This window comes from Phycodurus eques, chromosome 3, assembly GCF_024500275.1.
Source record: "Phycodurus eques isolate BA_2022a chromosome 3, UOR_Pequ_1.1, whole genome shotgun sequence".
Lineage (NCBI taxonomy): Eukaryota > Metazoa > Chordata > Actinopteri > Syngnathiformes > Syngnathidae > Phycodurus > Phycodurus eques.
Window position 1 is genome coordinate 6695306 of NC_084527.1, and position 288358 is coordinate 6983663.

The window sequence follows — 288358 nt, forward strand, 5'->3', positions numbered from 1 at the left end:
GTTTAAAAATAGCCTCTGAAAACATTACGTTATATTTTTAAATGCAGTTTCAAATGAGTTTGACATACCGCCAAAAGCATAACGTTAGCCAGAGGCTATTTGTTTACGGAGCAGACCCTAGATTAGTGACTAGAACACAAGTAATTAACATTTCTTGTCACTTACCGTAATTGCGTATAATGCGCACCCATGTATAATACACTTCAGAAAACCATTATCAAAAAACGTTTCAGAAAACCATTATCATTAAAAAAACATAACCATAAAGAACTTAATGATGGTTGTTGTTCAGTCATCAGTCATATTTAAAAAATATATATATTTCACAAATTCTGCCAAGGAATGTAAACTTATGAGCACAACTGTACTTATATGCAGTCATACGTACACCTGTCATATTGGAATGAAGGTGTGGCTACACCTTTTTCATAACCACTAGGTGGCGGTGGCATATTAGAATGAAAGTGTACACCTTTCTCATAACTTCTAGGGGACGGTGGAATTTTGGACTGAAAGTGTACAGCTTTTTCATAACCTCTAGATGGCGGCATACATTTATAAAGTGGGAAAGTTGTTTCCATTTTCCCCTATACCTATGTATAATGCACACTACTGACGTGACAATTTTGGGGGGAAAGAAATGCGCATTATACACGAGAAATTACGGTATCTAATACATTCCATGTGGGAACTTGGTACGCCTTGGTACTGTAATGAAAAAATCTGAATACAAATACAAATAAATGCAATTTTTTACAAGCTGTCCACGACCCACCCAAAATGGTCCACTTTTGGATCCCGACCCAGCAGTTGAGAATTACTGTTCTAAGTTGTGTATCCTATTTAGATACCAGGAAATAGAAGCTGACATGTTGATCTCTTGTCTCAGATTGTGTTTTTGACGTCAAACCCAATTGTCTTGAGTCTAAAGCAAAAATAAAGGAATTGGCCAAACTGCTCCAATACGAATTATATCCATCCAGCCATCCATTTTCCAAGCCGCTTATCCGCAAAAGGGTCGCGGCCGTGCTGGAGCCTATCCCAGCTATCTTCGGGCAGGAGTCGGGCTACACCCTAAACTGGTTGCCAGCCAATCGCAGGGCACACATAAACAAACAACCATTCGCACTCACATTCACACCTAGGGGCAATTTAGAGACTTCAATTAACCTACCATGCATGTTTTTGGGATGTGGGAGGAAACCGGAGTGCCCGGAGAAAACCCACGCAGGCACGGGGAGAACATGCAAACTCCAGACAGTCGGGGCCGGGGATTGAACCCGGTCCTCAGAACCGTGAGACAGACGTTCTAACCAGTCGTCCACCGTGCCGCCATACGAATTATAATAAGGATCAAAATAAAGAATATTGCAAAGCTCTGTTGTAAAAAAGCCTCTTGAGATGTTCACAAGTAATAACCACATTGAGGCCGTAAGATGAAAAAGAGAACAAGTGAGGAAAAAGAAGACACTTGAGAGTGAAGTGCAAATGATGATGGCGGTTGTGTAAACAACACTGTCATACTGTCAGTTTTTCTTTTAATACTAATACAACTTGAGTTTTGCTAACGAGTGGCAGGAAGAACCTTTCAATCAACAAACAGTGCTGCATTGCGGGTCTACTTGTCTGACGTGTTGCACTCACATGAACATGTTTCTCATTTGCTCTCATTGTGTATTTAAGCCGCATACATCCAAAGCTATATGAGGCAGGAAGACTTGATTCCCGTCCTTGCGTTTTAAAGCCTCCTTGTCCCGATGGCTTCCTGTGTGCATGCGTGACCTTTCCTTTCATATCTGGGCTCATCAAGCGGAACGCATTAAGTCATACACACACACTCGAGCACAGACAAACAGGTGCACCCAGCAAATTACGCCGCAAACCAGACGAAAGGCTCGCTCCCAAATGTGACTGCAGAAAAGATCAACTGCAGTAATCTCCCGTATGAATAAAACATGGCAGACGTTGACAGTAAATCATGTTTTGTTCACGTTTACACTCTAACCCCTCTTGAAATTAAAGTAGTGTCAAGTAATACTGCTTTCATAGCAAAATATAATGATTTCAGTGTTGGCCTTTGTGAAATGTGTCACATGTTGCAGGACAAAATATTATCAAGAATATATATCCTTTTTCTACTATGATATTCTACGATTGTTCACTGAGAGAGAAATAAGGTGGTCAGAATACATTTTTTTTCGTTACACGGAGGCCATATCTGTGGAATGTGTCAGGGCTTAGACTTTTAATTCATGAGAGTTCTTATGAGCATTTGTTGGCCAAAATAAAGTATTTATAACAACATTTGAAAATGTAAATTTATGTCAAAATACAGTGTTTTTGTGGCAGAATGTTTTTAGCGCAGTGAATTACCCATATTTGTGGAGCGTCGTCATGTCTCTGTGAGTGCATCTTTACGAATAACTTCTGAAATGATGGCAAAATGTAGTTTTGTGGAAGATATTAGCTTTTTGTAGCAAATGATGAGGAATGTGTTGCAGCAGGAATGGCAATTGTTGCAGGATGGTAACCACTTTACATTTGTGTCTAACTACAGTGTTTTTGTGGCAGAATATAGTGTGTTTAGCAATCGTTTTTGGAGTGCAACATTTCGCAAAGTGCTAACCACTTGAGGAAATGTAGCCATTTTATGGCAGAATATGGTGTTGGCCATGTTTGTGGAATGTGTTCGCATGTTGTTCACATGCTCCTGAACTTTTCCCCTGCTTTTTGTCCATCTTTTGATTTCTTTTCCTGTACTTAATAATAATAAGCAAGGGCAGGAAACAAGACGTGTTGCTGTTGGAAAGGGGTAAGAAAGAAAAGCACTCTGCACAGCTTGTCAAATTACCTTCCTAATGACCAGCTTGTCAGGCAGCCTCGTCTCGGCGGAAGAGAGGAAAAAAAAAAGGACAAGTGGGGGAGAGAGCCATTCTCTTCCTTGTCATAGAAATCACTCATTGGTCTCTTTAGATGGTCTCCCTCGAGCTCGTCTCTTTCAACGTCTGTTTGGCTGCTCCGCCCGGCGCGCTTGTATTCAAACGGTAGTAATGACTTGGCAGTATACTGTATGAGCGCACCGCGGCCCTGTTGCATTGTGGGCTTGTCAATCGCTTGTCGGCATTCTTTCAAAGTTGCCCCGTGGAGCCATAATGGACTTTTCCATTAAGCCTTGTTAATGATTACTCACCTGAGCCTTCAGTGAAAGGTCACAGACGGGATTAATTGCCTCTCCATAATTGCGGAAAAATTAGATTTTTTTAAATGGTTTATGGCTTTTATACAAAGACTACACTGACAAGTTAAAAAAAAAACTCAAAGGAAAACATTTAGGGTAAAAGTGGTATTTCTATATAACAAATATGAGTCAAACTTCCCTTTACTTTTGTAAAATGTATTTTTCCAATGCGACTTTATTCTCTTAATGAAACATAAATTTACTTTTTGTCACGTGTAATATTCTGAACATACATGTAATTGGGTTTTTTGCATATTACAACTTTATGCTTGTAAAATATATATTTGATTTAATTTTTCTTGTCAAATGTTTTTTTACTCATCAAATGAAATAAAAAATTATCTGACCAAACTGATCTTTTTCAGATATAAAATTGGACTTTTTTTTCCATGTCACTACGTTATTCTTGTACATTGTTTTCCCCTACAATATTCTGACTTAAAGTCCTTGTAAAGTGAAAATAAAAATGTCTTGTAAATTTGAGACACCACAGCGTTTTTAACAAGCCATATAAAATCAAGAAATTAGAGGTTTCACACATTGTGGGCGTGTCTGCTGAATGCGCTGAAATCACACCCTGCTCAATCTTCACCTGTTAGAGAACAAAACAACTTGTTCTCTCACCAAAATTATTTTCGGAACACCTTTAATGGCTTCTCATCATATTTTTTTACTGCATTGCTTTTAATTCCTGGATGTTCCATCAAAGAATAAACGAAAATGTAATGACTAATAACATTGTTGTCTATATTTCTGCTAGTACTGTGTCCCAATCAATATATAAGATCACTACTATTACTTTATTTTTAATGGACTGTACAAGACAGTAGTGCTTGTAGTGGAAACTTTTAGACTTAAAAGCAAACTCCATTAAGAGCCAAAAAGGGTCCTTAGTTCATTCTTTTTTCAAAGCACACACAGAAAAAAATAATCTCCTCCATCCAGATGAGACAAACAAAAAGGGCAAACTTTCTAATAGTTAAAGTTAGATTTCCTCATATTCTTTCCTCTTCCTTTTAATGATTCACGTCCTCAAGCCTCTGGCACATTTGGATGCGGGCCCCTAAAAGACAGCTTGAGCCATCAGAAAGGATTTTTCATTACGAAATGTAATAGGGCAAAGAAAATTACAGCTGCTTGAGCATAGAGGTTTTTTTTTTTTTTCTTTCCCCCAGGATTGTTCCTGTGCTTTTTACCTTGATGATGGAAGCTGTACAGTGCAGCTGCATTGGGACCATTAGGAGAAATTAGCACAGTACTCTCTTCCCATATGTGCACCATCCCCTCCCCTACCCCCTGAAGCATCTCTATTTGCAACTGGCAAAGATTCGCTCCAACTAAAAAGGGGAACGAGCGTGTATTTTATCTCCGGCCCGACACACGAGTGGACGGCCGACGTAATCACGTAAGTAATATTGCAAATGGAAAGCTATTAGGGACGGACGAGCGCTTCCGTCGGTGCCGCTCTTGAAATATGTAACGCGTGTGCCATACGTTTTGAAGGAAAGTGACCATTACATACATTGTTCGATAAGGTCTCGCCATTTTAGAACATTCAGGCATGACTGAGCAGTCGGCTACGACTCTCTTTCCAGCGTTTTAGAAACACTAAAATGTATAAACCAGGAAATATTTGAAGAAATTGGCAAAGAGCTGTTGAATACATCACAGCGTCTCATAACAGCCTCAAGACAGCATACAAAAAGGCACCCATAGTGTCTGTGACCAGCTGATGAAAAGCCCAATAAGCAATTTGTTTGAATTTCGTACCTTTTATTTTATTTTTTTTAATTCTCTTATACAAAATATGGCAACAAAAAAGATTTGTTACAGGGCCAAATTGTCACCCTCATTAAAATTTTATTAACCATACGAGCAGTTTAAAAAATATGTATATATTCTCAGTCCCTGTCAAGTGAAAATACATGTCTTGTAAATATGACACACCACAGAGAAGTGTTGTTAACAAACCAGCCTAAAAAAAAACCCCACCAAGTTTATAAAACAAGACTTCGAAATTGTGAAAACTCAAGCCATTTTCTCCACTCACATGCCGTGGGCGTGTCCGCTATATGCGCTAAAACTACACCGCGCTCAACTGTCAATCAAATACCACTTCTACGAACTGGAAACATGGATGCTTCTTCATCTTGCATCTTTCTAATGCCTTCACATAACTACGTTTGAAGCATGAAAATATATCCACTAAACCTCTGGTGGCTGGAGTACATCCCACCGGGTTGTGGTGTAGCTTTTCTACACTGCAACGAGGCTCTCAAAAGCGGCCAGGCCAGCCCGAAACCCCGGTCCAATGGCTCGGAATTTTAAAAATATTTGTTACCTCGCTCTTCCGCCTTCTCTCTGTGACTTGCATGCACTAACGACCGACAACGAGGCGCTCTAAAGCAGCCGCGCCAAGTCGCAGCTCCTGTCTACATGCTGACTGTCAAGTCGGATATCCATCTAATCTATTTTCTACACCGCTTATCCTTACTACGGTCGGAGGTATGCAGGGTACATCCTGAACTGGTTGCCAGCCAATCGCATATTTATCCATCCATTTTCTGAGCCGCTTCTCCTCACTAGGGTCGCGGGCGTGCTGGAGCCTATCCCAGCTGTCATCGGGCAGGAGGCGGGGTACACCCTGAACCGGTTGCCAGCCAATCGCAGGGCACATACCAACAAACAACCATTCGCACTCACAGTCATGCCTACGGGCAATTTAGTGTCTCCAATTAATGCATGTTTTTGGGATGTGGGAGGAAACCGGAGTGCCCGGAGAAAACCCACGCAGGCACGGGGAGAACATGCAAACTCCACACAGGCAGGGACGGGGATTGAACCCCGCACCACACAACTGTGAGGCTGACGCTCTAACCAGTCGGCCACCGTGCCGCCAATCGCATATTTCGAAAAAAAAATGTTGCCCCGTCCTTGCTATTCCGCCTTTCTCTGTGTGATTTACACGCACTCAGAGCCGACAATGAGGCGCTCTACAGCGGCCACGCTGGAGGATGATCTTAAGGAAAGATGCCTTTTCTGGGTGTAGGCATAGCAAGCTAGGTAACTGCACATTGCAATTGAATGACCACTGATGCAAAGGTGCCCAAGTTCTTATATAGTGCAGGAGGGGCAACTAATGCCAGTGAAGCACTTGGGCCCCATTTTAATTATGCTCAAAAAAATGTGTAAAACTGAAATGGTCAAAACGCTATACTGTATCTCCACATTTGAGTAGTACATAGCTGTCTGTCGTTGCACATGTCCAGCAACTGTCTTCAAACAAATTCTGAATTGACTTTACAGGGTCTTTAAGCGTCATGCAAGTTTAAAAAGAAGTTCGATGATGTATCTCGTTTTGATTGTTTCTATTTCAACTATTTTATTTTTTTCTGTTAACATTATGGCTCATAAAATGGAATGTATTGCTCCTACCATCACATTTTCAATTTGTGTGAATTAGGACATTTTCTTCTACAGTTGTGTATTTTTCTTGTAAAATCCTGTGAACAAAACAAAATACAAAAAAATTAAATAAAATAAAAAACATTTTCTTCTGGAATTATGACTTTTTTCTAAAAAAAATGTGAACTTTTTCCCACAAAAAATTAAAAAAAAAGTATTTTTGAAATTGAAGTTATTATATATAGAGATAGATTGATAGATCGATAGTTAAATAATTGTTATTCCTGTCATGTTTTTATGATATAAAATTTATATATATATATAGAATTGCATAGTTGTTTCTTAAAAGTTAATATTTTGACTCTATTCTCACAAAATGACAACTTTTGTCCCACATAAAAGTACATATTAGTCTCTATTTTATTCTTATGAACTTGAAAATGATGGCAGTCTTGTAATATTTCTACTACTGTACATTTGTTGTACAATTGCAACTTTTTTTCTGTTCATATTTCAACTTTATTCAATTATTATTATTATTGTCTCTTCAGCCATATTGTACGGAAGCGGCCAGGACAAAGACAAAACACAATCATACCCCATGCATAAATATCACACGGACAAACAACCCCCCATCCCCTCGATTCATTAGCAAACTGATGCGATTTCTCCCTATGGCTTGCCTGTGTCTCCCCTCAGCCCTGACCTCTCGATCCTATCCAGACTTATTAGCACAAAGCATGTTATCAACATGCAAGGTCGGGTCTGGAATTAGATGCTCAACCGGATTAGCCCCTAATGAAGAAAGACTATTGACACCGCCTGTGTGGAGTTCACATGTTCTCCCCGTGCCTGCATGGGTTTTCTCCGGGTACTCCGGTTTCCTCCCACATCCCAAAAACATGCATGGTATGTTAATTGAAGACTCTAAATTGCCTGTAGGTGTGAACGGTTGTTTGTTTATATGTGTCCTGCGATTGGCTGGCGACCAGTTCAGGGTGTACCCTCCCTCTCGCCCAAAGATAGCTGGGATAGGCTGCAGCACGCACGCCCGTGACCCTCGTGAGGATAAGCGGGACAGAAAATGGATGGATGGATATTCAGCAGGCTTAACGAGGCAAAATATTGGACACAGCGCTAAAAACAATCTATAAAATAATAATAATGACACTGATCAATGAATACATCTGACAGTATCAATCAAATATTTTTTTTCCGTAAATTTCTGGACTGGATTTTTGTGTTAAAATTATAACTTTATTTTTAAAAATTATCACAGCAATACGATTTAATTCTTAAATAAATCTCTATAACATTAATATTTTTCTTGTCCAGCATTGCCTTTGTTACGTTGTTATGCTGAATTACGACAATTCTTGTAAAATTTGCATTTTTCATAGTTCGATTTACAGATTTTCTCATAAGAATTCTTGTACATGTATGACATTACATACATATTTAAATTTTATTCTAACAAAATTGCACCTTTTTTAAATTTCTTTTTATCTCATATTTTGATTTGTCTCAAAATTGCATCTTTCCTTTTTAAATGACTACTCCTCTTTCAACTTTATTCCAATAAAATGAAAAAAAATAATATTGGTAAGTTATTCTTGAAATATATATATTTTTAACTCTAAATTGTATATTTTCACTTTGTTCTCATTCAATTGCAGCCTTTTTCTTAATATTGTGACCTTTCAAGACATACTTTCGCACAATTTAGTTGCAAAAATTATGAATTTATGCTCGTAAAATTACACCTTTTTACTTTAGATTTTATTCTTGTAATATTTCTACTTTATTCCCGTGAAAAGAAAATATTGTGACATTATGATAGTATAATTCTGTGATTTTTCCTTGTAGAATTTCACCTTTTCTTGTACCTTATGACTTTATTATTAGAAATTGTGAACTTAATTTTCACTTGTGACCAAATATTTGTCTTTACCAACCAATACAAAAAAAAGTTTGCAAATTTTATTTTCTTAAGGCAATCTTAAGAAAAATCAAGTTTTTGAAAATATGAGCTGTCATCAAATGGTTGCGGTGTTACTTGATGGTTAAAGAAAAAAAAAAAAACATAATGGCGTAAACGGAATAATAAAAGTGGCTTTTTCAAATACACAGGTCAAAGGTTTGGCGACACTCAATTTACTGTATTTTGTATACTGTATTCCATTGTTTTTTTTCCCCATGCATGGTAGTATTGAAGAAAATATGGAATATTTTAGCACTATTTTTACATTCTTTGTCTTATTTGTGTAGGGCACAACACCACACCATTGAGTTCAACAACAACAAAAAGTGTTATAAATGTTAAATCATCAGTATTTAAAAAGTAATTATTTGCATTCTTAATGTGCTCTACTGATTGGTCATGCGGCTAGTTAATGGGTTGTAATTTTCATTACATCTCATGTATTGGATGGCTTTCATTGGATCGTGCATGCGTACCAAATGAAATGTCCAGTGAGTGTATTGTACCTTCAACTATTGTCAATTGTTCCACCAAATACATTTCATCCACTATCCATTCCGATAAAAACTCAGTGGACCATTGCATCATTGACCAAAGCTTAATTTGAATTCCTTATATCGTGGCATGATCAGTCGGTTGTAAAGCAGCCACAAGCTCCTGTGAAATGGCTGATAAGAAACAAATGATTGTGTGTCGTACACATTATTTTGATTTCTGCCTCCTGCTTTCATTTCTATCGTTTACTTTCTGTGGTGCAGTTCCCAAAAGGCAGCATTTAATCAAACCTTAAAAACGTTTCACTTATCTCGAGGACTTAATGGAAGTTTATTAGAAAAAAAGTTACATTTACAGAACACCAACCACCTTTCAAACAATTGTATAGTTAAAATTAACAAATCGTCAACAACAGTTTGTGTCACGCATACGAACTCATTAGGACAAAAACACAGAGGACCTCGGTAATGATGAGAAATAATAAAAAATCATGACCACTTCCTCATTTTCCTTTCCTCATATTTGCTCCCCCGGGGGCGACTTTATTGAAGACCTGCGTTGCCCTTGGATATTCAATTATTTCCCCAGCGAGACGTAATGGATGTAATGAATGAATGCAAAGGCGGCAATTCATTACAGCAATTTGAATATAAACTCAGGTCCTCTGCCGCACTCTTCTCGTTACAGTTAAAAATACGCCCTACAATTCAGCATTTAGTAGACATTTGACGTTTTAATGCGCACAGCATAATGAAGGACATTGCATGCAAGGAAATAGTTGTGTGAATAAATGAATGAAATCCCTCTCTAATGACAGCATGTTATATTCGCGTGCAGCAGATGGGATGCATTGCGACATGGATTCACACGTTGTCTCCTCCAGATCGGAAGCAGAAGGGCAGCTTGATCGTAGTCATTTCCCCAAAAGGAAAAAAAAAAGCACCTAGGTCTCATTAAAAGAACTGTGCTCATGTTAAATGTCTATGTTCTCATTACCACCCTGCTCCCATTCTCATTTCCTGTCTCTCACTCTCTGCTCCAGCTCGCGGCAGACCCCCTCGGTGACAGGCTCGGCCTGGGTCACCACCGCTCCCCCGCCCCCGATGCCCACCTCCACAGTTATGAGGCAGCACATGTCCACGAGTTCCTCCTGACAACGCCTCATGCCGGCATCCAGCTGGGACCTGCGGGCCGGGTCACGCCTCATCGCTCCCTTCTCGGCCACTGTGAAGCCCAGCAGGCCCGTCAGGACCCGGTCGGACAGCTCGGCGTCCAGGTAGCCGCTCCCGTCCGACAGTGTGGCGCGGATTCGCCACAGGCCGTCGCTAGCATTTAGTTTTCCCAAGAGTGTGACGATGAAGGCTTTGATTGTTATGCTAGTGGGTGTGGAGATCTCGTCCAACAGGCACAAGTACGTAAACGGGGGTGAGGTTAGGGTGATGTCACCCTCTGGGTCCGTTTTTGCTCCTGCAGTAATTGAGACGTGACTCTCCATATGAAGTACACTTTCTTTCCTAACTATTTCATTCCCATGTAACTGGCCGGACTCTGCATCTTGTGCTCTCCCCCCATAGGATTCAATGCCCGCGGCTGAAAAGTCCATGTCCTCCATGACGTCACCTCCGTCCTGGTCCACGGAAGGTTCATGCGGAGGAGCTGAGCGAAAGGAGTATTGAGGGCCTTCCTCCATATTGTCCAACATGAGGTACACAAAATCCTCATCCGGAAAGTCGTCATTGTCGTCACCATGCCACGCCGGGCCTTGCCGGGAAGGCGAAGGTTCGACGACATCGGACTCCTCTGGCTCGTTATTGCAGCGACCGTTTGGGAATGAATTGAATCCGCTCACGTTGGAGGGCATAGAGGCTTCACTTCTAGAAGACAAGGTCATAAATGATCTAAAAAGCTGAATTTACACTGCATGACTAAGTGCCCAATTACCAGTTAAATGCATCTTCAAGTGTTGATATCACGGTGTTTACATTTGACACCACCCACATGTCCACAACACCGAGGTAAATAATAATTAAAGCTGCCAGCAGCAATGAACGGCCCCGGGCACCCCATTTTGAATGGCGAATCTTCGAAATTATTATTTGACACCATGCTCCACCTATATTAGGTGGCATAGGAATAGGCACAGCAACAGAGGAATTAAAGTGTTCGCCTGACATACAGTATTAGTCCAAGTAAGATAGTTCCAATGTCCCAACAGTCTAAAATGCAGCAATAAAATGTTATTTGTCTTGAAGCAGCCCGTTTCTTGCCTGATGTGTAATGTCTTTGCTCAAAACCAGAGCAATAAATGGTGACACACAAGCTTAAATCTAAAATGTCATGCCGATTAAGACCGAGATGAGGAGGTTCCGCGACAAAATGTCAAGACATCACATTGACAAACTGCCCACCTGCTGGATGAGGCACTCAGGCTCCTGACATTGAAGGTTCTGGAGAACTGAGTGGAAAACTGGCTGAGCGTCCTGTAGCCGCTGTCTTGAACGGGTCTAACCGGAAGCCTCTCCACCACCTCCACCTCCTCCTGCTGCTGCAGTTCCTCCTGGCCCTCCAGACCAGCCAGTAGTTCTAGATCATCTAGCTCTATGTCCTGCCCTCCCTGGTTTGTGGGATCATCTTGAGCAGTTTTGGTAGTGTGAATGACTTTGGTAGCACATAATCGAGTTGAAACAAGTTGCCATGGAGCTTCTATACCTTGGTGTGATGGTGGAGCTTCTCCCCTGACTTCCTCCTCCTGCTGCTGCTGCTCTTCGGGAAGTCCCAGGACACGACATAGAATCCTTCCCTGTCAGAACAGCGCAGGTATCGCGTTTTTTCATTTGTTTTGGATGCGTTTACCTCATCAGCAGTCTGGTAGGACAAACTATGATGGCATTCAGTAGAACGCTGACCTCCACTAAGGCCAGAAAACAGATGATATTGTTCCCCTCCAGTCCTGTAAGTACGCATTATAAAATAAGCGCTAACTGCTGGTTAAAATAGGTGTGGGTCAACACCCCACTTGGCCCCAATTCAATCAGACTGTAATACCAAAGGGTCAAAATACCCAAATACCTTAATATACTAACATTTTATGGATCTAGTGGGTCAATGCCTCCAATGTATATGACTATTTATATATCTACAGTGGGTACGGAAAGTTTTCAGACCCCCTTAAATTTTTCACTCTTTGTTATATTGCAGCCACTTGTTAAAATAATTTAAGTTATTTTTTTTCCTCATTAATGTACACACAGCACCCCACATTGACAGAAAAAAAAAATCATAATTGTTGAAATTTTTGCTGATTTATTAAAAAAGAAAAACTGAAATATCACACAGCCATAAGTATTCGGATCCTTTGCTGTGACACTCATATTTAACTCGGGTGCTGTCCATTTCTTCTGATCATCCTTAAGATGGTTCTACACCGTCATTGGAGTCCAGCTGTGTTTGATTATACTGATTGGACTTGATTAGGAAAGCCACACACCTGTCTATATAAGACCTTACAGCTCACAGTGCACGGCAGAGCAAATGAGAATCATGAGATCAAAGGAACTGCCTGAAGAGCTCAGAGAGAGAATTGTGGCAAGGCACAGATCTGGCCAAGGTTACAACAAACTTTCTGCTGCACTTACGGATTTCAAAAGTAGTTATCCCTCAATTTGTTGTTTAATGGTAATAATATGATTTGGTGATTAAACATTTATATGGTGTCACTGTTCTAACAGTCCTCTGAGGGAACTCATAACTACAATGCGGCCCGAGACAAAAATTTGTTTGACACCCCTGTTCTAGAAAGTCAACCATCACTGCAGCCCTCACCAGTCGGGGCTCGACCGAAGCCTCTTCTCAGTGCAAGACACATGAAAGCCTGCATGGAGTTTGCTAAAAAACACCTGAAGGACTCCAAGATGGTGAGAAATAAGATTCTATGGTCTGATGAGACCAAGATAGAAATTGTTGGCCTTAATTCTAAGTGACGTGTGGAGAAAATGGTAGATGATCCCCAAATCCTGGTGTGAAAAACTTGTTGCATCATTCCCAAAAAGACTCATGGCTGTATTCGCTCAAAAGGGTGCTTCTACTAAATACTTGCAAAGGCTCTGAATACTTATGGCTGTGTGATATTTCAGTTTTTCTTTTTTAATAGATCTGCAAAAATTTCAAAAGTTCCTTTTTTTCCCTGTCAATATGGGGTGCTGTGTGTACATTGTGGAAAAAAATTACTTAAATGATTTTAGCAAATGGCTCCAATATAAGTATAAAAAAATTGAGAGGGTCTGAATACTTTCCGTACCCACTGTGTACTGTATAGCTATCGTTTGTGCGATTTTTACCACTATTTCATTTTTCAGTGTGCTTGGGTTCTCTGAAAAGTGCTTGAAAAAAACATTTTATTATTAACATTATTATCATTATTATTGTTAGTTCTTATGATTGTTACTTGGCCCCAACACGGAGATTAACACAGCTTAATTAAGGTTGAAATACCACAGTTCTATTAGCTGGATCTGGTGGGTCAACGCCTCACTCAAGGCAAGTGGACTGTAATTGCAAAAGGTAAAAACATAACAGCTTTGTATTTGGATCACCACCCCGATTGACCCCAATACAAGCGGACTGGAAGAGCAAAAGTAAAAAACCAGAGCTTCATCTGGTGGGTCAAACCGCCACTTGGCCCCAACGCAAGCTGCAGGTAACAACAAAAGTTTAAAATAACACACCTTGGTCAAAGCCCAACGTGCTCCCAATGCAAGAAGACCATAACAGCTTATGATTAAAATACTGCTAACTAACATCTCAAGGTTATAATACCACAGCTCCACCTGATTACTTTTTAAAGTTAAAAACTACCTCTAAGGTTCCAATTTGAGACAATCAACCTGGTTGTTGTTCTCGGCCAAGTCTTCCACTTCCCCGCCCAGGACCTTCACATTGCCTGGTCCCAAAAGAAGCATCCCGAGTTTGCAGATCATCTGCCCTTGCAGCTGAAGCTTCACGCCAGGTCTGGAAGTCAAAAACACGAACCATCATTTGTGTTTCTTCCTTGTCTTACGTGACAGTTAGCATGCAAATATGTGTGGTCCTTCACCTAAGAGCAGTGCTCAGCGCAGGTATCGGCTGATACTCCATTGCCTCCAGGCTCTGGACGCCATCAGTCACCTGCGACAAAGATGATTCTCATAACAATCAAACAATTAAAAGGCCATCTAGATCATATATTGTGCACTAACCTGCAGCAGGAGCATACGTGTGGGTCTGGCCTCCCACGACCTCTGATTGCTCTGTGTGACAGCCGAAACGTTGTCATTGGCGCAGTCGGTGCCTCTCCATTGCTGCAGCTGACCGTACGCGGGCTGACTGATGTCCAGTAATGAGTCAACCTACAACAGAGAGGGAATGCTCCAGCACAGCACAGCACACCACAGCACAGCACACTGCCTTTTCCATGCTGCCTTTATTTTTGCCTACTGAGTGAAACAATAATGCCCTCAAAAATAGTGACATCTAAGACCGCCACCTGCGACCAAATAGACGCTACATGCAAAAATACAGTTTTAATACAGTGGATCCTCTATGATCAAACACAATCCATTCATTTGTTTGCATTCAGAAACCATATTTCCCATAGGAAATGATGGAAATAGAAATTAACCTTTATTAACTGTACAGACAATATTTAAGTAACATGTTAAAATTTAAAATGGGAAAAATATTAAAGCCCAAGAACAATAAATCATTCTTTATTGACAAAGGCATAATGAAAAATTGGTCTCTAAAGATTTGTGGTAAAATTCCAAAATGTATGATTTTACAGTAGATGTGTTCCACTGGATTGTAAATTGAATCTGTGCACAACTTTATGTTTCGCTATGTGCTGGTGTTTCTTGCAAATTTAATTCTTACTTGCCTAATTAAAATTAATGTCCTCCCTTCTTTGTCTGATGAAGTTACGTGTACGTTAAAAAATAAGTGACCACAATAGTCCGTACCTGTACACAGAATGTACCGCTGAGCTGAGTCTTGTGGGCTTGAGCAAGTCCTTCAGGGAGAACCGGGTAGTCCAAGTTCTTCAAGTCAGTCAAGAGCCACTGGTCAAGCGCCTAATGTAATAAGGAATGGATTTTTTTCCCCTTTTTATTATTTTTTTTTATTGAAACGTGGTTGTAAATGCAGTATTTATCGAACAGTCATTTAATTTGAAAACCTTTGAAACCTACAGTACATTGAACATGACTTAAGTAGCAATGTAAGTCAAGTTGACAAGATACTGTAGATTACATTTTAAGGATACTGTTGCTTTATTACTCAATAGCTAGAGAAAAAAAAGTCTAATCTGAAAATACACATACAAGCTATTTAGTCATTTTTTGCTAGGTTGTTTTGCTCATGCAGGACATGTTTTCAGTTCAGTCTCAACAAAGTGGTTGGAATTTAGCTTGCAGCAAAGCTATGTCCAATTATTTTTAATTTCTGAGTACAAGCAATATCCAAGTGAATAAAAGAGAAGTTTTTATGCTTTTTGTTGTTGTTGTGACAAATACCAAAGCTGTAGTTACATAAAATTGAGTGTAAAAAAAATATTTTTTATGTTTGTACTTAAGGACATTTCAGAGTTTATACTTTTTTTTAGCACTACTTTTACTATTATTTAAGTAAATTAGTTCAATCAGTACTTCTACTTTTACCAAGCATGTAAAGCATATGACACCATGCATGGTCATGGAATTAAAATGCTCATTTGGTTATTGATGTGTTTTCCCTGTACAAATCACACACGCACACAAAAAGATTAAAGAAAACATGGTGCAGAGAAGCAGTAAAGGATAAAAAAATTTTGAATAACTATCCCATATTGCAAGAAAAGCTACATGGAAAATGTACATCTGCAGTATTGCTTTTTAATTGTCAGTACAGTAAGTTCCTACCTACCTGTTGGTTAATTTGCTGCTGCGACAGTCTGTCTGCACCTCCTGCCTCTTCCTGAAGCCACTCCACACAGGCCTCCAGCCAAGCGAAAGGCACCCGGACATGCCAGGTGCACTGCAGCCAGGCTTGGGTCACCGGGACCACAGCCTGAGGAGCCATCCTCTGTCTTCTATTGTCACTGACCTACCACACTGTAAAATGAATTATTATTATCTGTCAGCGAAAGGATGGAAGTAACATGTTTACGTGACAAAAAAGGAACAAGGCAGCATATACTGAACACTCTAAAGTGTCTCATTAATGTAAATATGAGCATGGATAGTTGTTTGTCCAAATGTGCCCTCAGGTTGACTGGCAAACAGTTCAGTGTGTGCCACCCCTCTCGGCCAACTGTCAAATGCTACTGGGGCAGGATCCAGCTCCCACGCGGTGGTATGGAAAATTGACAGATGGATGTGACATAAACAATGTCCATTCGAAAATCCAAGTTCTGTAGTACTTTCAAGACATCAGGAGAACCTGCACATATGTTTTGTGCCGGATACCAGATGGTCCATGCTCGGGTGTCCAGAGTATAAATCTGTTTGCTGCTTCTTCTTGGGGGCGATGAAAGTGGCCAGCGGTCTCTCACTTTTGAAGTGACTTTGGAAATATCTCTGTAAAGTTCATTGTTTAGTACTTTGTCTCTCCAGCTAATATCCAGGGCGGCTCTGTATAATCTGCTGTAACACCCATCCAGACTTCTTTGTTTTTTCAAGGTCCATGTTTCTGGATCATAGAGAAGTACTGGCTCAAACAATGTTTGAAAGATGTTAGTCTTCATTTGTCTACGTTATTCAGCTTTCCAGAGCTTCTGTAGTTTAATGGTAGCTATCCAGACGTGTCCCTTTCTGACATGTATGCCCAAGCACCCGAGTATTTCAAGTCTTGGAGGTTGTCATTCGTGGTGCATATTAGGAAAGCAGATGTTGTGTAGCTCATACACTTGGTTTTTATTTAAGTTCATCTGTAGCCCAATATTTGCTGCCAGAATTTCCAAAGCCAAGAGAAGTTCCTGTGGACCTTCTCTTGGCTTTGGAAACATTCATTCACCCACTCTACATTCAATATAATTAACGCCACGTTGACAACAAACAAATTAACATAAACAACAACAACAACGAGCATAAAACAGACGCTTCAACACGTTGGCCATAGGTGAAAGTAAAAATAACATACCTCGAGAGTCCAGACTAGACAAAAAAACTAATTTTGCAAATCAAACGACTTCCGGTAGACGAGGGTGTTGAAACGCCCATAATCATGATTGATCGCAAGAAGAGCCAATCAGACGTTCGCTTAAGGGCGCCTTTTGACTCGCGCTCCGCCAATCGGCTCGCGCGTTCTGTTGCTTGCTTTCTTTTCCGTAGCGAAGGAAGAGGGAGCCGCAGCGAAGAGTCTCATCGCGCGTTTGGGTTTGTACGCTAATTTGTTCGTTTTAGTGACACATTTGGATCACAAAATACCAAGGAATCGTCCATACGCCGTTATAAACCTTGTTGTTGAGCGGATTGCGCCCCCGGCGTCACCTTTTCTCAGTTCGCAAACATGGCCCGCGCCACTCCTGTTCAACTGATTTTCTAGCAAGATGGCGGTATTAGCTTCTGGTAGCTAAACGGCTATCGTCAAGTGCTCTGATGTGTACCCCTAAATGCCCGCAATTTGTCGAAGAAGACGCCCGGGGGTTTGCTGAAGTGTCGTGGTTTCTTGTCCACGGAGCAATTAATGCAATTATAACTGGCGCGACTGGTATTTAATTGTAATGTAACAGAGGCGTTCTCGACAAAGCGCGTAGCTAACGTACGCGCTTCCGAGCTAGCCTGCTCGCGTATCCTCCTTCCACTCACGAACTGTCGTCAGCGCAGTCGTAGCTTTCGCTTAGTTGTTAACTCTTTCGTCAACATTTGCGCCCGAATCAATATATCAGCAACAGACTCCAAACTGTTTTTTTAATCCATATTTTTGTTTGCCTTTCTTTAATTGTATATATTTTACTGGACAAGTCGACGTGTTTTAAAAGTCCATAGTTGGTAGCTCCTCGATCATTCCACACAGCTCCAGTCGCACCACGAGTTCAGTGGTACCTTGATTTACAACTTTAACTCGTTCGTAACAGGTTGCTCATAAATTACATTTCTCCTTTAATATTTGTTTAAATTCCATTAATCTGTTCCAATCGCCCTTGAAATCACAATTTATTGTTGCTTGTTTTAAGAAAAATGGCACTATAGCCTCTTGTATAGGGATGGACCAATTATCAGTCGGGCAGGTTATTGGTACCGGTATTTGGCATTTTGATGCATATTGGCGTCAGCCTTTTTTAAAAAAAATTATATATTTTTTTAGAATCCTAGGGCCAATAGGAGAGCAATTTAAAACTTAGTGAATTTAAGGGAACTGTTTATTTATTAACATTTTCAGTTGAGATGCTGATGACCCTCGGAACTTCCTGCACTTTTTAATTTTTGTTTTAAAACAAAGAGTAGTAAAATATTAACATTTCAGTTTTATAGATATTTTTGCAAACTTTATTTAGGTGTGAATGTGAGTGCTAATGGTTTGTTTATATGTGCCCTGCGATTGGCTGGCGACCAGTTCACGGCGTACCACGCCTCTCGCCCGAAGATAACTGGGATTGGCTCCAGCACGCCTAGTGAGGATAAGTGGTACAGAAAATGTATGGATTATTTACTGCTGAAAATTTTTATTTTTATTTTTTATTTGTAGACAAAAGGCAAAAATGTCTAAGATTGCAAATCTAAATAGTTCTTGAGTAAACATATGCTTAAACGCATTTAAACAAAGTTCAGTGTTGGAGTTTATATTATTCCAAATTTGGAAATTTCGAAATGCATTGCTCAGTGACCAACCCGTATTTCCAAGCAAACATGTTAAATTAACAGTTACTCCTCCCCCTCACCACCACACGTTTACATTCTGTTGACAGAGTACCACAGCCAAGCAGAGCCTGTTTTCTTGTCCCTCCCTGTTGTCACCTGTTTTCCGGACCGGTGTCCCCAATCCTTGTTTTTTCACGCTCAGAGAGTATCATGGACATAAAAGACGACCAGCAAGACGATTCTTCATTCAGCACAGAGACAAATGGTAATAATTGTGCGCTTTAAAAAAAAAAAAAAATAATAATAATTATGCAGTAACAATACCATGAATTCTCCCTATTTGTGGGGGTTAGAGACAAAACCCTGAAATATTTTGAGCAATGGACACCCCCACCCCCCCAAACTTTTTCATAATTGTTTAAACTCTGAATATACCTCAAACTATGATTCTAAAACACTATAATACCCTTTCAAACTCATTTTACAACATTACCGGAACGCACCAGTAGAGCTGGGCAACATGGACACATTGTTGTATCCGAATAATAGGGCTGGGCGGTATGGGTGAAAAATGTATCGCGACATAAGTATATCAGTTATATCACAATTATTTTATTTGTTTTTACCTATTTAAAATAAGGACCCGGAAAGAAAATGCTAAATGTTGAATAAATCGCCCCTGTGCATGTTACTCAACAGGTTTGGAAAATTATCCCTAAAGCTTTTTCTATCAAACTTACTTTCTATTGCTATTGATCATGTGTCTATCGCGATTTATATTGATTTGTCGCCCTAGCCGATAACAATATATTCTGATATATTTTTTCTTAAAATTACATGAAATTAATGGCAACTTTCTGTTATCTTTTCTCCATTTAATTATTAAAATGCATTTTATATGGATCACACAATTACATTAATAAAAGATTCAAATATAAAACACAAATATCGAGTTGCCAAATAAATAGCATCCAAAATCTGATGGTACAGCCACATTTCAAGGAATGCAGTAAAGTGCATAGAACTAATTATAACACAGTACTTCAAGGCACATTAAAGTTTGCTTACCATCTATCCAATAAAAGTATTTCTCAGAGAAGGAAAGAAATTACAGGATTCACAGAGTTATATCGTACGATAGAGGTTTTATTTGGTATCTACGATGTATATCATTACATGCGCAGCTCTAACCGGAAGTGCTTCGGATGCCGGCATGTATGCAGGCCCCGAAGCCTTGAACAATAAGTTAGTACTTTCTTATTAGCCATTTTCATTACATTTCTGACTCAGTAATACATAGATATATTTTAAATGCGCCTATCGCGGTTAACTCTTTAGTTGGGCACTTTTTTTACCTTGTTTAGCAGCTAGTAGTTACCAGCTGATCAAGGGTTAACTTCCACCACTGCCAAAAGCGAGTCTGTCCTTTCTGTTCATCAACCTGAACAACTTACCACTCCCATTTTCTCTGGTGTAAACCCCACATGGCTGTCAAGCTGGTTAACTGTCACACAAGGGTTTAATGAAATGAATCAAAAATTTTATGTCAAACACTAAAATGTCAAAAGTACACAAGCATTCTGGAAGCTAGGCAGTTGGTGGCTCGTGTGAAAACCAAATGTAGCAGTCGGCATTGTTACTCAGTGCCCTTTTGTTAAATTGCACAAATGGATCAACTCAAATGCTCGACACAAGCAAAGAATGATTGAAAGCAAAGTCTTTTTGTTGACATTAATTGCTCGATACCAGCTCTGGTTGAGTCTTATCACGAGGAACAAAAATGGGAAGTAGAAACCAACTAAAAATAAAACCAGAAACAACACTTCTGGTCAGTCATCCACGTGACTATCTCCAACTATCATGACACTGAAACAATCGCTGGACAAAAGTACTTGGACACCACTGCAGACTTTATTCCTTTAAATGACTGTGTACTTCAGTGTAATCTCTTTTGACTTATCACATTCTGCTTCCTCTCATGTGTTTAAAAAAAAAAAAAAATCTGTCTTTAAAATAAATCCTTTATTGCTGGCTGAAATGAGGTCTTTGTAGTTGTGCTGACAGCTTGTGTGATATGCAGATGCCACGCACAGGGACAGTCCAATGTCCGAAGTTTGTATGCCATTTGAGGTCTATCTTGGTCGACCTCCAAAACCGGAAAGCTTTAAAGCGTTTGGTTTCTGAGGTTCCACTGTATTTATTTTTAAGCGGTGTAAACGTTAGCTGGCTTCACGTTGTCTGTTTATCTCCTTTGTGGCAGGTAAGCGCCCCGCCGAGGATGGAGATCAGCAGAAATCATTCAAGCGTTCCAGGAGCTCGGATGAGATGATTGAGCTCCGCATCCTCCTGCAGAGCAAAGTAAACGAGCCATCCTTTTAATTTTTTCTTTTAATGTTCCAAGTTGTATATGTGCTGATATGCCACCTTAATTTGGGATATTTGTGTGCCTTTCTTCCTCTCTGTTCCGCTATCTGTGTAATGTGTATTTATTTTTTTCCAACTTCTCTTTTTACTGATAGAATGCAGGAGCTGTAATCGGGAAGGGTGGCAAAAACATCAAAGCACTGCGTTCAGACGTGAGTACATGTGAAAGTTTTGTTCCGCTTTGTGTTCCCCCCCATTTCCACAGCCTCTTTAAACCTCCTCCTCTAATGGGCAATGGGGTTTTTCTTTGATAGCAATGTCCCTGGGTAACTCTTTTGGCTTAAGTTGACCATGTTAACCTAGTTTAAGGTAGACGAGTCCTACTGTAAGTGTTTCTATCTGAATGAGGAAGTTCAAAGAAGAGCGAAGTGTGGCGTTCAGGTAACCTGGCCAAGTCTTCTTCTTATTTCATTAAGTCATTGCCTCCAGTTTGCCCTCCCCCTCCCACTCCCCTCTCCCACTGTCTTCTGGTCTGTTCCCCCAAACGTTGAACTCTTCATGTTCTTAATATGCCATGACCTCTCTTTTCCAATGTCAACCTTCTCTCCTCCTCTCTGCCAAGCCAATCTCTGAGAGAATTCAACACACATGATCAGTGTAGAGCCTGTATATTAAAACTGTTTCCCCTCTCCCCTCTCCCTTGTTTATTATTTTGCTGTTGACTTTTTTGCCCACTTCCTCCTCTGTTGCCCATGTTCTGGACGGCCCCTCCTGCGCCCGCCCACCTGACACCCCGGTTGGCCCTGCCCATAATCGCGCCCCGTTCCCTAAACGGGCGCCTTACTCGAATGACATCCGCGCTCGAATGGCCCCGGCCCCCCTGCCCATGCCACCACGCCCAGTACAATGCCAGTGTGTCAGTCCCAGACAGCAGTGGGCCCGAGCGGTATGTCCCTAAGCTCCTCCCTCTCACTGCCTGACTACAGGTCAAACAGACAAGAGAAGATCAGTCATAGTCATCCTGCCTCTTTCTCAGCTCACTGTATTTGATAACCTACTTGTATTCACTGTATTGTAGCCACAGTAAAAAAAAAAAAAAAAAAAAAAAAAAAGCCTAAATGTCCGATGCTGTCCTTTTACATGCCTTTTTTTAGTCACATCAATTGTTGTCAAGGGTTTTCAGTCTATTACTGGTCTTTTTCCTCAATCTTGTTAGAATCTCCTTTTTTTTGCCATCCAAATTGCTTTTTTTTTTTTTCATTGATTATTTTTCCTATCTTCACCCTCTTTTAAATTGAGTTTTATGGGTGCTTTTTTTGTTAGTTTGTTAGCGCCATCAATGTTCAGCTGTCTTTTACGCCGACCCATTCTTTCCTTCTTTCATTTGTAAAACAAGCCTTAGATGGCCACCCATTCCCTGGTACAGTGCTTTGTGTGTGTGTGTGTGTGTGTGTGTGTGTGTGTCTTGCTCACCCGCCGTTTGCTTCATCTCGGTGTAGCCATTAATTGCTGCTATGGTTTGAATGTACAGGATGCCGCTGACACAATCCTGCTCATATCTGCATCATTTGGTTGCATTCTATAGCTTCTCCCATTATCCTATTGGCACAGACTACAGTAGTGGAAATTTTAAATTGGCCTCAAATACTCGCCCTCATTTTTTTACTAGCTGTTTAATTTTTGGGCTCAGTGGATGCAGACGTCAAACTTTCTGTTCAAGACAATGAGATCATGTGGTTACCTGGTCTTTAACAGCTTGTTTGATGTTGATAGTCAAATTCTTAGAACTGTAGTGAGCATCCACCCCAGATTTATGCTTAAAAATTCTCTTTAGCATTCATTGGTGCCTTTTTTTTTTTTTTTCTTTTTTTTTTCCTCCCCACCAGCCAGATTGTCCCCAGATTTCACTCTCCCAGTCTTGCCCCTCCAGTGGTCACTGATTGCTGTCATTTTCTTTTGGTTTTCCTTTTTTTTGTCTCTCTCCTTTTTTTCTTTTTTTCTTTTTTTATCTGATCTGGACCAAAGACCAAAAAAAAAAAAGTCTCCTTGTTGAGTTTTGTAACTTTTTGACAGCTACAGCGTGGCGTTATCACTGCTCTACCATCTAAAGTTAATAGAATAATGGACTTAACAGTTGAATAATTTTGATTAGGTTGAATACATGGACTTGTTGTTTTTCTTGTGAAATTCTTTGATCTAATATGCTTTTCCCCATGCCTCCCTTCCTTTCGGGATGCCTCATGGGCTCCTGACACCCCCACCCTGTTTTGCCACTGCCTTTTCATTGGCATATGTAACATAAAGCATCCTGTGCATCTGCGCTGACATAGAGACCATCGGTGAGATCCTGCTCAAGATCATCCCCACCCTGGAGGAGGTAAGGACCCGACAGGTTTGCTGCCTCTCACACTGAACTGGGTAGATGAGCTCTATTAACATGTTAACACATACTCTGCAGTACCAGCAGTACAATGGCCTGGATTTTGAGTGTGATCTGCGTCTCCTGATCCACCAGAGCCTGGCTGGCTCCATCATTGGAGTGAAGGGAGCCAAGATCAAGGAGCTCAGAGAGGTGTTTATTTATTTATTTTTATTATTATTATTATTTTTTTAATAACGTGTAATGAAACATCCATCCATCCATTTTCTGAGCCGCTTCTCCTCACTAGGGTCGTGGGTGTGCTGGAGCCTATCCCTGCTATCATCGGGCAGGAGGGGGGGGTACACCCTGAACTGTTTGCCAACAAATTGCAGGGCACATACAAACAAACAACCATTCGCACTCACATTCGCACCTATGGGCAATTTAGAGTCTCCAATTCATGCATGTTTTGGGGATGTGGGAGGAAACCGGAGTGCCTGGAGAAAACCCACGCAGGCACGGGGCGAACATGCAAACTCCACACATGCTCTAACCAGTCGCCACCGTGCCGCCTGTAATGAAACAATGAAATGTTTCTCCTTAAATTATTGGCAGCACTTAACATTTGGATTTGAGTAAATCCTCTTCACACTTAGCAACTATAGAATGTACATGCTTTTACAACAGTTGTCATGCATTTCTCTGCCTTCCAACTTATTTGCATGAATTGTTTGAACACCCCAGAATATGATTTACTTTAATTTTCTGTACCTCATTTCTTCAAATACTGCCCTCCCCTCTAATAGCCGTTGCACAGCAGAGACTTCTCATTTTTCCTACAGGGGTAAAAATGTAATACAGGTGTCGCCCTAGACATTATCACAATGCACACCGCCTGCAAAACAGACATGAAATATCTAAAGTTGAGGGTAGACTGTTGTATTTAGTCTCAAGTCTGCATTTCCAAAATTAGGGTTTTAGTTATTCAAGATTACAACACAAGATCCTTAAATCTATCTAATCAAATGTCTTAAAATGCCACGTACACTGTAAACAAGACTGCAAACAAAGTTAAACATGGATTGCAATATCTTCAGATAATATGCATTAAGAAATGTACCTACTCGCAAGCTGCAATCGCTGCAAAAAGATTTTGTGCTTGGACACTAATGTATCAAAAACATTATCGCCCGCTTCTGGTGGTCGTATTTATTTGATGAGGGGTTTTAAATTTGACCTGACCTTTGAAAAATGTGAAATGTCTTTGTTAAATGTGCAGATATCCTGTATTTATTATATAATGTTGTTTTAAAGACATTTAATATGAAAATACTTGAGCACAAGAACGCCTACCCTGATGAATTTCATACCCATAATAGATGCCTGGTACTCTCAGCAGATGAGTAAATAAAGGCACATGGCACCAAAGATTAATTGAACTATATATGTAAATACTGTATTTGTATGAACACGGCGATCCTTGTTTTGGATCTTGAAACATGATGTAATCCTTTCTCAGGATTGTAAACATGTCCTCCTGTGTCCATTTTTCCCCAGAACACAAAGACCAGTATCAAGCTGTATCAGGATTGTTGTCCTCAGTCGACGGACCGTGTTGTGCTGGTTGGCGGTAAAATAGAGCGCGTGGTCGAGTGTGTCAAGACCATGCTGGAGGTCATTGCTGTCGTAAGTGAGAGAGAGAGAGAGAGAGAGAAATGTGTTAAGCAGCCTTTTCTACACACGATAAAAAATGTCAGGTGACTAAGTTCCTCACATCCCTTTTGTTGCTGTATTTGACTTTTTTAACAAATGTAATTTTTAAGTTTGTCCATCCTAGAAGGTGTATGTGTCATACTACCTGTTAGTGCATGTTGTTTTACGTTATATACTATAGGTGTAAATTTATAGTCCGTGCATATTTGTTTCAAACATTTAACTTAAGGCTGGATTTACATTATATGATACAAGTGTCACATGTTTTTGTCACACAATTGGGATACAAGTCCATGGTAGTGTAAATGGGGGAGTTGGAATGTGATCTCTTCGGATCACAGTCAGGCCTCTTTCAAATGTGGATACCAATCCGATTCGTATTCAATATATGCCAATACGATTCCTCTGTCAAGTCCGGAAATCTGAGCTTCATGTCGTCATAATACACTGATTGATGTATACACACACTAGTCTGCCAGAACAACACAAATAAATGCATTAAAAAACAACCAGTGTAACTCTGAACACCAGCGAGAGCAGAGACTATTAAATATGCTGTCATTCATGAAACAAATGGTTGCCGATAGTGGCCACTGATGTGGAGTTTACCCTCATTTAAATCAATGGCAATTTAAAATTTGGGTGATGTGTTGATTAGTTGTCGCTGTCTGGTGTTGATACTTGTGAAGTTACGTGTGGACAACTTGCGCATCTGCACATGAGGGTTGTTTGTGTTCCATCAGTGTAAACAGTCATATCAGTTATGTATTACTAGAAATGTACATTAGAGTCAAAAAATGCATATGTATTAAATAAGAATTGGGCACTTGTACCGGCAGTGTAAATCCAGCTTTAAATGAGTAGGAGCACATGATCCCATAGATTCGTTTCTTTTCGCAGGCTCCCATTAAGGGCCGCTCACAGCCATACGATCCCAATTTCTACGATGAAACCTATGAATACGGAGGCTTCACGATGGCATTCGAGGAGAGGGGCAGCAGCAGCCGCCGGCTATTGAGCAGCTACCCCATACGAGGAAGCAGGCCAAGCGCAGGCGACCGTGGCTATGATCGAATTTCCTCCAGTAGGTCGTCGCGGGGACCGCTGCCCCCCTCTCGGAGAGATTACGACGACATTAGCCCCCGGCGGGGTCCTCCCCCGCACCACCAGAGTAGGAACCGTGGTCACACTATGTCCATGGGTCGCTCACACAGAGGCGGGTAAGACATTCATTTCGTCCCTCTTATCACGCTTTAAATTTAAATTAAATGTACACGCGTGTTGTTTGCTTGACTATTTTAATTCCTATAGTGCACACACTCTTTACATTGTCACTTTCATTGGATAAATGGTGTCCAGTTTTTTGAATGAAATTCAGTGCTGTGCAACGTACACAAGGATGTATTATATTAGTATTTGTCCATTTCATGAAGTGTATGTTTTCATGCCAGGGTGTCTCAGTGTTTGTCCCTTTTTTTTTTTTCATCTCCATCTTTTCCACAGAGATGATCGTTACTATGACTCATACCGTGGCTCAGATGAAAGGTCAAAGTAAGTTTTTTTTGTTTTTGTTTTTTGTTTATTTTTTATTTTTTTTGGTTTCCTGTCTCCCCTGGTGCTGCTCTAATTTGTCCCCATTAGTCCTTTATTTGTTAGTCTCAATATTTAATTCCTCATCCCAATTCCCCTTTTTCCAATAATGGTATTCTAAGTGCTGAATGAAAAGTAGTATGCTCTCCATTTGTGCTAATGATCCTTTTTTAACACGTGGTGGTGTGGATGATTGTCAGATGCTAATATGAGACTGCTTACAGGGGGTCTGTGGTTTACAACGGGTCTTGACACAAGGGGTTTTTGAGGTTACGAGCTGCGCACAATGAGCTAACTAGTTTGGGCAGTGGCTGAGGAATATATGGTTACGCAGCACAAGGTTTTTCATGCAATTATTTTATATTTATTGACTGGAAAATAATTACTGCAGCTATGACTTTCCACTATGCGATAGTGTTCCAACTTGCGTACAAATTCATGTTACCGTTGCAGCAATGGAACTACATTGTAAACCGACTCCCTGTATTTGACTAAACTGTCTCCATCATAAAACCATTACCATTTTATTTACCATTATTGCTGACAAATAAAAGCAGACGTTAACTGCTGTAATATGAACAGGTTAGAAACGCAACACTTTTTAAAAGTAAAGACCCAAATTTATAATGTAAAGCGTTAAAAAAAAACACTGTCGTTAGATCACAAATGACATTGTGTGGCAGGCTATTGCGAGAATCTAACTCGGTACTCCTTGGCAAAATGCACAAACGGATGGACACACATGCACGTTACCAGTCTTTGTTCACAAAAGGTTGCTCAATTCCGACTGGGTCCAATGGTAAATGGAAACCAGTAATTGCACTTAACAAACACTTATGCTAGCTGGACAAAAGTACTGTAAGTTTTCTTGTATAATGCACATTTTCTTTTCCTTAAAAATGATTAGAAATGGAGGGTGTGTATTATACATAGGTAGAAGGAAAATGAAAAATTGTCACATTGTATACATGAATACTGTTACCTACCCCCAGGTTGTCAAAAAAGTGTACTTTCATTCCAATATGTAATGTCTAATGTTACAAATGTAGGTATAATACGGTAACATCATTTTCGCTGCTCACTGAGAATCATGACGCCACCATTGGTAGTGACCCTGCTGGTCAGCCTCGTGCTTGCCCCCGGCCCTTCCCCGGGCCACTGACTTAGGCGGTCGACTGGCGAGGTGTCAAGAATACTGGTAAATTGTTTATTGCTATGTGTTTATTATGCATGTATTTATTTGAAATAAACTAATAAAATACGCGTAATACTTAATTTTTTGAGCATGGATACTAGCAATTGTGAGGTGCGTATCATTACAGAGACAGAGAATCAGCATGTAATTGGAGTAACTGGAGCGTTTTCTGCTATAAATTAGTCTGTTTACTTCATACCAATCCACCTCGTCGATACAACAAATGATTCTAAACATAAGGAAATCAGAGACCGAAAATCTGATTCCAAACAAATGTCCTCGGCAGTAGAGACAAGGCTAGCAAATAAATGCACATTACAAGGGGTGGGAGCAGCAGCCTTTGGCTCTGATCTTCATCACCACCACCTGTCACTCCTCTCACCATAACACTGTCAGAGCTGTTCCTGTGACTGTGTGGGAAGATGGCTGGGAGGAAATGTGTTTATACTGTAATCTTGATCAGCGTGTGTGTGCAGGTTGACCTGGACCGCAATTTCTTTTCCTCTCTCCTCCCCTTTGGAAGATTTTCAAGCATTTTTTTTCCTAAGCATTTTCTATTTCTTTCCACCCCCACCCACGTTGTTCTCACCCCCCCAACCCTCCTGTGTCTCTTTCATCACCAGTGACAGAAGAGGCAGACCGGATCGCTACAGCGATAGCATGGTTAGTGACCCTCGCTAAGTGCATGCAGCTCGCGGGGTGCCGGCATCCTGAGGCTAGCGCATGCTGCTTACCACTGGTTTGTGACAAGCTGTGATTGTGCATCGTATTCCACTCACGCCAAAGCTTTGTTAGAACCCAACTCTCCCGCTCGTACATACCAGCCGTCCCTCTGAAATTACCGTAATCGCCGCAGCAGGAGGCATCCCATAATAATCAGTTATAATTGCCCTCTTACTGTGTACTTTTTCATGGCCAGCTTGTTTTTCTGTGCAAAGAGAGAGCGAGAGTGGTGGTGACCACAGTTGGTTGCTAGGCGATAACGCTTTGTTGACAGACTCTCTCTCGCCCGCCCGCCCTCTCTGAGAGCTGGCAGGATACTGCCTGCCGTTGCCCGGTAACAGCGTTTTGAATTGCCTGTTGCCCTGACGACAGCAGCCGCTGAATAGCAGTTGAAAATGGGGATTGAGGGGAGGCGGGGGGAGGAGGAGTCTGGCTTATGGATGAAAACTGGGTGGCTTTTAGTTGAGTCTACTCCATTGATGATCTGTGCACATGCCGGCTGCAGCATGCTCTCCTTGTGCGAGATGCATATAGAAATGCGTCCTGTTGCTTAACGCTCTGCTTTTCTGTTTGTTTTTCACAGAGTGGAGGAGGATATGGTAAGTTTTTGATTTTATTATAAGGATGTAGTATAACAGCTTTTTAAATGTCTGTATATTGGCAATTTGGCATCAGTGATTTTGAACAGTCATAGTCCCAGAGAAATGGCATTTTACATGCAGCAAATTCTGATCTTGTATGCAATAGAAAACATTTTGGGATTTTTCTTCATTATATTTGTGCATGCGTGTTTTTATTTGCCCAAAATGTCTTTGAGAATGGCTGCTTTGTGCTGTGCAGACAACAGTTCCTCCTGGGATAACTACCAGTCAAGTGAGTCCCAAGCTTTCATTTTGTTTTTAAATCTTTTTTTCTTTTCCCCCCCTCCATTTTCACTGTTCAGTATGAATGTCCCCTAAACTTGTAATGTAGCAGAGGGACGTCCTGCCAATAATCTGCCTTCGCAAGTAGTATCAGAGTCATAAGAGCGTTACCGTGATTGTGGTGTGAAGTTTGGCGCTCTCATCCCCCGCCCTGTTATACGTCACACCATGAGCAGACCATTGCCCTCCTCTAATTCTCTGTTTGTGAGACGCAGTGTCCCTGTGTGAAAGCGCCTGCTGTTAGGGCAACATCCCGCCTTCCCTGAGCTATGTGTGAAAGGCACAGGCGGATACATGCTGTATTTCTCATAATTACTACCAATTTTTAAAAGAATACAATTTTCCCTCTTTCGTGCTTAGTTTTTGTCCTGCTATTCAATGTTTTGCCGTCAGGTGGACGAGGCTCCTACAATGACCCGGTCATCACCACGCAAGTGACCATCCCTAAAGATGTGAGTAGACTTATACTTATTGAAACCTCACATTAAACAGATGGCTGCAAATTTTGTACAGTATGTCATGGAGTGCTTAGTATTGTGATAACAATACAGATTACATTACACAAATGGAAATTGCCTGCCATATAAGCCCCCATATCAACATGTACTGTATCCCCAAAACACTTAGTTTTAATTAATCTCATTTGTCATATTGTTCCCATATGTGCCTGATTTGTATCTAATTGGAGTTCTGGTCCCTGACTAATATGTTTGTGCACCTGCTTGTTATCCTTTCCTCCTCCTCCCCCCCTCCGCCGCCACATCTTCCCATGGCTCGTGCCAGCTGGCGGGCTCCATCATTGGCAAGGGCGGCCAGCGGATCAAGCAGATCCGGCACGATTCCGGGGCGTCCATCAAGATTGACGAGCCTCTGGAGGGTTCCGAGGACCGCATCATCACTATTGTGGGCACCCAGGATCAGATCCAGAACGCCCAGTACCTTCTACAGAACAGGCAAGTTCTACTCTAACTTCGGTTTGTCTTATTCTCTAGTGCAGGGGTGGGGGAACCTGGAAACAATTATGAAAACAACTAGGATGAGTTTGTGTGAATGCGGTTCCTGCAAATAGCGGAAATTCACTCAAAATGGCAGCTTTGAAACTAAAATGGACGACGTGGCGTTCGTCTTCAGGATTTTTTTTCAATGTCCCCGCCAGACAGTGCTACCGAATTTGGTGTTGAGGTGAGGGGCCTGACTCTTTAAAATATCCATTATCGCCAGGATGCAATACTTTGGTGAGGTTTTAAGTATGTTAAAGGTGCTGGAAGAATATAAATATGCAATTTGAATACAACTGCAAGGAACTGTTCTAAAAAGGGCCCCACACATTTAACCCACAAAAATTCATAGTACAAAAGTCATATTTGTCTGGCTGCATCATATGGGTTCCTATGGCCATCGGTTGACACGCAGAAGAAAAAGGTTCCCTGCTCCTGCTCTAGTGACTGTTCAGCGTATTCAAAAGACCCATGTTAGTGTATATCTTTTTAGCAGACTCACACATGTAATTTAGGCAATTTAAGAGATGGTTGTCAAATGCATTCTTGCTGTATTTCTAGTTTCTCTTGCCTGCTGTCTCTCCACTAACACCCTTCCTTTCTTCCCCATGCAATCTGCAAGTATTTCTAACCTTCCTCTTTCACGAAACGGTTACGGAGAGGCAATTTTGTTTTGTTTGCAATTGGACTTATCAAGTTGCCGTTGATTGGAAAAAGAAAGCAAATACCCAAAAAAGGCAAATTTGCCCCCCCGAAGCCGTTTCAGTGTGAAGCAGGGAGTGGAGTGATTCTTCCCCTGGCCGCTGCTGTGTGGAAGACTAGTGATTTTGTTGTTTTTAGTTAGATCAAGCGACAACAAATCACAGTCTGCCAAATAGCAGGGGGCTCCTCCTCTTCTGTCTCCCTTGGCAACCAGTAGGCACGTATACAACGCACCACTTCCTCCTCTTTGTCGAAGCTAATACAGCTCTACAACCTGCTGCTTGCTGCTGTCTAATTAGCGGTGGTGTTGCCATGGTAACTAACCCTGCCTCCCTTTTTCCTCCCTCTCCACCTCCTTCAGTGTGCTGCACCTGCTTGGACTCAAGGACTAACCACACCCCTCTCCCCCCTCATGTCCCCCCGCCCTCCCCCCCCCAACTTTTTTATTTTTTATTTTTATTTTTTGCCCACTTAATTGTCCTCTGACTCAAACCTCCATCGCTCAGCCCCCCCGACACCCCACCCACGCCCACCCCCCGCCAGCACCGCCGTAGTCTATGCTTTAAAACATGTAAATTCAAAATTATTTTTGACTTGTGAATTGATATTCTTTACATTTTACTCTTTATTTCAGTGTGAAGCAGTTCTCTGGTCAATTGCTGTAGACACCCCCCAGGATTGATTCGAGCAGATTGCCCCCTCCCTTCCCCCTCCCCCATACACACCCCCCTCAGACATTAATCTGGATTGTGGGTACTTTTTTGGGGGGGTAATTTTATTTTTGTATTTTTAATGCAATGTTCAACATTCCTGTGCATCAAAAATGTTCTGCATTGTTTAAAAAAAAAAAAAAAAAAAGTTTGTTCTATAGTTTACCTGCTTACTGTTTCCAAATATACTATAAAATGTCACCTGGCAGATTAAAATAACTTTATTTGTGATGCTTTTGGTTTTTGTGTGTGTAGTGCTGATTTACACATCCATTACTGCTCTGAAACATCCAGAATGTAAGATGACTTGGTCATTTTAATAATTTTGGGATGTGTCAGGACGCATAACAAGACACTGGCTAACTAGTAGAATATTCATAGGTGTTGTCGTGTGATTTAAATTCAGTAGTTTCTATCCAGTCGGAAAGTTGCAACAATGTTTGTTTGTAAATTTTACTGGAAAAATAAAGAAAACCCACATGCCTGTGTTCTCAACTACAGTTGATTTGATGTCCATGCTGTAAAACGTTTTTGTCCAATTGTAAAATGAATAAAGATGCCACTTTTTACTCAGCCTGTCTTTTCTTTTGTCTTCTATAGAAATAGATGAGGCCCGGGGGGCTAATGTGTTTTTCCCCCAGTTGCTTAACTTACAGGTATATTTTTTTTTCAGGGCTTTTCAGTTAATGAAAATAAAAATCTGTATGCTTAAAACGCATACTGTCAAAAATTGTCTTGCTTTGTTTTTTTTGTGGGAGGAGGGGGACTCATGTTCGCTTGAAATAGTGCAATGGTTTGTCCAGTTGCCTCGTACTTTACCTGCTGGGGTTTAACCCCCCCAATTGAATTACGATTCAAAGGGAAGGGGACAAAATTGTTCAATTGTTGTTGCCCCTATGGTAATAAAAGAAAAACGCACAAATTACTGAAAATGTAACCCATGAAAAAAAGACCGCTTTAAATTTGTGGTTCAGGTGATTCATTTTAAATAACACACTAATGAAACTGCTGGACAAAAATGATGGCACCTTTTATAACTTAATATTTTCTTGCACAACCTGAGGAAATCAGTGCAATCAAACAATTTCTGTAACTCAACGAGACTGCTGCGCCTTGTCAACAGGTATTTTGGCTCACTGGATATTGCACCAATTGGCTCAAATTTGAAGAGTGCCTTCTTCAGACAGTGTGTAGCTCATTCCACAGATGTTCAATAGGATCAGATCAGGGTTCAGGTCATTTAAGAATAGTCCAGTTTTTTTGCTCTTAGCCATCCTTGGGTATATTAGCTATGTGTTGGGTCATTATTCTGTTGAAAGACCTGTGATAGAGACCAACCTTTCTGACACTGGGCAACACATTTCTCTCAAAAATTCCCTCATGGTCTAGAGAGTTCATTGTACCCTTCACAGAATATAGACCCCATTTCCCAGATGTAGGAAAGCAGCCCCGGAACATAACCAAGCCTCCCTGTTTTACAATGGTGACTGTTATTTTCTCGGTATGCTTCATTTTTGTCTGAACGCAGATTTGAGGTGCCTCGCCAAAAAACTCCAGATTTGTCTCAGCTGTCTAAGGAGCTTCCTCAGAAGCTTTTGTTGCTTGTCAGTATGCCTTGTGGCATATAACAGTCTTGCTTGTTTGTTTGCTTTCAACATTGGTGTCCTCCCCTTGGCTCAAATAATGACGAATGGTACAATCTGGCACTGATGTACCTGACTTCCTTTTAACACAGTAGTACCAACAATTTAGGCCTGTATGTCTTTTTTTTTTTTTTTTTTTTTTTTTTTTAACTTCAGAACTTTGTTTAGTTGGATGATTCCAAAGGTACGTGCGTGCGTGTGTTCTCGCTTTTAATTATTAACATAATCGATGCTATTTCCGTTTTCCTTTGCTGAATACTCCGTGATTGGCTGAGAGTCGATAACTGAGGCTCTGATTGGCCAGAATCCGTTGAAACAGGAAGTGGAAGTACAGCACGAGTCAGTGACAATCAACAGTCCTAATTTTGTTGGTAAGTTTTAATTAATGACGAATAAATGATATTTTATCCCGTAACACAGACACGAATAAGCATGTTGGCATTGTAGTGCTTAAACCTCAGTAAGCACGAATTTCTATTTGAAACGCTGTCACGTGATTTAACACTGCCTTCGTTGCCGAAAGGTTAATTGTACTTTTTAGTGTTGATTGGTTTACGTGACAAACCCTTAGCTGTACAGAATTAATAGCATGTTAGGAAGCACCTTTAGGCTACCTTTAATGTAAATGACACGTAGGTTATTGGTAGTCTTGTGTTACTGTTCCTGAAACAAATAAGTCCAAATCAGGTTGGTATGATATGTTTTTTTTTTTTTTCGTTTTTTTTTTAGCCTCCATGGAGCCTCGTCTGTTCCCACGAGAGTCCGGCCAGTTTGTAGCAGAGCGGAGTCAGGATGTGTTCGTGGAGGAAGAAGGTGTGCGGAAGGTGGCAGAGATGCTTTATGCTCTGCGGGGTAGTGATGAGCTGTGTGCCAGTGGCTGGAAGAAGGCCAACCCCCTGGCCCCTGCAGCCACCTCTGACCAGGGGAGTCATAGATTAGATCCAATACAGATGATGTATTAAACAATTGGGACCTCACACACAAGACAGGTGCTAGCCATAGGTGTTTCTAGCCCATTTTTGGTGGTGCTGAAGCACCCATAAAATCAATCCCAGCACCCCTTAAATTTCAGCGCCCGTCCCCCCCCCCCCCGCCCAAAATTTTTTAAATAAAAATGTCACTGTATGTCGTTTTTAAACAACCTAGAAAAGTGTAAAGCTATACAGTACTTGGTTGTAATGTAATATTTTAACAAGAAAAATACAGCGCCCCCACCCTATTGCCTCAGAAATGGTTTGTTACATCCAATCCCATCCAACTTTACCTGTCTTCCAGTGATATAGTCTAAGTACCCGCCTTAAACCAGGACACGTGGCACATTTGTTAGCTTCATACCAGCATGCTATTAATATTGCCGATCCTCATTTTTATTGTATTAATCTAAGGTCACTGTTTTGTTGTTTTGATAGGAGTTGAGTTATTTTCTATATAGGAAATGATTCAGGTGGTCAGACAATACTCTCCTACTATCCTCTCCTTGAATTGCATTAAGAGAAGTTATTTGTTGTGTCATGTACATGTAATAATATTAAAGCCAATGTGCTACTAAATAGCTTACCAACTGGAAGCCGTAACAATGTAGGCATTATTACTCTTTTTAGGACAGAGAGAGGGGAGTTCACATAATAATATCAAAGTATTGAATAATAATATCCAATCCTTTCTTCTTTTGCTGTGGCTCAACATTTAAATAACCTTAATTACAGGTGACAGTTTAGTCACAGACTTTATGAAAAAGTGTTGTGCTTTTCTTCAATAGATGTGGGAGTGAAATTGCTTTAAAATGTACACAACTGAAATGTATTTTGCCTGGCCAGGAGATCAGCACCCCTAAACTTCTGATCCTGGAATTGCCCTGTTAGCTAATTAGCGGGCACAAACCCAAAAAAAAAAAGGGGGGGGGTACCCTTTGGTTTTTTAATTACTTTTCAAATGTTTTTGTATGACTCATGAATAAAAATGTCCCCACCTGCCCTAGAATACCAGGTGGTACAGTCAGGTCTATTCCAAATGTCATTCTCCATCAACAAGGACGTAGCCTGCTAGCTAACAAGCAGACAGACAAAACAAACAAAAACAGGACATGTCTCAATTTTTTCCATTTTTCATAGAGAAATAATTTATGTTTTTGCCAGTGAAGTCCTGAGAGAGAAGCCAGAATGCAAATGGTTGTGTCCTGTCTGTTTCTAATGTCATTCTTCATGAACATGGTATTAGGGTGCTAGGTAACAAGCGGAAAGACAAAACAAACAAAAATAAGACACACTACAATGTTTTCTTTTTTGTTAGAGACATTTATTTTCTCGCATTTTGAGTCAAAATGTAAACTTTACACCCCTCCTGAGAATGCAAACGGTAGAATTCCGTGTCTTTTCCAAACATATTGAGTCATTTTCCATTAACCAAGAAGTAGCCTGATAGCTTACAAGCAGACAAAAACAAAATTAGGGCAGACCACAATTTTCAAATTTTTCACAGAAATATCTATTCTTGGCGGCACGGTGGACGACTGGTTGGAGCGTCAGCCTCACAGTTCTGAGGACCCGGGTTCAATCCCCGGTCCCGCCTGTGTGGAGTTTGCATGTTCTCCCCGTGCCTGTGTGGGTTTTCTCCGGGCACTCCGGTTTCCTCCCACATCCCAAAAACATGCATTAATTGGAGACTCTAAATTGCCCGTAGGTGTGAGTGTGAATGGTTGTTTGTTTGTATGTGCCCTGCGATTGGCTGGCAACCCGTTCAGGGTGTACCCCGCCTCCTGCCCGATGACAGTTGGGAGAGGCTCCAAGCACCTCCGCGACCCTAGTGAGGAGAAGTGGCTCAGAAAATGGATGGATGGAAATCTATTCTTTATAGCTGATTGAGTCATATCTACTCCAAATGTCGTTCCACATTAACAAGTAGCTGGCTGGCTAACAAGCAGACAGATAAAAGAAACAAAAATAGGGCAAGCCTCAATCTTATTTTATTATTATTCATTGTTATTATTATTGTTATGATTTTTTTCTGTTTGAGCGAGGAAACAAATTGTCTTTTAACAGCCAGATTTATTGTTACACAAGCAGTTTTTGGGTGGTAGCATAATACACAGTTGTTGCTGCCTCTTTCCCGTTGAAGCGAACGCTGCTGATTGCTGATAATTGCCACGCCAACAAACAAAAAACTTGGCCAATCCATGTTTTTTTTTTTTGTTAGTTTTGTTAGAGACATATATTTTCTCCTTTTACATTTTGAGTCACAGTGTGTGCGAGCTAACAAAGCAAATAGTCAAAACAATAGCAAACAGATTTTTATGGTTGTTTGAGTCTTGGTTTGAAGCCTTTCTCTACCCTTCAATATAAAAAGATACAGTGCCACAATCATACGCTGTCCTTTGTATTGAGTTAGGCTTGAGGAGATTTTGTGTTTGGCCTTAGCAACGAAGGCCGTTCATCTCCCTGTTGCAGCCTCGTTCTTGTGGGAGCGCACGCCGCTGGCAGAAACTTGCCTCCTCTGCTCTGGTGTCTGGCTCATTGTGTCGTTCCGACCACGCAGGCCTTCAACTGGGTGTTCGTAGTGGACACCGTGAACTTCTCCTTCTGGCCCGATGAGGAGACACGGCAGTGCGAGGTGACCTTCCGAGGGATCACGCACACAGGCTACATGACCTTGTGCGCTGCCATCACCAGAGCCATGGAGGAAGGTAAGATGATGTCTTTCGATGACCACCTTTTCTAATACAAGAAAGAATAATTACCTCAAAGTAGGGTAAAAAAAAAATGACAGTGACATTGAAAACAAGTTACATTTTTCCACTAATGGGATTTTCTGATATTTACCGAACAGCCTTTAAAACAACACGTTTATTCCCCAGCAATAATTTGCACAAATGTCCACAGAAGAAACCAAAAGAATATTTTATTTACTGATCATATGAAAATAAGTACCCTTATGCTTATGTAAAAACATGGTGTATGGAAACAATGTTTGAATAAACCATCCATTTTAAATGTTCAACAGTGTTAACATCATCAAATAAGCCGTTGAACTGCATGGCTCGGTGGGTCTATGTTTTCGATGTCCAGGTATTTCAAATTGTACAGTAAGTTATACAAGTAAGCCAAGGTGACCAAGATAAGCAAACACCTCTGGTCAAACGTTTCCACAAGTGGATAAAGGTAACGTGCATTGTGATTGCCATCCACCGGGCTCCTTTCTTGTCATACAAAACAATGTGAAAATGGTTCTGCTCATATTTCCGTCTCTTAACCCATTTAATAACAAAAACGTAGTTTTACGTATTTTAAAACTTCATCACCTAATCCCAAAGACGTACTTTTACGTCTTTTACAGGTTTTCTTGCGCCATAGGCTTCAGAGGGGGCTGACGTCACTCCTCACCATAGGATTAGACCGGAGAGCAATTTTAATGCCCGTTAAAAACGGACACTAGATGGCAGTGCATCATACTTAGAATTTTGGTATAACTTACCTATGTTCTACCACTCATTACTAAAGAAAGATGCAAATCTAATCTTTCTTTTTGGTGTGTGCCATGTTTATGTAGCCATAGAAAACAGTATTCTGTGTGCCTTGAAAGATCAGTCAAAATCACCTAAAATGTCTGGTACTGAGGGGGGTTCTCTTTTGAAAAATGGCTGGTCGCTTTTTAGAAAAGTAGTCACTATGAGGGTTGTAAAAGTCGCTAAATATAGCAACCAAATTGCTAAGTTGGCAAAACTGACTGTGCTTTTGTAAACTGGCTCCTGTCTGTTCACAGCCATGTTTTTTTAGTGTAAGCAGAGAACATCAGGGCTTTGAATTACACAATCTGCTGATAAAAAAATTATCCTGACAAATAAATTCTAATTAATCGATGAAATATATTAATTGCCAAGTCCTACCTCACAGTATGAACACACATCTTCTCTTTTAGTCCACTTGCTGTGCAGCCGCCACTTCCAATTATCGTGAGTACGCACTTTACTTGAACTTGGATCGCTGGGGGAATTGCTCGTAGCGTCGCGTGCATCATTTGCAATTAGACTCGGGAAATTTATCAATGATGTCTCGTATTGGAACACTGCTTGCAGTGAATCACATGAAATGATGTTGCTCGAGCTTCTTGACAGAAATGACTGCTATTCCTGTGGCTTGAACTTCATACCCGAGTGTCCTCCTCGACCTTGCTTCTGTTGCCTCCGCAGGGGTGCCCATTACAGACCCAAAGTTCTTCTCCCAGATGACGGTGGATGAGCTGGCCCACATCCTTCGATCTGACAATGAAACGACCATGCCCATGATTGAGGAGCGCCATCAGGTTCGAAAAGGATCATTTTCATGTTAATAGTTTAACGTCCTTGACTGTCACAAAAGTGTCAAAAAAAGCTTTAGCACAGTAGACAGTGGGGTCAAATGCAATCTTTTGCAGGTGCTCAATTTGTTGGGATTTTGTAAAATAAATAAATAAATACATACATAATTGAAATAACAGGAAATAATGTAATTAGAAAAAAACTGTTCTTGGGTAAAACTGTGGCCATCATAAAAGTTTTGTTCGGTTACATTTTAACATTCTTAATTAAAGGTCGGAATTGGCAGTTTCTAGCCTCACTTCACTAATCAGGTCATTCAAATTTCTCCAGCTTATCTACGTCACTAGCAAAGATCTCCGCCTACCTCTCCGCGCAGAGGCAGCGCTGTCAACATAACAAACATGCGTGCTCTCACAAGTGGGTCTTCTACACGGAGTAAACCAATCAGAGGAAAGGGGGCGGTCTTAGCCAAATATCGACAAAGTAGATACAAAAGTGGGTCAAACAGAGGTAGCTGTCAAAGGGGCCTTTTCTGGGTGTTTTTTTTTTTAAATGAAATTGACACTTTTATACCAAGTCCATTTTAGTGAGTCAATCTATGGAGGTCTAAATAGCCAAAATATGGGACCTTTAATTAACATTCTAACATGCAGGTAAACCTCCAGTTGTAACTGTACAGGCCTGCTTTGACTCGACCTGCAATTTGTTAAGATTAAAAAAAACTAAAATGTCCTCTCGGAAATAATTGAATAGTCTGTTCCAGGACGAAATTGTTGCCATCCTAAAACCTTTTTTAACTGTATGGGTGTTTATTGGATTACGGGCCTTTTTGTGTCCTTGATGTAAAATTTAAAGAAAAAATGTATTTAAATTGATTTTTTTCAATAACCAGCAGTGGGCGTGCCTAATTATAAGTTTCATGTTAATATTAGTATATTTTGACATTTTTTAAAGCGGTTTTATGGTGGTATTTTACAGTTTTCACCCTGTCCCTAGCACAGGGTTTGGATATATGAAGCTCTATCTTTCTACTAAAAAAAATGCTAAAATGGTGTAACTCTGACCATAAATTCCTTAAAATATAATAGAATTAATGGTTTTTCATCATATATGCAAAACATTTCAAATTCTGTCTTTTATTTTTACTAAAATATGCCTGTCATTACCGGCACATTGACCATTTTCAGATCAATTAAGTTTATTCAAAATCTGATTCTTGAATTCCCTGTGTCATTTTGTCTTGTCACTCAAGCACATGCTAGGGCAGAGAGAAGTCAGACATTTTGATAACTGGAAGAGTACGTTTTTTCCTTATTTGTACCCTTAAGTCATATCATATTTTTTATTGCATGTCATTACCAAATGACTTGTAGTGTAGTGCTACAGATTTTCGTGTAAAAACTTGATAATCATATAAAAATGTTGTATAGGACTAGCTAGCTAAAAGAAAAAATTAAGCTAACTCTACCAGCATAGCACAGTTAGCTAAAAACTTTGAAATGTCATTAATCAATTATTAATCAATATGCCATTGTGGCGGTAATAAAATTTCTCTAGGGTATCTGACAAAAAGACCAAATTTAAAAAAAAATCTTAAATCAATATATATGGACATGAACAGATTCTGACTCACAGAAAGATGACAATTAAGGTAAGGAGAGCTAAGTATGTAGTTTTTGTGACATTTTATTTTTGAGAAAAACGAAAATCAAAAGTGCCCGAAATCACCCACATAGGCAATTTTACACTAACTGTAATGCAAATGTAAAAATATGTTAATATTGAGATGTTAAGAAATACAAAATCTTGTATTTAAAAAGTTTATGTAAAAAGTGAATTATGGGGAAGATGTAATGCAAAGCTGAGTCGTGTCAGCTGTCATTTCTTAAGTGTAAAATGTCAAAAACTGTAAAACAAACAAACAAAACAGCAAACCAGTCTAGAATAGCCTAACTTTCTTAACAAGTGACGACGCGCGTGTCTGGTGACGCTGGCGATGTTGTTGCTGATCCGTAGCACCATCATAGGAAATCACTCGCGCACAGGTTAGTACATCATAGCGTATCATAGCGTTCCAGCAGCGTGAGGGATGACATCGGAGCAATCGGATTGGTAAGTGCTTTGATCATCTCGCGACATCGTTGTTTATTCTGTCCCCGATGTCGCCTTTCGATGTCTTGTTAAAAAAAAGTAATGTTTTCCTTAGTGCAAATGCTACTCCTTTACTTAAATGCTCATTATAGGGATGATTGCGTTAGCATAGCACTGGCTTTTTATTTTATGAATTTTTTTTCAAGCTCAAATTTACAAGTGATGGCACGGCATTGGCTGAAACGAGCGCCGGTATCTTCACCAATGCTCCTCACAAGTCACTATCTTGCATATTTGCTTATTAGCTTGGGGTTTGCTATGATAGGCTGCGATGTATGTACCGGCCCCAGAGTCCTCAATTTGGCTCGGCAAAGTCATCTCTTCCGCCATTACAGCCGTAAGCGCCGTTTCCTGTTACCTTTAAAAGAGGCTCACTCTGATGGTTGGTTGACATAAGTGCACCCGTGCTCATTTACATGCGGAGTTTGTCTTACAAGGTGCTGACTGAAGGCGGCCGTGTGCTGTTGCAACACGGTGGAAGCTTCCAGAGTTTCATAAGCCAGGCCGGCAACGACGCCCGCAAGATGGTGGAGCTCGTCGTGGAGAAGATGCCCTCCTACCGAGACGAAGCCGTTTACCAGGTGTGAATGTTTTACACAGTGGTAGGCTCGCATGGACTCGTGATTATCATGTCTGTACCCCACTTCTGAGGGTTTGGGTTCAAGATTACACGTTCTCCCCGTGCTCACTTGAGTATTCTTCAGGTACTTCGGCTTCCTCCCCAAAAAACATGCATATTATGTTTGCTGTCCGTTGGCTTGAGTGTCAATGGTCATTTGTCTATACCAGTGGTTCTTGGAACTTTTTACACATGGTACCACCTAACTAAAGAATGCTTAGCTCTCCAAGTACCATCATAATGTACAAAATTAAAATACAGTAGTGTAGTAGGACCATATGTTCATCGAAAACCATGAATCCTAAAAAGTACATCTAATTTTATTGTTGGCCGCTGTAACATTACATAATGTTTGAACTCTGCTTAAATATAGGAAAATCCAAAAGCTGCTTAAATATTGATTCAATTAAAATATATTGCACATAAAAGTTGAAAATACATTTTATGCTCCAGTTCACCCCAGACCTTCATGAGGCAAATGCTGTCGAAAATGCATGGATTGATGGCTATGAGCCGGTACGGTGTCCGACTGGTTAGCACATCTGCCTCACAGTTCTGGGGACTGGGGTTCAAATCCCAGCCCCGCCTGTGTGGAGTTTGCATGTTCTCCCCGTGCCTGGGTGGGTTTTCTCCGGGCACTCCGGTTTCCTCCCATGTCCCAATAACATGCGTGGTAGGTTAACCGAGGACTCTAAATTGCCCGTAGGTGTGAATGTGATTGCAAATGGTTGTTTGCTTCTATGTGCCCTGCGATTGGCTGGCGACCGGTTCAGGGTGTACCCCGCCTCCCGCCCGAAAATAGCTGGGATAGGCTCCAGCAGCCCGTGACCTTTGTGAGGATAAGCGGTATAGAAAATGGATGGATGGATGATGGCTATGATTTATGAGCTGATCATCAGCATGTTCAGGTGAAGAAGCTGTGATGTGAGCACTCCATCTTCTGGCCTTATTTTGTTGTCACAGCCGTATTCCAAAATGGATCAAATTGATTTTTTCCCCCCTGAAAATTCTGTGAAAACGTTTTTGAAAATGTATTCTTTTTGTTTAAAATTTGGACTTTGCGCCAAATTTTCCAAGTGGCTTTTCTGAATATGTCAAACAAACAAAAAATAAAAATGTTAATTATAATCATCGTCATCATCGCGTCAGCAGTTCTGTGAGACTTCAGCAGTGAGCATTTAAAGGATTGACTACACAAGTTTTTCATTCCATTTTCATCTTTGGCTTTTTATGTGTGTGAAGGTGATGGCAAAGAGGAAAAGTATGAAGTTAATCAAATACAGTATAATAATATTGTTCGCCTCACTTTTTCCACAGAACTTCAGAGAAAAGCTCTCCTGCATAAGTCAGACAAAAAATATCAAATGATCATTGCCGTCATGGGTGTGATTGCCACATTTTGTTACATTACAGTCATATTTCCAAGTGGATTAAATTAATCGTTATTTTTTTTATTTGAGAAAATTGAAAAATGCTATTTGGCTGAAGTCAAACAAAACGTGACCTCCCAACCATCATTACCAGATGTGAGGTCCAGAAAATCTGTGAGACTTGAGCCGACCGAGTGTGCAGCTGAAGGAGGGAGAAAACAGTTTTTGCTTTTTCTTTGACTTTTTTGTGTGTGTGATCGCATCACAAAAGGTTACCTGTGATGGCAAAGAGGAAAAGTGTGACGATTATCAAAGACAATACGGCAAAGCAAGAGTTCTGATGTTTTAGCTTCATCTTTGACACGTTGTTACTTTATAGCCACATTCCACAATTCATTAAATCAGTGCTTCTCAAACCTTTTATACCAAGTACCACGCAAAAAACACTCAGCTCTCAAAGTACCACCTTCATGACCAACATTAAAATACAGTAGCATAGTAGGCCAAAGTGCTCATAAAAAAATGAGACAGGTTATATTCATAAAAAGTATACACCATTCGTTATTGTAAGACGCTGTAACATTATGCAGTTTGAATGTTAACACTGCACTTAATTATAGGAAAATAAAAAACTGTACTTAAATGATTTAATTAAGTACTTTAAATATAAAGTAAAACAAAAATTATATCTAAGTTCTTCAAGATTAAATACAAATGCATTGTACTAAAGAGTTAAAAACAACTGAACTGTACTGAGGTAGTGATTCTTTGGCATCTATGTACAGTACAGTACCACACTTAGCGAATCACTGGATGAATATATTTTCCCCCCATAACATTCTAAGCAAATTGAACATTGAAAATTTGGGGGGAATTAAAATAAAAAGTTCATAAAAACCAATCCACCTTACAGTATGTCGTCATGACAACAAAGTCCTCTGCTCCGTTTAAGGGGAAGCGGATCTCGTTGTACAAGAGGGCTCAGATCCTGGTGGCAGATTTCTGGGGCGTCGCGGCGGCCAGAGGCGAGGCGGACATCGTCAACATAGACTGGCTCACCATGTTCGCGGACTACCGGGTCCCGCAGGCCCTCGTCTACCTGGGCGCGCTGCGATACTCGGACGCTCTGATGCGCACACTCAAAAGCGGTACTGTGTCCCAACATTAGTTACGGCTCCACGATCCACTGACATCCAATATCCAAATTTCTGCTTTCAGGCGAGCTGTTGCATTCGGGTGACCGCAGGGAGGTGGAGATCCGGGCGTGCTCCATTTGGGCGGTGGAGTGCATCAAGGCCCGTCTGGGCGAGCTGGCGCGGCAACAGGGCGGTGACAGCGGTGTCATCAACTCGGTGCTTATCGACTTCTACCTGTGGCCGTACGCCAAGAAGCACCACCGAGAGATGGCCCACATTCCCATACACCACACGCGATGTGTTTACTACTGACAAGCTGCACGCCGACTGTGTCCCAGACTAAGCCAAGTGCCTGTATGTACATTATTTCAATCGTCGTTTTTCCTATTCGTCATACAGTGGATGCCAAAAGTCTGCACACCCCTGTTCAAATGCCAGTTTTTTATGGTATAAAACAAGACTCAGATAAGTTGCAAAACGTTTTCCAACCTTAATGTGGCCTGTAACATGTACAATCTATTTGAAAAAGTGAAGAACAAATGAACTATATTAATTGTTGATTATTTATTGTTTCTCATGGATAGCTCTTTCGATGTGCAAAATTAACCCAAAATTTTCAGGAGGACCCGAAAAGACAATTTTTACCTTTACAGGAGGACTTAATTGGACCACTTTAATCTTTTCACCGCACATGCCATGATAAATGAATGGACCAACAAATTAACCTGGTTCAATTAGAATACAAACTGTCAAGTCGTCTTCATCATGCTGTTGACATTTTGAAATGATGAGACCAAGCCGCCAGCTAACCATTGATCTACAGTACCTTGCCATTGCGAGGCTTCAAATAATAGAATGTTCTCAGACTCTTGAGACTCAGAGGGAAGTGTCCACAACAGGCTGCGAAGAGATACAGAGAGACTGGAGGAGTCACAGAAAGGCATAAAAGTGGACGTCGTTGCAAATGTATTGGTCGATTCATGCAACCCTCATAGTTTTGATTTGAAATATATCTTTTGTGACACCATCCTGGAACCTTTCTGACACATTTTATTTGAAACCCCCAAACGCCCCATAAATTATTATTTTTTTGCCTGCGGTTTACAACATTTTCTATGTACTGTACACACTTGTTATATAATATTTTATAATCATAATACAACAATAACAGCTAAAATTAAAATGCATATATTTTGAATTCTTTATTTTGAACGTGAAAAAGTAACAGACAACAAATAAGATTTGAAGTTAGGAAGGAAGAAGTATAACTTTTTTACTCCTAACCATATCTCTACTTCCTTATAATCCTATAGAACATTAATATACAGTAGCACTGTAATATAATAAAAAGAAATGAGTTGGAAATAATATGCACACATCCTTATTCCTACGTACACTAATACAATAATAATTATATCAGTAACAGCCGTACCTTGGATTTTGATGATAAGGGAAAAAAAACATGCTGCAACAAGCAAAACAAAAGCAACCATAAAAAAACTAAAACCCTCATAAAATATAAATATAACATTGTTTATTGTGCCATAGAATGCTGTACTTTTAGGCTTGAGAAAAGAAGCCAACGAGCTCAGAATACAACGTTCGGCCGCCGTTCAAGGGTGGATGCGACTCTTGGAAGTTCCACACGAGGGCGCTGTTCAATTTCTAATGCCTTCAAATCGTTTCGTCAAGTTGCTTGTAGAACGTTCCTCGACTCCAGCTGCGGTCTCCATGCCAACCGGGCAGCCTCAGCAGACGCTCAAATGTCAACAACAACTAACGAGCAACAAGTTTAGCGGTCAACTCTCCTGAAGAGATTTAAAAGCGAGTAAGTTGAATGAATTCGAGGTCCCGCAGATGCGGACGAGTTGATCAAAGCGAAGCAATTGGAGGATTCGACTGAATTGAAGAACTTGTTGATGACGCGTGTTGCTTTTGCAGTCGCCGTTATTTGCCTTTATTGTCTTGTCTCGCTCACTTTCACCTTTTAAAACTAGAAAGCGTCTTTATCTGCGGTGTTGCTTCGGTGCAAATATGTTGAATCATTACAAAATAGATTAGCACAAGGGTGGTTTTGAAAAGGGGGAGGGGGAGTCCAGACCGTTGACGTCATCATGAGCGAGGTTCGCATCCGCGTGGCGGTTCGGTTGCGTCCCCTCCTGCCCAGGGAGCTCCTGCACGCCCACCGGGAGTGTCTGCGGGTGGTCCCCGGCGCCCCGCAGGTCATCCTCGGCTCCGACCAGCTCTTCTCCTTCGACCACGCCTTCGGGCCGAGCACCAGCCAGGGCGAAGTGTACGAGTCGTGCGTGCGGCCGCTGACCAGATGCCTGTTGGACGGAACCAACGCCACCGTCTTCTGCTACGGGCAGACCGGCTCCGGGAAGACCTACACGCTCGGTGGGAACAAGATGGGTGAGAAACAGAATCATCGATCTGGAGAGATTTGTTTTGAATACGTTATTATTTTCAAGTTAAAAGTCAAGAAGAGCTTTTCTTTTTTTTTTTCCATACGGTTTGCTAAAGGGATACTGCTGTTTCTATTTTTTTGGTGAATACAAAAAATAATACACAAAATACATAATTTTGGTTGCCTTTGTAATTAGTATGAATTATTTTATTGGGGGAACACAAAATTATAAATCGTATTAATTAAATACAAAATGGAGGCCTTAGACTGGCAGACATTTTTTTTAGCAAAAAAAAAAAATGAATTAAGATTCAATAGTCATTTCTAAAAAAAAAAAAAAAAAAAAAGTTAAATCGGAGCTACTGCTGACACTCAGCGCCTGGAAGTGACTTCATTAAACAATAAATAAAAATGTTTATGTTTAAACAAAATAAAACGGAATGAATTTTATATTTACCAGACATCTGCAAAAAATAAATAAATCTGTAAATACATTAATTTGATTAAGTAAATACAATGCGATTTTGTAGTAGGACTTTGTGCAGCGCAAACCTCTGCCACCATGTTCCAGATGCAGAAGGAGGCATCATCTCGTGCTTGGCCAAGGATGTGTTCTCGCTGCTAGATAAGAGGAGGCGCTGCGACGGCGCGGAGGTCACCGTCGGGGTGTCCTATTTGGAGCTGTACAAGGAGGAGCTGCGGGACCTGCTGGAGCTCGACACCTCCCACAGAGACCTTCAGATCAGAGACGACTTTAAGGGGAACACAGGTCAGATGAAAACCTGCCACTTACAAAAAAAAAATCGTTTTTCTTGATGAGCTCGCAAATACAGTTACAGTGTACGTTAAGTTTTTCTTTAGTCACAAAAATATGACTAAAAAATATTCAACTTTCTCGAAAATATCCAACTTTGTTCTTCGAAAATGCAGGTATGACCTTTTTTTCTGAAAATTATGATTAAAGAGTGACGTACTTTTCAGCATTAACATCTTCTCAATTACTCATCTTTGTTCTCAAATATGAACGCTTTTTTCCTCAATTATATCTGACTTTCTAGAATATACAGCAGTCTCCTTTTTATCGACAATGTATGGCATTGTACTTTTTGTCCAAAATATACAACTTCTTTTTGCCATAATCTGACTTTTTCTCTTTCTCCCATATATACGATTTATCTCGAAATTAGTCTGCTTTTCTTGAAAATATTCAACTTTTTTCATGAAAATTTACAACTTTTACAACAATTTTTAACTATTTTCTGTAAGATGTACAACTGTTTCTCAAAAATATTAAACTTTTTCTTGAAATGATATAACTTGTCTCAAAAATACTTTTTGTTAACTCATTGTACCTTTTTGCAAAAACATTTTTTTTTTTTCAAAAATCTGACTTTTTTCCAGAAACTTTTTGGAAACTTTTTTTTAATATAGTACTTGAAATATTTAGTACTTTCTTGTTAAAAAAAAAAAGAAAATAGTTTTTCAAAAATCAGACTTTCCTGAAAATATGCTTTTTTTTTTTCAAAAATATACACAATTTTTTTTATCAAAAATATAGTACTTGAAATATTTTTATATTTTCCCTACATTGACTTCCCCCCCCCCCCCCCAAAAAAAAAATCTTGTAAGATTACATGTTTCCTGAAAATATGACTCATTTTTAAATATTCTACGTTTCTCCCAAAATATATGAATGTGGACATTAAAGGTTTAACCTCCGAACCAATCTGTAGCTAACCAAAACCGAAGTGTCTAAAGAGCCTCAGATCATTTAAAGTGACACAAAGGTGATTTGGTGTGTGCAGTGGTCGTGGGTGCCAAGGAGGTGGCGGTCTCCTCCTGTGAGGAGCTCCTCAACGTCCTGGAGGTCGGCAACGCGTTACGCCAAACGGGTGCCACCCGGATGAACGAGCACTCCAGCCGCTCGCACACCGTCCTCACGCTGTGGCTCCGCCAGAGCGCGCCAGCCTGCCCCGACAAGCCAGAGCATCTCTCCAAGTTCTGCGTGGTGGACCTGGCCGGATCAGAACGCGCAGGAAAGACGGGCAACACGGGCGTCCGCTTCGAGGAGTCGGTGCACATCAACACGGGCCTGCTGGCGCTGGGCAACGTCATCAGGGCCTTGGCCCATCCCGGGCGCCAACGCAGCGCCTACATTCCGTACCGCCACGCCAAGATCACCCGGCTCCTCCGGGACTCGCTGGGTGGCAACGCCTGCACCCTCATGGTGGCGTGCGTGAGCCCTTCTCACCACAGCTTTGCAGAGAGCCTGAGCGTGCTCAAGTTTGCTTCCAAGTCCCGCCGCATTCGCCACCGTGCCGAGGTGGCAACACCCGACACAGACTCCGAGGAGACCTTTACCGCCATGCTGACTTCAGATGACCCGCCTAAATATGATGTCCAGCCTCTAAAGCCTTCAGAAAGTGATTCCACGCTGGAACAGGAAGTGATCCACAGGGAAGTGTCTCCCTACGCGTCACTGGTGCATCAGGCTGCGGATCTCCTTGCAGAGGTCTGCGGACCGGACGTGCAAAACGAAGCTTTGATACGCAGAGTGCACGAGTGGCAGAAGAGGGCGAAGGCCATCACCCAATCAAGTCGCAGCGAAGTTGTCAGCTGGCCAGACGAGGGAGACTCGCCTCATTTGGTCACTATTGTGCAGCTCAGACAGGACCTCAAGAAGTGTCAGGTGAGGAAGATGAAACTGTAAGCTGTTCCACTTCAGTGCTGTCGGTGGCAGTAATGCTCATAACATAGTGGGGGCCAATTACAACACAGTTTTTTATTTTTATTTTTTTAATTTAATTTAATTTTATTTTTTTAAACCACATCTCCAGCGGCGGATCTGGTGGGTCACTGCCCCACTTGACTCCAGTGCAGCATCCAAGTAACCAACCTTAAGACACCATCCAAGCAACCAATCATAGCAGCCATACAACCAACCAAACTACCATACCATCCAACCAACCCACAACATCGAACATACTGCAATATATATCCATAACATCCACCCAACTAACCAAAGCACCCAACCATAGAAGTCATCCAACCATCGCAACCTTCCAACCAACTAATCGTAACATTCAACCAACTAAGCAACCATCATATTTAACCATCATATCCAAGCAAGTAACCAAAGCACTCAAGCAACCAACCATAGAACACATCCAACCAACCAAACAAACAACCACAATATATAACCATAACATCCACCCAACTAACCAAAGCACCCAACCATAGACGTCATCGACCCATGGCAACCTTCCAACCAACTAATCATAACATCCAACCAACCAACCACAATATATAACCATAATATCCAACCAAGTAACATCCAACATACTGCAATATATATCCATAACATCCAGGCAACTAACCAAAGCACCCAACCATAAAAATCATCCAACCAATAAACCGTACAACCAACTAACAATAACATCTAACTATACCAACCAACCAAAAATATCCAATCACAACACCCAAAAGTAATATCTGACTAACCAGACATATATACAGCATAACATTGTACTATCAAACCAACCAAACAATACAATCATAACATGTAACAACAGCTGTAGAAATCATCCAACCAATCAACCATCCAACCAACCAACAATAACATAACCATGCCACCCAACCCAAAATACCCAAAAATAATATCTGAGCAGACATAACATACAACATAACATTCATCCTACTATCAAACCACCCAAACAATAACATCATAACATGTAACAACAGCGGTAACCTTGGCAACCATTGAACCAAAACACCGCAGAATAATACCCACCTGACAACCTCCAACCATCACATCAACCTTCATAACCAACCAAAAACAATCATATCCTTAAACCATAGCATCAACCCCAATTGAGAACCAGAATACCCAACCCACCCTAATATGCAACCATCCAAACAACTAACCAACCATAATATCAGGATGACAAAAAAGACAACCCAAAAGCCATCCAAAGAATCAAAACATACCATATCATCAATAAGCTATTACTTCTCACCAATCATAATATCCAACTAACCAAAAATAATAGCTGAATATCATCATCATCAAAATCAATATAGCTAAACTTCGCATTCACCCATAACACCCAACCCAAAGCATCTGACCAACCAATTCTAACATGCAACCATAACAACCATCAAATCAATCATAACCTCTAATATTCACCATCCAACCAACCATAAAATCCTATGTAACATCCAAAATAACATACAACCATAACTCATCATAACATTTAACACCAACCAACCAGCCATATATCAAACCATAGCAACCAAACAACTATTAGTCACTCAAAACCATCAAATACTTTGAGACTTGTCTTTCAGGAGTCTCTGGAGACACAGACCCAACTCTTGGCGCAAAAAGATGCCAAACTGAAACAAGCGGAAAAAGAAGTGCAGGAACTCTTACAGAAGCAAAATGTCCTCCAGGAGACTTTTTGTGAAGAGAAGCAACAGGTGAGACTGCTCGCAATTTATATCATCCACGGCTATCGCTAACGTTTTGCATCGCTGAATCTTGTCAAGACGGAGCGACTGGTGGACCAGCAGATCCTTATCGACCGCCTTCGCTGCGACCTCATGGCCGTGCGAGGTAAAACGCCAGGGACCTCCTGTCGGGCTCAGCACAGACCACACACTGCCAGTTTGATCCGACCCAGCTGTGGACACATGCTGATCAGTAAGGTAGGTGGCGTGACTTCAGTGTTAGCATTAGCATCGGCACATGTCACAGGACGTTTAGAAACACCAGTTTTCCAAGAGGGAACAATGGACATTGAAGGAATACAATGGTCACAGAAGCCTCAAACGAAGGTAGCCAATGTCATGATAATTGTGTGTATGTGTGTAGATTCGTCCCGGTCTGCCTGCCGAGTCGCTGGAGAGGCTGATGGCAACTTTTAAGATGAGCAACCAGCGCTTGCAGAGCCAGGAGGAGGTCAAGGACTTCTGTCCTTTGCTGAAGCAAATGGCGGAGGTGCAAGGTCAAGAGAAGAACAACTTTCTCAGTGGACTCGGGTAGGAAAACGCCTCGTTGGCCGTTTTGGTTTAAAGCTGCTTTTTGTTCCTGTTGCGACATGGTGGCCATTCACCTATCCAAAGTAGCCTGGCATTCAACAGTGAATAACTAAACTGTTTGTAAAAAATATGATTTTGACCTCAACAGACATACCATGGCAAAAACTTCCTCAGCTTATTTTTCAAACAATGTCATACGCCATTGGTAGTCGAAATGTCATAAGTTTAGATCTCCCCATAAATTTCATTTCCAGGCAGCCCACAGCCATTCTTATCCCCCTTCTGTCAAAACTCTTAAATGCTACCACTACCTCTTAAATTCTGTACTTTTGCAAGCAGTTTTTTTTTCATGTTCCAGTATTGCGATGTTGAATCCTTCCTCGTCCTTCAGCTGGAGCAGCAGGCAGAAGAAATCTGTCCTGAAAGAGAAGACCTTTGGAGAGGACCACCCATCCAAGCAAAGACCTCAGCAGGCCACTTGTACAACATCACTTTTTTAAATTCATTGTCTTCTTTTATACCTATGGAATTCTATTCCTAATATACTTATTCTCTCAGGGGTCAAGCGACAAGCTGCTGAGCACAGTCGCGTGAAGGACGCAAGGCAGAGGGCCAGTCTGACTCAGAGGAGAATCCAGATGCTGTCCGCCAACATGTGCTTGAAAGAGGAGCTCGTCAAAGAGATAGAAAAAAACGGTGTGTACTCAATATAGCGGCCGGTACTTGGTTTTCTAGCTTGTGATTTGATAGTAGTACTTATTCCAGTGTTTCCCAACCTTTATTGAGCCAAGGCACCAGACAAACATGTCACAAAAAGTATGAAGACAGTGAGCCTTCGCCTATTTGATATTCACACCTTCATATTCACATTTTTTTTTGGTGTGGAAACTATCCTCAACTGATCACTGAAAAGAAGTTATTGAAAAGTGACTTGACCTGAGTCAGACATTTTATTCTCACTCCAATATTTGTTGTGACTGAGCGAGCTTGTATGACTTGACTTACGACTTGCTCAACCCATGTTGAAATTTAGCGGGGACTCGATGGGGCTTGATTGATTTTTGCCACAGTGACTTGGGGATTGCTTGAAACTTGAAGGTTAAGACTTGAGACTTACTCCCACCTCCGAATAGGTGTCAAGGAAGTACGTTGAAGCGCTTCATCTCGATTGAGAGCCTAACATTTTTGTTTGTCAAGGAGGGGCGAAATTTTGATGATAACAATAATTCTGTTGTTTGAGTGGCAGCAGGTTAATACACAGGTGAATTTTACGTTCTGCCATCTAGTGGGAAAGAGCGTTCAATTTGCTGCCTGTCACTATACATCATTGGCATAGATAGTTGAACATATATTATTTGAGGTCAATCAATTATGATCCTCAGACCAACTAAGTGAAATTTTCCGCAACCTAATTAGCTCCCACGACACAATGTGTCGCGGCACAGTGTTTTGGGAATCACTGACCTATTCTACCCCTACAGAAAAGGAGATCCTGGCGGCGGTCCGACGCGACGCGGGCGACCAGCGAGAGGACGGCGCGCTGATGTGGTTGTCAGAGCAGAGCCGGCGGGCCCGCTTAGCGCTGCGTCAAAGCCTGCAGCACATGGACCTGCTGAGGGCTCAGCTGCAGCAGAGCCTCAGGCGGCCCAGCCCGGAGAGCAGCGACAACTCCGGCGAGTCGGAGACTGACAGGGTTCGTATGGATTTTACGAGCGCCCGGGACACAAACACACCACCGCCATAAGCCATCAATAGTTATTTTTAGGGGTTTTTTTTTTTGTAGCGAGTAACTGGTGGCATATATGATTGTCTCTTAACGAGAATACAACATGGAAGAAAAGTGTTTGGAAAAATAGTGGAGAAAAAAAAAGGTCATTAAAACAACAAAACCTTTGCATAGTGATGCTTCATGACTCCAAACTTGTTTGTATGCGATCATATATCTCGGTATGCTCAAAAGAAAAAATAATCTCCATATTATTCTGTAGCACAGCAACACGTATACTTATAGACATTAATTCGTTCCGCTTATCCTCACTAGGGTCGCGGGCGTGCTGGAGCCTATCCCAGCTATCATCGGGCGAGAGGCGGGGTACACCCTGAACTGGACGCCAGCCAATCACATATAAACAAACAACCATTCACACTCACATTCACACCTAAGGGCAATTTAGAATCTTCAGTCAACCTACCCTGCATGTTTTTGGGACGTGGGAGGAAACTGGAGTATCCGGAGAAAACCCACACAGGCACAGGGAGAACATGCAAACTCCACACAGGCGAGGCCCGGGATGTGAACCCCGGTCCTCAGAACTGTGAGGCGGGTGGGCGACTGCCACTACTTAAAGACACAATCGTTATATTTTATTTATTATGTACAAAAATATGTATAATAAAATTACTTTTGTGGAGGTTTTTTCCCCATAGTTTTAGTTCATTATATTTTATTTTTGACTCATAGCCGTATGAGACAAATGATTTTTCTTTCACTATACATATCGTATCTCGACTCGTTTATAGGACTGTATAAAAATAAATAGTGTTAATAATGATATTAATAGAAGATGGTGTGTTTTTGTTGTGCAGGTGGACAGTGTTCTCAAAAGCAGAAACAAGATGGGGCCAAAGGAAATGGTAACATAATTGCATTACTGCCATTTTGTGTACGTCACCTCTTTTTTTTTTTTTTTTGCTAACTCCCCTGTGGTGGCCGCAGGTTAATGAAGCTTGTTGGCTGGAGGAGGCCGAGGAGCTGGAGCTGCACAGGAGAGCCACGCAGCAGGAGCTGGACGAGGAGTTGAGCAAGAGCGAGGAGGTGCGCCGCCGCAGGGACGCCTGCTTGCAGCGCAGGAACTCGCTGGAGACTGAGAGGCTGCGTTCCAGTCAGGTGGGTTGGCTCCATTTCTTTCGCACCAAACTCTTACAAAAATGGACAATGTAAAGCTTTTCTAACACTTTTGTGGTTGAGTTTTGTGGTTCAACTTGTATAGTTGTGCTGGATGACATCATCGCTGTCTGACTTAAAACAAATAATATATATATTTTTAAAATTTCCCTTTTGGGGGGTGGGGCCAAACCCAAAAATCCTTATTAGTGCTTTATCTCCACTTTATTACTTTTTTTTAATGTAATTGATTTTGTTATAAACTCCACTTTGACTTGGCATACATTGTTATTTAGCGGTAATATTGTGTAATATTATTCCATAGGTTCTGAGTCAGGACCTGCTACACGTATCGATCCGCTTGGAAACGTTGGAGGAGAAGATGGCGAGTAGCACGAAGCAGGCGTCCGTGTCGGAGCTGGAGAAGGAGAGCGAGATGCTGAGAAAGAGGAGAGACTGCCTGGATGCACAGCTCAAGGACAGCACGGTGCTCGCTGTGGAGGTCAGTGTTGACCACGGCGAGAGTGGCAAAATGTATACCAACACGCAAAAGACACTTATTCCTGGCTCTTATCGTTGTCAAGGAGGAGCAGTTGGAAGAAGCCGTGCAGGTCCTGGAAGCGGAGTTGGACTTCAAGGAGCGATCCATCCAGGACAAGCAGGACAAAGCGCGGAGCTCGGCGCCACGCAACAGCGCACGCCTCTCTGATGTCACCGCCAAGCTCAGGGCGCTCTCACAAGCCCAAGGGTTGGAGCTGCTCGTCAAATACTTCAGCAGAGTAAGAGCGCGCGATTCATTACATCCGGATGCTTCTTCGCGTTCACCCACACAAGCTCATGAGAGCAAATTGAAATATTAAAGAATAAACATTTTTAAAAATGTAACATACTGTTTATAGAAAAAAAAAAAGGAAACACAATGAAGTCCTCTGAAGATGTTGAATTTATATGTAATTTTTATTGTATTTACATTTGTTTAGCAGTTTTATTTGAAAGCAAATAAAGTCATGAATATAAAATGTTTTATATTTGATCTTTTTCTCTAAAATGTAATGTTTATAGTTCTTACATTGTATTACATTTAGATTTTGCACAAATGTTTTCACATTTTTAGTTTAGCTTATTCCTTCAAATGATTTTTCATATATAATATAGATTTTGTTTTTAATACATTTTATTTCTTGTACATTTTTTAATTAACATTTTTCACTTGTATCATCTTATAAATTTGTATAAATTTTCTAAATGTTTTTTCATTGCAAAACATTTTGCACACTCATACAAAATGTTAATAGATGAATACATTGAGGATTAATTTTAATTAACAGTATTTTAGTTTAATTCTTTCAAATGTTTATTTTAATTATTACATTATACTTACATACTTACATGTATTTTTTACATTTGTTTCTTCAATTTATTTATTTATTTTTTCATTTTTATTTGTACTCAGGCGTTTAGTCCCCTTGTTTTTTGTTTTGTTTGTTTTTATTAGGCTTTTGGTACAACGTTTTTAGCTACTTTATAGGGAAAAAATACTAAAAACAGCCCTCAGTGTGTTGCAGTGTAGTTGTACACCGCCAATAATCAACATATGGTTAAATGGACACCTTTCTACCAACAATGTCAATCAGAAGTGATCATGATTATCTTTTGTGTTTTATGTTTTTGGGCACCAGGTGGTAGACCTTCGCCAGACGCAAGCTTGTTTGCGTTTGTATTGCGAGGAGCTGGAGATTTACTGCGCGGAGCAGGAGGCAGCGCGCGGGGAGTTGGAGGCTGCCGTGCACAACTTGGCCTTGGACGCCGACCACAGGCTCACCCAGCAGCAGCAGGAACACCACAGGAACATCCGCTTCCTCATCAGCAAACTCAAAGGTCAAAACGCAACACAAACGCACGCGATTGAATAAACAATCGCTTCGAGCGTCTTGTGGCCATCGTAAAATCTTGATTACATTAACTAAACCTTTATTAAGTTTGGTTCTGCTATTGTTGGTTATTTGTGGTGAAATGACCAAATTATTACCAAACAGTATTGTATATGTGTTCCTCTGTCTATGCCACTGCCATATAGTGACTGGCAGAACAGATAAATGCTGTTCCATTAAATGGCAGAAGGTACAATAAACCTGTGCATCCACCACTCGCAAACCATAGTTACAGAAGACATGGCTTCCTGCGACTATATCAACTTTGTGTTTAACCAGACATGTCCAGATTTCACAATGAGTACAATTGTAAGTAGGATTGAGACGAAGTGGGACAGAAAACGGATGGATGGCTAATATTTTTAGGCAATTTTCCTAGGTAAAAGGGGTGCTATAAAGAATTGGGAAACACTGCACAACACTACCAGTGCTGTTTAACAACATTGAATAATCTGTTAAAAAGGCTGAGTGGTGGTGTACTTTCTACTTTAAAATGTTTATTTGTAACTGTTAAATTCTTACTAAGCTGTAACACTTTGTTCGTATCGCCTCCCTTTTTAGATGACAACTCATCAGAACAAGCCCAGCAGGTGATCAAGGATCGTTTGCAGAACCTGGAGAAGGAGTTGTTCTTCTACAAGCACTACAGCCGCAAGCTGAGGAAGCAGCTCAGAGAGACCCAGTGCGCCCAGCAGACTCCCCTGGAACTAAACGCGTCCAAAGACGCCAAAAGATGCTCGCGCCAGCAGAGCCCTTCCTCGTCTTCGTCGTCGGCCGAGAACGCCCAGATGCCCGCCGAGCGACAGATAGGCGCCATAGCCCGTTGCCACGGTTACAGCGAGCGTCGGCCGCCTCCCCCCCACGGGACGCGGGCCACGCTCGGTCTGCGTCGCAGGAGGCTGAAGGAGCTCGCAGGGCCAGCGCGGGACACCGTAGTGGACACCGGCATCGAGATGCTGTCGGACGACTCGCTGGAGGCGTCCACCGGCAGCGAAACGCCCGACTTTGCGGCCATGTGAGGTCAGTGGGCCTTGACTAATATTTTTACGATTGTATTCGGTTAGCTAACCAACAAAACATGAAATTGTCTATGTCAGAGTTACTGTGAAATACTATGAATGAATGTTAGGGTCACATGAAATAGTGCATTAAAAACATTTTCATTTTAGATGTAATATTACAACAAAGGTTTTGCATCATTTTAGATGTGAGATTTATGAGGGGAAAAAAAGTGTAATTTTATGTAATTTCAGTTAGAAAATTGTAATTCACATAAAAAAGTGGTGAAAAAACTTGTTACACTAACTTTTTTCTTATTATAACTTCTTTTGTAACTTGACATTTTTTAGTACTTAAAAAATATTCCCATTTATGGCCTGTTTCATTTTGCTAATATTACAAAGAAGTAATTTTTTTATTCAAAAATGTAAATTAACAAAATATAATTGAGTTTGGAACACTCATAGCTAACTACTTGAAATTGAAAATCTTGCTCATCCAACAATATGAATATTCTTCCACAATGGTGCATTTGTACATGATGATGTAAGAAACTTCCCTTGTATTGTTTGATTTAATCGTATGAGTGTTTGCAATTTTTGTGATGTTTACTCTTAGGAGTATAGACTTTGTACAATTAGTTTGATTGCTGTGTAATTCTTCTGCTTTTGAATAAATAAATGACTTCCGGCCACTATATGAATATAAGTATTGTTTGGCTGTTTACCAAAGTGTTTGTTTCCTGTATTAACAATTGTTTAAAAGTCAAATATTGCAATTGTTAAGTCAGTAAAAATATAAATTTTAACAAATTTAACTAATTATAGAAAAAAATATTTAAAATAATAAAAGCAACCTTTTTTTTTCCCCACTGAAAAAGCATTTTATTTACTTAACAGTGGCCAAACTAGAAACAGTTCACACGTCCCAAGTCTGTCAAACATTTTGGCATTTTGAACAAATATCAGGCACTCGTGTCTCTATGCACTTGTGCCTGTTGGGGGCAGCAGTAACAACCGTTTTTGTGTGCGCAAGTGAAGAGAGGCGTGCAATTACTACATGCTGGCAGTCCAACATAAAAAAACAAAAACAAAGCAAGAACATGTTTATTTGCTAGCATGTTGTTGTTGTGACTTCGAGTGAAGTCATCAGAGATCCGCCTCGGAACTTTTCTTCCCTCTCTTGTTACCCTGGCAACCACAAAGGCACAAACGAGTTGAAGGCAACCATTTTGTTGTTGAAAAATAAAACAAGACTGGAATAAGGTAAACGTGCTTATCCTTTAAAACACCTAACATGTAATGGAGATGTAGCCATTGATGCTTTTAGTAGTACATGCTATGCTACGTTAGCATCTGCTTGATAAGTTATCAATTGCCTTTTGGGGTTTTAGTCTGTTGCACGTCCTGCTGTATGGTTCTTATACATTATTCAACTTCATTGAATGTACATGCGACGTAACATTTTAAAGTAAAACAATAAAACATAATACAATGAAGACGGAAGAGAGGGAATCTATTTCTTAATACATTTGCCATCACTGGTAGCCTTCTGCTATGACTTCATACTTGTGGAGCTAATCCTTTAGCTACTCACTGAGCTGAAGTCTGATGATTCACACTACCAGTCAAAAGTTTGGACATACTTTAGTTGCTACTGTATCCAAACGTTTGACTGATAGTGGAAAGCGCCATCACGCATGATGACGACGCTTTGAAGTTCAAGATTTCTTCGACCTTTTGGGTTAAATTGTACCATTTTGGGGGGAATTCCACTGCATTAAATAATGTATCGACAATAATAAGGACGGAAGCTACGTTTTGGGAAGAGACTTGCCTCCCAGGCACAAACAGATTCACCATCTCGTGAGTACACAACTTGTAGCTTGTTGTCTTTAATATACAGCTGTTAACTTCTTGTTTTTAAATTTGTACAACAGGAGTGTTAAAAAGTGTCACTTCCTGAAATGCATCGCTGTCGTGAAAGGGAAAGTAGTTTTTTTTTTTTTAATCTTACTTTTATATACAGGTTCAGGTCTTTTTACACTTGTGTGACAGTTACTAATGTTCAAGTGTGACCGTGGAGGTAATTATTCTTTTATGACTGTTTGACCATTTCATGTCTGCTGATATCATTTGGAGAAACTAGCGTGCTTAAGAGTCACCTGATGTTTGGGCTGCTCAGACTGTAGACCTTTGACTTTAGATCGTTCTTGTTCCAGAGCGGCGTGTAGTAAGGTCACCTTTAAACAAGAATAAAAACCGATTAATTAACGCCACAAGCAGTGACGAATGGGACCTTGCGTCCTCTTTTTCATGGCATAATGTCAAAATCCCACATTAGCTGGCGCAGGCAAAAAACATTTCTCTTGGCAAACCAAACAAAAGAGTCACAGACGACATTATTGGGAGTCATTTGGAACAATTCATCAGAATATAAATCCAGTTATGTTGCACATAATAACATGACCCATTTACATTCAAAAAGAAAAGTGCAAGCCAACCTGCGACGAGAGCTCCTCTTTGATATGCAGCAGCTCCTCCACTTGCAGCAAGATCTCTGCTTTGTCTTTCACTACACACACAAAAAAAGACAATACTCGTTAAAACCTATTCAAATACTATTACTGTATCATTATTTTAACAGGGGTTATCATATTTATTGGGTTTCATTTGTGATTATACTGCATATTGTTAACAACAAACTCAGAAGTTATGAAAAATTGTGGTATGTAAATATGTAAGTATAGTTAATATTGTAATGTAATCTGTTAAAAAGGGATTTGGTGGTGGGGGGTGGGGGAGGGGGGGGAATCCCGTGTTATCTGTTAAAAATGAAAAACGAAATGCAGTTTTGGTTCAGATTTTCTGTGAAAATGAAAAATACAACTAAGCTCATTTAGCAAGAAATAAGAAGTAGACACTATTTGCTTTAGTGGGCCACAGAAAATTACGTGGTCCCGTTTTACAAACTTCTTGTTTCTTTGGTGCAGCACGGTGGTGGACAAGTGGATAGCACGTTTGCCTTGCAGTCCAGGTTCTGTGTTCAAACCTTGACTCCAACCCCTTCCCACATTCCCCCCAAAAAAAGAATCCTCCTTCATTGAAGAATGAATTTTCCATGATTGTGAATGCAACCGGTCCAGGGTGTACCCTCCCTCTCGCCCCAAAGCAGGGATAGGGTCAAGCGAGCTCGTGACCCTAATGAGGATAAGCATTAGAGAAAACAGACGGATGGGCTCACTCTCTCCTTGCTGGAGCATCTTAAGAAGCTGCCCGTTTCTGGCTTTCACCTCTTTGTGTTTGACCTGCAACACATGAGCTGAGTGGTCAGTGTGCCTGCAGTGTTGCCCACACACTGCACGACGCATTCAGGGTCCGACCTCCCACTGTCCGATGGTCTTCTTCAGCTCGAGGATCTGCCGGTCCTTCTTCTCCAGCTCGTACTTCAGCTGCTCGGCACGAGGGTCCTGCAGCAAAAGGAAGACGAGGGATGATAAGCAGAGGCTGGGCTTTGACTGGTCGGATAGAACGGTGCAGCGGTCGGAGTAATGAAGTGCAAACACTTAAGGAGATTTTTTTTTTAAGTTATCTGTACCTGACTGAGCATTTCTTTTTTTTCTGACATTTCACTTTTACTCCCTACATTTGAAGCACACTTTGTGGTCCAAATCACCCAACCCCCCCGCGCACACTTACTGGTTTGCGTTCTGCCGAAGTGTTGCCGTCTTGTTTGCTGCTGTACTGCTCGCGTCTCTTCTCCCGCTGGATAATTCGGTTGACGTCGTCCTCCAGCTTGTTGAAGAACCGCTCCTCCTGACCCGGTCCCACAGCAGAATTGGACACTTCCTGGTGTGGGGAGTGACACGCTGCGTCATAAACACTCCCTTTGCATCTGAATATTGAATATGATGATGCGCTAGATCGGAGGTGGGCAAACCTGTGCTAAAGAGCTACATTCAATTTTTAAACCGAACGGATTGGCCATTTCATGTGTAGATGAGGTAAAATAAATACGTGGAGGTGTTGGTTAAAATGTGAATTAAAAATTTAATCAATTAGTTTAATAATACAGTCTATTAACTTTAATTAGGCAATCAATTATGATTTAAAAAATCATTAATTTGTACATTAGGTAATCCAATTATGAAAAATATAAAATGTTAAATGAACTCTACAGAATGGTTTTTATTTTACCATTTTTATTTTATTATGTACCATAAATAGCCAATTATTTAAGATAAATTTAAATGTGCTATGTATGTCAAATGGTTTATTTTATTATTTAATTTATTATTTACAATAAATAGTCCCTTTAATATATTAAAAATTTCAAATGTACTGTACAGTGTATATACATACATAGTATGTTTTTTAATAAAAAATTTAATACAAAATCTCAAAGACTACTTTTTTAAATTGTATTATTTACAATAACCAAATATTTAATAGAGCAAAAACATTCAAATGTGCTCGGTATGAAAGTTTATTTTACTATTTCTTATTTTATTAAACATATGTATTTTTATTTTATTTTACTAACATTGTTTACATTTATAAATTGCAATGAATCAATTCACCAATTTAATAAAGTACAAAAGCTGAATGCATCTATAATATTGTTTCGTTTACAGTTTTTTAAATTCTTCTATTATAACAAATAACCAATTATCGATTAATTAATTATAATTATTGAATTGACCAATTTTAGGGGAAAAAAACAGCTAAATGAATGCATCATATAATACAGAAGTCTTGATAATGCAAATGCTCAGTGGGCTGGATTAAATAACTGAACGGGCCCTCAGTGGCCCACATGCCATGAATTGGCCACCTCTGCGCGTGACGCTCACCTCTTTCTCCTGTCGCCGGCTCACATGTTCTAAACAGAGAAAAAGTACATGAATGATGCATATTTAAAAAAATTGGGCTGGTGTGATCTGAGAGTTTGTCTGACCTGCGTTGCCTTCAGCTTGGAAGTCGTGAAGAGAGACTGTCTTTTTCTCTTTGGCCTGCGGGTTCTTCTTCTTCTTCTCCTTCTCCTTGCCGCCGCCGCCGTCTTTGCGAGTCTTCGGCGAGGACGCGTGGTTGCTGTTGCCGCCCTGCCGAAGAAGGTGAGATGGTACGGACCAATTCAAATTAGTGCTCTTGTTAACAATTTTATACTCTTGTGCACAATGCGATATATTGCACTTGTATATTTATACATGTAAATTAGGACGGAGTGTTGCACATGTAACTTGTTTAAGGCTAGTATGACTAGAAAAAAAAAGATTATGTGTAAATTTCCATTATTTCCTATGGGACAACACTATCATGAAAATGCAGTAAGTGTGCTTGTTGGAAGTACCTGTTTGTTTTTTTCATACTCCAGTTTGCTGAGAATCAAGGCTTTCTCTAAGTCCGCCTCGTACAGCTCAGATGTCATCTGTGGTGACGAAGAGGAGGACAAGTTGTAGACGTGCCACACACGTATGAGGTGAGCTCGGCCCGATCCCCTCTCACCTGCTCGTCCCTCTGCTTCCACTGCTGCCAGCCCTGCTGTGATGCCGGAGAAGCACCGTGCGCCACCGGCGCGGCGCTGAGGAGCCCGCTGGCTATTCTCGAAAGCGTCATGCACGCCGGCTGGCCCTGGGACTTCTGCGGGATCTTCTTGAAGGCCAGATTGCGAAGCTGAAATCAGAGACAACACGCGTGCTACGTCAAGTCTGAAGAGGAATTACTTGGGTTAACGGACTGGAAGGTTTCACGTTCATTGCCAAATCCCAACAAGTCATCTAAAGGCACTTTTTCCATATGGAACAGATTTAAGACCTCAATATGTATAAATCAGGATTTCAGAAAGAAAAACTAGCATTTATTGCTATCACATGGATTTACTTCAAGGTCAAACACAATTGACAAGTCAACAAGCCTGCTTGATAATAAAACAGCCCAGCAGGGGTGTCAAACGCAGTTTCATTACAACATAGTTCTATCTCTCGGAGGGCCATTAACGCCTGAAAGTCATTTCAAATTACTTCAACATGTTACGCAATTTCCCCTGCATTTCATTGACATGTATTTTTAACAACACATTGTGAAAGAGCAGAATATGTACATTTTCTCAAGATATATTAGGCGTCACTGGACAGTTGGCGGTAAATTCCCTGAAGTAGGAAGTTTCATTTGCCTTGTCCAGTGTTCCAACCGGAGGTTGCTGCTATGTAAATAAAAGTTACTGGAAACTTTTATTGGAGTTAAATAATCACACTTAATGACATGGCGTGAGTCGCCAAATGACATTTTTTTGGGGCGACGGTACATTCCAAGTCGGGCTCGGCCGCATCGAGCAGTCGGCCAGGAATGCTCGGCTTCACCTGGGCAAGTGCCACTCTCGTATCATTTATGCAACAAAGTCTTCCTTTTGTCCATTTTTTGTGTCTAGCATTCTCGAAAAAAGATGGCTCACAAAGATACTTTGTAACCAACAGTATGAGTATGATAAGGCTTATCATACGAGTGGCATGAACCGAACCCCCGGAGCTACGTCGAACCCATGGTAAGAGCCGCTGGTCCGTTACTTGTCTTTAGTGCCTTTCGTCGTAAGAGAGTCGTTCTGAATTTGATGTGCACTTTACAGTTCTAAAGTATGAGGTTCGAATATCAGCTACAGGCTTCCAGTGTGGAGTTGGCATGACCGTCGGCTTCCTCCCACATTCCAAAAACACGCGTGCTAGGAACATTGAAGACTGTAACTTCGCCGTAGGTGAGAATGCGAGGATGAATTATTGTTTGTCTCTGTGCTCTGCGATTGTCTGGCGCAAAAGTCAGCTGGCACAGGCTCCACCTCACCTGCGACCCTAATGAGGATAGGCCCTCGAGAAAACGGATGACCGTGACATCACATTTCTCCACCCATAACTTGGCAGCTAGGCCAGGTGACAATCCGGAGTCGCTTTCAAGCCACTGCCGGACTACACTTTGTCTCCGACACTATCGTGCCATGCCCAAAGTTAAACAGAACTGTACTGAGTTCTGTTCTGTGCACATGACTGAGATGGTGAAGAAGGATCTAATTCATGTCATTTACTTCATTGTCCTTCCATACTTAACATCATTTCCTGTTTCATGATAAAGTAAGAATATAATCGGCATTTATTTATTCGTTTGTTTGTTTTTGTACTTTGAGGTTCAAAAAGTAGTTCTTCCCTTTGCTGTAGCTGTAACACACGCAGTCGAGGGGGGCGAAGTAAGCAGTGGGCTCATTCACACATCAGTCAAAAACAGCAGGTGCAAAGTGTGTCATGGTTGTTGATCCTTCGCATTGATGTTTTTAAATAACTGGGAAAGGTCTGAGTTTGTGTCCTCCCTTTCTCACCTCGTTGGCTTCACTTTGCTGTTGTTCCTTCTTCTTCTTCCTCTTGTCTTTCTTCTTGTCGTTGCCCTGAGACGCTTTGCCCCCTGCGGACTTTTCCGGACGCTGTTTCCCGGACCCGGCTTTGTTGGCCGTCTTCCCGGCCTCGGAGGCGTCCGAGTCGGAGTCCGAGTCGATCTGAAGCAGGGCGAAGCGCGAGGCGGTGGTGGGGACCATGATGGTTGCTGACGATGCCATTGAGGAAGCCTGATACTGATTAAGAGAGTAGGAACACTCTGGTGAGGAAAACATTCCAATTGCTACGATGTTTTATGTAACGTTTAAGACTAGATACAGACTTAAGTGTAAAAATGAGACGTTTGTTTGGCGGCTAGCTGCGTTTAGCATCTTCGCTTGTACAAAAGCGAAAGCCGGTGTGCGTGTTTTTTCCCCCTTTCTTTCTTTCTTTTGCTACAAGTACACAAATAACGACACACGACAGCCTACGAGGCATAAAATGGACTTACGCTGTTTTTACCAATACCCACGGTGACTTGTGTGGAAGAGTGGCAATGTTAGTCGCAGTTATCCAAGTCTTAATTTCACCTGTTCGAAGAAAAGAGAACAGAACTGTTAGCTCTTCCTTGGTCGCTGCTAGCTGGGTTTGGTACGGAAACGTAGCAGTGCCAAAAAGCAAACAATTCGCTGTTTGGCATTTTCTGAAGGGGAAAACTGATAGATTCTTTTTAGTTTTCTGTAAAAGACATCCATCCATCCATTTTCTGTACCGCTTATCTTCACTAATAATACAATTGGTTTTGGTTTTTGACGTAGAAAAACAATGCTCTTAAACATAATCAAAATTGCACTTTGGTAATTTTATTTGATTTTTTTTACCTTTATGTATTAATTTCATAAAAATTTGTTCTACAAAATATTCAATTTTACTTTATTTTTATTGATTTTTTTTATTACACATTAATTTGTTAATACATTTTGTATTTGATACCAGATATGTAAATATTGATTTTGTTACTACTACTACTACTACTACTAATAATAATAATCTCTTTCCATTTTTATCCATCCATTTTCCGAACCACTTATCCTCACTAGGGTCCCAGGTGTGCTGGCGCCAAACCCATCTTATACTTTTTCTAAATATTATGTATTAAATTACATTTAGAATACTTTATAAGATTTGTTCCCTGCAAATAAGAAAATGTACAGTTCCTTTGGGCAGTGGTGCTATTATTTGCCACATTGACACTCACTGTAGGGGGACAATAAGTGACATATTCCTCCCTCACATCAGATTCTATGCACAACAACCAATCAGGAAGCGGTTTCCATGTGGACAGAGCAGCAGCCAAATGGATCACAAGGTACTTTTTATGGAAGCATTTGTTCAAGTATATAAAACAGATTCACATGTCGCACTATAATTATTGTGCCTCTCTGGGTGTAGTACCACAACTGGCTTTATCTGTCTTAAACTTCGCTCAAGTAGTTAGGTGATGTATGACATAATGAGGGGATTTCAGAATGCAATAAAAACACAGCGATTCTCAATGTAGTACTCGTAAAACTAGTGGTGCGCGAAATAATCACTGTTCACTTGTGTTTAACTTAAGTTCAATACATTTGCATTTTATGTTTAAAAAATATTTTTTTTCATTTAACTTTTAGGTGCAATACAATTTAATCGATGTTACAATGGCTTACAACATTATTAAAAGCACATTTTTGGGAAAGAAAAATCCATTTTCAGATGAGCACTTATGTCTACTATGCTACTGTATTTAAATGTTAGTCATGATGGTGATACTTGAAGAGCCAAGTATTTTTTTAGGTGGAACTTGGTGTAAGAAGTTGAGAATGTCTGCGATAACATTCTCACATGTACAATAGATGCATTTTGGTGTAATATTGTATTGTACAATTATATGTCAATGTACATTTCCCCATACAAGGTGCTGCTTATTGCACGTTCAGCACATAATTAATGTTACGCCAATTAATGAACAGCTGTACTGGAGCAACTTTATTCTATCTTGTAATGTCCCACAGCTAACACTAGAGAGCAAACACGCTCCAGTTTATCAGACACTCAGTTTCATTTTCAATACAAATAACTAGTGCAGTTTGTTTGATTTCAGTTTATTTGTGTTTTTAAAAAAATAATAATAATTTCAAACATCACATAATATGTGTGTGTGTGTGAGCTACTTGACAAACTGTGAGGCTGTTTGGCTGCTGAGGTGCTTCTCCACCTCCGCGGCGACGTCAGGGATGCTCCTGCTCACATCCAGACGTACAACATTCTCCTCCTGATCCTCCACAGGGACCTCCAGGACTTCAAACTGGGAATCCAGAAGGTCTGCCGTCATGAAATGTCCCTTGCGGGCCACCATCCTCTGGCGGATGACCTCGCAGTCTCCGTGCAGGAAGAGAAAGAAGACACCGGGAAGGGAGTGAGGAAGTGGGGGGGAGGCGGTGGAGGACGGGAGAGCTTTAGAGCCGTGGAGGAGGATGAGTCTGTAGAGGCGTTTGAGGGCGGAGCAGGCCACCAGCGCATCAGAGCTGGAACGTCTTTCTCTGTGATGGAGGACACACGTTAATAATTTACGATCAAATTGCATGACTGTAATTCGTCGTTTCAAGTAAGCCTTACAAAAAGACAAAGCACGCAAATGTACATTCAATCCATTTGATACTCGCTGAAATGAGGTGTTGTGAAATCTCTCACGTGACGTTTTGTGTGACTTTAAAGCACATTTTTCGAGAACATTTTCATCAAATCCCAAATTGTACAACTTTGCTCGACTTACTATGCGAAGCTGGTGGTGTCCTATATGACTTTTGCACAGTACTCTTCATAGTGTAACACTGGTGGCATCATATGATCAAACAATGAACAAATATGATTTGTAATTGCAGATAACCAGCCTTATAAAGAGCCTGAGATCTGAGGTATGAGGCCCAACATTCCTGATTGTGTCTTCACTCGCTCTAACACATTGTGCACTGTTGGCAAGTGGTGGAGACTCTCGTAAAAGGTTTTGCGGTTTAGGTAGCTGATGGATTTCACTGTGGGAAACTTGGGAAAGCACGCAAACGCGAAATGAAGTTTGACGTGATGGAATTAGGGCAAGCCAGCAACTTCATAAAAAGCCATATTTAATTTTAATCACCACAGGTGTGTGGGAATTGATGTACAGTATGGGCCCATTCTGCATAACATTACGATTATGGGCAGTACACTTGAAAAACCGCTCTGGGGTTAGACCACTTCCAATTGTCATTGTGCACTGAAATGACCCAGACCAAAAGCAAAGTTGAAAGGAGTTTTGTCATTGGTGACGTGGCATGACTCCTTCTTGTGACTGCTTCCAAGTCAGCCCATGATTCACAAACTCCAAAATTGTATTGCTAAATCAATGATAAGTTGTGATAAATCATACTGTGTGCTAAATTCATCGATGGGCATATACTGTACTCTTCCCAGAACGTGCAAAATGAACTTCATGGCAATTTTGCACGCGCAAACTTTTTGTAATTCAGGCCTAAAGTTTACCATTCAGAAGGTGTGAGGGAGCGAGGGGGAAAGCGAGGGATGAGAGGAATTGGAGAAGGAGAAAAGATGACCAGACCAAGTCTTTGATGTTGCAGATGATATGGTGGCACACTTTCAGATACTTTCATTTTTTTAAGTCTCTCTCTCTAACTCTCTTCTCTCGCTTGTCCCACTCTGGTTCACCCCCCCCCCCCCCCCCCAGAAAACTGGCACAATAGTTTTGATCATTTCATGACAATTTCATGCTTTTGATTACTAAGCCCCCGGCCCTTCATCATTGTGTGCGCGTACACCTTTAGTCAAACCTTTCAATGACGTCATGTAGTCTCAGAAGCCAAGGAAATCTATCCTGAAGAGATAAGTGAAAACATTATGACTTATTAATATCGGATGTTTGCAAGAAAAAAAAAAACATTTAAACAGTCCCTAAATTGCAAACTTAAGCCTTTTTTTCTCTCAGGTAATTTACAACCCCAATTCCAATTAAGTTGGGACGTTGTTATTATTAATAATAATAATAATGGATAGATCCCCCACAAAAAAGTTAATATGAGGATTTGCTAATAGTGGACCGCAAATGTGCAGAGCATTACGTGAGGATATATCAAAGAGAAACACACGATAGTGCCATATTTTTCCAACAATACCAATCGTATCGAGCGTAATCCAGCAATTGTGCGATAATTGCTATTTTGTCTCATCCATACTATCCATCTATATGAATCCATCCATCCATATTTTTACAAGACCATATATAACATATATATGTCAACCATATATATGTCATATCACGATTTTCCTACCTACAATCTGGGTTGGGAATCAAGGTGCAATTCATGATGATATTTTTCCAATGATACCGATCGTATCATGATATATAGCGATTGTGCGAAAATCAACAGATTGAAACAAAAAAACCTACAAATAAGTGATATTTTATCCCACCCCTATTGAATATGATTATTATTATTTATTTGTGGATTTTATTTTTCAATTTCCAAACTCTGAGCATTGCACCGACAGGGCGCCAACTGACCCGGTCGGTGAGCGCTTCTCCACGAGCCATCTTGGCCACGTTCTCCTCAGGGTGGAAGCTGTCGCCTTCGTGCAGCGGCCACCCCAGCTGATACGTAAACACACAGCACACAAAATTCAGATGATGACGTGGTCAAACATCCCCTGAGATTAGGCTCATGGGTACAATCACCTTTTCTGACAGGAAGGCCCCCAAAGAGCTCCTATATGAGAAACACACGGCACAGCAGTTAATATTTATATATATATATATATATATATATATATATATATATATATAAAAAAGAGAAAACTCAAACGAAAACGTTATCGTCTTAACTCCTCTCCATTATATTGCTAAACTATTGTTTGCACCTCTCAATGCACACAAAATGTTGGTAGTTCAAATCGTCGTCAGCCTGTAGTGCGAGACAACAGTTTAAGCAAGCGTCACATTAACTGGGTTTGCATTTTCTTTGGCTTTTTGACAAGAACAATGTGAGAAGATACACACTACATACGTGTAATGTTTTGACATTTTACACCCAGTTTATCTTATTTTTACACTTACATGACAATTTCGTTGGTCGCTGGTAATTCTATGGACTTTAACTTTATAAATCATCTGACTTAAGTAAAGTTGAATCATGTCTCCTACTTTCACCTAAATATATGTAAAAAAAATAAATACAAATGTTCACACAAATATCTGTACTTGTACTACAGTATAGAGTGTGAGTACTTTGTCAAATACATACTTCCCACAACCTGACACTCCCATGATGATGTAGATCATCCTGCTGCAGACACCAGCACACGTTTTAACACTCCAGACGCATATTTCCATATCACGAAATCAATGTATAAGAGCGGAACCATTTGTGATACAGCTCTTGTCATGATGGCGCAGGTGTACCTAATGTTGTGTCCTGTGAGTGTAACTTCCGTGTAAAGACCTCACGACAGACATTTTCTTATCTCGTTGTTCAGGAGGCGAGCCCAGCGAGCTGACTTCGGACGAAAGGCGGACTACGAAGTGACAGACAGGCAACCCTTTACTGGCACATTTACACTGAGTGGCGAATGTACCAGTAACTGGTACACTATCAGCGGTTCCACGCCAAACAAACAAGTCAATTCGTCTCGGCAAGTCCACAGAGCGAACACCAAGGGCCATTAGCGAAGATGACGTGGCTTGAACGTCACCACTACGTCAGCACGTTTTGCAATTAAAGGGCCAGTGTCCACACTTTCTCACGAAGTCAAATGTAAACATTGCATTTATATCATATCACGTAAGCTTTGCACATATTTGTTGTGCATTCATATTTTTGATTTGAGAAAAAAATATTATATTTAATAATTCTGATCCCCACCAAATAAAACAGGATAATTCCATAATAATTTGTCTAATAAACACATTTCAAATAAATTAGCACTCCCCACTCCAACAATGGCGATTAACAATTTATTTTCATAAAACAAAATGTTCTTATAATCTTAGGACTTTTTGGTTTTAAAAGTATGATATAAAACAGGACGATTCCTCTCCAATAATACGTTAATTAAAATAAGTTTTATTGAAAAATATGATCATTATTCTTAGAATATTACTTTTTTATTCTGATAAAAGAATAATTTGCCGATTAAAAATATTACAAAAATAATGATGCATTTTATTATTCTAATAAAATTAATTGTTTCCTCATATATGAAACTATTCTTGTCAAACTATTTCTCGACAAATAATAATTTAATTCAAAACAATTCTCATAAAATATGATAATATTCTCATAAATAGGATTACAGTTTTCTTCTAAAGATATGGCAGTATTCTGGTATAATCATTAATTTGTAATAATACTTTAAATTGCTACAAAATATAAATAAGAGACTAAATACTTTTAAATGTAATTTGTTTTCATAAACATATGCCATAACTCCCGTAACTTTATCCCCCCGACCCAAGAATAATTTATCGACATATTTTTTCATTTAAAAAAATGTTCTCCTCAAACTATGGCTTTTTAAAAGACTGTTGAATTTTATAAAAAATAAAAAAATGTTTTAGAAGAATAGAATACATTTTTCCATGTGAAAACGTAGCACTATTCTCTTAACATTAGATTTTTTTTCTCCTAAAAATAATAAGTTATTCTTGTAACATTCTGACTTTGTCATTAAATACGTCTTATTTCTTACAACTTTACAACTCGCCCCTCATAATAAATACATGGGTTTTTCTTCAGTCCAGTACTACAACCACAACAATGAACACACTGTTAGACTAATGCCAAAACTGAACATTCTTATCTTTTTAAAGACAATTATTTTCCCCATACAGTTTCTTATTACAGTTCATTCCTCTGTACCTAATAAAGTGGCTGGTGGAACAGATAATTGCCCGAGGTATTTGGCCATTTCCATTGAACACGTCAGTGTGACATCACACATTCCTAATGACATCATATTGTGGGCAGGGGCCCTTTAAATTGGATCTACAGCGAGAGAGAGAGAAAGAGACTGACTCCATGCTGTCTGTGCCGCAGCTGTGGGCAGCGGACATGCTCCATCTGTCCATCCTCCTCCTCCTCCTCCTCCTCCTCCTCCTCCTCCTGCATCCGTCCATCCATCCATCCCGGCCTCAGATGCGCTGACATGCCGCGTGGAGCTTGCCGTCGGAGCCTCACACGAGGATGAAAATGCTCCGCTTCCGCAGCCCCAGCATCCGCTCCCTGGAGAACCACCACCAGATCCCGTGCACCATCCGCCTGCTGGACGACTCTGAGATCTCCTGCAGCATCCAGGTAGGGAGGCGTCATCGCAATGAGTAGAGCACATCAAGGGATACAGTAGAACACATGCTCGATGCGTGCCGGTTTAGTTTTACATAACGTTTAATCCACAGGCTCTAAGATGCAAAATTACATCAACAAAAATAAAATAAAATAAAACCTAAATAAATAACAACAACAACAAAAAACGTGGCAGAACATTTACTGTTCGTGCTTATGTGCATGTGTGGAGAGAGAAGTTAGATGGAAAGTTTGCCTCTGAGAACAGCAAAGAAAGATGGAATTCCATGGGTGTGGTGGAGCTGATGCTAGTCATCGTGGCTTATAAATATTAGGATAAATATTATTATTATGGGCTGCCATCAGTCGACGTGCAAGGTCCAGAAGTCCAAACGTCTGCGTGTGCACATAATGTTTATTGTTTAGATCTCAATCCAGAAAATACATGCACAATCTTATTTGTTCACTTTTGACTGACACGCTCAGGGAATTATGCGTGTATACAAATATTAAAAAATATAGATTACGAAAAATATAAATGCAACACTTTTGTCTTAATCCCATTTTCCATGAGCTAAACTCAAAGATCTAACACTTTCTCTATATTAAAAAACGGCCTATTTCTCCCAAATATTTTTCACAAATCTGTCTAAATTCTTCTCCTTTGCCGAGATAATCCATTCATGTCACAGGTGTGGCATAACAAGACGTGGGTGGTTGGCTGGGTGGGTGGCATTGGGTCCCTGCGGCCCCCGCTGGGTGGCCGGTTGTCGGGGCGCCTCGGTGGGGCCGGCGGACCGCCCTGGGTCCCTCGGTGTGGGACGTGTCCCGTCCGCCGGGCTGCTCTCGGGTGGACCCCTGGGCCCGATCCCGCCCCTCGATTGATTGGGTGGGGTCCTCAGCCGCGGCGGTGCGGCCACAGCAATTACAGGACACTTCTGTCAGTCTTTGTGCATGTAAAACAATTGTATCAATTCACTTGCATGTATCCGCAGGCACACACCCCTTACTGCAACAAATAACTCATGAATATGCAAATCGCTTGTGTATCCCCTCACTTATACTCTCGTCCTGTACACTTTTATAATTTACAATTAATGCCACCACACTTCAGTTGTACAGCCGGTTCACGACCCTGGTCCTGCACGCTACTTCTCCTGTCCTTGTCCTGTTCTATCGTGTCCTGTCCTTCCCTCACAGGGTGTAGCACTGCAGCCCCATGCAACACTCATATTTAACGTTTCATTGTTGTAGATAATGTAAGGATTTACTTCACTCATCCTGTTTACAATTAGTGCTTTGTCTTTTGTCTTTGTTTCTTTCTCCCTTCTAGAAACTTTGTTCTGTTCGACTGATCAAGTCTGATTCTCAATAGACCTCAATTATAATACCACAGCGGAACCTTAAAAATTCCACTGTGACACAGTAAAACTGTTTCAGCATAAAAGGGATACATATTTTCCATTCTGCTTGACCTAGCAGCCGAACAGGACCAAAAAAAAAACCAAAACAAAAACTTGATAGTATCAAAGTGCGTAATCGTGATTAATAGTCACAGAGAATGTATGCCCAGCTTCAAAAAGTTAGCAGGGCTAGCAATACTAAGCTAGCATTGGCACTGTAAACAAGCTGACGTCAGCGACAGCTGCTACATCGGTAGCATGACTTGTTTGTAGTGGAGTGTTACTATAACATGCTAAATGTTGATAATTGAAATTCAAAAAGAGTTCATAAACTTACGCATCAAGCAGAAATCTTGCTAATTCCGCATAACTTCCGAATCCTCTCATCTTTCTGAGGTCCTGTGGCTCTGCTCCTTTTTGCTAATCTGATTAGTTGTTTTTCCCTCAGGTTTGGTGGTTTCTGTGAGGCCCAATTAAGGCCAGAGAGGGCTGAGTTTTTAATAGATCATTTTACTCATGCACTTGCATTTTTAACAAATATGACTAAAGGTGATTTGCTTGTGTAAAAATAGTTGGGTCTCTGTTACCCGCCTATCGTCAAATTAGCCACTTGTTGCTTTGCGCAATCGGCATTCATTTGCAGTCCTGAGATGGATAGGTGAACATCTCCTGATCTGGAGGGAGATTCAGAGTATCCCGAAGTCTCCAATAACTCACTAGATTTGTTGCTAGTTTCTTTTTTGAAAAATAGTCGCCAAAAACCACGAGTATCCGCTCGCTCCATCCCAATTTCCTCGCTTGGACCCCGGCAGTCATGGTACTGAAACCCATACTGGGTATTTCTGGGTAAGTCGCCCCCTCGTAACCGAGTGGTTTGATCCAGAGTGTAACAAGTGGATATAAAGTGTGCTGTAATTGTACCTCTGTAGTCTTTATGTACTTTGACCAAAGCATGTCAGAGACCTTTTAGTGAGACACTTTGGAACAGTTTCAAATTGTGAAAGAAAATCCACAATGGCTTCTTAACTCAGCATACAGTTACCTTATTAACACCCCTTGCTCCAGTTTAAAAAAAAAAAAAAAGTACATTTTGTGCAACTTAGAGGGATTCGACATCAAGGAAATGGGCTGATATTTCTAGCCGACTGCTTTTTATTTCTCTTTTCTTTTCTTTTTTCTCTTTTCCGCAGTGTTCTTTTGTGTTGCCGTTGTGCTGTGTGCTTGTTCTGTGTTCCGCTGTGCATATTTTATGACCTCCTCTGCCTTGTCCTGCTCTCACTCACTCACAACGGCAGCAGCACCTTTCTTTCTTGTCACTGTCTTAATTTCTCCTTTCTTTCCATAACGTGGGCCAGTCGGGGCACACATATTGCAGATGCCTAGCTGAATTGTTGTGTGGCATAAAAGCGTAATTTAATGTCTTTGTTTGACTCCTTTATCTCATAAAACACCATGCACCTGTGTGCAGTGGGATTCAGTGGTGTCGAACTGCATTTCAATACACTAAGAACTGTTCTTAATAGTGTTACACACAACATTTGCGGAGTGACGCCATGCCAGAGTCCACTGGAATCGCCGTTAAAAATGCCGTCATCCATGTGGCGTAAGAACATTAAATACTTAAGTTAGCGAGACTTAGTGCTGTTCTCGTTCACAACCAGCTTATGTTCATATTCCCGGACCCGCGCATAGGTACGAAGACGGCCACAACTGTTGCCCGGACATTTTGCTGCTCCACAGAACGTTATAGTCTTAACACCTCTGCAAATCGGCCAAGTGGAAGAAGAGATGCCCAAAACGTGCTTGGCCGTTAGTCGACTTTAAGCTTCAAATGTTGATGTTGAGTTGTAAAGTCGACCTGTCGACTACTCATCCTTGTATTGCTGAGAGAAGTCACTTTTTCGAGGTGGGCCTTGCCTTGTGCAAGTGAGCCACTGCTCACCCCGTCCCACTGCTGGACCAGTGGTGAACACACCTTTACTGGAGCGGCTTCTACTGGTGGCAGCAGAGCTCAAAAGTGTGGGGGGGGAAAAGTGAGCGGCCATAAAGACAACAGGCAGCAGTTCATACACTACAGCGCGTGTTTGCACACGCAGTGTATGTAGCGCAAATACCCATCCATCGACAACTTCGCCAATCAATCAGAGGCTAAGATTGTTAGCAAATGCTAATCTGTGCTTTCAACAAAACTCAAAGCAGCTCTGCTTACACCCGTGGGAGATATGAGTGTTTGAGCATGATGATGTTTTCAGACAGTGTTGTGGCTTGAAAGTGGTTCTGGATCTTCACCCAGCCTGCATGATCATATCATGGGCAAGGGAATCTCAGTGACTTAGCCCCACTGCGACCGTGACAGTAAGGCGGAACCGCAGAACGACTTGCTCACGCTTTTTCAGAAAAAGGCAGCCAACAGAAGAATTATTATTTATTTTCATTTGACATTTTGGTGGGTGGGCAGGCACTCCAGAGACCGAACTATTTGTACAAATAAAATAAAAAAATAAAAGGTAAACTATCCGTAATATATCCCCTTTAAGTTCAGAGAGGGATATTTCCTCGCAGCCCGGAATGCAGCAGTCGTATACGTATATTCTCGTGTGTGTATGTGTTTGGTGTAATGCAGTCATGCAACATACTCCAGAGGTACTACAGGAGAGACAAGTGGAGATCAGTACACAGTTGACCTCACCTCTTCCCTGCAGATGCATGCTTCCCCTACTTCCTCCCATCTTTATTCCATCCCTCTCTCGCTTCCTTGACCCCTCCCATACTCTCTCTGTCTCTCGCTCTTCGTATTTTTTATTTTTTTTTCCTCTGCTCTCTCGGTCTCGTACTCCCGGCGTGTCTGTGACACATCATGTATAATTAAGAGAGATCAGTGTTCCTCATGCGGCCGACAGCCTTCGGAGATGCTTTTGCGTGGCCGGCGGGTCTGGGTGTGCGTTAGATAAAGACATGATGACCACCATGTATTCTAGCAGAGCGGCTTCTGCATTATCTCATGCATTCCGGTACCAGCGTGCCCAAACGCTTTTGCCTTTGTTGTCACATCATGAGACGATACTGCAATACTGCAACTTTGAGGCTTAGTTTGAGTCAGTCTGCTTGGTTGTTGAGTCTGAAGTGTTTGGATCACACTGATAAGGGGGAAAGAAAACTATTAAAATTACACGAAAATGATGTATTACTGCCAGATTAAAATTATGTCATTGTCGTAAATTGTCTATTGCATAAAATACAGATTTTGAAGTGTAAATGTGCAGATTTTTTACACAAACATTTATGCTAATATTTTGACTTTACTCTGGAAGTCATGCTGAAAAGAATAATATTATAATCAAAATATTACTTTTAATATGATGGGAAAATAGATACACAGTACATGTGTATAGAATATATTGCCTTTATTCTGTGGTTTTAGGGCCTCAGGGAAAAGGAAAGTGAAGTGCAAATATTAAGAGAAAGGTTACGTGAAAAAAAATTGTAATGTTACCGTAAAAGTATTTAAATTTTGGGGAAAAAACATATTTTTCAAGAAAAAGAGAAATATTCATAAAATTACAATACAAAGTTCTTATACAAATGTAAATGTAACCAAGCCTATTCTCATGAGATTATCTCTAGCGTGATGTCATATAATTCGTTAGGGAATTATAATTTAATAATAATTAAGTGAATTGAAAAATCAAATAATCCAAGTTAATAATAACAATAGTTAAACAACAATTCATGATTTAAAAAAAATACCTGTTTAGGATATTATTGCCGAGCTATTAAAACATTTTTCATGTCTTATTACACTAAAAACAAATATTTTACAAATTACGAGAGAAAATGTCTAAAATAATCAGGGACATTTTATTTTCAAGACAATATTCATAAAATTATTACATTAGCATGTAATAAAGTAATACAATTGAAATGAGCTCAGTGACCAACCAGATACCCAATTAAACGTCTCGTATATGATGCGTGTACGTATGTGCTTGTGAATGACTTAGCGGACTGTGCTTGAGCACAGTTGTTCTTACAAGTAACGTTATGAGTAGATAGATGAATTTAAAAATTATATTGTACAGTAAAGAGCCTATAATTAGTGGGTTGCAGGCCTCCTGGAGTTCACCTTATCAATACATCATTCATTCATTAAACTAAAGCATGTTGGGATCGTTTTCAGTCATCATTTGCCTTTTATGAGACGTGCGTGGGTGCGTGCGCGTGTGTCAGACTGTTACAAAGATAGCATATGCAGCAGCGACGCGGTTCTCGGACTTGTTTGGAGTTAAAAATAGCTGGGCAGTTTCTATTCCCGTCTCTTTGATGGTCATCAACTCAAGAGGTGTAATCTATTTTCTGATTTCTACTTTTGCATTGAGATTGCATTATAAAAGGTATGAGTAAAGGGTTATACAGTAGAAGGCTGGAATACATACCATCACATATGCAGGTCCAGAAAAATTAAGAGACCAAAAGAAAAAAAAACACTTGCTGGGTTGAGTTTGTCTGCCTCGTTTATACATAACGGTGACATGGGGAGAAAAGGAATAAAATGCAGACTTTTAAAAAGAGTCTTGATACTACCCTCGAGTGGGAAATTAGCCATTTTCTCCTCATTTTGTTTTGATGCCATTTATACAGGAAATCCACCTGAAAAAAGGCCTCTGACACTACCGAGGAAGGCGGAAAATGTCCAGGTTGACCCTGTCCCCGCCGTGTTTCTGTTCTGTTTAAATGGCAAAGACACAAAGCAAGCAGAGCCTGTCGACATTTACAGGCAGTGTAAAACAAGCTTCAACTACTATCCCGAAGGTGGAAAATTGCCTTTCCAGAACAGTGTCCCAATAAAAAGCGCAATCTTTTACAGGAAGTGTATTACACAAAGGCTGTAACAACTATTATCAGAATCAGAATCAGAATCAGAATCATCTTTATTTGCCAAGTATGTCCAAAACACACAAGGAATTTGTCTCCGGTAGTTGGAGCCGCTCTAGTACAACAAACAGTCAATTTACAGAACACTTTGGGGACATAAAGACATTGACAAAAAACAATTGTGCAAAAAGATGCAGAGTCCTCTAGCACTTAGAGCAGTTCGAACGACTAATATTGCAATAGTCCGGTGCAATGACCATTGTGCAAAGGGCGCTGAGACTTCAAGGAGTGTATGCGGTTTAAAGTGACAAGTAGTGCGATCATCTGGGACAATGTCGGTTGTGCAAATGTTACAGATACTCCTCAATCAGTGTGCAAATGGAGCAGATGCTACTCTGGCATGAGTGGCCAGTATATGCAAATAGTGCAGCATGGCGAGACAACTACAGTGAGTGCACAAGTAATAAATAATTGGCCCCACAGAAATGTGACAACGAACTCAAGTCAAAAAATTGCCAGCTTGTTGTAATGGAATTATAGGTTAGGTGTTTAAGAAGTTGATCGCAAGAGGGAAGAAGCTGTTGGAATGTCTACTAGTTCTAGTTAGCGTTGATCGGTAGCGCCTACCTGAGGGAAGGAGCTGGAAGAGCCGGTGACCGGGGTGCAGACGGTCCGTGAGGATTTTGCACGCCCTTGTCTTAGTTCTGGCAGCGTGCAAGTCCTCAATGGTGGGTAGGGGGTTACCGACAATCCTTTCAGCAGTTTTGATTGTCCGTTGCAGTCGGAGCTTGTCCTTTTTTGTAGCAGCACCAAACCAGACTGTGATGGAAGAACACAGGACCGATTCGATGACCGCTGTGTAGAACTGTCTCAGCAGCTCCGGTGGCAGGCCGTGCTTTCTCAGAAGCCGCAGGAAGTACATCCTCTGCTGGGCCTTTTTGAGGACGGAGTTGATGTTGTTCGCCCACTTCAGGTCCTGAGAGATTGTAATTCCCAGGAACTTGAAGGTCTCGACGGTTGACACAAGGCAGCTGGACAACGTGAGGGGCAGCTGTGGCGAAGGATGCCTCCTGAAGTCCACGATCATCTCTACCGTCTTGAGCGTGTTCAGCTCCAGGTTGTGTCGCCCGCACCACAGCTCCAGCCGCTCCGCTTCCTGTCGATATGCAGACTCGTCACCGTCCTTGATGAGGCCGATGACAGTGGTGTCATCTGCAAACTTCAGGAGCTTGACAGTCGGGTTCGCTGAGGTGCAGTCGTTCGTGTAGAGAGAGAAGAGCAGCGGAGAGAGGACACAACCTTGGGGCGCCCCAGTGCTGATGCTGCGTGTGGATGAGGTGGCCTCCCCCAGCCTGACCTGCTGTGTCCTGCCCGTCAGAAAGCTGTAAATCCACTGGCAGATGGCAGGTGAGACGCTGAGCTGGAGAAGCTTGGTTGAAAGGAGTTCAGGGATGATGGTGTTGAACGCTGAGCTGAAGTCCACGAACAGGATCCTCGCGTAGGTCCCTGCACTGTCGAGGTGTTCTAGGATGAAGTGCAGTCCCATGTTGACTGCATCATCCGCAGACCTGTTCGCTTGGTAGGCAAACTGCAGGGGGTCCAGCAGGGGACCTGTGACACTCTTGAGGTGGTCCAGCACGAGACGTTCAAAGGACTTCATGACCACAGATGTCAAAGCGACAGGCCTGTAGTCATTCAGACTAGAGATTGCAGGTTTCTTGGGGACTGGAATGATGGTGGAGCGTTTGAAGCAGGATGGAACTTCGCACATTTCCAAAGATCTGTTAAAGATCTGAGTGAAGACTGGAGCGAGCTGGTTATGTTTATTTTTGTATTATAAGAACACATTAATATCTTTTATGGCATGTGTTTCAGGCGGCACGGCGGCCGACTGGTTAGAGCGTCAGCCTCACAGTTCTGAGGACCCGGGTTCAATCCCCGGCCCCACCTGTGTGGAGTTTGCATGTTCTCCCCGTGCCTGCGTGGGTTTTCTCCGGGAACTCCGGTTTCCTCCCACATCCCAAAAACATGCATTAATTGGAGACTCAGAATTGCCCGTAGGCATGACTGTGAGTGCGAATGGTTGTTAGTTTCTATGTGCCCTGCGATTGGCTGGCAACCAGTTCAGGGTGTACCCCGCCTCCTGCCCGATGACAGCTGGGATAGGCTCCAGCACGCCCTTGACCCTAGTGAGGAGAAGCGGCTCAGAAGATGGATGGATGGATGGCATGTGTTTCAAATGTACACACACACACACACACACACACACACTAAGGGGCTTTTTTCTGTGGATTTTCTCATGGATTTTGTTTTCTGCAAACATGCAGTGGTCTGAAGATAAGACAGCCATGCAGCCAATCACAATAGTGGTGTTGCTGCTACAATCTCCCACTTCTCTCTCTCTTTCTCGTGTGTGTGTGTGTGTGTGCGTGTGTGTGTGTGTGCGCGCGCGTGCACTTTTGCGTGGTGGCGAGCAGTGCAAGAGGCATTGATGACTCTCCGTTAGAATAGAAACTGGTCCAGCCCCATTAAATGGATAATTTATGGCCCTAACTCGAAGCTTATTAGCCGGTGTGCCCAGCCATGAACTCACTCTCAGCGTGCATGCATTTGTACCCGCCCCACTCCACTCTGTACGTGTGTGTGTGTGTGTGTGTGTTCATCTGGTATTCCAAGAGATGATGAGGTAATTTACCTCTCTCGCGCAGGAACAAGGTCACATCACAGTCACTGTGTCACATGACAAAGAACCCCCTGCCAGAGAAGAGCCAAGATGCAACCGATAGTCAGTGTTGGACTACAGAAATCAACATATCCGCCTGAAGTTCCTGTTTGTTTGTTTGTTGTTGTTTTTTTTGCGCTCTCGGTTCTTGTAGTTATTATTGTAACTGAAATCCAGTCAGATATTTTCAGATCTGCAGACCCCACCTCAATAGTTCCTGGACCCCTCGCAAGTATTACCTCCCTCCCAGCAGCAGGGTTTTCTTTTGGCCCCAGAATAAAATTTAGACAATAGCTCTCGCGGTCCAAGCACTCAATGGTCCTCCAAAAGTTCCTTGTTTACAACATGAAGAAATAAATGACTATTTTGGCGTGAAGCAACATGCTTTTTTTCTGGATAAAAATCTTTTAAATCAAGCAAGGTCTATAAAGTCATGTTTGGATTGAGTTTGGTGTGGAAGAACTTCGGTTCCAAGATTCTCGGTTTTTTTCCCCCTGTTTGAATTTCAAACCATTTTCCCATAAGCAAAAATGGATCTCTGCCCTTCATAAAACCTTTAAAAAGGCAACATGCATTTTTGCATTTTACCATTGTTATCCATCATACAAGTGTAAAAATAAGTTGACCACTATACAGCCTTTTTTCTTTTAATTAATTTCCCCATATTATATTTTTTTCTTGTAATATTACCTTAAAAATGTAAATGTAAATGTTGTGTCTACTTATTAATTTTTGGGATGATAAAATACTGGTGTGTGGAATCTGTCAACAAAATATAATGTTTGTAAATTAAACAAGCAGTAAAAGTACAAGATTAATGTCATCAAGTTAAGAAAATAAAATGGTCATAATGTGACAAAAGTTTGGTTTTTGGGAGAGAAATTATAATATATCTGAAAGTGTCGCTCTTTTTCCCCCACATAAAAATGCTAAATATACTATTTTATCTCCATAGTTATGTGACTTTATTACCACTATTATTATAATTTCTTTATTTTTTTTTATTGTCAATTGTTAATTCTATGCCCCATTATAATTTCTTTTTTTTTTTTTTTTTTTTTTTTTTTTTTTAATTGTCGATTGTCATTGCTATGCCCCACAGTCTCGACTTTGCTGCCCTGAGTCTCCACTTGAATAAAAGGACCATCAACCCCATCGGCACTTAGTAAATATGGGACACCCTCATTCTCCTCCATTGTTGGACGTTATTGCCACTAGTTCCCCCTGATGCGCTCAATACGCCACGTTTTTTTTGGCAGTTTATTTCCAGCAGCCACGTGTCTCTCGGATGGCCGGCTTTATGGCTTCTGTAATTGGCACAACAGTAAGCTGTATTGACCTCATTGTACGAGGATTTTGTAATAATCACTTTGCCTTTTGACGCCATGAACTCAGATTAGTCGGGCCCAAATTCCCACCGACGCTCTCACAAAATCTTCCCAAAAGAATGGAAGCCGTTAGCATTTATAGAGGGATCGTCTCCATATTTTCTTACCTTTGGAGGTAATCGTAGGTCATTTCCAAGGCTATTCTATTTATCTGGATAGGCTGCATCCCATAATATCAGCCTGGCGCTTGGCTCCTGAAGTCTTCAGCGCGTCGCCTCAGTGGACGATTTGCATCCTGCATCCTCGGTTGGACTCTAATCTTTTCAAATGGTCCAAACACCAGCGAGTGACCCACTTCGACTTGACAAACTCAAGTCAGTGCAGTTAAATATTCTTTATAAGAAAAAAAAAAAAAAAAAAAAAAAAAACGAACGATTTTACTGCCAGAAAAATTTGCACATATAATGTGAGGGATACTTTTAAGTTCCATAAAATGGTGGGTGGCTCAAATGAGCATTGATGTGTGCTTTATAGCAAAATTTGCTTCCAACGTTTTTCTAAATACCCCGTTCTCTATGCTCAGTGGAAATACATTTAGAAGGAGAGGGCTTTTTGGCTCAAAAAAGTATGTAGCAGACACAAAGATCAAATCCATTGTACTGCTAAGTGTTGACGGGATTTAGTTTAAAACAAAAACAAAACGCTGTAGCTTTGTAGTAATGTACTGTATAAAAATGTACTGTAATAACACAATAAAATAGAATATAAAGAATGAAACCGTTTTTGCAACATTTTTGTTTTTGTTTTAATTCAATGGACATCATGCTACTCCTTCTGGTGTGGGCGTCTTGGCCACCAGGGGGCATTATATTACATTTGTAGAAAGAGAGAAGATGCTGCAGCAAAACATGGTAAACATGAAGCGTTCGCTCAAGTAGATCGACATGATGGCGGATGTTATCTACAGCTGTGGGGCAGAGAGGTGCGTGCTAAGCGAGAGGAAGCAGAAAGCACCACTGCCAGAGAAATAGTCAAGGAGGCAAATGTGTTGACAAGTACAACAGAGGAGGCCGTTGACAAAGCGAAGGAGAAAAGCCTCAAGGCATGAAAAGTTGGGAATTAACGTTCTCCAGGAGAACATCGAGAGGCGAGTGAAATCCCCGAGGTGCGCAGAATAGCTAAGGCTTGCTCGGAAGAAGAAAGAACGGCCGAGAAAAAACATTTCTTCTGAGAGCTTTTCAAATTTGCATGATCTCTTTTCACCGAGAAGACGACCACCAAGCAGGCCTTGGAAGAAGATCTTGGGACAAAACAAAAAAGCTCTCTGATCCATTTAGGCACAAATCGGCAGTGATTCTACCTCACATTCCGCCAAGAAAACACCAAAAGCACCCAATTGACGTTTCTTCGACACTAAAACAAAATATCAATGTAAAAAGGAGCTGTGTATATACTGTACATTAGAATGATCGTGCGCATTAACAAGAAGAGAAAAGTCAACATTAGATGACTTATACACTTGACATTAAGAACTAAATCAATTGTTCTTCGTGTGTTCTAAATCTCTGTTTACCCACATTGATGAGCAACATGTTTCAAGTCCCGTAAACCCCAAACACCCACCCAACCCCACCTCGGCTGCACCCTCCTCAACCCTGCTCTGTCTTTATAATTGATGACATTTCAGCTTCACATTGAGCCAATTAGCTGGCCCGTGCCATGATAAGAAACAACTAAAGTGGATAAAGACCAGTCATAATTGAGCTGACATTCTTATTAATTAAACAACACTGGCCCTTTAAGTGGGACACTCGACCCAGGGTCCTAGTGCCTGGATTTGTGGAAATCAAATGAACAACTTTATGATCTATAGAAAATGTTTCATCAAATATGCAATAATTTACCGTCATTACACGCAACTGTGGCATATCTGGTGAGACTTCTGCTCAATCTTGTTTTTCTTTGGCTTTTTTCTTGTGATAACATCATAAAATGGACTTTACTCCCATTTTGCGGTAGCATCGCAAAAAAAACAAAAAAAAAACACGTCCTGGCTACTTTGTACAATATAAACAGTATATATTTATTTTTATACTATTTTTTTTTTAAATTGTATTTTATTACCTGTACTGACCATTTTCTAAGAATACATTATTAAGCTAATGTCGAAATGTTTCTAAAAAAAAACATGTCAGTACAGTTAATAAAAGTTTTACCATAGCCAAACACAATGTAATTCAAACAACATTAGTCACCAAAAGAAGCACTCAATGATAGGCTAGGTTGAGGCTCATTTACAGATTATGCTACTATGATAGCCTTTAGGCTACGTCTACAGTACGATGACCAAAACTAGGGCATTTCTATTATTGTTATCTCGTGAATTATTTAGTTAAAATGTTCAAATGTTTCTTAAATAAATTGCTATTACAATTAGTAAGAGTTTTACCATAGCCTAAGATAATGTAATTCAAATAAAATCAGTTATTAAAAGAACCACTCAATGTTAGGCTAGGCTGAGGCTCATTTACAAATTATGCTACTATGCTAGCCTTTAGGCTGCATCTACAGTACTGTAACCAAGGCTAAGGCATTTTATTTGCTATCTCCTGAATTAATTAGCCAATCCCTCACTGATCCTCTTAACTTTGTGCGATTTTTGAATCAATTTAACTGTTGAAAGTAGACAACGCGACTGCTGTTGTGAATATGAGACTTCACGTACCACTTCGCAAAAAGAAAATCATCATTTTCAGCCATTTACACTTTATTCTCAGTTGGTCACTTTGGTCAAATGACATGGAAGGGTTTGAACGCTTGAGCTTTAGCGACCTGGAAGAACGTGTGACAGCGTGATGAGTTGTCGTATAAAGTTTGGGAAACACTGGACTATGGAACACTTCAATTCTATTTTCATTGTTTCACTTGGGGGTCATAGGGGCCATTCATTATTCCAAGATAACAATTTTCACTTGGACTTTCAGTGAATTTCTTTCTTATTATTCACTTCTTGTCTAAAAACTGCCCTAAGTGACTTTGTACTGCAAGTACGGTGTGGTTGGAGGTCATGTTCCAGCATGAATACTTGATGTTTTTTGAGTTTTTGCGGATTTAGGACGGACACAGGAATGAATATTTGATGGCATAAGTGCTTTTATTTTATATCGCTTGACGTCTGGACGTGGCTGGCTGCACAAAGCTTGTCGGGCACACACACACACGCGCACACGCAAACACACGCTGCAGTGTACTTTGCTCCTGTTAAACTGAAGCCACTCTGTGAGGTTTCTATTGGAGCGTGTGTATGTGAAATAGAATACAGGGCACTTTGCCATCATTAAGTGAAGCTCATGTAGAGACTGACTAGGTTAATTTTTAATATCCGGGCCTTTGACAATATAACAAAAAAATAAAAATCCTTCCTCTTGTCAGACATGACATAGACGCTGAGTCTCCATCTCCCTCTGTGAGTCAAGCGTCGTCTTTATTTAGCGCCGTCTCTGTCCTCTAGTGGTGTTTGGCTTCTCACGCCGCCTCTGTTGTCTGTCCTCCAGTGTCTGCCCCGAGGACGAGGATGAGTGTGACTCCATGATCCGTCTGCGTCCTTCCTGGCAACGTTCGTGTGGTTGCCTTTCCTCTTTTTTTTCGATTTCACGGCTCCCTAACACGCTTTGTCACGAGGGGGAAAAAAAGTCCAGACAGGAATGAGGATGGACACGTGCAAGTAAAAATACACAAATGTGGACAGAGACAGTTCATTAGGTACAACTGCACAATCTAGAACTCCATCCATCCATCTATCCATTTTCTGACCCGCTTAACCTCACAAGGATCGCGGGAGTGCTGGAGCCTATCCCAGCTATCATCGGGCAGGAGGCGGGGTACACCCTGAACTGGTCGCCAAGCCAATCGCAGGGCACATATAAACAAACAACCATACGCACTCACATTCACACCTAAGGGCAATTTAGAGTCTTCAATTAACGGGTAACATTTGCATTTGAAATCAACTTTATCTTTATGAAGATCTCCCGCAATACAAATGCATGAAAAGAAAAGAAAAGGAGCGCTCAAGCTGTGCGTGTGTTTTTGTTTTGTTTTGACGTGTATTTGTGTGAGTGCGTGTCCCGGTGAGCGAGTAAATCTCAGCGAATGCCCGCAGGACTCAAATCAATCAGTCCTGCTTAACTGAGCACAAATTCAACCTCCATCAGCAGGTTATTGAGCAGTTAGAGGACACGCTCCCTACACTGATCGCTATAGGACTTGAGGGGGGACACATGATGTGACAAAATAGCAGTGTCAGGGCTTATATTGACAGATTTTGCAGAAAAATATGTATCATGCTATAGCGCCATAGGAAAAATTGACACCACTCCCAATGTTCATCCTAATCACCTCCTAAATCCACTATGTGATTATTTGGGTTTAGTCAGATGTGTTGTCTTGCATGGACTGTTAGGATTGTGTTTTAAACAAGTATCTCCATTGGTCGATGTGGTGTGTGTGTGTGCGTGTGTGTGCGTGTGCACTGTACATGATGAGAAGCTATTGACTGAGAAGCAGAGTGTTCATTGATCACCGCGTGTGTGTCTGCTTCGCCTTTATGGACTGAACATCCGGCCTGTATTTACTGGCACTACTTTACCTCAGCTAATGCATCTGCACTGCAAAGCTGCTGATGCTTTTCTTCTTATAATTATGATATTTACAATCGTAAAACTGCAACGGCAGAGTTTAAGCCAACAGGGAATTGTTGGCTGGGAGTACAAAGCAGCCAAGCAAAAGAAGAGAGTTGGATTCTATGGGATTTGTTAGCTTTGATAGGAAGCTTTTGGGTGTAAAGCCAAAAAGAACTTCTATTTAGGAAGTCAGCGGCAGTCTTGAGCCCACTTTGCCAGGCCCCGTGAGCATGGTAAAATACGACCCTCATGCTCGCACCTGACACGTTCATGCCCCCACTGTGGACCTCTGGCATGTAAAAGCAGTTTCATAACAACTAGTACTGAAGCATAACACCTGTACATTTTTGTTCATCCTGTGTACAGTTTTCAGCTGTATTTTATTTTCGCGCAATTTTGCCATTTGGGGTGTACATAATTGGTACACAGGCGCGCATGCGCAATGGAAATTTTAAAAGCGCACCAGATTCAAGTGTGTGACTGCGCATTTGCGTAACCAAGCATTTTACATTTTGTTTTTCTTTTTGGAGCAGAGCGGTAGATAGGGCTCGAGTGGTGTTGATTCTTTCACGAACGACTCCTTCAAACCGACGACTAGTTTACGTGACCCTACTGAATGGAGTCACTTCATGAACTGATTCCACACTCGGTACAAAGAATAGGTAGGTAGGGAGGTAGGTAGGTAGGTATATAGGTAAGGCAGGTAGGAAGACCAGCCTTGTTCGGTGTTTGGCGATGTCAAGCGCCACACGGCGACATTAATTGACACACCATTTCACCATGGCAAGAAATGTGCTGTAAAAATATGTAATTCTTAATCCTTGGGTATTTTCAAGACACCTGGTAAGTGTTTTAAATTGTAAAAAGCACAATACATTCAAAGGTTATTTACAGTATTTGTATTTTCTTTCTAGAGAGACACCAAAGGCCAGTTCCTGTTCGAGCATGTGTGCAATCACTACAACCTCCTCGAGAAGGACTACTTTGGTATTCGCTATGTGGATCCTGAGAAACAGAGGGTAAACATCACACACTCGTATGCCAACGTTAGCCTTTAAAAATAATGTAACCGACATGTCCATGTGCAGAAAAGACATGTAACCAATACCGTTGACATTTTTATTTTAGCTCACAGCAGGATAAGAATAATAAGCGTGTGTGTGTGTGTGTGTGTGTGTGTGTGTGCGCATATATATATATATATATATATAAAATAGCAGTGCTCTCCTATAATACATCAAAAAGGCACAGCATTGCCAAGTGTGATACATCATTGGCTAAAATTATGCACTTGTGGTGATAAAAAAGTTGTTGAGGCGATATTTCATCTCAATTAGGAAGAGCTTTGGATTGTTTTTAATGTTAATGATGAGTTTTAGAATTGAGTTTCAGAGTGCTTAATATTTAACAGCGCGTAATAACGCAACGTTAATATTTAACTTAGGTCTTTTTGTTGTTCTTTTAAAGCATTGGCTGGAGCCGAATAAAGCTGTGGTTCGACAAATGAAGTGTAAGTGCATCCATCCATCCATCCATCCATCTAGCCATCTATCTATCCATCTATCTATCCATCTATCTATCTATCTATCTCTCTCTCTCTCTATCTATCTAGGCATCCTCTCGTAAACGACATACTGACATACTGTACAATGTAACAAATCATTAGGTCAATAAAGCATCTTTATTTATTGGTGAAGCATGTCATACTATTTAATAATATTTTTAATAATTTTATTTTTTAAAATGTCTTAATAGTATGGTTTTATATTATATTTAAAATGTGTAAAAATAAAGACCTCCCTCTAATAAACACACATCATTTACTTGACATACATTGTATCAATGTTAATTAAGCATTATTAATACTGACCATATGAACTCTTTTTAAAAACGTTGATATAATGTTGTTTAATATTATTTTATAAATGTGTAAAAATAAAGGCCACCCCAATAGACACCTCCCCTTCACATAACTTCAATTGCAATGTTGTTCATCAAGCATCGTTAACGTTTATTTTTTTTAATCTATTCATTATAGTTTTTTTTTTGTCTTATGTTATTCCAAATATGCAAAAATTAAGACCTCCCCAATACATTCATTTGAAATGTATCACACTGCCTATCATTATTCTTTAATTCATTTTAACTTAATTCATTATGTCAATTAATCAAGCATCAATAATATTTATTGGTGAAATCATTGAATTGTGTTATTTAAGCATCATTCACAATTGTTTGCTGATTTTTCTTTAAGCAAATATTTGTTTCAGAATAGTTTGTTTTAAATATTAGTATATTGTAAATGGTGTTTTTAAATTGTCTATAGTAGATAAATAAATCAAGGTCTATTGTGTAAAATAAATAAATAAAGAAGTTTATTATTTATAATAGATGCCTCCCTCCAAATAGATGCCGCCTCTATCTGCAGTTGAGTAAATAAACGTCCCCGGCCGCTTTGTGAGGAAGAACGCTCGTCTCTCTCTTGCTTCCCGTCTTCTCGCCGTCTTTTAATGGTCGGGCTGTTCTTCCTGTTCTGCAACCAATTGATAATGCAACGGGGCTATTAACGGCGGAACATGAGCCAGGGAATTAGCGCCAGAGAATGAGATCGTGGCGGAAGAAATGTGAGACGCTGACAGGTAATGTCGCTAAAGAAAGAAAGAATGTCCATAAAACTGAGACGAGGAGCTGTGTTGACAGAGAAGGAGAGAGAGAGGAAAAAGACGAAAAGAAATGAGTCGTCCTGACGTGTCTTCTTCTCCCCGTGGCGGAATTGTCTCCTAAAGTAGGACGTGACGTATTTTTATTTCGGACATTGACGTCACATTTGCATACACGTGCCAACTCTGCTTTAAAAAAACCCCATCTCAGCCAATAACGTGCTCGTTTTTTTGGGTGGGGTGAGCAGCCGGTGGGAGAATTTCGGCTTTCATATTTTTTAACATGTATTATGTATTATGTGTGGGTTCTTTTTTTTTTTTTCCCGGTGACATAATGCCGCTGAGGATCATCCCTTTAATGTGGAAAATCTGCCCAGATTCCAAATTAAAATATCTGCTCCGTATGTTTGCTTTTTTTTTATGTTTATTGAAAGATGCAATTCAGTTTTATTTCTAAGCAGTAATCCCGCACCTATTCACTTTTCACTATTAACAAATTTGCCTATTTGTGTGGTTTTTTTTGGGTTTTTTTTTGCTGTAGAACATATCCCCAGCAATTTGCTGAATAACTCACCTATTCCGTTATTGTGCTCTTTCTAAAACAAATCTGCCAAAGCCCTGTATAAATAAGAAAGTTGTACAGTAATTGGTGTCAAAAAGTAGTGACAAGCTTTGTCTGTCGGAAAAGAGCCTGGGTTGTTGGTGGATGTTGTTAGTTGATGCTGCATGTGCATGTACTGTATATGCACACTTCCGGTGTATTTTTTCTTCATCAAATAAGCTGCAAGCCATTTATTTATAGATGAGTTTGACATTAACATGTTTTGGGACCATATTTTGTGACACAGTCACGGTTTAAACTATTTCGGCAATTATATGGGTGTTACGAGCACATACTCTAACTCGGACTCTAAAGCAGACAACCACGTCAGAGCAAAAAAAAAAAAAACAAGGTTTTATTAAAACGAAGTCGCACGACAAGATCCCCAAAGCACTCGCAAAAAGAAAATCAATGATGACCAAAATGTTGACATGGAAAAACATAAGAACCAACAAGCTACAACAGGCATAGACAACGCACACAAGAAAAACAAGAACCGATTCTTTACTACACAAAAAAAGAGGGATAAATATAAAAAGGAAACACAGAGGAAATGGAATCTTAATTACACAAGAAAGGCGACCTAGAGAAAAAGACTGAAATACAGGATCTGAATTAAACGAGTTTACCAAATCAGTACCACTTACGTACAGGAATGCGAACAAGAAAAGGAAAAAGCACGCAAAGAACAAGACTATCGCAGTGGCAACTAGTTGACAATATTCCGGCGTCTCCTATTTGGCCTGTGCTAATGAAAGAACCTGGTATAGTGCTTATGAAATAACCTGGTATATTACTCATGGAGAACTGGTGTGCGTAGGAAACTGCAAAAAAAAAACTAAAATAAACAGTATAACGGAATTTTGAGTGTGTGTCAATTAATCGCGTTTTTTTCCGCAGTTCGACGCACGGCTCGGCCGATATCTCTCTTGGGGTTTGGCGCCATTTCACAACAGCAGAAGTTTTCTCGAGGCACTTTACATATGGAGCAAGTGTAGTAGCTCAAATGCCACACATTGACATCAACAGAATCCCGCATGAGCAAACAGTAGGCGACGGAGGCAAGGCAAAAACTACGGAAAAATCCTCAAACGCACCCTCGAACAATTGGGTTGTGATATAGAGTACGGGTGATGTGAATAATGCATTTTGATTCACCAGTTCCAGGGGGAAAAGCAGCTAAATTAATGTAACAAATAATAATCAATAATCTCAGAGACAGAAACCTGGAAGAAAGACCAATAGGAGTATCAAGAAAATGTTCACAATTGGTTCATGTGTGTGTGTGTGTGTGTGTGTGTGTGTGTGTGTCGTGTGTGCCTCTGCAGCTCTGCAGCCCTTCATCATGTGCTTCAGAGTCAAATTTTACCCACACGAACCCATGAAGATCAAAGAGGAGCTTACAAGGTAAAAGTACCCTTTAGACAATAACTGCCCTACTTTGTAATCGGTGCCATGGTAACCAGGGAAATCTGAAAAAAAAACTTTGCAAGGAACAGAAACAAATTGGACTTAAATGGGGTCCTCAGTTTATAACAGCATTCCATTTCTATGACCGAATTTGTCCGTAAATCGCAATCCGCTCTAGTCCGTCACTAATCTAACGCAGTAGTAAAGTCATTATTACAGAAATGTTTGCATGAAAAACACTTCTAAATCATAAACATAAAACAATCCAATGAAAAACATTAAGTGCGGCGGTCACTGAGCATGTTTTCATGTGCTATGTGACGCCAGAGTTTTACCCTAATAACGTCGGGACCCTCGCAAACCTGCTGGATAGGTTAGAACAGTGATTCCAAACCTCCGTGCTGCAAGCGATCATCAGGTGTGCCTGAGAAACCAACAAGTTTCCCTTAATTGGTCCGGAAATTATTATCTATTTACTACAAATAAATCTTTTTTTTTGGTGACATTTTTGTTTGGTGGTGTGCCGTGAGATTGTTCTCATGTAAAATGTGCCTTGGCTCAATAAAGTTGGGAAACACTCCCATGGAGCATTCTAGCCAACATATATTTACAAAATATGATCGTGATCTGAGCGGCATGGTGGACATCCACCTCACAGCTCAGCGAGAGTTCGAATCCAGGCTCCCGACTTCCTGTTTGGAGTTAGCATGTTCTCCCAGTGGCTGCACTGGTTTTGTCGAGGCACTCGGGCTTCCTCACACGTCCCAAAAAACAAAAGAGAAAAAAAGTTAGTTTTTGTGTATGCTATCTGGAAAAGTAGGAAGAATAGCACACCAGTCATAACATTCATACTTGTGGTTCCTTCACACTTTCATCGAATGCGCATGGACGAGTTAGCGGCGGCCACGCATAGGTAACCATGACAGCAAATACATCCCTTGGCTGCGCCACTGCCGTTTCAGATTTCCTCGGTAAAGCGACGCGCTGCCTGCCGTTAAAATTTCAAGCCGTTTCCATGGTTACGCCACCCCAAGGCTATGCTTTCATGCCATATCACAGCAACGCCTTCTCGTCACTCATAATGTAAATGTTTGAAAATTTGCTGTGCAAATGTTTTCATATTAGCCAGATTTGAGGTCACAGGAAGTGTTGCGGGATACTTAATCCATAGTTCATCATTCTTTTTTTTTTTTTTTTTGTTTTATAAATATTCCACTCTAGAGCTTGAAAACAAATGCAAATGGTATATATGTTATCTCATGTTTACTCTAATCCTATTTCAAAGCATTCATTTAGCAGTATAATGTTGATTGTATCATGTGTATTGAAGTTGTCTGTGAGTCTGTTTACATGTTGCTGCTATGTGCTCCCCCAACTTTATAGCAGCAACAGCTGTGTAACTAGGAACCGCCCTAAGAAAATAAAAAGAGAGGGATTGACAGAGTGTGTTCAGAGCGGTAGGAGTTTGTAAACTGCGAACAATTCTTAGCGTTCTCCTCGCGAGTATATAAACCATCTCTTGTCTTCCTTCCTTGTTTATTGTTTATTAAATGTTCTAGGTTGTTTGAACCAGACAATACTAGTTAGGTTTCTTTGTATGATGTTGTATACAACATTTAGTAGTAATAGTATCCGTTTAAAAAATGCAAATGGTATTTCATCTTCATTTGCATTTTGATTCCCTTTTCTTCTTTGTGTCCGCAGGTACCTGCTGTACCTGCAGCTGAAGAGAGACGTCTACCACGGCCGTCTCCTCTGTCCCTTCGCCGAAGCAGCCTATCTGGGCGCGTGCATTGTGCAGGGTGAGGCCGCTGTTTGGATGAATAAGTCAGTGTAGTATGCATTCACACAGGTGTCATTTAACCTAAAACTTGGTGTGCACTGTACATCCATCCCTTTATCTGTGCTCGCGTTTTGCTCTTTTGCTGCACATCCCAAGCGCCGCCTCCACTGCAGTATCCACCTGTCAGATTCGTCTTGATATTATCACCGTGCTGAGCACTGCAGAGGCGGGTCAGGTCACGTTAATAATATTTGAAATACAGTGAGTTCTCATTCACCACAGGGGATATGTTCCAGACCCACCCACTATAGGGAAAATCCACAAGTATACAGTAGACTAGACTCTCGAGAGACCATATAAAAAAACTTTTTATATACAGTATATAGTTTCACTTCTCCCACACACTTTAACCAAATGTAAACTTATTTTAAACACTTTGTAAATGTATGTGATCACACACAAAAAATGTGAGCATAATAAGTATAGAAAAAAATAGAAATTAAACCACTGGGGTTTGGTGATGTTGGAATCTGACTGCTTTGAAGTCCTCTTACTTCACTAACTTCTTGTCTATATTCTTTTCTCATCTTCTCTTATTAGCCCTTGTTGAGGCTGCTCTTTCTTTTGGAATAGGTGTCGTAAAAACCTGAAAAGTGTTTTTGATTCCGGACAGTACATTCACTTTTTATGTAGAGAATCCTGGTAAATTCTTAATTTAACTCACACTACAAGATGTACAAATCGAACACGGCACACATACCCTCTTCGCTACTTTGCACTTTAATGCATACTCATGGTTGAGAGGAATGTGTGCACGGATTAGGAGTGGTATTAGCGAAGCCCGTCCTGTCTGAAGTGAACACGTCTGGTCGAGTGCTCTGTGATTGGCTCGTATTAAAGCACAGAAGCCACAGCAGAGTCCCCTCGCTTCCAACTGTCACAATGTAATGAGGACAGGCCCCCCTCAGGGTGACGACTTCAGAGCTGTGGATTAGTTTTAATTAAGCGACGCTTTGATTTCATCATTACTCTGGTGTGTAATTGAGACTGGATTTCAAAGACAGTTGGGACATTTCATGTGTTTACAGATCAGGGTTATGGACTAATACCCGCGTAGTCGTGGTACACGCTTCACAAATTCACTGCTCGGCCCCTGTGACTAGATATGGTTGAACTCCCCAAAAACATAATTATTAACTGTACACAAATCTATGTAAATGGCAGCTTTTATAATGTGGAATGGTGTTGTAGGCTGGATTGGTGGTTCAAGTGACACAAGTCCAGTGTTTTCCTCTCAGTGGCACAATATGCATCACGGTAGCGTTAAAAAACAAAAAACAAAAACACGTAATCAGTAATATTCAGATGTCTGATAGTACTCCAGAAAGCAAGAAATTGCAAGGTCGACTTCATCACTCCATTTTGTGTCAGTGCTGTTTATATACTGTAGAATAGTACCACGGTGAAAACACTGACAGTGACCATTATGTGTGTGGGTGTCTTACATTTCCTAATGATTATCGGTTCATCATATAGAAAAAAGGAAAACATCTAAGTGCATTCGTGGGAAATTTTTCTCCATTCATCCACAAGAACATTCACATTCTCTCTGATGGGCTTGTTACATACCAAATCCATCAAGCGTACCTTCATGGACCTTGCTTGGCACAGAAACTGTTGGAAGCAAAACAAGTGTCCAAAATCTCTTGGGAAGATGAAGATTTAAAGACTCAGTTAAATCAATCTCTGGTGTTCATGGTTCAGTAAGTACCTTGGTTTTAAAATTTCACTGTTTAGTTCACAACGGGTACAGTAAGGAAACAAGCAAAACAAACTGCTTTTGTTTTGTTTAAACAGGAACACATTTAATGACAGGTACGATAAAACATCGACAGTTTAAATCGTTCTATTGAGAAATCAATCGCATGTCTTTTTTAGGAAATGATGGCTGCAGATAAGTACAACAGTAACAGTTGGAAGTCTGAATTATTTTGCTATAAAAACACTAACAACAGCATTTGTTGTGCCTTTGGCTCCATTTGAAAAGCTCATGAGAGAGAGGCTCTTTAATTAAATGCTGCTGGAAGTTTCATTTGCACAATGCTAGTTTTTATTCTGTTATTTGTTGTTCATATGGTAAGCCATAACAACAGAAGCTGAGCTGTAATGTATTTGTTTCCAGACGAGGCGTGTGGTACCCTTACCTAATATGTCTGTGCTGAAAATGTTAAAAATCCTCCATGAGATTGCATGTTTGCTCCTGCACTTGATTCTTATCCTTTTTTTTGGGCTAGTTTGCAACGTAAGTCAAGGGAAAAGCTTTAACGGGCCATGTAACATGACGTAAAGGGCAAGATCTGGCTCCTGAGCCTTGAGTTTGACACCTGTGTCATAGACCATTTTGTCTCCTTTCAGCCGAGCTGGGGGACTATGACCCAGAGGAACATCCGTCCGACTATATCAGAGACTTTAGGCTTTTTCCCAAACAGTCGCTCAAACTGGAGCGGAAGATTATGGAGATACACAAGACTGAGCTCAGGTGAGAAAAATCTGGATGATTATGTATGTGTCACTTGTTTCTTAAAGGCTGTTTAAGCTCTACATGCACTAAACGAAAATGGGAGAATAGACTTGAAGATGATGAAAAGAACAGCTTAAGTGACTTGGATGGTTGAAACTGGAGGGAAGAATCTATTTATAGCTGGTGTGAAATATGATTAAAGGCATGTAAAAACTGGTGCCAGAATCAGGAATTTGTTTTTAGACACTGTGTTGGATATAAATGTCACTGTCGCCACACGGCAACAAGGTCTTCTATTGGAATCCTGGATTGCGGGCTTTGTTTTTGGTCGTAATCAACAAAATCAATAACTTTATAGTGAAATGTGAATGCTCTGGAAAGTCTACACTTCTGAACTTCTGGAATAATCTGCTTCTAATGTCCCACAAAACGTCTGAAATCGTCACACAAAACCTCTGCATATCTTGCAAGACTTTATCTCGGTGAAGTAAAAATCAGTCAAATGTACAATCATACTGTAAGTATTCACAGCAATGACAGCCTCAGGTCTTTTTAAATGTGATGCCAAAAGCTTGGAACATGAACAGTATCTTCAGTTTTTCCCATTTCTCTTTGCAGCACTCCTCAAGCTCCATCAGGTTGCCATTTTGAGAGCTGCTCTTTTTGAGATGTTCAGTGGGTTTCAAGTCTGGGGTCTGTCTGGGCCACTCAAGGAGTAGTCCCGAAGCCACTCCTTTGTTACCTTGGCTGTGTGCTTCGGGTTATTATTGTGCTGAAAAATAAAATGTCACCCCAGTCCGAGGTCAAGAACTGCTGCTGTATTTGGATGGTTTGGCCTAGTGATGTGCAGTGCCGGATTTCCTTCAAACATAACTTCTGACATTCACAGCAAATACTTCAATCGTTTTCAGATCAGATCAGAGAATTTTGTCTCTCGTGTCTGAAAGTCCTTCAGGTGCTTTTGGGCAGATTCCAGCCTGGCTATCATGCGCCTTTTACTTAGGAGGGGCTTCTATCTGGCCACTTGACCAAACATGCCTGATTGTTGGATTTCTGAGAGAGACGACTGTCCTTCTGGTAGGTTCTCCTCTTTCCACAGAGGAGCACTGGAGATAGAGTGACCATCGGTAGAAGCTACTTCAAAGCAGCAGAATTTTCTCTGCACCTTCCCCAGAGCTACGCCTCGGGACAATCTTGTCACGCAGGTCAAAAGACTATTCTTTTGACTTCATGCTGAGTATGTGCTCTACAATACACAGTCAACTGTTGGATATTTTAGAGACTGGTGTGTATCATCCCAAATCATGTCCAATCAACTGAATTTACCACAGGTGACCTCCAATTAAGCTGTAGCAACATCTAAAGGACGATCAGGAAAAGTCTGTGAATACACATTGTCGTGACGGATTGCTGTCTGTAGAATTATAAAACATTTTTCAATAAGGCTGTGACATAACATAATGTGGAAAATGTGAAGTGATCTGAATAATTTCTGGATCAACTGTGTGTTTCACCGTGCAGTTTATGCTGTATATTGGGCTGTGAAGTAAAACGTTATACTCCACTCTCCTTGTCTTCCCTGCACAGACACGATGAGTTCACAAGATGCTCTTATCCCGCTCCTGCAGGATGCGTTTGTGTGTGTTTGTATGTTTGTTTATAGCTGAGCTGCAGCCTGCGAGGTGTGTCACACTCGAAGCTTTTAAGCATCAAAGACAAATCCTTCATTTGTCAACAGCGCCGGGGCACACGATGACAAGAACGCCCTTTGTCTGCCCCACTGGGCCCAAACGACAGTAATCACGCCACATAGCTAAGAACGACGCTTTTCTGATGCCGCACGTACTTCCGATTGGCCTTTTCTGCATAGTAACAAATGTTTGTTACTTGACCTTGAGACTGACGGGCAGGTCCTTCACTGAAAAATGTTTACTTTGAAGCGACGCCAAAACATCTCTGGGGGGGGAAAAAACAACTAAAGTCAAAGCATTATTTTTTTTTTTTCATAGCTGACATGCTGCAGGCATTATGAGTTATTTTTTAGTGTTGTGTTATTATTCATCCATTTTCTATGGCGCATGTCCTCATTATAGGGTTGGATGGATGGATGGATGGGTGGATGATGGATGATGGATGGATGGCTGATGGATGAATGGATGGCTGATGGATGGATGGATGGGTTATCGTTACCATTGTTCGTGTCTTTTTTTCTTGTCACGTTTAACCTTTCTAAGTCAAACTTCAAGGTGTCTGACCGCCAATGCAATCTTCCAAAGGTGCTCTGCATTGATTTGTGCATTTAATAATGCATAATTTCTCTGTTACACAGGGGTCAATGTGCTGCCTTAGCGGAACTCAACATGCTCCAAAGGGCTCACAACCTTGAAACATACGGGGTTGACCCTCACCCATGCAAGGTAGTTTTTACTACTTTGTGTAAAGTCCATAGGGTCTTAATGATAATGTATCCTGTGTTCTTAGCTTGATAATCATGTGGACATTTGTGTGTGTGTTTCGGTGTGTGTGCGTGTGTGTGTATGTGTGTGTCTGTGTGTGTGTGTGTAGGACTTCACTGGCTCCACAGCCTTCCTCGGGTTCACAGCGACCGGTTTTGTGGTCTTCCAGGGAAACAAGAGGATCCATCTTCTCAAATGGTAATGAAAAATATGCTTACATCGTGTCTCATTCACAAACCTGTAAGCAAAGAAATTAAACAGGAAATTATACTGTAGTCCATAATATTCCCATTTTCTATTTTACTTTCTATTGACATAATTTTTACACCACTTATCTATCTATCTCGAAAATGGATGGATGGTGTTGTTAAAATGCCACCTTCTTTGATGGTCTCAATCTCACCTGATTCTCATGTGTTCTTTCTCCAGGGCTGACGTCAGTAAGCTCAAGTTTGAAGGGAAAACGTTTTACGTCATCGGCATTCAAAAAGAGGTGAGTGCGTCGGCCACCAGGCCTTCACGTGTCGAGATGAAGGAAGCTTCATCGCCGTCTTAACGCGTCTCATATTGACACAGTCACTGTGTATCGTATGACCTTTCTGCTGTCCCTCCTTCCTGCTTTTCCCCTTTGAGAACCTTAAACACAACTCTGCTGCTTTGTGCCCCATCACACACAAACTGTGTATTTGTGTGTTACAGTTTCAGATCTCCTTAACAGGCAGGATACACTGTAACAGGATGGTGGGTGTGTTAACGTCCTCACTCCCATCACGCGATGTTACCCAAACACAAGACGCCTTCTAGTCCAAAATAAAATCCTTTCCCCATTCAGAGTTACTAAAACAAATTTTTTTGCCTATTCTGGAGCAAATTTTAATTGTAATTGGCTGATTAGGCATTAGGTGTACCTAATGAATAGGGTTGAAATGGTTTATAGTTTCCCGATGAGCCGTGACGAAATTTCAAATCAGACAGCGAAAAAGACATCAGACACATATTCTGCGGTGCTACAAAACACAATGAAAAGTGGCCTAGATGATGACAATATTTTTTTAATTGAAGTATTTTTTCACAATATTTGGCTTTTCTTTCTAATCTGTGTATTATTCATCTAACAGCTTGTATTTTTTTGTGTCATATTTTGATTTGTTTTCTTTACAATTTTATTCCCAAAAATATTGGCTCTAAAATATGTTTTTGTATTTTCCTAAACTGTTTGTATTTTTTCATCTAATATTTGTGTATTTTTGTTCTAATATTTTTCTTTAGTTTATGGGTCAAGTTTTTTCATTATATTCTTTTGTCTAATATTTTTATCTGATATTTTATATTTTGTTCCTAGAATTTTTGCATTATTGTCCTAAAACTTTCTTTTTTTTTTTTTCTCCAAAAATGTTTCTATTTTTTTCCTAAATTTGTGTATTTTTCCCTAAAGATTTTGTGGTTTTGTCATATTTCAGCATTTTTACTGTTAATATTTCTGTAATTTTTTTTGTCTGTTATTTTTTTTCTCAAATGTGGCTATTTGTTATCATAAACTTTTATATCTTTTGCATTTTATTCTAATATTTTTGTGTTTTTGTCATAATATTTGTGTATTTTTTTCTGTTTGGAGTTTTCCTGTAACAGTTTTATATTTTTTGAGATTTTTCTTTTTATATTTTGAGCATTTTTGCTTTGCCTTTCCTCAGCTCATGCAAGTGTACCTAATGTTTTTACGTTACACCCAATTACAAATCCCTGACATATTCTTTTAAACAGTATCATGATTATATTGATAACTGTGATCATTTTGATCACAATAATGTTGATTGGAATTTTTCATACCGTTTCATCTCTTCCATTGAAATTGCCATCCTAAATTCCATCTGAATTTCATGATTCATTCATGAGATTTTAAATGCCAGCCTTGTGTTTGGGTACACTTTTCATGAACATCTGGGTGTTGCAGCTTTGATGCCTCACTCACATCCGTGCGCCGTGCCTTCATTTCACAGCTGATTGTGTTTCACATTGGAGACTGATTTGCATCGTTGATTGGGTTTAAAGGCTCCGTTACGGCCATTATCGTTAAGTAAAAAGCCGGGTTTGGTCTCCAATGTGTTGGCTGGCCAGCCAACCGCTACTGCCAACCGCTAGTGCTAGAGTGCTAATCCAATGTGATGACTGCTGCTTAGTTTTATCTTTGTGTTTCTGTCTCTTCTCTCCGTGTGTAAACATAGTCGTCACTGGTGAGTACACGAGGAGACGGGCGGTACCACAAATCACCGTTGTGCTTTATTTAATCTTCTGATATGATGCCTGTAAAAGCACCACCCTCACATCACACGCATCCACTGTGACATAGACCGTTCATGTTACATTAAGAGGAATTTTGTTTCTTTATTGTCCGTTTGTTGGGTGTCCTTCTTTGTGTGTACAGTAATCTCCCCCATATTCTTTTTTTTTTTTTTTTTCCCCCCCCATGGACCATATCCCCAGCTTTTTGCTGAAAAGGTAATTTATTTTTTAGGATAATGTTGAAAGATGAGTTTGAAATTATATCATACTGATTTGGGTTCACAGTTTGTGGTATACATATTTACAGTTCAAACTATTAATATAAGGAATTGTAAACATTTTTGGAGGAGGGCATTGGTAACTCACTTTTTTTCCCCACTGCTTCCCTGCCAGTAGCGGGGATTACTGTACACCAATGTCTCAATTTTTTGTCTCATGTCATGGTTTGTTGATGCTATCGTGTGTTTGTAACTCATTTTATTGTCATCTTCATATCAGTATGTTCAGAAAGCTAAATGTGGACATAACACTAGCTACATATGATGCTAATGTAATACTGATCAGGTATGATTTGCTGAGCGATAGTATTGTGGATGTAGTTTGCAGAAACACGTGTCAGCAGTGCAGCTCTACTGTATAAACCACTGAGGGATCAAAAACAAAACAAAAAACATTACCTCAAATTGTGGCCATGGGCATTTTTTACTAAACTGCAGAGAGTACCATGGATTTAGCATTTGCATTATCAAGAAAGTCTTGCTGTTGCTTTCAATTTAAAAAACTTCTAAATTAAATCATTGAGCACAATAGTTATTCTAAATAAAATAAATAATGGGAACATAGACAAATGTACTTACTGTTTACGTGTTTTAATATAATAATTTGTTGATGAATCATAATTCAATTAATTATAAATAATGAAGTTAAAACACGAAAATCAATTATTATTTTATCATTAAATAAAAACTATTTCACATGGACTTTTTCACTTTATTTTTTTTTAGCTTATCACTAAATGATCTTGCCCATCTGTTCATTTTGAAAATCAAATGTGGTCTTTGAGCATAAAAGTTTGCCAGACTAAGTTAGACACAATCGTTTCTGTCGATTGTTTGAAGGAGACTTTTTCTTCCATATCACCATGAAATGAAATGTGTAAATGCCGCACGTTGTTAGTTTTTACCTGAGCATACATTCATTAGTAGCTCCGATCAACAAAATTAGAGCAAAAACTGGCAACTGATAAGTTGTAGTGGCCACTGAGTATTCCCATATTTTCCATGCCATATTTTCTCAAATACTGACTTTCCCTCTAAAACATGCCATGCCTCCATTAGTCAAAAAGTGCTTCATCCACGTAAGGAAAAAATGAAGGCTTTCTACAAATAAATGCTTCCCTTTTCCCGTGTATTTCTTTCTTTGCTTTAAATATTGTATCTGAGTTAATATTGCTCACAAACCGACATTACATACACTGAAAAAAAAGTCTTTTAAATTAACCTTTTTAATTCGAACATCTACATCGGTTACACGTGATTAAAATATGTTAAACTAACATATTATTTGGTTGTTTTTGAAGAAAAGAGGGGAAAATTATGTCAGTTTACTACATTTTTGAATATATATTTTTAAACAAAGTTTTAATTAAAAAAACTATTTTTATCAAATTGTGCACCATCTATAGAAAATGTAATGGTTTTTACTTACGGAAGAAAAAAGAAGAGCAACCTGTTATATATAGTGGTGAAAAGGTCATATTTGTGATTCAGATTTATTTCATATTATTATGACCAGTTACAATTATTTTAAATATTTTTTTAAATCATTTGTAATAATTCTAACACATCTTATTGTTTTGAACTTTTTTTCCAGTGTACTACATTTAAATTATGTGCACCTGAAAAATACTTTTTTTTTTTGGAGTGCAGTTGAGCCCATTTGAACGCTGTTGCGAACCAAAACAGCAGCAGCTACAAAGGCACATAAAGTCCCTCAGATGAGTTACAGACAGTGTTTAAGTTGATCTTATCTTATGTATGTATGGTTCACTGATCACTGTATGCCAATATTATTCAAAAATTTTGCAGTTGAAAAATGCCCCTGGCCAGACTTTGCAGTATATATCTGAGAGTGTATGATTTATTTTTGTGTGTGCGTGTTGTTGTTGTTTAACATCCCTCACTGCATGACCTCATCACTGTTTGCCCTCACACGTCATCCCCTGTTTCAACCGCCCCACTTTGTGTCACTTCTTTTATGCTTTTCATCAACCAATTCACAGTTTTTATGGTTTTATTTTATCACCATAATGCAGAATATAAGAAAAATATACCTCCGTCAATTATTTTTCATCCAGTGGGACCAAGGACAGCACGGTTACTATAACACACACACACGCACTTGCACACACACGGCCAGTGCAGCACGTGTGTAAATCCAAACGACTTAATGTAAAGTGATGTTTGACACAGAAGGGAGATGAGAGTGGAGTGGTTGCAATCCGGCTGACTGAGCCACTTAAGGAAGGTCAGTGTTTTCGTCGTCGTTGCTGAGCCATTTTACGATTTAAACCGTTTTTTTTTTTTAAATTAAAGATAATATAATAATTTAGTGGGCGGCACGGTGTAAACTGGTTAGCACATCTGCCTCACAGTTCTGAGGACCCGGGTTCAAATCCGGCCTCGCCAGTGTGGAGTTTGTATGTTCTCTCCGTGCCCGCGTGGGTTTTCTCCAGGTACTCCGTTTTCCTCCCACATCCCAAAAACATGCATGGTAGGTTAATCGGAGACTCTAAATAAATTAGCTAAAAACACTGCTAAGTGCAACAATAGACTGCCGCTTGATTTTGACATTGCTTTTTCTCTATTTATTTTTGGACGTACACTTATCACTGACAAAATGGCGTTAGCCCACTCTCATTCTTAGTGGCTTATGTACAATGTATAAATATAGCTATAGTGGCCTGTGACATCATGCCTGTCTGTGTGTTTCGCCGAGTCATACTGACGTCATTGATATCCCTACCTCGGCACTGAGCAGAACTGATCGATGTTGTCATATTACCAGACAATATGTCCATCGTCCATATGTCCATTGTCCAGGCCCCCCAGGACCTCACCACTGACCTCTCTCCGCTGAACACTGAAGCTTAAACGACTACGTTTCCAATTGTGGCCGTCAGCCTTTTTTTTTTTTTTTTTTTTGCGCAGCTCGCCTCTATTGACATCTTGCATTGATTTTTTGCCGTAACTCATCGCCTTGCTTCTTCTGCTTTTGTGCTTTTTGTTTGCAGAAGAAACTGGTGTTAACGTTTCATACTTCGACCCCTGCAGCGTGTAAGCACTTGTGGAAGTGCGGCGTTGAGAATCAGGCCTTTTACAAGTGCGTCGCACACGTGCGCACACGCACACATACATACACAAAATTTAATTTCACAAATTTTCTTTGACTATGGAGGCCCTGCCGGACAGCATGTCCTCGCAAGAATTTTGTAGAATGTCATACAAAAAGTAAGCAGCGGGCCGTACATCATCTTGAGTAGTTCAGTATCAATATTTATCAGATAACATGGCAAAAAAATGTAAAAAAAAACATTTATTTATAGACCTACTTATTAACACATTCACTGCCATTGACGGCTTTAGAAGTCAAATATCCATGTTAACTGGGAAGGCTGGCAGTGAATGAGCTAATCAAAGTTGGCTGTAACAAGGTTTGGTCTGACTAACCAATCGGAGGACGGAAACATCCTGACATCATCGAGGGCCAGCCGCTGCCTTGTGAGGAGCAATTTTAAAAGCTGATTGGTTAAAGAAACAGTCGCATTGCCAATATAGTTTATTTATTTATTTAAAATGGGACAGTGCATATTAATTACAGCCATAGACTAGTTTTCATTAGTTTTAATTGCATCGGCCGGCACTGATTCTGAAAGCCCTGTGCAGATTAGATTGCTATTATTATAAACTGAAATCTGATTAGATGAAAAAAAAAAATCAAACTAAACTCTTATGCACTCTATAAAACTGTCCCCAGTAGTTGAGTACATGCTTCATTCTATTTCAAATTCAAATTAAATTTGGGTACATAGATACCGATTTTTAACACCTAAACATATTTTAAAAATATGATACATAAAATAAGTGTGCTTACTACTCTTATAGTGTGGAGTGTACGCCAAATGACCAACACACGACACCACACATGTAACAATAATGATCGGTGTTGAACTCAGATAAGGATTTGCTGTTGTAAATATTAAACATGTTTAACATTTACGATTGTCGGCATTGACCGTTTCCCCAAGTAGATCGGGAGCGAAGATCGCTCTTAGCACACCTCATACCACACACTACGCTACCAACCCTGTAATCCAGGAACTCTATGATATATTTAATATCCATCCATCCATCCATCCATCCATTTTCTGAGCCGCTTCCCCTCACTAGGGTCGCGGGCGTGCTGGAGCCTATCCCAGCTATCATCGGGCAGGAGGCGGGGTACACCCTGAACTGGTTGCCAGCCAATCGCATATATTTACTATTAATGAACAATTTTGCAGACTATTACTACTTTTCATGGCTCTTTTGCTGATTTCCTATAAAAAGTAGAGTTTGACAATGGTCCTAGAGTTCTGCATGTTTCCGGGAACAACTCCGGTGCATGTAATTGATTTATTAATGAGAGCAGATCAAGTGTCTCGAAGAGAGCGAAGCAGACTAATGTCATCTCACGTGTCAGACAAGTATAACATCTGATTCAATTCAGTTTGTAAACTAAAGCGCCGTACGATATTGTTTTGATTCATACTGCGCTGGTGACTAATAGCCACCACTTATCAATCACACAAATTACACACAGGTCGCTAATGTTTTTGTTGAGTGCTTGTGCAACAGATGCTTTGTGATAATGGAGCTATTTGTATGCCTCATGTCTCCGTCTTTCGAATAGGTGTGCAAAGTCAAGTCAGATTAGGACCATGTCGAGTAGCAACATTTTCTTCAAGGGCAGCAGATTCAGATACAGGTGACACACACGTTTTTAATGTGTTTGAAACGTATGTTGTGTGGCTTTTCCTGGGCTGTATCTACAGGTTCCTGTACATGTCACTAAATTAGAATATCCATTTTTGTATATATATATATTATTTTATTTTTTTTCAGTACAGGGAATCCCAGCCAACTCGCAGTTCACTATTCACGAATTCAGCTGATCATGTTTTCTTTTCTTTTGTGCAACCTATCCTCAGCTATTCGCTGAAAAACTCACCTATTCACCGTTGTTGTGCTCTTTCTATAACGCTCTAGGGTCCCACAAGATGGAACTAAAGCCCTGGCTAATAGGAAAGTAGTGATTGATGTCAAGGAAGTACTGTACTGTATGTCGAAGTTATGCATTGCCACTTCTAAAATGTTTCTATGTCACAGAAGTGCTAAGTTTAACCTGTATTGTTAGCAGACGTTACGGAGAGTCTTTGCCGCATGTGTATGTTTTAGCTCTGCTGAGTGGCTATTGTAAGATGAGTTTGAGTTTGAAATTATATGAAGTGTTTAAGTTTAAGTGTTTTGCGAATTAGTTTGTGGTATATTTAGGGTTTAAACTGTTAATATAGGCAAATTTTTTTTTGGGGGGGGGTCAGTTGCTTGTGTTTTCTTCTTTATGAAACCGTTTGATGTTTGTGAAATGTGTGTTGTTGTTTTTTTGCAGTGGAAGAGTAGCCAAGGAGGTGATAGAAGCCAGTTCTAAAATCCAGAGAGATCCACCTGAGGTGCGCAGGTAAGTTAAAAAAAAAAAAAGTAAATTTGATCACTCACGCACAAACACTGTCAGTGTCTTACAAAAAAGGTCCTGTCTACTTTTTAATACACAAACATGGAGTGAATATTGTGTTGTGAAGACTACTTTGTTTCTTTTCACAAAAATGCAGTTATTTAATGTGATTTTTAAAATGGAATATTTGTGAGTGTCTGGTTTAATAGTGGTATGTGTTGTTACCATTTTTTTTTAAATGGTATTAGATTTAATTACCTAACGCGCTTCCCAAAATGTGCTGTTTTCTAAATTAATTTCTGTACTTTCAGACAAAATCCTACCAACTCTTATCATTCAGGGCCATCGGTAATGATACAAAAGAAAAACACTGTTACCCCATAAATAGACAGTTTTTCACCAATACAAGCATCGTAGCCAACCCTCATGGAGACACTCGCCCAAAGAAATTTCATGACCTATGTCAAGATGCCCCACAATGTATTTTGTCAACAAACACTTTATTTTTATTTTTTTGTATAATTTTTTTTTGTGATACGATTTGTTCAGTGTTTGGAAATAAGTTTCAATACATGTATTCAGTAGAAAAATGTTGGTCTTACGCCTTCGTTAAAAAAAAAAAAAAAACATGATGTTTAGGCTGACACGGTTCCACTCCAGTCCTTTTGGTGCCTGTAATACACATTACATCGTTGTTTCACCACAACACTTATCTGCTAGATATGCTGGATCACTGCCCCACTTGGCCCTAATGCAAGTGGACTGTAACGATGCAGTGATAACCAATCTATATTGTATTTATCATTCCTTTACCCACATGCAACCCTTTATATTTTTTGTGAAAAGTAGCCAAAACAAGGGTCAGTTATCTACTAATTACACCTCTACAAGTCTGAGGTGTTGACATTTGTCTTTTCAGGTTGCAGTTTGGTCAGAGTCGAAGCTTCAGCTCTTTGAGCCATAAGAACCTCATCATAAACATGGAACCTCTGGTACCAGCGCTGCCCTCTACCAAGGAGTACGACGAGACGGCCACGGAAAACGGTAGGCGGATGTTTCTCGTTATATACGCGCACACGGACGTGCGTCCCGCAGGGAAGTTATATGTGTGCTCGCACGTACACGCCCCTCACACAGAGCGCTAATTGAGCAGCTGATGCTCCCATCCCTCGCTCAGTCCAGTCTCCCTGGAGACGGCAATTGCCGCATGCTAAAAATACCCTTCCCATGATCCTCCCTGAGGGTGCCGCCATGTCTGTGTATGCATGCTTGTCTCCGTGTGTGCGCATGTCAAGATTTTTAATGTGCAGTGTGTAACGTGAGAGCCCTCCGACTGAGTATAAAATTAATAATAATTAAAATTATAATTATTATATGTGATAAGTATTTACACTATATGTACTGATGTAGTTTACTTACATTCACACTTGTCTCTTATTGCTTCAGTCCCTTGTAACGTGAGGATGTAAAGCTTGAAATGATGGTACAGAGGTACCTTGACTCACTCGTAACACCATTTACAGTAGTTGTTCATTAAATCAGTTTTCATTGAAATGAATTGAAATGCCCTTAGTCCATTTCAGCAACTGTGACTCTCCTTGACCACATGTGAGGGCATTACTGTAACTTTCATAGTTTTTTTGTTTTTTTTTGTTTCTGTTTTTGATTCACTCAAGGAGTGACGTAGCTGAATCTCGCTGTTTCCTTCATTACTTTTTGTTTGCATGTCATCATCAATCTCCATCAATATTGTTTGTTCTTTAGTCTGTTGCCATCTGTTCTCATCTGATTAATTAAGACATCAATCTAAGGTATGAAGAGCAGAGGGTAAGACGAAAGGGAGCTACGGTTGACACCGTATGGATGTGAGGGATCATCCGGGGTAGTTCAACCTCGTCGGTTTCCATCACAACTTCACCTTGGAAGCGTCAACACCGACTGCAAGGACGTTGGGATAAAGTGTCGCCGACGTCTAGAATCACCATCTATATTCAGAGCTCTAATCTCCGACATTAGAAAAGAAACAGGAAGCTGACCCAGCGTCATTGTCGACCTTGTTGTGTTTGCACAGCTTGTCCTCACACACTGTTGCACGAGGCTATCGCTTATGGATGTTCTTATGGGGACTGGACCACATTCCTGCCGTGTCCTGTTTTGTCAAGGAAACTACTGGACTTCTGATACGGTGTCATAGGTAGGAGTGCAATAGGAGTCATTTTCGGTCCCTCATGGTACAATCTGTACTAATGTAGCACTAGTAATACTCCAAAAAGGTACAAAACATAAGCTGCAGTGTTAAGCATCCAGCAACCAGGACCAAATTTCATCCGCAGTGAGACCTGCAGTCCTCAGCCCAGGTCTTCGAGACTTGGCAACTGCCGCCCCTAAAAATTTAACCTTCTGAGGGAACCACCCCACCGACAGGCCATTGTACCATGCAATACCATACCATGCCATCCAATGGACAATAACAAAATGGGTACAGTAGGAATCTATGTCTGTCCTTGAGGTACACTTTGTGCCAATGTTCCCTTAGGGCTGACTCCAGATTTTATCTTTCTGGGCCTTCTGTACTGTATGTTCCCTGCTACTGCACCATTTGGGGTTCAACGGTCTTGCTCAAGGGCACTTTGACAATGAAGTGAGCTTGCCTCGCCAACAACCAGCCCCAATTTTCATTTCAGTGGCACCTTTGAGGATACCACCCCATTGACAAGCAATCCGACTGCTTAAGATACAGTGAAATAGGAGTCAAGTTGTGATCAATTTTGATCCTTAAGCTACAGTTTGTACGAGTGTTTAATATGGCTTGGCTCCAGGTTTAACTTTCTGGACCATTAAGAAGCAGGTATTTTCCCTGCACCATTTGGGTTTCAGTGACTTCTCAGGGCACTTTTAACAGTGCTAGGTAGCTGAGCTCAAGCAATCAGCCCCAGGTTTTCATCCGCAGTGGGATTGGAACTCGCAACTCTTCAATCCAAGTTCTCAGAGACTGACCGAATGTTGCCCCTCCAAGCGGAACTTTTTGAGTGTACCAACCTTGACAAGCCATCGTATCTTCATAGGTACAATGGTGCACTTTTTGCTTTGCAGTGTAATGCATCCTTGGGGTCCAACAAATTTTGGGAAAGACCTTCGTAAGTGCCAACCGACTAAAAGAAAAGAAGAGGAAAATGATCGCCATCCCATCCAGTTCAAGCCTACCTCTCTGTAATCACAGTTAGATTAGTTGCCCCTTTTCCATCAGGATCCCCTGGTTATATTTAGAACCTGAAGCTTTGGTTGATCTGCCGCTAATGCCTTCGCAGTCTTTGTCAACATGGTTGACATTCACACGAGGGGCGGCCATGTCTGTCTATCACAGAGAGGGAGAATGTATCTGTTCAGTGTCGCCTAGTGTCTCTCAAGTGTGTACGTAGAGGCATGTGCGTGTGTTCAGATGCCAAATGCAATCCAGTCAGTCGATGTAAGGGCGTCGCAGTAGACAGTTGGGTGTGAGCTTTGTCATCGGACTCGATGATGGAGGTTCTTGAGCACCGAAACGGCACCGACGTGGGAGAAATACGTTTGGACTTGGAAGGCGCTGAGCGACCCAACCGTGGTAACCTTTGTAGTTTGCCGCCAGAGGAGCTTGAGGTCCAGGGGATGCATAAGGGAGAGGCCGGGCCCCTGGAAGTGTTCCACTCGACGGAGGCCTCAGAGGACCTGCCGACATCATCGTCTGTGGTCGTGGCGCAGGCCTTGCGGTGCCAAGTGAAGATTACCACCCAGCGCAGCCTCCATCTACGCATCGCCAACCACACCACGCGGGATGTGTATGTGCGGCTGGTGGGTCACGGGGGGCAGATCGCTGGGATCAGCGCCGGAATGCAAGGGAACACACTGGAGCCAAGTAAGAGAGAGGAGATCTATGGAATCTTTGGATTTAGAATATCTGTACATTCTTAACTCTCATACAAGTGTACTGAAATTTTATGTGTAAAAAGTCCAAAGCCAGAAGCACACACAAGGATTTTTCAAATCTTAAAAGATGTTTTATCTGTGACAGACCCCACACATAAAAACAAAAAAATCAGTCATTTAACAGTTTTGGTGGAATTGTGTGTGGTGTCCTCCGATAATCTCAACACAGGACACACATAAAGATTATGTTCTGATGTTATGATCCCGAAGTCTCATGTGATCACACGTGATCTCACAAAAACAAAGACAAGTAGACACTTCCGGGTATGTGGCGTTGCCACCCGGATGCTTCTGAGGGCACCGGAGGCAGAACTGACAGCTGTTCTAACTCCAGTTTTTTGTGCAATTTTACAGGCGATGCACTTACCAGCCATAGAATTGCACTTACCTGATACCGTACAGACATTAGTATTATCAAGTCTCGTCTCATTCATTGTCGAAGGTCCATTTACAGTATGTGGTTGTAGCTTTGAGCTCTTGTATTGGATGTCGTTATATTGTGCAGACGTACCTACCTACTGGACTGTCCAGTGAGTGTCAAATGTACGCTGCCTGTGTAGCTGAACATGTCCGGTTTGTTGTGACAACCAGTTAGTGCAAAGTGTGAATGCAGTCGATCATTCTCACTCTCTCAGGTGTCATACTCTCTGAACAGTACATGCATGTGTGTGTGAGAATGAGAACAATTCATAATGCACAAGCTGTGTGTTTTTTCAAGTAGCTACTTGAACTGTACAGTATTCATGAGTTAACGATCCTATTGATGCAAATTGCAGCATGCATGAAAGTGACTCCTATAATGTAGCTATTAATACAACCACAATTCCAATGGTCGATCTTCGTTCCTACCCTCACCTATGGTCATGAGCTGTGGGTCGTGACCGAAAGAACGGGATCCCGGATACAAGCGGCCGAAATGAGTTTCCTCCACAGGGTGTCCGGGCTCTCCCTTAGAGATAGGGTGAGAAGCTCGGTCTTCCGGGAGGATCTCAGAGTAGAGCCGCTGCTCCTCCGCATTGAGAGGAGCCAGATGAGGTGGCTGGGGCATCTGATTCGGATGCCTCCCGGACGCCTCCCTGGTGAGGTGTTCCGGGCACGTCCCACCGGGAGGAGACCCCGGGGACGACCCAGGACACGCTGGAGAGACTACGTCCTTCGGCTGGCTTGGGAACGCCTCGGGATCCCCCTGGAAGAGCTGGATGAAGTGGCTGGGGAGAGGGAAGTCTGGGCGTCCCTGCTAAAGCTTCTGCCCCCGCGACCCGATCCGGATAAGCGGTAAAAAATGGATGGATGGATGGAATTCCAATGAAGTTGGAACGTTGTCTTAAACATAAATAAAAACAGATTGCAATGATTTGCAAATCATGTTCAACCTATATTTAATCAAATACACTACAAAGAAGATATTTAATGTTCAAACTGCTAAACTTGATTGTTTTTAGCAAATAATCATTAACTTGGAATTTTATGGGTGCAACACGTTCCAAAAAAGCTGGCACCACTGTGTTCCATCACCTTTTCTTTTAACAACCTTCAATAAACCTTTGGGAACTCCATCCCTTCCATCCATCCATTTTCTGAGCCGCTTTTCCTCACTAGGATCGCGGGTGTGCTGGAGCCTATCCCAGCTATCATCGGATCCGGCAGGAGGCAGGCTACATCCTGAACTGGTTGCCAGCCAATCGCAGGGCACATACAAACAAACAACCATTCGCACTCACATGCACACCTATGGGCAATTTAGAGTCTTCAATTAATGCATGTTTTTGGGATATGGGAGGAAACCGGAGATCCCGGAGAAAACCCACACAGGCACGGGGAGAACATGCAAACCCCACACAGGCGGGGCCGGGGATTGAACCCGGGTCCTCAGAACTGTGAGGCTGACGCTCTAACCAGTCGGCCACCGTGCCGCCCCCTTTGGGAACTGAGGACACTAATTGTTGAAGCTTTGTAGGTGGAATTCTTTCCCATTCTTGCTTAATGTACAGCTTTAGCTGTTCAACAGTCCGGGGTCTCCGTTGTCGTATTTTACGCTTCATAATGCGCCACACATTTTCAATGGTTGACAGGTCTGGACTGCAGGCAAGCCAGTCTAGTACCCGCACTCTTTTACTACAAAGCCAAGCTGTTGTAACACGTGCAGAATGTGGTTTGGCAGTGTCTTGCTGAAATAAGCAGGGGCATCCATGAAAAAGACATTGCTTAGATGGCAGTATATGTTTCTCCAAAACCTGTATGTACCTTTAAGCATTAATGGTGCCTTCACAGATGTGTAAGTTACTTATGCCATTGGCACTAACACAGCCCCATACCATCAAAGATGCTGGCTTTTGAACTTTGCGTCCATAACAGTCCGGATGGTTCTTTTCCTCTTTGGCTCGGAGGACACGACGTCCACAATTTCCAAAAACAATTTGAAATGTGGACTCGTCGCACCACAGAACACTTTTCCACTTTGCATCAGTCCATCTTAGATGAGCTCGGGCCCAGAGAAGCCGGTGGCGTTGCTGGGTGTTGTTGATAAATGGCTTTTGCTTTGCATAGTAGACTTTCAAGTTGCACTTACGGATGTAGCGCCAAACAATATTTACTGACATTGGTTTTCTGAAGTGTTCCTGAGCCCATGTGGTGATATCCTTTACACATCGATGTCGGTTTTTGAAGCAGTGCCGCCTGAGGGATCGAAGGTCACGGGCATTCAATGTTGGTTTTCGGCCTTGCCGCTTACATGCAGTGATTTCTCCAGATTCTCTGAACCTTTTGATGATATTATGGACCGTAGATGATGAAATCCCTAAATTCCTTGCAATTGTAGGTTGAGGAACATTGTCCTTTAAACTGTTTGACTATTTTCTTACATACTTGTTCACAAAGAGGTGAACCTCGCCCCATCTTTGCTCGTGAATGACTGAGCAATTCAGGGAAGCTCCTTTTATACCCATTCATGGCACCCACCTGTTCCCAATTAGCCTGTTCACCTGTGGGATGTTCCAAACGGGTGTTTGATGAGCATTCCTCAACTTTCTCAGTCTTTTTTGCACCTGTCCCAGCTTTTTTTGGAACGTGTTGGAGCCATAAAATTCTAAGTTAATGATTATTTGCTAAAAACAATAAAGTTGATCAGTTTGAACTTTACATATCTTGTCTTTGTAGTGTATTCAATTAAATATAGGTTGAACATGATTTGCAAATCATTGTATTCTGTTTTTATTTATGTTTAACACAACGTCCCAACTTCATTGGAATTGGGGTTATAATAATCGACTACTACAGGCTGCAATTTTAAGGAGACAGTATTAGCCTGTCTCTGGAGTCAGACCACATGCGGTGTCAATGAGTCATTGTCGTGGTGAGGGGTTGGGCACCAAAACTCATGCCGCTAACTGCCCGTCTCCAAGTTTGTCAATCATGAGTGGTGAGTCCTTTTTAATTAAAGAGCTTGTTAACAAAGCTGAGATTCAGTTTACATGCTTCCTGCGTAAAAGATATCACTTGAAAATATTTTAACAGGAAATCCAAATATCGGAAATAATTTAGTTAGATAGTAGCACGATTGTCCTCACAATTACAATGTAATCGCTCAACGATGTCAATTGTATTCCCAACATTAAACCTCCAAATCTCCTGAAGGAGACATCGAGACTGTGTGTGATGTTTCACTTCTTGGCAGCTTTCCAGTGTGCTCAAGTGTCCTTGTTTCAAGCCTTAAATCCCTCCTACCTCAAGAGCGTTCAGCTCTTTACGAGGACGATCCGATACTGTGACTACATTAGTACTGACCCAGCACAAACCTGTGGTTACCGCTCTTGCGAACAAGACCCTAAGACACTTGAACAAGACCCAAATCCACAAAAAGTTGAATTCAGATACATGTAACAGGAGCAGTTTGAACAGTCTGAATGATTATGCTCCCAATGTTTGACGGACTGCCATAATCATATCGCTAGCCATGATGTCCGCTAGCTAGAGGCTGAGATGCACTGTGTTGTTTTACAAATTAGGTGTGTGGCCATTGGCGAGAGTTACACTTCCTGCTCCATACCTATGTTCTCTGTGGGAACCCTAATAATTCCCTCATTGTATTCCATAATTGCTCCTCCATTTGATTATTTTAATTTTTATGACAGATAAATAGTTTTGGAAAAAATTTCAGGGAAAATTATGGCAGGGGCCACCTCAAATGCCTCAGAGGGCCAGATGTGGCCCACAAGCCTTGGATTTGGCACCATGCGTCACACCTTGGTTGGTTGTTTTTTTCCCGTGAACATAATGAACAAAACCGGTGATAAGGGCAACCACCACGGAATCCAATGTCAATTTATAAATCCAATTCGACCAGTGACACGAAGCAACTCCCGTACCAAAAGACCCGCCGTAGCGCACTCCCGACTGGATACATTTTGCCAAGAACAAGCCCAACAAAGTCAAATATTCTACAACGCATTCCCTTTCGTACCGATCTGTGTAAATTTGTGCAAGAGCAACCTACAGCCGTGTTTTCTCTTTGACTACTACTTTGTGTTTTGCACCTTTACTTCAATTCTCAGGCCAAACTATGCTTTGTGCTGCATTTTGTCAATACATTTAAAAAATTTGGGTTTTTCATTTTTTTTTATTGATCACTGTCTTGTTTTCAAGTCACTGATGGTGTAGTGGTGCACTCGCCTGACTTTGGTGCGGGCAGCGTGGGATCAGTTCCCACTCAGTGACGGTGTGAATGTGAGTGTGAATGGTTGTCCGTGTCTATATGTGGCCTGCTACTGACTGGCGACCAGTTCAGGGTGTAGCCCAAAGTTTTTTTTTCGCCCAAAGTCAGCTGGGATAGGCTCCAGCGCCCCGTGACCCTAACCAGGATAAGCGGTGTTGACAATGGATGGATGGATGGATGTCTTGTTTTCCAACTACTCCTTTTGTCTCACTGTAGCCTTATTGTTGACTTTGCTACCATGGTAGCTGCCTCCCACTTGCTCCTCGTTTTTTTTCCACTCCCTCCCTCCCTCTTCTCGTTCTGATCGCTCTCAACTCCTGTTTTAATCAGATGGTACTGTGGCCTTGGAGCATTTTGCTAAACTGTCAAATATCCAGTTACTGGAGCATACAGTGATGGATGTAATTGTGTTAGTGATTGCAGACAGTCTATGATAATCTAATATCATGCGATGCATGATGATCTTTGACCACTCTTGCTCACTAAAGCAGCAGCGTTTTTGCTAACTAAAACAGCAGCACCTACAGAAGCTCTTAGAGGATTTAAAGTTGTTGCAAGTGACTGCATGTTCCCTCTTGAGTATTTTTTTGTCAATGTCTTTATGTCCCCAAAGTGTTCTGTAAATTGACTGTCTGTTGTACTAGAGCGGCTCCAACTACCGGAGACAAATTCCTTGTGTGTTTTGGACATACTTGGCAAATGAAGATGATTCTGATTCTGATTCTGATTCCGATTAGAGAAGCTCTTGTTTTGTATGGATGTCGATTAGGACTCCAGTGGACTCCGACATGCGATCGCTCCACAGTGTTGTGTACGTTCATTATGGAGCCACGTGACTGCTTCAGCCCATTCTACCTTGACTCTTGCTGTTTCAATGCATTTCTGCTTCTTATGTTGTAATATATAAATAAGCTCCCCATAGACTCCCCATAGACGCTCCCCATAGACGCCACCCACATCTGCAGTTGCCCCAGGCAACTATATGTACAGTATTACTGGTGTGTGTGTGTGTGTATGTGTGCGTGTATGTGTGTGTAAAAATATATCCAGCTGTCTTGGATGCATCAAATCTGGTGTCGGTCCAGGAATGTTCTGTGATGTTTGACTCAGCTTGTCGACACTTTGCAAATCCAGAGTTTATCTCTGGCCTTTTAGAGACACACACACGCACACAGACACACACATACACACGCATGCGCTCAAGTAGGCTCCACAGGCGCACAAAAGGAGGAACCTCTTGCAGGCTCTTTGTCCAGTGGTCCAAATATGATCCCTCTATACAGGCAAGCACACTCACTGTGACAGTTTATGTACTGCAACTTTTATTTTAGAGTGCACCCTGCGTGTTATTTGAAAGATAAGATGACGTTTATGTTGGGTTCCTTGCAAAAGAGTAACTCCCCTCTTGTACAAGCGTGTGACCGCCATCATGTGGCCATTATTCAGCATTTTCTGTGATTTGAGGGTAAAAAATGAAATTGTCCATTCATCATAGACTGTTAGGCTTATAATAAAAAACTATGACTAATATATTTTGAAAAGAGTGTCTGATGGTGTTGTGGTAGACTCGCTTGGCTTTAGTGCCAGTACTATGGGTTCACTTGGTGTAAATGTGAGTGTGAACGCTTCTTCTGTGATTGACCTGCAACCAGTCCAGGAAGTACACAAAGTCATCTGAGCTCCAGAGCCCGTGACCCTCAACAATAAGAACCATAGAAAATGGTTGGATAGATATTTTTAGCACGTCTCTCTCACAGGTCTGTCGTTCTTGGTTGCAATCTCCGTGTGGAGTTTGCATGTTGTCCCTGTGCTTGTTTGGGTTTTCCCCGGGTAGTCCGGCCTTCTCCCACATCCAAAGAACATGCATGGTAGGTTCTTTGAAGACTCTAAAACTGTCCCAGGTTTGAATGTGGCAGTGACACTTACTTTTTACAATTTTAAATGAAAAAATATATATATATAATGTGTTTTTTAAATATAATCTAAAGTATAAATTGTGATATCTATAACTTTTTTAGATTTGTTTGTTTTCATTTTAAAAAATAGTTTGATATCTTTGAACTTGTTTTCTTCCTTTTTGTCTGCTTGTTTGTAAGTGGTTTATGCCAAAACTAGTAAGACTGGTAAAATTAATGTTTTTTTTAATCTTGTAGTTTATAAGTTTTATTATTGTGCATGCAAGTGTGGTGACTTATCACTGCCCTCTCAGAAGCTCAAGAACAAAAACAGACCAAAAACAAAATATAAAATGAAAACAATAGATAAACAAAAACAAAAAATAAGAATGAAAGTGCACACTTTTAATTCTATATTATTTGAAGTTAAAAACTACCTCTGAAAGGGCGAGATACACCGTATGTGAAGCAAAACAAAACAGACAAAGACAGGCAGAAACTAAAATAAAGGCAAGAATTTTAGCAGTCGAAAACGTTGCACTACATGCATCTCCTTGGAGTCCTCATCTCCAAATATAGAGCAGTTGCAGCCCTAAACACTAATGGAGGACCAATTCTGAGCCCAAGGAAACATTGAAGATTGGGTCGTTGCACAAAGCAATAAAATACAAAACATGCAGTGGTTGCAAGTGCCACCCGCTGGCTGAACTTTGGACACCCCTGCTACAGGGTAATAGTAAAATAAGCAACTATCATTGAATGAAACAAAAGATCATCATCAAATAAGTGTATAATTGTGAATTGAATGTTAAATCCACAATGTACTCGTGTCACCCGCCAGGCTTTGTTGCTCTGAAGGACTCGGCCGCGCTGACTCCCCTCGCACCTCCGGCCGCTCCCGCGGACCAGCAACAAGGCACGGATGGAGCCAACTGCTTGTCAGAGCTGCCTCCTGCTCGCGTTGCCACGGAGACCTCAAGCCATCGACCTCCGACCCCCAAAGCGGGAAATGAAACCGACGAGGACGACGAGGCCGACGGAGCGCGGACCATCTCCGAGCTTGTCTACAGGTTAGCTTGGACCGCTCACTGTTCGATAAATCGATACATTTTTCCACTTCACTTAATCTTTTTCATCGTTTGTTTGTTTTTTAACCTTTTCCATCAACCTTTCCTCACTCTCAGCAGTTTACCATCTTTTCAAGGAGAAAGGCCCACGGCCTAGAAAGGATTTTAATGTCTCTGGCTGACGCTATAGTCTTTTGACACTTTTTGCTTCATTATAGTACATACGGCGGGACGGTGGCCGACTGGTTAGAGCGTCAGCCTCACAGTTCTGAGGTGCGGGGTTCAATCCCCGGCCCCACCTGTGTGGAGTTTGCATGTTCTCACCGTGCCTGCGTGGGTTTTCTCCGGGCACTCCGGTTTCCTCCCACATCCCAAAAACATGCATGCATTGGAGACTCTAAATTGCCCGTAGGTGTGAATGTGAGGATATAGTACATACTGAAGAAGTACCATGTTTGTACTTCTTCACCAAGTCAACTAAACAAACACCTCACTCTCTCATGTTTTTCTATGATTTCAAGCTTTGAATCAATGGACATCATCTGCTGCTTCTTCTTCTTCTCAGCACACACTTTATTAAGACCTGTGGTTAAAAAAGATACCTTTGGCAAAAACTGGAAAATACACATAACGCAACACATTTCTGATGGTGGCCAGGATGTTGTGATTTTTGCTGCCGCCATCTAGTGGAAAATTGGGGCACTTGTAAGTCAAGGTACCATTGAATGATGGAGTGATACATCTCGACTGAAAGACCTGAGGATGGATGGATGGACGGGTGGATGACTAAATGTGTTTCCGTGTGTTCCTGTTTAGTCCTTGCGCCAGCATGCTTCCCACCCCGGTGGACGACAGTCAAGGAGGCGTGGACCTGCTCTTCTCCTCACCGGTCCAGAGCCCCGCAAGGCTTCTGAGGGAGCTCCACGCCGACCCCGACATCCAGGCCCAGCTCGAAGTCGAAAGAGAGCGCGACCGGGCCTTCGAGCGCACCCGGCTGGCCGCGAGGGGCGGCGGCGTCCTGAGACTGCTGTCGTCCAACGCCCGGCTCAACGCGTGCGTCCTGAGCGTGGCCCGACTGGTCGGCGCGCTCACCGGCATCCTGCTGGTCACCGTGCCCACGCTGCTGCTGCTGCTGGAGTCCGACCTGGACATGTCCTTCCTGCACGAGATCCGCCAGACACCGGAGTTCGAGCAGTTCCACTACGAGTACTACTGTCCGCTTCGCCGCTGGATCGTGTGCAAGGTCAGCAAGGCCGTGGAGAACCTGTGGTCTGATTGAACGTGAGACAGGAACGCACTAGGACCATGTGGCTAAAAGAGGGAAAGCATCACTTCAGGGAAAAATCAGATGCCCAAAGGTCTGTCTGATACGGAGCCTCAAACATGACTTGGGGGGGGGGAATGCAAATTCGTGGTTACAAATTGGGTATAACGTACACACATAACACTAATTTGTGACCACAAATTACGTAAAACGTGCACACTTTCTGGGTTTGATATCATTCTCGTGAAAAATTTGAATATCTAGGTAAGCAAAGTGGCCCAAAAATCTGTATTATACAGAGCCTCAGGCATGACATGGGAAAAAAATGTTTCATTGTTGCCCTAAGATGTAACATGCACACGAAATGCTCATGTGCGGCCACAAACTGTTGGAATAAATACTAGTTTGTAGCCAGGAATTAGTGTTTGTGGGCACAAATTAGCATTTTGTGTACACGTTATACCTACTACGCGGCCGCAAATTAGTATTTCGTGCATATATCATACTTAATTCATGGCCCCATATTGATATTTCGTCCATACAATGTTATTCCGGCCCCAACCGCCCCGCGCCCGGCCTCATTTTGGGGCTCTGTAATGTTAGCGTGTGATTCGATCTTATACCCAGTCTTAACTACAGCTGTATCATTGAGTCTTGACCAGCAGAACATCATAAGATGAGATAACTGTTAAGATAGATGTTTGTGGCAAAGGAAAGAGGACAAAAAGTGCTGGGAAAAGGCAGAGAAGAGGAAAGATCTTCAAGATGCTGACAAGCTGATGCAAAGACTTTTATCTTGACTTTTGTTGTTGTTTTATAAATCTTGTTCGATGAGTGCCCCAGTTGGTCCCCAAGCATGTCAATCATTAAAAAAGAGTGGGCGGGATTTGCGCTAAAAGTTGTCCCACTCTCCTAAGTTGATATAGTAAACAAAAAACAAAAAAAAAAGACACATTGGTACATAAGTTGTTTTTAAGGTTTTGTACATTTTTACAAGATGCGGATCTTTCAGGATTTTTTGCAGTCAGAGGATCTACTTTGATCTTATTTTGGAAAAAAAATTTAAAGTTTACAAAAGAAGAAAAGGAAAAAAAACAAGCAAATTTACCCAAGTTTATTGGGGCGAAGGGGTGTATTTTTTTTACGACTCTTACAGCACAAATCGACGTCGGCTCTCTCTGTCAGACCACGTGATGTCATTTCAATAACACGAAGGGGTGTGTTTTGTGTGTGCCGATACAACACGTCATGTCTTCATGTGACACGTATGAAGTGAAAAGCATGTAAGAGCAGGATGTCGGGTTTTTCCTGAAGGAAGAGTTGGGACCGGGAGGGAAAAGATGGCGGTGGGTTGGTTAAGATGTGTGTACTGATGTCAGTGTCGTATGTTTCCTGTGACGTGTGTCATACAGGCTCTTTTAGCCTGTAGCTCTTTTCCACAACACTGTGTCAAAAACCTACTGAGCATCCCACCTCCCAAAATGGTCATTTTGAAATTATCTCCATCGGTCCATCCAAAATCAAAACCAAAACCACAGGGCACTGTTGGTAGCTTCCGTTCGGACTGTCCAGTCAGTTATTGTGATCTGCTTCTCAGGAAATGGCAAAAGCAGCTCCTGTTCTAACCAATAACATGTCTCCTTTGTGAAAAAGATTACATTTACTCGGCGCACTTACATTGTGCCAAATTGTCCCTGACGTAATTAGCAGGCTCAAGGATGGTCACTCTGTGGTACTAAACTGTATTACTGGAAGTTTTTGTGACTTTGTGGATTATTTCTGGTGATTAGGATGAAGGAATGGATTGTTATGGACACACTAACAAGAAGAAAAAAAAAACACTGTAAGACTATGAGAGAAAAGTTGTAATACTATGAGAATAATAAGCGGAGGGGGCTTAAAATTACAAGAAAAAGGGGGGTGCAGTTGGGGAAAAAAAATGTCATAACGTTAAATAAATAACCTATTTTGTGGGGGGAAATATCAAACTACAAAAAAAATATTTTTTTATGGAGCGAATATGAGAAAAAGATCGTCTTAACAAAATAAAAAAATTTTTTTAAATACAAATAAATCTGAAGCTCAAGAGAATGAAACCATTTTGATGTGCTTGAAAAATCTTAAGAATACAAGAAAAATGATATCAGAGTTTTAATTTTGGATAGGAGTGTTAACAAGGATATGAAATGCAATATTAAGAATAAAAATAGCAATATATTTGGGGAAGGCTAAAAAGTGCAAGAATAAAAGGGATTGGATGTTAACAAAAGAAAACCCTCCTATCTGGGGCATGAAAAAACTCTTAATAGTACGGCTATAAAGTGAATGGCGGAGTTCCCAAACAATTACTACATTAATCTAGCTACCGTTCTGTATATAAACTGGGTAGTATCATTATATAATGTTCTTTGAAAACAACTTCCGTTAAAGCAAACAAACCAAAACATTGTTTTCAAAATACCACGCCTTTATTCTCGTAAAGTAAAATAAAAGTATTGAATAACGTCACCTTCATTAGTTGTAATTGTATGACATTATTGTCTCCATTGCACGTGGTGCCCAAGTCCACCTTTTCTTAACTGTGCCAGAGAAGTAAACCATGCTTGAGCTCCAACTAGTCAATCAATCAGATCTTTTCAGTGCGGTACATCAAAACATTTTTGAGGGGGAAGGGTTTTAAATGACAATAAAAAAGTTGTAGTAGTAAAAGAATCCTCTTCTTTAGACAACAAACTCTTTTGAGAGCGAATCAGCAGCGCAGTGATGTATTCCATTTTGATTCAAATGCTTTTACAAACTCAATTGCTTTTAGAAACCATTCATTGAGTCAATTATTATGCCTGCATCTAATTCCTAGAACCCTGATCCAGATACTCATCAAAATGCTACTACATTCGCACAGTACTGTATAAACACATGATGTGTATTTATTTGTAGCAAGACTGTAGCTGATGCACTAGAATTGTCATCATTGTGAAGGCATTCAGTTGCGCTCCTGTCAGTCAGTACAAATGTTTCTTGCCTCGCACAAATATGCATAACAATGTGATTTATGCATACGTAGAAAATATGCAGCGACAAAGCATTTATTTTTCCTACTGAACCAACAGAAGGGCCAAAACACTATGACTATATCATCATCGTCATAATATTAACAGCCGACGAGGACATTTTTGAATTCCTAGGTAATTCCCTAAAAGTTTTATAGATGTACAGCTCTTCATTTACGTGCGAAATCGCTCACTTGTGTCACTTTTTAAGAGCCTGAAAACCTGCATGTCCTCCTTTTGTAAATACAATGTTAAATGATGTGGCAAAAAAAAAAAAAAAGAATAGAATATGAAAAATGTCGCTTCCCTTTTGTCTTGTCTTGTCGGCTTGGCTGTCTTGACCATCATTAGAACGCATGAGGCTTGATTTGTTTTGATCGAGAAGTGCAAAGGTAACAGCACCAACTTAGCCCCGGATATTTGCTAACTTAATGATTATATTTAAAATCTCAACTTAAATTCTTCAAAGTTATAAAGTTCAAAAGGTATCATAAAATCATTGCACCTTTGTCACGTTGAAAGCCGAATGTGAGGCAAACTGCGCATGCTAGTATGTTAGCTGGGCATTCCCAACTCGTTTGAACCAAACGCAATTTATTAGCCGATTGAGATTATTTATCCTCAAGAAAAAGATGACGCAGTGTTAGACAAACACAAAGCTGACACCACACGGTAGCAGGTTCGCTAGCACAATGTTCCTGCTCTTTCTAACATGAACCGTTAGCCGTTCTGAGATTTAGCTTTGAAAAAGGCTAGAAAAAAAATGACGTAGCATTAGCTTAGCTTGTAGCTTAGCATTTATGCTAACAACAAAGGGGATTGCCTATTTTAAGCTGTGTCACTTTAGAGCATTTCAGTGACGGGAACTTTTATTTTATTTGCATTTTGATGAAAAAAAAACTATGGAAATTAGACATTTGTTGGTGTCATATTGATGTCATAAGTATTTTGGATTATCATTGTTAGCAAAAACATATGCAGCATTACATTGACGTGTGTACAATTATACATAATACAGAGTTAAATATATTCTATTTGATCTCAGGTCTTTGCCAAGTATTGAGCATGGGGATTATGTTGGAGAGAGGCAGTTAGGAACTGTGTGAGCATGTACAGTAGCAGACTGCTGATTTTTGTTTATCATAGTAGTTTTATTCTTTGAAGCGACTCCGGGAGATTTAATTTTGAAAGGTACCATCCGCCCCCCTCAGCCCTTCCTCTGGGACAACCGAGCCTTATGAACTTTGTTAAGTGAATGTTTGTATGTCATTCAGAAGAAACTACTGTATGTGTTGATTTCTATATGTTGATACCACCACAATTAAAGCTCCCTAATGTAACATACATGCAGTGTCCTGAAATGTGATTAATACAGAGCACTACATGTTATATTCAGGAGGAAAAATGCCTCTAATGTCAAGCAAAGCTTTTGCTTTTGCCCCAAAGCTCAATTAAAAAAAAAAAAAGCATAAGCTAGTTATGCTCACTGTTCCATTTTCCCTGGAAACTTTGGGCAGAGGAGTCTACTGCCCCACAAGGCAGAAGAACTGGGAAAAAATACATATTGAAACTAGAAATGATCTTTTTCCCCAACATGGATAAATCTGGAGCAGCACTTCCACAGTTACTCTGGCATACAAAACGGCCCCTTTGGAAGCCTTTGACAAGAAACAGGAGACAAAGGTTTCATCTTGAGTCCACAGCTGGAAAATAATTTATACTCCCTTGGTTGATGTTATTCAGATTCAGATGCAGCCATACTTATAATAGCCTTCATCGACTCCTTTTGCTTTAGCATAGTACATATAATAGAAGTACTACCCTCGCACTGCTTCGCCAATTCGACTACACGCACACCTTGCCCATGTTTTTCTGATATCAAGCTTTAATTTAACAGACATCATCCACTTCTTCTCAGAACTCACTTTCTTCGGACCCTTGGTTACAAAAAAGAAATTTGGCAAAATTGTGTGTTTGGCAATGTGAGCACAAAACACAACAACTACCTATTCTTTCGCTGCTGAGTAACCACGTGAACTGATGGCGGCCCGGATGTTGTGTCGTTCGCTGCCGCCATCGCCACCCGAAACTCAGATGCACACCAAAGACAATTATTTAAAACTTATTTTCTAAAATGCGTTTTTTCATGACTGTGCCATCCATTGGATCAGGTGGTTCAATGCAACACTTGCCCCGCCATAGAAAAAGGCACCTTTTTGAAGATTTTGACAGGAAATGAGACATTTTTTAACTTATCGATTCAAGCGATGGAGAGACGCCAACACTCAAATTAACATTCTCTTAAACAAAAAACATTAAGTCCCAAATGAAACAGAGGTACTCTGCTTTTGCGAAGTCATCCTCCCATCACATGGGCGTGGAAGCCTGCAACGGCTCGTTGCTGCTCGCGGTGACTCCCGGCACACAGCGCCTTGTGTTTGTCCTGCTAATTCATTTTGCACCCTCAGCCACAGATTCGTGCCACTGCGAGTCATGAGTCTGTCGCACTGGAGGGAGGGGGCTCTAATCAACTTGTAGGTACAACAAAATTAAAACGTTTGGGTGGAGTCGTGCTTATGTTGGTAGTGCACAGGTACATACAGTGTACACAACGTAGTGTATATAAGTCTTGATTGAATCAGTGTCATGTAACGTGTCATACAGTATGTATACGAGGGGATGTATGTGCGCCTGTTAAATATAGTATATAGTACAGTCTTCTTCTTCTTCTTTTCCTTTGGGCTTGTCCCGTTAGGGGTCGCCACAGCGCGTCATCCTTTTCCATGTAAGCCTATCTCCTGCATCCTCCTCTCGAACACCAACTGCCACCATGTCTTCCCTCACGACATCCATCAACCTTCTCTTTGGTCTTCCTCTCGCTCTCTTGCCTGGCAGCTCCATCCTCATCATCCTTCTACCAATATACTCACTATTTCTCCTCTGGACCTGTCCAAACCATCAAAGTCTGCTCTCTCTAACTTTGTCTCCAAAACATCGAACCTTGGCTGTCCCTCTGATGAGCTCATTTCTAATTTATCCAACCTGGTCACTCCGAGAGCGAACCTCAACATCTTCATTTCCGCCGCTTCCAGCTCTGCTTCCTGTTGTCTCTTCAGTGGCACTGTCTCTAATCCGTACATCATGGCTGGCCTCACCACTGTTTTATAAACTTTGCCCTTCATCCTAGCAGAGACTCTTCTGTCACATAACACACCTGACACCTTCCTCCACCCGTTCCAACCTGCTTGGACCCGTTTCTTCACTTCCTGACCACACTCACCATTGCTCTGGACGGTTGACCCCAAGTATTTAAAGTCCTCCACCCTTGCTATCTCTTCTCCCTTTAGCCTCATTCTTCCCCCACCACCCCTCTCATTCATGCACATATATTCTGTTTTACTTCGGCTAATCTTCATTCCTCTTCTTTCAAGTGCATGCCTCCATCTTTCTAACTGTTCCTCCAGCTGCTCCCTGCTTTCACTGCAGATCACAATGTCATCTGCAAACATCATGGTCCACGGGGATTCCAGTCTAACCTCATCTGTCAGCCTATCCATCACCACTGCAAAAAGGAAGGGGCTCAGGGCTGATCCCTGATGCAGTCCCACGTCCACCTTAAATTCTTCTGTCACACCTACAGCACACCTCACCGCTGTTCTGCTGCCTTCGTACATGTCCTGTATCATTCCAACATACTTCTCTGCCATTCCAGACTTCCGCATGCAGTACCACAGTTCCTCTCTGGGTACTCTGTCAAAGGCTTTCTCTAGATCTACAAAGACACAATGTAGCTCCTTCTGACCTTCTCTGTACTTTTCCATCAACATCCTCAAGGCAAATAATGCATCTGTGGTACTCTTTGTAGGCATGAACCCACTTTATTCCTCTATAGTTGCCACAGCTCTGCACATCACCTTTGTTCTTAAAAATGGGCACCAGTACACTTTTCCTCCATTCCTCAGTATCGTACAGTAAGGTTGCTTTTTTATGCTTATTTGGACTCCAAATATCAGTATTAATTCCAAATCCTAGACTCAAATGATAAAGTTTCAACTTTTTCATAATACAAGATCTTTGCCTCTGATATCCTGTCAAAGTGTCAATTTTGTATGACAAATACCCCTCCAAACACTGGCCAAAAAAAGTTGATTTTATATTGATTATATGATACAGTTTCTGTTATCTCTCAAGTTGTATTTCATATTTAATTTGCTATTTAACATACCCTGTTATTTTCAAATAGGGGTTAGGGTACAAAGGCAGCATGAATTCTGCTTAGCAACAATGCAAACAAGCAGAGGTATGGACTTGAGTCACATGACTTGGACTCCAGCCAGACTCGAGTCATGAATTTGTTAACCTTAGACTCAGCAATATCAGAATCAGAATCATCTTTATTTGCCACGTATGTCCAAAAAACACACAAGGAATTTGTCTCCGGGAGTTGGAGCCGCTCTCGTATGACAACAGACAGTCAATTGATAGGGAACACTTTTGAGACATCAAGCCATTGAGAAAAACAGTTTGAATGACTAATATAGCAATAGTCCGGTGCAATGACCATTGTGCGAAGGGCGCCGAGACGTTAATGCGTGTATGCAGTTTAAAATGACGAGTAGCGCGATAATCTGGGACAATGTTGATTGTGCAAATGTTGCAGATACTCCTCAGTCAGTGTGCAAGTGGGGCAGATGCTACTCTGGCATGAGTGGCCAGTATTGGTCACCAACAGATATGCAAATACTGCAGCGTGGCGAGACTAGTGCAGTGAGTGCATGAGTATATATAATTGGCCCGACAGAAATGTGACAACAAACTAAAGACAAAAAAATTGCCAGAATGTTGCAATGGAATTGTAGGTTAGTTGTTTAAGAAGTTGATTACAAGGGGGAAGAAGCTGTTGGAATGTCTGCTAATTCATTGATTGGTAGCGCCAACCTGAGGGAAGGAGCTGGAAGAGCTGGTGACAGGGATGTGGAGGGTCTGAGAGGATTTTGCACGCTCTTGTCTTAGTTCTGGCAGCGTGCAAGTCCTCAAGGGTGGGTAGGGGGGTACCGACAATCTTTTCAGCAGGTTTGATTGTCCATTGCAGTCAGAGTTTGTCCTTTTTTGTAGCAGCACCAAACCAGACTGTGACGGAAGACCACAGGACTGATTCGATGACCGCTGTGTAGAACTGCCTCAACAGCTCCTGTGTCAGGCCATCCTTTCTCAGAAGCTACAGGAAATACATCCTCTGCTGGGCCTTTTTGAGGACGCAGTTGATGTTGGTCGCCCACTTCAGGTCCTGAGAGACTGTAATTCCCTGGAACTTGAAGGTCTCGACGGTTGACACAAGACAGGTGGACAGCGTGCGGGGCAGCTGTGGCAACGGATGCCTCCTGAAGTCCACGATCATCTATAAAGTCTTGAGCGTGTTCAGTTCCAGGTTGTGTCGGCCGCATCACAGCTCCAGACGCTCCACTTCCTGTCGATATGCAGACTCGTCACCGTCTTTGATGAACCCGATGACAGTGGTGTCATCTGCAAACTTCAGGAGTTTGACAGCCGGGTGCGTTGAGGCGCAGTCATTCGTGTAGAGAGAGAAGAGCAGCGGAGAGAGGACACAACCTTGGGGTGCCCCAGTGCTAATGCTGCGTGTGGATGAGGTGGTCTCCCCCAGGCTCACCAATATGTCAAAAGACTTGCAATTCGACTTGGACTTGAACAGCAATGACTTGTGACTTCACTTGGATTTGAACCCACTGACTTGAAAAGACTTGCTTCTTTGACCAAAGCACTGACAAACAAACACTTTGTAGCTATCTCTTTCTATAGCTATATATATATATATATTTCAAAATACCAATTTGCCCCATAAATTCTGCCTCGCAACAAAAATCTCTTTTTAGTATGTTGTTGGAACCTGGTGAATTATCATTTTTAATTTACAAACTCAAACATTCCCTTTAGTTCGATAAAAACTAAGATGGAAGACATACTACTATCCAGCATTACTCCTATTTGCAACATTTATATGCAGGTAAACTTAGGAGGTTATGTCAAAGCCACATGGTGTGTTCTCATCACGCAAGCACATCCAGCATGGTGACGAACAAGCGCACCTCCCTAGACAAACAACATGTCGTCAGATAATCCCGAGACCACACAGAACCTCCTCCACACCCCCTATTTGTGACCTCCTCCAGGGAAATGGCACACAATTTTTCTGACGTTTTCGTAATCAGTGACAATAATCAGTTGTGAAACATAACATTTTGTCCATGTGTTGAGAGAAAAAGGGAAAAGTCTTCAGTTGTTGTGGGGCCTTGTTTCCTTGGCGACGTTACTTGTTGCTAGGCAGAGTTCATAGGGCTAAATCGTAACTCCCCTATAGGAAAATGTAAAAATGCCATAGGAATGAAACTGTTGTGAGGTAAACATCCCCTCTATTGGGTTTACTCATACACAATAATTGAATCACGAGTCTATTATATAAAATATAAAATATATAAATATCAAACCCATTTTGTGAAGGAATAAATTCCAAGCTGGATCTAGTTGGGCACTGCCCTCCACGTCACATGTTTATTGGCCCAGTTGTTGCTAGGCAGAGTTCATGGGGCTTAAGTACAACTGCTCTCATAAACGGATGTACAAAATTGACATAGAGTATGTATGCTACTAGCCTGAGGGACAAACTAGGGAACAGCAAGTCGGAATTAGCAAGTCAGACACTAGGAAGTAAAAATACAAATAAAAACAACAGCGCTATCGGGTTTATAATACCAGTACACTTTTATTTAACATCGCAAATTAATCACAACTCTCTATTACATGTAAAAATGCACATTTGCAAGACAGAAAAGCAGACAGCTGGTTTAGGTGGGGCACTGCCCCTTACATCGAGTTTTTGTTGGGATACTTGTTGCTAGGCAAAGTTCTTAGTTCTCAATCATAACTGCCCCAGCGTCCAATAAAAAATCGAAAGCCTTTATCAGTCATGACTATTTGACAGACAAACTAGATCAGAGGAAGTATCAAAAACCCGTATACGCACACATTAATGGCAGAGTTGAATTACCACTCTGTATTAAATATAAAACACTTATTCGAATGCCAGAAAAGCCAGCAACCTGATATTGGTATGGCACTGCTGCTCACATCATATATTTTTATATTTAATTAACCCTATTATTTTTAAATTGGGATTGCCAAATTCTGCTAAAGAGGCAATTTTGCAATTTGTAGATATTTTGTATTGGGGGCAAGTTGGGTAGTGCCCCTCCATATTTGGCAAAAAGAGGGGACAAACATGATGGTGTCCATGAATTCTGCATAGCAACAATATGTGTATTTGTTAATGTTAAAGTCTTGTGTGAAACACATTTTGGAAAGCCATAATACCACAATACCTCTCTTTTTTTAACTTGGGCTTTGGGGCCAATATGATTGTGCACTATAAATTCTGCCTGGAAACACGTGACAACAAAAAACTAACTAAGGGCATTTGTTAAGCACTTGGACTTGGGGTAAAAATGAGTGTGCCCCATCAATACTACCTACAAACAGACATTGCATTTATTAACAATAAAGTCAAATAACACCCTTTCATGAAATATCAAATGGAAAGGCATCAAGTGGCAGTTTTGAGGCACTTTGACTCAGGGCCAACATGATTGTGCCCCATGAATTCCATCTAGCCGTCGGTGATGACATCATAGTTCATATCAAGCCATTTCTCATGCTTTAAAAAGAAGTACATTAGTGGTCACTTTGTGTATATTACATAAGGTGTTAGTGGAAACTACTTGCAATGAAAGATGACGAAGTGCATATGAGGAGGCGCAATGATAAGCCTTGTCTCTCATATTAGTTTGCCTGCAGGGTTTCTTTGACTTTCTTCTTCATGGACTTTTTTTTTTTTAAGTCTTCCCATCAGGAGTGTCCACATGTGATGAGTGAAGAAGCACATTGGGTGGCAGGGGAGGACACATATAAATAGTCAACGCATCAGTCTGTATTTGCTGTGTTGGGATATTTTGAAGGACACATATGGAGAATCCAGGATTGTTTTAATTCTTAAAAAAAAAAAAAAAGGTATAAAGATGGCAACGGCATCAGCGAGACGCTTGTCGGAACGTCGGCGGAGCTCACTTTTCCAGACTTGCGACGAAGAAGACAGGGGGAAAATGACGAGGACAGACGACGACTCTTCCACTTTAACGGATGTCGGCTGTGGCAGCGGAACATTCCCAGATCACAAAGATGGAGAGGAGATTGTTTGTATCAAACAGACTGTCAAAGCCAGGTCAGTAAAAGTGATATTTAAATATATATATATATATATATATGTGTGTGTGTGTGTGTGTGTGTGTGTCACATGATTTATTTGCAAAATTAACTTAATAATTAATTATTAATAACATTCCTCGTCAGTGTTGATTTTGGACTGACTTCCTGTTCCTGCCAATTCTCCCAGTTGTTGCTATAAAAATAAATCCATTCTTTTGTCTATGGATTTGGATGTGTGCCTGTCATACTGAAATTCTTTTCAAAGGTTTTGGAAGCATATACGTATATATACCTGTATCTATCAGAATCAGAATCCTCTTTATTTGCCACTGATGTCAAAAACAAAAGGAATTTGCCTCCGGTGGAGCCGCTCTAGTACGACAATATACAGCCATTGTGACAATAAATATTATAAAAACACACTTTTTTTTGTAGCAGCACCAAGCCAGACTGTGATGGATGAACACAGGGCCGATTCGATGACGGCTGTGTAGAACTGCCTCAACAGCTCCTGTTCCTTAGAAGCCGCAGGAAGTTTATCCAATATATATTCAAATCCCGGCCCTACCTGTGTGGAGTTTACATGTTCTCCCCGTGCTTGCGTGGGTTTTCTCTGGGTACTTTGGTTTCCTCCCACATCCCAAAAGCATGCATGGTAGGTTAATTGAATACTCTAAATTGCCCGTAGGTGTGAATTTGAGTGCGAAGGTTTGTTTGTTTATATGTGCCCTGCGATTGGCTGGCGACCAATTCAGGGTGTACCTCGCGTCTCGCCCGGAGATAGCTGGGATAGGCTCCAGCAAGCCCGCAACCCTAGTGAGGAGAAGCGGAACGGAAGATGAATGAATGAATAAATAAATATAGCAAGAATAATAAAAAAAAGAATGTTAAAGTTGTAAAAATAATAATAAATTTTAAAAAATTCAATGAACAAATCATTAAGGAGGGCTTAAGAACATTTTTAGGGCTGCGAAGATCCAAAATAGCTTGCATAACCACGAACAACCAAATCATTTTGTGGGGGTTTAAGAAAATTTTACAGGGCGGGAGGGGGGGGGGGGGCGGGGGTGTTAAAGCCCCCATAAAATAGGCTTAGCGACGCCACTGGCCCTTCACCTTTTTTTTCTTCTCAACATTATAAGACTTTTATGTCTAAAAATATTGCCTTTTATTTGGGTTAGATAAAACTTCAATCAATTACTGCTTTGTAGTTTGCTGTTCGCCCCCCCCCCCCCCCCCCTCCATAGTTTTTATTTACTTCCCACCCCAAAAAAAGAAAAGAAAAATTAATAACGACTCAATTTATTGACTTATTTTAATCCTCAGTAGGGAGAGAATAAGCCCGCAGGGTTGTGAACACGCCTCACGCACACGCGCACACACAGGTAGTGATAGTTGTCGGTGGTTTACCTGGACGTGAGAACGCACACAGCTTTGGGGGTGTTTTTGCCAAGAACCGAGTGGGATTAACGGCTTTTTTTTTTGTTTTGTTTTTTGTTTGTTTTCGTCCACCTCAGCGTGATGAGCGCAGAGGAGCGCGAGCGTCTGCGCGCACTCTTCCACGTTTACGACACGGACCAGTCGGGCAGCATCGAGCGCGACGAGTTCTTCACCATCTGCACCGAGCTGCAGGTCAGCCCCAGCGAGGCCGAGCGCGTCTTCAACCGGCTGGACGTGGACAAGGACGGCACCATCACGCTGCCGGAGTTCATCCGCGGCTTCCACGAGCGGCACCGCATGGACGCCCAGCGGGGGCCGAGACAGGAGGAGGAGAAGGAGGAGGGGGAGGAGGGGGACCACCGGGAGCCGCGCGCCGCCGCCGCCGCCGCCGCCGCCTGGCAGGACTTCGCCGCCCGGCTGGGCGAGCAGATCAAGTTTATTCCCAAGTCAGTTACAAGACGCGCTCAAATTGCTCGCCAGTAGTTCAGCTACTTGTGTCAAAGTACAAAAGTACTGAGTCAAGTCGTTAAAGTCTAAGACAAAAACAAACAAAAAAACAAAAAAAAAAGTACCCACTCTGAAATGTAAGTTCATAAGGAAAACGTACAAATGCTATTTTAATGTCAATTATACAGTATACCTTGGTGGGAAGTAATGAAGTACAAATACTTCTTTACTGTACTTGTAAGTAGAGTTTGCATTTAAAATGTTTTTTTTTTTTTTACGTGAGTTAAGTATGTATTATTCTGACGCCATTTTACTTGTATTCCTTATTTGAAAACAAATATTTGGACTTTCTACCGTTTACTATGTGAAAATGTGCTAGTATGCAGTTAATACCAAACGAGAACAAAGATATTCCTCATCCATAACCTTATTTAAGAGATTTGATGTCGAAGTATTTGTGACCAACGCGCTGTGTCTGCACCAGTGTTAAAATCTCTATCTAATATGGGGGGTAATTCATAAATAAATTGTTATCATCATCATTAGCTGAATAAGCATTTTTTGTTAGTCAGTTGACTATGTGAGCAAAGCTACGGGAACACATTGTTTTGAGCCTGAGCCAACGCTAACAAGCGCTTGGTTTAAGATAACACTTTTTTTTTTCTCAAAACAGGTAATGTATATAGCTGACAGTGAAACAAATCCTTTTTTAATTTGTACTTTTGTACTTAAGTAGCCTGCGTCTTTTTTTCCTCACTTTTACTGAAGTGAAGTACTTAACGTAAAACAACCAGTATTTCTACTTTCACCAATCTCTTTTTACACAAGTATCCGTATTGTAGTACACCGTGTGAGTACTTTTACCACCTCTGATTATTTAATGTACAATACCTGCTTTGATAACTTGGCAAAACAACAAAAACAACTTCTCTGCACCCAAACTGGTGTCACTCTTCTGTTAAATTGTCCGTCATCGAAAAATGCTAAATCAGCTATAGATAACAAATAACACATTACCTCTTTGTGTTTTTTGTTTTTTTTCCCCCAGATTAGATATATTTTAGGCTGGCACAAGATACAAAACATTTGCCACGAATCATTCTTGGAGCCAACAACATCAAAAAACGGTCATGGATGGGGAATATCGAACTTCTCCGACTCTGTTGACGTAAATGTGCCAAGGTTTGCATATCTCCATGTCGCAAGCTCTTGAAGTGTTAGTAATGATATTAAAGATAATAATAATAATAATAATAATAATAATAATAATCAACCACAGTTGACTTCATTTCTCTTTATCTACGTCGTTCTTACATCTTGTGGTCACCCGCGAAGGTTGAAAAAAGAAACCGGCCCATTTGACAAAATAAGGAGTAGAAAGTATATGCATTCGTTTTTAATGTAGATAGTGAGCAAAAAAATCATCAGAAAAGTAATTTCTCAAGTAAAGTACAAATATCGGTACCTGAAACATCTACTTAAGTACAGTAGCAATGTATTTGTACTTTTCCACCATCAGTCTAGCAATATGTGTTACTATTCCTCTTCACCACCTTAGAGATTACTTATATGCTGTACCATTGTACTGAATTCATGCAGTGTGGTTAATATTTGTGATTAACCAAAGTTTCTTGAAAAATAACAAATATGGGTGCCAACGATTCTTAACTCCTTATGTCCCACCTTTCTGCAATGTGAGATTGATCAGGATTGGACAGTCTTGCGTGTCAATCATTATAACAGCACCGATGATCTCTCAATATTTTCCAAAGTCTGTCAAAAAGGGAAGGAAGGTGCCTCGTATCTAGCATATTAGCTAAAAATGAGTCCCCAAAACTGCAAGAACCCCATTTTTTTAAATATTGTTGCTTTGATTCAGTTGCTAACCCAAATGTTTCGGGGTTTTAAACTGTTTTGCATTTTAAAGCAAGAATATGTATGAATTGGACCTTGAAAGAAAACTCCACGCTCCGTGATTTATAGCCAGCCTCAGAACTCAATGAATCAGGGCTCTTTGGTGTTTGTGCATTTCATTTGTAGCTGTGCTACATGTGCTAACATGTGCTAGTGCTAGCATCAACTAACTTTGAATTCTAAGTTGTGTGCGGAGGTTGTTGAAACTAAAATGATCAATGTTTATTTCAAGACATGGTGTTATAAGTGTTTGGCTATGTGTCCGCTGCATGCGCCAAATACGCTGATCCAGTACACTAACTGACAAGTGTAATTTGACAACTTGATGGCGGGACGTGTGCTGTTTCCCTGACAGAAAATACAGTAAGCGTGGGTGCTCAATTTTTTTCTTCTTCTTCTCTCTATGCGCTAATCGGCTAGTAATAGCTACTCACAACCTTCCCTCACAACCTTCCAGTCCCTCGTCAACATGGTCCGACAGCTACCATATGGGAAGTTGGGGTCTCTTGTGGTTTTAGATGATTAAACCTCTAAAGAGCCATCCACCCATGTGTCCGTTTCCCAGAGATGGGATGAAGTCACATGTGCAAGTCTCAAGTCCCAAGTCATTTTGTCTTGCGCAAGTCAAGTCATAGGTTAGTTCAAGTCAAGTAGGCATAATGATGTCGTCTTACCTGCGATGTCTGGTCTTCATAAAGAGAGGAGACCAATAAACTCAAACAATTATATGCTTGGCCAAATCTCAAATGTTGCTGTAACTAGTATTAAAACTAAGACAACCTAAAACATCATGGAAGAGCACTATGAAAGTAAAGGCCTTGAAATGCAGGAAAGTAGCGCCTAAGTGGAGAAAAAAATAAATTCCAAATTTACTATGAACTCGACAGATGTTTTGTCCTTTTAAAACCAAGAATTAGTCAGGGCTAGAGAACAACATTTTAAATCATTAGTAAGCGTTCTACACAATGCTCACACTGTTTGCTGACAAGCTCACAAATGCCCCTAATCAGATAGATCCAGAACTCCTCACAACAGATAAATGCATTGAATTTGCTTGCTATTTTAGTCAAAAAATACAGTACATAAGATCAAAGTCAGCACAGATCAGGAAAATGATAAAAATGATGGAACATCCAAAACCACCCGAGAATACGGTAACTGTATTACCGTGCCAGAATTTGATACAGTCAACCAAAAAATAAAAAATAAGTGTAGAGAAAATGGTTTCGCAGCTGAAACCAACAACACTCTCCTGTCTTGGCACAATACCATCTGACTTTTTCAAAACTATTGCGGTGTCTTTGCTAGATTATTTGAAGCAAATCATTAATTGCTCACTTCAGTCTGGTGAGTTTCCTAAACCTCTTAAAGTCGCCGCCAATAAGCCACTTCTAAAAACGGAAGAATGCTGGATGGTTCCATGTTAGCAAATTATAAACCCATCTCAAACCTCCCGTCCATAGCTAAGATTGTTGAGAAAGCGTTTTTTAATCATCTCAGCTGTTTCTTGAACCTAAATGCACTTTTTGTAGAATTTCAATTAGGTTTCCTTCCTCATCACTGTACAGAATCACCTTTTATCAAAGTGCTAAATGATATAAGATTGAACACTGACTCAGGAAAAGTGTCAGTTCTGGTCTTGTTGGATCTCAGTGCGGCGTTTGATACAGTAGACCATAAGATACTTTTGAACAGGTTAGAAACGAGTGAAGGACTCAATGGAACAGTCCTTAAATAGTTGCGGCCCTACCTGGAGGAAAGTAACCATTGGAAGTTCTCAATCTGATCGAATACGGCATACGGGGTCCCTCAAGGGTCAGTTCTTGGACCCCTTTTCTTCAGTCTGTATATGCTACCCTTGGGTCAAATTCTTCAGAACTTTAACATCGACTATCATTGCATTGCAGATGACAGTTATAGATCTAGCTAGTTCAAGTGAGGTGTTGTGTCACTGTCGAAAACAAATAAATAACTGGATGAACTAAAATTATCTTTAATTAAACCACGACAAAACCGAGGTAATTGTTTTTGGTGGTAAAGAAAAGAGGATTGCTGTTATTAAATACCTGGAGTAACGCTCAGATCATAGACACGCACACTTTGTCGCTTACGTTTGTGAAACAAGAGTCTGTTTTTCACTCGCTGTTAAAATGAGTTTTTTTTTTCCCCTCTTGCTGGTGTGACTGCACTCTGCTTCTGCTATTATTGGTAGTTTAGCTGGCTAACATCCCTGCCGACACCTGGTAAGCCAAGTCAGATAGTGGTTCGGCCTGCTCTGCAGCCTATGCCAGCTGAGTTTGGGCAAGAAGCTGGGTACACCCCGGACTGGTCACCAGTCCATTGCAAGCCACATATACACAGACAACCATTCACACTCATATTCACACCAATGGAGAGTAAATCTAAAATGCACGTTTTTGGAATATGGGGGGAAGGCAGGAAAAAGCATGAAGAAAACAAGCAAAATCAGATTTGAACCTAGAAACTCCAAGCTGTGAGGTCGACGTGCCAGCAACTATAATAAAACTGCGCTGCCCACTATGGGTCTAATATTAGTGCATTGAAATGAAGATTCATGCAGTTTGTATTATCTAGCAAACATTGTTTCTTGGAGATATAGATTTTTTATTGGCCCCCGTGTGTGCGTGTGTGTGCATGTGTGAGCCCCCGGAGGCCTGACATGGGATGGGGGTGCTGCACTTTCGGAGAACATCGATTGTCACAGCGGTGGTGTTTGTGATGCACAAAGCACTAAAGAAGTTCTCTTTTTTCCTGGTCAGCTGATGGAGGACATTTTGACAACGTGTGTTTTGAATGCATGAAAGGCGAGTTTTTGTGTCCATGTGTTAAAAAGAAAATGTGGCGACGTGAGGGAGGCTTGAAATGAGCGTGAATGTGTCCTCTGGGCATTCTCCGGAACAGCACTTATTGGGTCGACTTGGGCTTGTGTGTGTTTTTGGTCATGATAAATGCGTGTGCCGCGAGCTGTTGACAGACGGCAGCCATGTCTGTGTGCTCAGCCCGCCACGTCAGTCAACACACACAAGCGCTACATCACACATTTTTGTTCTGTGACACATTACACTATTACTCTAAACTCAGCCATGAGTAGGATCACATTCACCCAATGCTTCAATAGGTACAGCTGAGAAATCGAACTCACTCACTGACACTCACTCACTCACTCACTCAATAAAACACGAACAATCGCTACCTCACTCACTAATCAAGAGTACTGTTATTTTAGAATAATATGACTCAAGTAAAAGTAAAAAGCCACAAGGAATTGTCTTAATTTTCATTGTTTACGCTCATGAAACAGCACAATAGGCTCACCAGACAAAGATTACAAAGCCTTTCTTTTCTCTATTGGTTTTAACCAGATCTCATGAAAAATAGTTACTTTGTAAACTTCGAGCGTTTGAATGGTCAAATGGAGTCAAACATCACTAGCAGTTCCGTTGGATTCCAGACCTCCGACACACCCACCACATGTAACCTGGAAATGAATGCACAAACACCAAAGAGCCCTGATTCATTGACTTCGGAGGCTGGCTGTAAATAATGGAGCGTGGAGTTTTCCGGAGAATTTTGAATGTCATCGAAATCCTTGAGAAAAATAAAGCACACTTTAAATATGAAAATACCTTGCATAGTGGGTGTGTCGTCAGCCAGACGGGACGTGCTCACTCACTCACTCATTCCCACGGACCCATTAACTGTTGGTGTAGATCCGGATGAAGGTGCTAACTGAGAAATGTAGCTAAAAATGTCCCCATTACAGTATGCTTGCATTTGGGCCAAGTGGGGCTGTGGCCTGATAGATCCATGAAGGGTAACGCGAAGTGTTCATTTCTCTTGTTGCAGACACGAGCAAGTGTTGACGTTGTACCAGAACATCAGCGTGAATGAGCCCAGGCTCGTCCCTCAGCTGGAGAAAATCCTGTTGAGTTTCACCAAGGAGATCAAACAGCAGAATGCCGAGATGGAGAACCTGGCGCTGGCCATCAGGCGGTAAGTGATGCACACGCACACATACTTGTGTGTTGAGTTTGAAGTAACACGGCTTTGTGTAAAAGAGCGCAGGATCAAGCGTCCATGCAGCTGAGCGAGATGGAGGAGGAGATGGACCAACGTATCCAAACCACGGAGAGGAAAGCACGTGAGCAGGTGGGACACATCATTAGGTACACCCACACCATCCTACGATGTCATTGAAACAACAATAATGCTCACTTTTGAGTGACACCGTCAGGACAACGTTCTCATTTAACAATACAGTGAAACAAAAACAAAAATTAAAAATCCCAAGTTTTTACACTTTTATAATAGTCAGTGATATTACAATTTACGTGTTACCTGTACAATAGCGAAGGTGTTTCTAATATTTTGGTCAGCTCATTGATATCCGCAGTTTTTTTTTCGCAACGAGGCACTGAACAGTTTGTTCAGCTCTTCCCTCATGTCAAACACAAAACAACTGATCTGAGATCAGATTACTGATGCAAGAACGCGTACGCGCTCCTTCACTGGAAGAAACACGACAAGTAACTCACTCATGTTCGAGTTGGCGATGAAGTTTATTGAAAAGCTGTGACGTAAAGTGTGATCACTATCAGTGTGTGTACATACAAACTTATGTAAGCGTATCGCTGGGACTCAGCTGACTCAGGATCTGATGTTTGCTTTGTGACACGCCAAATTGGAGGCCACTTATTTTTGACTCGGCTTATCGGTTGTTCGAGAGCGGTAACAGGTGAACATGTCACAGGAATGAATGTCCACGCAACTAAATTGAATGTTTCGTTCACTCCAATCATTTTGAACCAAAAAAAAGTGGTAATGATTGATGTGTGTGTGTGTGTTGTTGTGTGCGCCTTTTGTGTCTGTAGGAGAAAAAGCGAGGGGAGGCGGAACTTGGCGAGGTGCGAAGAACCTATGAGATAGAAGTGTGTGAGCTCCAGTGTAAGATCCAAAGGATGCAAAAGGTAACCACAGTCTTTTTTTAAATATATATAATCACTACAACACCACCATTTTTATGATATCTCATCAAAAATAAGTTAGACTAATGCCTGTAAAAAGAAAAAAATATCTTACAGTCAAGATAAGGACATATAAATTGAATAAAGTGATGTTTTCAAGTGTCCAGTGTGGTGAAAGAAAAAGCAACAGTAAGGAATAACCAACCATAATAGTGGAAATATTATGACAATAAGTACATACATAAATTTGAAAATAATACAGACATAATGGTGAAATAGGATGTGAATATGGCCAAAATAACGCCAAAAAACAGACCTATTCATCTAAAATGGACATATAGCGTTGTAGTTTACTGATGATTATCAGATGGTGGCTTTAAAACGTGGTCTAACCAAAACGTGGTGCACAGATTGAGGAGAAGTACAAGAACATCACAGTGAAGGACGAGAGTCCGGCCCTGAAGAAGAAAATCAACGAGCTGACGTTGGTAAGACCGCCGCAAGTAACTCTTTTTTTTTTTTCTCCGTATTGTTCTTTAATCGCTGCCGCATTCAGTGTCGCGTCCCCGCATGTTGCTCTGTGTAGGAGAATCAGCGCTTTAAACAGGAGCTGCTCAAGTCTCAGACCAAAGTGGCGTGTCTGCAGAGTGACCTGGACTCACTCAAGACCGAGCTCACCGACCAGAGCATCAACTCTGAAAGGTCATTACGTAACCTCACTTTATTTGACTTGATGTTCACGTCCGCAGCCTGTATCCACTTGAAAGTATTACATATCAACAAGTACCCTGTGACCGAGCACCTTTAGAGCATGAATCATAATGTTTATGCACAAAGAGTAGTGCTAGCACTAGCTAGCTCCCTAGCTAGCTACATAACATTATGTAGCCCGCTTGCTAGCGGTATTGAATAGTATGTTTTTTTTTTGTATTGTTTTTTGTTGTTGTTTTTTAAAGTATGCGTGTGTTTTAAAAGGATGTGAAAATTACCCAAACTGTCCTCTCCATTTTTTTTCCCTTTTGTTTTTGTTTTTTGTAAACGTCCGTTATTCTTGCTAAAATCTGCTCCAAAATTTCAAATGGTCATGTAATGAATAATATGGTTGAGCTATTGCAAGCATTTTGTTTTCTTATCAATACCCTTTATAAACGATTCTCCTTGACTTCTGATTTCAAACCTAGTTTTCCATTAATATGTTGTGTGTATCTAACATGGTGAGGCCATTACACATTTGTATGGTTTTACAGTTATAACGTCCCTCTGAGGGAAAGCGTAACTACAATGTGGCCCGTGAAAAAAAAAATGTTAGGATATATTTAAATTATTACGTAGTGTGGCTAAAAATGATACAGATATAGGATCCAGTAATTTTCCCGTTTGACCACTCTAGTATCCTTACATTAAGGCCAAGCGGGGCAGTGCCCCACCAGATCCAGCAGATGGAGCTGTAGTGAAAGAAAAGCTTCCTTTGTGTGTGTGGCGCTTTATAGTGAACTACTGCCACCTAAAGGACTGAAATGGAACGCCATTTATGTCGCGTGACATGATTTTTCAATCAAGCCAGTCAGGCGGACACGTTTAGGACGGTTCTGGCCTTGGCTGAGGTTACCTCGACCGCCAGAAGCAATTTGAGTCATTTAGGGTCTGAGGCAGAGAGAAAAAAAAAGAAAAGAAAACGCCCCCCTCTAAGTGTCCTCTCCCTGGCAATGGGGGGTGTTTTCTTTTTGTCAACGGGCGAAACAGGATATCCTGGAGCGAGGACAGACCAGCAGTGTGTGGTTGCCTAGCAACACAACAGCACAGGCAGGACAAGGCTTTCCCTCTGTCTTGTTTTCCTTATCATAAATGATACTCACAGCTGCTTCGTGGAAGCACAGATGACCTCAATGGGATTGACGCGACTCATGCTCATTGGACACTTCATTAGGTACACCCAACCACAGGCAGGACACCCAGAACAAGAGATGTGTCCAAAATGCTGCCCCTCCAAAGTTGCACGATTTTGTCAACTAAATTTGGTCAATTGAGGTAAACTGCTACGAGTTTTAACGTTAATTAACGTCAGCTAGACTGGTCGAGAACAGTGGTTCACACACTTTTCAAACCAAGTGCAATCTAAAAACCAAATTCTTCGCTCCCCAAGTACCACTATAATGGCGAACTTTAAAATGCAGTAGCATAGTAGCCGCAGGTGTTCATCACCAACAAGACAGGTTAAAAGATTGCATTCAAATAAATTGCACATAAAAGATAAATTGTCCCGAAAAACATTTCAAACTAAATGGTTTAAAAATTTTAAATGGAGCTGTATGGTACTTAAAAGTTAAATAAAACTGAACTGTACTGAACAAATGTACTGTATCAGTGCTTCTAAAAAGTTTTATATTGGTGAAAGAAATAAATAAATAGATTTTCAGTTGTAGTCTTTGGAAACTACAATACAAAAATGTAATAATAGTAAAATTCCATTTTTCTTGTTCTTTTTATCAAATGTGCCCTGCGTTTGGTTGGCGATCAGTCCAGTTGACAAGTGACAGGGCAGAAAATGCAGAAGCAAAAATGGATTATTATTCAGTTACTGGTTTGATCCGTAAAATTTCAGAAAATAGGCAAAAATGTGGATCACTGTAAAGGCGATTATTGAGAAAGTTGTCGATTAATTTCTTAATCCATTTGTTGTCGATTAGTTGATTATTTGTTGAACATGTAGTGTCATGTATATTTTCACCAATATTTTGGCAGCAAAACCTTTGAGTTACCGCAGTAATTCTCCACAGGTAAAATTCTGGATTTCTGGCTATTTTCTACGTGTAACCTGAAAACTGTTAAATATGCATCATGCTCAGATTAGCAACAAATGTTATTTATTATTATTATTATTATTGTTTAATTGGTGTAATTTGCAGAGACGAGGAGCTGATGAAGCAGTTTTCGGACGAACGAGACATCCTGGAGAGCCAGATTGAGATCCTGCAGTAAGTCACACTTGCATTTTACCTGTATTTCGGAGAAGACATAATATTGTCAAGATATAATAATTCTACAAATTTTTCTGTGTGTGTGCGCGGAAAGGGAGGCGAACAGGAAGCTCCACGACAGCAACGACGGCCTGAGAGCTGCTTTAGAGAGGGCCACCAAGGTAGGTGGGCAACGTGTTTTTATTTTTAATTGACTTACTGGAAATAATAACATTAAACACTGGCTGAAACATTTCTTTTATAAAATAATTGAATGTATTATCATTAAATAAATGAGAAATAATACGACTCAAAAATATTTTATGATCAACATATGATATTTGACCTGTATTTAAATTGTTTCAATCTTACAAATGATCTAGCATGTCTTTCTGTTTTAAAAATCAAAAGTGGCCCTTGAGCAAGGATATTTGAGTCAGTATGGAAGCACCACAAGCACTATATCGGGTCCACTTTTGGTTACTTGCTGTCATCTTGTGACACTCTTTGAACCTGTATATATTCAATTGTTGTCGTTAATTTTGTTTAAAAGCGCGGTGTATGTGTGTCCGTGTGTTACAGTCAAGTAGCAGCGGGTCTTCCGGCACCACAAAGGGCAGAAACAGAAGCAAAAGCATCGGCTACCCGTCGCCGTACACTCTGGACAGGTGAGATTGCGTTCCTCGCTACGAATGTCACCCGAATGCGTCATTATGGGTGAATCACAGGGCTCGGACTTTGACGAACGTCGACCGCAGAATTTGCCGAAATGAGTCGCGATCGGCAGCAGGTATCCGAGACCTAAACGATGTGAAATTGCCAAGCGTTTTTCTGCCAACGCCATCCGATGCGGGCGGAGCATGACGTTAAGCTATTTTATTTCCTTATTTTATTTCTTGAAGCAGTTTCCTAGCAAATGTTCTATGTACATAAACCCTGCAGATGCTAAGCGTTTCAACCCTGATGAACCAGCTTTGGAACGAGTCCTCCAGCCACTCAACATAAAACCATCCTTCTTTTGTTGATGGTTCTTTTGGGTTGTTTTGCACCTCTTTTCAGGTTGTGCCAGCGCCCCGACGACTACCCCGTTTTCGGCCGCCGGCCCAGCAGCGAATCGCTGGCCCTGGCGCTGTGCGACCCGGGCCTGCAGCGGCGGAACAGCAGCGAGTGCGAGGAGGACAGCCTGCCCGAGATCTACATGGACAGCGGCCTGTCCACGCTGCGAGGCTCGCACGGCGGCTACGACTCGGAGCAGGAGGTCAAAGGCCTGGAAGAGGAGGAGGAGGAGAAGGTGGAGGCGGAGGGGAGGCTGACAGAGAAAAGGGAGGAGTTTGTCAGCAAAACCTTGTTTGAGGAGACCTCTGACGCTGATGTGAGGATGAATTATTCAAATATACATTTTTGCCGTCTTTTTGTGTCGTGGTGTGTGACTGCGTCATCTATGAATGAATGGCGCGCACCGCGACTTCTTTGGAGTGGCACTTCATTCCATTTCGTTACCTGACCAAGTAAAATAATCCAAATGTGGCCATACAAACGTGCCCTTCTACCATGGAGAACTGGGAGCAAAAGGGCCTTTTAATACATTAAAACAGTGATTCTCAAAGCGTGGTACGCACGTTCCCTGTAGTGGTACTCAGTGTGTCGTCTAAATGCATGGACACATCACATCTTCAACGCCGCCACCTTAGGGACAAACCAGTGTATTTTTCCCAGAAAACATTCAGTTGGATCTAACTTTGAAGTATAAGACAAACAAGTGGGATGCTCAAATTTGTCTGATAACGCTTAAATTGAGATGATGAAATCCGATCCCCTGAATTGTTGTTGCTATTTGGCGCGACAGCCGGCAGAGACGCAGGACGGAGAGTCAGCGTTTGGCTCGGACAGGAGCTCCGTTCTGGACTGGAAGCCGTCCGAGTCCGTTCGGCCACCCGCGGCCGCGACCCCGCCCGCCCCCGTCGCTCCCCACGCCCGAAAAGCCGTCAGCGCCATCAGTGTGCGGGTGAGACTTTACACTGTTTTCACAAGGTTCATAAATATAGAGACAAAAGCACATTATGTTTAATTGCCCACCTGTCCAAATACTTTGGACGTAACATAATCCGAACATACGGTGCATTTTCCATGCACACACAGCATGAAACAATATCCCCATAATAATTGTCCGTATCCAATTATGACCTACATATCTTTCATAAGTGGCTGATTAATACATAATCAGTGCTTCAGAGAAAAGGGAAAGCTTGTTTTTGCAGGTGCAGATCTGACCTCTGACCTGTGTATGACTTCTGCTCCTTACGTTTGGCACGTATGATGATTCTTAGGCTGTTTTACGCTTTCGCTGTTTCGAGATTGCCTCATGACCCATTCAAAGAGCAACAGGTGCGTGTTTCTGCGGGAGCCGGTGCAAATGCGGTGGAAACGAGGAAAGTTCCCAGTACTGTTTCAAACTCGCCCGTGAACATACATACATACATACATACATACGTTTATGAAATGAACAGTTTCAAAGTTTTGAAAATTCTCACCTTTCCCACCACTTTCCTTGATTTAACGCACACTGGTAAACCATTTTAGTACACGCAGGTCAAATTGAAAAACTTTGTGGCGCCTGGTCAAAAGAATGACATTTTACTTTAAAAAAAGTCATCAAATTTCAGGGTCAAAGAATGACTTTTAGCTATTATTATCCTATTTTATTTCTTCTTATTTTTTTGCTGTCAAATGTCAAAAAGGGCCAAATTTGACTTAAGCAGTATATAAGGGTCAAAGCAAAGAAAAAGGCCAGTAAGATGTTTCCATGTTGTTTTCCTTAGAGCGAGGACAAGGACAGCGGCGACCTGGGCGACATGACGTCCAAGAAGGCCTACAGGATCGTCATGGCCGGAGACGCCGCCGTAGGCAAGTCCAGCTTCCTGCTGCGCCTCTGCAAGAACGAGTTCCAACCCACCTCCAGCGCAACCGTGGGTGAGGAGATCCGCCGCCTTTGAAGCGTCGCTACTTAACGATCTGGCAGCGTCAAAAAGTTTCAAGCCGAGTCATCTGTTGAAAATGATTTGAGGTCAGGCCAGGATATAAGATTGCAAGAATTCAACTTCACGCGGGATTTCAACCCCGCAGCCTCAGCACTGTGAGGCGGATGTGCTAAGCACTGTGCCGCTCGAAAAGTTGATTTCAAGGCGTTGATGTCTTAACATGCAAACTTGTTACAAGCAAACAAACAAATGTATGTGACAACATTGGCTAAAAGCACAGTCAAAAACTGCACGGGGAGCCCTGGAGCAAGAACGTTTGCTTTCATTCGGAAAATATGCCAAATGTTTTGGGGTTTTCGAATGGTCATTTACATTCTTTTTAAGATGATTTTCATGTGCATTTTAAATATATTATGATATATTACCCCATTTTTCAGGCGTTGATTTCCAAATGAAGACTTTCATGGTGGAAGGAGAGCCCACTCTGTTACAAATTTGGGACACTGCCGGACAGGAGAGGTGTGTGCATGGTTTTGTGTGTGTGTGTGTGTGTGTGTGTGTGAGCTTGTGTTATATTATCATGAGTGTTATTGTTGTGTCCAGATTCCGCAGCATCGCCAAGTCTTACTTCCGGCGAGCGGACGGCGTGCTGCTGCTGTACGACGTGACGTGCGAGAGGAGCTTCCTAAACGTGAGGGAGTGGGTGGACATGATCGAGGTACACGGCAGATTCTTCTTCTCCACCGACCGTTTCTCTCATTTGACACGAGCAGTAGATATGTAAAGTGTTGTCACGGTTACTCTGGTGTCGCGTGTAGAAGCTTTGCTGCTATCCGTGGTCATATGGAGAGTGATGGTGTGTGTGTGTGTGTGTGTGTGTGTGTGTGTGTGTGTGCGTGCAAACAGGACACGTCTCAGGAGGACATCCCCATCATGCTGGTTGGCAACAAATGTGACCGGAGGCAAGGGGCACCCTACTGTGTGCCCACCAGTTACGGCGAGAAACTGGCTATGGTGATGACCGCTATTGTTATTATTTCTTTTTATGCTAATATATTATGCATAGTGTATATTATACCCGTGCTACTTGTGGGTGATATGATATTTGAACTATGTACACACATATCAATGTACAAGTTCTAATAATCAAAATGATAAAATGACAAAGATAACTATAACCCTAAAATATACAATGCACACTGATTCCGTATTTAATCTTGTCTTGTGTTTATGGAAACAGACTTACAACACTTTGTTCTGTGAAACCAGCGCCAAAGATGGCTCCAACATCCTGGAAGCTGTGCTGCATCTTGCTCGGTAAGCGCTTTGCTGCCATCTAGTGTTCCAATGTACAACCAGCTAAAGTGGTGAGCGCCTAGACAATTTGTATTTTTTTTCCATTTCTTTGTCAATTAAGGAAGCGTTATTTACCTCCCATGTAGGCAAAGAGAGCCACAGTCGCTCAATCTTAAGCAGGGTCGAAGAGCCACACACACAAATACGACGTGAGAACACTCGCAAGGAGCTGCTGTAGGCCACAACTCACACCAAGACTCTCACATGCAGACAAACTGGCCAGCTTCTGACTCACTAGGCCACGCCCCTCATTTAAATACACAAATCGAAGACGTGAATACCGCAATACGTAAAGTAATTACGCGTTATAAAACCAGTTTATTACTTTACATTCTCTGTTATTGTCTATTTATACTACATGGTGCTATTTTTCTTTATAGAAAACATAATTTATTTTTTGGGGGTTGGGGGGGGATTTTGGTGGCTAGAACAGAATAATGGCATTTCAATTCATTTACAACGTGAATATATTGATTTGATATGATATCGAGTTCGGTCAGGCGATGAATTCGAGTCGTAAGTTAAGGTACCGCCGCATTTTTTCGCTCTTCTTTTATCGTCTAAATGTTTCCTGTCTCTTGTGGCACAGGGAGGTGAGCAAACACGCAAAGCTCGACGAGCAAAGTCACTGCCAGGCGCTGCCCAACTTAGACGCGCCGAGGAAAAACCCCAACTTCTCCTGCTGTAACTGAACGACCCATTTAAAAAAAAAAAAAACATTTTTAATCGAGATAAACAAAATGCAGCAAAAGGAACAAAACAAACTTTGTGGCTGTGAAGACATCTGAAGTGACACTGGAAGTACAGCAGAGCACAACTGCAACCTGCGTCATTCATTGGAAAATGACAGCGCCTACTGAACTTTTGGAACTTTTGTCTTCATCTCATGTTGCTATTAGCTCATTCGCCATCATTTTCCGCACTTTGCAGATCCGACAGATGAGATGTGAACGCTTTAAGACAGATGTGAAATGTTTTTTTAAGGTGAACTTAGTATGTGACACATTGTTTTTTTTTTTTTGTGGAAGGATAAGGCTGCATTTGATTATTTTATGGCAATGAGCTCAAATTTCAGTTGCACAGGAGCTAATTGTCTGCAATTTTACACTTTAAAAAAATGTCTTACTCAACCTACTGCTGATGTGATTGTTGCCCAACAGTGTTACACTAATTTTAGTGATGATTTCAGACTTTAGCAAGTGGAAAGATGGATGCTTTTTCCCTTTATGCTTATTTATCATATATTGCTGTTAATGTGTTAAAATGTAAAATAATAATACAAATATCTGAGTTACTGTTCATTTCTTTTTTACCCTGAAATGTCATTTTGTGTGTGTGTGAGACATATAATTTTTGATTGGCCTTTACATCTGTGACGTTGTGTTACCGTTCAACTACGATTAAAATTTCAGATCACAGAAAAATGACTTGCAAAAACGTGGCCCACTTGAACGCAAGTTCTACAACCCTGCACACTACGCGACATTTCAGTCGCGTTCGGTCCCATCATCCAGGGTGCAGCGGGCCTGAGGAGTTGGACTTTAGACTAGGAAATTCGGGTTAGAGTAAACTTAGTGCCAAGGTTAAGGTTTCAGGTTAGAGTTAGGGTTTTCGATTACCCCCAAAACCTAGAGTTGAGGTCCAGGGTATGGTGGTCAGGTTCTTGTTAGAGTTCGGCGTCGTAAGGGTTTAGGGATCAGGTTAAGGTTTGGTTGTTATTTTATTGCCATGAAAAAGCTATACAGTGGAACCTCGTTTTAACAGACCAATGGGAGGAGTCATCCATTAAAGCCGTTTGTCCGTTAATTTGAATTTTGAAAAGAAAACACTCAGTAGAGTACAAAATGTGTGTAATTTAATATAAAAATGTTTGGAATGTTTTTTACCTCTAAATGCTGCTGTGATTATCTAATACTGAAGCAAAGGTGCCGTCAACTCAAACATTTTGCAAAACATCCAACGAAATTGTGACAAGAATGGGTTCATCCTGCGGACAGCAGATGTCCAGATGGTTGCGTTGTGAGCATATGTGTTGTCATACGCCTTCTTCAAGCCAGCCAAGCGGAAACCATTGAATAGAGCTCGCCAAGTGGGTAGGACGCGGCCTGTAACTGAGGGGTCACCGGCTCGACCCCCAGCCAAACGCTTCAGCGTGCCGCTAATGAACACATAATGCATGGAAAATGTAACAGTCTTGGATGGTGAACCCTTCATGTGAATATGAATATGAATTGTCTTCAGTGCTCTGAAAAGATAAATGAACACGTCACATTTTTTCTGCTTGGCTGCTTTCCTGTGAGCATCATCAAGGCTCTTTTCAATAACATATGTTCTTCATTTTACCCCACTGATGAGGATGAGGATGAGGATGATGATGATGATGCGCGTGTGTGTGTCCCATCTGTTGACATTGTCACGCGAGTGATGAGGCGAGACCGTTCATTTGTCAGACAACAGGTGGGGGAGCAGAATGGTGGCGAGTGGGGGGAGTAATTAGATAAACGGGGGACGGTGCAGCCCGAAGGTTAATGACAGTAATGAATAGATTAGTGTGGTGGTGGAGGAGGCCTCAAGACCACCAAGACCACCATCCTCTAAATTTAAACCTTTTGAATTAAAACTAGCCACAAGTCAATTAAGAAAGTGATGCAGTCAATTTGAATGTAAATTATCATTGAATACATTTTAAGTTTTATATATATATTCAAAATGACAACCCAAAAAAAAATCTGCAAAATATATTTTGAAATTGTGAAAAAAAAAAAAAAATAACTTCTTTGCTTTGGATTTTTTTATTAATCACAAAAATTTGAGTTTACAATTAAACTCTAAAAATAATAAAAGATATACAAAATCTTAAAAACAACAAAAATAAATCAAATTTTTTAAATAGATTTAAAAAAATAAAAACAAGTACTTAAAAAACTTTTTAAATTGAAATAACGTTTCAATTTAAAAAAAAAATTCAAAATAAAGAAATAAAACCCAAGAAAAATCGTGCTTTATATTCCACATAAGTGTATTGTTAAATACAAACATATTTCCATATGTGTTACCTAATGTTTGATGAACTTAATTGTGTGTTGAACAAAATGCAATTGAGTGTTGTCAGTTTCCTGGAGTTGAAGCACTGGGTGCAGTACCGCTTGTTCCAGCTAGAGGGTAGCATCCTCCACTTTCGCTTCATCCATCCATTTTCTGTACCGCTTTATCATCACAAGGGTCGCGGGCATGCTTCAATACATGAGGATTTCTAGTTTACAGTTGACGTTATACTGTATATGACACTCCCTCCATTCATTTATGCAAGAACATTTATATGTTAATGCATGTTAAATTAGATACTTGACCTTATTTTCAGATTACAGTCATTTTTGCACGTAAACATACATTTATTGTAAAAACATTAACTTCACCGAGAATGTCTTTTTAGTTCTCCATCCATTTTCTGAGCCGCTTCTCCTCACTAGGGTCGCGGGCGTGCTGGAGCCTATCCCAGCTGTCATCGGGCAGGAGGCGGGGTACGCCCTGAACTGGTTGCCAGCCAATCGCAGGGCACATAGGAACAAACAACCATTCGCACTCACAGTCATGCCTATGGGCAATTTAGAGTCTCCAATTCATGCATGTTTTTGGGATGTGGGAGGAAACCGGAGTGCCCGGAGAAACAAGCCTTTCATTGCATTCCCCCTTTGCACTTTTCCAGAATGAATTCCATTGGGATTTATCATTGCCTTAAAACAAACAAAAAAGTTAATATATAGTAATTTTGTAGGGCCACACTAAAAAGAGAAAAAAAAATCTGAACTCTTATAGAATAATGTTATATTATTATTTTATCAAGATATCATAATTTGATCATAATAAAATACAATATATATATATATATATTGTACCACAATAATGTTGTAGTACAACATGAGAGAGTCTATGATCAAATCTATGAGGCTAATATTATGGTTAAAAAAAGAAATTCACCACAAACAAGTAATAATTTTACAAAAAAAGTAGCATATGAAGCAAGGATATCACTCGGGGGGGGGAACATTTTTACAAGAAAAATAAGTAATATTACAGGGAAAGAAACACCCAAAAAAGTATGAACATAAATGGAAACTGCATGACATTTTATCAGAATTATGTTTGGAGAAAATAATAATACACAAAAGATCAAGTCACTTATGTAAATATATTTTAAAAAGTAGTTTACAAGGGGAAAAAAAACATTTCATCCAAATAAAATCTTATTTAGAAAATTAATTCCTATTTCTATCAAAATAAATACATAGTATTGCTTTTTAAATTTTTAACATAAGCTAACATACTAAGCAAAAGAAATTACACAAAAGAATCAGAATCTTACCCCCAAAAAGTCCTCACATGACCATATGTTTTTTTAAATTTTATTTTATTTTACAAGACTAAATCTGTAATATTACCAGAAAACTTTTTTCAAGAAACAAAACAAAAAAAGTTATAACTTACTCAAAGACTCAAAGCTTTTTTAGTCCCTGAGAAAACATTGGTCACCAAAATGTGACCTATCAAAAATCATGCTTCCACAAGGCCACACACACGCGCATGCACACACACAACCATTGCTATTCTCCCTGTTGTTTTTCTATACTCAATTAGCCTAAATGACAAACAATGGATGCATACACATGTAAACATTAGTGTGCGGGAACACACGCTCGCACACGTAGGCATGCACGCGCGCACACACACACACACATCAACTGATTAACTGTCAAACTGCACAGCCCAATAGGTCAGTAAAGGTTGATATTGATTTACATAGACAGATGGAGAGTCCTATTAGAAGTGTGTGTGTGTTTGTGTGTGTTGTGCTGCTGTTGTGTCGCTGCAAACTCTCAGCGTTACCATGGCGATGATAAGTCTGCATGATGAGGCCCAGTGATAGTTCACGTCTGTGTGTGCGCCACCGCATGCGTGTGTGTGTGTGTGTGTGTGTGGTCAGGTAGCGCGGTTGTTTTTGTGTGTGCATTGTGGGAAAATGCAGATGTTAGACGCAACATACGCATGATGATGATAATACCCAGATACATTTTTGCTCTTACTAGCGACATATAGGAAAGGGTCTGGCTGCTCCGTATAATATGAGCAAAACAAATTCATCATCAGTATGGTCGCAGAACAAATTAGAGTCATATCTCGAGGCATTAAATAAGATTACAAGAAAATCATTTTTGGGTGGGAATGAACCCTCAATATTATACCCAAAATAAATAAAAATAAGGAACATGATTCCATTAGAATAAAGTGGCAGTACTGGAAGGGGAAGAAATGAAAATTAAGATTGAGGCTGTAATAATATGGGAAATAAAATTGAAATTTTTATGAGAAACGTTGGTTTTATTTTACAATAATAAAGTGGTAATATTATGAGGGGGGGAACATTATTGCACAAGAAAAAAGGAATCATTAATAAGAAAATAATAATTACATTTGACGAGAATGAAGTCTTTTTTTAATGCAAAAAAAACAAAAAAGTATACTACGAGAAAAACCTTTAGTTGCAATATTACGGGAAAAAATACAACAATATGAGAATAGAGTTGTGATTTAACGAGGAACTTTTTTTTTTTTTTTTACTAGAATAAAGTGGTAATATATGTGTTTAAAAAAAGCAAAGGTACAAGAACAAAGTAATAAGAATAATAATAAAAAAAAAACAATTTCTGTGAAAAACAGTTAATATATGCAACTAAACTCTTGATTAAAACATGTTTCATCAACATGTTTTGATGTCAATCAATCACACCTTGGCATATAATTGCTTACTAAAAATCCCTGACGTGGACACGTATGCTAATGAGCAACTTAATTAGGCCAATCAGGTGAGTCAACGTGGTGGTCATTAGCGCTAATTGCCCTGCTAATAACATACACGAGAGTGGATGTGTGTGTACACGGGACATGTGTGACCTACTTGTTCAAGTCTCCCTACTACCGCGTGCGTGTGTGTTGTTGTCCATCATCCCCATTAGCATCCTCCCTGAGCGGGAGCCGTGCCAGCCAATCAGGCGGCGGCGGTGCTTGCCGTCAGGTGCCGTCAAATGGTGGGCCAGATTTATCAAAGTGACAAAGCGTGCTGCACAGCGTGACAGCGGCATTTATCTCTCTCCATCAGACACACACACACACACACACACACGCCACATGAAAGTCACATCACCTTGACTTAGCGCAGAATCCAAAGGATGCTCTTGCCTGGGGGCTGGGGTAGAGTTACTGACAATATTATTGAAAAGTCATTTTACCAGAATGAAATCAGAATAAAATATTGGGCGGGGGGCGGGGGGGGCGATGGACTTACTCAGATAAGTCAACTTAAAAAAAAAAATGGGATAGATATTTTTCTTTTGATCATGGAGACGGAGGGGTGTATGCATCCAATTACCCAACTACTAGTTTAAAAACACTTTACTTGGTTAGTTGACGAAATAGCTATAGGATAATCGATTGACTGATGGTGGCCGGATGTTGTGATGTTCGCTGCCGCCATCTAGTGGCGAGATCCTGAAGCTCACTCGTATGTCAAAGTTGCTCACGACGCAGACAAAAATCGATGGCTTGTAACTTAAAAAAATATTTAAAAAAAAAAAAAAAGAAAACTCAAATTAGGGCAATCTTAAATCAAAATATGGAAGAAATCGGACAAACTATGCAATCGGAGTTTGTTTTCGAAGGGCCCATGGACCCCGAACTCAAACGGTGGACTTCCTATATCTTCTTGGCGATGGGTTCTTGAAACTTTTGTGGGTTTACTCAAGATAAACGTGCCTACTAAATTCAATCTTGCTCAGGGAAACTGGCTATGAGGTCTGAATTTGTCAAATTTGGAAGCAATCCATCAAAATCTCATGACAAGTTTTTCTTTCGACGACCCCCGAAAATCAACAAAAGAGCCCGACATTGGCTGCATCAAACCAAAATGGTAGACTTCCTGTTTGTTTTCAGCTATGGGTTCTTCAGACTTTCTTTTTTGTGTTAATATTGATAAATGGTAAATTTTTGTTTGTGGCCCCCCCCCCCCCCCCCCGAAATGAATAATGTTGCTCTGTCCATAAATGTACTGCATGTGTATTGTGTACGTTGCCATCTTGCCTTTTTTTTTTTTTCTGTGTGTTATTGTGTGTTCAGAGGAGATTCGCTGCGACTCCCACCGTCAGACAACATCACATCACGCACTCGTGTCAGTGCACGAAAACACGCGCACACACATACACATACGCACACACACACACACACACACACACAAAAAGGAGTCTGAGGCGATAAGGGAGTCTTTGAAGGTGGAAATGAGTTTTGGCGCCTGGCTGCTCCTGTCTTGCGGGTCATGTGACTAAATCCTTCGACATAACATGATAAGACAGCTACTTCATGCATGCGTGTGTGTGTGTGTGAGTCCCTAGCTGTATGACTAACTCGATACGTGTATAAGCGTGCGCGTGGGTCAAAGAAAACTTGGGCTTTTAAACCATCCTCATGCAGGACGCCAGCAAATTCGAACACATTTGTAGTCGTCGATAACACAAAGTATTTATTTTATAGAATTATGTTCACATTTGAAATATTAATGACATGAATTTAACTTGAAGTCAAATGAATTGTATGGAATTTACAAGGCAATAATATGCTGTTAAAATTGTAATTAAATAAAAATAAAAAAGGGGGGGATAGCATTTTTTGAAAAAAATATTACTTATTGAGTCAATAATAGTGCCAATAATAATAGTATCATCATCATCATCATCATCCACCATGATCTATCATCTGCAGGATGAAGGCCTCTTCTTCACGTTCCCAACCGCTACGACATTTTGCAATTCGTTGCCAGTGTGCGTTTAATGATTTCATCTGTTCTTCTACTTTGAGGTCTTCGCCGTGGCCGCTTTGTGTCCAGTGGTAACCAATTGATAGTTTCTGTGCCGCACCTTTTGTCAGCTCTTCGGGCAACGTGGCCAGCCCATTTCCATTTAAGGCTTTTTCTTTTTTTGAATGACGTCGGTAACTCGCCGTCTTATCCAACTGCATCTTTCCTTGTCGCGAATGCTTATTTTCAACTTTTGGTGTTCCATGTTCCTTAAAGTCTCGTCTTTGTATAACTTTGGCATTCGTTTCACCACCGTAAGCGACGACTGGTAGAATAGATTGATGGAAAACTTTTCTTTTCAAGCAAATGGGCAGATTGTTCTTGAATATAACACTAAGTCTTCCATAAGCCTGCCAGGCAAGCTTTGCGCGGCGTTCAAGTTCAGGGCTTGTATTTCCATCCATTGTTCCAAGTTGGCCTAAATCGATGTCTAGGACATAGTCCTCCATTTTGATATCTCTTTGCGGACAGTAACGATTGAACACGACCTTCGTTTTTCTTTTGTTCATTTTCAGACCTGACCGACGGCTTTGCAATTCTAATTCCTGAATGCGACGCTGTAGTTGTTCAGAATCGTAAGAGAATAAAACCATGTCGTCTGCAAAACGAAGATGGCTCAAATAAGCTCCGTTAATTTGTAGCCCTCCTTTTTCCCCAATTGAGCTTTTTAAATATTTCTTCAAGGCAAGCTATAAATAGCTTCGGAGAAGTGTGTCGCCTTGCCTGACCCCTTTTCCTCGACTTATTCGCACTCGTTCATCATCAATTCGTATTGAACCTGCAGAATCGTTGTATATTGATTGTAGAATGTTGATATAGGTCGGCTCTATCCCTTGATTTACTAGCGCCTGCAGTATCGAAGTGGTGGTGACTGAGTCAAACGCTTTTTCATAGTCGATGAAGGCTACACACACACACACACACACACACACACACACACACAGAGGCATTTCGTACTCGTGTCGTTCGATTATTTGTTGTGTGTGGTCCATAGTATTAAAACCGCCACGAAAACCCGCTTGTTCTATCGGCTGCGCTTCACTGAGTTTGATTCCAATTCGTTTGTCCAATATCTTTGCAAAGACTTGATCAATCGTCGCGAGCATGCCTATTGGGCGATAATTTATTAGGTCTTAATTTTTATTCATTCATTCATCTTCCGTTCCGCTTCTCCTCACGAGGGTCGTGGGCGTGCTGGAGCCTATTCCCAGCAATCTTCGGGCGAGAGGCGGGGTACACCCCGAACTGGTCGCCAGCCAATCGCAGGGCACATAAAAACAAACAACCATTCGCATTCACACCTACGGACAATTTAGAGTCTTCAATTAATGCATGTTTTTAGGATGTGGGAGGAAACCGGAGTTCCCGGAGAAAACCCACGCAGGCACGGGGAGAACATGCAAACTCCACACAGGCGGGGCCGGGGATTGAACCCCGGTCCTCAGAACTGTGAGGCAGATGTGCTAACCATTTGTCCATCGTGTCGCCGTAGTTATTTTAAATACATCAAAATTACATAAACAACACAGCAGATGCTACTGTAAATAATACTACAAGCTATCCCTCTCCGTTAGGAGTCTTCAAGAGTGAGTACTTTTACTGTAATTTCATTTTATTATACACTGGTTATGAAGCACTACTGTAAATGTGTACGCATCTCTCCAAAGGTATGTTGTGTTTAAGGGGCCATGTAATGAGAGTGTGTACAGTATGAGAGCATTTTAGTACTGAATGTGTGTGTGTGGGGGGGGCAGTAGTGTGTGATAGCTTTTCAATAGTGTGTACGAGTGTTTCCGGAATGTTTTTGAGAGCATTTCAGTAGTGTGTGTGACAAGTAATCCTGAATTATGTCCCTGACAGCCCCTCCTAGGTGTGAGTGTTTTTTTTTTTAGATTGCATTTATACAGTGTGCACGATAATGTGTGGCAGATAAACAACCTTAAACACACACAGTAATACATAGTAATCAGGGGTTTACAATGTGTAGTTTGCAGCCTAATTGCTCTTCAGGTCCCTATGAGAATACTGCCAAAGCCATTAGCTGCTGCTATTCTCAGTGTGTGTGCGCAAATGTGTGTTTGTGTGTGTGTCTTATAAATGCTAATGAATGTGCACGAGTGTGTGTATCTCGGTTAGCTTAGCACAACTTGGCTCCCCTCCAAGCCTGAAGAGCTAATTGGAATCACAATAACATTCCTCAAAGGCCTCGCTGGGTTTAGTGCTAACGATTGAGGGAGAGGGAAGCGGCTCGGGGTGAGGCTGAGCGAGAGGGAGGGGGCGAGGGCGAACCTAACGATAGGCGCTAACAATGTTTGATTGGGACTTTTAATGAGGGGTAATCACTCAGCTGGAGAGGGGGAAGAGAAGAAAAAAAAAAAAAAGAGGAAGAGGGGATGGTGGGGAAGAAGGAGGAGGGCGAGGAAAGAGCAATTATCGCCTCTCTGAGCCGTGAGTCGCACAAAGTGCCTTTATTCACGTGTGTGTGTGTGTGTGTGTGTGTGTGTGCGCGCGCGCATGCCTTTGTATTCATTGTTTTGGGGACATAGATCTGTTTCCACAGTCACTCATGGGGACCCACAGTAAAAGGACCAAAAAGCAGAACCCACGTCATCGGGACCTCTTGCAGCATTATGGGTCTTCATACTGGAACAGAGTGTTGATTATGATCCCGCATTTCAAAGACACGATTCATCAGTGTTGCACCACAAATCAACGCTATTGGTCCGTCTCCATGTCGTCTGTGATTTGTACGCATTATTAACCGTTTTAAAGTGTTGAAATACGCTTCAGAACAAATCTATTCACTCTCGTAGCCACTTGAACTGTACGAGAAATGTCGTAAAACTCCGACCCTTCCTCAATTCGCGGGAGCCGTGCGGCATTATGTCGCCTTAAGATTGATAGTCTAGAACAAGGCTGTCAAACTTATTTTTGTTGGGAGCCACACTGTCGTTACAATTTCCCTCAGAGGGCCGTTATGACAGTGAAAATATAAATGTTTAATCACCTCATCGTATTATTATTATCTACAGTATACACAACAGATTGAGGGATAACTCGTTTTGAAATCAGAAGGTAATGATAATAGTTTGCTCATCTATTGTTCAAGTTACTGTAAAAAGGGGTTTGGTAACAGAAAAATGCAATATTTCAACATTATTGTCTATTACGTATTACGTATTTTGGTACAGATTTTAGCAAGAATCGTGGACGCTGACAAACATGATTTGCTTTCGCGGGCCACATAAAACGATGTGGCGGGCCGCCGGGCCTCGAGTTTGACACCCATCGTGTAGCTGTTTTTACACAATAAAGGTGAAAATATTTAGGGTATGGACAGTGCATTTGCGTCAGCGCGTTTTGGTGAAAATGGATAGTTGTAAAGCTTCGGTGAAGAAGGAACTTGTCAGCCACAAAGGTAAGTTTGCATGCAGATTCGTTTCTGCGATTTTCATTAACTGCTGAGTGAGCGCATCGTTTCATTTAATGCACCTTTGAAAAAAAAAGGTTGGGAAAATGATGTAACCGCGGGCGTTTGCTTTTGTGAATGACAACAGGCTTTTCTGAATGGAGAAGAATCCTGCAGCACCTGTTGTACAGTCAGAAAATGTGAAAAAACAATGGAGGAGGTTAGAGACAGACACACACACACACACACACACACACACACACACACATGAACCTCAAGTAAACACACACAAACACACACGCATGCACGCACGCACGGTGATGGAGTAGGAGCTGCCACATTATGATCAATAAAACCTTAAAACTTTAAACCAGGGGTGTCCAAAGTCTGGTACAAAGGCCTTCTGCAGCCCACTGCTTTTTTTCCTGTACAAAATAAGTTAAAATGTTGTTGTAGCACACTTTTTTTATTTTTTAAAATTAAAAATAAAAGGGACTATTACATGGCACATATTTTGTTCTGTAAAAATACATTTTAAAAATTGTCAGTTTATTTTCCTATATTTAAATGCAGTGTCAAAGTTCAAACTGTATATAATGTTGCGGTGTTGTACAATAACAAAACATATACCTCCGAGAAATGGAGCCGCTGCCTTGTTTTTTTATGAACACTTGCCCCTACTACGCTACTGCATTTCAATGTTGGTCATGATGGTGGTACTGCTATTTTTGAGGTGGTACTTGGCATAAAAAGCTTGCAAACCACTCAAGAACCACAAATAAAACCTTTCGTGTTTTGATGTTTTCTGTGGCATTTTGTGTTGCTTAAGACATCCCGTCTACACTTAATAAAGCTTTTATGACCATAATTTATATTATTTCCAATGGGGGGGAAAGGTTTTTTTTTTTTAACTTCAGAGGCTCCACTGCGTCCCTCTTCCTTCCTTTCCCATTTTCTTCCATCCCTTCTCCCCGCCACCCCCATTTTTTTACTTTCCCGCTGCTCATGTCTATGCTGCACTTTATCATAACCTCCCTCCCCATGAGGGGATTCTTCGGACCCTCGGAGCAGAAAATGGAGCCTAGTGGAGAGAGACAGTGAGTATGGGGGGAAAGATGGAATGGGGGGTGGGGGTGGGGGGGGGGTAGCGAAAAAGGCACTCAGATCAAAATATTAGGAAAACCTGACCAATCTAATGACAATAAGATTTTTTTTCCCTTTTTAAACATGGCATACTGTACAAAACTATGGTAACAACAAAAACAACATCAAAGTGAAACAAAGTTGCAACTGTAACAAGAGACTGAATCAAATATGGGGACAAACAGAGGATTATGGATTATGGAAATCAGGTTGTGATCTGTGAGGCGCTAATCCTCGCCGCAGTGAACAAACCCATAAAAATCGAAAAATAAAAAGTGTTAGCCAGATTAACCAACAGATTAGCCACGTAGCCACGCGCATATTTTTTAAAAACCTTTGCAGAAATAGAATTCACACTCTAGGGGAGAAGACAGCCGGTATAATGTGTGTGTGTGTCCGTGCGCGCTTATGCGTGTGAAGACAGGAGATTACCATGATGACCCAGGTTTAAAAAAAACAAAAAAACTTTATATAATCTCTTGTTGCCTTTTAATCTCAATTCTAAAGAATAGGGAATTTAACTAATCCAACAAAAAACTAATTGTTTACTTAATTAATTAATACAACATTTTAAAAGTAGCACAGACAACAAATGTAGTCTTTATAATTTTTTTGTTTAGCTGACGAGCAGTTACAGCATTTTCATTCCTGTTTACAGTCAGTTGTTACTAGGCAGAGTTCACAGGGCACAATCATAACTGCGCCATTGGATGATAGAGTACAACAGTATATCAAGTCTATTGGGCATAAGGCAGCTTTACAGATGCCACGTCTGCACTTCAGGCATTGCAGTCATTTATTTGAGGCGAGGCATTTATTTTTTTCACCTCGTCTATTTCAGCGGAGGCAACAATTTGACAAAACACAGCAGACATTGCATTACATCCATTTTGAAATCAAATCCCTGCTCTGCATTAAATGTAATTAATCCTTATTGCCGATTTAACGAGGCATCAAGTGGTAACGGACCGGAAGACGTCTGTGTGAACGGCGGCGTGTCTTCACTAAGTGACAGTCAGCCTCAGGTGAAGATGTTAAAGATGGAAAAGCCTCAGTGACAGACAGACACACACACACATACACACACACACACACATTTATCTCCATGCTATTGAATAACTCTGTGATGCTTTTCATATTCCATGTGAGGGATTATTACAGTTTACCCACAATCCCCAGCAGCTGATTATCCTCCGTGTTGACAGGACAGAGCTGCGCTATCGGCGTTGTGCAGCAGCCTGTGCGTGCGTGTGTATGTGTGTGCTTGTGTGTTTTATGTTAATGCGGCGGCAGGCAGGTGTTTGTGGTTGATACCTGCAGCTCCAGCGGGGCTTGATCACCTCAGCATGGTAGCTCACCTTGGGGAGGGGCGGGGGACAAAACTCATTACTTAGCACACACACACACATATATATATACATACATACATACAATAGCACAGTAGGCAATCTGAGGTGAGAGATTCAAAGTGGTAAAAGAAAAATGGACAAAAAAAAAAACGGATACAGTAGCAGAAAGTCATGTTCAAAAACTTGGTCATGTGAGACTTTAACGAGCGTTTACAGTGTTATAAAACTGTTACGTCAGTTGCTCTTTTCTTGCCCTAAAATTGGTTCATTAAAATGTATTTATTCATTCATTTATTTTCAATTCATTCATTCATCTCATCAAATAATTGTTGAAAATGGCTCACACTCTTTGGCAATGTTTATGGCTCAACAAACATGTTTTTTTTAGTTTCATGAATATGCAAATTAATCATGAATACACTCATTATACACCTCGTCAATATCGATACGAGGTGAGTGCACTCACCTTCCTCTTCTCCCTCCAACACTACTTCAAAGGTTGTTTTACTCTAAATGTTGTTTTCCTTTACAGTGGTTAACCTATTCTTATACTTTACACAAAGAGTTTTGAAATGTTACTTAAAACATTACCTGTAAGTGTTATTTGATGGCCACTGTTTGACACAGAACATTTTTATTTATTTTTCTTATGAGGGGAAAAACTGCTAAAATGAGGATTTGAGCCTATAATCATTTAAGTAGCCATCGATCTTTACAATAGAGCAATGGGGTGAGTGTGGGTGGATGGGGTGGTGGTGGGTGGGTGCACGCACATCCTGATTCAACACAGCATTGAAAGAGAGAGAGAGAGAGGGGCTTTTTTGTTATTTTATTTTATGTTTTTTTTTTTTTTTTTTTTTTTAATACATGTGGCGCTGAGATAAATAGGATTAGGGATTTGGGAGATTTAGGGGGGAATAATCCCTCAGTGTATCGGCCAGAGAGACAGAGAGAGAGAGAGAGCAAGAGAGAGAGAGCGGGACGATGATAATAAAAAGAGAACGCAGTCATTCACTGCTCCCCATTTTGAGCGTGCAATGACTTTGTCTCCCTCTTTTCCTCCCAGGATCAGCTTTCATTTTGTCACCGCCAATGCTGTAATTGCCTCCTAATCGCCTCATACTGCCTGTGGGTGTGTGTGTGTGTATGTGTGAGAGCGAGTGGGGATGGAGAATTAAACATCCACAGTAATTGATCAGATTTACAGTTTACATGAGAGCGAGCGGGAGAGAGAACTGAGTGTCTGTTTGTTGTGGATGTTAGTATTTAACAGCGGATTGGGCTCGTGTGTTATTTAACATGCGGTTGATTTGAACAGCTGCTGTGTTGTGGTATTATCGACACACTTCGTATCCATGCCACGTGTACATGCTCCAATTAGGTGGGGGGAAACAAAAAGAGCATACAAACACGCAGAGTTACACTTTACAGGTTTGTTGGGCAACACTGAGTGCATAATAAGACATTTCATTGGGGATAAATGGCACAGTAGAAGGCCTTAAAAATGGTACAATTTAGACATTTTTCCATAGCCAGGCAAGACTTCGGCTAATCTCGAATGACTTCATATCAGAGAGCATATAAAACAGGGGTGTCTAAACTTTTTCCACTGAGGGTTACATACAATACAGGAAAATGGAAGTTAAGAGGAGGGCCACATAACCTTATGTTTGGGAAACATGCTAACCTAATCCAACATACAGTACTGGAGGTCAACATATGGAAATTGTGAAAGCAATAAATCTAAAACTATTCATGTGATATCTAGGTACTGTATATCTAAAATGAATTTCATGTTTTTTCTTTCAAAAAATGTACAAAGAGCTTGTACAATTTTACTTTTTCATTTTTTTGATTTTAATAAATTTGGACAATATCGTATAACATTCAAGTAAAATAAATAAATAAATTAAAAAAAGCGTGATATCTTGTAACAATTATTAATTAAATTTAAAAAAAAAAAAAAAAAAAAAAAAAGTTGATTCAACTTTTTCTTTTTAAATTTGTTTAAAAATCACAATTATTTATAACCTAACTTTCGGATGCAAGCCATGTTTTTAATTTACGATTACACGGCGGGCAAATAAAAATTGCCCGGAATTTTAACTCTACAAGTGTGTTTTGCCTTATTTTTGGATCCCTCTGTGTGTTTTTGGGTGGGCACTACAAAAGGATGTGGCCTGTAACGGTGTTAGGATTATGAATCTGGACCTGGACCGAACCTGGTCATTAAGTGCTGCCTCCATGAGTGAATATCCATCAAATTTGTACAGGCACTCGCTTCTTGTGTGTGTGTGTGTGTGGGGGGGGGAGGAACATGGACACTGAGCGTGCGGTTTTGTGCAATTTGACAGTATAATAGCAGAGAACTTTTAAAGGGGACATATTTAGCCAAACCAACTTTTTCTAGTAATTGGGATGTAATATCATCTCTCTGGTGCTTCAGTAAACGTGAAATATGAATTAAAGTCTGAGCCCCAGACATTTTTCTGCCGAGAGGCCTGAAATTAGGTAATTTGAATTTCTCGCGCGTATCTACAGTGGGTACGGAAAGTATTCAGACCCCCTTACATTTTTCACTTTTTTTTATATTGCAGCCATTTGCTAAAATAATTTAAGTTCATTTTTTCCCCACATTAATGTACACACAGCACGCCATATTGGCAGAAAAAAACGGAATTGTTGAAATTTTTGCAGATTTATTAAAAAAGAAAAACTGAAATATCACACAGCCATAAGTATTCAGACCCTTTGCTCAGTATTTAGGAGAAGCACCCTTTTGAGCTAATACAGCCATGAGTCTTTTTGGCAGTGATGCAACAAGTTTTTCACACCTGGATTTGGGGATCATCTACCATTCCTCCTTGCAGATCCTCTCCAGTTCTGTCAGGTTGGAGGGTGAACGTGGGTGGGCAGCCTATTTCATGTCTTTCCAGAGATGCTCAATTGGGTTTAAGTCAGGGCCATTCAAAAACAGTCACTGAGTTGTTCTGAAGCCACACCTTTAGTATTTTAGCTGTGTGCTTAGGGTCATTGTCTTTTTTGAAGGTGAACCTTTGGCCCATTCTGTGGTTCTGAGCACTCTGGAGAAGGTTTTCGTCCAGGATATCCCTGTACTTGGCCGCATTCATCTTTCCTTCGATTGCAACCAGTCGTCCTGTCCCTGCAGTTGAAAAACACACCCACACCATGATGCTGCCACCACCATGGTTCACTGTTGGGACTGTATTGGACAGGTGATGAGCAGTGCCTGGTTTTCTCCACACGTCACTTAGAATTAAGGCCAACAATTTCTATCTTGGTATCTTGACCACAGAATCTTATTTCTCACCATCTTGGAGTCCTTCAGGTGTTTTTTAGCAAACTCCATGCGGACTTTCATGTGTCTCGCACTGAGGAGAGGCTTCAGTCGGGCCACTTTGCCATAAAGCCCCGACTGGTGGAGGGCTGCAGTGATGGCTGACTTTCTAGAACTTTCTACTATCGCCCGACTGCATCTCTGGGGCTCACCCACAGTGATCTTTGGGTTCTTCTTTATCTCTCTCACCAAGGCTCTTCTCCCGCAAATACTCAGTTTGGCCGGACAGCCAGCTCTAGGAAGAGTTCTGATCGTCCCAAACGTCTTCCATTTCAGTATTATGGAGGCCCCTGTGCTCTTAGAAATCTTAAGTACAGCAGAATTATTTTTGTAACCTCGGCCGGATCTGTGCCTTGCCACAATTCTGTCTCTGAGCTCTTCAGGCAGTTCCTTTGACCTCATGATTCTCATTTGCTCTGACATGCACTGTGAGCTGTAAGGTCTTATATATACAGGGGCTTGGCTTTCCTAATCAAGTCCAATCAGTATAATCAAACACAGCTAGACTCCAATGAAGGTGTAGAAATGAAGAAATGGACAGCACCAGAGTTAAATATACGAGCGTAACAGCAAAGGGTGTGAATACCTATGGCTCTGTGATATTTCAGTTTTTCTTTTTTTAATAAATCAGCAAAAATTTCAAGAATTAAATTTTTTTTTCTGTCAATATGGGGTGCTGTGTGTATATTGAGGGAAAAAAATAAACTTAAATTATTTTAACAAATGGCTACAATATACCAAAGAGTGAAAATTTTAAGGGGGTCTGAAAACTTTCCGTACCCACTGTATGTCACTAGAGAAGATCTTTGCCTTCCCTTTCTGCTCCTGTTGACAGCCAGCGCTGTCAACATAAACACGTGCGCGCTCACAAGTGGGTCTTCTACATAGAAGCAACAATATCAGAGGAAAGGGGGCGGTCTTAGCCTAATACGAACAAAGCGGATATAAAACTGGATCAAACAGAAGTAGCTGTCAGATGGGCCTTTTTTGGACACTCGTATGACAAAACTAATGTTTTTTTTTTGAATTTTTAAATGAAATTGACACTTTTATACTAGGTCCATGTTGGAGAGTCACTCAATGGAGGTCTAAACAGACAAAATCCGGGACCTTTAAGACATCTGGGACTTCTTTTAAATTGTGAAAAAAAGTAATGCTAAACACATGGAGAATAATTATATACTTTCTCTCCTTTCAAACATTGTCCAGACAGTTCATAAAGGTTTTTGTCAGCCACAGCTGGAGCCTGGGACAAATTGCATTACATTATATTCTATGCAAAACACTTTAAATGAGAAGAACAAAAGAACAGATGGTGGTTTATCTGCAGTTGTGACTCACCTCTGTTGATGTTAATGTGGAATCACGGTGAAGGATCTGCTTACAGCACTGGAGGACACAGTAAGGAGACAGCATCATAGTTAACATAACCAAATGAAGACGGCCCATTTACAAAGTATGATTTAATAACTTACATGAGGTTGCGGGAGCCAATCAGCATGACTCTGCTTGCGCTGGCACATCTTTGATACGAAAGGGAAGTACTCTACAGATTTCATACCATGAAACGGCAAAAAAAATGCTTCCAAAAATATGAACATTTACCATTATTTGTAAATACCATAGGTGTACAGTCACAAGCTAATGAATGTACCATATTGTAACTGCTCAAAGTAAAAAATAAAAAAAAAGATTTTTCAAATGAAAATCATATATATATATATATATATATATATATATATATAAAACTGTTAGCACGTTATTCTTGGAATAAGCATCGACAAAGTTCATACAAGTGACTGCAAACTGTTACGTTAGCAACTGTGCTAATGATAATGACACGGGAGGTGTCGTGGCTAGTCTGTCGCTGTTATTCCTTGCAAAAGTATGTAATCAATGCAACAACAGCTCCTTATTGCAACCAAACGTCAATGATTATGTTTGCTGTTGTTTTAAGGTCAAATTATTCCATGTGGTGACTTTAAACCAAAAATATTTATTGGGTGCTTTCTATACAAAAGCAGAAAAAAAGGGTTAATTCTGTGTTCTGGTGCCAACAAAGTCCACAAATACCACCTCAATTACAAAAACAACACCATTTATTATCTAAACTTTTCAGATTAGCTGTTAAGACCATTTAGTTTTTCTTCAACATTTCTTTTTCATGTAAAAGATGTACAAAAAACACTTTCTAAACAACATCCCATAAGAAACCAAAAAAAAAACAACAACAAAAAACACAACACATATATACATTTTTACAAACATTCAACGGACAAAAATAGAATTGGAAAAAAAAGCAACAGCAAAAAAACAAGCAGAGTTGAATTATTGTGATTTAGATGTCGCACAAATATGAGCAACGCTGATGCTTGTCACTCCTTTTGTGGGGATGCAGTTGGATTCTTGTTCATCCAGACTAGTGATGGTCAAAATAATCGATCGACCATTGATTGTTAAGACTTGTTAATTAATGGTGACTTGCTCAGAACATCAAGACTTTTTCATCCTGTAATTTCCTTTCTATGAATTAATTGATTGGGAGATTTTGGGTGCCCAACCCTCATTCATAGAAATCATTTTAAAAAGGGTGTAAGTGAGGTCCTGTATATTATATATATATATATATATATATATATATATATATATATATATATATTTGTTTTAACTCTTCAAATCAGTATCAAATCTGTGGTGGGAAACCTTTTGAAACAGCCCCAAATCCTATCCATTCATCCATTTTCTGTAGCACTTGCCTCCATTAGCCCAATCCTATATTTGCTGACTTTGGGTAAGCAATGGGGGTACACCCTGGACTGGTCGCCATTCACACCTGTGGACAATTTAGGAGTCTTCAATTAACTTAACCTGTATGTTTTAGGAATATGGGAGAAACTCCACCAGGAGAGCCTGACCCAGAGTCGAAAAGAGAACCTCTCGACTGAGCCGGACGTGCTAACTCGTCCTGCTCTATATATACACATTTGTCCCATTAGAATTTTTCATATTTAGAGGACTTTGGAGGACTTTATAGAAAGTGGGAAAAGGTTCCCCACGCTGCTCTTAGATGGTAAAAGGCTGTGTGTGCCTCAGGACAATTGATGGCAGGAATGGATCCGCTGATGTGATACTGCGTGTGTGTGTGTGTGTCTGTGTGTGTGTGTGTGTGTGTGTATGTAGGTGGAATCGCTGTAAGGACAGCAGAGGCCGCAATGAGACGGCGTGGGCGTCTCCATGTGGGGAGCTAAGGTTCAGAGGGCAAAGAGGCAACAGGCTCTGAGGACAACACTCCCCGCCTCCGAGATTCTCCTTGGCTCGCGTCCACCATTTTGTCTCCTCTGTAGTCTGTTGGCGAATTCCAACGATGCTTGTTGGCTTTTAGTATTTACTCTGTTTTAATAAAAATGCATGCTCCGGTCGCCCGTTAGGTGATCCAGAGAAAAAAGGGCAGTGTTGCAACCTTCGAGTAACATCTGTCTTGGTCTGTGAAACTCTGTCTGTCTGTCTCTTTTTCCCAGTTGCCACAAAGAAAGGGAGCGTGATGATTTCAAGCTCTAAAAATGGCCGTTGTATTCATTTTGTCAAAGGTACAGACGAGCCTTTCATTGCAGCGTTAGTAGATGACCTCATAGACAGTGGCCTTCTTGTCCCCGGAACCAGTGACGATGTACTTGTCGTCCACAGAAATGTCACAGCTAAGCACCGAGGATGATTCTTTAGACTGCAGGGGGATGGAAAAAGACACATATAGTGTTTGAAAAACTAAAAAAGTGAGCAGAAAAACATGTAAAAGAATGTACAGCGAACCCTCGTTTATTACAGGGAATACGATCCAGACCCACCCCCAATAGAGAGACCATAAAAATTTTTGGGTGTAACTTTAGCCCTCCCACACTCTTTAAACACATTGTAAATATATTTGAATGGAAAAAATACAAGCACAAAACGTATAGAAAAATCTATGTATTGTAGTATCTATGCCTTTCAGAGGTGGAGCCTGGTGGGTTGGCGTGTGACGTGACGAACTTGAGGGAAGATTGGGCTGTTTGGCTAAAGCTATGGCGAGTCCGCGTGCGAGTGTCTGTGTGTGAGCTGTGTGCTCATTGTTTTCATCCACGATGAAGCAGGCACATGGTAGTAGGTGAAGCATGATATAGCAAAGGAGTTTTGAGTGATCCATTCATTAGTTGAGTCACATCAAGTAATAACAGCGCATACCTGGAAAATGCTGGCGCCATAGGGCGTTCTCCATGCGTTCAGCAAGTTGTCCTTCCCAGTGCTCACGAACCATTTACCTGCATAAAAATAATGAACAGCCCCTCAATGCAAGGTGTATTCAATCCATCAAACGATCACACAAATTGTTTATGTATGTTATATTATCTTCATAAAAGTAGGTTAATCTAGTTCACTATAATAAATTAGTAACAATTTTTAAGTCTAATACACTTGAACCCTCCTTTTATGGTTTGGTCAAATTGGACCCTTCACCCATTAAATAAAAATATATATATATAAATGTTAAAAGTATTTTTTTGCAATTTGTTTAAGTCAGTCACAATGAAATGAATGAATCAATGAAAATAGCATTGGGCTTGCTAAAAATCATTGTCTTTTGCTGACATGTCTGTACAGATTCTCAGTCATCCAGATCATGTAATCCGCAAAGGTTGACTCGGGGCAACTGAACTTTTTGTTGTTGTTGAATTTGTTGAGTTTTTTCGTGTTTCCCAAAAACATAAAAAAATGACTTAGGCAATTAGGCAAATGATTTTTCAGTTCATCACTGAATAGGTTGCAGAGGCAAATTATTTTTCTAACTTTCCAGGGGACTCTACCGAACAAGTTTTTGAATGTTGTGTTGGGAACGACAAAAATAATTTTTTCACCAGGATACACATGCCTGCAAAAATAGGTGTGTTTCCGAGCATGTTGAGGCCCCCCAAAAAGGTGATTACTTTGACAGCAGAATAATAAACACCGCGCTTCCCTAAATATAACCACCTTTTTCACGCAGATACGAAGCGGATAGCAAAGTGATTCTCAACCACTGTGCAATTATCCAATTTCACTTTAAAATTATTATCTATTACAAATAATAGGTCTTCATTCAGCTATCTATGCCTGCGACGTAAAGTGACAGGCAGAACAATTAAATGCTCTTCCAGTGGATGTCAGAAAGTACAATTAACCTATGTATCCACCTGTTGCCATTTATACAACAGAATAATCGTTTTGTTTTCAATTTAACAGGCTCAGATTTCACACTAAGATTTTTTCCCCCAGTAAATTAAGATGAGATCATCAGTATTTTTGTTTGGTGGTGTGCTGGGACATTTTTCTAATGTAAACTATTTGCCTTGGCTCAGTAAAGTTTCGGAAACAAAGAGCCATTGGTCGCCAACCACCGACCCATCGACGGCTACAAGGTCACACAGAGAGACTGAACTAAAAATATTTTATTCATCAGAGTGTGAAAGAAGTTTTATTTTAATAATCAGGTGTATAGACGTCAAACTGTTTGTAATACGACATATAAAAAAGTTAGTCCTACAAGCTAGAAAAACATTTGTAGAAAACAAACATCTTTGGAAAGCTGGAAAGGGGAAAAGGCAAAATGAGAGATAAGATGGAGAGCCTCCAACTTCCAAGAAAAAGTAAGCCGCATTTAAAAGATTATATCAGCAGTCCTACTTAAAATATGAGTTTATCGCAACCGGTTACTGTCATGCACTAACCCTGCTTTGCCTAATAAGTGGAAAACAAAGCACTGAATTCCTTGCTCACATTTCCAACATCCTATCTTTGTTAAGATGGATTTTCTCTAATGACGGCGACCAAACAAATTCACGGACTAACACTTCGGGTGTCATTGTCTCCAATTACCTCAAGATAGGACCGCCTCGTTAAAGAGAATCAAGCACAAGGCTCCCATCAATTAATACTACGTAACGGTAAGTTTAAAGATCATTCATTGGTTTTTCATTGAGTGTATGGCAGGCAAAATATTGCTTAACGTGAAACCGGTCCGTAGCGTAACAAAGTTTGGGAGACACAGAGCTGGAGCAGAATATAGCAAACTGCTGCTGACTTACCGCAATAGGCAAACTGCAGAGAGAGCACACAGCTTTCATGGAGATGCAGCTGATATTTGTCCGGCTTGGTCACGTGAAGGACCTCCACATTACTGCTCTCCATGCCCACGGCCAGCCACTCTCCTGTCGGACAGTAGCCGAGAGAGAATATCTGGACAGAGAAGGGAGAATCGGCGTCACTGGCGAGTATGTGACCGACTGTGTTGGCGGGCGGGGGAGGGGCTGGTTCTGCGGTGAATGTTTTGGAGCGCACGCGGCGTTCCCGAGCCCAGAACGCACCTGCGACGTGAAGTCATGCTGCTGCAGTTGACGTCCCTCTCGCAAATCCCACGACCGGACGGTGTTATCCAGGCCTCCGGTCCACAGCTTGGTGCCATCATTGGAAATGTCAATACAGCTGGCTCCGTCTGTGTGGCCCTGGAACTGCCTGCGGGGTGGGTACAAACATACGCGCACACACCACTTACTTTCGGACACCAAAGCATACTACACTGGTGGATGCAAAAGTTCTGGGGCATTCACCTGTGCCTTTGATATACTTTGAAAGTATTGACATACTTGGTCTCCCATTCCGTGTTCTGTTTATACAGAACAGACACCAAGGAAAACGGTTCCATGATTTTTATCCAATTTTCTTGTCTTTGCAATTACTGGTACACTTGCTTGTAATGCAACACGATGAGAGAAGTGGGAAAAAATGCAATAAAATGCCAGATTTAACAAGCTGTGTAAAAGCCACTACTACTAAGTTTCATGTCATGTTATATGGTTATCACAACAGATCGTCTTATGTCCAACTTTGGACAATGTGGTTTTGTTATTTGTTTTAACAAATTATTATCCAATCGAAAGTATTGAAAACACTTGTAAAGATACATGTGTTGACAAGGATATTGGCCATTTATGGGGGAAAATGAAGCATATTTGGCAACTTAAACTTTGTTCAAAAGGGCAGCCACATGACCCACTAACTACGATGAAAATAAATTATAGAAAAGGTGTAATACGAAGTTAGTGTATCATTATCATTAATATAATCCTCCATGAATACAACAATTTAGAATCTTTATGAACAGTGAACCCTCGTCTATTGTGGGGGATACACTCCAGACTCACCAAAAATAGTTTAGAAAATCTGCAATATAGAAACCAAATATTTTTTTTATATATATATAGTTTTATCCGTCTTGTTTAAATCTATTAATATACACGTATTTAAAGATATTCCTTAGCGGCGGTTCTCATTCTCAAGAGGCAAAGTTTGCTTTTTGTCATTGCAAGTTGAAGTTTACTGGAAAACATACATCAAATTAAGGGCAATACACAACTATATTGTCTATCAAGACCAAAATGTTCACCAAACCATTAAATGATGTCTAAGGAAAGTCCGCTAGCCTAATGCTAACATATCATTTGAAATGCCATAGACAGGCTGATGAGAATTAGATGAATGCAATCACAACCCTTCAACCAACTGCCACTTGAACACACACGGTGCAACATCACATTAAGACACAGCATACAACATCACCGTATCACATGTATTAATTCTCTCTGCTCTGTAGAATTGACGATTACTTGATCTTAGTAGGGGACCTTTTCTGGTTCTTCCTCTTGCGCTTAACTATGCCATACCTACATCCAGTAGAGCTCAGTGCTACCGGGCATGTTGTGGCTCTGTGTGGTACTACACTGAAGGTACGCACAGAGGATAGGTTAAAATTCTGCGATATAGTGGTGGCGCACGCAATGAACTGCGATACAGCAGGGGAACGCTGTATTTCAAAAGCTCATTTCACACCGCCTTCCCGGCAAATAACAGTGGAGACTGGGTTTATTTGCCTCTGTCTTTCAGAGAAAATTTGCCCAAGCCCTGTTGCAGCTTTTCACATTTAGAGAATTAGATACAAGGTGATGTCACCACAAACGACAACTGCTTTTGACACAAAGGGGTGTGGGCGGTGAGTCTTGAGTGGGAAACATTCCACTCTGGTCACAGCTTCCTGCTATCTGCCCTTTGTTCATGTTATGATTAATGGGTCCATTCCATTTAGGTGGAAGAGCGGCAAACGTGTGTGAGAGTTCTTACCTAACCAGCGTCTGGTTGTGCAAGTCCCACACGGCGATGTTGCCGTCGCTGCAGCACGAAAAGCACACCTTGGAGTCCGGGCTGATGGCCAGAGCGTAGCACGCCGGCGCCGACGACGTCAGCTCAGCCTTGATCCTGGGGGTGGGCGTGGCCAGGTCCCAGATGGACAGTGTGCTGGCCTCGCCGCCCACGATCAGAGTGCGGCCGTCAGGGAGGAGGCGGCAGGAGCGGATATAGTTGTCCCGGTTCTGTGGGGTAGATGAATAAATAGCATTAATTCATGTAATTTAAACCAACTGATAATTTACTTTGTATTGAGCAGCAGCCTGAAAGTGTGGCTGGAGCTCAACTTATCATAACTGACATCATGTCTGTTGGAAAGTAAACAAGTTGAAAGTGAGTCAGAGAGATTATCCTGAGCGTAGTGTATGTTAAATGTGATTTTTCCTCCCTATTCTGCTTAGAAAACCGTCAGGACCGATTATTGTTAATGTTGAACCCGTTTAACATTTACAATCGCAAATCCTTCAAGGTTCAACCATGCCATAGAATCCCTGATTGTGAGGTGAAACAGAACGATAGTAAAATAACAAAGCTCGCACTGTTGTCAGACACAAACAGAGGAGCAAATGGTTGTGTTGCATGTTTGTATAACGTGTCTCACAAATCATTCGCCAAAATAAAAGCAACAAGGAGAAGAGCAATCACTATGTTAGATACCAGATAAGCCAACAGTCAGCCTTGCTGCTTGCAGTTCTATGACTATTTTTTCATCCATAGTAAGCGGCATTTCAAAAGTAGGTTAAAATGTTGAAAATTGGTGTGCGTGTTTCCATGCGTGTGTGTGCATGTGTCCCGCTTTATTAATAGTGCACTCCATTTTGTCTGAATCGCCTCAAGACGCGGTAAACCAAAAATCCATTCCTTACTCACCAAACAGTCGAGTTGCGACACGGGACTCTTGTTGCCGGGGTGACTGATGTCCCACACCTTGACGCAGCCCTTCCCGCCCGTGTAGACATGCCGCGTGGGATTACTGATGGTGACGGCGCAGACCACCTCGCCGTGGTTGAGCGTGTTGATCTGGCGTGCGTGGCGAGGAATACCTGGGCCAACCAGGGCGTCGGGGGGGAACGGCACCGGCTGCATTTGTCCGTCGGCCGCAACGTGGAAGGAATAGGCACTAGGAAAGAAAACGCAGGGACAAAGAAGGAGCACGTTAATGATTTCTTAATAGCAGGGATGCGTTCAATGACCTCATATGTTCTCGCACTAATCAAACAAACAAGTTGCTGCAAAGTCACTTACGGCTTGCCACCAGGGATTCCTGTCAGACTGGGAGGCATTCCAGGAACCCGCATGTGAGGGTGCGGATCAAAGCCGACCTTGATGAGAGACCGCACAGACACTTTATGAGCACAGTGCAAACGCACACACAATCACACAGGCACTGACAGCACTTCGGCACATAACAGTGCATTAAGTCTCGTGAGCACAAAGTACACAAGAACACACAATCTGAAAATGGAATGACAAGAGGTAAGAGCCTGTAAACACAGAGACTAAAAGCTGTCAGTACCTTCCCAACACACGTAGACACACACAAACACACTCAACCTGACACACAAACAGCTGCTGAGTACACACAAGCAGAGTTATGGCAAACTGTTGCTCAGACACAGGCACCACTTGACTTAACCTATTTAAACAGTGTAATGAACACTATATAAATACAGCAATGAGTGATGAGCTTGTTGGAAAATAAACTCACCCCTCATCTGACTGAACAAATACAGGAAGTCCTCGGTTAACAACGTACCAGAATTTTTTATAAGAGTCAAAACGCACTGTTGTCCATCGCTAACATAGTAGTAAAGCCATAATTTGTTTTACTCCGTTGTTATTTACTGAAATTATTACTTTACTACTGTGCTAGTGTAAGGTCGGGATAAACTAAGGCACGTTCTGACGTGCGTAAAAATTTTAGCTACAGCATCGCTGTAGGAACGTGTAAACTCAGGACTTTCAGTAAACATCTGAAAATCACAACGGTCCTACTACTCACCATTGGCGAGCGGCCATATGCGGCCACTGCAGCGGCGGCGGCAGCGGCGCTCATCTGAGGCGAAATGTTGTGCAATCCGGCAGCGTAGGCAGCAGCGCTGGCCGCCCCGGCCAGGTCGCCGTTCATCCCCGCGGCGTGTGGCAACATGCTAAACGCCCCCGGGTATGGGCCGGGCACCGCCAGAGGTGTCCTGAGGCCTGCAGCTGAGAGGAGACGAAGAGCACTGCTAGATTGATATGAGATCTGTGAAATTAAAGCTGTGGCTATTTAAGGCCAGATGCCCTTGTAAATTAATGTGGCAACAATGAAGCTTTGGCTTCAGACATGTTCAGTCTAGATTGGATCAGCAGGGAGGTAGAGCTTAATAAATATTCATCACATAGATGCTGGTTGAATTCAGACTGAAGCAATTAGTGAGCATTTTCCTCGCTAATATTAATGAGCCTCCACTGTAATGGGTCCATTATGGTCACATGATCTACTAGTGTGTCAGCCTAGTGAGGCAAAACATTCTCCGCTAAAGACGTGGAAAACATTTTTTTCTGTACTTTGTTTTCAAATGTCTTCTTGCGCTTCGTATTTAAATGCTTTTCATCTTGTAAGACACACTGAGTTACCCTGTGTATGAAATAAATAAATTTGCCTTGGCTTTTAATGATATCTTCATTGAGAAAAATCTTATTTAAGAATATTTAAGGATTCTCAGACACTCTGAGTGATAGTTTTGTTTTAAGGAGAGGCGTACGAGGTGGATGTGGGATCTCCATGGAGGGGGGTTTTGAGAGGCTTGGCCGGACACCAGGTGTGGAGCTCGGCCCCGGGGTGGAATCCCCTCTTGGCGTGGGCGTGCTTGACTTGAGCCCAGGGGTGCCTGCTTTGTCTCGCTGCCACACAGACAAAACATAAATGTTATGTTAACCTAGGCTGGTTGTGATAACTGACAAAAAAAATTCAAAACAAGATCCGAACCATTGCCATCTCTTTGGATTTGAGGGAGGAGGAGCTAGCCGACGATGCGGTCGAAGCGGGACTGCAGGGGTCCTTCTTGAGGAGACGTGCTTTATCCAAGCCATTTTCTCTTGGGGAGGGCAGGGGCGTGCCACGAGGGGAGGGTTGCTCCTGCCCGAGAGATAACCATCCATATAATTAATTACCAGAGAGCAGAATTCCTGTAATAAACCTGTTAGCATTCGAGGAAGAATCCCGTGTGGGCTGTAATGAATGTCAATCAAGCAAGGTCCATGCTTCTGCAGGATTGTAATGAAGTTTTGCATTAATCTACTTTTTTAAAAAAGGACTTTGATGAAAAGGAGTAGTACAAACATGCTGACCTCATTTGAGACATCCACCACTAAATTATCATCGCTCTTCTCCCCGTCGCTATCCTGCAAGGATAAAATATCCATTAGTGCTTTCTCAAATACCCTAAAGGGAAATTGATGAATATTTAAGTGGAAATAAGGCATTATTTTTCCATGATGGTGTCTTTGTAAGTGAACAGAACAGAGGAGTCATTGTGTTCCGCTGAACGGGAAGCTTGTCTTACATAGTGGCTCGAGTCCTTGTCCTCCACTTTGCGCTTCTTGTTGTCATTTGAAAAGTCTGGTCCGTTCCGTCGCTTGTCCGAGTTGCGGAGGCCTTCGGGCAGCAGCGAGTTACTCTGCACAGCGGGAGACAGAATGGAGGTTAAGAAAGTCTCCCCGTACTATTTTGGGTTCGTGACTACACTGTACATTGAAGATATGTTCCAGATCCACCCGCTAGAGGTGAAAATGTGCGATATAAAGAGACCATATTTTTTTGATAGTTTTAACCCTTACAACATGCTTTAAAACGCTTATATTTATTAAAATACACTTATTAAACAACATTGTAAAGGTATTGGAACACACACGAAAATGCAAGCATAAAAATGTATGTACTGTACATATTGTGATGTTGGTGTGTTAGAGCTGTGTCTTTAAGAGGCGGGGCCTGGTGGGGTGGCATGTGACTGCACCCATATTTCTCAGGGCGCTTGGATCTCTGGGTGACCAGATACTGGCGGGGGGGGGGGGGGACTCGATTTACGGAGGCCCCAACACACAAGGTTATGGCGTGCAATTAATGTATTGTTTCATACTTATGGGCCTATACATGTATTTTTATACAAATATTTACTGTAATTATGACTTTACTATCTGCACTGTCAGTGTAGGTTAGTCATAGATTATTGCACATTCCAACAAATGTACAAAGTCAGGTTTTTTTTTTTAAATCCAATCTGCACACATTGAGATCGGTATTAAGATCAGCTTTTCCCCAACGCACATCATTATGCTGAGAGCACGATGTAATGAATATGATGCAGTCTTGAAGTTAAAGGTGAAGGATGGCAGTTTTTGTTTTCTCTCGTACCAGTGTTTGTACTGCATGTGTAATAAGAGACCTTTTTTGTGGGTGCAGCTTGTATGACCAAATTTTACGGTAAATGCTTTCACTAATGGAAAAGCGTCTACAAAGGGCAGTTGTGTTGAGCCGAATTGGAACCACAGAGTGAAAATAACTTGTGAGTCCCCTCACCCCCAAAACCACATGACAAATGACTAAATACGTCTGACATATTTGTGGTGTTTCGGGCCAGAACTCGCCATTTAATGGTCACTGTGGGAGGCTGTGCATTATAGGGCTCCTGTAAACCTGTCCAGTTTTGCACCACCTTTTTTTTTTTTTAATTTATTTTTTTTATAAATAATTTCTGACGAAAATCTGGTGGGAACACGTCGCACCAGACCGCACTTTCCTTTTAATGACAGCCACTCTGCGCCCGTGTGTGGAGCAGGTTAAAAAAACAGAGCGGTCTTATTAGCAAATAGGTTAAGAGCTCACAGGAGCGCGAATTAAGTGGCCACACACATACACACGCACACACCTCTGAAGTTGATGATTATATTAAGTGGCTCTTAAAATGTAACTACGCTGCCTCTCCTGTCTATGTGTTGAGATGTGTGTGCACAATGTGTAATTGACTGTGAAAGTCTATGTGTGTATTGCTTGCATAACGCTTGTGTGTCTCCAAAGCACACATATACACAAAGCACACACTAAGCATCCCCCCCCCCCACACACACACGCACACACACACACACACACACACACACAGCCTCCTGACCAAAGGCTCCCATTGTTAATGGATTAAAGCTAGATGTCGAGTCCATTATAGTCTCAACTTGTCAATGAAATGTGCATCCAGCATACACAAACACACATGCGCGTGCACACATCAAGCAGTACGGTGGGAGCGCTGACAGTGTTGGGGCAAGGTGTGGGGGATAAATGTAAAAAGGAAGAGGAGAGGAGGGGGGGTGAGAAAAAATGGGGGGAGTGGATGAGGAGATTAGAGGATAGAGAAGATGGAGGAAGGGTGTGAGTATATAGAGGAGAAGACAAGAGACAAGGGGGGGGGGGAATCTGCCTTCTACTACAGCCCCCTGTAGCCCCCCCAATTCCACCCGTCCCGCCTACACCTTTATAAAAGGGTTTTAGTGGGCTGAACTCAGAAGCGCTGACCCGCAAAACATAAGCAACCCCTCCTCCCTTTTCCCTATTTGCCTTTAGCATGATCACACACACACACACACACACACACACTCAAGTGTCATATGACTGCTGCACCTTCACCCCTCCCCTTACCCAAGCCCTCCTCTCTGACTGGTGGCGATATTAAACACAATGAGAGTCTTTAAGCGCGGGATCAGGGGCAGTGGGTGGGGAAGGGGTTATGAGGTGGGGGGTAATCTGCTCACTGAGGTGTTAAATAGGCACAACAATGCAGGCTAGGCTGGGCTGGAGGAGTGTGTGCGTGCGTGTGTGTGTGTGTGTGTACGAGAGAGAGAGCGTGCTAAAAGGCTCATTTGGCAGAGAAAGGAGTTCAGAGCGGTTATAGGGCAGAACTAAGCAGGCAACCAAAGCTCCCCGTCCTTTCCCCAAGAGAACACATAAACACTCACACGTGTACACGCACACGCACGCACACACACACACACACACACTTTGTCTGTCAAGCTTAGCCACAGACACCATCTAGGTGTGAACGCACGGTTAAAACAATTACGAGGCATTGGCATGCTTAATGTCACGGTGAGGCAAGCTTCATTGATCCCACGAGTAGAAAAAAATGGGGAGGAGAAAGTCAAAACCTTGCAAAGCAACAGGTGCACTCCAGCTAGAGTGCTAGAAAGTTCCTGTTTGTACTTGGAAAGGGACCATATTGAAATCTTTGTAAATAGTTGTATGTCTGGAGTCCTTACCCACCCATCAAATGTAAAATTAAACAACCAAATAAATATTTTGTGAGCTGCCTTTTTCTGAAAACATGTGTGAACAAGATCTTCAGAACTTTGTCAAATTTACATAATAACAAGCCCCCAAACTGAATTTCTCCGCCCATGGCACGCTATTTACAAGTGGCGGCTGGACTCCACCGAAGTACTATCACGTTAAAGCCATAAGGTAAGCAAAGCAGCAGTGTTAGCACAGATTAGATAACAACGCTTCTGATAACCGGCACATACTCGAATGTTCGGCGAAATTGTCAACAAGGAGGCGGGGGTCATTTGTGCTTAACAGAGTTAGTGTTCCCTGTATGTGCCACATGCGTGGATCCGCTACACTAATTGAAAAGTGTACTTCGGCAGCTTGGGGATGAAGTGCTGCTTCCAGAAGTGAAAATACAATAATGTTATGGGTACTCACTTCATGGGGGTGGATTGCAAGCACATTTCATTTGCCGTCTGGACACGGGGGATTGAACATTTCCTGCTCTAGAGGGAGTCTCAGAGTCTCCACATTTTCCCAATAACAACCCAAAAAGTCGCTAGATTTGTTGCTACTCACTTTTTAAAAAATTAAAATAAAACATAATAAATACATAAAAAAAAGGTTTCATCGTCATAAAAAACGAAAGCTGTAGTAGAGAGTGTGACAATTGGATGTTAAGGTGAGTGTAATTTTTTATCCTTTGTGTATTTTGACAGACGAAACATGAAACCTTGTAAATTATTTATGTAATAACATTGGTTGTGGATGTTTTTTCTTTTTCATTTTATTTATTGATTGATTTATTTTATTTTTTTTAAAGAACTGTGAGTAAAGGTACTTACGGTGCCAGGTTCCCGATCTGTTATGGCAGAAAATGTGATGTCATGGAGTAAAAAGAAAGAGAAAACAAACAAGATAATGATAAAAACAATGGGGAAAAAAATCACATTTCCAAATAATCCAGAGTGGTCTGCATGTTAAATTGAGAAATAATCAAAACCTCTCAAGTGCTCAGGTCCTCCGGTGTGCGAGTCAGGCCCGGACAAGTGGGACTTCTTATCAGCGCCGTCTTTCCCTGCCAGATGGGGGGGCATGGCACCGAGTGCTCCAGAGAGCGCCAGCAGGCTGGCAGAACCGCCAAGCTGTGAGGGATGCAGGCCAGCGGGGTGAGGTGTAAGGGGCACAGGGGCGCTGCCGTGGTTGTGTGATAGATGCTGCTGTTGGCAGAGACAGACAGAGACAGAGTGACCAATGGTAATTCAAGAGGAAATAGTCTGTATGATTGAGTACTAAAAACAGCTAAGTTTGTTTCAGCGCGGTAGCTGGAATGCCAGGCTGTCGATAGCTGTCGATGGCACTTTGTTTGGAAGTCGAAGCATTGCATTTATACTCTACCAGAATTCAGCAAAATTCATATACCAACAGGAAATTATGCCACATGATTTTGTCAATTTGGTTAGGTAAAATTACAATTTGTCAGTCGTCAGCTCAAAACATTACATCATAAGGTTTAATAAAACGAGTCTTTGCTTGTCCGAAAAACAAATGCCTCTTTTACACAGGGATACTAACATTTAAAAAAATGACACACAACCAAGCAGAAACTGACATTCACCTTTTACGTAGAACCTATTAAAGCAGGTTCTTGCCTCAACTGTGGGAAATTTCACACAGTGACAGTCAGATAATCATCTGGTGTGATATATTAAATACTTGTCGCGTTTAACACTAAAGGACAAGAGAAGCGAGCGTTTGGGTGTTATACTTCACACAGGCTCTGATATGATTTCCAAAGGTGGGAAATTGCCAAGCTGACTGAATCACCCCATTCCGTGCAAGTGCCTTTTACACAGAAAAAGACTTGCAAACTCCACACAGGAAGTGGCACACCACGAACCTCAGAACTCTACGGCAGAAGCGTTAACCAACACAGTGCTGGTGTACTTGTTAAATATGTGATGTAATAAAAGGAGAAAAACAAACAGAGTGCACTGTTTTTTCTGCGTCTGGACTCACAGCATCTCAACAAGCTGCTGCAGTTGACAAGGAGGTGAACACATCCTCTACCCCTGCCCCCATCCTACCCCATCAACCCCCTTCCTCCTCCTCCCTCTGGGGTCAAACACTAAACAATACTGACAGCTGGGATCAGAGTCTCTGAGATGGAGGAAGTGGTGGGGGCAAGGAAGGAATGATAGAGGAGGGAAAAGGTGGTGGTGGTGAAGGGGGGTGGGCGCAGCTGCTGCTTACACTGTCAGGTCTTGTGAGGGAGAGATGGTGGGCAGGGGGGAGTGAAGGAGAAGAGTTTGGCTGGCAGCGCCGCTCTCTCTTTCACACCAAATCAGACGCTCGTCTGAGCGTGAAATTCCTTTGTGTTCCAAAACATCATTATTGCCTCCTCAGACAGTAGCCGAGAGAATCCAAGCTCACTGATTTGCCGCGGGGAAGGGGGTGGGGGGAGCAGGAGCAGGAGGAGCAAGGACATAAAGGGTTTGGGATGGGGGGGGGTGATTCAGGGACGACACAGGAGGTGGCTCGGCAGGGGTGGAAGGAGAGCTGAAGGTCAAACCGACTTTTATCTCACCTAATTGACTAAACGACTACCTCTGCTGTACCTCTCCTCCATTCTGTGTCCAAAACAACGAAATGGTTTTTAGCCTCTACTCCCATCCACATATACACGCACGCACGCAGTAGACTGCCAAACAAACCCACACAAGCGCACACACACGTCACACTTGATCAGCCAAACGTCCACACACACAGCGAGTCTTGATAAACAAGGCAGGCACACATCTGACACTCCCTCCTCCTCGTGCCCCCCTCTCCGCCTGTTGTTTTCACACACACACACACACACACACACACACACACACACACACACACACGCACACGCACGCAGATGCAAAAACACAGTGACGCAAGAAAACAAATAGGACCCCTGATGGGAGCAAATGGAGGGGAAGTATTGGCGGAGCGCAGTTTGTCATGGGATGTTGGCGTGAGCATATGCACGTATGTGTGTCTGTGTGTGTGTGTGTGTGTGTGTGTGTATGTGGGGGAAGGGGTATGGTGGAGGCAGGGCCAACACGCTTCATTACACACATTTAACTCACAAATGGGGTGAATGACAGGCTGGCGTGGGACATGAGAGAAGAAGGGGAAGAGGGGAGCGCAAGGGGGCAACACCATGACCCACCCAACCAGCCCCCCTTTTACAAACACTAAAATCCTGCAATTAAGACTCAGAGCAACTGCCTAATCTAACTCTACACCCCCCCCCCCCCCCACTTCACCCATCATCTCTGTTCTAACAACACCTATAAGTCCACACCAACTAACAAGCCAACACTTGCATCCATTTCTCAGAAGACAACCTTTGCTCAGCTAAAGCCCAGGCGACCTGTCCCTTTCCCGGAATTCCCTGTAAGTCAACCCCAAACCCCTTCCTTTAGTAGGTCCACAATCAAGTTGAGCATCCTCAAACACTCGACCTCCCTATTATACTGCCTGTATACTGCCTGTTCACAACCCCCCTATCTCAGTGGCCTGGAGACCAGTTGGTGACATTCAATTCAGACGTTCATTCAAAAGTTAAACGTAACCTAATGTCACAAAACCGCCATCAATTGTCTCTAAAACGTATGTGGACATCTCTACTTATGTTCACTTCAACCTCTGAAAATATCAGAAGGATCGTCACCAATATTTCGGATATTTATGGCCGTTAAAGCACTCTCATAAAAGAGGACTGTCTCAGACACCCCTGTGCCGCACTCAGCCGCCAGAAAACAGACAAAACTTCGGGACACGTCATCCCTGCATTTAAGAACAGAATACTTAGACCACTAATAAGTTACTAGTGATGTAAATATTCTTTGCTTTTGCTGTCGAATTCTCAAATGGGCGGCCTGCAGCAAGCTACAGCTGCACCCACAAGCAACAAACACCACACCTGCCGTACATTACTCGTTTTTTCTTCCACTATATTCTTATAATTGTGGGAAGCCAAAATTGAAATCATGATTAAAATTCGATTAACTGCCCAGGCCATACATTAAAAGAGTAAACAGTTTAATCTTAATTGAAGACATATCTTACTTGCATCCTTCCATTAACAAGAATAGAAAAGAGAAATAAGAAATTTAAAAACTGAATAAATGACTAAAAAGAGACATAAGAATAAGAACAAAAACCTTGTAAACCTGAGTTGGGGCATAAAAGGTGTGAATTCATATTCCATATTGATAATGTCCAGAAGATTGTTGATTAATAATGTCTTTAAGATTGTTGGTCAATAAAGTCTTGAAGATTAAATATATTGGGTATTTTAGAATAATAATTTTTAAGTATTGCTTCCTAAAGCACTCTTCTAATCAATACAGCGGGAACAGGAAATCAGAACATTGAGAGACTTTTTAAAATAATGATGAATTAATTACGGATCTATAGTCAAATGCCCATCACAAGTCCTGATGACACTTTTAATACAGTATGTACAGGATTTATTTAACTGGGGGTACTATAGACATGAAGACAGAAGTACATAGGTAAGATAGAGGATAGATACACACCGTAGGTGGAAGACCAGGCAGTCCCCGTACCCCAATGACGGCATTGAGCTCGGCCATAGTCACCTGCTTGGCCCGCTCCACTGCTTGGACCACCTGCTGCTGATGCTGCACAACAGATGCACACACAAACACAATGTTCACTTCCAAGGACCGTTGTAGCAGATTTGTAGGCATAGGTAGAGAGACAGGGGAGGTGTGCTCACCTCCTGCGAGAGGAAGGGGATGACTTGCGCGCAGATGGTGTTGAGTCTCTTGGCAATCTCGGTCTGTGGGAAAGCAAAAGGCGCAACGAGAATCTAGTTACATAATCAGGAGATGTTGCTAACAATAATGAAGCAAGACAACATGAGGGAAGACAGCAATCATCCACATCAAACACTGGTAGTTTTTAGCCTATTCTCCACATACAAACTCACTAAAAAGCATTTTTACTGGAAACAAATCAAATCAAATCACTCTAACGATAGTTCCCCATGGGGTTGGGGTCATTTAGTTACTCAACTGCAGAGAGTGCCAGGGGTCTATTAGGGGCAAGCCTGTTTTTGTAGAAATCTAATCTAAATAAATGAGAATGTCATTTATTTCAGTACCTCATTTCCCCAAAATTGAAACTCCTATATTGTGTACATTCACTATAGTAACAGTACACACAGAGTGAAATATTTCATGATTTCATTTTAATTATCTTTATAATTGTGATGATAATAACTAACAGCTAACGAAACCATTTCAAGAAAATGAGAATACAGTGGAACCCGGTGTTACAAATTGAATGTATTCCGTCACCCCATTCTCAAACGGAAATGTTTGCAAACTGAGGTAATGTTTCCCATCGAAATGAATGACAATGCAATTAATCCTTTCCAGTCACAGAACGTTATATCACATCCCAAAAATATGTGTGGTAGGTTGATTGAAGACTCTAAGTTGCCTGTAGGTGTGAATGTGAGTGTGAATGGTTGTTTGTTTCTATGTGCCCTGCGATTGGCTGGCGACCGGTTCAGGGTGTACCCCGCCTCCCGCCCGAAGATAGCTGGGATAGGCTCCAGCAGCCCACGACCCTAGTGAGGAAAAGAAAATCGATGGATGGGTTCGCTTAAATCACTGTGCAGTGTCACAGCCTTTTTGGATACAGTAATGTTTACGTTGACTGTGGTTCCTGCTAGTCCTAAATTGCCATTTGATGTTTAAAAAAATAAAAAATAAAAATAAAAATAAAAAAATTAAATATCTGAAGCACAGAGCCAATGATGTTTTTGGAGCAGGAGAGAAAAAGCACAAAGTTCTGAACCTTCTGAAGCCATACCAAGACCGTTTGTAAACCGAAAATAGTACGTAACCAGAGGTAATTTTTCTTTTAAATTTTTTTTCATGAATATCGAATGTTTGTAAACCGGGTCGTTTGCAAACCAAAGTTCCAGTGTAGTATTATAATAAGAGTTACACATTCTGAATTGAACTACTGAGTTAATTTTTTTTCAACAAGATTCTAATTTATTAAAATGCACCTGTGTATATGTCCTGACAGTCATCTGTTTGTCCTGCATGGAATAAATCCACTCCTTGCTAACTTTGTACATTTAGTTGTTGTTTGTTTGTTTTTTTAAATCGAGGCACTGTGTGTACGTATAAGGGTAGAGGCTACTGTTTAAGGAAAATACACTATAGTTTCAATTATCAGGAGTAACACCATCAGTCTACACATAACTGTGCCTTTTCGATAAATTACTACCTTCAGGCTTTTTTATTGTCTAAAATGTCCATGCAAGAAACTCAGAAAAATTTGTTGAGATTTCTTTTTTTTTTTTTTTTTTTTTTTTTTTATAAACACTGTATCCATGTAGCAAATTCAAGGTGGCGAAAGCATACAAACCCAAGAGCTTCTCTCTCCAATTATCGGGAGAGGGCTCGGGTTTCTCGCTTTCTTTTTCATTCTTCCCGCCGTCCATTCTGCACTTGTCCCCCTTTCGCTAACAGCACTTAAACATAATCTCATCAGCTTCTAACTTCATTTGCTGGGCCCCGAGTATCCATGCCAACACATCCGCCCTGATCCTCTTCCCCCACTCCTTCACCCGGAGGTGGCTACAATCGTCTGAAAGCAGATATCCCCTCAGCAGCGTCGAATCTGATAAGCGGCCTCGTGTTACACGTCATCCAATCAAAGAGATATGAAGGAGGTCGGGGTGAATAGGGAATCATTGGGGCTATGACACGCCGCGATGGCTCATTGCTACACAAAAGTACCTTTAGACGCATAAACAAAAGCTGCATGTAACACTAAGGGTCTTTGGAAGTTCATGCCACCTTTTCCACTGCACAGTAACAAAATAGTACCACTATAGCCACGGGAAACTTAAAAACCACTGTGGATTGAACGCATTTTTAGAAATGACACAAATAGCAATGAATGACAGTGACACTCGTTCCTGTATTTTCTTCTCTGCATTTGGCTGTTTGAGAGGAGACTAAAGGCCTCTTTATACTCCTGCGGTCGCCAACGGCCCCATTGCATCACGTGAATGACGAATTGCCCCGTGCAGCACCTCTGCGTAGCTTGCCGCGCACCCGACAAAAATAGTTGCTGCGCGTCGAACCCCATGGAGATCATCTCTCGTGATTGGTCAGTTTTAGTCACATGCTGTGATGACGTACCAGCGTGCCTATTGGTTCTACATACCATGTAGGTCGCCGCCTTCTCGATGGATTTTGCAGCATAAGCCTTGAGGCTTCTTTATACTCGTGCGGACGGCGATCACGCTGACATCACTGCGGCTGTCCCACGCGTAGTTTGCCTTTATACTTAAGCGCAACCCACGTGCGCTGTTTTGAAAGTGTGCTGCAGTTCTCCTCCAAGTCGGGGGTGTTGCTACGGCTGGTATTGGATAGGACACCACAGGGTGGAGTTTCCTCTAATTTTTTTTTTTGCCATTTCCGGTAGCCGTTTTTACTTTCCTTTCAGTAACAAGGAACAAAGCAACAACAATGGCGACCGCAACAGAACAAATGGACCTTGATGATTCGTTTAATTATGCTGCAAAATCGATTGAGAAGCCGGTGCCACAGATGGTATGTAGAACCAATGGGCACGCTGGTACGTCATCACAGCATGTGACTAAAACGGACCACTCATGAGAGATGATCTCCACGGCGTTGGACGCGCTGCAACTGTTTTTGTCGGGTGTGCGGCACGCTACGCAGAGGTGCTGCGCGCGGCAATTCGTCGGTCACGTGATGCAATGCGGGCATTGTCAGCCGCACGACCGCTGGAGTATAAAGAGGCCTTTAAGGGCCGATGCATCAGAGAAGAGAGGATAAACTTTGTGGAATTTTCTGGGGGAAAAAAAAAACATGTAATGCGCTATTGAAACATCTAAAATCCTTAACAACAAATACATTCAGGAAATAAACCAAGTGATTACTAAAGTAGATGACTTATTCTACTGCCTACAATGCTCTTCTCACAAATAATGTTCCATTTGCGATATCTAAGTTGCGTTTTTTTAGGGTAAGTTTGACATGTCACGATAATTTTGACGAATCGGATTTTACGGCCCATACAAGCTTATTGGTAGATATTTTTAACTGAAACTCGTCAGCCAATCGAGGAACTAGTTTTCAGTTAATGTTCATATAGTGAAGAGAGAACAGAAGCTGTTGGTTTTATGCTCTATATTTATAGCCTACAGGTGTTTTTTAATACAAATATTTCCTGTATACGTGACTTTATTACCGAGTTAACATAGGTTAATGGTACACTACACTGGATTCCGACTTAACGACGTGCAAATTCAGGTTACGCTGCAACCGTAGGAACAGAACTCCAGAGTAAACAGAGGACTCACTGTTCTAAAACCCGACCACCTTAGTTGCGGGAAACTCCAAAATACATGGCACGGTGAACACATAATTCAGAAAGACACACACACAAACACACACACACACACACACACACACACACACACGGATACCAAAAACATCTGTATTTACTGACTGCTCATAAGAAGACTTGGGGCTGATGCAGCAAAGAGGAGACTATGAGTATAATACTACAGGGCTAATGAACAGCAACAGGGTAACCTCTGGTTAGCATGTTTTTCACTACTTTCACCATGTTTAAGTGGACTTACAAAGGACATAACAAACGCATAAAAAGCATTTCATTGGTTGTTCATACATGCAATGATAACAGCACATTGAGGCAAATACAGTTAAAGATGGTGTTCCGTTCCGAAGGTGATGTGTGGTGACATACAGTAACCTGAATTTGTACGCAAGTCGGAACACTCTGAACTCACAGGCCTGAGCTAACCCAGGAATGAAGTCATAAAATCAAATGAAAAACCAAAAGTCACCGATCTGGAATTCTTCTGCTGCACACAGACCTCTCACACCGCTGCGCAAAAGTAATTTGTTACGTGTCAGACCATTTATACTCACATTGACACCTATGAACAATTTAGTGTCTTCAACTAACATGCATGTTTTTGACTGTTAGGGGGATGGGCTGACCACTATTTCACCATGCTGCCACTTCGACAAACAAACAAACAAAAATGTATAGCCACCTCCAATACTGTTTTGTTTGTTTTGGAGCGTATTTGGATGTTATAACAACGCTGATCACACAAGGACATGCATATCGGCTCACCAAAGCCCTAACCCCGCCACCATTCAGCCAATTATGCACTTGGGTGAGCTAAATAAAGTGTGAGCCTTGTCAGGACAACCTCTGAACTACGCTAAATGATTTATCTGCAATTCAAACTGAACTGGAGCTTTATGAAAAGAAAAAAAAGAAAAAGGGAGGTGAGGGGGTGGGCAAATAATATGAGTCAAACAGGATCAGGTAATTAAGTGAGAAAGGAGGCAGAGGTGATGAACACAGGTGAGTCACTTTGAACAACGTCATGTTAACGCTAGATTAAAGTAAATAATTGACAATTAATGGGAAATGAAAGACGATTACGGGCTTGTTTGCCAAATCTTTCTTGATGTGGTTAGCAGCAGGAACAATCAACAGACATCAATTGACAACATGACGCTGCTTGGGTGGTTCAAATACCAGCCTGTTATGCATTTACACTGGGTATGCAAAGCAAACACACCCCAGTTTAAATAAGTTTTGAACAGGGGAATTGCTAAGTCTTCCCTTTTCTGCAGTTTAGAGTGACGCTGTTCTGTATAAACAACACCGACAAGGAATAGAGGAGGCAAAGTTGACCCGGCAAGTTAGCATGAAGAACCCCTTTTAAACTGCATGTAAAAGCTGTCTTTTTCCCTCCAATTTTATGCATCACTGCGTAGCATAAACGGCACCAACACCAAGGAACATGGGGACATAGTTGCCTTGCAAGTTTCTGGCTTTGGAGGGACTATTAGAAGCCCCTTTCCATTTTTCTGCCTTCAGAGAAAAGAAGCCCCATACAAAATATTTTGTGAAAGTATTTTTTTCCGCACGTTTAGTAAATGGCACCGACACAGAATGGGGGGCAAACTAGACATGGCAAATTCTAACTTCCGGGGTTATATCAGATTTCACTGTATGTAAAAGCCTTATTTTTCTGCTTTGCAGGGTATTCAGTAATGGCGGGACCGGAGGTCCTTCCCTCGGTTCTCTGTAGAAGGCAAAGGCAGCTGTATGATCTCCTGTTTGGGTTCTGATGCAGCAATTTTGAAGGCTCTCTGTGTGATAGAGACTATAAACAACAGCCCCCCCACCACCCCACCCTCCGAGAACAGCTTGCAAGCTGCTGACCTCGGCATGCTGTAAATCAGTCTTACGGCTAATTGGCGGCGTGTCTCCAAAGCTCAGAAAGCGCTAATTTTAGGCTGACTATACCTGTAAGGCCATTCTCAGAAACCCGTACTGCGGACCTATAATTAGCCTCGTATCACGGCTCCCCAGATTAGGCCGTCTGCGAATAGTCTCACTAAAGACTATCAGGGCATCTTAACTTAATGAGGATCAAACAAACCGGGTTACCTGCATTCCCTCATATAAGGGAATATTGTGCAGGACGAAACACGTGCACCACATGATTCTAATAGTCACAGGAAGTCTAGCTGGAGCCAGTATTGAACAGATTTTTGTAAAAAAAGGAAATTTATTGAGATCTTCAGTAACTGCTGCCATGCATTTCAGTCCGTCTGTTTGTGCTGTTTACCAAGAAGGACTAGAGAGTGAAGTTTGCAACTGGAACTGGAAAACCCATTTATCCAATTCCTAAAATGCTTGTCCACACCAACTGACTTTGGGCTAGAGGCGGTAAGTCACTAAATCGCTGGGCACAGACAAATAACGATTCACACTCACATAAAAACCCATAGACAATTTAGAGTCGTCAATTAACTTGTTTTTGGGGTGTGGGAGGAAGCCGGAGTACCTGGAAAAAGCACACACAAGCACAGGGAGAACATGCCAAACTCCACGTAAGAGGGTCCGAACTGAGATTTAGACCCGGGCCTTCTTGACTGTTAGGCAGACATGTCAACCACTAGTCCGCCGTACTGCTCTAATTGGAACAAAATTATTTAATCTCCAACCGATCTCAATGAGGAATTATGTTTTGAAGTTCGACCGGCGAGGCACCATAATACCCTAACGAGGAACAGACATCCAGTTACACACACACACACACACACTTAATTGGAACGATACAGCATCAACACACACACGTCTCAGCAGGGGGTACTTTGTTTGACTGTATCCCCCACGCCTACAGAAGCTTGTTGCTCCGACAACTAAAACCCCAAGCTAATGACCTCCCCTGGAGCAGTGCGTGCGTGTGCATGTGTGTGTGTGTATGGTAGGAAGAAATGCATCTTCCTTAGTCAAAAAGAAGGAACAGAAGCTTCACATGGACATGAAATGAAAGCGGAGCTGGCAAGAAAGAAGGTTTGTGTGTGCTAGTGTGTGTGGTGGGGGATGTAGAAGGGCTCACCAAAGAATGGCGAGAAGTTGAGGTGCAAAACCGGAGAAAAGCCCTCGAGGAGGATAAGGAACAAGGAGGAGAAGACAAGAGGAAGGTGAGAATCTTCAGTGAAGCAGCCCTGGCCAATCCGCCTCCAATTTCCTCAGGCCTGACTGATCGATAGCCTGGGTAATTACTGCTAAACGCTGCGAGCTTCGCAACACTCCGTTGGGGAACCGTGTGTGCGCAAACGTCCCTCTCCTCATGATTGCGTCTGCGTACTTCACCATTAAGCCTTTTGTTTCTCAGCTTTTTTGGCGGAACAAACGTCCACAAGGGGCCCATTTGGCACATCAGCCTTCCCAAGGTTTGCGTCAAAGCACACTTCTTTGCCTGCAAAAAGTGGAGGTTGGGTTCTTTAACTCGGCTGATGATCGATTTCTGCCCCACGCCCCCACCCCACACCCCTTCCTTCCCACAGCCCCTCCCTTCTAATGTAATAAAGCAGGCCGCTCCCCTAGACAGCTCCAATCAATCTACAGAGCCATTCATCCTGCCTCCGGGCTCAGCCGGCCGACCCTAACCGGGGAATTGGAGACAGAGCTCCATCGATCACGGATAAACACGCCTGCGTGCAGACACGCAAAAACACACAGGCACATAAACATACAAGGTAACCGTAAGGAGCGCACATACACAAACACAAAATACACCGCCATACCTGTTTGTGCATTTCGATGTTGAGGCCGTAAGACATCTCGTAGTACTGCAAAGGACAGAAAGCGCACTGGTTATATTACGTTACCAATGAGCCTCTCGTTACTTGTCATGCAATTACAGTTCAAGTTGTAAAAGTTTTTTTGTAATTGTGCGGGTAGAAAACAAACATTTCCTTTTCCCAACTAAGCCGTTGCTTTAGACAAAACACTGTATGCCCTCCATTGTTTGTTTACTGTGTCACGCTGCTCAGGTGCTTCCCAGGAACACAACCCATGTGAAAACACAACCCAGATCAGAGTTTGCCATTCTAAATCTGAACCTAAGTGGAAACACTGGCTAAATACAGCAGATCCAATTGTTACTTTCTATCCAGTAAAGGACTCAGGACTGATGAGAAACTCTCAGGCAAACATGGACTCAGAGGCTGTTTACACATCTGAAGTGGAAACGGATCAAATCTGTGCTGCTTTGGAGCCTGAAAGGTTTTTGGTAACGACAGTATCACTGTTTCCTGCTAAAAACTGACCTGTGAAAGTGAAAAACACGGGCATGTAGGTTGAGAGGCCATTTACACGAAAAGGATTGTAACTTAAAGGGGAACCAACTTATGGAAATTGACATTTTATTGTTTCTATATCAATAGTCTCTGGAGTGCCTGGCCACCCATCAAGTATTGGGGGAAAAAAATAAATAATAAAACAATTTAAAAAATGTAAAAAGGACATCTTTTTCTCTGTCTGTTTCTGAAAATCTGCCCAGCTGCAGTACTTACACTGCCTGAAAAACTAACATCATTGCCATAAGAGGGGGAAAAAATATATTTATTATATATATTATTATTTTCACGACCATAAGGCGCACTTAAAAGTCTTACATTTTCTCCAAAATGGATGGGGCGTCTTATAACGTGTATAATTATGTGTGCACCGAGTTCCAAAATCTGTAAATGTTTTTGTGTGACTTTGATGTGCGCTCCGCTTGACTGACTGGGAGCATTTCCTGCCGACACGCTGCTTATATAGAGGAAAGGCGGACGTGACTGAGGACAGCATGCGGACGTTAAAGGGGGAAGGGCGCGCGGGAAGGAGGAACGCTAAAGGCACGCCCCCAGTAGGTATATAGTATGTGCAAACAACATCGGTTTGGCTAAGGACCCCCGAAAATTGCACCTACGAAGAGACACGCTTACGAAGCACAGTTTAAACTGCAAGCTATCAGTTACGCGGCGGAACAGGGGAATCGAGCAGCCGTGAGAGAATTCAAGATCAACGAATGCGTGGTTCGCAAGTGGAGGAAGCAGGAAAACGAGCTTCGCCAAGTCAAGAAGAAGAAGCTGAGTTTCTGCGGAAACAAGACGAGGTGGCCCGAGTTGGAAGACCAACTCGAGCAATGGATTAATTAGCAAAGAACAGCCGGGAGAAGCGTCTCTACAGTCACCATTCGACGGAGTGCAATAACTCGGAGCTTGCCATCATTCCGGGAGGCTTCGACGAAGGATCTCCAACCGCTGGACATCGGTGTAATCAGGGCGTTCAAAGTGAAGTTGCGAGCAGCGTGGGACCGACGGATGACAGATGGCGAACACAGCTTTACCAAGACTGGGAGGCAGCGGCGGGCGAGTTACGCCACAATTTGTGAGTGGATTGTGGATGCTTGGGCTAACGTGTCTGCTTGCACTGTTGTTCGAGCCCGCCATCATTTCTAAGGAGCCGCACGGCAACGAGACCGAATCCAACAATGACGAGAGGGAACCTGCCGTGTTTGATGGAGAACTTGCCCAGCTGTTCATTTCGGATACAGAAGATGAGGACTTTGATGGATTTGTGGATGAGGGTTGATCAAAAAATAACGTGAGTACATTGTTAAATACGTCAATAAAGTACAACCGAACTCAGTTTTGCTCCCGCTGCCTTTTTCAAAACATTGTTTTAGCGTGCATGCATGGTACAGTATGTTTTAAGATAGCGTATGTTTGACCATGCCTGTGCCCAATAATACGGTGTACCTTATGTATGTGTTAAATACAGATATAGACCCAGTAACTGAGACTGCGCCTTTTAATACGGTGTGCCTTATGGTCGTGAAAAAAACGGTATATATTTTGACTAAAGCATGTCACAAACATGTTATTAACACACCTGGGAATTGTTTTAACGTGTGCAAAAAAAAATCTGTGATATCTCTCATTTAATAACCAGTAGTTAGACGAGAAAGCCTTTTATAATAATCGCATAGGCTTCCTCTTCTTTTGGTGTGAACAAAGAGTCGTCGCTTCAGGCGAGATAAAAGTTCAGCCAGATCAGAACACACAGAGAGCTGATGGGGACATAATATTTTATCAAGGGCACTTATGCTTGAGAACAACAACAACAAAATGTAAATGGACTCACCATGACATAGTGTCTCTGCATCTCCGTCTTTTCACCGGCCAGCTTCTCACACTCCAGTTTAAGACTGAAACGCACAAAACTTACAAGTTGTCACAATGAAAGGCGCCTTGGGATTCTTACAACAGGATTAATGTGCAAAATGTAGCTCTGCTTTTAACACAGTGTGAACCTCCCAAGTCAAACGCCGGAATAGTGGTATAACTCCATGTTCAACCAACTTATGGAAATATGCCTACAAAGCTTGGCGTTCAGCCCATCATGTTACAAGTGAGACTTCAGCTCAGTCAGCAACCAAATTTATTTATTTATTTTTTAATGGCACCACACAATGGCACCAGGTATGGCAAAGAGGAAAAGTGTCATGAAAACCATAGAACAAGAAATGGAACTTATCATCACCCAGTAAAGTTGTTTGGCTGGACGTAAATACAGTCGCAAGTAGCTGAAAGCAAACTGGCTAATGGCGCAATCACATTGTTACGTGTCTGTCAGGCAACTTCAAAGGATTTCAAGTATTTGCGCCTCCTAACCCATGTTCGTGTAGCATTCCGTCAGGCTAGTTTTGAGCCTTTTTAACCCTTTGGGGCCACCATCATTAGAATAAGTGTAAAAAAAGCATCACATTTTCCCTGTAAATTCACAAGATCCTTAGTTTACAGAGTTCTGATCCTATGGCAGCAACGTAACACAAATTTATAAGCAAGTCTGAAACCGCCGTAGCCTATCACTAACCTACACCAATGCACAATTAAAGTCATAACTACATTAAATATTTGTATTTTTGCCATGTTTGTCAGTATTTTTGCCTTTAGAATATCCATCCATCCATCCATCTTCTACCGCTTATCCGAGGTCGGGTCGCGAGGGCAGTAGCTTTAGCAGGGATGCCCAGACTTCCCTTTGCCCAGCCACTTCATCCATCTCTTCCGGGGGGATCCCGAGGCGTTCCCAGGCCAGCCGAGAGACGTAGTCTCTCCAGCGTGTCCTGGGTCGTCCCCGGGGTCTCCTCCCGGTGGGACGTGGTGAGGTGTTCCGGACACCTCACCGGGGAGGCGTCCGGGAGGGATCCGAATCAAATGCCCCAGCCACCTCATCTGGCTCCTCTCAATGTGAAGGAGCAACGGCTCTACTCTGAGATCCTTCCGGATAACCGAGCTTCTCACCCGATCTCTAAGGGAGAGCCCGGACACCCTGTGGGGGAAACTAATTTCGGGCGCTTGTATCCGCGGCCTTTATAATAGATTTTTGTAATTTCGTCAGGTTTTTTATCCGTTTTTTTTTTCAGATTGTGAAAGTTTTGTCATTTGTCTTTTTTTTGGCCTAGTTTTTGTCATTAGTTTATTGTTGACGCAACCCAAATTTGCATGTCATTCATAATACGCTGTAGTCAATCACCAATCTATGCTAAAGCAGTAGTAAAATCATGATTAGCGTAAATATTTGTATGGAAAACATTTCAAGGCCATGACTATAAAACATTCAAATGAAAAACAGTAAGTACAACGGTAACCAAGCATGCCTTGATGACATGTTTTCACGTTGTACCTGTGAATATTCTCATTCATCCAGGTAATTTCATTTTCAGGGCATTGAATCGATCGCAACTGGACTGTTCTGCTTGTCTTAGAAGACATTTCGCCTCTCATCCATGCAGGCTTTGTCAGTTAATGCAACAAGGCAAGTTTTCACGTCACAGTGCAAACTAGTTCATCGTACGCCAAATGTAATGTTGAAATGTCGCATGTCAGTACCGTTGTACACCGAAGACCCTCTGTACAGTTAATCAAGACGGTTTGAGCTTGCAACGACTTAATTCCCTTAACTGTGTGTTATTTCCGATGGGATTTGTTTTAAATTTGGAATTCAACAGCCGTTTTGGAACAGAAAGTGTTCCACCTTGGAGGTTGCACTGTATATTTATCGATTTTTAACATTTACAGATGCGCGGATTGTGTCTGAAGTCTCACAATCCCTCTGTTGGATTAAAAAGAAGTCCTCGCAAAACAATCGAGCAATTTGCGGTTTCTATGGCGGTTTTCCCCGACAGTAGATAATAAGATGAGCAAAGAATGCGAACGTCTAATCTCGCTTTTTTTTTGTTTGTTTACTCCCTGATTAAAGCGCCCGCAAGTCGCCGGAGAAACCCTGCATCTTCTGTTGAAACAGAGAACATGACTCGTCCTGTTGAGCTGTGACAACAGTGGTGTATTTGCTTGTAGGCTGTTTGTATGCGTTTGCACATAAGCGCAGCTCACCTATGGAAACCACCCTAGCACAAATACATTAACGCAAAAGAGACACACATGTCACGGGAGGAAAATAAGGAGTGATTTACAAAAGCCCACACGCCAGCCATCACCGCAACTCGGACCTACCGCAGTGTCAGGGGAGAAAAAAATTAATAAATAAAATTTAAACAAAAACAGCCCGGATAGCTGAGTGTGCCACACGCTCTCATGAACCTGATCCGTGTTTATGGGTGAGTCTGAGGCCAGTTTGTTATGCTAACAGGGGTGACTGCGGCCGGAGGGGAATTGCATTGAGACAAAGGGTGGCCAAAGTATGACCCGCGGGCCATTCCTTTATCCCACAAACCGAGAATTTACGATATCAAGAGTTCTGTATTCTTTGTTGCATTAATTTAGCAGCTTTTTCACAAACTTTGGTTAATTACAATACAATTTTCTACACTGCTTATTCTCACTAGGGTTGCGGGTATGCTGGAGCCTATCCTGGCTAACTGCGGGCAGGAGGCAGGGTACACCCTGAACTGGTTGCCAGCCAATCGCAGGGCACATATAAACAAACAACCATTCGCACTTACATTCATACCTAAGGACAATTTAGAGTCTTCAATCAACCTACCATGCATGTTTTGGGGATGTGGGAGGAAACCGGAGTGCCCAGAGAAAACCCATGCAGGGACGGGTATAACATGGAAACTCCACACAGGCGAGGCCGGATTTGAACCCGGGTCCTCAGAACTGTGAGGCAGATGTGCTAACCAGTCGCCCAGCCTACCACCCAATTACAATATATTCATTTTTAATCATTTTTTTGTAAATTCATTCAACTCATTTATTGTAAATAATCAAATTAAATTTAATCAAATAACTGGTTGAGTAATTACCATGGAATTAATTATAAATAATACTATTTTAAAATGTTCGTGAATTATCATCATTAAAATAAACTACAGTATTTTACATAGATATTCAACATTTGTAATCAAATATTTGGTTCATTAATTATAATTAAATTATTTATAAATACCATTGGCGGCACGGTGGGCGACTGGTTAGAGCGTCAGCCTCACAGTTCTGAGGACCCGGGTTCAATCCCGGCCCCGCCTGTGTGGAGTTTGCATATTATTGTTATAAACACATTTAAATGTACTTTTTATTTACCTGGTCTAAAAATGACCTGACTTGTTTGTCCAACTTAAAAAACAAATGGCACCCTTGATCATAAAACTTTGCCTAACCCTGGTTTAGATGTTACAGATGACAGTGAGACATTTACAGATTTCTTTTTTTATTTATTTATTTTTAAATAAAGTGTTATCTACCTGTGGTATTGGGCCTGCAGGAACTGGAATTCCTCCTTGATGCGGTCCAGGGATTCTGGGATGGTAAATTTAAAGGGCTGACCCGGAGCCTGGTGGGGAGTCTAATACAAACACACACAAACATATTATTATTAACGCCATGCTGCGGACCTCAATGTGCATGGGATCCATTCCAGACTCACACTCATAACCATTTTGTTTTGAACGCTAAGGCAAAGGTGACAAACCTGAGTCACGTGGGCCATAAACGGCCCGCGAGAGCAATTGATGCGGTCCGCCGTGCAATTCTAAAGACAAATAAAACCTCAGAGGAACAGCCTCAAAACAAGTGACCACAATATATAATAGTGTCTTTTTCATCAATTTTGTATGCCCCCCCCCATGACTTTGATGACAATGCATTGTGGGTATCTGTATTATCAACAAACTTAGCATTAGTATTCAATGAAATGTGATTGTTGGTATCCCTCTGTAGTTGTATTAGCATTAGCAGTAAATGAAATATGCTTTTTGATAGCCATTTGTATTAGCAATTTGGCATGAGTGGTCAAAAGGAAATGACTAGTCCAGTCCATCTATTTGTATTAGCAGTTTGGCATTGGCAGTCAATTAAACGCAGTTGTGGCTATTTGTATTAGCAATTGTTCATTAGCAGCCAACAAAATGTGGTTGTTACAATATGGCTAAGTGTATTAGCAATTAAGCATTAGTAGTCAATAAAATATGGATATTGCCAGTTATATGTATGTGATTGTTGATATTTTTAGTAATAACTTAGCATTGGTAGTGAGCAAATGTTTTTTTTTTTTTTTGTATTAGCAATTCAGCATTAGCAGCAATGAATATGGTTGCTATTTGTATGAGCAATTTAGCATTAGCAGACATTGAAATACTGTGTGGTTATTAATCTGAGCAGGTAATTTTAGCAGTTTTGCATTAGCAATGAATGGATTGTGGCTGTGTCTATTTACATTGGCAAATTAGCATTAGCAGTCAATGAAATGTGGTTGTTGCTATTTGTATTAGCAAGTTAGCAGTAGTAGTCAATGAAAAACGCTTGTTGCCAAATATATGTATTCGTAAGTGAGCATTCGCAGTCAATTAAATATGGCTGTTGCCATGTCTAAAAGCAATTTAGTAGTCAATGAAATATGCTTGCTGCCATCTATCTATGTCAGGATGTTACAGGCAGGTGATGAACAGCAAAAGCCACAAAGAGGGGGTTATAGGGGTCTTACCGGGTGTCGCCCCTGGGGGAACATTGTTATCTCCGGACGAGGAGGGGGGGGGTGTCCTCCCGCTTCCGTCACGATGCCCCCACCTTGAGAGGCACCAAATTCGGAGGAAGGTGGGGGGGGGGGGGGGGGGGGGGGGCTTGAGGTCGGTGCTGCCGAGGCGGTGCTCCGGTTCACCAAGCCATCCGTCGTCCTTTCCGCCGAAGGACCGACACTTGGGAGGCCAAGCAAGCCGTGTAACACGCTTCTCTTCCAGGCGTTTCCAGCCGCCCCCCTTACCCTCCAGCGGCCGGAGGGGCAGCAAATGAGGCAGAAAAGCACGGGGGGAAGCGAGCGGCTCGTTAAGAACCAGCTGAGCAACGGAAAAGCCCTGGGTAGTCACCGCGCTTTTTGTTGTTGTTTTTGTGAGGTTTGCTGCTGTGTATTCCGAGTGAAAGAAGAAAGGAAGGAGGAAAAAAAAGTATCCGTCAGTAACAAAATCCTTGCCGAGTTAATTGCTCTGAAGAGCCTCCACTTGACTCACGAGCCGTCCGCCAAATTGTTAATTTTGATATATTTACCTCCCGCTTACTTATGGTGGATACATAACAGCAAAAAAAAAAGAAATACGATGTTGGTTTGGATAGCAACTACTTCCAAAGCGGCGGCGGCCGGAGCAATCGTCCGCCGTCCGCCGTCCGGCTGTAGTTCCCCCTTCAATGGCAACTTTCTCACGCGGTTTCACGCTCCAAGCTAACTGAAACTGGAGGACGGCCCACCGAGGGGCCTCGCCAGCCAATCCGAGGCGCCGCTCCACGTGGGACTCGAGAGGGTGGACCGCACCTCGGACCAATCGCCTTGCCTCACGCTGGCCCCACCTTGTGGCGGTTGACCTGGGTTTGAGCTACGCCGCTGCTGGCCAATGGGAGCGCAGCCTCTCCAGGAGGCGCGAGGAGTAGGGCGGGCAGGGAGAAGCTGTCAATCAAAGTAACGTGGCTCAAACACACGCACGCACACACTAACAGTAAATACTGACTTTCTTAAAACCTTACTAATAAGTGTCAAAACGAATCATCACTCCTATATCTATATCTTTTTTTCCCCTGTTCAAACGGTTAATCTACATTGGTACGAATTCCCTTCCCTAAATCAAATTGTCAGGGTCCCTTGGGAGAAGAGCAGCATCCTCAACTACGAGGTGGAAGAAAAAACATTTCCTTCACCCCTCCATTGGAAAAAATTGAACATTAATCTGTTCCAAGGTCAAAGTGTCACTATCCGAAAAGCTTTATTGTCTTTGCGGGAAATTTAAGTAACATTTTAAACATTTTTCCTTGTAATATTGGCCTTTTTTATAGTAAATTTTAAAAAGTAAAATTTACCCCCTTCTTCGAGCATTTTATTTCCAATAACAAATCAACCTTTTTTTTATCTCATGAAATTATAACTTTTGTGCCTGTAGTATAACCCCTTTTTTTAATTAAAATTTAACTTGGAAAAAAAACACTTTTATCCGCATTTAGCCCTTTTTTTCTCAGAATAAATGTAATTCTTACCTTTTTCTCATTACATTTGTACTATTTTTTTGTCTTATAATATTACTTCGTTTTCTCAAAAATATATTAGTCTTTTTTGAAGAATCTGATTTTTTGAGAAAAATTAAAACGTTTCTCAAAATGTATTCTTGTAAAATTACCTCTTTACTATTTTTTTTCTTTAAAAAAATACAACTTTATTCTCATAATATGGTTATTTTTTTCTTGAAAATCTTTTGTTTTATGTACAGTAAAAAAACAACTTTGTTTCATTATTATAAAATTTCCACTTTTTCATAATACTGCTACTTTTTATTATTCACGGGGAAAAAAGATTTAGTTCTTGTAAAATTACTCCTTTTTCTTTGAAAAATATTTTTTTCTAGTAAAATTACAAGTTATTATTGCAAGTGAATTTTCTTTTTGAAAATATCTAACTTTATTCTTGTAATATTATCGCTTTTTTAAATGGAAATTTTAATCTTGTAAGTCTACGCATTTTTTTCAAATGATTTTAATATTGTAAGAATACTATTTTTCTCTTTAAAATATATAAATTTAGTGTTGGGATACTATCCTTTTTTTCTAAGAAAATTACAACTTTATTCTTGTAATATTATCCTTTTTTCTTAGAAAAAGACTTATTATTGCAGATTAATCTCTTAGTTTTATGTATATATATATATATATATATATAGAGAGAGAGAGAGATTTTTTTTATTTTTTTTACGGTTTGGCCATTATACTGGCCGGTAAGTGACAAACAACAGACGTGGTAAAAGTCAACAGGTCATCACTGGTGCATATGTGGGTTGTAAAAAAAGGCGAGCCATGTTCCACTTATCCCGTAAGCATTTGGTGTGTAAAAAAAAAAAAAGAAAGAAAGAAAGAAAGCCCCTCAGGCCGACACCGACCTGTGATTGGCTCGGAAGGGCTCGACCCCTTGCCCTCTGACCTCTGCCACGGCTGATCCAGTGCATATGAGAGACTCCTGACTACGACCAGACGTGACCTTTTTCTCACAGCTCTCACGACAGACACACACACACAAGTGTTGTGCAGTGGGTGTTGGCGTTAGACACAGCGATGACCTGCATGTGAAGCTAATGTTAGCATGCGTGCATGTGCATCCGTTATCCCATTTCGTCTCTCTAGGTGTTCCCTAAGCGGAACAAGCTGATTTACTTGTAACGTTATACACTTGTAACTATTTGCTGCATTGCAAGGCAAAAGTACTACACACCGTTTTTGTTTTTGTTTTTCAGTCCACATGCAGTATGTCAAAATACATGCTATAAAATGTGAAAATATCCACTCTAACATGCAACAAATATAATGCTGCCTTGATTTATGAGTTTAATTCGCTCACTGCCATGCTTGTAACTCAAACGACTTGTATCTCAAAATATCTTTCCACATTGAACTGAATGGAAAGTCCAATAATCTGTTCCACCCCCACAAAAAACACCAACAACATTTTTGTTTAATAAGAAAAATAGCACTGTACAGTATTGTACTTTATAAAAACATACAGTAACAACATAATTGATGAGAATATAAATAATTAAACAGTTTGTGCATTATGATTTCATGCTTGAATGCCCACTGAAATTGTGCTGCTTCTGATATGAATGCCTTGGCCAACAGGGGGCAGTAGAATTCAGACATACATAATACACTAAGAAGAGTTTCATAACTAAGTAACTGAGTAAGCTGCAGTAAAATTTATCATTTTTCGCTGAGGATAAAGATGACATGGCTGTGAATATTGCTATTTTGTCTGTCTACATGCATTGTAGGACCATTTGTTTTTAAATATCCGTTGATTAATGGGTTATAACTACCACAACATTGATGCTAGTTCCATTAACCCATTTATGGCATTGTTCATTGTGTGTTAGCATTGGGACCTTCGTAAATTACGTAGTTCAGCGCTAGTAGCTTCAATGTTTGCTCTTAACTCAAGACAAAAGATCGACCGGGTGATGGATCGTATTTCTTGAAAAACGTACAAGTCGCGGTACCACAGTACACTAAAACAAAAATGGGCTCAGCGGTTGTGAACTATACCACCTATGAAGTAAAGTGATTAAACTTAGTACCTGATTTTCTTTCCAGATGGGGAAAAGATGGGCTTTTATTTGAGACTGGCATTTATTTGGACACTTTCTGAGAGACTGTTCATGTGATTCAATTGGTGTCACTGTTTTGGTTAGCAGAAGAGCAGTTAATGCGTGAATGTCCCCGTGTGCGCATTAGGCACTCAGATAATTCACTTACCACTTGTTATTTTCTTGATTTGAGGTTGACGTTTGTGAGTGATGCACTTGGCCACCCGTGGCTCACGGGCCGCAGGTTGACCACCGGTGATGTAAGCCATTCACGGTTCGCTTGAAGTCTTAATCCTGTAATCTTAATCGTATTGTACTTACCTCTCAGATCATTAAAGGCTTTAACTAAATGTGTTGCTCAGCTGACCTTAAAGGGACACCGTAGAAATGTCTTTAGCTACATAACGTCCACTAACCCAGAGACCTCGTGATTCACACTTGACTACTTCTTTTTCTTTTTTTTCTTTTTTTTTTTTTTTATTATTATTTCACAAGGTCTAGTTACATGGCTTTAACTGAGCTGGGTGCCAAAACGAAATGTCATATAAAGATAATGCCTTGTAATAATATTATGACCACAGAATGCTTATTCTAAAGTTACTGCGCAGACCACCATGTCCAAAGTTCAACTGGAGTTTCTGCGCTTAATATACCACAAGTGAACGTTTGCTTAAAGATATCGCGCCATACGGACACATCACACCATCTGCCTCCAGTTTCAGTCAAATATGCAGAATGTCACCCCCCAAAAATGTATGCACAATTTAACAGCTGGAAGCTCAACTGGTCTTTTCGGTTGACTCATGAAGCTATTCATCCATTTTCTATAGTCCTTGTAAATTGTCCTCATTAGAGTTGAGGGTGAGCTGAAGTCTATCCCAGCTGACTTTATGGCCCCTGGACTGGTTGCCTGTCAATCGCGGGGCACGTCTAGGCAAATAACCATCCACCCATGGACACCCCGCTTAATTTTTCTTTTAATAATTCCCTATATTAATAGTTTAAACCATAAATATACCACAAACTATGATCCCAGAACACTTTCAATATAATTCCGAAACTATTTTACAACATTGCATGTACATGCACATGCAGCGAAGACTCTCCCTACCTTCCATTAACAACCCAGGCCAAACTCAGCTCCTCCCTGACATAAATACAATGTTAGTCTCCCAGTGGAGTATCATCACTTCAACATACTTCCTTGACACCAATTTGTAGTTTCCTCGCACCCACTGCTTTGTCGCCACCTTGTGGCACCTGAGAGTGTTAAAGAAAAGGCGAAAATAGTTGAGTATTTCTGTGAACAGCTTTTCCACAGGAAAAAAAGAGCTAATAGACAGGGGCTTTCTCCACTTTAAACCCTTTTAAAGCAACCATTGTAACAAAAAGCTTGATTCCAGCGAGACAGTCACTACACTGTACTGTGTCGCGAACAAGCTCGCAGAATTTCCTTAACAAATAGCTCATCCCCTTTATTCATTCCAGGAGTGTCTCGTTCTTTGGAGTCATTTGTTTTGGAGTGAGAGAAGCACACAATTAGCCCCTGCTTTGGATAAGGGACAAGTAGCCGTACGAGCCTCATTTGGTTTGCAAATGATGCCTCCCATTTCGTTGTGATTTAGCGGGCTGAAAAACAAACGGCGGGGGGTTTTGTTTGCACAGAGGAGACGAAGAAGAAGAAGTGTCTGTTTCAGCACTGACCCGCTCATCGGCTCTGGAGTGGACATAAGTGGCTCCAACAGATAATGACTGAACGAGCCGCTTTGCTGAGTGATCCCAGTGTTTGTGTGTGAACTTCTATGCAAATGTGTGTGAACTTCTATGCAAACCTGCGTGTACGTCTATGCAAACGTGTGCTTGTATGTGTCAACAGACGGTGATTTGCATGGAGGTTTGAGGCTGAGCCGTCCTATTGTTTTGTTGTGACTCTTGAAGGGTTTCTTTTGTTGTTGTTTTTATAAATGGACGTCATTTGAATAGCGTCAGCTCCGCCCACTTTCACAACACTTACTTACTGCGTGCATGTGTGAGTGGTCTGACGGGGGCGCTCTTTTCTGTCTGCGTAACAGGAAACCTGAGTGGTTTCGGAAGTTCATGTGCAAACGTAATCACTGCGCCATCCAAGCCATGCAGGGAAATTTGCCAGGTTGCATTCATTCAGCCTTTCTGTGTCATTGCCATTTATACAGAACAGCCCCCCCCCCACCCCCACCCCCCCCAGATACAACCTCCGGAGATGTAAAATTGCCTGATCATCGTTGTCCCCCCATTCTGTGTCAATGCTGTTTATACATAACAGCAACCTAGAAAATAAGGGTTTTCCAAGCAGTGTAAAAAGGGTTTCTGATATTATGCCCGAAGGCAGACATTTCTGAAATAAACGTGGTAGAATGCAAGCTTTTACAGGGAATCGAAAAGGAGCTTGTGATACTAGCCACAATGTAGAAAATTGCCAGGTAGGCTTCACAGCCCAATTCCATGTCAGTGCCATTTTTACCATTTATCCAGAGCAGTGATAAGGGAAAAAAAGGTGGTTTAAAGCGGGCTTCTGATACTACCCTGAAAGCGGAAAATTGACAGTTCAACTCTGTCCTTCAAGCCTCTTTCAGTGTTTTAGAAAAATGCAGAAATACTGTCTTTTATGCCAGATAAACTTCACAGAGCAATTCTGTGTCGGTGTCTGATACAAAGAAAAGATGGAGGAATGCTGGTTATTACAGGACAAGGACATTCTAATACTACTCCCAATGGCCAAAATTTGATGCTGTTGACATTTTGATTTAAATGGCTTAAGTAGGTTTGAAGTTACGTTTTCACTTTTAACCATTTCCGCTGAGCTGTAAAGTTCAGCTTAGTTCGTCAAGCGATAGGAAATCTTTGCGTGTTTCTGTTGTCAAAGGTTGCTGGTGCCAAAAGTGCAGGACGGTAAGCATTTTATTTTAACACATCAACTAGAACAAAGTTTAATGGAATTAGCTATATTTTGTCATGTTCATTGTATTCTTCAGGTAATACACCTTGAATGGTACCAAGCAGTAAAATGAATTAGAAATGAAAGAAACAAAGAGATCTAATATTTGTTTCCCCCATGACTGTATAAGTACGAAGAGAGAGAAATTGTATTCAAGGGGAAAAAATGAGGTAGAGGGGGAAAAGTCGTTGGTAGAAGATCGTGGTGATGGCATTTTAGAAGATTATCATAATGCAACGAAGCATAAGTGTTATTTTTCCCAACCCCTATTCCATGGTAAATTTTTTCAGATCTTATCTCACGACAATTTGGAATGCGTGACCTTAAATAACAAGTTAAATGCTTTACTTTATTTTTCTTATCTTAGGCTGTGACTAATGTAATTATGATTTCATCCCCACAGAGAAAGTGTGTGAAAAAATTTCAAGGAATGTGATGGTGGATCATGTTTTTTACTACACTTTATTTCCATGTGAGCGAAGCGATATCGAACAGTTTAACATTGGTTGAAAAAAAAATTATTCCAAAGACAACGACAGATGTTTTAAGCACATTTTACCATGAAGTAATGTGAGCCAAAAAGGTTTCCAGGAAGGAAAAAAAACAACCACGGGGTTTATATCACAAGAAAACAATCCATCATGGATGGATAATTTAGCAGGTAATATCAAGGGATTTTTAAATACTTTCTTTTAATACTTTTTAAAAATTAAATCAGATATGGGATATGTACTTTTTCCATTTAAAATATACTTCAGATAATTTAAACAACAGTAAGTTATGATAACTTTTTTAACGCTTTTAAAGTGATTTTAGATTTATTGTTTAATTATTTTTTTGAAATACTTAAAAATACTTCATTTGTGGGGATTTTTTTAAATATGTACTTTTGAACACCAAAAGTACATACAATATTATATTTAAAAAATGATATTTCTTTTTTTATTTACATATCATAATTCTTTATAATACAAGCATTTCAAACTATTTTAATTCTTTAAAAATATTTGTTTAAATACTTTAATACTGAATATTTAATACTTAAAAATCATTTTCAATACTTTGAAATATGTTGGCGTACATTTAATGTGTAAATGTTTGTATACTTTCAATAATTATTTTTTCAATAATTTTAAAACATATTTCACATATGGGGATTTTATTTTAATATGAAGATTTAAAAAAAAATGTATATATATACATATATATATATATATTTTTTTTTTTTAACTTTTAAAATACTTTAGTATGAGGATTTCATTCATTCTGTTTGGAAAACCCCCCGATACTTATGCTTATAAATATTGATACTGATAGGGGAAAAGGCTACAGTCTCAGGCAAATATCAGATCCCATAGCTATGCGAAACCATCTTTTTTGGCACGGGTCGGAGCTGCGGCGTGGTGCTCATTCAATCCCAGCGTGCTGAGAGTTCTTGTATAATTTATGAGAGTGCATTAAACAGCCTCGCACCGGGCAGCCGATCATGTAAACAGATCAGGGCTTTTACAGGCAGCTCACCGGCTGTTTAAACAGCCGAGAGGAAGAGGGGAGAAGGAGGGAAATTAAAACGTTAAATGGGAAACACGTGTGTGCGTGTGTGTTGGTTTTGCAAGAAGTCGACTAGGAAGTGACACAGTGTGGAGCTCAAGTACACATCTAAAAAAAGGGGCCTAACACATCTAATCACTCACACATACATACACACACACACAACCACAAAACCTGACTTTGATCTGGTCCAGCTGTGAACGTATCAAAGGCAACACGTGGAGCAGAACCGCTGCACACACCATCAAGTCCAGATGGAGCCCGCTGGCCGCTTTTCTAACTTGATATATTTCTCCTGATATGACATATCCCCCCCCCCCCAAATTCTCTGTTTTATATAGAAAAAGCCCAATGAGCTGCGCACGTTGGTGAAATAATTGTGAAAACCACGCTGGACTGAACGCATCACTCAGAACTCAGACACACACACAAAACAACAACAGTGGAAGGTAATGAGGATCTCCTGTATTTACTTCTCAGCCTTTTTTGGCCACAATAGGGAAACAAATTTGATCCCAAAGGGTACTAAGGGCCGCTGAAGCAAAGTGGAGAGATTGCTGGAGTATAATATGGTTATGTTCCCATATTTCCTTATTTATGTCATCTCTCGCCGTGTACCTTCAAATCTTACACCAAGAAGCTTGTGGACCAATTGACCAATAATTGAAAATTCATGCCATAGAGAGACCCTTTTAGAATATATTTTATTCATAGACTTACACGTTCCAATATGCTTTAAACTTATTCAAACACATTCAAATTGTTCAAAGTAAGTCAAGTATTAGCGCCTGTTCTTACTCGCAGTTTTAAGTGGCAAAGGTGTGCTTGCTTTGTCACTCCCAGTTGAAGTTTACTGTAAAACTAACACAAAAGAGAATTTAATATTGTATATTTAAACACAAAAATGTTCAGTCAAACCATGTAGTCTTGTCTAACAAACACCTGCTAGCTTAATGCTAACATATAATGTGAAACACCATAGACAGGCCAACATAAATTAGCATAGATGTTACGGTAATTATACACTTTCAAACAACTGCTACTTTAACGCACATTGAGCAGCAACTTTCTCTGCCTCCTCTTCTTTTTCTTCTACTACACGGCATACACATCCGACAGAGTTCAGTGCTTCGGTACAACGTGCTACCATTAAAAAAAACAACAAAAAAAACGATCTCTTCAAAATCCCCGGCATGGGGGTGCGCGAAAGATGAACCGCGATCGAGCAAGGCTGAGGGTGGAACCTTATATGGTTGCTGTCTTCCCCCACTTCCGTGTCGGTGCCACAAGGAAAAATTGTGAAAAAAGATCAGGTTTTACAGGTAGTGTACAAGGGCTTCTGATACTACCTCCGAAACAAGGAAATTTGCTAGGTCCCCTCATTTTGTGTCGGTGCCAAACAACTAAAATGCAGAAAATGGCGGCATTTACAGGCATTGTAAAAGGGACTTCTTATACTACTGCATATCAAAAGGCGGAAACGTGCGAGTCAACTTCGTCTCCCTATTCCATGTCGGTGCCACACAAAAGATTTCTGAAAAAATGTTTTACTTTTTAAAAGGACTTCTGATATACACATACTGTAGGACCGCACACTTTCTAACCAAATGCTATTTTAACTATAGACAAAATATGTGCATAGATTTGTTTTTTTTTTATTGAACCAATGTTCATCACAGTATCTTATTATATTTTATGCTCAAATGCATGTATAAAACATCCGCTCTTCAACAAGGGTTTGAACCAAACAACAAAATAACCACATATTGTGATTTTTTTTCCCCCCCCAGTGCAAATTGTTCTAGTGCATAAAAATTACCATTCAAAGTTGGTACAAAATCCAGGAAGCGCCACTGCGAGTCATATTTCGCAAACTTGTAAGCCGGGTCATTTGTAAGCTGAGATACCACTGTTTACCCGAAGGTGGAAATTTGGGGAGTCAACTTCGCCTTCCTCAAAATTTTCAGAAAGCGGCTTCTTATGCTACATGGTCATCCCCATTTCCGAGTCAGCGCACTCTGGAAAACAGCGGGTTACTATGTTCTCACACATGCAGTTATCATTGTAGACATTCATTGACAGCAGATGTGCGCTGAGCCCCCCAAAAAACCAAAAAACTTTGTGATGGCATTGACAGAGTTGTGTGCGTGTGGAAAAGAACAAGGCCTGCGTCATATCACGAGCACACCAAACCCAATAAATCACTTTAATTGCACGCAAAGCTGTCGTGATGAAGACATCATGTCAACAGATGGAGCTCAGACGCCATGTGCACAAATAAGATTGTTTTGTACTGGACCACAGCGCTCATCATTTTACAAGACAAAACGGCCAAAACAGGAATTCTGCCTTTACAAACTAAGCAATTGGAGCTAAACAAGGTAACAAAATATTCAAAAAAGCCCTTGCAGCACTCAAATTAGCAGGCAGAACATACTCATCAGGATATTATTATGATTATTATTAATTATTATTATTATTGTTGTTGTTGTTGTTAGTGTCACCCTTTTTCCTCATCATTTGTTCTCTTCTGTGGTGATTTCTTTTAAGCCAAAGAAAAAGCAAAACCTGCAGCGACAAGCATTTAGTTTGTTTCGGATTTCATGGTCAATGGTTCTATGGGCGTCATTTTGTTCCATTTCCGGTTCTCTGGTTATCGTGAGACTCATTCTCATCATTTGTACCCTTTCTGTGTTGACGTTGTCAAAAAAAAGCCAAAGTAAAAGCAAAACATAGTTGTAGAGATAATCAATTACAATGGTGCCTAAACAAAATAAACAAACAGAGCATTACACGTGTATTTAAACAGCCACATAACTTTGCCTTAAGTCAGCTAGCTTAATGGTGTCACATAATGGGAAATGACAGAGACGGGCTCAACAATAGCATCTATGTGGCAGCGTCATCATGCTTTAAGCCAGGGGTATCAAATTCAAATTCACGGTGGGCCAAAATAGAAAATTGGGACAACGTCGTGGGCCAAACGCAATATTTAATGAAAAATCACTGCGATGTGCACGTTTCCTTTTTCTGCAGAAATGCAGGGTTAAAGTTTATCATTGACAACAAACTTAAATTTTGCTTAAACACTGAATCTGGAATAAACAAACTTGAATATTATAAACACGAGAAATCAAATTTGTGATAAAAGATTTGGTATTTGTTTGTTGTTTTGTATTTAAATAGATAACATGAATTCTTCTGTCTCTCTGTCTTCTATTTATCTATCTCCAACTTCCTTTCTTTTTGATGTAAATATATTTTCAAAGGCCAACAACAAAACAACCCAATAAAATAAGAATGTCCTTCAATAAAAATCCAAACTTCAAACTATTAACAGTCCCTGGCTTGGAGTTGATAAAGGGCATTAAAAAAAAAAAGGTTAATTCAATTGTTATATTCTTTGTTACAGCCACGTTGCTCCACACACGACAAACAGGTCTGTCTTTTACTTTAGTGAACAGATAATCTGCCTCCCACCTGTCTTGGAAGTTAACTGTTTTCCATCTTTCGGTTGGCCATTTTTGGGAAGGGGAAGTGTAAATTTGCTCGAGGAGACTGGTCGCGTAGTTGCTAACGACAGCAACAGAAAGGGAACGGGCGCTCGCCGGTCTAGACTGATGAGCCAACACACTAGCAAAGCATTCTGGGATTTGTAATAATAGTGGCGCATATGCTATATACTGGCAGGCCAGCTCGAATACACATTTCAGATGGTCTTGCGGGCCAAATATAATTACATTGCGGGCCCAATTTGGCCCCCTGGACCCGAGTTTGACATATATGCTTTAAGCAATAGATAGTTGAACAAAAATGGTGCTGAACCACATAAAGACAGCATAGCAATATCCGACAGACATATATATTCTTTATCCACTGCAAGCGACTAATATTACTGCAGTTACTGTCACTTCGTAGTTGTGAAAGTTTTCCTCGTTTGTGTCTGCATGACAGTATTATACCGCCTCCCGGTGGCCAAGTTGTGCACTCTGGAAGTCTATTTAATTATGTTGAGAAACAGTTGTGTCTCAAATGATCTTCACCCGTTGAAATGAATGGAAATGCCATCAATCCTCGCTCTAACAACAACAACAACAAAAACACCCAAACCTTTTGTAAATGTGTTTTTTTTTTTTTTTAATAAGCAAAATAGCTCTTTACAATATTGTACTTTATAAAAACATCTCTCATAATCTCCCACGGCGCACTGGTGTGTTACGGCACCCCGGTTAGGAATCACTGATCTGAGATGTATGAAAAGCAGAATCTTTCTCCTGGCCTTCCATCGCCTGACTCCTCACCAAAGTCCAAAATCCCAAATGTGGGGGAGTCAGACTTGATAACATGCGCCTTGTTTCTCTCTATTTTCTCTCCCTCCATTACTTTATTCCCTTTGAAGCGCCCCTCTTGTCCTCGCTTTAGGCAGAGATGAAACGGAAAATAAAATGGTGGCGGCTCTCAAGCGCACTCAATGTGTCTTTCATGTTGGGAAAGTCGGTAGAAAAAGTCACCGCTGATGTGTAGCTTCTGCATTTTAGAGTACGACGACGGCTCTTTAAACGCATTCTCTTTGTTCCTGGTGCTTTTTATTATCTTGCTGCTTGTCCAGTTGACGCAGGACTGCACGCTTTTCGCAGTCACCAGGTGTGTGGGATGTTCATTGTTGCGTGTGTATGCGCGCGTGTGTGTGTGTGTGTGTGTAAAAAGGCGGAACAAAGATATCTCTTCAGAGCAGGGGTGGGCAAAGGACAGCCCACACTATCAATCAGGCCCATCGAGGGCCACTTTGACATTCTTCACCTTTAGTTTACAAAACAAACCTGATATAGGCTAAGCAATTAAACATTGTTTTTATATATGTTTGTATTTCTTTCGAAAAGTATTTGAGAATTTTGGGGGATTTTGGGGTGGCCCTTGGCCCTGCATCCCACGAGAAATGATCCGCCGCGGCAGCATCATCACATCTCCACGTTCGGAATCTCAAAACGTGTGTGTGTACATTCTCTTCGGGCATGGTGCTAATCCAAGAGAGAGGCTTAGACAGTGAGACTCTTGTGTCCCCCCTTGAAGTAATCGCTAATGCCGTTAAATCACAACTGAGCTCCCACATTTACTCAGGATAAAGATAGACACACACACACACACACACATGGTCTTGTAAACATAATTAAGGAGTAATGTAATGGGTTGACCCTCCTGCCTATGTAAGCATACCATTTTAGTTGTGGTGATGGCGGTTATAAGGAAGAGAGTTTAATGCTGCATTCAAGAGTGCTGGGAAATATTTCAATAGGGGATTAAGAGTGTAAACTAAATACATGGCGGCGTTTTGGAGAACAAATGTGAAATACACATAACACTCCAAACTTTAAGTCATCTGAAAGACTATTTGTTGGCAGATGCTGTTGTTTTGTTGAGCAACAGAGTTCCAATGGAACACATACTGTATGCAGCATGAATGCACACAACATTGTGGAGCGATCACACGCCTATGTTTACTGGAACACTGATTGTCTTCGAAAGAAGCCGTTTCACATAGCGTCAGATCATCAATAGTGCACAGGGAACTTGTTAGAACATGCAGTAAAAAATCCACACTTTAATTCAAGGCGCGTTGGTCGCTGAATGTTGTTTTGGTTGGCAAAAGAGTCCAAATGGGCTCAGAGGTTGTCAACATAATACAACCTCTCCACATAACTTAAGACCTTTTCACACAACGCACTTCTGCAATGTTCCCATATTTATTTGGATGTGCTGACACTGCAGCTTACAAGGAAGAAACAGTGAGGCTTTTCCCGCTGGTAGATGAGTAGACCGCACCTCGGCAATATCTATTTGTCATTGTTGCTAAAAAAAAAAAAAAGTCCTGGATTTGATTATTTTAACTCATTCAGTGCCAGCCCTCCCAGTTAACGTGGCTATTTGACTTCTAAAGCAGTCAGTGGCAGTGAATGTGTTAAGGAGGAAGAGGAGACGAGCAGCAGCAAAAAAAAAAAAAAAAAAAAGGGAATGGGTGAATCCCAAACTAATGGGACACTGCATTTATTATGACTGCCTCCCTTTTCTCCATACCGTTTACAAGTCTGCCGATATTGTACTAAAAAAAAAAATAAAATCACTCTGTCAAGCCTGTCTCCTATTGGATGCACCTTCTGACATCACCGCAATACCGCTCTCGGATTAAACATTTTTTAATTCAAGGGCACGATGCGACACCGTATTCGGTCCTCCCGCCTACGGCGCGCTGCTAAATACAGTGTGCAGGGCACTTTTTTACAACCTGTGGTAAAATTCCACACTTGAATTCAAGGCGCTTTGGTCGGTGCTGCTGTTTTGTTAAGCACCGGAGTCCAGGTGAGCCACTGAAAAATGACTCAATGCATATTTTTCAAGATGAACGCTGGTGAAAATCAAGGTTTGGTACCAATTGCATACCATACCAATGGAGTTACCCCACTCTTGTTCTAAGTGGCTCAAATGAGCTTCTCCTCTTTAATATTGCTTGACAACATACAGTATTACCACACTTTGAATCATCTGAGAAACTGTTTATGTGTCACTGTTTTGGTTAGCAAAAGAGTTCAAATGGGCTCAGCAAGTAATCTTGTGTTTATTTTGAGCCTTTCTGCAGATCAATTGTAAATCTAGTAGAGGAGCATCGTATGTAATGGCCAACCTCCTATCTGTTCAGGGGTTCTCGGGGGTTTTAAAACCGCGTGCTTGAAACTGATAGATTCAACAAGGTCAGATCACGCCGACCTATCAGGATGTTCCGGGAGAAGGTCGCGTGATGGCAGCGATTAGCCACAAAACACAAAACCTTCTGGCTTAAACGGGATATTGAGCCATGTGGCAGGCGGGAATTGAAAGCAAAAAGGGGAAGATTCCGTGGCGCATGTGCTAGCAAGCACACATGGATGAAGAAGAGAGGAGAAGACAATTGTTGAGAGCAATGGTGGATAGAACCAAGTAGACAAACTTTGGTCCTTTTTTTTTTTTGTGTAGTGCAATTGACTACTTTTAACTTTTACTCCCTATATTTAAAAACTTTTATTTGTACTCTCTACTCATTACACTGTTAAAATAGGCTTATTACTTTTTTCAACCTCCACAGAAGATGACGCAACGTAAAAAAGACATAAATCGAAAGCGGCAACTTGAAGCAGGCCTCATTGACGACAACAGTAATCGGTTTACTGTGGAGAAGCAACATATTCACTATTCATGGCCTTATTTAGGAGAACTGTTTGAGGTTGTAAGCTCCAAGAATGATTTTCAGCGAAGACAACGAATGGGGATCAAAAAACGGTTGTTTTTGAGATTCCCAGGAATTAGATTCCTAGGGATCATTCGTGCCGGCACGGTGGACGACTGGTTAGCACATCTGCCTCACAGTTCTGGGGACCGGGGTTCAAATGCCGGCCCCGTCTGTCTGGAGTTTGCATGTTCTCCCTGTGCCTGGGTGGGTTTTCACTCCTGGTTTCCTCCCACATCCCAAAAAGATGCGTGGTAGGTTGATTGAAGACTCTAAATTGCCCGTAGGTGAGAATGTGAGTGCGAATGGTTGCTTGTTTGTATGTGCCCTGTGATTGGCTGGCGACCGGTTCAGGGTGGACCCCGCCTCCCGCCCAGAGATAGCTGGGATAGGCACCAGCAGCCCGCGACCCTAGTGAGGAGAAGTGGTAAAGAAAATGGACAAATATTACAATTATTTTTTCTTTATATTTTGAGGATTATGAAAAAACAATGGAAATAATGCTAAAGCTAACATAATTTTTAAACAATACAATACATTTTTTAAAAATCAATTTTTAAAAAATGACAGAAAAACATTTTTAATTATTTTCGAGTGAGTCCTCTGCACCACAATTTAGTTTTTTTTATTTATTTAGTTTTTAATTGTATTAGTTTTTTTGCCCATGCATCACTTCTCTACAAAATGTCTTTGCAATGTGTTGTGCAATTTTTGCACAAAACAAAACTAACTAACTAACAAATTAAAGCATAACCATCATGCAATATGTCAAATTTGTGGCCTGGGGTCGTAATAAGAACAGCCGCATTGAGTTGAATCGATTCATCATCGCAGAAATTTCCCCTGCCGATGGTCGTCATGCGAGAGAGGTCGCGTAACCGCTTCATGGAAACACAGCCATGAAGGAAAAAAAAAAAAAAAAAAAACAGGAAGTGGAGAGGAAGGATTATGAACAGCCCAAAGTGATTTTCTACGGCCTGTTGTAAGTGCGACATTGCAAAGTAGCACTAAAGTGTCTCGGCGTTAGTATCTTGATGCTGCGAAGAGCGAGTGACAAAAGACATTTGAAAAACGGCAATATTGTTGGGAAAGTTCAAGTTCAAATTGAACAGATTGGAAGAAATGATTTTCTCACAAAGACTTAGACGACGCAGGCGACCGACCCGTGGACGCCTGAACAAAGGGCACTTGTGTTGAGTGTGGAGGCCCTTTGAGGCGAGTGACGATAAACGGCGTGTCTGTGACGCGACAGAATCGATTCTTGATTTTCCTGTGACGTAATAATCTTTTTCCTCTGCTTTTTAAAACTGAGAGAATCCCGATACTGCTCATAACCAAGCTGAAAATAAGCATGGAATCACATGACAGCATGTCTGATTAGTTGTTACTGTTAAAGAAATTACCGGCTGGTAGTTCTTTTTCTGCCCTCTTAGAATGAACTTGTTTCTTATTACTATAATTCCGGCAACTAAATCAACTTCTTGAAGGCTTTAACATTCTCAAAATTTTTGAGCATTGCTGGCACGTGCCCCCCTCCCAAGAGTCGGTTTCCCCAGTAGGTCTGATTGATACGAACCCATGCTTTAACACACAGGAGGTCCGCAGCCATTTTGTGTTGAAGCAGCCATTTTATCTGGTCGTTCAACAGCCTGTGCTGCCCTCTTGGAATTGCTTTGTTTCTTATTACTATTATTTCTACAACTAAATCGCCTTTTGGGGGTCTTTATCATACAAAAAAAAAGTCAACTTTTACATGCATCCCAAAGATTTATGTATTTCATGTGTCTCAGACATGATCCACAAAGGTTTACTCACTAGCGCCCCCTGGAGAAATAGAAGAAATTAGACCCCCGCCACCAATAATTCAGATTAACGTGAAATACAATAGACGTGCTCATCAGGACAAACACAAACGTCTCAAGAACCCGGCAGTTTTAATTTTCAGGACTTATTATGTCATACCACGAAAAAGTGAAACACTGAAGTTACTTTATAATCTTCAATAAACACTTTTTTGTTCTCTAATCCCTTGCAAACATACTGACTTTTAAAGACACCAACGCATGTCTTTTATGCTTTGAGGCAAAAAGCGCTAATCAATTGTCAACCGCGTTGGCTACAAGAAAATAAATGCACACCTTAAACAGAATATACTTGGCTGGAAATCTGTCTGTGTATTACTAGTACACTTGTTGGACAGATTTCCTGTGCTAAGAAGTGAACAAAGTGCTACAGTTGATGCAAAAATGCACCAAACCCGACTGACGCATTAAGTGTGTGTGCGGTGTGTTGACTGCGGGGACAAAAACATGTTTAATAATTTAGCATCATTCAAATGTCTAGTATAAAATGGTTCAAATCTGGTAGCAATCGGACTAAACAATTAGGACAAATTTGATTCTGAAGGACCCGTGAAAATGGCCAAAAATGACCTTAATAAGTGACTTTTTTTCTTGAAGAATAATAACTTTTTTTAAACAAATGTATTTTTCCTTGAAGGAAAGGACAGCTTGTTTCCTACAAAAACAGACTTTGTTCCCTCAAAAAATACTTTTTTTTCAATAAAGTTTTTTCAAAAAAATGACTTTTTCCTCCAAAAAAGTTACTCTCTTTTCTTTGCCAAATCTTACTTTTTTTCACAGAGATAATAACATCTTTTTCTTGATTTGTTTTTAAATTCTTGACTTTGACTTTTTTCCCCCCTTGAAAGAATATTAATATTTTATTATCAAAAATATCAGTTTTCTTGAAAAGGTATATTTCCGAACAAAAGTACTTATTTTCCTAACAAAAAATAATTGTTTTCCCTCAACATAGAATTACTTTTTAAAAATTATTGTAAAAGTGTTTTTGCAAATAAAATACAACTTCTTTTTGGAAAAATACAGTCTTTCCAGTAAAAATATTATTTCTCAAAATAAATTACTTCTTTTTATTGACAAATATAATTTTTTTTCCATGAAAAAACACCTTTTCCCCAATAAATTAAGACTTTTCGAAACAAAATATGACTTTGTTCCCCTCAAAATATAACTTTTTCTTAAAAACAGGTGACTCCCCCAAAAACAGTTTTTTTTCAGAACAAATATGATATTTTTCTAACAAATGTGACTTGTAAAAATGACCTTTTTTCTCTCAAAAAGAACTTCAAAAAATTACTATTTTTATACAGATATGACTTTACAATACTTTTTTTCTTTAAAATGATATTTCAGCAGTTTTCTGTAGAAATGTTACGCATTTCCCTGAAAATGACTTATTTTCTGAAAAAATATGCTGACTTATTTTCTCAAACTTTTTTTCACTGTTTCCTACAGAAACAATCATTTTTTTCTCCAAAATTATAGCTCTTTCTTGAAAAATGTGACTTTTCTTAAAAAATTAAGACTTTTTTCCAGAAAACAATATGTTTTTTCCCACCTCAAATTATCGTGACTTTTTCTAAAACACTAACACTTTTTCTAAAAAAAAACGTTTTGGGACAGATTTTCTTTGCTAAGATGGGAACGAAACGGCACAGTGGCTGCAAAACGTCAGCAAACACTGCTTACGCATTACGTGTGCATGCACACTCATGCGCACGCTGTGTGTGTGTGTGTGTGTGTGTGTGAAACACTCCCTGGAGAATTAGTGCCTAATGAAAGGCAGACAGACTTAAGTCCTGGCCAGACTGGGGTAGCGTGACGACATGCCACTGACTTGTGTTGCCCTTCAATGTTTCAAACCCCATTATAATTCTCCCAGGATGCAGGACGTTTTGGGACAAAACTGTCTATGAAATGGTTTGTGTGTGTGTCTGCGTGTGCGTGTGTCTGTGTGCATGTTTGGGGTCAAAACCCACAATTGTCAGGTCCCAGTGTGATAGCTGTGAGCACTTCAGCAGGGATCTGGATGCTCGAGTAGTTAGCAATGATGCATGTGACACCAGTGGTGCAGATTTTCAAGCCCACATCAGTGAAATTGCTTTTCCACAAGCCAAAGAAAAAAAGTTGCTTCAAGGAAAAATGCTGTTGCTCAGACAACCGGACGAAAGCCCCCCCCACACACACACACACACACACACCACCTTCCCCCGCCGCAAAGCTTTAAAAACTAAATAAATATAACAAAGGTAGGAGTTTTTGTGTATTTTTACGTTGTATGCAGTCCATTTCAATATAGCCTCAGGAAAGTGCAGTGAAATGGAGCTTTTTAAATCAAGGCCTGCACTCATGTTGCACTTTTAAAGAAACAGGTGATTGCAACTTCATTATGGATTATTACGGAAACACGAGAAATTATGAAGTTGCACATCATTATGAAGTATATTATGAAGTTATGAAGTATGAAGTGAAGGCAATTTAGAGTCTTCAATCAACCTACCATGCATGTTTTGGGGATGTGGGAGAAAACCGGAGAGCCCGGAGAAAACCCACACAGACACAGGGATAACATGCAAACTCCACACAGGTGGGGCCGGGATTTGAACCCCGGTCCTCAGAACTGTGAGGCAGATTTGCTAACCAGTTTTCCACCGTGCCGCCCCTATAATAGACATATCCACCAAATGTTATACTTTTTTTTTCTCAACAAATATGATGCTTTTCCGTAGTTAAAAAAAAAAAAAGATTTTGGAACGAATTATAATTATAATTTATTTTGTTTTTCGAAAAAAAAAATATTTTCCTTGAAAATTTAATCTTTTACTTCCTTCCATCCATCCATTTTCTACCGCTTATCCGGGTCGGGTCGCGGGGGCAGTAGCTTTAGCAGGGACGCCCAGACTTCCCTCTCCCCAGCCACTTCATCCAGCTCTTCCGAGGGGATCCCGAGGCGTTCCAAGGCCAGCCGAAGGCCGTAGTCTTTCCAGCGTGTCCTATGTCGTCCCCGGGGTCTCCTCCCGGTGGGACGTGCCCGGAACACCTCACCAGGGAGGCGTCCGGGAGGCATCCGAATCAGATGCCCCAGCCACCTCATCTGGCTCCTCTCAATGCGGAGGAGCAGCGGCTCTACTCTGAGATCCTCCCGGATGACCGAGCTTCTCACCCTCTCTCTAAGGGAGAGCCCGGACACCCTGCGGAGGAAACTCATTTCGGCCGCTTGTATCAGGGATCTTGTTCTTTCGGTCACGACCCACAGCTCATGACCAAAGGTGAGGGTAGGAACGAAGATCGACCGGTAAATTGAGAGCTTCGCCTTTCGGCTTAGCTCCTTCTTTACCACAACGAACCGATACAAAGTCCGCATCACTGCAGACGCTGCACCGATCCGCCTGTCGATCTCCCGTACCATTCTTCCCTCACTCGTGAACAAGACCCCAAGATACTTGAACTCCTCCACTTGGGGCAGGATCTCATCCCCGACCTGGAGAGGGCACGCCACCCTTTTCCGACTGAGGACCATGGTCTCAGATTTGGAGGTGCTGATTCTCATCCCAGCCGCTTCACACTCGGGTGCAAACTGCTCCAGTGAGAGTTGGAGCTCACGGCTTGATGAAGCCAACAGAACCACATCATCAGCAAAAAGCAGAGATGCAATACTGAGGCCACCAAACCGGACCCCCTCTACGCCTCGGCTGCGCCTAGAAATTCTGTCCATAAAAGTTATGAACAGAATCGGCGACAAAGGGCAGCCTTGGCGGAGTCCAACCCTCACCGGGAACGAGTCCGACTTACTGCCAGATATGCGGACCAAACTCTGACTCCGGTCGTACAGGGACCGAACAGCCCGTACCAGTGGGTTCGGTACCCCATACTCTCAAAGCACCCTCCACAGGACTCCCCGAGGGACACGGTCGAACGCCTTCTCCAAGTCCACAAAACACATGTAGACTGGTTGGGCGAACTCCCATGCACCCTCGAGGACCCTGCCGAGGGTGTAGAGCTGGTCCACTGTTCCACGGCCAGAACGAAAACCACACTGCTCCTCCTGAATCTGAGATTCGACTTCCCGACGGACCCTCCTTTCCAGCACCCCTGAATAGCCCTTACCAGGGAGGCTGAGTAGTGTGATCCCCCTGTAGTTGGAACACACTCTCCGGTCCCCCTTCTTAAAAAGGGGGACCACCACCCCAGTCTGACAATCCAGAGGCACTGTCTCTTTTACTTCCAAAATATTTATTTATTTCTTCTAAAAAAAAGTTGTTTTTTTCTTGAAAATAATGACTTGTCTAAAAAAAAAAAACTTTGCCCCAAAAATTAGTTTCTTTTTTTCCTGAAAATGTGCATTTTTTTCATTCATATCAACATTCATATTTGTTTTGAAAAATTGCATATTATTATCACTTTTTAAAAAACAGGACTTTTATTCTGAACAAATGTCTTTTTCTTCACAAAAAGTAACTTTTCTCAAACAATGTGACTTTTTCTTGAAAAAAAAAAAACTAAACAAATAAACTTTTCTTGGAATTACTTTGACTTTTTCAAAAAAAAATTGTTTACCTTTTTTGTCCCTTTTTTCAGTGTAACCCTAATACTCCTTAGTACAATTGCATATATGGTGTGTGTGCACGCGTGTGAAAACACAGAAGGAAGTGCAACATCGGCCATGATGCAGGCATATGTGTGTGTGTGTGTCTGTGTGTATTTCCTGATTGTGGGTGGGCCCATAAACCCACAACCTCTCATAGCTTATGGGTCAGCATTGAGGGGGGAAAAAGAAAAGAAAAATATTCCGAACCACAACTCCCTGCCTACGCTTCGCATACAAAGTCTTACCACAATGACCGCAACGTTGTGCCAAACTATACATTCATTAATACAGACACTCAGAAAACACCCTGATCGTGTGACGCACATCATAAGAAACATTTCTCACTTAAAACAAACACCCCGACGCGCGCGCGCATGCGTGTGTGTGTGTGTGTGTGTGTGTGTGTGTGTGTGTGGCTTGCTTTGTTGAAACTTGACCCTAATTCAAAGCATATGATGGGACCGCTGTTTGATCTTTGCGTGTGTGTGTGTGTGTGTGTGTGTGTGTGTGTGTGTGTGTGTGTGTGTATGTGTGTGTGTGTGGTCATACAATTACTTAACATATGTGATAGGTTAATGGTCACATGCACACTTTTTCCGCTTTTATTTTAATCAAGAATTAACCGGTGCCGAGCAACTTGGAGAGTTTTTGATACGGGTCACTAAATTGTAAAAAGGGATTATTCCGCTGAGGGCCAAAATCTTGCCAAGTACTTCAGTGTGTCCGATTGAGTGTGAGGTCAAGAGGTATTTATCTTGGACATCATCTTTTTATGTGGTATGGGAATTTTACACTGTCAAATTCAGAACATTGTGTGACAGAACTTGAATTTTTCAGTCCAAACATCACATTATACACTCGCACTCCCGCCTAAAAGTGAGGCAAATTCTTTTTTTTTTTTTTTGCTGCAGACTTAAAAACGCTTGGGTTTGACATCGACAGATTAACAGATAAATGTCAACATCAACAGTTCAGCTTTTATTTCCAGGTATTTACATCTGGATATGTAACACAACTCAGAAGACAGCATTATTAGAAACAAAAGACAAACATTTTAGGTGAGAAAAAGTTTTGGTGTATATTACTGGACTTAAAATGGACTGAAGTGAATAAAACTTAATATTTAGTTGAAAATCTTCTGCCTGCTATAATGATATCAAACTTGTGACCCACTAACATCACCAAAGTTTTGCTTTTGTGATGCTTTTTTCGGCTTTTAGTTTTTAGTAAAAATGCATGCTCTCTCGGGTTTAAGTCGGCACTCGTCTTGCAATCGGACAAAATCTCATGTCTGTCTTTGAAGGGCCCCTGGAAATGGCCGAAATGACCCTAAAATGCCAGCTTCAAACCAAAAATGGTAGAATTTCTCTTTTCTGGCACAGATTCTTGAGACTTTTTTGTGGTTTCACTCATGATAGACACACCTACCAAATATGAAATAGCAATATAACATTTGGTATGCATTGAAACTGGTTTTCGGGGCTGAATTTAGTAATTTAGTATCTTGTGAGAGTAAAGTCAGGTTACAAGAAAGTTACGTTTTAACCTCACACAAATTACCGCATGAGGATCAAGTCATAATTTTATTAGAGTAAAATCACTATGTTACAAGAATTTTGGTTTTGTTTTGTGGGGTGAAAAACACTTTTTTTTTTTTTTTTCTCTCAAAAAATTGACTTTCTTTCTAAAAAATGCATGTTCCATAGGGTTTAAGTCTGGAGACTGACTTGGCCAGTCTAAAACCTTACACTTTCTTCGCCCCGATGAACTCCTTCGTTATGTCTTTTGGGGTCATTATCTTGCTGCATGCTTAATGATCTCCCAATTTGGTTGCATCTTTCTTTAAAATGCTTGAAAAAAATATTTCTGTAGACATCTGATTTCATTTTGCTGCTGCTATTATATTACAACATGGACAAAGGTTAGTGAGCCTGTGCCAGAAGAAGACGTGCAAGCCATGGCATTCCTGTTGTTCTGGCAAATGAGTGGTTTGCATCTTCTTGTGCATAGGTGTCAAACCAGAGGCCCAGGTGCCAGATGTGGCCCGCCACATCATTTTATGTGGCGAAAGCAAATCATGCTCGTCAACTTCCGTGATTTTGGCTATAATCTGTACCCAAATTCCAAATTGTCATAATAATAAACAGTAATGTTGAGATATTGCATGTTTCTGTTACCAAACCCTTCCTCTACAGTAACTTAAACAATACTTGAACAAAATATTATCCTTGTCTTCTGATTTCAAAACTAATAATCCCTCAATTTGTTGTGTAATGGTAATAATATGTTTTAGTGATGATTAAACATTTATATGGTTTCACTGTTCTATCGGCGCTCTGAGGGAAATCATAACTACAATGCGACCAGAGACAAAAAAGAGTTTGACAACCCTCTTCTAGTGGATTGGTTCCCAACTACTGTCATCCTGGGACCCGCATTTTTCTATTGTTGCTAAATCACGACCCACTTTCAGAAGTTAGGAATAATAAAGAACGTGTATCATTCAAAAATAGTAATCGTAAATAGAATATCATACTTTCAAGCATAACTACTCATGCGTACATGTTGAAAGTGCCTTTCAGAGCACTTTATTAAACAACGGCGTATGAACTTAACTGGATGGACAACATGTATATCATGACACTGATCTCTTCCTTTTGGGAAAGTGCAACATCACTAGTTTGTCTTCTTTTTAGGAACTGAAGGCTGCAGATCAAAATGACTGTAACAGTTTTAACAGTCTGAATAATTAAGAATCACTGCTACAACTGTATCTGTCTATTACGTAAAATCATTTGGTAGCGCTTTTGGTACCACCTTCGGAGCTTAATAGAATGTGCATGTGTACCTAATGGAGTGTCTGGTGATGTATGGTGTTCCTGTTGATGTTAAACCACTTAAATGTTTGCCTCACATGAAATATTACCATCCTCCTACAGACTTTAAACACAAATGGAAGCGCAACATCGGCCATTATGCAGCAGGCATATGTGTGTGTGTGTGAGCGCGTACGTGCATGTGCGCGTGTGCATCCATGTGGTTCACCCTGGGGTGATGTGGGGAGGCATTTGGTGGCCATTTAGAAGGATTAGAACTGTCAGACACATCAAGCACAACTAATTATTCTGTTAGCACACTACACTGCGTGTGTGTGTTAAAAATAGTGTAGAGAAGAAGACAGGGAGGTAGAGGATTGACGGAAAACCAGGAAGTTAAATAAAGACAAAATCGTCGCTGTTTAATGCAAACCGTGTACGTCACTTATTTGGGAGTTTTAAAAAAAAAAACAATTAAAAAAACTGTTTTTCCCCATGCCTGCTGAACGCTCGTGGTGAAATGATACCTTATATGTTCAGAATCCAAGGTTGTCAACACTCATTAAAACAAATTAACAACGGTTAAATTTTGGCAGTGTCGCTAGTCATCGAAAGAGGAGGAGCTAACGATATACATCGCAATATCGATAGTTTTTTGACTCAGAGTTTGGTTCAGTGACAATATACCCTTGTTGGCAATCATTGCCTCAAAACATTACGGTTGCAACACAAGTTTGTTGACACTTCGGTCATTAAAATAAAGTAACAACGGTCAGGGTCCATTTTTGACAATGTTGGGAGTCTTTAAAAATGGTGTTCGTGTTTAACAAGATAAGTTACAATCTTCTTTTCCTTTTGGCTTGTCCCTTTAGGGGTCGCCACAGCGCGTCATCCTTTTCCATGTAAGCCTATCTCCTACATCCTCCTCTCGAACACCAACTTCCCTCATGTCTTCCCTCACGATATCCACCAACCTTCTCTCTGGTCTTCCTCTAGCTCTCTTGCCTGGCAGCTCCATCCTCATCATCCTTCTACCAATATACTCACTATTTCTCCTCTGGACCTGTCCAAACCATCAAAGTCTGCTCTCTCTAACTTTGTCTCCAAAACATCGAACCTTGGCTGTCCCTCTGATGAGCTCATTTCACTCCGAGAGCAAATCTCAACATCTTCATTTCCGCCGCCTCCAGCTCTGCTTCCTGTTGTCTCTTCAGTGCCACTGTCTCTAATCCGTACATCATGGCTGGCCTCACCACTGTTTTATAAACTTTGCCCTTCATCCTAGCAGAGACTCTTCTGTCACATAACACACCTGACACCTTCCTCCACCCGTTCCAACCTGCTTGGACCCGTTTCTTCACTTCCTGACCACACTCACCATTGCTCTGGACGGTTGACCCCAAGTATTTAAAGTCCTCCACCCTTGCTATCTCTTCTCCCTGTAGCCTCACTCTTCCCCCACCACCCCTCTCATTCATGCACATATATTCTGTCTTACTTCAGCTAATCTTCATTCCTCTGCTTTCCAGTGCATGCCTCCATCTTTCTAACTTTTCCTCCACCTGCTCCCTGCTTTCACTGCAGATCACAATGTCATCTGCAAACATCATGGTCCAGGGGGATTCCAGTCTAACATCATCGGTCAGCCTATCCATCACCACTGCAAACAGGAAGGGGCTCAGGGCTGATCCCTGATGCGTGGGACCGACCACCTTAAATTCGAGTCACACCTACAGCACACCTCACCGCTGTTCTGCTGCCCTCGTACATGTCTTGTATTTTTCTAACCTACTTCTCTGCCACTCCAGACTTCCGCATGCAGTACCACAGTTCCTCTCTGGGTACTCTGTCATCGGCTTTCTCTAGATCTACAAAATGTAGCTCCTTCTGACCTTCTCTGTACTTTTCAATTAACATCCTCAAGGCAAATAATGCATCTGTAACGAGATAAGCTACAATACATTGTGTTATTGAAATTTTGGGACATAAATCAGACCTGGTTTCACTAAAATACCTTCGTTGGTAACCATCTGCTCAAAAAAATTACATTAATAATCCAAGCTTGTTGGAATTAAAAAAAGGAATGATGGTCAGCTCCATTCTTGATTGGGTCTTCGAAACAGGAGCAGTCAAACATTTGTAATAACATAATAAAACGTGTTTTTGTTGGCTGTTTAGCAACCAAAACAAGAACAAAAAGATTTGCATCACTTCAACAGCAGTATTGACACCTGGTGGTAGCGTATTGATAGGGGACCGTGAGCGATAATCATACGATACATTGTGTTATTGATTTTTTTGACTACAATAAATCAGACTTGGATCAATGAAAATATACAGTGTAGGCAATAATCTCCTTAAAACACTACAATAACTTGAGGTTGTTGCAACTATGGTTTATTGAAACAAACTGACAGCATTCCAATACAAAGTGAATGGAGATGGTGTGATCTCAAGTGGAAAAATGCGTTTTGAAAACAGTTCTAGCAGACAATGAAGATACTTGTTTTATACTGCACGTGAACTTATAAACCATTTGGCTACATGAGGGCAGGAGAATCTAAAAATCTTTCAGCCAGAACGATCGTAAAATGGAGATGACGGGTTTTCATCCGACAGCGATGACATGCAGTGCGGTTTAGTTGAAATGATGAAGTGCAAAGTGAGTTTAAAAGGAAGAAGAGCAGAGGGAATGACCTACAGTCGCTCATGTGTGCACGGATGAATGCATTTGAATCCAAACATCCCCAACATGCACCGCTCGCCTACTCCGGGCCTGAATCAGCCCACAGCGTCCAATCAGCTGTGGCCTTTTACCACCTCGCCGCGGGCATTCTGTGTGTGTGTGTGTGTGTGTGTGTGTGTGCGTGTGTTTGCACGAACACACACACACACACATCTGTTTGTGTGTTTGCAAATAGCTCCCCTCCTCACTACACTAGACTGCCGCCCCGATTTATCTTCAAACAGACAGCTCACCTCCACCATCTCCCGTCTCCTCGCTTTTGCATCCATCCCTGAACGCTCGCCACCACGTCCATCCGTCCATTTCTCCTCCATCTGCGTTCGCTTCCCGCTGGCCTTGACAGTTTCCTGACTCGCGCTGGAGTGGAAAGATTTCAAGATCATGTGATGAACTGTGGTTTGAACGGAAAATGCTGAGGCGTTCAGACGGTGCGATGAAAAATTTAGGCGGGAGACACGCATGACTGAAGATGTTCACGTTTGGTTAAGCAAAGTTTGGCGAGGACTCGGTTCGAGTGTATGTGACTCTCGTGAGGGCCAAACAAGGCAAAGACTGCTGTTTGACAAGAGGAACGATCATACTGGTGCACAATGCTAACATGGGTCCATGCATTTTTCATATCGCTTACCCTCTTCGGGGTCGCTGGGAAGCAGTTTGAGTTGGACACTGTACAAAGGGGACATTTTATGGGAAAGTTTCATGTTTAATGGCTTGTAAACAAATTGTTGGGTCTTTCGAGTGACATTAAACAATCTACATACATATGTAAACACTATGTCAAAGTCAAAAGGTAAGCAGAACTGCACTGAGATTTTTTTGGTTGCACATCTTAGCGTATTCTAATTTGTATTGCACCTTTCTTAATCAAAGACGCTTGATAAGTGGCACATCCTGTAACGTTCGGCAAAGTTGTCGATGCGGGAACGGGAGGGTTGTATTTGGTGACGTGTCCGCTACATGCTTGGATTTGCTCCACAAATTGACAAGTACAATTTGGCAGTTTGGTTATGAAGTGCTGCATCCATGAGTGAAATTATGATCCATGGTGTTTAAAGACAATTTATTCTTCAATTAATGTAACGTATGTTTTTGTAAACATCAACGATAATTTAGTAGTCAGTGAAGATGGTTTTGTCAACAATGAAGAAGACAATGTTGTCATCAAAGAACCTAACGTACGTTTTAGTAAACATCAAAGACAGGTTAGTCTTTGGTGAACCTAACATATATGGTTTTAAGAACATCGGACGATTTTGTCTTCAATGTATAGAATATACTTTTTTCATTAACAGCAAACAAAATTTAGTCTTCCATGAAGACAATTACAGTGAAAACAATTAATGGCAATTTAGAGTCATCAATGAACCTAACATGCCTGTTTTTGTGAACCAAGACAAGTCAGTTGTCAGTGAACCTATTATGCATGTTCTTGATCTTGGTCGTCAACAAACATGTTTTTACTACTGAAGACAATGTTGTCTTCAAAGAACCTGACATACTGCATGTTTTTCTAAACGTCAAAGACAATTTAGTCTTCAAAGAACCTCTCTTACATGTTTGTGTAAACATCAAACACAATGATTTTGTCAGTGAACCCAGTATGCATGTTTTTGTAAGCCTGAAAGACAACTTTGTTGTCAACAAACATGTTTTTGTCAACAATTAACACAAAGTTGTCTTCAAACAACCTAACACATGTTTTTTTAAACATCAGACAATTTAGTCTGCAATAAACCTCTCTTGCTTGTTCAAAATAAAATTTAGAGTGAACTGAATTGATGCTTTTGTCAACAATGAAGACAATTTAGTCGACAAGGAATCAAATAAATATTAAAGAATCAATGAAGCTACCATACATGTTTTTGCAAACTGATGGAGATTGCTCTTTGCCAAGCAGTTTTAAATTTAGTGAGTCAAACCAGAAGCACGAGGAGGAGCCTGATGTGCAGAGTGGAGAAGATTAGCAGTGAGTGACCTGCATGCGCTGTCACTCCAGCGTTTCCAGGCCTGACGGAGCGAGACAGTCACATCACATCACTGACACTCCTCTCGGGCTTGTCCATTTGTATTTGCCTTTACGACTCTGTCTGGAGTCACGTTGCGCAAAAGACATCATTTACACACGCACATAAAGCTGTCTAAATCAACCCTGCATGCATCAGCAGCATGGACACGGTGAAAACATCCTGTTTGTTTTTTTTTTTTTTTTTTTTTTTTGTGCGTGTGTGCTACTAACACTGAATGCAGTTTGTACTTGCAGGCGCGCCGCCAGCCGCTCCACATGACAAAACCTCACTGCTGCTGATATGAACATAAACAGCTCAGCAACAGCGAGGAACTGACTTGTTAATGTGTGCCAGGTGAAAATCTTCAGATTTAAAGCTTAATCATCCTTTTTTTTCTCCTGCATGTGACATTCACATGATCTGGAAGGGAAACACACAAAATGAGCTAAATGATTTGCAGCAAATTACTGAAAATAATGGGATTTCTTTGCCATTAATTGAATTCACAATTTTGCTTCTTTTACTGTTGTAGTTTTTATATTTTCTTATTTATATGACCTTATAGGCACAAATTATAGCTACTTACTGCACCCTGTTGGTGAATACAGGGAATTATACGGCACAAGGTGCAGACATAAAAGTTACATTAATAATTGTTGATTTTTATTTTATTTTTTTGCCATTTGTTTCCATTTACAGGAACAACTATTTAGTGTGATTGGCATGTGTTTAGGTTTTAAATTAAGAATGCTGCTTAAATATTTTTTGGTAGGTGTGAGGACAACTCTGACGAATTTTTTTCCCTTTTTGCCTGAAATAGGGGCAAGAAAATATCTATATATCTATATGAGGCAACAAGAACAGTCCTGTTGCAATGGATTCACTGCCCTGAGAATTCAAGATGTAGTTCACCCTCCTTTGCTTGGGGTGGCACTAATGCGCCACCTACCAAAACCCGTCACATAACAAACACGAAGAAGAAGTGGATGCACTGGATGGGAACTTACCAGAAGAGAGCTGTGATTTTTCTTTTTTTTTTTTTTTTCCTTCTCCCCTCACACCTTCCCGTCTTGAAGGACGCGACAGTGCTTTTTTCATGGACAACACTTGCTTAGCCGTGTGAATTGTAAATACCGAATCCGCAGAAGGACGCAATTTCGGGGACCTACACACACACACACACACACACACACGCACACACACACAAAAGGAGTTGCCACAGCAGCTAGCGCAAGGGAGCGGAAAGTAAGTACTGGCGTCACGTACAAATACAGATTAAATGGTACGATAAAGAACATTACGATTAGAGATTATTCAAATACACCAATAACTGTTTGCGTTGTTGGAAAAAAATGGAAATATAACGCGCCTACATGCAGCATAGCTAAGCTAATGTTTTTTTTTTGTTTTTTTTAGACGAGTCAGTCACCAATTGCTAATGAGGATATTTGCTTCCGGTCAGCAACTGCAGCAGTAAAGTTTAAAACACACCGAAATATATTCAAACTTATGTATACATTTATTTTAAAATGTTTTACATCTATTGAGTACAGAACGAAAAAAACAAAAACTTTTAAGTGGAAGTTGACGGCCTCTGCTAACAGGTCCGCTTTTTGGCTAGTGAGAAGCTTTTATTTTGAAGTGAAGGAGCGGTCACGTCCCTGAAGTGATGACTGCAGCTTCCAGCGTATGAATTTCTATTGTACATCAGCTGAAAATTTTTTTTTTTTTTTTTTTTTTTAAACATGACATTCATAGGTGATATGTTTTGAATAAATTAGTATAACATGACTAACAGGTGTTGTAACAATTTAGACGGCCGTAAATTATCCACAATCGAACTAAATTCAAACTGATTTATTTTCCTGCAATTTAGATATTTAGATTTAAATGTTCATAAGTGGGACCTGGTGGGTTTGCCTCACATTCCAGATGTTCTGGGTTTGAATCTCAGCTTTTGCATGTTCTCCTTGTGCTTCTATGCGGTTTCTGAAGTTACTACGGCTTCTTACCGCATTCTACATGATAGATTAATTGACGACTTTAAAATTGTACATAGGTGTGAATATGAATGTGAACGGTTGTTGGTCTGCGCGCTGCGATTGGCTGGTAACCAGTCGAGGTGACTCATTGAATCTGGTGTCTTCTCTCTCCCGTCAGCGTCCTCATGGTGTGTTTCTCCAGTTGCCCACCCGTCGCAGTGTGTCTCACCTTCCCAAGCCGAGATGTCCATCGCCAACACGCCCACCAGCAACGACGCCTGCCTGAGCATCGTGCACAGCCTGATGTGCCACCGGCAGGGCGGCGAAGAGCGAGAGCTTCGCCAAGCGGGCCATCGAGAGCCTGGTGAAGAAGCTCAAGGAGAAGAAGGACGAGCTTGACTCGCTCATCACCGCCATCACCACCAACGGCGCCCATCCCAGCAAGTGCGTCACTATCCCCAGGACGCTGGACGGACGACTGCAGGTGGGATCAGTCAAGCGCTACAGTCAAGTCGCTTCCTCTGGGTCAAGCGCAACAATTTACTGTGTGGACACGCGGCATATTTCAAACAAATTGGATAAGATTTTAAACTCAATTGGATCAAATTTATCTTTTCAAAGGGTTGCCTATTTTTACATTATCTATTTTTAATTTACACTTTACACTGAAAGATTTTACAAATTTTGTCACCAATTAAAAATGTATAGATTTAAAAAAAATTCTCAGTGGTTATAATTTTATGGAAATATCTGAAATTTCTTCAGTTGTGTATATAAATGAGTTTTTTTGTCAATAAAAATGTTTACTATTAATCAAATTGGATTTTACATAGATTCATTTGCAATGGCAATATTTTTTTATTAGTCTTATCATAATTCCAAATAAAATCATTTCTTAATGTAATGGGATTGTATTTCTAATTTGTATTACTTAATGCCCCCCCCCCTTCCCCATTTGTCCTGGTAATTGTTTATTTAAAATGTTTGGAGCAATTAAATTAATATTTTACAGAAAATGTGTTAACATTTATTTTTATTATTGCCTATATTTATAATTTACTAATAATTTCAAAATCTGTTCACCAGTTAAAACTTTTTTACTAACATTTTTCAATCAAATTGGATTCAATTTCACAAACATTTACATTCATGATTAAATCATTTATCACTATAAATATTCTTTTTGAATTTAAAATCAGTAAAAACAAAATATAGTTTTGAAATGCATTTTGAAGATAAGTAAATTTTTACTTCAATGTGCACATTCTCACTCTCTTGTTTGGAAAAAAAAACCCAGATACGCAAGTGTTAGTGAATTGACTTCGCATTCTTTGCTCTGCCCATAAGTCTAGAAAATATCAATAATTTCTCATCTGAACAAAGGTGATTTTTATACTAAATTTAGGGAGAAAAATAGCATCCCTCCTCAATTTGGAACACCTCAAATTGAAATGTTATCTTGTGATTCCGTGTGTTATTTGTCGCTCCTTCCAGGTGGCCGGACGCAAGGGTTTCCCACACGTGGTCTATGCCAAGCTGTGGCGCTGGCCCGACCTGCACAAGAACGAGCTGAAGCACGTCAAATACTGCCAATACGCCTTCGACCTCAAGGCCGACAGCGTGTGCGTCAATCCCTATCACTACGAGCGGGTGGTCTCACCCGGAATTGGTGAGACTGTGTTCGTATTTTTTAATATTACAACTACATGCTTATATTTGCTCATATTTACTTGCTTTATGTTCCCGCCAGACATATCGGGACTGAATCTCACGGGCTCCAGGCCCGGCTCGGCGCTGATGGTCAAAGACGAGCACGATTTCGACGGCCCCCAGAGCCTGCCCGCCATGGACGAGGGCCGCTCCATGCAGACCATCCAGCACCCTCCGTCGGGGGGCCACCCGGGACCCTCCGACTTATTCGCCCCCACCAACATGCTTCCGCCCGCCGAGGCGTCCACCTCCGCCTCCACATCGTCGTTCCCCACTGTCGCTACAGGATCGGCTAGTAAGATTCCCTTATTTTTATTTTATTATTTTTTTTGTTAAGAGACGTTTCCTATCTCTGGATCCATCCAATCTACTTGTTTATTGTTTACAACTTGGCATCAAAACAATGCAGATTTTTGTATTAGCTCCTCAAGATTGTAGGTAATGCTTTTATTGTCTGTATTTAATAACCACTAATAATGTGTCAATTTCACTGTTAGTTTAGATTATTTTTTTATGTTTAATTTAGATTTTTATTAACCTGCTGCAACCTCCTTTAAATCGTCTGTACTCACTCTTATAATTTTGAATTATATTCTATAATTTATATTTTTGTAAATTTTTTTGTAATAAAATAGGATAAGATTTTACTTTTTATAATATGCATAATTTGTTTAAACACAATCTTTATAGTTTAAAATCATTATTTCATCCATTACAATGATTTTTATATTATTATTATTCAAAATGTAACGATCCATGACAGTGGATAAATAAAAATTATTATAATTGATAGTAATTTTACTTAGAATTTTAAGTACCTATTTCACCTGTTCAGATATTTCCAATAATTTTTTGTCAGTCAGATTAGCTGTAGTTCATCATTTATTATAATTTTACTTGTTTTCTTCACCAATTACATTAGAATTTTTTTAATGACTAAAATTAGATGTGGTTTTACAAAGGCGAAAGGTTTATTTCTTCATTTAATTGTTGTATTCATAAACACGGCGGATCACCACATATTCGAGTGTCGGCATTCGCGGATTCACCTATTCGTGGATTTTTGGGGGAACTTATCCCCATTAGTCACGTAAACCCTTGCTTATTCTCGGGGGTTTCCACCGTCAGTTATTTGCGGATTTTCGCTAGCCGCGGCCGCAAATTGCAAGGGCCTGCTGTAATTTAAAATAATTATTTCACAAGTTAAAATGCAGTGGTGTGAACAAGTGTTTGTTTACCCCCTTCCTGATTTCTTTTTTTGCATGTTTGTCAGACGTAAATGTTTCCCATCATCAAACAAATTTAAATATTAGTCAAAGACAGCACAAGTAAACACAAAATGCAGTTTTTAAATGAAGGTTTTTATTATGGAAGAAAAAACATCCAAACCAACATGGCCCTGTTTTAGAAAGTGAGAACAATAAAATATATGATGCCTATTGTGTCTTTGGGGGGGGGAATATATATATATATATATATATATATATATATAGTCCTTTACAAGTTCATTTTCCACTCACATCAGGTGGCAACACTGTCTGGTCAAGGAACAGCAGCTTCACCCCCAACACGCCGCACCACAGCAACGGTCATCTGCAGCACCATCCACCCATGCCGCAGCCGGCACACTACTGTGAGTCAGAGACCCAAAGGAAACCGTGCTTCCAAAGTCATTCCAAAGATGTTGGTGGTCCTTGAATGCCTCGCTCTTGTCCTCAGGGTCAGTCCACGATGAGTTTGCCTTTCAGCCGCCCATATCTAACCATCCTGGTGAGTACACACAATGAAAAGTAGTGTGTGTTACATTACTCATTCAGTGCTGCTGGTTTGGTTAGCAACAGAGTTCAAGTGGGCTCCACGGTTTAAGGTGTGAGTGTGTGTGCAACAACGTTTTTTGAACTGATGTGATTATAGTTGCTACCTGGTTCCTTTTTCCTGTGGGGAAAAGCGAGGCGAGCGGTTTATTTCTCTTAAACAGATAGAGGACCTGGTGTATAATACCTCTCAGTATGGTGTTGTGCTCTAGCGTTGTGCATTGGATCTCATTAGACGAGGTGTACCCAAAGAAGTGACTCAGTTTAAGGGTTTAATTGCGTTGCAGCTCCGGACTACTGGTGCTCCATCGCCTACTTCGAGATGGACCTGCAGGTGGGCGAGACCTTCAAGGTGCCGTCGTCGTGCCCCGTCGTGACCGTGGACGGCTACGTGGACCCGTCGGGCGGCGACCGTTTCTGTCTGGGCCAGCTCAGCAACGTCCATCGCACGGAGGCCATCGAGAGAGCCAGGTAGTGACCGTCACGCAAGCCTTATTTAAACTGTGCAGCCCATGTATTAAGTAACATTAATAATATAGTACAATACAAAAAAAACTGTACACTGTACAAGTGTAATTAGAAGTTAAAGACCATCAAATGCCATATTTGACTCATCCATCAGGCTTCACATCGGCAAAGGCGTGCAGCTGGAGTGCAAAGGTGAAGGCGACGTGTGGGTGCGCTGCCTCAGCGACCACGCCGTCTTCGTGCAGAGCTACTACCTGGACCGCGAGGCCGGTCGAGCGCCCGGGGACGCCGTACACAAAATCTACCCAAGCGCTTACATCAAGGTGAGCAGTTGCTCACCTGTCTTTGTTCTGGCCCCACCCCCGCAGTGGGTTCTGCACTGTGGAAATTGGCGAATAATCGCAGACTGCTGGAGCCAGTTTTTTTTTTTTTCTTTTACTGGTTTTGCCTCACCAAAAATGCGCATTCTGAAATAAAAGACAATTTAAATCAATTAAGGTGACAGACTAATTTCATTCAGCGCACTCATCTGTTTTGCTGCAAGCGGCTTTGCCGCCTCCTTAAGTCCAAAACACGTCATTAGCAAATAGTCACGCTCTAAACGTCATTGTGGTGTAACAAAGTCGACAAGTGTGTCCAAACACTCGTGTCTAATGATGTGTATTTGTTGTGAGTCAGGTGTTCGACCTGCGTCAGTGTCACAGGCAGATGCAGCAGCAGGCGGCCACCGCTCAGGCGGCAGCTGCTGCGCAGGCGGCCGCCGTGGCCGGAAACATCCCCGGACCAGGCTCGGTGGGAGGCATCGCACCCGCCATCAGTAAGTTTGAACCCCGAAGAGACATTTTAGAATATTCCCTTGTCATCTGTGTTCATTTAATTAGCCCACAATGGCAAAGCAACCCTCCCCAAAAAGTCCCTCTGAAAACAATAAGTGATTGAATTGAAGTGAAAACAATGACAAAAATCCTTTGTGCCTGGAGTTGCCGCCAGATAATTTAACCACTGAGAGCTACAGTGGGCTAACTTCATTTTTGTCATTTTGCGGGAGTGTCATTTACAGTTTTATGGCTGAAATAAAGTTTGGGGGATTTCTATGTTGGTGATTTATGTGGCACTGATTAGTTCTTCTGGATACTTGTAATCGGGATGTCTTGTTCTTCTGGACCTTTGTTTTAAATGTGGTTTTCCTGTTTTTTTCCCTCCCTAGATTCTTTTTTTCTATTATTTGGAAGATAACAAAAATAACATTGACTTTACTAACATGCAAATGCACTGGCACCCCAGCTAAAGTACTACTTACTTTCAGTCTTTTATCAGTTGCTGAACCTCACTGGATTAATGGGTCTGGCCTTCTTGGAAATGGGAGTTGGCCCAATGTTGCACTGATGAGTCAGGAAGAGTGCAATAATGGATTGGACTCATATGTGGAAAAAATTGGAACTAAACTTTGATTTAGACCAGTAGTCATCGAAGAGATACTCCTCTGTACATTGCTGAATTTAAATTAAAAATGACAGAAATTGAGTCAGCCCACTGTAGTTCTCAGTGCCTCAACTCTGGCGTGTGTGTTTTTGTCTGCAGGTCTGTCAGCAGCGGCCGGCATCGGCGTGGACGACCTCCGACGCCTGTGCATCCTCCGCATGAGCTTCGTGAAGGGCTGGGGGCCCGACTACCCTCGGCAGAGCATCAAGGAGACACCGTGCTGGATCGAGATCCACCTGCACCGCGCACTGCAGCTGCTGGACGAGGTGCTGCACACCATGCCCATCGCAGACCCTCAGCCGCTCGACTGAACTCGCCACAAGAGATGGGACTCTTTTTGCTTTTCGGTGCTTCTCGTTCTCTTCAGGTGGGTTTTGACTTTTGACGGTGCTGTAGTGTGAACTCAAAATAATGCATTTCATCTGAAAGGACAAAATGTGGCTCCATCAGATTGCTGGACTTAACCAGAGTGCTGCGTTTGCCAGAAGAGGAACATTTGTGGCTTTTAATTTTTTTTATTTTTATTTTTTTTAAACCCTTCCTCTGGGATTTAGTTGGTTTTATAATTGCTGTTTTTCCAGCCACTTCATTAGGTACACATGTACCGTATTTTCACCGACCATAAGGTGCACCGTATTAAAAGGTGCAGTGTAAGTTATGGGGTCTATTTCTGTATTTAACACGTACATAAGGCGCACCGCATTATTGGGCGCAGGCATGGTAAAACATACGCTAGCTTAAAACATACGGTAGCATGCATGCACGCTAAAACAATGTTTTGAAAAAGGCAACGGGAGCAAAACTGAGTTCGGTTGTACTTTATTGAAGTATTTAGCAATGTACTCACGTTATTTTTTGATCAATCCTCATCTACAAATCCATCAAAGTCCTCATCTTCTGTATCCGAAATGAACAGCTGGGCAAGTTCTCCATCAACCACGCCAGGTTCCCTCTCGCCATTGTCGGAGTCGGTCTCGTTGCCGTGCGGCTCCTCAGAAATGATGCCGGCTTTTACGAAAGCTCGCACAACAGTGCAAACAGACACGTTAGCCCAAGCATCCACAATCCATTCACAAATTGTGGCGTAACTCGCCCGCCGCTGCCTCCCAGTCTTAGTAAAGCTGTGTTCGCCCTCTGTCATGCATCGCTCCCATGCCGCTCGCAACTTCCCTGTTTACACGGATGTCCAGCGGTTCGTCAAGCCTCCAGGAATGATGGCAAGCTCCGAGTTATTGCACTCAGTCGAATGGTGACTGTAGAGACGCTTCTCCTGGCTGTTCTTTGGTAATTCATCCATTGCCACCTCGCCTCGTTTCCCTGGAAACTTGGCTTCGTCTTCTTGACTTGGCAAAGGTCGTTTTCCTGCTTCCTCCACTTGCGAACCATGCATTTGTTGATCTTGAATTCCCTCGCGGCTGCTCGATTCCCATGTTCCTCCGCGTAACCGATAGCTTGCAGTTTAAACTGTGCTTCGTAAGCATGTCTCTTCGTAGGTGCCATTTTCAGAGGTCCTTAGCCAAACCGATGCACATACTATATACTTACTGGGGGCGTGTCTTTATTGTCCTCTGTCACGCACACCCTTTACGTCCGCATGCTGTCCTCAGTCACGTCTGCCTTCCTCTATGTAAGCAGCGTGTCAACAGGAAATGCTCCCAGTCAGTCAAGCGGAGCGCTCATTAAAGTCACACAACTACATTAACAGATTTTGGAACTCGGTGCACAAATAAGGTGCCCCCGTCCATTTTGGAGAAAATTTAAGACTTTTAATTGCACCTTATGGTCGTGAAAATACAGTATACAAATCTAACATCAGTTAGTTATATATTTTCAGATGTATGGTAAGGAGTATTAAGGCCACATTGTAAAGGGCAAAAACAAAAAAGTATAACGAGAATAAAGTCAATTCTTTTTTAATAAAGATGTTTTTTTTTTCTTAAGGTTGGTTTGTTACACAATAAATAATAGAAGTTAACAAGGGGAAAATAATTGTGGGTGAAAGTCATAAAATTGGAAGAATAGTTGGATATTTTCAACAACAAGTTATGTTATCAGGACAAAGTGGCACTATTACGAGAAGTTTTAATTTTACGTGGAAAAGAGACAACCTTAGATCAGTTGAATTGTGTCAGAGTGAAAGGCTCAACACTGAAAAGGAAAAAAAAAAGTATTCGAGATTGAAATCGTAATTATTTTAGGTGGATTTTTATTTTATTTTTTCCTCAGGAAATAAAGCAGCAATATTATCAGAGGATTTAGGGGAGGAAAGTTGTAAAATTGTAAGTCGTATCTTTATAAGGAAAAAGTAAGACTATTAGGAGAATCAAATATTTTGATCAGGCTGAAATGCGCAATAAGTTGACAAAAAAAAAGGTTACAGCTGGAAAGTGTTTTCCAAAAATAGTCTTTTTTTTTTTCTTTTTTTTTTTAAATGGTTGTTTTTGTCCCCAAGATGTAAAAAAAAAAAAAAAAAAAGGGGTAATATTCCAAAAATACAATCATTTTACAAGAGTACTATAATGAGAATGAAGTTGGGATTTTACAATTACTGTATATGAAAGTTGTATCCTCTTGAGAAAATAGTAATTTGAGTTATCATGTTGCGAGAATTAAATTATAATTTTAAGATAAAAGTGGTAATAAAAACACGATTACGAAAGTAAATTGATTTGGGAGCAAAAAGTGCAGTGCTGCACTGCAGACATTTGTAGTATGAGAATGTTAATCTTATGAGGGAAAAAAAGGCATGAGATCAAATGGGATGAAAGAATTTTACAAGGAAAAATAAGTCATAATTTTATGATAAAAGGTGTAATTTATTGATTTTGAAGTTGTATTACGAGTGTAAGGGTTAGTTACGAGAAGGGAGTAATATTACAAGAAGTCAGAATTTTACAAACAAAAAATGGTAAAACTGACGAGAATAAAGAAAAGCAGGCTAATATTACAAGAGTCATTTTAGAAAAAAGGTCATGTGATGAAACTTTAGTTAGAATTTTGAGGAATCAATAATCAATGAAAAAAAGTGTAATGGGAATTACAGAAGGTGGTTTTATTTGTAAAGGCAGAGTTTAACATCTCATTAAGATTGTGTACCTAATGCTGTGACAAGTGATTGAGCCACTTGTTTAGTACCAGTTCACAAAATAGTAGCTGTAAATCGACATTTCCCAGCCATTTTGATGCTTTTCTTTTCTTAACCATTTTATGAAATGAATTTTATGTGTTTAGCACTTTGACTTTTTTAGCTGTGTATTTGTATTGGAACACTAAAGATGCAATTTTGTTTTTCTACCTTTTCACCAACATAACACACGATGTTCCTGTTGTGGTTAGTCGGTTGTATTATTTTGTAATCACTTGTGTATGTAAATAGAAATAACCTTTGTAGTGCATGCTGATGTCAGTGATCCCACATTTAATCTCAAGTCACTATTACATGAATAAATCAAGTCATCAGTGATACAAACGAGGCTCTCTCGGTGTGGCTTTAAATGAAACCATCTTTATTAAGTAACTTTAATATCAGAAAAATAAAACTCTTAAAATTCTCTTTACAGCAAATATATAATAATAACATCAGTGCTTAGGCCGCAATAACTTAAAAGGCCCATTTATAAAATATAGTCTTGCTTTTCTTTTTAACTTCTGACTCCACCCCATTTTGAATTGATTTTTTTTTTAAATATATGCCATAAGACTTTCCCCCTACATATACATAAAGTAGTAAAATGAGCACACAAAAATGGCTACTAAAGAAATGTACACTTAAACACGCAATAGCAGGCAGCTCATATCTTCAGCGGTTTAATTTTATTAATTTTTTTTTCTTTTATAAAACGCAGACATGCTTGTGCACGCACATTCCGTATTTCCAGTGGCGGCGTTCCGATGAAAAACTAACTACGAAGCGGATAAAGCATTGCAAAACTCTTCATTCGTGTTTATCGCAAAATAGAAAAATTAAAATCTTATTGTAAACATCGGAATATAGATACTTATATAGAATATGAAATGTAACAAAATAAAAATAACTTCTATCTCGGTCCTTAATAATAATATAATACAATAAGCTGAGGGTTGACCATGTATATTGCATTCACCCTCACCGAAACATTAAAAGAAGGACGGATAAAAGATCAGAGAGGAAAGAGCCCGGACGCTTTTTCTGTGGATTCGTTTCGATGCTCCCCAAAAAACATAACCGGAAAACTGAATTTTAGCTGTGTAGTGTCTAAACTCCAGCCGCTTCCTGAAAAATGTCCTGCCAACTGTCCTGTAAGTTAACAAAATAATAATAATCTGAGATGATTTTGTTTCGGGGGGTGAGGAATGGATTTCCCAAGTCACAACGAAAAAGTGTGTACCATCAAATTGCTCTTTTTTTTTTTTTTTTTTTTTCCCCCTTCCCCTTGCCCTGTTTTCCCCAAACCAGGCAAACTCTTGCATAGGCCCAGCGGCAGGATGAGGAAATGAAAATCGTACGTTTATTAAACCAAACAAAAACGTGAATACTGGAGAACATTCAAAGAGTTGTTCCTAGATTTATAGTAGTTTTTGTGAAAGGAATGTTAGCACTTAATATAATCAAAAAAGGATGAAGCATAAAAACAAAACAAAAAAACCTGTAAAGACTTGGAACCCTGATGTGTACATTACATCAGTCCAAAAAAAAAAGAAAAAGGCCACGCACTTTTAAAAAAATGTTTTTAAAGCGAACTGAAATTTTTCCGGAACTTAATTTCAGGCACGAGTTTTAACCGTAAACAACTTTGATCCTGGCGTAGTGGCTCCTCGGCGAGCTGGGGGGGAGTAAGTAGCACCGCTAAGGTAACGAGTAGACGCACCGTGGAGTGTTAAAGAACAAAAACAAGCCGCGTTTTCATGCTGCTTTAGTATGTAATGCATGAATGTATAATATGACTGGTTAATACGATACGGCCGGGGTTCCTGTCATTTGTAAACATGCTCACACGCGCCCCCTCCAGTGAGCGGCGTCCATGAGACTGCTGCAAATTCCAACAAAAAAAACAAGAAAGAAAAGGTGACTAAAACGTTTCCTGGTTGCTACATTTGAGGGTTCGGGCGTCCGCCAGTCACATGTTGCGCAGCCGGAGGGCCTGGGTGATGGGCGACAGGCACACGGGGCAGGCGGCATCGGGACACTGGCAGATTTGGGCGGCGCACTCCGCACAGAAAAGCGTGTGGCCGCAGGGGACCAGGGCGGCCACCGCCCGTCCCTCCAGGCAACGGACGCACAATTCAGGGGCCGGGCGGCGCCCCGGTCCCACCGTGGCCCCAGCCCCATAGGCGAGGGAGTGCTCAGGCGGTGATGAGGATGAGCTGTCGCCGGAGGAGGAGGAAAAGGCCGAGCAGTAGGAAGGCGGGCGGTGAGCGCCGCTGAAGGGGGCGCGGCGCACGTGCAGCGCCTGAGGGTGCTCCGGGGCGTCAGCACCGGGGAAGGTGGGGGAGAGGCGGGGCGTCCCGGGTTGACTCGTCTGGAAAAGTTAATGACAAGAACACATAGTAAAAATGTCCCATTTCTAGGGTGCTTGTCCAGCCATTTTCTCAGTTAGGGTTGTGAACAAGGCTCAGGGTTTCATAGTTTTTTTGGGAATGTGCCTTTGGGAATTTTTGCCCATTCCAAGCATTTTTGACCACACCAAATTCATCCAAGCATTTATTTAATATCAAACAGCACCTACCTGAGCGGGACGTGTGTCGAAGGCCTGAAGACTTTGGTGGTCCACGAAGGGGCTCCAGATGTGCGCGCCGGAATGAGACACATGCCCCGTGGAGACGCTCAGGGGTTCGAATCCCGACGAGGAGCTCCCGCCCGCCGGTGCCACCGGCTCCTCTGAGCCCGCCGGAGGCAGGCCGTCTCCGAACCAGAAGCTCATGGCCCCCGGGTTGTCATTGTTGCTGCCGTTATTGTTGTTGTTGGAATTGGCGTTGAATGAGCACGTAGGACTGAAGTCAGCCATGCGGTTGGCGCCGCCGCCTCCTCCGTAAAACGAGTCGGTAGAACTGGAGCCACTGCCCAGGGAGCTGGAGCTGTCGTTGCGGTAGGTGGAAGAAATGCGAACGGCGCCGCTCGCGTTGACCCGCTGGGCGCTGCCTGGGTTCGCCGGGAGGAGGCCGCCCGCGTGGAGCCAGCCGCCATCGCCGTTGTTATCGAAGCTGACGTCCGTGCCGTTGAACTGGAAGTCATTGTTGTCTGCACCGGGCACCTCCACGCCGCTGCCGCAGGTGCCCGTTCGCAGGGCGATGTGCGCCTCGATCTCCTCGCGGGCGCGGTCCACGTTCTCCGGCATACCCGTCACCTCGAACACCGGCTCCTTGTCGCGGCTCGGCGTGACGATGTAGGTGTGCGTCTGCTGCTGGATGCGCTTGATGGTTGCTCCTGGAACACAAACCATGACTCATTTTATTCAAAGGTGACATACAGTATGGAAGACTGACTTTTCACACTGCACTTATCAAGACCTCAATGCACCGTGGACGAACCAATTAGTTGTGTGCTGTATGCGCAAGGTGGCCGGTTGCTGTCGCGGCGTCACGCCTCAAATTGAAAAATTTCAATTTCACGAGTGCCGTCGCTATAGCAAGGCTGCGCATCCCATAGACCGGAAAACATTTTGGCTGACTTGTACTGTAAACGGCATGTAGAAAATGGAGGCCGTAATAATAAATGAGGTGTGTTGTAAGGGAATAACGTAAAGTCTACTTCACGACTCAACCAGTAGGAAAAGCCTCCAGGCTACTTCATGGTAGGCTGCTAAGCAGCCACTTCCAAATCTGGGCAAGCTTGCACCGGGTGGGTCACAGTCATCGCTGCGCCCAGCCTTGCGGTGAACGCCACTAGGCTCACTTCTCTAGGCCACACCCCTATAACACACATCCAACACACAAATACTATACTGTATACATTACCCTCTACAAACCCAGTTTACTTCTTTAAATGTCAAAAGCAAGCAGAGATTAGCATCTTTTTGCACAATTGTCAAAAAAAATTAAATTGTACCGGCATTACCAGATTACTACCAACCTTTTATTGCTCAGTGACTGTTTTTTCAATGTCTCTATGTCTCAAAAGTATTCTCTGTCAATTGACTGACTGTTGTCATACTAGAGCGGCTCCAACTCCCGGAGACAAATTCCTTTTGTGTTTTTTTACATACTTTGCAAAATGAAGATGATTCTGATTCTAACACCATCAGCTTCTGATAAACGGCACCCGCTCAGTGAAGTTGTTGACGCAGTGGATATGGTGTTTATTTGTTTGGTGATGTGTATGAAATGCTGCCTCCATGAGTGAAAATGATTTGACTGTCTTTACGAGCACTCGCTTTTTTTTTTTTTTTTTTGCCTCTCACACTGGGCCCTGCTTCAAAAAGTAGAAGCCACACTTGTCATAAAGGTCGGGCTTTGGCCCAGGTCACCATGGTAGCAAAAGCCATACTCGCCACTGAATTTTACCCAAGCCAACTAAACACTATGCAACGTTTAATTTTTTGTATTGTTTCTGTATTATTGTTTACGTCCGTTATGTCACTGCCCGGTGTGGACACTTGGAGGTATTTATGTGCAAAGTAGGCATCTGCTAAACGTTTTCAGTGAATGCAAACAGCCATGTCGGATATATGTCACTTGAAATGTATATGAAAATAGTAACAAAAATAAATAAATCGGATTCAATCATCATTGGGTACTTGGACCTGCAGTGTAAATCCAGCCTTAAAGAGAGGACTGAGCCTTAAAAATAAAAAATCCATAGAACACATTCAACTCACCACTATTTTTACTGCAGCTCGACCCGATTGTGTAAGGTTGACAAAATAGCCCAGGATGTTTCGCAAAGATTGTAGCATGCTTAAGGGCACACAATCTCCAGGTTGGCCTTTTTCACACTTCATAAACTATACAATCCATAGCTCCAGGCTATTTTCAAGAAGCAACCTAAAATGCTAGACTGTACTTATGCGGTCATGACCCCCTGACAATCAATAAGTGCTGGGAAATGCTCAGTATCGACTGATAAAGCCTCCCCCCGGCCTCTTGGAGGAGTCTGTTGTGGGTTCTGCTGCATTTCGCTCGACTGTGTTTAGATGGCGCATGGTCGAGAGAAATTGACAAACCACCGCAGGCCTCCTGACACCAGAGCGCTAATGTCAACCGGGCACGAGGTCAACGGCGCTGTGCGAACAAAAACTAACCACTGGAGTCAAAATGGGATTTTTAGTTTGTGTAATTCCTCATATAGACTAGAAGCTTGGTTTGGTCTTTGTGTTATTACAGACCACAGTAAACACCAGTCTCTGTTTTAAGTGCTTTGCCACCATCTCGTGGCATTTATTAGACAATTACAAACATCTTTTGGGGGCGTCAATTATTCGCTGCTTTTCACTATTCACGACAGGGCACATTTCAAACTGTCGCCGTCATCAACAATACAGTCAATGTTTTACGTAATATTTTTCATCCTTAACTGTTATACAAGTGTAAAATGATCTTTACAGTTTAATAAAACTCAAACTAACTACTAACCCATTGAAAGACACCTGACACATAATCAGTCAAATTTGCTGTGTACTGGAATTAAATATTTTTCATGCTGGTCATTAGCAACTAGACTCACAGCTACATGCTACATATGTTCGTATCGGCGTGGCAAAAAAACTATGAGAATGCAACTGATATTTACAGTCATTCATTGAACACATTCACTGCCATTGACAGCTTTAGAAGTCAAATATCCATGTTAACTGGGAAAGCTGGCAGTGAATTAATTAAGTGTGTGTCATGTTCTACACAGCAGCCCTTTCCCACGTCACAGCAAGTTTGATTCCTGGGTGTATGGTTATCGTCACACTTTTCCTCTTGACCGTCCCCCTTCTAAGGTGGCATTACAAAACAGCCATATAAAATGCAAAACGTGTGGGGGATATTTGTGTTTGGAGATGTGGTCACGTGTCATTAAAACAACCGGTATACAGTATATTGACAAGTCTTACTACAGGTTACTATTTGAATAGTAGTGAACACCTTTTATCACGTCCATCCATCCATTTTCTGTACCGCTTTATCAAGGGTCCAACAAGGTTCGCTGGCGTGCTGGAGCCTATCCCAGTTATCTTCGGGTGAGAGGCGGGGTACACCCTGAACTGGTCACCAGCCAATCGCAGGGCACATATAAACAAACAAGCATTCGCGCGCACATTCACACCTAAGGGCAATTTAGAGCCCGCAATTAATGCATGTTTTTGGGATGTGGGAGGAAACCGGAGTGCCCGGAGAAGACCCACGCAGGCACGAGGAGAACAGGCAAACTCCACACAGGCGGGGCCGGGATTGAACCCCGGTCCTCAGAACTGTGAGGTAGAGGTGCTAACCAGTCTTCCACCATGCCACCCTTTTACCACGTGACCCTGTAAAATATCATTTGCATTAAGTTAAAAAAAAAAAAAGTAGCTCAAGAACGCACCTTTAGGACCCACAACCAGTCCTACGACACGATATGGCACCCGCACCTGCAGGGGGGGGGGGAAAAACTAAAACATTAAGATACAGCTTTTAATTGACATTTTATTTGGTATACCTAAACAATCGAACAATGTCCAGAACAAGTGCTATATCACATAACTTTGTATTGACATTGTCAATACTTTGATTTCCAACCACTTTGCCATGATTTACTATTTTGTATCTTTGCTCATCTATTCACTGCCAGAGACATACAGTGACAGGCAGAGCAATTAAATGCTCTTCCACTAGATGGCAGAAGTTAAAATTCCCTTGGACAACATAATAAATCAAGGCTTTTTTGTTCGACGAAAGCAGACCCAGATCTCACTGAGTCGGTAAATGTGTGAGTAAATTAATAAAGATCCTTATTTCAGTATAAAGTGACTAACAACTGCTCCAACTTGGCAATTTTCAAAGTTACGAGCCATCACTTGGTTTAATTTTTTGCTCTGTACTGTGAGCGAGCTTTAGGCATTCCGCAACTAGATGATGGCAGCAAATTTCACAATATCCAGAATCCACAATCTGTTTATTTGGGTAATTCGCAGTTAAAGTATAGGTACGGTTGCTTTGTGCTCGCATTTTCCGTTTTTTCTGCAGGTATTTCACCAAATTTCTTTTTTGTAACCACGGCTCCTAAGAAGGTGAGTGCTGACAAGAAGATGACGATGATGTGTATTGAATTAAAGTTTAAAATCATAGAAAAACATGAGCGAGGTAGGTGTGTGTGTGTAGTCGACTTGGCGAAGCAGTGCAAACGTACTGCTTTTACGCTATGTACTATAGTGAAGCAAGAGCAATATAAAAAGGCTATAACGTCAATCAAGGGCGTTAAATGTATAAGCTTCCGATTTCTGTCCATGAAAGATGAGAAGCTGCGGAAATTGAAGAAAGCGTGGCAAAAAGAGCCAGAAACTGAAGATTATTGTTCAGTGAACATTAAAGGGGGGATGAGCAATTAAGCAAAAGCAGTTTATTTATTTACATTCTACTTTATTATGTTATTTATGTTTTAAGTTCTTTTTTTATTACCAAAACCTGACCAAAAATGTTTTGTGATTTTTTTGGGGGAGGAACAGATTTATGGCATTTCCATGGATTTCAATTGGGAAAGTTGTTTGTTGTAAAATGGATATAATTTTTGTGTCTTTTGTTTAGTGTTGTGAGATTATTTCCAACGTAAAATACGTGCCCTGGCTCAATTAACGCCTGGGAATACTGCTGTACTGAGATCGAATACAAGAGGTACACACTATCCCCACTACCTGAATGGTGGTCTGTCCGGGCAGAGCGGGGATCCCTGGCCCGGAGGCGACCGACAGCGACCCCGCTTTGTTCCGGGAGGCCCGGATGAGGGAGAAGTGCTCAGCGGCCGACAGGATCTCCCGCTTGGCCATGCATACATCTTCCTTGCGTCCCGTCACTACGAAAACCGGCTGCTCGCCTCTCACCGGCGTCTTGATATACGTGTTGGTCTTCGCTCGAAGCGCTTTAATCTTACAACCTGGTTGAAAGAAAGGCAAAAGGGTTCAATTAGTGGCAAGTGAAATCAATGAATTACATGTTCAAACACATTGGTTTTTTTTTTAATTCCGTACGTTTTGTAAATACATCCAGCCATCCATTGTCTGTACCGCTTTATCCTCACAATGGTCGCGGGCGTGCTGGAGCCTATCCCAGCTATCTTCGGGCGAGAGGCGGGGTACACCCCGAACTGGTCGCCAGCCAATCGCAGGGCACATAGAAACAAACAACCATTCGCGCGCACATTCACACCTACACTTACTGGCAATTTAGAGTTTTCAATCAACCTACCGCGCATGTTTTTGGGATGCAGGAGGAAACCGGAGTGCCCAGAGAAAACCCACACAGACACAGGGAAAACATCCAAACTCCACATAGGCGGGGCCGGATTTGAACCCCGGTCCTCAGAACTGTGAGCCAGATGTGCTTTGCTAAATATAGTTAAGTATTATTATTAAGTAGTATTTAGTGGTATTAGTAGTATTTACAAACATTCAAGTATTTTTTTTAAGTTTTAATAATTAAATCCATATTATTCACCTTTATTTAATAGCGCCCAATTGATGTTGGCCAACTACACTACTGTAGTAGGTCACTATGGTGAAAAGTTTGAGAACCACTAGACTAATACAGTCGGTCATTCCCTGATTATTTCTATAATAAGTCATAATGTAAGTTAAAGCGCTCGACCACTAATGCCATTTTATGTAGATTAAATATTCCTTTCCCACTGTGGTTTGAGTGCAGCCATTTCCTGTTGTTGTGTTAACAGTGTGCACCCTCCCCCAACAGCACGGGGCACCAACACAACCCTTTAATCGTGTCCAAGATCCGCCACAAAGCTCACCAAAAGACAGACGTAAAAAACTAAGATGTACGTCGGGAAAATCATAGTTTTACCCACGAACAACTACAATTAATAACTACAGCTGGAGGTGATGTGGCAAAGCAATTTGCTTTCTTCGAAGACAAAAGAAAGCGCACATCACATGGATTTAAAAAAAAAAGAATAAATACAGGGAACAATGGACGACTCGAGTGGGGGTGTCCGTTTGTTCATTAAAATAATAATAATAATAAACTTATGTTAAAAAGCTTTTTAGTCGAGGTTGTTTCCAGTCGGGCGGAGCTCGGCTGACCCACTTTGGACTGATGCTAACTAGGCTAGCCGCACTCCAGCTAACGTTAACGTCAAAAACATCAGAAAATAAAATGTGCTTAGTTGGAGAAATTTTGTAGTTATATTCGAGTGTTTGGGAAATTATCTATGAAGTTGGGGGGGAATACTAATTCAAATAAAGGCATTAAAACTCGTTGTTGTAACGTGCTAGTTGTAACAATAAGTTAGGAGCTAAAAGTTAGCACAAACAATGGGCCAATACGCAATGGCAACGTTGACTTTGCCTAAAGTTAACTGTTCCGTTTCAGCACGGTGAGCCTCCTTTCTAACGTTTTCGAGAAAGACTCACCCTGTCGGCCCACGATCTCCGCGACGTGCTCGGAACTCGGCACGGCCACGCATTCGGTCGTGTTGACACTTTTCCGGCGAGCCAGGAGCGATGCTTCGGCCTCGAAGGAGCCGCCGCCGGGCTCTCCGCAGTAGACGCCGGCGTCGTCCCCCCGCTCGTCTCCGTTGTACAGCAACACAGTCTCCACTTGCTCCAAAGCGGACGGCATCGGGGAGCCGCCCGACCCCGAAGAGTGGATGTACTGCTGGGCCTGCGATAGCAACGGGCTACCCGAAGTGGTTGGAACTTGTGGGTCTTCGTCCTCGGGCGTGACGTTCCCTTCGTCTCCCGAAGGTGGTCGATGCTGCAGCGGCTTCAAGTCGAGGACCGTACCGAGGAGGTTGAAGCGGGACGCCGGCATGAGGTGATGGTGGTGATGGTACAAGGCTGAGCTTTCATCCGATTGCTCAGCTGCAGTCTGCCTTTGGGTGCCGATGTGCTCGTCGAGGCCCATACCGGCGAAAGCGTGCACGAGCGGCGGCGGCGGGACCTCCGATTCTCCGTCGTCGCCCTCTAGCAAAGACGTGCTGGTCGGCATTGTTGAGCAATATATTGAAGATATAAAATCGGGAGAGGGGAAAGGGGGGTGGGGGACAAACAAACAATATTCGAATAACAAGCGACCAGCGCCAGGTGGATGAAATGTGTGCAGCTTTTGTTTTGTCTCGCCAGCTTCCCCCAGCGCGTTAATCTCGCTCCATTTTGCTCTCGCGGGAGTTGGATTCTGGGTCAAACAGTGCCTTCGTAAGTGTCACGAGCTCAACATCATTAGGTCAAACTGTGTTGGTAGAAGTACTGATTCAACTCCTGCACTTAGATAAAAGTAAAAAAGTAAGACGGAAATGTACTGAAGTACAAAAAGTAATTACTATTACAATAACTATTTTAAGTAACTTGGAGAGGGGGGAAAAACGTATTATACAAAGACACTGGACACAATAAATTAAATTGGACCAATGTAATATTTTGGACAGGATATGACCGTAATTGTGAGAACTAATTTATTAAAAAGTGTTCCAAATTGTTTAATAACAAGAGAGAGACATCCTTTATTGTTGTTGTTTTCTAGATCACTATGGAGCCCCAGCTTCACGTTTAAATTGTTCATGGGAACCACATTGAACCCACAGATTAGTATTTTGTGCACACTTTATACCTACAGTATTCTGTGGCCACAAATTCGTTCAGTGGTACCTAGACTTGGAAGCACCTTAATTTACTGAGATTTGTTTTCCGAGTTACAACATGAAACTTGGTCGATTTATTTTTCTCAGCTCGAGTGAAGTGAAAATAATGAGCGCAATTAATGTACTGTAATCCCCTCGCATGTGGATAAGGAAAGTTTTATATTTATACGATCCAGTGCTAGATTTTTTCTTTTTCTTTACAAATGTAACAAAAAGGGGGGCTGGAAGGGATTAATGGGATTTTAATTCAGTTCAGTGTGGAAAATTAATTTGATATATGAATAAATTTAATTGTGAGTTTGGTAATGGAAAGAATCATTCTCGTAAATCAAAGGGTCAGGGTTAGAATAAATAAATATGTAAATAATAGAATAAATGGACCAATTTTTCCTCTTACCACACCACAAAAACTGCAATTCATATTCTATATCTTTCTTAATTCTTTGCAAGTAGACGTACACGCCACATTGGAGCGTAAACGGAAAACGCCCAACGTCATCTCACGCACGCGCCGTCATTATTTTTTTGACCAATGGAAGAGAGGCAGAGGCGGGCTTCTACCAAGTGACAGCCAATAGGCATATCGGGTTGTAATAACCTTGCCTGGAATTAGTTGCATCCGGGTGAAGCAGTTTAAGGTGAGTGAATATCGCCGATAAAAAAAAAAAAAAAGTGTTGATAAATAAATATAAGATTTTAGTTTCTTGTGTGTTGAAGTATAAGCACGTGTAAACAGTAGTGTTGTATGTTCCCCGCGCTCGGGTATAAGCGCTTCCCCGTTTCTCTGACATCAAGGCCAGACAGCTTGTCTGTTAGCATTGAGCTAACGTGCCGCTAATATTAAGGTCCGGGTTTGCTTTCCCCCCTACTACTTGTTCTTCTCTCCACCCTATGTTCCGCCTCATTTCCTTCATTTACGACACGTCTACTGTCTTCCTAACAGGTCCCTCTCCCTTTTTTCCCCCCCACTCGACTTTTGTTCCAAGCGTCTAAAAGACAATGTACGGCTCGTTGCGAGTGATGTTGCAAGTGCTGTGGGCCCAGCTCCTCCTGTGCGGCTGGGTGCTGTGCTCCGAGCTCACGTTCGAGCTGCCCGACAACGCCAAACAGTGCTTCTACGAGGACATCACCACCGGAACCAAGTGTACGCTGGAATTCCAGGTGTATAGGCTTCGTTTATTATACAGAAAACACTTGGCCTAAAATGATTCCCTGCTTCGAAGCATTTGACATATTCAAAAAGAGCTATCTTTTGGCTAAACCTGCGTAATTGCGTATTGCTTTTCAAGGTAAGCTTTGACAAAGCTTCTACCACACTTTTACATGGGTTCAATCAAGACCTAGTAATCTATCATTGTGTTCTTTGGTAGGATAAATGTTTCAAAGTGACTATAAACCTAGTGTGTGTCCTGGAAGCAGCAGCATAGAAATCTATTTTAGATAGTACAATGTGATGTCTCATTGTGGGTGCCTACAGGTCTTACATATATATCAAATCAAAATAAATTTTATTTATATCGCACTTTTCATACATTCATCTGTGGCCTTTAGCCACTTTTCTGAGTTAGCTGATCTCATCAGAATCAGAATCATCTTTATTTGCGAAAGTATGTCCAAAACACACAAGGAATCTGTCTCCGGTAGTTGGAGCCGCTCTAGTACAACAGACAGTCAATTTACAGAACACTTTAGAGACATAAAGACATTGACAAAAAACAATTGTGCAAAAAGATGCAGAGTCCTCTAGCACTTAGAGCAGTTCGAGTGACTAATATTGCAATAGACCGGTGCAATGACCATTGTGGAAGGGGCGCTGAGACTTCAAGGAGTGTATGCGGTTTAAAGTGACGAGTCGTGCGATAATCTGGGACAATGTTGGTTGTGCAAATGTTACAGATACTCCTCAAACAGTGTGCAAATGGTGCAGATGCTACTCTGGCATGATAGCCTATTGAAAGGCCATAGCCTGTTGAAAGCCTAACGTCCCCCCCCCCTTTTTTTTTTTTTTTTCTTTCTTCTCTCCCCCCCTATATTCTCCCAGGTTGTGACGGGCGGCCATTACGACGTGGACTGCCGCCTGGAGGATCCGGAAGGCACGACGCTCTACAAAGAAATGAAGAAGCAGTACGACAGCTTCACCTTCACCGCCGCCAAGGACGGCACGTACAAGTTCTGCTTCAGCAACGAGTTCTCCACGTTCACGCACAAGACGGTCTACTTCGACTTCCAGGTCGGCGACGACCCGCCGCTCTTCCCCAATGAGAACAGGGCCACCGCCCTCACCCACGTGAGTTTGTGATGAGCGGCCATCCTTTTTCTATAGTGCTTGTCCTCATTAGGTTGGTGGACAATTTAGATTTAGATCTAAGAAATATGTTTTTGGAATGTGGGAGGAGGACGCAGTACCTGGAGAAAACCCACGCAAGCATGGAGGGAACATGCAGAAAGGCCTGAGACATGCTAACCATTTTAAAATTACTGAATTTATTTTTATGTGCATTAACAAGTCGTAAGTGGTTTCTGTTTCCATAATCTAAATCTAAATATTTTCATGTAATGCAGCATTTTTTAAATGGCTAAGTGTTCATCAAAAAGGAGGCAGAGGCTGTATTCCTTAAAAGTATATTTACTATTATTATAAGCCACTGTAACATTATGCACTGTTTGAAGATTTACACTGTGCTTAAATATAGGAAAATGAAAACTCCACTCAAATAATGATCCATCCATCCATTCTTCCACTTTCTACCGCTTATCTGAGGTCGGGTCGTGGGGGCAGTCGCTTTAGCAGGTTCAATTGAAAAATATGATTACTGGGACACTCGTCAAAGTAAGATGTATGGCTATATTAAGTCTCATCTACGCAGAGATCTGCCATTGAACTGTGGAATATCGCAGCTATTGTGATTTTCACACAACAACGCAGCATGACATCAGCGCCAGTATCTGGTCTGGTGTGTCAAATACTTGTCGACAATTGATTTTAACGGAACAGGACGGGAGAAGGGTAATATTATTGCTTTTGCAGCTTTAATCACCTCGGAAGGTAGAATATTAGGGACGTGACCATCCCCCATTTCAAGTCTGTGCTGTTTATGTAATAGGTGACATGGGAGGGGTGGGAAAGAGGTTTGCTGTTGCCGATTAAAGGTACAGTGTTTTTAATATACATTTACACTTGTGGCAATTAAGTCTCTTCGGAGATGTGCTGCTTTTTTTTTTTTTATAACCTTTTAATTTTGAAGGCAGCATGTTCAAGTGGTGGTTAGCTTTTGTCTCACAGTCAAGAGGGTCCCAGGTTTAAGTCTCGGCTCGGGTCGTCCTGATGGAGTTTGCATGCATCCACGCTTCCAGTTGGTTTATTCCGGGTACTTTGGCTTTCTCCCCCCTTCCAAAAACATGCACGTTAGTGTTGTTGAAGACTTTAAATTGTCTATAGCGGTGAAAGTGAGTGTGAATATGTGCCCTCGATTGCCTGGCAACTAGTTCAGGATGTGCCCCACCTTTCATAGTTAGCTGGGATAGGATCAAGTACAATCCCAAATACACTTTTTCTTGCTTGAAATAATTGCCCCACGTCTGGATCTTTCAGTTGGAGTCGACCTGCGTGTCCATCCACGAGGCTCTCAAATCCATCATCGACTACCAGACGCACTTCCGCCTGCGTGAGGCGCAGGGACGCAGCCGTGCCGAGGACCTGAACACGCGTGTGGCCTTCTGGTCCATTGGCGAGGCCCTGGTCCTGCTGGTGGTCAGCATCAGCCAGGTGATCCTGCTCCGGAGCTTCTTCTCCGACAAGAAGACCACCACTACCCGCATGGGATCTTAACACCATCTCCTGTCTTTTTTTTGTTTTTTGTCCACGCTTGGCTTTTTTTCATAGAGCGTCTTAGAACAACTGAGAGATTTGCATCGTATGCTTTTCTTCAGCTGCTGTTTTAAGACCCTGTATGTGAATAAGTCTTATACATAGAGATTTGATTGTGGCATACAAAAAGAAAAGATTGTGCTTTTAAAAATCTACTACTGAACACAGGCGGCCAAGGCAAGCCCCTTCAGTGTTTGAAATAATTTGTTTTTTGTGTTCCTCTTTTAATGCTGTCCTTTTTGTTTCTGATTTGTTGGCCATTTTCAGTCAAACTGCCTCGAAATAGGGCAGAAAAAAAAGGGGGGGGGGGCGAGGGGTTGGTTGATGTGAAGGGCTAACACTGGTGTTTGACCCAAAAAGATGACTTTCTTTTTCTTTTAAAGGCTATGAATGTTATAGTCTAACTAAATGTAACAAAAAGAGAAATATATCACGGGTTCAGTTTGCTCTACAACTAATCTGGCTGGAATGTTGTCACGTGATTTGAGTGTTTCTGTGATATTTTATTATTGAATATGTTAGTTACATGGTCTGCTGTTCCCAATGGTAAACCTTTTTTAATGATGCTTCCACAGTTGTCATATTTTCAACAGAAAATAGCATAATACAACAATATTCCCCCCCCCCCCCCCCCCCCATCCTCAGAGTTGGTTTATAATGCATTTCAAAATGTTTCACAAACATTTGTGCCAGTACGAAGGAATTATCACAGTCAAAGTGTTCTCGTAGTTTTTTTGTGTTTTTTTCAATCCAGTCTAGTGAAATTAAGAGAATTTTTTGCAATCTGTATCGCATACATTGGTCTTTGGAAACCTATAAGAAGGGTTAGGATATAGTATTTTGTATTCAACGCAGAACTCCAAAGTTGACCATTCGAGATGAATTCATAACCCTTCATGTTTGGTGTCAGTTTTACTACACTGCATGTGTCCACAGCTGGGTGATTTTTTTTTTTTTTTTTTTTTTTTTTTATATAAATAAACAGTTCAGAGGGCACTGGGGATGTGTTAAGTTATTGGAATGACTGAATAAACTCTGTTCAACTATGCCTATTGTGAATGTGGTTCTTACATTAGCTGTACATAACATTTTCTTATCAGGGATCATAAATCATCTTAAAGGAAAAAACAATTGTATTGTTAAGCAACTTTCACCTCAGACCTTTTTTTTTCTTTCCCTCCTACTGCCTCCCTTTCTCTGCATCCTTCCTTGCTTAAAACGACTTTTCTGCTTACCTCCTTTGACGCCTGTCCAGTAATATAGAATCCACTTTTTTGTTTGTTTCTTAGCTCAAATTATTTGCTATTACAGTATCCATGGCACCTGTAAGCAAAGTAAGGAAATAAGCAATTTAAAAGGTGCAAATTTACTTTGATCCCATATGAAATGTTTGAAGTCTCCGTTCGTAATCTCGAAATGTCGGAAGTTGGTGCATACGTCAAACTATACTTGCTATGCTTTATTTGTCCTGTAGAGAGCGATGCAACCACATTTGCCACATCCTTCCACAAAAACAAAAAACAAAAAAACGGAGTCAAAAATTTGGCTCGATGGATACAAAACGAACATAGACGGATTCAATTGCGGTTCTTTTGTTGTTACTGTTTGAACATTTTATTCAATTATTTCCGGGCGTAGTATTTGTTTTTAAGCTACTGGCTACTGGCGTGCTTGCCGCGCTGCTATTGGAGGTGCGGCACGTCAATCACCCGACGGAGGAGAGAAAAGGGGCAGCGCTGCTCCTCTACTCTGCTATTCGACGCCAGCCGCGTCGTGATCGTCTGTGGATCCGTGGGTGGACAGCCGCCTCCCCCTGTTTACTTCACCGTCACCACCCCCTCCTTTCCGGCGCTGAGGTCCTTGTCCAGCTCTACACGGGCCACTTACGACCATTTTCATCGTTATTTACTTATCGGCCAACTCGTTTACGTTTGGTCGAGTTAAAGCCTGGCGAACGACGTCGAGAGTATATCCCGGAGAGAGTTAAGCTAGGCGGGCTGTTGTTGTTGGCGGTGGGGGTGGATTTCCCCGTTTCCTTCGTTCCCGGCCCTCGGGGAAATACCGTGCTCGACGTCACACGAGTAATGTATCGGGACTATGACACGCATGGGAAGTAGCTCGAACGGAGGCCGTGCTTCCCGGTGGCGGAGACATTTCTCGGGGTGATTGTCGACCAGGAAAGGGAGCCGGAGAGCGGCTAGGCTAGGGCCAAGCTAGTTGGGCTAGCTGGCTAGTTCGAGGAAGTTGGGCGAGCCGGGACAAAGAGTTGAAAATCGAGCCTTTGGCTTTCAAATCCGAGGCGGGTGAGTCGCCGACGTTCGGATTCTGAAGAGGAGGACAAAGATTCAGCAGCTGTGAACAAAAGGCTCCCCTTCCACCTGCTTCTACCGCGTAACTTTCACGGGTATCCCCTTCTCTCCTCCCCCAACATGGATTTAAAGACGGCGGTGTTCAACGCGGCAAGAGACGGGAAGCTCCGCTTGCTCGAAAAGCTCCTGGAGAACAAAGACGTACGCGAGGTGACCAAGCTGATGGGCGAGAAGACTAACGGCGCAACGCCGCTCCTCATGGCCTCCCGCTACGGCCACCTGGACCTGGTGGAGTACCTGCTGGAGTGCTGCCGTGCGCCCGTCGAGGTCGGCGGCTCGGTCAACTTCGACGGGGAGACCATCGAGGGCGCCCCGCCGCTATGGGCCGCTTCGGCCGCCGGCCACCTGAAGGTAGTGCAGTCGCTGCTCGGCCACGGAGCCTCCGTGAACAGCACGACGCTGACTAACTCGACGCCTCTGCGGGCGGCTTGCTTCGACGGCCACCTGGACATCGTCAAGTACCTGGTGGAGCACAAGGCCGACCTGGAGGTGGCCAACAGGCACGGGCACACATGTCTGATGATCTCCTGCTACAAGGGACACAAGGAGATCGCGCAGTACCTGCTGGAGAGAGGCGCCGACGTCAACAGGAAGAGTGTCAAAGGTAAGCCCACGACCATAACTGAGCGTGCCTTTTTCTGCCAGATGAGGAGGAGCTCGCAAACCGAGAACCACCATTTACTGGTATGCAGTGCTATTATAAGAAATGTACTCATAGGGGCCCTCGATTCATGATGCGATTCTGTTCCTGCGTATTTCTATGACAAACATCTTGAGGGCTTAAAAAAGATCTATATAGTTTAGTGACGGTTTTTTTGAGAAAAAATAGCAGTGTACACTTGAACTGTATCAAAACAGTACTAATGCAATAAAATGGAACGTGAAGAAATAAACCTGTTTCTCCTTAATTGCTACCTTTCCCACTTCATTTTAACTTTAACTTAATCGTCACTGCTTTTTTTTTAACATGTTATCCTCACTTTAAGCAGATTCTCAATCTTTTCATGGACAGATGTCTGCAATTTAGAAATTATTTTAACACCCTTGACTGGCATAGCCTTTATTGACTTTCTCTGGGGGGATTGAATAAATCACAACTGGACTGGCCTAAACCAGGCATGGTATCACTCTTTTGGGATGCAAAACGGCAATTGTTAAGATGGATTGCAAAGAGGCCCTGGAATCTCTCGTTAATATTACATCCAGTAGTCAAAGTGGTTGTGGAGCCACCCGAAGACCGAATGAGGTTGTGTTGTTTGTTTAATTGTTAAGGCGCTAAATTATTGAGTCTCTTTGTAAGGAATGTATGTGGGATATGTTTAGAGATGGTTTTTCAACCTTAACACAGATGGCCTCTCTCACCCCTCTTTCAAACCATCCGTCTTCTGTGTCCAGAATGTGTATACTGTATATTTTTTTCTGGTTGTGATTAATTTAATACCCTGAGAATGTAATTACCTGGATAAACGAGAATATTCACACGCTTTTGACTACTCTTCAGTACAGTACATATCATAGAAGTACTACGCTCGTACCGCTTCGTCAAGTTTACTGTATGACGAGGTATTGTTACTACAACCCCAATTCCAATGAAGTTGGGACGTTGTGTTAAACATAAATAAAAACCGAATACAATGATTCGCAAATCATGTTCGACCTATATTTAATTGAATACACTACAAAGACAATATGTTTAATGTTCAAACTGATAAACTTTATTGTTTTTAGCAAATAATCATTGACTAAGAATTTTATGGCTGCCACAATTTCCCAAAAAGCGGGGACAGGGTCATGTTTACCACTGTGTTACATCACCTTTTCTTTTCACAACATTCAATAAACGTTTGGTAACTAAGGAAGGACACTAATTGTTGAAGCTGAATTCTTTCCCATTCTTGCTTGATGTAGAGCTTCAGCTGTTCAACAGTCCGGGGTCTCCGTTGTCGTATTATACGCTTCATAATGAGCCACACATTTTCAATGGGAGACAGGTCGGGACTGCAGGCAGGCCAGTCTAGTTCCCGCACGGTTTTACTACTAAGCCACACTGCTGTAACACGTGCCAAATGTGGTTTGGCATTGTCTTGCTGAAATAAGCAGGGCGTCCATAAAGAAGACCTTGCTTGGATGGCAGCATATGTTTCTACAAAACCTGTATTTAAGCATTAATTGTGCCTTCACAGATGTGTAAGTTACCCATGCCATTGGCACTAACACAGCCCCATACCATCACAGATGCTGGCTTTTGAACGTTGCGTCCATAACAGTCCGGATGGTTCTTTTCCTCTTTGGCCCGGAGAACACGACGTCCACAATTTCCAAAAACAATTTGAAATGTGGACTCGCCGGACCACAGAACATGTTTCCACTTTTCATCTTTTCATCAGCTCGGGCCCAGAAAAGCCGGCGGCCTTTCTGGGTGTTGTTGATAAATGGCTTTTGCTTTGCATAGTAGAGTTTCAAGTTGCACTTACGAATGTAGCGCCAAACTGTATTTACTAATATTGGTTTTCTGAAGTGTTCCTGAGCCCATGTGGTGATATCATTTACACATTGATGTCGGCTTTTGAAGCAATGCCGCCTGAAGGATCGAAGGTCACGGGCATTCAATGATGGTTTTCGGCCTAGCCGCTTACATGCAGTGATTTCTCCAGATTCTCTGAACCTTTTGATGATATTATTGACTGTAGATCAGGAAATCCCTAAATTCCTTGCATTTGTACGTTGAGGAACATTGTCCTTAAACTATTCGACTAGTTTCCCACGCACTTCTTCACAAAGAGGCGAACCTCGCCCCATCTTTGCTTGTGAATGACTGAGCAATTCAGGGAAGCTCCTTTTGTACCCAATCATGGCACCCACCTGTTCCCAATTAGCCTGTTCACCTGTGAGATGTTCCAAACAGGTGTTTGATGAGCATTCCTCAACCTTTTCAGTCTTTTTTGCCACCTGTCTCAGCTTTTTGGGAAAATGTTTCAGCCATAAAATTCAAAGTTAATGATTATTTGCAAACTGATAAACAATAAAGTTTATCAGTTTGAACATTACATATTGTCTTTGTAGTGTACTCAATCAAGTACAGGTTGAACATGATTTGCAAATCATTGTATTGTGTTTTTATTTATGTTTAACACAACATCCCAACTTAATTGGAATTGGGGTTGTAGTTTGTTACATGCCGTTCATAACCTCAAATCATATATCGCAATTTTGGAAACAGAGGACCAGCTCTACTGGTATACCATTGTTATAAACTGACTTCTGCAGTGTACTCCGTTTGTAAGAGTTCCATTCCAGCAGCTTAACCTGTAACCCACGCTAATGCAGTAGTAAATATTTGTATGACAAACAAATGTAGACCATAATTATATAGCAATCAAATGAAAATCAGTAAGTGTGTGCCTTCTTGTGGTGCATGATAAGTCATTGTTATTCCTAACTTTGAAATGTCTATGCCAAGACAACTCTAAACTGTGGTCCCCCTATCGTATGGTACCTCTAAAATCATAAAAAAAGATACCTTTACATGTACATTTTTGTAATTTTCATTGACACGGTCAAAGAGGTATTCATTTAACATTATTGTAGTCATTCCGAGAACTGTTTCTAATATTTTCCCCTCTCATGTAGCTAAACAACATTTTATTAAAAAAAAAAAAACACCCCTCGGTTCATATGATGATGAATGGACGGATAATGAGACAACCTGGCCTCACGCTCGGGAGTGACTGTTGGCAGTATTGTGTGTTACCTTATTTAGCAGTGCAGTTTGGCCCCCTCTGACTCTCCTGATACACACACACACACACACACACACAGACTACAAACTGCATCCACAAAATGATTGCACGTTTAATGCAAAACAAATACATTCATCCATTTTCTATTACACATGTCCTCATTGGGATGGCAGGTGAGCAGGAGTCTATCCCCAGTTGACATTTGGTGAGAAGTGGTTTGCACCCTAGACTGGTGGCCCCCCAGGGCACGTAGACAAACAATCATTCACATTTGCACCTTTTGTGCTTGTTCTGTCTGGTGTACCAGTCTGGAACAACAAAAACAATAGGCCAAGCAATTGCATGACTCACTCAACTAAAGTGAACAAGTCACGATAGAAAGTATGTCATCTTGCAGAGCTTTATACTAGACTTTACACCAATTTTATCGGCCTGATCGGTATCGGCCGATAAGTAGCATTGTATGCTGATCGGCTTTAATGTCATTCGCCATTGATCGGCTCCGCAAAAGACATTGACTCCGCGTCGCCATCGAGCACAGTATATTTGAATCCAAAAGCTAGTTTATTTTTAGCCTTAGACTACTGCAATAACATTTTGTATTCCGATACCACCACATCCCGTTTTTTACGATCATTGGACTTTATCTTGTCAACTCAAAGGCGACCGGATACACTCGTTACCACGGATACACTCGTTACCACTGCCACGACAACAAGAGTGGATCGTGCCGACTGTATTACAAGGACAAAATGGGGGAAAACGTGTGTTGGTGGTCACCGGTGCTCAGGACAGGAGAGGATGTTCGTTTAAGGCTTGCTTGAGGTATGTTCACTTTTAATACGATACGGCTCGCAAGCAGGCAACAAAAACGTTATGTAGCTTAGCAAGCTAGTGCTAGCGCTAAAGGTTGTACGTAAACATGCTGCCGTTCTGTCGAATCATGCTGTAAAGGTTTGGTGTGGGTGAAGTAACTTAATTGCAATCATCCATCCATCCATCCATTTTCTGAGCCGCTTCTCCTCACTAGGGTCGCGGGCGTGCTGGAGCCTATCCCAGCTGTCATCGGGCAGGAGGCGGGGTACACCCTGAACTGGTTGCCAGCCAATCGCAGGGCACATAGAAACAACCATTCGCACTCACAGTCATGCCTACGGGCAATTTAGAGTCTCCAATTAATACATGTTTTTGGGATGTGGGAGGAAACCGGAGTGCCCGGAGAAAACCCACGCAGGCACGGGGAGAACATGCAAACTCCACACAGGCGGGGCCGGGGATTGAACCCGGGTCCTCAGAACTGTGAGGCTGACGCTCTAAATTTACGGCGAAATACTTCTGTTATGGGTGTTGTCCCACGTGATTGTGACAGCAAGCTCAGTGTGTGTGGGCGTGTGCGTCGATGTGTGAGTGAGACGGGACTGCGCAAGCGTCGCCCGGCGGGACTGCGCAGGCGTCGTCCGGCGGGACTGCGAAGGAGGAAGGAGTGCGTGCCAGTGCGAGTGTGTACAGTAGCAAGTGTAGTGACTGCGACCGGGGAAGAGTTGCGATTAGCGGAGGACCCGTTGACGTTGACTGTGCAGAGGAGCTAATAAAGCCATTAAAGCAGCAAATCGGTGCTTCGTGCCTTTATTGTTGCCGCCACCCAGCTCAGCTGTGCAACGAGAGAAGGGAGTTAACGCCTGCGTCTTCCGACCACGGTCAGGTGACTGTAGCAGGAAAGGTTAACAGTTTGTACAAAGAAATTAAAATAAAAAAAATAAGATACTGTACTTACCATTACTGCTGAGAGTGTGAAAAAAGGAGGGCGAAAAAGGCAAAGATACTTCCGCCGCACAAACACAGACAAGCACTATGCACTAGCTAAGCAGAAACACTATGGTGCTGGGACAAAATGGCGGACGAGGCACGGGCGTCGTAAAGTCGAAACGTCGTAGGTCGAGTGCGTCGTAACTCGAGGACTTCCTGTATATCTCCTCGACCGTCTCATTTAGTCTGCTACCCGGGGCACCCCTTCTCCGATTGGCTGAACATTTTCAGTTAAAAATATCCACCAATGGTTTGTACAGGGCGAAATTCCGAGATGTTGACACGACAAAATTACGTGATGTATCTAACAGCGTAATTTGCCAATTAGCGCAACTGGAATATTATCGGTGAGAATAACAGTGTGGGCGGTAGAATAGGTCATTTACTTTAGTAATTAATTGTTTTTTTCCCTGAATTTATTTGTTATGGAGGATTTTAGACGTATATGAAGTGCACATGCCATGTTTTTTTTAATTTTTTTATTTTTTTAAAAGAACATTTCACAAAGCTGGCGGCCACTTGTGACATTGCTACAACAACATGGTCCTCAATGATTAGGAATTGAAAAAAATCTGGGACACTTTCTATGGAAATGTATGGGAATTAACATTAATAAACTAGGAATTTACAAATTTGAAGGCTGGGTTGAATCGGGAACTTGAATATAGTTGGGAAATATTTAGCATAATCCTGACAAAAAACTGATTTCATGCAAGTACAGTGGTACGTTGACAAAAGAGTGCCTCAAGTTTGTGAGTTTTCAGAGTTAAGAGCCGTTTCCTGATCTTTTGAAGCCAAAATTTGAGTTGCATGCAAGCTTCAGGTACCCCACCACTCAGTGAAGTGCAAAAAAAAAAAAAAAAAAAAGGTTCTAAATCAAAAATCTATTTTGTGTGGATGTCTGCTTATGTCAAAATGTTTATCTGCATGGTCGATTACAATACAATTCTTTTCAATTACCCTCAAGTCCCATTTAATTTCCAGGGTTAGTTTCCAATTTGGAATTTTTCCATAACTCCCCTTCTTAGCTTCTCATTCAATGTACTGGAAACTTGGTGGCCGTTTCCCACCCCTTTGGAACCCTGTCAAGAACACACACCACACGCTCCATGTGCTATCTACAAATAGTAGTGCGCCGCTTAGCTAAAAACCATCAAGTTGGAATGTTTGGCCACCACGATCAAAGATGTCACTGTGTGTGAGGAGATGATACTTTCACTTCATATAGATTACTCAGGCCAATTGCAGTTGTTGGAAATATGTATTGATTGCTTGTTGGTGCTGCAAACACGCTCTGCTCAACTTTCAACTGTAAATCAAATACAGTTCTACATCTATCATATGCCCGGTTCGGCTCGTCCAATACGTCTCCGCTTCGCTTGGTGTTGTGTAGGGGTCTGGGTCCACATAAGACACTTCACTTTAACAAAGTTAACCCTTTATTAAACAGCAGCAGCACATGTTATTCAGCCTGTGGCTCACGCTACATGACAGATATTGGAGCACATGCTTCCTGCTAGTTATATATCCACAATGCTTTTCGTTTCAACAAATCACAGTAGCCTAAATGACAAATGCATAACACTTGGGAATTTAAATCATGACACCAAACTGGTCTACAAATTGTGGCATGGAAGGATACATTTTTAAGGGTGTAGGCGAAGCTAGCTAGCTTCCCCCTACCTACTGTACTGGTACAAATGAGCCAAGTAATCATCACCAAGTAACTCAATTATGCTGGTTAGCCACCACTGGAAGGAATGCGATCAGTTGTTATATGGTCGGGAGGGGCGACTAAAATTGATAATCTTGGCAGGCATCATAAAGGGGTCTCTTATGCCAACTTCATCTCGAATAGAAAAGACAAAGCAGGGGTACATATATTGATTTTTAACATCTAGATGTTTTATTTGTTCTTGTGAAAGAGACACATGACAAGGAAAAAGGTCAGCAAGTGTGTATTTAGGGGACTTAGATTGTTTGGTGTACTCTGTATCTGCTAACTTTGTTGTACTCTGTATCTGCTACGTACGTTGCCATTGAGAACTCTTGTCATTTCTATTGTGGTGAAGTTGTGAGACGTTTTACAACTACTCGACACACCCGTTGCTCTTCTTTTTGTGTCTAGAAAGAGCTGCAGTGATCTTGCTGATTGCCCATCATTCGGTTTCATGTCACAATCACGGAGTTTCTGGGTTGGCCACACACAAGGTTTTGCGATCTTAAATGTTGAACAGGTTTGAAATACAATTACAATCATTGTCAAAGCAGATCAGGGAGGGGAAATCACTCTTTGCCCACCACACACCACAGGATAATCTGGTAGGATAATCTTTTGGAGACATTGGATTTGCCATGCTTTGATCGTAAATTGGAGGGAATGCTCAATTTTGGCGAGATTATTGGTGAGTGTACCCAGCTTCACATGCTAGCATGCCACACTGATTACCTTTGGTCGATGGTTTACCACCCTGACCGTTATATCGAAAAGTGGAGTTTTTTGATCATTCTCAAATCTCGGCTTGACTTATGTTTCAGGTCCTTTTGCACTTGGGGTGGGGTGGCAAGTCCTTAAACCAAATGAGCACAGGATGCTGCACAATAAAACCAGCTCAAGGGACAAACGTTGAGGCAAACCCGTGACATAAATGAACACGCACATGTCAGTGTTTAGGACGGTGAATGGACAAAGCAAACCATCCAGCAAACGTGTTGAGTTGAGTAGACTATGAATTAGCTAGGAGTTATCTGGACAGTGACAGTTACGATTGTTTCCTTTATGCAATTCACACTACTGCGTTGTGTTTTAATTAAAACAGTTAAGATGTGATTTAACTGTAGACTTCATAGCTTTAATTTAAGACGTTTTACAAAACATTACATTTAGGAATTAACAGTGTTTTATGTGGAATGACGCATCTTTCACGGGTATCAGAAATGATACAGTTTCCTCAAGTATAGGCTGTCCCTTTAATTTGTGCTAGGTCCCATTTATTCATCTGGTGTGTCAACCCCGTAAGACCAATAAATGACTCTATCAAATTACCCCCCACCCCCATCAGTCCCAAATATGTTTAGCTAATAGCTACCATATTCTTCACACACTTAAATGTGTTAGTTAACTACTGAGCCCATTTGAACTGTTACTAAGCAAAACAGCTGGCGGAAGAATATATACAGTCTCTCAGGTGAATTAGCATGTAGTCTTACTACATTCTAATTGAGTTCCCTGAGCAGTATGAGAGGTGAATTAACTGCGTGCTTAATGACAATTTGTGTTTAAATCGACTGGTCATTGATGTAATGGCCCCATAACATTGTTGTTAAAACGCCACTTTCACTTGATGCAAATTGTAATATGTTATGATTGTTTTACTATTATTCCAAAATTGTGGTTTGTATAAAGGCCTTCCCCAATCTGTATGCGCAGTTACTTTTGAGAAAATGATCAACTGGTAGAAGTCTTATTTTTGTGAAACTACTTAAAGCTAAAAGAAAGCACACGTCAGTCACACATACAGTTTTATTTAAAATCCATTGTGGTGGTGTATATAGGCCAAATCATAAAAAAACCACTCACTAAATATGCACCTAGATTTCAGTGTACCAATTTGCTAAGTTGCCGCGCCATTTGTCTTTGTGCCTCGGAGAGGTGAGATTTGATTGTAAGCCATATTAGACAGTTGCCATGGTCACAAGTGTTGTCATCCTGTAAAGTGGAGGGGTGGTGAAAGGGCATGTATACTCGGTCACGCTAGGTACGGCGTTTGCTTATCAGCACAGCGGCGGGAATAACTGGTCCCTCCTTCCGAGGCCGGAATGTTGGCCATCTCGGTCTGCCCTGAGATCGGGCTGGCCGCAGGAGGTGGGGTCACCGCGCAGACAACGGTTTTAATCAAGAACATCCCTAACTCCTAAATCAGGTACAAGCTTGTTGACATTAATCCTCAAATACACTTGCTCAGAGTCGTTGAATAAGATTATTGTTGCAGTCAGTCCACTGGAAACAAGTTGCATCAAATAACCTTCTTTTTTTATCCCCTGCCCACCACCCTTTTTTTTTATGCTGAGAAGTCCAAAAATACCTCAAATAATGGTTGGTATGTGGGTCAAATCCAAGCAGGAAATGTAATATTTCTGCTGCAGTCATTCAAGGCAAGTAGAAGCAACTGTTCCAGTTTCTCACGTGGACCCTTTGGAAAATGAATTGCCCACCCTTATATAAATGTCCCAAATAAAAATATGTATAACACAAAAATCCAAAACAAATGAAACATTGGACAAATAAAAAAACATGCTTTATTTTAAAATCAAACTAGGAAAGATAAAATTGTATTAATTTAACAATGGGATTTATTATTGTTGGACTTTGTAGTGGTGTTTCTAATATTTTGTCCCTCTAGTGTCGCTAAATAGGGGAATAAAAAGACTGCTATATGAACCCAATCCATACAAATGTAAAAGAAAAAGAGAAAAAAAATACATTACAAATAAAACAATGTACAAAAGCTCAAAATAAATTACATGTAAAAGAGATGGTAAATAGTCAATTACATTGGGGGGAAAAGTACAAATATATCTAACACATTTATGAATAAAACACAATGGTCTTCTATAGTTTTGGATTTTAGTAATACTATGCCATGTGGTATAATTTGGTACAACAATTTGGGTGTTTAGAGCAGCAATTATACAGTACACACACTAGTGCGTGTTGCTAGTTGCTCAGAATACCACATAGTCCTAAATCCCTGGCCCGCCAGGTTTTACCTGTTGATGCGACCTGGCTGCCATGCAAAAGCAAGCATGACTCAGTGTGTAAGGAGAACACGTTATTAGCCCGAGAAATCCCTGTCAAGCTGCAGTTAAAGCTTGTAATTTTGCCATTTCTTGTTGGAATGAGAATTTCCTGTGGTGACGCGGCTAGTCAATGAAAAGTATCTTGTTTGTTCACCAATTATGAATATATTCAATGTAGAAATACATGGGAGCACTCTGTTTGCAACAGAGTTGTATGGCTGCGACGTATCCCGAATTTGTACGTAAGGTGGTATGTGCCGGAGTCTATCACTAACCTGCGCCAATTCACTAGTAAAATAAATTATTTCTTGGCCATAAATGTAAAACAATCAAATAAAAAAACAGCATGCCTTCTGGTGCCGTGTGACCACGTATTCTTGCCCCGCTGCGGAAAACAGTTCATTGCACGCCGGTAGAACTTTGAAACATTGTATGTCGGATGTTTAATAAAAAAAACATTTTTAACTGGCGATAGAGTTTATATCAGATTTCAGGATGACAGAGCTTTAATTTTAGTCAATCTTTAGCTGGATAGAAAAACAAATCCTCTGATTTTCTGTCGTAACTCTAAAAAAAAAAAAAAAAAAAAAAAAAAAAAAAAAAAAAAAAGAAGTAAAACAAACATTTTAGTTTCTACAAGTCACTTCAAAATTTGAGTTAATTTGAGTGAGTGTTATTAGAATATGAAATGCTGTAAAAATGACTTCATTTTCTGTCAGAAGACCCCAATCAACAACCAATTGCACAAAATAGACTGAGGTATTAACCCAAAATTCATTCATTGCCACCCCTAAAAAAAGCCAGGGAGAAACGCTCTCAGGGTTTTACATGTCTTTTCCTCAGAATATTAACTCAAATAGCTCAGAGTTGTTGAACAACGAAACCTTTTAACAATTTGGTTTTGGGGCTTTTCTTTTAGGCAACACAGCACTTCACGACTGCGCCGAGTCGGGCAGTCTGGAGATTATGCGTATGTTGCTGCAGTACAGTGCGTCCATGGAGCAGGACGGCTACGGCATGACGCCACTGCTATCCGCCAGCGTCACGGGCCACACCAACATTGTCGACTACCTGACCGCGCACCACCAGGTGAGGCTTTCCAACCAGGGCACGGCGTCTCGCTTCTGATCCTACTTCCAAAAGCAAAAATTTGACTTTTCTCTCTTGCTTAGACGAGCCACAAGGAACGCATCGACGCCCTGGAGCTCCTGGGAGCCACGTTTGTAGACAAAAAGAGAGACCTGCTGGGAGCCTTGAAATACTGGAAGAAAGCCATGGAATTCAGATACATGGACAGCAACAGCGTGGTCCATAAACCTGAACCCAAGCAGCTGATTATGGCGTACGACTATGCCCGGGAGGTGAGTCTTTAAAACTGCCTTGTGCAATAACGTAGGGCTGGGGACCAGATTGTGTGGAGATGAGTTATTGTTTTTATTTTATGGGGGGGAGTCAAACTTTGCTTGAATACTCCCGCCATCCGCAATGATGGAAACAAATGTTTCACAATTCATTTTCAAGCATCTGTCTAGTATATGTGATTTAAATAGCAATCACACCAAATCTCTGACATGTCCACCTTTGAAGGACCCCATAAAAGAACACCATCCATCCATCCATTTTCTTAACTGCTTTTCCTCACGCGGGTTGCGGGCTGCTGGAGCCTATCCCAGCTATATTCGGGCGGGAGACGGGGTACACAGTAAAACAACACATCGACCCTAAAATTGCAGTTTTAAATGAAAATGGCGGACAGCCTGTCTTTTCAAGCATGGTTTCTTGAGACTTTTTGTGTGAATTTACTCATAATAGGCATGTCTACCAAATGTCATGTTGCCAATCGAAACTCATTGCTGGGGGCTTAGTTTTCATTTTGAAACATGATGTATGGATATTCTCCGAGCAGTTCTAAGAGTTTGTTTTCATGGCAAATCCTCAAACTTTGCTGCCAAGCTCCATCCACGGCCTATGATAAAAACTACTTTTGCAATTAAGAGTAATTCTTCCATCTAGTATGCCTGGTTCAATTTGCTGAGAAAAGTCCTTCAAAGAAAACTTGAAACGTGTCATCAAATTGATGTTTTTTTTTTTTTCAATATATATTCATGCATCCTGTCGTGATCAACATGCAGATTTCGTGTCACTGGTGGTAGATGGTAAGATTTTGTAACGCTCGGGCTCTTGTTTTCATGTAGCATGGCGAATCATCAAACTTCCCCGCCAAGCTACGGCCACACCTTATGCAGGGCTCTAGGGCGTGACCAATATGGTCGCACCTGCAACCTAATTTCTCAAATGTGCGCCTAAAAAAGGGATATCTGGTGGTGCACGCCAAACTCAAGTTTTTGTCATCATTTTCCGTTCAGTTCAGTGGTAGACGCTTGCTTTTCCGCCACCGAGTACCCTGTTGCCTATTGTTAACAAACATAATTGAAAGGTCTATTGGACACACTTGTACACAAATGACACACATTTGAGTATGTTGAAGCCCTACAAAATGTGATTTTAGAAGTAAGACACCATGTAATTTCATTAGGGTTCTCACGCCTTAACTAAGGAGTTTTACGAGGACTTGAATGGTCCCTGCATGGCTGGGACACATGGAATAACCTCGCTGCCCATTTTCCAGGTGACAAATGCTGAGGAACTGGACGGGCTCATATCAGACCCCGACGAGATGCGCATGCAGGCCCTGCTCATCCGTGAGCGAATCCTGGGCCCGCAGCACCCGGATACGTCCTACTACATTCGGTACCGTGGCGCCGTCTACGCCGACTCGGGCAACTTCGAGCGCTGCATCAACCTGTGGAAGTACGCCCTCGACATGCAGCAGAGCAACCTCGACCCCCTGAGCCCCATGACGGCATCCAGCCTGCTGTCGTTCGCCGAGCTCTTCTCCTTCATGCTGCAGGACCGCGCCAAGGGCCTGCTGGGTACGTCTGTGTCCTTCGAGGATCTGATGGGCATCCTGTCCAAAAGCGTGCTGGAGATTGACCGCGCCGTCCGCCAGAGGCGCTCGCTGCCGCCGGACCCAGCCCAGCTGAGCAAGGCGCTGTCCATCATCCTGCACCTCGTCTGTCTGCTGGAGAAGGTGCCGTGCACCATGGAGCAAGACCACTTGAAGAAGGAGACCATCTATAGGTACAGTGGATTCACGCAGAACACACCAAATTTACTAACGTACGAGGGGCAGTCAAAAGTAACGAGCCCAATTTAATTTAAACTACAAATACATGGAAAAAATACATATACAAAATTAATCAAACATTTCTTAAATCAAGTATTTGAACAACATTTCAGAATCAGGTATTAGTAGGTTCAATCGGGCACATTATTTTTTTGACTGCCCCTCGTATAAAGACTAAGGATAAATGGCACAAAATACCTGATGAAATAAAATCTATTATAGTTTGTATTTTACAATTTATACAGGAAATACTTGAAAACCTCTCAAAATTAAAATGAACAGAAAATGATTCATACAGAAAGTGCTTCAATTGCTTGAGAAATCAAAATTTATTTCTGTATTTTAATTGAATATGAAATGTATTTTTAAAAATGCAGTTCATTTGCATCTTTTAAACTTCTAAACAATGTTTTAAATATTTAGATTCATACAGAAAGTGCTTGGAATGTTCATGGAAAATTTATATATTTTTTTAAATGTTTAAAGGGTGATGTTAAGTGTTTACAATTAATACATAAAATACTTAAATTCTTGACTGTTCAATTCAAATTGAATTTATTTTAAAAAGGTTTAAACAATAGTTTTGTTTGAAAGGTATGTTTCAATTTTTACGTTTTACGTTTTATACAGAAAGTGTTTAAATTACAAGAAAACATTTAATTGTATTTTATTTTTTATAAGTAATATTTTTTTCAATTAATCAAGTTTTAATTTCTTAAACAATTCTTTCAAATATTTTATAATTTGCACAGAGTGCTTGAAAAATTGCTTAAAATTAAAATGAATGGAAAGATGTAAATGCTCGAATTATGTTCTTAAATATTTTAGAATTTATATATGAAGTGCTTAAAAATGCTAAAAAAAAATGAAAATGAGTTTAAAATGTTAACATATAAAATATTTTATTAAAAAAATATTGCAAATTCAAATATAAATGATGAAACATTTAAAAAGAAATTGATTAAGTTGCTCAAAATAACAAAATTATTTTTAATATTTAAGTTGAAATATTTTACAAATCATACAGAAATTCATTGTAAAACAAAATGAAAATGTTTTAAATATCTACTATTATTAGCACTCAAAAATTGCTCTCATTTTACTTGATTGCAAAAGACAGTATCAATGAAAACTTTTTTTTTTTTTTTTTTAATAAAAATGTTTTTCTTGTCTTCTCTTGCACACGTGCAGGTTTCTAAAGCTGCAGCCGCGCGGCAAGAATGGCTTCAGTCCGCTCCACCTTGCGGCCGACCGTAACACCACCTGCGTGGGCCGCTACCCGGTCTGCAAGTTCCCCTCGCTCACAGTCACCGCCATCCTGCTCGAGTGCGGCGGCGACGTCAACAGCCGAGACGACGACGACAACAGGTCTGTCTTAACCACCCTAGTTTCTTTATTTCCATTCATTAATTGTCTTAAAAAATAATGCTTGAATGTTAATGTTTAGTTGAACAATATTAAGTTGCTTAAATTACAGCAAGCACATCAATTTAAAAATAAGGTACCTAAATTTGTGAAAACAAACTTTTGTACAAGATTAAATTCAAATTAAAAAAAGAAAAAAAGACAACTGAACTGTACTCAACAAATTTACTGTACTGGATTTTTTTTTTAATTAAGCCACTATATCATAATGCACAGTTGAACATTTAAGTAATTCTTTTGTGTACCACTAGAGGGAGGCTGCGTACCTCTGAGAATCACATATCTTGATAAAGAAATGTAGTTGACTTGAAAATTGCTCAGTGAGAGTTAAAAAGTTTTTGGAGCCCACTGTTTGAAACCACTATGTTTTACCCCCCCCCCCCCCCCCCCCACCGCTGCGGCCTGACAGCCCGCTGCACATAGCCGCGTCCAATGGCCACGCCGACATCATGAACCTGCTGGTGTCGGGCGGCGCTCACTTCGACAGCACCAATGCCTTCCGGCAGACGGCCTGCGAACTCCTGGACGAAAAGGAGTTGGCGCGCAACGTCGTCCAGCCCATCAATCACACCACGCTGCAGTGCCTGGCCGCCCGCGTCATCGTCAAGCACGGCCTCCGCTACCAGGGGAACATCCCGGAAAAACTGGAGGCCTTCGTGGTGCTCCACAGATAATGACTGGAAACGCATAAATAAAAAGCGGATTGAACTCCAAATCAATTGAGAAACAGGATTGGATTAACGACATGGATTTATGCTTTTGTTTTTTATTTTTTGTTTTTTATTTTTGGTCCGGGAAAAGAAACGTTTTGGCATATTCACACAAATGCTATTTATTCTCACAGAATGACACTTGAGAGATTTTTCTCCATGCAACAAAAACTTTTTTTTGCTGGGATTTCAGGTCTTTCATTTTTCTTGCCAACAACTTTCGCAATCATGGTTTTTTTCTTTTTTTTTTTTTTTTCTTTTTTTTTTTACAAAGCTGGTGTGGATTCCACAGAAGTCATAAAAAAAGCTTTACATTTACGAGGCTGGCTTGGGGGTCCGCAAACACCATAAGTGCTTTATTCTATTCCTTCTATGCACAGGCTAGGCTGTTGGAAAGAGACTGTTTTTCATTCACTCGTCTGTGCAATATCTCATTTGTGTTTACCTCATCGCTCCCGTCGGGACTCCCATTTTGTCCGATCCCAAAATGGCCGCCGCTGGACAACAGTGTTCCGAGATGGCTGTCGCTGATGGTTCCCCCCCAATTCACAACAGTAATGCTTTGCAAATGATCACGTTTGCACATTCTCGCTGTTTTTAAAAGACGTGTGGCTTGAGGAGGGCAGAGAGAAGAAAAAAGGGCTTTTTCATCATATCGCAGTGGATACATTTTTTCCCCCCGTTTTTCTTCCAACAAACAGTTTGAAATTTGGGAAGAAAAAAAGTATGACGACTCCCAGGGGCAACTGGGTCTGAATCAGCACTTTACTCTCAACGGAGATTAAGATTGGTTACGGCATTAATCCTGTTCACATCTTAATGAACCAATTTGACAATAAAACCATGTTGCACTTGTCCACGCTCCTGTTGTCATTTTGTGCAACTTCCTGTCTGCGGTTTTTGATGCATCAACCGGAATTGAGAGATATTCTATCGTAGATGTTTCTACATAGGCACATTGATTTTTTTTGCGCACATCTTTAATTACTTTTTTAATTTGCTATTCTACATCAGAAATTGCAAGACATAAAACAGGAAAATTAAATTTAAAAAATAAATTTAAATGTATACTGGGAGTTTTTAATTAGTAATTTTTTAAAATGAAATAAAAAAAACGATGACTATGACGAGGGCCACACATTTCTCCTAACTTTGACGGGAACGTGACTGGTGACAGTTTTTCTGCCTCTCCAACAGTCTTTGATCTGACAAGATAAAGCCTAGTGATCGTAAAAGACTGGATGCAGTGGTATCGGAATACGTCGTGTAGTGTTGCAACCGTCTGCCCGAGATATGGCAAGATTTTATGCCAGTAATCTGCCTTAGTGCAATCGGGAAAGACCAAATTTGTCTTGTAGTCTGATCCAGGCATTAAAAGAGACTTTCTTAAACCTCGGCAGAGTCCTGTGATCCCGACACCTGTGAAAAGGTCTAAACCAATTATTGTGTCCGGAGAAACCTTTAACCTTTAAACATCACACGGGCATCTGCTTGATTCCTAGAAGCGGCCAAAATAAAAACATGCTTGTGATTTATAGCTTATTTGTGCAGTACGACTAGCTACGAACCATGAGAGAGCCACTGCTGATTTCCTGCGCTAAAAGTCACCATGATAGTTTTCAATATTACTCTTTGGTGTATTTCTACGTCACGTGGCTGTTTTTGAACCCCACCCGTGATATAAATAAACCTTGGAAGAGGTCACGTGGGCATGATTCATAGCCAGTCAGCTGTGAATTGAGTGACTCATCACAACACAAACGTGCGTTATCGCGAGATAACCTACATTGGCTTTGTTTAGGCGCGTGTTGTCGAATCAAAGCGTATCTGGAACGTGGTGACGAGAGGGCAAAGTCAAAAGGGCAATTTTCCACCTTTATGTGGATGCCTGTAAAAGCTGCCCTGTTTTCCATGTTGCTGTATAAACAGCACTTCCACAGAATGGGAGAGATCAGGTCAACCTGGCAATTTTCTGACTTCAAATGTACTAGAAGACCATTTTTAACCACCTGTAAAAGCCATAATTTGTCCACCCCCCCCCCCCCCCTCCCCCTGTTGCTCTTATGTATTAATGACACTGACACAGAATTGGGGGTTGAAGTCAAACTGACCATTTTTAACCTTTCGAGAGAGTAACAAAAACCTCTTATTACTCTGTCTGTAAAAGCCAGCAGGACACGGAATCGGGGAGGGGCGAAGTGGAACCGACAGTTTCATCCTTCGCAGGTAGAAACCAAAGCCCCCGTTTACACTGCCTGTAAAAGACAGCTGTTATTCCAGGTCGCTGTATAAACGGCACTACGACAGAATTGGAGGATAAAGTTGACCTGGCAAATTGCCACCTCGAGAGGTATTATTAGAAACGAAGCCCTGTCCATATTGCCTGCAAAGCCATCGTTTTCCCACCTGATTTTACATCCCGCTGCTTTGTATAACTTGAGATTTCACGGAATCGGGGGAACGAAGTCTTCCTAAACTTCATTTTGCGCTTGCGATGCTCTCCCAAATGTTCCACGGTGAAAACCGGAAGCGCTTCACAGAGCGCCAAACCTGCTTTTAAATATGGCGGCCTCCATCACTTTCACACACGTTGCCAACAGCACGAGCAGGCAATCTGTTCGAGTGAGTGAGCGCCCAATTTAACGCCCGCTATTTGGGATATTTGTAAATCAGGCGTTTAGTCTTCTGTCACTAAAGTGCAGTTGTGGCTTTTTCCGCTGATCTGAGCTCAGCCTATGTGTGTCGAGGCTTCTATATTTAGTCCATAATAATGCCCGTTTGGAAAGGTGCCCTACATGAAGCCTGGCCCCGCCACGTGTGGGTACCTCCTGGGACTCAGTCACTAGACCCTGTTCCTGTCTCTCCACTGTCTCCAAGTGACTTCCATTGTGTATATATATAGCGCACCAATAAAATAGCTGCAACCAGGGGTGTAGCACCAAATTCTGGGCACCCATACAAAAGCCTCCTGAGCGGCCCCCCACAGCACCCCAATAAAGTACAACCGAACTCAGTTTTGCTCCCGCTGCCTTTTTAAAAACATTGTTTTAGCGCGCATGCATGCTACCATATGTTTTAAGATAGCGTATGTTTTACCATGCCTGCGCCCAATAATATTGAATTGAAATTTGTAAAATAATCCAGCCAATCCACATTGAAAGTCATTTATTATGTAATGTGGATTTAGGATTTAAAATATATTTGATTTATTAAATAGTGTAACAAATCAATAGTGTAATAAAGTATTACTATAAATGAAAAACATTCAATGCAATGTTGATAGAGAAATCGTTTGAAATTAATCCTCATTAAAAACAAATATTCAAAATAATACAATCTGATGTCAATAAGGATTTTAAAAAATATAATCAGACATGCAATGCAATGTGGATTGACAGGTTTTATATTTATAAAATTACTATAAAAACATTAAATAAGTTATTGTCGGTAATATAATAAAAATGAAATGCTGTGTGGATTAATGAATTTTACAAATCTTTTAAGAAAAAAAATCATACAAGTTACACAAAAAATAATACATGCAATGCAGTGTGGATCGAGGAATATTTGAAAACATTAATTGTATTAAAATTAATATAAATTGCCCAAATTCGATATGAAATATGAAGGAATACAATGCAATGTGGATTGCATAATTGTTGAAACAAATGTATTTAATTTTCAGTCAGTTATCAGAATTAATGTAGTTAAAAAACCTGCAACACAATTTTGAAAATTTTTTAAGATGTTTTATTTTTTTAAATTAGTATAAACAAGTCAAGTTAATAAATTATTCATTTGCAATATAATAATAAATACTATAATTTGTTCATTAAAATTAATGTATGTAATGTATGTACTTCAAAAAGTACTAAAGTAAAAAAGTAAAGCACTCTGACGAGCAGCGACCCAACTAAAGTGGACTTATTTTAGGCCCCCAACCCACAGTGTGGAAACCCATGAATCAAGTAGCAAGTGTGCACTGCAAAAAAGCTTTTAGAACGTAGCGTGCTCGGTGTCCCCTTTCACGCGCTGCAGCAAATAAGTATTAATAGCTTGGGATATACGCACAGACACCGAAATGACTCCTGCACATTTCATTTGCCTTATGAAACCCCAAGAAACGTATCGGCTAGTCGACGACACCCCCGGGTGATATTTTATTTTAATATGTTAGTTTATATTATTATTTTAACACGAAAGGTTATCTCCCGTATGTTTTGATAGCTAATTTGTTAGCCGATTAATTAGTTAGGCTGGAAAAAGGATAATGAAAAAACTACAGGGATAACCCAGCCCTTCTTTTTTTGAGTAACCATCAAAGTTTATATATTTTGTTCATTCATTTTTTAAAAAGATTGTACGACACAAACTAGAATTTAAAAAATTATGAACCTTTATGAAATGTATTAAAACACCTAATACAGACATTTAAATGTGTATTGTTTATTTCAAAAATACATAAAATGTGTATAAGTAATATAAATAATATATATTAAATATTTTAAAATGTTTTTTATTTAATATGCTAATTTGAATAGATAAAATACGTTTTTGGGAAAACTTGGATTGCGTGTACCTTTATTATATAAATGTAAATAGAAAATATACTATTTAATTGTTGCAAATTTTAACAAAAATGTTTTGAATCATTGATTCACATTGTTGTTTTTATATGCATTCCAAATATATAATTTATGCAACTTATTTCATTGTATACATTTTAATATATTTTTAATCGCTTCACGTTGCATGTTTTTATTAGTTTTATTTTTTATTTAGTTGTGATTTATTCTACAATTTTTACCACACATATACACATTTTAATGAATACACTAATGTGTTATTTTTTCGTCATTTAATTTTTTTATTATTTTTTTTTTTTACAATTAATTTGAATAAAACAATTTACTTTCCATGGTCCTTTTTCCAAATGTACTTTTCACCGTTACAGTTTCCTGGCATTGAGGCCCAAAAGTGGGGAAGTGACCAACAAGATCCAGTGGATGGGGGGGAAAAAAAAAAAAAAAGTTTGCTTTCTTTAACTATTGCTTTCCACTCTGTGACTTGCAAAATTGGTGTACAACCGTATCAACCCTCAACTCCACAGCCACCACTTCGCTGCAGCGGCCCTGAGTCTCCTGTTGAATAAAATCTTTTTTACCACAGCCAACATGCTAAGAAGTAAATGCAGGAGGACCTTGTTGTCCTTCACTGTTGGTGTTTGTTCAGCCTGTTTGCTTCTTGACTGACGTGTTCAATGCGGGGTGGATTCCACCGTTTCTCGCCGTACTAGTTTGACGTCGGAAGCCGCTCCAAATTGCACTGAGGCCGCCTAAATGTGTCATCGTTGTCCTGAAAACGGCCGTTTATCCAATCAGATCGCAGCACCTGCTGAGTGGAAAAACAAGACCTCGAGATGGACTCAGAACGAAGAAAGCGGGTGCAGAGGGAAAAACGTGACCCATTACATAAGAGCTAAAATAGATGGGCAGGGTATTAAAATGCAGATCAATAGGGCTGTTAATCCGATACCCGTCTGGATCGCGGTCCACGGCCGGACGACTCATCACTTCCAGTCACGTGTGTGTATATTATGTATATATTTAGAGAGGGACAGTGAGTGATTGCATGCTTTCATCAAGACCGTCTGCTTTTTGAGTCAGCTGTCAAAACAAGACGTTTATAAATAGTCAGAGATTTAGCTAGCGGGATGAATTCGAAGTTCAACACGGGGACATGTACAGTATTTCAGGGGTCCGGAATATCCCTCCAAACCTCACTTTGGGAAGTTGGGACAAATGATCAGGATTACCCATTGACCCAAAAATGGGTGGACATGTCTGTCAAGACAAGAAGCATGGAAAAGTCTCAAGCTGAATCGCAAAGCTTTTGCTATCCAACGTCGGCGGAGCAAAGTTTGATGATCATACTGAAGATTCATTGCGAGTCCCACTGGAAATTTACAAAAAGAAATAAACTATCCCACGCTACCAGTTTGACCGAGTGTCATGAAATCGGCTGGTCTCAAGCACACCTGCGCGAAATTGAACAGGAAGTCAGCCGCTTTGTTTGGAAGCGTTGTAATTCATTTGAGGGGCTTTTGAATGTGCTTCGGTGCTGCTGTTTTGGCTAGCAACAGTGTTCAAATGGGTTTGTACTGCATACTGAAGTGAAGGATTAGAATGACAAATGTTAGGTGAAAAAAAAACAAGCCGTCGTAGACGTTTTGAGGCCAGGCTGTGCTTCCGGCCGTGGCTGCTCTTTTACTGCATCCCTTTTCTTTTCTTCCTTATTTTCTCTTGCGCCCGCATCTTTAGCTGTGAGTCACGGCAGTGAAACGCTGCGGTGGGAGTGTACAATAACGTGGCCATTAGACTGACAAGAAAAAGAAGGAATGCCCCGGCGCAGAGGTCGGAATTCTCAGAGTTAACGTAGGCAGACCCGATGAGTCACCCGCTCAGCTTTGTGCCAGATGGTTTGGCGTCGGCGATGAACGTGGGCACCGACCAACGGCGTTATACTCACTGGAAGCAACATTGGGTACACCTGCACCGTCTAAATTGGCCTTCACAGGGAGATAATAAACCTTTTCGATTGACACTGGCAGGGAGGTAACCAAATTCCGTCTTTCACATTTGCACGACACAGAGCCGCCCGAAAATGGAGCAATTTCGACCATTTTGCTGGCTCTCTGTGTGAACGAGGCTGTTCAGTGATCATCTTTGATCGACATGAGCGCGTGTAATGAAGACACAAGTCGAACACTCGTAAATCAACACCTTCGTATCCAAGTTGCGACCTTTACGCATTGCAGATGATCTATCAAGCTATCGCGAGGAAGCAAATCCCACAGTTTAATCCCACAGTATCGCTTCCCCCGCCAGCTGACTTTGATTTAACACAGCTTGTGCTATGTTTGTGCACCACCGGTGTTACCTAACAGGGAAGCCCCCTCATGCACAGTCATGCGATGGCATCCGGTCCAATCGCCGTCTTTGAAAAGCATGAATGAGATAACGAGAATACACCGGGTCGTATTCAGCAAAATCACAGCCGTGTTGTCCATAACGCAACGAAACGCTGATATAATTGTACCGTACAGTGAAAGGTCACATCACAGACAATTGGGTTATTGAATCTGGTGGCGGTGGCGTAAAGGCGCGCTTCCACACACTTTTCTGGCTTCAGTGATTCCGTTATCGCTGGAATAAAGAGAATCCATTCGTGAGCTGATTTGATTTTGAGCATTTTAACAGAACCAGAAGTTGGGCGCAGTACCAAAACCGACCTGTGATAGGCAGCATGGTGCCACAGGGCATCCAGATTGCCAGAAAATACCACGAAGAAGGAGTAGTAGTAGGAAAGGAAATAGAAAATCTTGAGAAAAGTAGGTAGGTAGGAAAAAGTGAGATGGTATGTACTGTAGGTACAGAGAGAGGTAGGCTGCCTGCCACACACGGCATCGGAAGAGCAGGGAGACATGGCATGAACAGAAAGGAAATTACTCCGCGAAAAAAAAAAACGACACTAAAAGAATAATAAGTGAAGCAAGGCATGAACATGCCTTTATTCTGCGATTGACCGGCGATGAGTCCAGAGTGTACCCTGCCCCTCGCACAAAGTCAGCTGAGGTAGACTCCAGTTTGTCCAATGAGGACGAGCGCTTGAGGAAATGGATGGATTAGTCGACTCACTAATCTTTAGTAGATATGAAGAACTGTCATTTGTCCACGAATGAAACCCTAAGAGTGAGGTTAGTGCAGTGGGTTAGTGTTAAAAACAGCTAGTCATAGTCGTGACACGCACACACATATCGAGTGTCTGCGGAGACCATGTTGGATCTTCCAGCCCGCTGCTCGTGTCCATCTCTAGCGATCATTGACACCGTTGCAAATGACAGCTCACAATAAACATTGCTCTCCCTTGACCCTGCGTAAACTGCGTAAATGACACCGCATCTGTCATCTCCTGACATCACTTTTAATATTATATATAATAAGCACTTTACAAGTTGAAAATACTCTATACTTCAAGAAACAAGCAACATTTTCGATACAGATGTCCATCGATGCACCCACCCATCTTTTTCAGTGAAACCGACGCCAGTGTCGCTTCCTTTCATACGACAGCAAGGCTATGGAGTGGCACCACCTGTGCATTTCGGAGGGCCCGCCCGACGCACACTCACGGGCCCGGCTGGCCCCGTCTGTCCCCGTCTGCCGTCAACTCTGCCGTCGGGCATCCTCGTGTCACCTCTGTAACCTGAGCTTTCTATCTGCTGTCTTTTCTGTCTGACACTTCAACCTCTCAGAGACGACACGGGCGGCAACTACTCCGCTTGTTATTTACCACGCAAGCATGCGCAGTTCAGTGAGGATTCGTTCACATGATATGTACGACATTGCTGGGACAGAACAAATGATGACTTTGTTCTTTGGTTATACTTTAAGCATCAAAGCCGTGACATAGGGGGTAAAAAAGCAATTTTTTTGCTTATTTTGATGTATTGAGGCCATGAATAGCACACTTACTGTGTTGCAGAACAAAAGGGAGGTCAACTGGGGTTTCCACTGTCGTCGTTGAGTGCACAGTGGAATTGATTTATTGGAGTGACATGAACTCCAGCATAGACAAACTAAGATACATCCACTTGTATCTACAGTTACAGATTTGGAAAGTCCTTGTATATGATATGATTTGGTTTGTTGTCAATTCTTTTTTTATTCTTTTTTTTTATTTTTATTTTTTTTACCTTGCCGTAGCCATAGCATGCACATAAAACAGCATTCTGGAACAGCATTCTGTGTGCAGACGTCCACACAGCAGGGAGTCACTAGAGGGATGCTCCTCATTACACACGCGCACACCCCCACACACACACACGCACACTTAAACACACACACACACACACACACACTCACACACACGGTGTGGTTGGCACTCTGCATGGCTAACACCTTATTTTGTTTCAGCCACGCTCAAGTGTCACGACTCTTTGCCACTTTATGTGTGTGCACGTGCGCACAGTTACTAGTAGCGTGCATACTTCTTTTTCTTTCTTTCTTTTTTTACACACATTGAACAAATAAATCAATAAATAAATCAACTTTAGACGTAGGAAGTAGGTAGAGAAAGGCTGCAAGTAGTTTAGAAAGAGGTGAGACGGCACCCACGGGAGACACCACATCCTCGATATGCGCACTCAATAATGGGCCCGAGTGTCTATTTATATTATAGTGCCTGTCACTTGACTCGTAATTATAGCTGTCGGCCATGATATGTAAAAAGGTTGTTGCTGCTGCAAAAAAAAGAAGCCTACAGTGCAGACATTAAATTGCTGTTTTATTTTTGTTCACATTATATATCATGCTTTGCACATCGCCACTAACTGTTTGTGTGTTACAAACGGAAGAAACAAAGTATCATGCCTTGGTGCGCTTGCAGAAGCGAGGGGGGCACTTAATATGATGACCAATGAAAATCAAAATAACATATTTTAAAACATATTAAATCCAACAATTTTTTTTTATATTTATTTTCTACGGCTCTGATTTATTGAGCAAAAAAAAAACAAAAGTTATTTTCAACACACCAGTCGATGAAACAGGTACTCGGCACCACCAAGCAGCGCCCTCTGCTGGATTGTAGGCGCAAAATCCTCAATTTGCTGTTTCAATAAAGTTTGCTGTATTGGAATCCTCAAACGAATATGGCAGCCTTAGCAACCGCCCGTCAACAATCGTCGGTAACTATCACGGTCAAAGTCGCTGGTATACTGTCGTTAAAATACATTATTTCAGTTTTTTTGTGGTGTTCAACGTGTATGTACAAAGCAGGAGAGGATATTTGTCTAGGATTTAGTAGTTTGTATTTTTAAATGGTGCGTACAAACATAGCAATAAGTAAATGAAGACGCCAGTTCCTTGGTTAACCGTCATTAAAACTAAATTAAACCAGACTAAAACTGGTCTTTTATCGACTATTGAGTCATCAAAAACACGAGAACCGAATATTTTAGTTCTTTATTCTATTTCATTATTATAGACACTTTTAGACTTTTTTTTCGTTCGGTGTTTGTTTTTAAGTCGCGCGGTGACGTCATAATACGACGACAGTACTATCGCTGCAATTGACCAACCATAACTCGCTAAATAGACATCAGAATTGTCTGTTTGTTTGAAGTTAGAAACTTCTGTGTTTTGAGTTGACTAAACAGATGCGTCTTAATAAATTAACGTAAAAGAAATGTTCATAAAAAGTTTCTTATGTAATCGAATTTCTTGAGGTAGAGATTTTTTTTAAAATTTACTGTAAGTAGTCAACAATATTCAGTTTTTCCTCTTAAACTACTGAAATAAGTTTTCCACTATATTCCAATTTATTGAGATGCACCCGTACAGGGGGATTCAGAGCCTCCATCCTCCCCTGCTAACCAGGATTATGTGGATCAGAGAGAGTCCAGACTGAAAGCCGTGGACTTTCTCAAGGAAGCCGAAAGCACCCGGAGACTGTAAGTTGAACGTTGCTGTGACAACACCTAAAAAATATTTTCATGTTCTTGAGCTTTAGGATCCCATTGCAACTGTAATGTAGAACACAATTGGTTTTAGGATGCTTCTCTATACAATTAGTTCATATGTCGAATCATTTTTTTCCCTGTAGGAAATAATAGAAAGAGATCACTATTTTGCTACTCACTGGGCTGAAATCTGTACAGAGCACTTTCTTATGTCACAATAACATCTTGGGATTTATAGTTATCATTGTACTTTTCCTCTTTGCATCACTGGTACCCTTCACACAAAAAAAAACCCCAAAGAAAAAGCAAAACACAATTATGGAGTTAGACGCTCACTAAAGCTGAAGTCTCAGGAGATTTTTGTACAACTTTACAGGAAAAGGATTCATTTTTTTTTTTTTTTTTCATGTTTTCCATAGCATTGACAAGTTGGAAAAAGACAGGTCACTGAGTGTCCAGTGCAGGAAAAACGGATGGACGGACGTGGCGACAGCGCTGGACGAGTACGAGAAAACACTGGAGGAACAGAGAAGTGCAGAAAGTGAGTCCGAGTGTGGAAATATTGCCACTGAATCATGCCCTCAGGGACTATGTTGTGTTTCTATTCGTTCTGTTTTGTCGTTTCCTCCTTCAGAGATGCAGCTGCGGAAGCACCTGGCCAAGATTAAAAATGGCGTCAGGCAATTTAAGCAACAGCTGATAGATATGAAACCAACTACAGAACGTAAGTCACGCCATATAACCAGTTATTAAGAGAGAATGGAACCTCCAAGGATAAACACGATCATTTATTTGATGCTGTTAAAACCTTTATTAACTACACAGGAGATGTTTTAGTAACATGTTAACAATATTAACTGCCATCGGAGTATAAAATACATTTAACCATGTACAATAAAGCAAAACCTCTCGACCTTTGAAGACCCCCGACAGACGTAAAAGACGGACGGGAACAGGAAGATGTTTGCTGAGCGATACTTTCACCCAGTCACTGCGGAATGAATAAGTGTCATGTTTGTGTCTAATTAGAGAATGTCTGCAGTTCTCAAACATTTTACACAAAGTACCTCCTAAAAAAATATGAAGTGTTTAAAAATGATGAAATGCAAATGTTTTCAACTTAAAGGTTAGAGAACTGAACTTTAATTTAGCAGTGATTCTTTCACGTATCAATAGAGTGAGCCCGCGTACAAAGCACACTCTGAGAATAACGGCTGTATGTTATTGATATTTAATTGATGGCCTTGCTCATATTTTCCTGAGCAGTACGAATCCTTTCTAATGTCACAATAAGATTTTTCATTTCTTGTTCTGTGAATATCATCACTGTTTGTCCTAAAGTTGATTTGTAGCACAGAACAGAAGCAAAATTCACTCAGGGTTTAGTATTATTATTATTTTTTTTAATTCATTCCGTTTGTTTTATTAAAGCTTAAAAAGAAATAGAATAATTGTTGTATCTTTTGCAGTGATAGAGAAGCTGAAGCAGATCATGTCCGAGGTGGAAATTACAATCAACAATTTGAAAGAAGAGCAGCGCTTTCGGTAACAAAACTTCCGTACTTGTATTACTTTTTTATTTTTTCCCTTCATAGAATAATACCGTGGAATCTCCAAAGGCAAAAAGCCCCAAAAAGCCCCAAAGGTGGTACAGTTTGGAGCCATTATCATGAGAGATGTCAGCAAATCTTTGCCTCAGTAAGCATCAAAAAGGATTAATCCACTATTGTGTTTGGCTTTTTCTTTGGTCTGTTTTGCACTTTTATGACTTTTAAGCATGTTAAAAATCACTTAAAGCATTGCATGTACCGTTGATAAAGCTTTTCTGACAGTTTGAACCTAGATCACGTTAGTTTACATTGTTTCCAATGGAGAAAACTGAGAAACTTGGAAGTCAAGCAGCATCACGGAATGGCTTGTGCTGCGCTTTGGAGGTGCCACTCGAAACATGTACAAATATAAATGAAATTATGTAGTTCTCTGTTCATCTTATAGCTTTGGAGAGCTGTTGAAGGAGGAGAGGATGTGCGCACAGGAGATGGCGGCCTATGAGAAGAAGGTTGAAACCTGGAGTCTTTCCAGCAAGTCCGATTGTAAAGTTTCTGCCGTTCCAGCTGTTATGGTTCATGCCGCCTCCTCCTCCTCCTCCTTCCTCATCCTCCTCTCTGTCTAATTTCGTTGACCTCTGTTGTTGTTTTCACAAACAGAGCAAAGCCTTGGACCGAGACCTCCCCTCCGAGGTCGTAGCTCTGGAAGTTTTCCTTCAGAGAACGGGAGGCATCTGCGGCGGTTGGGAGGAGTTCGATCACCAGGCCTTCCTCAAGGTACAGTTCGTCCGCTAGACATGTTTTTCGTAACTTGATTGCATCGCGGATGAGTTCTTGATTGACAGGCCTGGACGAAGCGGGGCGGGCAGGCAGGCTTCAGGAACGAGGCCAAACTGTATCTGCCCAGTAAAAGTCAGGAGGAGATAGAGGAACACGAGCGCTGGTACCAGGAGCTGATCCTCCTGCAGGACAGGAGGAGAGAGGTAACGACTGAATGTGACTCCAAACAGGCAAAACAACCCTAAATAAAAGTATTGAGCTCTAATTGAATGTTTGCTGTAGGTAACAGAAATTAGCATTAGCAACTTACATACATTGTAACTTAAATAAATCAATCATAAACAATACAAAACAAATAAAATAATTTACACTCCCAAACGTTGATTCTGATTCTTTTTGACATTTTATTTTTTGATTGTTCCATGCGTTTGAAAATCTCAAACTCATAGTTAATGTGATATCATTATCAATCAATGCCAGGTCGTTATTACAAATTAGTGTCTGTTCTCAATTGCCTTACCTGTGTAAATAAGGTTAGATAGATAATATCATAACATAAAATATAGTTAAGATGTGTCTTTAACATACCAATGTAAGTCAACTATGCACCAACTTACGGCAACGTCTAAACATTTATATATTTACATATTATTAACTTAATAAACGGACAATTTATTGAAGAAATAAAATAACATGATTATTCAAATATTCCATATATTGTATTTTAAAAATGTATTTATTATATATTTTTGTGTTATTGTTTTGGTGGCAATGACCTTGGAAAAGTAATTTTGGCCCTCTGTATGTTCCACATATACTGAGGACTGACAATAAATATTACCATACCATATTTATTATTTTAAAAAAGCAAATGTAACTTAAATATACTTGAAATGCAAGTTAGTTTTCCATCATTCACTTTGTGTTAATAATAATACTAATAAAATGTAATATGAATATTAGGTAACAATAAAAAGAGTAATTTGTTTTTAGGATCAACTTAATATACACTTCATGTAAAGGAGAAAGCAAGTAGTTATTATTAACGGCTCACGTAGCGGTACACTGGTATATATTATAAACAACTGGATACACGTTGGGATAGTTGTTATAACCAGGCACGTCTTGTTACTTGCGTGTGTGTGTGTGTGTGTGTATAGTGGACATGCTGGACTCTTAAATTCACAAGAGTGCAGAAAAGAGTAAAAATTGCCACATAGTGCTTTCCATGTGCAGGCGATCCAAAGATGGAAAAGCAGGAAGCAACTCGAACGCCAAAGGCGCATACAGAAGCAGGCGGAAGCGGTGGAAGCTGAGAGGAGGAAGAAAGACTCAAAGTTCCAGCAGAACAAGTAAGGGAGTAAAAGAACAAACAGAAAGGCAAAATATTTATCGTAGATTGTTGTGTGATGATTTCTATAAGTGAGGAGGAGAAGAAGCGGTTGACTCAGCGGCTGGAGGCGTGGAAGGAGGTCAAGAGAAGGAAAGAGGAGCAGGCGGAGGAGCAGAGACGAGCCGGGGCGAGCCACAAGGACCGAAGGTCAAATGTACGCAGTGAGCGCCGATCCGCGGTGGATCTCCACGCTGTGTAACGCTTGGCTTGATCAGCAGGAGCGTCGCCTGCAACGGGAGGCCGAGCCGAGTCCCGGGAAGGAACTGCAAGGGAGGGGAGGGGAGGAGCAGCATGACAGGAAGACGAGGAGGAGAAAGGAGGCACCGAAAGCCATCAAATACTTGATTACAAGGGTACTGAACACAGTCTGACACACTTCAAGGGATCATGGGATATGTACAACCCAAATGCTTCTTAGCAGGGGAACCTTTTTCATATCAGGGGCCATACTAAATCTATGAACAAAATGTTTATTACAGATGCTTATTATTATTATTGTACGACTCGAGGTGCAACAATTAATCGACTAATCGACAACTCATCGATTAATTGTTTGACTTAAAGTTGTCCAAATCCTCAGAATTTCAGCATCTCTGCAATAAATATTCTCAAATTTCTGTAGAACTCTATGAAAGCAGACTGATTGCCTTAAGTTTTTAATCAAAACATCTGCTTTTACTTTGGGAAACAAAGATAAACCTTTTGCTAAGACCAAATATATTACTTGAAAGGCTTTTTTTTTTTGTTTATGTTTGTCTTACCGGTATTTTTATTTGCTTAGTCTTATTTTATTTTGATACACGCATCCATTTTCTTGTCCTCATTAGGGTCATACCCTGGACTGGTCGCCAGTGCATTTGCATTTTATTTTGTTTTAACAACTGCAGGACCTTGAGCGAGTGCAGGCCAAGCGTCAGGAGAAGCTGCTGATGCAAAAAGAGGACCAAGAGCGTCGGGAGAGGATCATGGCTAAGCTGAAGGAGAAAGTGAGCACCGTGGATGGAAAAAAAAAGAAGATATATATTAGTATTTTTTAAATTTAAATTGCCTTGTTCCTGCCGCAGGTGGACGGTCACATTGTCCGAGACCCATCTAGGCTGATGCGGCCCACCAAGGGATGGGAGGAGCGCATGAAGAGCGTGGGACCTTCAGGAGTTGGACCGCTGCTTCACATGTCTCACAGGTCTGATGTTTGTAACATGTTCATGTGTATTATGCTGACTGCTAAATACAATTTAGTACTTCTATAATGGCATTTTTAAAATCCAGCAACTGCTGGTTATGTTTTCATTTTTCTTTAAAACCTAAATTGTATTTTATTTTTTTGCAGAGCTGTTCCCAGCTGGAGACTGGGGCTGTGAAGACGTGCAAGCATTCACAGTTTTCACAGCAAACGAATTGCACTTTTTTTCTACATTATTCCAAATGCTACTTTGGTGTTATACAGTCTAATTGTTATGAATAAACTGAATTGTTTTTGTGCCACTGCTGAATCAAATTACCCAGTGCCGTTTTCATTTGATAATTAAAAAAAAAGGCCTCGATAGTGGTTGGCATGTCAGCCTCACAGTTGAGAAGTTCTGGGTTTCAATCTTGGCTCTGTGGAGTTGGCATGTTCTCCCTATACTTGCTTGGGTTTCTGCTACCTCCCACATTCCAAAACACGCATAATAGGTTCATTGAAGACTAAAATTGTCCATAGGTGTAAATTTGAGTGTGAATGGTTGTTTGTCTGTGTGCCCTGCGTTTAGCTGCCGATCAATTCATTGTGTACCCCGCTTCTTGCCCAAAGGTCAGCTGAAAAAATAAAGCATACATAAAAAATTTTTTTAAAGTTGGACAGAAATAGACAGGCTATAAACTGATACAAATATGACGAATATCTGACAAAAAGATTTCGAGTAAGGTACAAATTTGGAGGAACGGAACAAAAATGTAAAAAAAAAAAAGAACTCCACTATGACGCTTTTATTTTGAAACCTAACAAGCCGCGTTTTGCGGCGGTACGCTTTTATTTTGACACAAAAACACGCGCAGCGGAAATATTCACTATGGACGCGGATGTGAAGCTGGAAACAAAGATGGCGGAAGAGGAGAATCTCTCCGAGGAGCTGGAGCAGCTCGACTTCCTCCGAGACCGACATGTACGCTTCTTCCAGAGGACTCTGCAGGTTTTACCCGAGAGATACGCCTCCCTGGAGACTACCAGGTCAGCTCCGAGCGAAGCCTAGGCCTTTCACTTGACAGCCATTTTTGTGTTGTTGTTTTTAACGGGGACTCCCCAGCGCTAGTTAGCATGCCTGTTAATATCAGCTAGTGAAGTTATGACAGCAACAGGAACTTGTTTCACCAAACAATACAACTGCCTTCATTACAAGTAACATGTATTTCACAAATTACATGACTAGAAAGTGACTTTAACGTTAATGCCGGGCATTTTTGCATCATCATAACTAGCTGGTAACTGTTCACGAGCCGACACCATTTCTCTCCCAAAATGTTGCTAACTTAAGTTACCTGACTTTCTCCATTCCAGGCTGACCATCATATTTTTTGCCCTGTCCGGGCTAGATGTGCTCGATGCTCTGGATGTCATCGACAGCGATGTCATAATCGAATGGATCTACTCATTGCAGGTTCTACCCACGGAAGACCGTGAGTGAACCACACTGCCGGCAAGCATTACACAACATATCCAACATGTACAAGTCGGTTACATTTTCAAATAATATTTATGAGTAGAATAGAATTTAAAAACAAAAAAAATCCTTCCACTCAGTGTCACGTTCCAGTGATGGTCATTAGATGGCAGCAGCACTCTCGTGTTGCCAGTTTTGGCTGCTGCACCATAGCTTTAAAATTTACAGTGATTTGGGATGATTTATTACTGTTTCATGATGATGTCTAATATCTTTCTCTGCTGATCTTTTCCCAGAATCCAACCTCAGCCGGTGTGGTTTCCGAGGCTCGTCACACATCGGAATTCCTTACAGCACCAAGGTAACTTCTGGTACAATCAATGTCAACTACAATTAACGTGTCAAGATGAACCGGCTCTCGCACTCCCTTTTCATTGGTGAATCCTCTAAATGGTCATAATGGCTCAGTCAAAAAAAGAAAGAAAAAGCTTTTATCTTTTTTTTATTTGTTCTATGTCAATGTACTGCTGCCCAGCTGCTTAGTATACAGGCATCTGAGTCTGGCTCATTTGGATTCATTCTTAAATCGGAATTTATCGACGTGCAAGGAATATGCCCAAAGTGGCTGCTTCAAAGCAAAATCACTGACGTCCT

General features: G+C 41.3%; 15 protein-coding genes and 1 long non-coding RNA gene across 28 annotated transcripts in view; 10 read left to right on the forward strand and 6 right to left on the reverse strand.

The window, feature by feature from the left end:
• Positions 1-9443: 9443 nt before the first annotated feature.
• Positions 9444-17933, reverse strand: rmi1 (RMI1, RecQ mediated genome instability 1, homolog (S. cerevisiae)). 2 transcript variants are annotated; one of them, XM_061671840.1, is made up of 9 exons: positions 17268-17933; positions 16053-16240; positions 15113-15223; positions 14354-14503; positions 14212-14282; positions 14003-14126; positions 11829-11919; positions 11528-11750; positions 9444-10990 (listed from the first exon to the last, which is right to left on the reverse strand). In XM_061671840.1, the coding sequence occupies exons 2-9, from the start codon at positions 16206-16208 to the stop codon at positions 10132-10134; spliced, it is 1785 nt and encodes a 594-aa protein (XP_061527824.1). In that variant the 5' UTR covers positions 16209-16240; positions 17268-17933; the 3' UTR covers positions 9444-10131. The 2 variants fall into 2 exon arrangements, with proteins under 2 accessions (XP_061527824.1, XP_061527823.1); XM_061671839.1 differs by having other exon boundaries at positions 9444-10993.
• Positions 17442-32781, forward strand: hnrnpk (heterogeneous nuclear ribonucleoprotein K). Of its 3 annotated transcripts, none has more exons than XM_061671841.1 (16): positions 17442-17503; positions 19036-19193; positions 21189-21286; positions 21448-21504; positions 22195-22238; positions 23597-23669; positions 23751-23864; positions 25212-25340; positions 26268-26587; positions 26871-26918; positions 28776-28815; positions 29459-29474; positions 29716-29748; positions 30192-30250; positions 30582-30751; positions 32133-32781. In XM_061671841.1, the coding sequence occupies exons 2-16, from the start codon at positions 19139-19141 to the stop codon at positions 32161-32163; spliced, it is 1287 nt and encodes a 428-aa protein (XP_061527825.1). In that variant the 5' UTR covers positions 17442-17503; positions 19036-19138; the 3' UTR covers positions 32164-32781. The 3 variants fall into 3 exon arrangements, with proteins under 3 accessions (XP_061527825.1, XP_061527826.1, XP_061527827.1); XM_061671842.1 differs by having other exon boundaries at positions 31860-32169; XM_061671843.1 differs by having other exon boundaries at positions 17460-17503; positions 19131-19193.
• A 1375-nt stretch (positions 32782-34156) lies between these two features.
• qng1 (Q-nucleotide N-glycosylase 1) lies at positions 34157-45537 on the forward strand. 5 transcript variants are annotated; one of them, XM_061673346.1, is made up of 7 exons: positions 34157-34222; positions 34581-34664; positions 37383-37530; positions 39034-39146; positions 41730-41873; positions 44234-44429; positions 44500-45537. In XM_061673346.1, exons 2-7 carry the CDS (start codon positions 34644-34646, stop codon positions 44727-44729), a joined length of 852 nt encoding a protein of 283 aa, XP_061529330.1. In that variant the 5' UTR covers positions 34157-34222; positions 34581-34643; the 3' UTR covers positions 44730-45537. The 5 variants fall into 5 exon arrangements, with proteins under 5 accessions (XP_061529330.1, XP_061529329.1, XP_061529332.1 ...); XM_061673345.1 differs by having other exon boundaries at positions 34163-34222; positions 34581-34771; positions 37380-37530; XM_061673348.1 differs by lacking the exons at positions 34157-34222; positions 34581-34664 and adding an exon at positions 34666-34840.
• Positions 45538-45902: 365 nt separating this feature from the next.
• On the forward strand, positions 45903-58364 carry LOC133400553 (kinesin-like protein KIF27). Of its 3 annotated transcripts, none has more exons than XM_061673351.1 (15): positions 45903-46829; positions 47396-47593; positions 48630-49513; positions 51172-51303; positions 51373-51531; positions 51698-51864; positions 52223-52344; positions 52423-52560; positions 53346-53557; positions 54451-54498; positions 54581-54751; positions 55074-55250; positions 55333-55527; positions 56428-56626; positions 57241-58364. In XM_061673351.1, exons 1-15 carry the CDS (start codon positions 46532-46534, stop codon positions 57696-57698), a joined length of 3558 nt encoding a protein of 1185 aa, XP_061529335.1. In that variant the 5' UTR covers positions 45903-46531; the 3' UTR covers positions 57699-58364. The 3 variants fall into 3 exon arrangements, with proteins under 3 accessions (XP_061529335.1, XP_061529337.1, XP_061529336.1); XM_061673353.1 differs by having other exon boundaries at positions 52256-52344; XM_061673352.1 differs by having other exon boundaries at positions 47402-47593.
• Positions 58365-58767: 403 nt separating this feature from the next.
• Positions 58768-65685, reverse strand: gkap1 (G kinase anchoring protein 1). The gene is made up of 12 exons (XM_061671844.1): positions 65541-65685; positions 65038-65286; positions 63183-63350; positions 63028-63105; positions 62635-62779; positions 62531-62559; positions 61377-61526; positions 61061-61147; positions 60922-60985; positions 60182-60252; positions 59843-59920; positions 58768-58868 (listed from the first exon to the last, which is right to left on the reverse strand). The coding sequence occupies exons 2-12, from the start codon at positions 65269-65271 to the stop codon at positions 58827-58829; spliced, it is 1146 nt and encodes a 381-aa protein (XP_061527828.1). The 5' UTR covers positions 65272-65286; positions 65541-65685; the 3' UTR covers positions 58768-58826.
• Positions 65686-65822: 137 nt separating this feature from the next.
• LOC133399874 (probable gluconokinase) lies at positions 65823-70804 on the reverse strand. Of its 3 annotated transcripts, none has more exons than XM_061671848.1 (6): positions 70521-70804; positions 70363-70401; positions 69798-69828; positions 69627-69713; positions 68896-68939; positions 65823-67611 (listed from the first exon to the last, which is right to left on the reverse strand). In XM_061671848.1, the coding sequence occupies exons 2-6, from the start codon at positions 70398-70400 to the stop codon at positions 67239-67241; spliced, it is 573 nt and encodes a 190-aa protein (XP_061527832.1). In that variant the 5' UTR covers position 70401; positions 70521-70804; the 3' UTR covers positions 65823-67238. The 3 variants fall into 3 exon arrangements, with proteins under 3 accessions (XP_061527832.1, XP_061527829.1, XP_061527831.1); XM_061671847.1 differs by having other exon boundaries at positions 66756-67611; positions 70363-70404; XM_061671845.1 differs by having other exon boundaries at positions 70363-70804.
• A 1190-nt stretch (positions 70805-71994) lies between these two features.
• Positions 71995-124167, forward strand: frmd3 (FERM domain containing 3). Its single transcript, XM_061671849.1, has 16 exons — positions 71995-72013; positions 72085-72411; positions 88321-88425; positions 88874-88916; positions 91996-92074; positions 93782-93879; positions 96276-96399; positions 98711-98798; positions 98947-99035; positions 99267-99330; positions 104410-104498; positions 106068-106142; positions 106824-106892; positions 107806-107930; positions 118297-118525; positions 119339-124167. The coding sequence occupies exons 2-16, from the start codon at positions 72301-72303 to the stop codon at positions 119799-119801; spliced, it is 1851 nt and encodes a 616-aa protein (XP_061527833.1). The 5' UTR covers positions 71995-72013; positions 72085-72300; the 3' UTR covers positions 119802-124167.
• A 6638-nt stretch (positions 124168-130805) lies between these two features.
• On the forward strand, positions 130806-148478 carry rasef (RAS and EF-hand domain containing). Its single transcript, XM_061673354.1, has 18 exons — positions 130806-131126; positions 132628-132996; positions 138779-138925; positions 138991-139081; positions 139804-139899; positions 140307-140384; positions 140483-140598; positions 142803-142871; positions 142969-143035; positions 143436-143521; positions 143913-144225; positions 144700-144858; positions 145673-145823; positions 146269-146350; positions 146435-146549; positions 146738-146845; positions 147072-147148; positions 147777-148478. The coding sequence occupies exons 1-18, from the start codon at positions 130924-130926 to the stop codon at positions 147877-147879; spliced, it is 2430 nt and encodes an 809-aa protein (XP_061529338.1). The 5' UTR covers positions 130806-130923; the 3' UTR covers positions 147880-148478.
• An 18083-nt stretch (positions 148479-166561) lies between these two features.
• Positions 166562-198987, reverse strand: LOC133399876 (transducin-like enhancer protein 1). Of its 2 annotated transcripts, XM_061671850.1 has the most exons (21): positions 198299-198987; positions 197288-197347; positions 197061-197161; positions 193493-193556; positions 191104-191148; positions 183672-183734; positions 183469-183573; positions 179895-180111; positions 179737-179753; positions 176142-176255; positions 175927-175980; positions 175565-175714; positions 175341-175479; positions 174596-174798; positions 173839-173915; positions 173464-173713; positions 172531-172778; positions 170721-170868; positions 170442-170592; positions 168565-168641; positions 166562-168067 (listed from the first exon to the last, which is right to left on the reverse strand). In XM_061671850.1, exons 1-21 carry the CDS (start codon positions 198320-198322, stop codon positions 167960-167962), a joined length of 2415 nt encoding a protein of 804 aa, XP_061527834.1. In that variant the 5' UTR covers positions 198323-198987; the 3' UTR covers positions 166562-167959. The 2 variants fall into 2 exon arrangements, with proteins under 2 accessions (XP_061527834.1, XP_061527835.1); XM_061671851.1 differs by lacking the exon at positions 197288-197347.
• Positions 198988-200763: 1776 nt separating this feature from the next.
• LOC133399879 (uncharacterized) lies at positions 200764-228910 on the reverse strand. Its single transcript, XR_009768265.1, has 3 exons — positions 228726-228910; positions 225946-226069; positions 200764-200900 (listed from the first exon to the last, which is right to left on the reverse strand). It is a non-coding gene; the product is annotated as an uncharacterized LOC133399879 (long non-coding RNA).
• On the forward strand, positions 228726-238631 carry LOC133399878 (mothers against decapentaplegic homolog 4-like). Its single transcript, XM_061671853.1, is given in 11 exon segments — positions 228726-228844; positions 229879-230027; positions 230029-230184; positions 231195-231369; positions 231451-231705; positions 232936-233043; positions 233130-233180; positions 233512-233695; positions 233847-234015; positions 234371-234509; positions 235274-238631. Coding segments are annotated over 10 exon segments (1533 nt in total). The 5' UTR covers positions 228726-228844; positions 229879-229943; the 3' UTR covers positions 235486-238631.
• Positions 238632-238659: 28 nt separating this feature from the next.
• Positions 238660-248431, reverse strand: LOC133399877 (RNA-binding protein MEX3B-like). Its single transcript, XM_061671852.1, has 5 exons — positions 247693-248431; positions 245965-246203; positions 244659-244704; positions 240880-241577; positions 238660-240672 (listed from the first exon to the last, which is right to left on the reverse strand). The coding sequence occupies exons 1-5, from the start codon at positions 248267-248269 to the stop codon at positions 240271-240273; spliced, it is 1962 nt and encodes a 653-aa protein (XP_061527836.1). The 5' UTR covers positions 248270-248431; the 3' UTR covers positions 238660-240270.
• Positions 248432-249501: 1070 nt separating this feature from the next.
• tmed7 (transmembrane p24 trafficking protein 7) lies at positions 249502-253834 on the forward strand. The gene is made up of 4 exons (XM_061671854.1): positions 249502-249556; positions 249862-250079; positions 250960-251205; positions 252511-253834. The coding sequence occupies exons 2-4, from the start codon at positions 249918-249920 to the stop codon at positions 252745-252747; spliced, it is 645 nt and encodes a 214-aa protein (XP_061527838.1). The 5' UTR covers positions 249502-249556; positions 249862-249917; the 3' UTR covers positions 252748-253834.
• A 718-nt stretch (positions 253835-254552) lies between these two features.
• fem1c (fem-1 homolog c) lies at positions 254553-271075 on the forward strand. The gene is made up of 6 exons (XM_061671855.1): positions 254553-255759; positions 266421-266590; positions 266674-266862; positions 268131-268642; positions 269880-270056; positions 270523-271075. The coding sequence occupies exons 1-6, from the start codon at positions 255216-255218 to the stop codon at positions 270785-270787; spliced, it is 1857 nt and encodes a 618-aa protein (XP_061527839.1). The 5' UTR covers positions 254553-255215; the 3' UTR covers positions 270788-271075.
• A 6195-nt stretch (positions 271076-277270) lies between these two features.
• Positions 277271-286541, forward strand: LOC133399543 (coiled-coil domain-containing protein 112). Its single transcript, XM_061671110.1, has 16 exons — positions 277271-277366; positions 278956-279083; positions 280508-280571; positions 281227-281336; positions 281765-281886; positions 281980-282069; positions 282815-282890; positions 283341-283467; positions 283553-283669; positions 283738-283875; positions 284909-285024; positions 285096-285219; positions 285284-285418; positions 285953-286051; positions 286130-286248; positions 286396-286541. Exons 1-16 carry the CDS (start codon positions 277271-277273, stop codon positions 286424-286426), a joined length of 1692 nt encoding a protein of 563 aa, XP_061527094.1. The 3' UTR covers positions 286427-286541.
• Positions 286542-286852: 311 nt separating this feature from the next.
• Positions 286853-288358, forward strand: part of pggt1b (protein geranylgeranyltransferase type I, beta subunit) — a 16422-nt gene continuing 14916 nt past the window's right edge. Inside the window, exons 1-4 of the mRNA XM_061671856.1 lie at positions 286853-286857; positions 287103-287274; positions 287602-287720; positions 288001-288065. Coding sequence (XP_061527840.1) covers positions 287117-287274; positions 287602-287720; positions 288001-288065 — 342 coding nt within the window. The 5' untranslated portion in view covers positions 286853-286857; positions 287103-287116. The remainder of the gene's footprint in view (positions 286858-287102; positions 287275-287601; positions 287721-288000; positions 288066-288358) is intronic.

Excerpts from the sequence above, each read along its gene's own strand:
- rmi1 (XM_061671839.1), bottom strand. The coding sequence starts at position 16,208 with ATGGCTCCTCAGGCTGTGGTCCCGGTGACCCAAGCCTGGCTGCAGTGC. Across the intron at positions 14,283-14,353 it reads CACGTATGCTCCTGCTGCAG|GTGACTGATGGCGTCCAGAG; the intron begins GTTAGTGCACAA and ends TCTTTGTCGCAG. Across the intron at positions 10,994-11,527 it reads CTGAGTGCCTCATCCAGCAG|AAGTGAAGCCTCTATGCCCT; the intron begins GTGGGCAGTTTG and ends CTTGTCTTCTAG.
- hnrnpk (XM_061671841.1), top strand. The coding sequence starts at position 19,139 with ATGGACATAAAAGACGACCAGCAAGACGATTCTTCATTCAGCACAGAG. Across the intron at positions 22,239-23,596 it reads GACAGCAGTGGGCCCGAGCG|CATCCTGTGCATCTGCGCTG; the intron begins GTATGTCCCTAA and ends TGTAACATAAAG. Across the intron at positions 30,251-30,581 it reads AAGTGACCATCCCTAAAGAT|CTGGCGGGCTCCATCATTGG; the intron begins GTGAGTAGACTT and ends GGCTCGTGCCAG.
- qng1 (XM_061673345.1), top strand. The coding sequence starts at position 34,586 with ATGGAGCCTCGTCTGTTCCCACGAGAGTCCGGCCAGTTTGTAGCAGAG. Across the intron at positions 39,147-41,729 it reads TGATTGAGGAGCGCCATCAG|GTGCTGACTGAAGGCGGCCG; the intron begins GTTCGAAAAGGA and ends TTGTCTTACAAG. Across the intron at positions 41,874-44,233 it reads GAGACGAAGCCGTTTACCAG|GGGAAGCGGATCTCGTTGTA; the intron begins GTGTGAATGTTT and ends GCTCCGTTTAAG.
- LOC133400553 (XM_061673351.1), top strand. The coding sequence starts at position 46,532 with ATGAGCGAGGTTCGCATCCGCGTGGCGGTTCGGTTGCGTCCCCTCCTG. Across the intron at positions 47,594-48,629 it reads CGACTTTAAGGGGAACACAG|TGGTCGTGGGTGCCAAGGAG; the intron begins GTCAGATGAAAA and ends TGGTGTGTGCAG. Across the intron at positions 52,561-53,345 it reads CAAAGAGATAGAAAAAAACG|AAAAGGAGATCCTGGCGGCG; the intron begins GTGTGTACTCAA and ends CTACCCCTACAG.
- gkap1 (XM_061671844.1), bottom strand. The coding sequence starts at position 65,271 with ATGGCATCGTCAGCAACCATCATGGTCCCCACCACCGCCTCGCGCTTC. Across the intron at positions 61,527-62,530 it reads GCCGGCGACAGGAGAAAGAG|GAAGTGTCCAATTCTGCTGT; the intron begins GTGAGCGTCACG and ends TCCCCACACCAG. Across the intron at positions 60,986-61,060 it reads AGACCATCGGACAGTGGGAG|GTCAAACACAAAGAGGTGAA; the intron begins GTCGGACCCTGA and ends CATGTGTTGCAG.
- LOC133399874 (XM_061671845.1), bottom strand. The coding sequence starts at position 70,451 with ATGGAAATATGCGTCTGGAGTGTTAAAACGTGTGCTGGTGTCTGCAGC. Across the intron at positions 69,714-69,797 it reads GGGCCTTCCTGTCAGAAAAG|CTGGGGTGGCCGCTGCACGA; the intron begins GTGATTGTACCC and ends TTTACGTATCAG. Across the intron at positions 67,612-68,895 it reads CTACATGACGTCATTGAAAG|AGAAAGACGTTCCAGCTCTG; the intron begins GTTTGACTAAAG and ends CCTCCATCACAG.
- frmd3 (XM_061671849.1), top strand. The coding sequence starts at position 72,301 with ATGAAAATGCTCCGCTTCCGCAGCCCCAGCATCCGCTCCCTGGAGAAC. Across the intron at positions 93,880-96,275 it reads GGGCGCGTGCATTGTGCAGG|CCGAGCTGGGGGACTATGAC; the intron begins GTGAGGCCGCTG and ends GTCTCCTTTCAG. Across the intron at positions 107,931-118,296 it reads CGAGACGGCCACGGAAAACG|GCTTTGTTGCTCTGAAGGAC; the intron begins GTAGGCGGATGT and ends GTCACCCGCCAG.
- rasef (XM_061673354.1), top strand. The coding sequence starts at position 130,924 with ATGGCAACGGCATCAGCGAGACGCTTGTCGGAACGTCGGCGGAGCTCA. Across the intron at positions 132,997-138,778 it reads CAGATCAAGTTTATTCCCAA|ACACGAGCAAGTGTTGACGT; the intron begins GTCAGTTACAAG and ends CTCTTGTTGCAG. Across the intron at positions 145,824-146,268 it reads CACCTCCAGCGCAACCGTGG|GCGTTGATTTCCAAATGAAG; the intron begins GTGAGGAGATCC and ends CCCATTTTTCAG.
- LOC133399876 (XM_061671850.1), bottom strand. The coding sequence starts at position 198,322 with ATGTTCCCCCAGGGGCGACACCCG. Across the intron at positions 197,348-198,298 it reads TCCCCCAGGGGCGACACCCG|AATTGCACGGCGGACCGCAT; the intron begins GTAAGACCCCTA and ends ATTTGTCTTTAG. Across the intron at positions 191,149-193,492 it reads TGCAGAGACACTATGTCATG|TACTACGAGATGTCTTACGG; the intron begins GTGAGTCCATTT and ends TGTCCTTTGCAG.
- LOC133399877 (XM_061671852.1), bottom strand. The coding sequence starts at position 248,269 with ATGCCGACCAGCACGTCTTTGCTAGAGGGCGACGACGGAGAATCGGAG. Across the intron at positions 246,204-247,692 it reads GGAGATCGTGGGCCGACAGG|GTTGTAAGATTAAAGCGCTT; the intron begins GTGAGTCTTTCT and ends TCTTTCAACCAG. Across the intron at positions 244,705-245,964 it reads CCGGACAGACCACCATTCAG|GTGCGGGTGCCATATCGTGT; the intron begins GTAGTGGGGATA and ends CCCCCCCTGCAG.
- tmed7 (XM_061671854.1), top strand. The coding sequence starts at position 249,918 with ATGTACGGCTCGTTGCGAGTGATGTTGCAAGTGCTGTGGGCCCAGCTC. Across the intron at positions 250,080-250,959 it reads AGTGTACGCTGGAATTCCAG|GTTGTGACGGGCGGCCATTA; the intron begins GTGTATAGGCTT and ends ATATTCTCCCAG. Across the intron at positions 251,206-252,510 it reads GGGCCACCGCCCTCACCCAC|TTGGAGTCGACCTGCGTGTC; the intron begins GTGAGTTTGTGA and ends TGGATCTTTCAG.
- fem1c (XM_061671855.1), top strand. The coding sequence starts at position 255,216 with ATGGATTTAAAGACGGCGGTGTTCAACGCGGCAAGAGACGGGAAGCTC. Across the intron at positions 266,591-266,673 it reads ACCTGACCGCGCACCACCAG|ACGAGCCACAAGGAACGCAT; the intron begins GTGAGGCTTTCC and ends TCTCTTGCTTAG. Across the intron at positions 270,057-270,522 it reads CGAGACGACGACGACAACAG|CCCGCTGCACATAGCCGCGT; the intron begins GTCTGTCTTAAC and ends GCGGCCTGACAG.
- LOC133399543 (XM_061671110.1), top strand. The coding sequence starts at position 277,271 with ATGAGTCACCCGCTCAGCTTTGTGCCAGATGGTTTGGCGTCGGCGATG. Across the intron at positions 280,572-281,226 it reads CCGCCCGTCAACAATCGTCG|GGGGATTCAGAGCCTCCATC; the intron begins GTAACTATCACG and ends GCACCCGTACAG. Across the intron at positions 285,220-285,283 it reads ACAAGGACCGAAGGTCAAAT|GAGCGTCGCCTGCAACGGGA; the intron begins GTACGCAGTGAG and ends CTTGATCAGCAG.